Genomic DNA, 288,358 nt, shown 5'->3' with positions numbered 1-288,358 from the left:
CAAGCAATCTGTTTCTTCCCTTGGTCATGCTTAATGTACTGTTTCCTGGGCAGATAATGGGCCATTAAGTCCAATCAAACACCTGTGTAATTAATAGTTCCTTGAATTTCTCCAGCAGGAAGAACATAAACATTTTGCATGGTGCCAGTGTGGTCTCCATGGGAAATATGCTGTGATTGGCTTTAAATCATAAGGGAGTTGATTTTTGCAGTCATCCCACTTTGCCAAGCAGCATTTTATTTTAAAGTTGGGTCCCATCTACTTGGGTATCTTCAGTTTGGTTGTTGGAGAATGGCAAACCAGGTTTATCAATTCCATGCTTGCATTCTTGACTGCTGGGATGGGGCCAAGATGAGGCTTTGCTTTCCACCCCGGTCTAAAGAAGACTGAAAATGGATCTCTGACTCTTCTGTAACAGCTAGAAAAAGACTAATATCCGGTCTCTCAAGTTTTTACTATAGCTGTGCTGATTTTTCCCAAGCTTCAATTTTTGCTGCGAGCAAGAAATGTTCACCAAAACAAAGCATTCATTTTTCATACCTGTTTATAGTCATTGGTCTCCTGATATCCTCCAGTATTGGGGTGTGTGTGTGTGTGTGTGAGAGAGAGAGAGTGTGAAACTTCAAAGGGCTATTTCATTGAACAATTCCTACCAGTCAGGCATCCCATAGTAAACATGAATCCGTCACCGCACCATGAATATGTCACCGCACCATGAATACGTCACCGCACCATGCTTCAATCAGATTTGGCTTCATAATGACATCATGTATCAAATGAGGACAAATGAAGCCCTCAGTCTAAATGGGAAAGGAAGAGGGAGGGAACACAAGTCCATTGCCCAGGCAAATGAGTTGATTGTTCTTACCATGACCAGATTCATTGTCCAGTATGTATGTAGCAAGACTTTTGCCCCAATCTAGTTGCACATATTTTAGCATGACTAGAGGGGGCAGAATGTGGATGAGGATGCACACTTGGAGATTCAATATCCACATTCTGTCCCACCTAGTCAACTGAGACTGGATGGCATTTCAGCCCAGCTGCCTCAGCAATGGGGACATGTTCCTTCTTTCCCCTAACATCCCGCCCTGATAAACAGTTTTCTTCCCTTTTGCAAAAGGGTGTAAACATCTCTGAGGGGAGCTCTTACAGTGGGCAAAAATGTTCATGATATGCATCCCTAATTTTAACTCAGCTAGTTTTAACTAAGACAGTTTGTTTGTTTGTTTGTTTATTTAATGTCTATACTGCCTGATAGCCTAAGCTCTCTGGGCAGTTCACAAAAATTAAAATACAAAGTGCAGCACAAAACAATATAAAATATGAAAGCTTAAAACTACAATATAAAAGTACAACCAGAATAAAACCTAGCAGAAATGCAGAGATTTAAAATATAGATTTAAAACAGCAGAGCTAAAAGACTAGTGTGCTAAAATGCTGGGGGGGGGGGAGGTCTTAAACCTGGTGCCCAAATCTGGTGCCAATGTAGGTGCCAGGTGAACCTCTGTAGGGACCTCATTCCACAGCCAGGGTGCCACAGCAAAAAAGACCCTCTTCCTGGTAGCTACCCGCCTCATTTTCTTTGTCAGGGGCTCCCACAGAAGGACCCCTGAAAAGGATCTTGTGGTCCAGGCAGGCACATATGGGAGGAGGCGATCCTTCAGGTAACCTGGCCCCAAGCTGTTTCAGGCTTTGAATGTTAATACCAGCACTTCAAATTGGGCCCAGAAATGGACTGGCAGCCAGTGCAGCTGGAAAAGTACTGGTGTAATGTGATTTCATTGGCCAGTCCCCGTTAACAATTGCACTGCCCTGTTTTGGACCAGGTGAAGTTTCTGGACCATTTTCATAGGCAGCCCCACATATAGCACATTGCAGTAATCCAAATGATAGGTTATCAGAGCATGGATAACTGTAGCTAGACCATCTCTGCCCAGATAAGGGTGTAATTGTTTAGATCTCATATTCCATAAATGTACCAAAAAAAGGAAATAAAAAGAATTACCTTGATAAAACCAGTTAAGATTTGAGGAACGGGAAATGACCTGTAGAAGAACAGCAGAGAACTTTGATGTTTTGAAGGCAACGTATGGGAACAAACACTTAAGAAACAAGCCATGTGTAATAGAGATTAAAGAAGATTCAGGAAGGGATGTAACAGCAATGTTCAGGTATTTTGAAGGACAAGCAAAAAGGAGATAGGAAACTGCTGTTTACCAAGGCCATTGTGGTAATGACCAGACGTAATGGATACATAATGCAACCAAGTTCATTACACAAATCATTGGATCATGGAAAAAGTTGCATAGGAACAGGAAGTGACGGACTGTCCTGTGCTAAATGTTCTTAGAACCTACTGCATATCTATCAGCAGCGGAGGCTGGTGGCTCTGATGTTAGTGGGGTGGTGAATCCACCAGTCAGAACTCTAAAGGAGCTATCCAAAGTGCTTTGCTTTTGCACCTTGGATGGCTCCTCTAGGGGTCTGACTAGTTCTGACTGAAACCCAGAGCAGATTCACTGCCCCACTGACATCGGAGCCCCCAGCCTCCACTGTCTATCAGAGGTTAACACTGTTCTCAAGGTCTTGTGTTAGATTATCTTTCTACTCTACATTTCTGTAGTACAGCATGATGGTACGAATGCTTCAGTGAATTTGTCTGGTGTAAACATGTATCCTTTTTTCTTCAAAGGACCCAGACCCTGAGACAGTCTCGGTGGGCAACTTGTGGCCCTACATATGTTTTGGCCTACAACTTCCATCAGCAGAGCCAGTGGAGAGGGATCATGGAAGGTGTAGCCCAAAATATCTGGAGGGCCACAAGGTGCCCACTCCTGCCTAAGAGTGTAGAGTGAATTAACTGAGCCATTGAATTAATATGCAGGTCTGTTTCCAGCCTTAAGAAACAAATGCTGTGTTGGAGCAGTCCAACAGCTATGGCAAAAGCTTTTATAGCAAAGTATGATTAAAGAGTTATTAAATCCAAACTTTTCAGCAACTGCTTCTCTTAAGTACACAAGGGAAAATCCGAACAAGTGCACAGCACATAGGAAATAAATCATGGAAAAATCACACAAGTTATCTGACAAATGAGCTAATAGTGATGGAAGAGATGGGTGCAATATTATGAGGACAGGAGTGTAAGTCTCAGTGAAGAAACAGAAAATCTTTCTCTGTATCTCCATATGTGCATATAAGCATTTTGTAGAAGGTGTAAACATTAATTGAAGTGTAGTGAAGTATGTTTAGAAATAGTACAAAACATTATTCCAAGTGAAAGGGAATGGGTATTCATTTTTCTGTCTTAAGGACTGCCCTGACATTTAATCTTGTTTAAACGAGCTGTTGTCTATGTTTCTAGATTTTAAAAAATGCTTTTGGTCATGCTGGGTGCATTTTCATTCTTCTGCCCAGAAGGACCTCATATTGTCTATGCGCATTAAGTAAGAAACATATTGGAAATCTTTGTTAGCATAAGCCTGAAGGTTCTTTGCCATAATTGTGGGGATGTACAAAGCACTTGCCTTGCTCCATTCCGGGGCATCCGCGGTAGGGGGGGAGGTGCGCCGTTCCTCCCCCCGGAATCCTCCCCGGCCGGCTCCGCTCTGCTGCAACTCCGTGGAGCTGCCAGCCGGGGTCGGCTGCAGCTGGAATTCTGGCCGCTGCCAGGCTGCTGCGGCCGCAAATGGCCACTACGCCAGCTGCCATTTGCGTGGCTGCCAAGCCGTGATAGGCTACATAAATACTTACGTAGCCTATTACGGCAAAGAGCAGGGGTGCAAATGGCGGCTGCTATGCCAGTTGCGCCCCTGCTTTTTGCCGTGATAGGCTACGTAAGTATTTACATAACCTATCACGGCTTGGCAGCCACACAAATAGCAGCCACGCAAATGGCTGCCATTTGTAGTTGCAGCAGCCCGGCAGTGGCCGGGAGACCAGCCGGAGCCGCCGCTGCATTCGCTTGCCAGGTACGCTCTGTCCTGGGGGGATTCCGCGGGGTGGCGGGGGGGGAGGCCATTCCGCCACGGATTCCAGGGGGCCAGATTCTAAAGAATCCGGCCTCACTGGAGTCCGTGGCAGAATTCTCTGACCTCCCTACATAATTGGAGATAATATTAATGGAGAGATTGTCTCCCCCACCTCCTCCATTAAGTGTACAAAGTAATGTTACTTTGAAGATCCATCAGCCAGGGATTCATTTCTAGTGATTGATTGATTGATTGATTGTATTTTTAGCCTGCTCTTTTTGTAAGCTGCTCCCAGAGCAGCTTACAAAAGGCTCTTTGTTGCTTAAAACAAGACACCCCCTGCCCACAGGCTTACAATCTAAAAAGACATGAGACACAAAGAAAAAGGGATGGGAAGGGAAGAGGAAAAAAATTACTCTTTCTGCAGAGCTGGTGGAATGGCCCTGTGTTCCCTTTTATTAATAGCAATGGAAGGGATTATAGTTCATAACATGTTTGGCTGGTAGATCAGTGTGCATCTCCTTTTCTAAACACTGATCTGTTGATATAGCTAATCCTGGTACAGTTAGTATTGGTCTCAAGCCTATAGAGATCTGTGTGCATGCATGTGTGTGTGAAATATGCTTTGTGGTAATCAGAAGCATCTTGGGAATCTGAGATTGTATATGGTATTCCTTTAAGACTGTATGTTGTATTCCTCTGTGTGGACCTCCCTCCTTCTTCTCATGAATTAATTGCCACCCATCATATTGTGATGTGTGTACACCCCACTTCTGAGCAGTGAGAAGTTTCAAGGGCTCCAGCACTCACTCAGCATTCAATTTCCATTGAAGGAGTTCACAGAGGTTTATAGCATTTCTGTGATATAAGGCTAGTTCACACATATACAGTTTCCAGAGGGGTACTGCTAGTCTGCTGCAGCAAAAACAATGAAGAGTCTTGTGGCATCTTAAAGACTAACAAACTTATTTATTTTGGCACAAGCTTTTGTGGACACTGTCCACTTCATCAGATGCATAAGAACGTAAGAGGAGCCCTGCTAGATCAGACCAAAGGTCCATCTAGTTCAACCAGCTGCCCTGGGAAACCCACAAGCAGGACATGAGTGTAACAGCACCCTCCCTCTCATGTTTCCCAGCAAGTGGTGGACATGGGCATACTGCCTCTGATACTGGAGGTAATATCTAGCCGTCAGGACTAGTAGCCATTGATAGCCTTCTCCTCCATGAATTTGTCTAACCCTGTTTTAAAGCCTTCGAAATTGGAGGCCATAACTACACCTTGTGGTAGTGAATTCCATAGTTTAATTATGCTCTGCATGGAGTGTCAACCTCAAATTGGACGATCTGTATACACACACTCACAAACACACACACTCACACACACACACACGTATACAGATCAGCCAGTTTGAGGTTGACGTGCCATATGTCTGATGAAATGGATAGTATCCATGAAATTTATTTACTTGTCCCAGAGTAAATAAATGTGTAAGTCTTTAAGGTGCCTCAAGACTCTTCACATATGCACAGGGTGATCATAAGATGTGGGGGTCCACACACTCCAACCAATTTCTGTTCCCCATCAGATTTCTAGTGAAAACCATAGTGAGCAGTCTGCTCTCTGCCTTCTCCATATATGACATATGGAACTGTATGGGGACTCGGCTCTGAGAGCACACTGGATTACAAGAAAACCTTTAAAAATATCCTCCACACCCATTGAACTAGGCTGGCTCTTCTCGTTGGTTTTTTCGAGTCTTTAGGCGTTAATAATAACACAAACAAATAATCAGATTTGGTATGATTTATCAACCACTCATGCAACGGTTCCTTTTCTAGCACAGGGATGTGTGTAAGATAAGCCTGGCCTAGCATTCACCCCAAATGGCTTAGGCCCAGCAACACGTGCTTCCGTCCATTGGGAGTTTTCTCCCTGCTACGATTCTAATTTATTAATATATAGATTTAAGCCTATCATTTGTCAGTGGCAGCTACTTTGAAAATTATACTGCACTGAGCAGCATCTCTATTCCTAAGGAGAGGAAAACAAAATGTCTCTTTCCGTTGCCAAGGCCAGTTTAATTTTGCACTAGCTACTTCAGCACCCAGGACTTTCTGTGCTGGAGTAATTGGATTTCTGAACTGTGTTACTTCCAGGGATATTGATACTAGGAAGAATGTCACTGACTCAAAACACATTCTTCTGGAACGCTTGGTTTCTGCGTGGACTTGGTGAGCAATGTGCATATCAGACGAGTGCTTTTGTGGTCACTGAAGTATTATCAGCTGGAATACATATTACACATTCTCACTACCAGAATGCTATGGACATATTAAACCTGGTGTCCTTGCATTCTGTGGAACGGAAACACCGCTTGTCAAGGAATCTAGTATTCCCTGAGGGAGAAGGTAACTTTCTCCCTGCTACCCACAACATTGGGTTGGTTCCAGAGTTCCCACGAGCAGAGCTCTGCTCATGAGACACTCCTGCAGGAGAAAGGGATGCATATTTATGCCCTGCAGTGGTAAAGCATCTCCTGAAGGTTGGGGAACCCTCTAGAATAGGGGTGTTGACCCCTTTTCAGCCTGAGAGCTGGATTCCTTTTCAGAGAAGTTCCTGGGGGCTGCATTCCAGATGTGGGCCGGGCCAAAGGCAAAAATGATGGGGCACAAAACACAAAAGATACCAGCACAGTTTAGCTTAAACCTCTTACTGCCAGTAACGCAGCCTTAGGAGAGGCCTTTCACCCCTTTAGAATTGCGAGGTGGGGGAGAGAAACTGCACCAAACCTGGGAAACCACCAAACCACTGGTGGTTGGGGGAAAGTGGGTGGGGCCAGGAAAAGAGCACATGACCATTTGGCAAACACCAGAGGGGCGGATTTGGCTCCCCGGGTGGGCTGGATTTGGCTCCCAGCCCTCAGTTCTGCAGCTGTGCTCTAGAACGTTGTGAGGCCACAGGGGAAATTGGTGAAAATGGGTAACTATATTCGAGGTGCTAATGGATCCTTGCTGAGATCCCCTGGAGAAATATTGGTCGGTGCTCTTTTATGCTTTCCATTTGCTAGCGCCAAACTGAATAGCTGGTGTCTCACTGAGAATCTGAGATACTAAATATTTTTGATGTGTCTGAAAGCAAACCAGATTGGCCATTACTTTCAACAGCAACCAAAAACACACTGGTTTTGGTGTGTTCCAGGTGACCTTTTGAGATTCACCTAGGTAGGACCTGTAGTTCAGGCAGCAAAGCAAATTAATATTTCATGTATAGCTTTCCTGTCATGGTGGTGTATTGACTAAAAGCTTTGGAGTGCCTGAAGGGGAACAGCTATGTTTTCGCTGAATGGATGAGAGCTGACAAGACATTTCTGTCTCTCCCGGAACAAGCAACGTGAGGACTGGGTGATGTTTATTCCATATCTGAGAAATCAATGTGCATGGAAAAAAAGGACTAAAATATTTTGGTAAGCTCATAGCCTTGGAAAGGGAAATCAGGAGAACTCCACACGGCAGTGTTGTGTTGTAAGCCCCACTTGTCAAAAGACTGTTGATGGACGGTTCTTGACAATTGTTCTGGACAATTGTTCTGGACAATTTTCCATATTTTTAGTACAAAACCCCAGCATGATGTCTGCATTCATTTTCAAGGAAGCCAGGAAAGTTGTAAAATGTGATTATCTCCACTGAACATTAAGGCAACCCAATGGAAACCTATGTACATTTTCAGGACAACATGCTGCCAGGGCCAGCCCTAATATTAGGCAAAGTAGTGGTGAATGCTGTGCAGCTGGGGCCGGGGGACAGCAGTGGCAGTAGCTCAACCAATCATTCCTCCTTGAGCCCCTCAGCCTTTCACCTCTGTTGGAGGACAGAGCTGTGATTGCCATGCATCCTACCAGCCTGTTACCTTCCAGTTCAGTGGAGGATGCTGTTCCATCACCAATGTTGAAATAAGATTCAACTGCCGGTCCAAACAGCTTCCACCCATGGAATGGGTGGGATCTTGTCCTTCACTTCAGGCAGCAAAATGTCTTGGGCCGGCCCTTCATGTTGCATTTCTAGCATGAAACCAGCTTAACTACCACACCTCTTTTCAAGGAGACAAGACAGATGGAAAACCCAATACAGTGCCAATATCGCTCTTGATAATTCAGATATTACCATGAAAGCTGGTGTTCACATTCAGGGCAACGTGCTGCATGTCGAGTATAAATCCCAGCTTGACCCCTAGACCCATTTTCAAGCTATACAAATGCACATGCACACCCCAATGTGATATCAGCCTAAAACACTGAGATATCAGAATAAGAGTTGGTGTACTCATTCAGGATACACTCCTATATTTGAATTTCAATAACCTCAGCTCAACGCCTGTGCCCATTTTAATGGGGATGCATAATAAATTATAATACAACCTCTGAAGCAACAGGTTTCAAGTGCAGTGCTTTACTGATTTCTCTCTCTGTCTCTGTCTCTCTCAATATTAAGGGCACAATCCTATGCATCTCTAGACAGAAAAAAAGTCCTACAACTCCCCGCATTTCCCAGCCAGCATGTTTTTCTGTCTAAACGTGCATAGGAGTGCCCCTAAATGAGTTTTCTGCTATGCAATAGAATTTTAGAAATGTTTTAAACAGACAGTCGAAAGTTGTGCACATTTGCACATTACAGTAAGCCACATATTCCTTTCACATCTGTTAATTGCACATTGAAAATCCATATTCTTATAGAATTGTCTTCCTGAAATAAAAGAAAGCCGTGTCACTTTACTCAAAAAGTATTTATTTAGGGCACAATCTTATGGTTGCTAGACGGCCATAGGATTGGTTGGTTTCTGGGAACTGACCTCGGAGCCCACACTCCGAGGTCAGTTCCTGGAGAATCGCCTCCCTGCCCCTTCCCCCACCTCCTCGTAGGCAGCACGGAACATCCCCGGGCTTCGGGGTCACAAGAGCAGTGCAGAGTGGAGCAAAAGTGGGTGTTCCCGGGGGTGGGGAGTGTGGAAATGCCGGTACGACACTTCCTATGCATCATCTGGCCTACCCCCCCTCCTGCTCCGAGGTCCTGCAGCTAGACAGCTGAAATCGGCTGTCCAGCTGCGATTGCAGGGTGGCTGGAGTGCAAAGGAGAAGATCCCCTCCATGTGCCGCCTGCCCCGCATCGGATAGGCAGTCATCTCCGAGTTCGGAGGCGGCTGCCTATCCCAATTGGATTGCTTCCTTAATGTAATTTAAATGTTCTATGATTTTTTTTAAAATCTCCTTCTGACTACCCTTGCAAGCACGTGTCGTGGTAAGTGGAAGTATACAATCACAACTGTGTTTCATGGCAGTGATTTTGACCAAGTGCCATAAATCAGAAAGAATGGGTTGGATCCAGACTTAGTCATGCTTAGGGTACAGCCATTTAAATCAGTGAGACTCAATTTAATCATGGCTAACATAAGTCTCATTGATTTCAATGGCTCGGCTCTAAGCACGATGAACTCTGGATCCAGCCCATAATGTTTTTCATAATTTCTGCAAACAATTCAGAAGGTGTCAAGATTTCTAATCCCTTCTGAGAGATACTGCACTGTGTTCTATTTAAGTGCTTCCATATGACAAATTGGAAAACAAACCGTATTATGAGATAATGTTCTCTGGAAAAAGACGAACAGCAACTGTATCGCTTCTAGTTAACCTGCATTGAGAAAGGGCAGCCTTCTTAAGATGAACATAATTCCTACTAATTCTGATCAATTTCAGACAGATACATGGACCTTTGACCCTTTAAATTGGATAAGTGCATGCTCCAGCAGGAAGTCAATGTACATGGGCTTTGGAACTATTGTATTTGCTTAGAAGGTGAGTGGGCATAACATGGGAAAATATTGTTTGGAGGGATTTTTTCTTTCATTACTATGGTTCATATAGCTAACTTCCAATATTAGTAAACAAGAACATGTCATTTATTTATTTATTTATTTATTGAATCAATCAATCAATCAATTTATTTCTTTAGAAAAAGTTCCCAGAAAATTTTGCAATTCAAGATTTTCTGGAAAACCTATATTACTAAAGGCAATATCCATGGAGTTCCTAGGTGGTCACCCATGCTGGCACAGACCAGACTGAGATTTGGTTACCTTCAGCAAGGCACTACATCCTGTGCCCTCTGATCATGCGCTTGGAACCTTTAACTTGAAATTAAAGGATAGGTGATCACGGTGGTGTAATATGTGTACTAAGAAAGCAACTTCTTGAAAGAAGGAAAAGGAAGAAAGAACAGTCCTGCATTCTTGTTCAAAGAAGAACGTTAGTAATACAGACTTCAAAATGTACATTTCTCCACTGCCTGGAACAGGAGTGGGAATGTGTGGCCCTCCAGATACTGTTGGACTGCAACTCCCATTATCCCTTGGCATTGGCCATGCTGACTAGGGCTGATTGGAGTTATAGTTCAACAACATCGGGGGGCCACAAGCTGCCCATGTCATGCCCCTACTGGAATCTTCCTCCTTCTGCTCCCTGAAGGAGTTAGAGGATGCAACAGGGGATGATGCCAGATTCCTGCCAGGGCCTGCACCACAACAGGGGCCTGAATCCACAGAGGAGCCTGTTGAGATTCCAGCTGCTCAGGAAGAGGGGAAAACTGCCTCAGAGGAGAAGGCTGAGCACCCCTCAAGTCCCAGGGAACGATGGCACCAGACGAGGCAGGCCCAACTCAGGGAACTTCGGCAAAGTGCTTGGCTGCAGCAGAAGTCTACTTGGGAGGAAATGGACTCCTCATGAGTAGGGCTCTGACCAGTGAGCTCTAATGTACTGCAGCTGAGCCCGGGGTGGGGCAAGAGACTGCTGCTAAAAGCCTTCAGGGTCTGCATAGCCAGTGTTGGAAACAACACTGTTCCAGCAGCTGCTCCAGTGCTTTGCCCCCTAGACTTTGCCCTGTGATTGATGCTCTGTGATAATGAACCTTGGGTGCCTTCTTGACTCTGCTTCTGGGCTGTGTAATGTGTCTGACTGCCTTACTGTATTCTGACCACTGCCTGCTCTTTTGGCCACTGCCACCCTACTCTGACCCCACATATCTGACTGCTTGCCTGTGTTTGACAATTTGCTTGCTCAATTGACCTTCCTATTGTTTACATCCCTGTAGGGATGTACGAAAGGGACTTACCTGGTCCCGCAGCTTGCTTCGCGGTGGGGGGAGGCGCTTCGGTTCTCCCTCCGAAATTCAGGCCGGGGGGGAGGCGCCCTGCCTCGCCTGGCCGAAGTTCAGGCCGGGGAGAAGCGCCCCGTCTCCTCGGCTGCGAAATAGTAAAGTAAAAAACAAACAAACACCCGTGATAGGCTACGTAATGATTAACGTAGCCTGTCACAGCTAGATTTCCAAAGTCAGCTGTGATAGGCTACGTTAATTGTTACGTAGCCTATCACGGGTGTCTTTGGAAAAAAAAAACGCAAAAAAAGTTATTTGCGTCGCCCTTATTTGCTATTTGCATTGCCCTTATTTAAGCCGTAGTCTACGTAAATCTTTACGTAAACTACCGGGACCAAATAAGGAACGCAAATGGCGGCGCCCATGGGCGCTGCCATTTGCATATGCGCTTTTTTTTTTTTCAAAGTCACCCATGATAGGCTACGTAACGATTTACGTAGCCTATCACGGCTGACTTTGGAAATCTAGCCGTGATAGGCTATGTTAATCGTTACGTAGCCTATCACGGGTGTTTGTTTTTTTTTTACTTTATTTTGTAATGGCGGCGGCAGCAGCTGGTCGAAAGACCGGCCGCCGCCCCTGCCGAAACGCTGCCGAACTCCCGCTGGGACCTGCCGCCGAGAGGGATATTCGAGGGAGGTAAGTCCCATCCCGGGGCGGGGGGGGGGGCGGAGAATTTCACCAACAATTTCAGGGGGCTGAATGCGTTGGCATTCGGCCTCCCCGAGATTCGTGGAGAAATTCTCCGCCATCCCTACATCCCTGTATTGACTAGCAAAGAGCCAGGACTCAGGGCTTCTTCACTCGGAGCTTTTATCCTGCAATTGAGATTGGTTACTCGTGGAAGTTTGTGGGTCCTTTAGATGTTGTGGTTAACTTCCAGGGTGTCTCCCACACTAAGTAACCCTTATTCCATTTTTTAAAAGATCAGAGATAATGAGCTATCAAATTACAGCATTTTGAGTTCTGCTTGCGTTCCCTCCTGTAAAGGGAAAAGTCACAATAAGAGCAGTTGGACCACAGCGCCATCTAGCGGCTGTGTAATGAAACATATGGAAGACTCAGATAAAGGGGAAAAGTGGGTGGGGAAGGAAGCACTTGTAAAGGGAGTCCATAGTGATCCTGCATTTAAAACAGAAGCAGAAAGCCCTGCTTTAAATGTGGGATTTTAGGCTGGTGTAGAGATGCTCTCAGTTTAGAGCAGGACAGCTCACCTTTAGCTGTCCTGCTCTAGAAAGTACATTTATTTTTACGTTTAAATACTATTGGCATGAATCGGCCAATGTTAGACACTTTTACATCTCAGTGACTTCAACAGAAAAGTTAAACGCTTTGTTGTTGTTGTTCAGTCGTTCAGTCGTGTCCGACTCTTCGTGACCCCATGGACCATAGCACGCCAGGCCTTCCTGTCCTGCGTTCTCTCCCGGAGCGTGCTCAAGTTCATATTCATTGCATCCGTGATGCTATCTAGCCATCTCATCCTCTGCCGTCCCCTTCTCCTTTTGCCTTCAGTCTTTCCCAGCATCAGGGTCTTTTCCAGGGAGTTTTCTCTTCGCATTAGGTGGCCAAAATATTGGAGCTTCAGCTTCATTATCTGTCCTTCCAATGAGCACTCAGGGCTGATTTCCTTTAGGATGGACTGATTTGACCTCCTTGCAGTCCAGGGGACTCATAAGAGTCTTCTCCAGCACCACAGTTCGAAAGCATCAATTCTTCGGCGCTCAGCCTTCCTTATAGTCCAGCTCTCACAGCCATACATTACTACTGGGAAAACCATAGCTTTGATTAGACGGACCTTTGTCGGCAAGGTGATGTCTCTGCTTCTTACTATGCTGTCTAGGTTTGCCATAGCTTTCCTCCCAAGGAGCAAGCGTCTTTTAATTTCATGGCTACAGTCACCGTCTGCGGTGATCTTGGAGCCCAAGAAAGTAAAATCTGTCACTGCTTCCATTTCTTCCCCTTATATATGCCAGGAAGTGATGGGGCCAGATGCCATGATCTTAGTTTTTTTAATGTTGAGTTTCAAACCAGCTTTTGCACTCTCCTCTTTCACCCTCAACAAGAGGCTCTTGAGATCCTCTTCGCTTTCTGCCATTAGGGTGGTATCGTCTGCATATCGGAGGTTGTTGATAATTCTCCCGGCAATCTTAATTCCGACCTCTGATTCATCCAACCCGACATTTCTCATGATGTACTCTGCATATAAGTTAAATAAGCAGGGTGACAGTATGCAGCCTTGTCGTACTCCTTTCCCAATTTTGAACCAATCGGTTGTTCCATGTCTGGTTCTTACTGTTGCTTCTTGACCCTCGTACAGGTTTCTCAGGAGACAGGTAAGGTGGTCTGGTACTCCCATCACTTTAAGAATTTGCCACAGTTTGTTGTGATCCACACAATCAAAGGCTTTCGCGTAGTCAATGAAGCAGAAATAGACGTTTTTCTGGAATTCTCTTGCTTTCTCCATGATGCAGCGAATGTTGGCGATTTGATCTCTAGTTCCTCTGCCTCTTCGAAACCCAGCTTGTACTTCCGGTAGTTCTCGGTTCGCATACTGCTGAAGCCTAGCTTGTAGGATTTTGAGCATCACCTTGCTGGCATGTGAAATGAGCGCAATTGTGCGGTAGTTTGAACACTCTTTGGCGTTGCCCTTCTTTGGAATTGGAATGTAAACTGACCTTTTCCAGTCTTGTGGCCACTGTTGAGTGTTCCAGATTCCCACCCCCTAAATTAATGGGAAATAAAAATGCATAACTTGGCTGGATTGTACCTTATACCTTTTAAGCTCATTACAGAAGCCTGATTACTGCAGTTTTCAGAAGTGATCTTTTCAGAAGTGATCAATTTCAGAAGTGATCAATCTGTTCTGGCCACAAAAGAAGCAAAATTCCCTTCTCAGAAGAGTTTCCCCATCAAATTCAACAGACAGAGCAGATCGGGGTGCCCATCCTTCTCCACATGGAAATCAACTCCTTCTGTTATAATGAATGGGACTCAGGACATCAGTGCATACCAAGATCTCTGAACTGAGGAGACCACATACGTTGTTCCCCTTGCTGATTTTGCCATCTAAATTGGATGGCATACTATAGAATTTAGTTACAAAGTTTGTCATACACCTTTTTCATATTGTTCTTGCATATGAAATGTGCATTTCACTTAACTGGCAGGAACAAAGCATTACCTTCAGGAACACAACAGATTCTGAGAATATCTAGGCTAAAAAAAGACCAAAAATACTAGTTTCAGATGAGATCAAGAAATGCTAAACAGTTGAATTCTAAAAGATTCCAGGTATTAAAGTCCACAGTGGTCTTTAATGAATCAGATGCTGAAGAGAGGCTTAGAAGTAGAACATCTATGGCTCAATGTAGAAGGGAAAAAAACCCAGAAGTTAGGCTTTGAGAGAGCATCAAAGAATCCAGGGGATTGCTATATATTGTTGATGTTATTTTTGGCTGGAACAATCAAAGAAGACTACACTGATAGCTGGAAACATGTTGGACACAGATTCAGAGCCAGCACGCCTACTGTTGAAAAGTTGTCAACAAGAGATCTACAAAGACATGTAGAACAGAAGATTCTTTCCATCATACAATAATCAAAGAAATGAAACTAATGGCAATCATAGAGCAGCTTCAGATATGCAGGGTGTGTGTATGTATATGTCAGGAAGTACTAACTCCTTACACTTTTGTTTCCTGTGCTTGTCCCAGTTGTCTGAAATAGAACTCCTGCCCTTTCCATTTTGCCCCTGGTTCCAGACATAGTCTATGAGAAGGAAGAATGTCATAACTTGTTTGATTTTGGTCATGAAGTCTGTGACAGATCAGGAAATAGATAGGTGCTTCCTATATTGACAAGTAAAACTAATTTTGAATAAACCATCTTCATTCAAAGTGAATTCTGCTTTTCAAAATATAAAGTATACTTTTTATTTTCATATGTGTATCTCCCTAGATTAGTCGATGTGTTTTCTTGTATTAGCTCAAAGATTCATATTTTTGACATCTTGAAAGAAAATCAAGCCAGTATGTCCCAGGTAAGAACAGATAAGAATTGATTTTCTCCTCTCAACTTTAAAATTATTTTTGCAGGTTTTGCTTCTGCTCCATTGATTCAAAATGTATGCATCAGATGTGTAAGTGCTCACATCCATGTTTGGAATCAGTAATGGCAAATTTTATGAATACGTGGTGACAATATTTTCCCTTTTTCAGAGGATATAGCCATTTTAGTCTATTGAAGCAAAAACAACAGACTAACAGCAGACTAACAACAGCCATTAAGTTGCTTGTGGCATCTTAAAGACTGACGCATTTATTCTGGCTTGAGTTTTCGTGGACTGTAGACCACCTCATCAGATCTTCCCTGAGGATCTGTCTCCTTCTGGTTTCAATATTGTCAAATTAAATGTTATATTGATTCAAATAGAAGACAGGCAGCATAAAATAGATGAAACCTTTAACTCCTTTGGAATGTTTTGGTGCCTAAGACAGTGTCACTAGCAGGGCAATCCTATTGCTAAGTCAGAGCACTCTGAGGTTGGAGTGTTCCAGCATTTCCAAAGCCTTGCTGGGCTCCTGCTGGCAGAGCAGAAGGGATGGTGGAGCAGCGTTTGGTAGTCTTCCCCGCACCCCCACCATTAACTTAAATTAAATAACTTTCCCTCCCATCATGAGCAAAGGGAGGGAAACATTTAGTCCAGCTCTGCGGCTGGGCTAAATGTTTCTCCAACTTGGTGGCATGGTGGAAGGCCCACGCCAGGCCCCCAATCTGCCCAGTTTTTGCCTCTCCTGACCCTGCGGTGCCAGAATCCAGGAGGTAAGAGCTGCAGAGTTTTCTGCAGGGGTAGGGATGGGGTGGGTTTCCAAGATCATATTTCTCCCTCCATGATTGGAACTCTGTCACTGACCTCAGAGGAGGAGATCTAATCTGTCCTATCTTCCTGGGCTGCTGTTGCAAGGACCATAGGATTTCACTCTAAAAGGGTTGTTATCTAAATTATATTTATAATCATCATTGTCATCGTCTCTAGATAAACAAGAGGTAATGGTTTTAAATATAAGTAGGAGATGTTAGGTTGTCAGATTTTGGATCAGATGTGTTAAAATACAATTCATACAGTGTTCTGCTTAGTTTCCCTGTACTAACATAAGAGAAATTCACTACAAACAGCAGCAGTATTAATGGTATATGACTCCCTATAGACTGAATAAAATTTATGTTGAGAGTGATGATGTATGTTGGGAGATGAAGATCTCAGAGAGCTGATTTTGAGCATATTTGTTGTTGCTGACCACTGACTAAATTCTTTTTGGAGGAATGTAAGTAATATGGTACCTTTGAAAACACATTTGACTATACCGTTAGGTCCCCTAATAATTTTGTTAGGATATTTTGAGCAATTTGCTTCAGATAAAAGAAAGCTTATTTGGAATTTATTAACTGCTGCAAAAATTTTGGTAGCTCAGAAATGAAGAAATGCCAATGCCTCACTTACAGAATGGTCAGTGAAAGTTTGGAAAATTGCAGAGATGACAAAACTCTCAGAGTATACAGGATATGACTGATAGGAAACCAAAGATAGGAAATGTTAACATGAGTTGGTCTCCTCTTATCCCTTTTATGAAATCAAAGTATAATTTTGATATTGATAAATATAATAGTTTTTTCTTTGTTGTAAGCATTAATGTTTATGTATTCTAGTATTTTAGCCTTGTGATACGTTCCATGGGGTTTTGTTCAAACTACTGTGCAATTGTGCTCATTTCACATGCCAGAAGGTTATGCTCAAAATCCTACAAGCTAGGCTTCAGCAGCATGTGAACCAAGAACTACCGGAAGTACAAGCTGGGTTTCGAAGAGGCAGAGAAACTAGAGATCAAATCAGCATTCGCTGGATCATGGAGAAAGCAAGAGAATTCCAGAAAAATGTCTATTTCTGCTTCATTGAGTACGCTAAAGCCTTTGATTGTGTGGATCACAACAAACTGTGGCAAATTCTCAAAGAGATGGGAGTACCAGACCACCTTACCTGTCTCCTGAGAAACCTGTACAAGGGTCAAGAAGCAACAGTAAGAACCGGACATGGAACAACCGATTGGTTCCAAATTGGGAAAGGAGTACGACAAGGCTGTATATTGTTGCCCTGCTTATTGAACTTATATACAGAGTACATCATGAGAAACGGCGGGTTGGATGAATCACAGGTCAGAATTAAGAATTCCGGGAGAATTATCAACAACCTCAGACCACCCTAATGGCAGAAAGCGAAGAGGATCTAAAGAGCTTCTTGTTGAGGGTGAAAGAGGTGAGTGCAAAAGCTGGTTTGAAACTCAACATTAAAAAAACTAAGATCATGGCATCTGGCCCTGTCACTTCCTGGCATATATAAGGGGAAGAAATGGAAGCAGTGACAGATCTTATTTTCTTGGGCTCGAAGATCACCGCAGATGGTGACTGTAGCCATGAAATCAAAAGACACTTGCTCCTTGGGAGGAAAGCTATGGCAAACCTAGACAGCATAGTAAGAAGCAGAGACATCACCTTGCCGACAAAGGTTCGTAGGTTTTCCCAGTAGTAACGTATGGCTGTGAGAGCTGGACTATAAGGAAGGCTGAGCGCCGAAGAATTGATGCTTTCGAACTGTGGTGCTGGAGAAGACTCTTACGAGTCCCCTGGACTGCAAGGAGGTAAAATCAGTAAATCCTAAAGGAAATCAGCCCTGACTGCTCATTGGAAGGACAGATACTGAAGCTGAAGCTCAAATATTTTGGCCACCTAATGCAAAGAGAAAACTCCCTGGAAAAGACCCTGATGCTGGGCAAGACTGAAGGCAAAAGGAGAAGGGGATGGCAGAGGATGAGATGGCTAGATAGCATCACCGATGCAATGAATATGAACTTGAGCACACTCCAGGAGAGAGAGGAGGACAGGAAGGCCTGGCGTGCTATGGTCCATGGGGTCACGAAGAGTTGGACACGACTTAACAACTGAACAACATTCTAGTATTTATATTTTGCTATTCACATCAGTGCATATTGTTTATTTAATCAATTATTGCATGTTTTTATTGACAGTTGTATATAACTCAGTTTATTATGTGTAATTTGTTACTTATATATATTTAAATAAAATATTATATAACATATTGTTTTAATCTGAATTTAAACAATGCATTTTCAGTGTCAAATTGTAACATGCCCTTAGTCCTGGGGGTGGGCCTGCTTGACATTTAAATAAAATTAAATATGAATGAAGGCAATAGATCCTTAGGGATTCACCATGCACAACAACAATCATTTTTGTTAGCAATAAACTTTCACAGACAATTTGTTGCACCTTGGGCAGTAACCAACTATGTCATTTCATTAGCACAAATGATATTGTGCTAGTGGAAACTAAGCCCTGACTATGCACAACAGAAGAATCCAACTAAAGTTATGTTTGTGCAAGCTTGGTTGTGCAAGTGTTTGTGCAACCGGTTGTGCAACCTGTTGCACATTCTGCTTGTGCAACTGGTTGTGCAACTGCTTGTACAACCTGTTGCGCAAGTGTAGTGGGCAACCACTTGCACAATTGAAAGATTCAGTGGAGCGCCGCTAGTGCTATTTGAGTTTGTGGAATGACAGTGTTGGATACCGCCCCATTCTTGAAATGCAGCTCCCAGAGCTTGAAACCCTATAGAAATTCTGCCAAATGGCCATCTTTGCTTTGGACACTCCTACTAAAAAACTAACCATAGCCAATTGTATATGACACTGGGTAGCATTAGGAAAGGGCTAACCCCCTGAAGTCCAGTTGGGGGGGGGGTCTGCTGCAGGGAAATCTGGGCTACTTGGGCTCATCAGTTTTCCCCAGAGCCCTGCACGCACCCACCAGTTTTCGTGGGGCGCCTTTCCAGTTTTAAATAGTCAAGAACCATGAATGGTGGCTGCCATTCTCAGATCTTGAGAAAATCACGTAAGAGCACTCTTACAGCTGCAATTTATGTAAATGTAGGTGCTTTATGGCCTCCAGTGTCATAAACTATACAGTTTACAGCCATGATTTCCCCAAGGTCTGTGAATGGCAGCTGCCATACATGGACCTTGCCTTTTAAATCCTGGAAGCCATCCTGCATGGAGTCTGGTGGGTGTAGACATGAGGGGAGCCTGTCTGCTCTGGATTCCACAGGTCAGATTCTGGGGAACCTGGCCTTATTAGTCCAGTATCCCTAGTTGGCATGTCCTTTTGTTGGTGGACCACTTGGAGTAGCCGAGGGCAGCCTTCCCCAACCTGGCATTCTGCAGATGTATTGAGACTGCAACTCCCATAATTCCAATGCTGGCCTAAGAATCATGGGAGTTGTCATCCCAACATATCTGGAGGGCTCCAGGTTGGGGGCCTAGTGTGTGGGCCAAGCCAACCTCCTTGAACTGGTCTGCTAGGAAGTCCTTGTTACCCCTCTCCACTGATTAGCACAGATGCAATGTCCTCTCTTTCATCTGCTCCTACCAAATCTGAAGTGCCTCTTCCTCTTCCTGTTTTCAGCAAGTGGAGGTGGGGATTGCAGACAGATGAAGCCATTACCTTGCAGCAACCCACCATAATTTCTTATTGTTTTCAGATACAATAAAAAGGGCACCTATAGCCTCCTCTTTGTTTTCTATTCCTCTGCTACGTGCCAGGAATAGATGTGCGAGTAGGGTGGCCATGAGTTCTAGTTTACAGAGGACAGCTCTGTATGTCCCAGTCCACCACCTAAGGTCCTCTGAGGGCTATCTGCTGTGGCTGCCTAATCTGAGATTAGGGGCCACACGCAAGAGGACCTTTTCCTTTGCTGCCCCTCAGTTGTGGAATGACCTGTTGGTTGAAATTCGCCTGCTTACTTCTTCGAAAGTCTTTAAGCAGGCATTAAAGACTCTATTATTCCAGCAGGCCTTTCCTTTTTAGAACTCTCATTCCTTCTTTGTTGATTGTTATATTATGTTTTTATGCTGTATTGTTTTTATTGTTGGGTTTTTTGTTAAATTGTTTTTAACGTTGTATGCCACCGAGAGTGTTTTGTATATAGGCGGGTTATAAATTGAACAAATAAATGAATAAAAAATATTTGAAGGGCTGTCAGTGGTCACTTCTCTATTTCATTCATTCATTTTGTTCATTTATTCCATTTCTATACTACCCAACAGCCAAAGCTCTCTTGGCGGTTTGCAAAGCTGTTTGAAGGCATGCTCTGTTTGAAGGGTTGTCTGGTCCAAGTCTGTTTTAAAATGAAAGAACCGTGAGAAGGGCAAGCAGGGGCTTTGTTGAAGTTGCCCATCAACAGCACCTGCTTAGCAGACTGAGCAGGTACACAGACTACCTGGTCACGGTCTTCCCTATTTTTTATTTCTGTTTGAATTATAGTGTGTGTGTGTGTGTGTGTGTGCACGCGTGTATCTCAGCAAATACAAAGGGGTTGTTTTTTAAAAAATCTGTGTCCTCTTTTGTCTTCTTTTATGGCAATGTAATAGATAACATGACTGCATGGACCAATTATCTGTCTCAATATAAGGCATTTTCCTGTATACCAGGTGGCCCAAAAGTAGGTATGATGTTGATGGATTTATGGACATTGATGCGGACCGGAATTTGTGTTGTACTGTGTGTCACAGTGTTCTGGATAGGTTCGAGGAATGTTGCAACGTTGATGGAATACATTTTGAGCACTTATGAGATTAAACAATGTTAAACAAATGTAAATGTAATAAACAATAATAAACAATAAATGTAATAAAATGGAAATAAACTATACTGTATACCTACTTTTGGGTCACTCTGTATATCTATATCAGATCAGCGGTGTTGTTCCTGTAGGACGCATCCAAGTTTCAGAGCAAAATGTCCAGGAAAACATTACATTCAGCCTATTCTGTGTTTTGAAATAGCCACTATATATTTTAAAAAAAGCTTTTCCATGTGTCCTTTCTACGGTAATCCTTGAAAAGCTCAGTTCCTGTCACTTGACTGTGGTGTGCTTTCAATAATGTCTGATGCCAAGGCTTCAGATTCAAAATGAAGGCAGATTGCCATTGATTAGATATGGGGTGCTAATCTCTTCTACTGTGTTTTTCATAAAAAGTGTCAGCCATGGTCTAAGTCCAAGTTTAAAATCAATGCTCATATGTGCTAATCCCTGGAAATGAAAATGTCAAAGAGCTCCTGCCATGTGCTGTCAGCACAAACAGGAGCTCTATTGAATGCTTTGTCGGCTTCCTTCATTTTAATACTAGTCTCCTGGACTTGGAGCTTGGAAGGCTGGGTTTAATTACCAGGAATTCATTACTATGGACCACTCTTCTGGCCTTGAAGCAAGTCATTGCACTTTTGCATCAGCTCCCCAGCTATAAAATGAAAAATACAATTTATCTTGGCTCAGGGCTGGCCCTACCATTTGGCAGAGGGAGGCAGCTGATTTTAGATGTCATGCAAGGGCAGCAAATCATTTAATTTCTGTGAACTACCCAGAGAGCTTGGGCTATGGGGCAGTATAGAAATTTAATACATGAATTAAAAATATTGTTTAAATATTTATTTAATTCATTGTATTATTAGCAGGAGGAAGAGGAGAAGGAGGAGGAAGAGGAGGGATGGATGAATCTGTCAGTTTTTGTTGCCCTCAGTTTCTCATTTTTCCAGTCTCAAGTTCAGTTAATCTCGAACTTTGAGAATTCTCTGGTCTTAAATTCTATTTGTACTGAGCTTTGAGAATTCTTTTTTTTTTTCCCCTAAGTTCACACAAAACTTCATAAGCATTTTTGTACACATTTCTCCTAATATGTGCATTTTTATCTAATCTACACATTTTTTGCAAACAGTTTTCCTAATATAATACATTTTGGAATGTTATTTTCCCTAATGTATATATTTTGGACACATTTTTTAACTGGAGAAGTCCGCTGCAAAATTCAGAGAAGTGTGAATTTTGAAGGCTGTGTTTCAGTTCGCATAGTGGTTTGAAAGTGCAAAAGTAGGTAAGTTTGCATTAAAATGTGAACTGAACACATTTCTCCCCCATCCCGAATTATTATTGCCAGGGAGAGGGAAAGGTGCTCGTGCAATGTTATGCCCTAGATGCCTAAATAACTTGTGCAACCTTGGGTACTATACACATTGACTGGGGTAGAGATGGCACAGTTTGCTCCTTTGACTAAGGCAGCAAAATGTCTTGGCCCAGCCCTGACTTGATTCACTTGTAACAGCCCATGATGGGTTGTTCTTGTTCCCCTCTGTGTTACACCCGAGTATTTATCCCTATGCTGTACAAGGGATGTTGCAAAATCTCTCATGTTTTGAGGAGAGTTCAGCAGTCTAATGTAATTCAGCTCACATTAAGATGTAAAATCAGGTTTGTGTTGGAGACTCACATTTCAGGGTTGCTCAAATGTGAAAGGAAATAGAAATAATCCTAAAATTGTTCCTCAGGCCATATGCTTCACTCTCAAATGTTTCAGCAGGGAACATTCTGGAATCCACTGTCTTTTGGCTGCAAGCGGAAAGAAGGGCACCCTGCTTTACCCCATCTCCTTCTTCTAAGATTAGACTCAAGGGTTTGGGGTGGGGGAATGTATGTGTGCTGTAAGCAGGCTGATAATTTCTATGATGGACGTAGGGCAGCTGTCCAATCCAGTAACATGACCTCCTCCAACCTGGCACCCTCCAGTTGTTTGAGATTACAACTCACATCAACCCCAGTCAGCATGGACAACGCTGGGATGATCAGAGTTGTAGTCCAAAAGACCTGGAGAGCAACAGATTGGGAAAGGCTACAGTAATAGATTTCTTGATGATAAAAATGAACAGACCACCAGAAGAATGTATACATAGTAAAGGGCTCATGTTAACAACGCTTCATTATTATGCATTTTAGCATGGTCAGAAGTAAAGAGACTTATGTCAGTGAAGAGCTCCTCTTTGGACCCCTGATGAGACGAGTGTGTTTGGCCATCTAGCTGAGGCGTCGGGGAGTGGGAGGGAAGGAGGCTGGGGCAGCCTCTGGATATGGCATAAAGTGGCCTCCCTACTCCTCCCCTCCAGACCCACCAACACGCCCCCTTTTCCTTCCCTCTGAAGTCACGTTTGCAACCTCAGAGAGGCAGCAGGCGCGGTTTTCTCTATGCTGGCTGTGAAGGAAGGGGGTAGAGAGCATGGACACCTGTGTCTGAGCTCGGAATACTGAGTCCGACCTCGGATCCAGGAATCCAAACTATCCTACAGCCCCACAGACTCTGTCTAGGGGCCATAGGATTGCTCTCCCCACTATATATATAATAATTGCTAAAATATTAACATGAAACATTGATAAAAGCATTAAACCAATACAATTACCATGTACAATACCCCCCCTGCCCCCCGGACACGTTAACTGCATTCATGCAAATAACATCATGCTGAGATTGGACTTCACATTCAGTTATAAAGATCCTGCTACATTAGATCCTAGTACAAGTCTGCTCTCTAAATAAATGCTATTAAATTGGCATCCTATGCATACTTGCTGGAAGTAGGCTCCCTTGAACAAAGCGGCCCTTAATTCAGAGTAAAACAGCATAGGATTGTGCTGATAGTGTCTGCTTCATAGATGATCTTGGGTCCAGATTTATTCATACTTAGAGTAGACTGACAGGGAACAATGGGATTTAAGTTAGTCATGATTAACTCAAGCCCCATTGATCTCAGTGGGTCTAATCTAAGTATGGCTAAAGCTGGATTCAACCAATAGGTTTGTCTCACTATAATAACAATGAATTAGGAAGCCTGTTTCATGGGCCTGAAAATAATTTCTATTTAAAAACAAAAGACCTCCACCAAGACTATATTCTTCTGTCCACTTCACCTTACTTTTTCATGTAAATCATCTGGCAAACACAGCTGGTGATTTGCTAGACAGCTGCATGCCATCAAAAAGCTAGCAGTATAAGGAAGGGATAATAGATGAGATCTCTGTAGAAGCCCTTCCATTTTGAAGGATTGTGTCATTTAAAATATCAGCTGCCAAGTCTGGGATTTACTCAGCCTACAGAACTTACTTATTGCCTAGGAGAAGCCGGACCTCTGCAATTTACACCCTTGCTGCCATGTCCTTTCTCTTATGAAAAGCCATACTGTTATCCACTACTTAGCTGCAACAAAATATTTTAACAGCAATGAGACAGCAACAAAAATGTTGTTAAACAAACTTGAAAGATTTATGAGGGAGAGCTATGCAGAATGTCCATATTTAGTGAGAAATTATTATGCATAGATCACAGCTGATGTATTGCTTTGGGCATAATTATTCAAGGGGAAAGCTATATCGTTTGTATGCCAAAAGAAGCTCGTAAGAAAGTGATTGTTGTCCTGGAACCCACGTTTCCAAACGGGCTGGAGGGAGAGCATTCCATTGAACTGGCACATTTGCAGCCATAAACAGCCGGCAAGGCAGCCACCATGAAACCTAATATTACAAAGGAACCACGAGGTTGCTCTGTGTCTTCAATAGTTGATGGCAGGAAGTTAGGCAAATGCAACTTCTCCTATCATAGTAACTAGGTGACCACTTACAAATTGCCCCCAAAGAGGAAATGGATAACCAACCAAAAAGAGAGGACAGTGGTTTGCATAATTTGCATATGCTAATATGTGTGTATATATATTTACTACACCATTTGCGCCGCTGCTCTTTCCATGATAGGCTACGTAAGTATTTTCATAGCCTATCACAGTAAAGGCAGCCACGCAAATGGCAAACAGTGGCCGCAGCAGCTGGCCGAAAGACCAGCCGCCACCACCGGAGCTGCTGCTGCCGCCGGAGCCCCAGGTAAGTTTCGTTCTGGGGGGATTCCGCGGGGTGGCAGGGGGTGGGAGGCTGTTCCACCACGGGTTTCGGGGGGCCGAATGCCAATTCATTCGGCCTCCCTGAAATCCTTGGTGGAATTCTCCGCCATCCCTACATCTTGAACTCTTTTGGGGAGACTGTCCTGTCCTGAAGTTTTCTGAAGTAATCTTCTGGTATATTATACCTGGCTTCTTTCAGCACTTCCCAGAATTCTTCTTTAGATGTAGGTTGTCTTTTATTTATTTCTCTGTCCAGGTAATCCCATACTGCCTCTATAATATTCAGGTACAGGCAAAAGTCAGTATTTAGTATGACCTCCCTAAGCACATCTTGATAGGGATATATGAAAGTCACTTACCTTTTCGCAGGTGTGATTCACGGTGGGGGGGGAGGTGCTCCGTCCCTCCCCCCGGAATCCTCCCTGGCTGGCTCTGCTCCGTGGAGGAGCAGAGTCATGGACTGGCCTCTGTGGAGGCCAGTCCATGACTGTCAGTCTTTTATCAGCTGTTTTCCTCGCTAAATATGACTTCACTGCATTAGCAGTGTGCTTGGGATCGTTATCATGCTGAAAAATGAAACCATTCCCAATCAGGTGCTTTCCAGAAGGAATGGCATGATGAATTAAAACCTGTCTGTACTTTTCAGCATTCATGATCCCATTAATATGGACAAGATCGCCAATACTACTGGCAGAAATGCAGCCCCAAACCAGGACAGACCCTCCACCATGTTTCACTGAAGGCCGCAAGGTGCAAGCACTCATTCGTCCATCTCTCTCCAATTCTTCTTCTCACATATTGTCGATGATCGGACCCCAAAATTTCAAACTTGGATTCATCACTCCATAATACTCTTTTCCACTGATCCTCATTCCAATCTTTGTGAGCTTTAGCGTATCTTAGCCTTTTCACCCTGTTCCCCTTCCACAAAAGTGGTTTCTTGGCTGCTACCTTTCCACGAAGACCATTCCTAGCCAGGCGCCTGCTGTTACTCTAGTGTAAGGGGAGGTCACACTAAATACTTGCCACTTTAGCCTATGGAAGCTGTTTTTTCTGATTTTTTTTCTATTGTTGAATACTGCATACAAATTCCCTGTATTTTCTGGTTGTATTCTAATGAGGAGACTGAGAAATAATTATATATGGTCATTATACCATTGCTAAAACAACAAATCTAATGGTGGCCCAAGACTTTTGCACTGTACTGTGTGTGTGTGTGTGTGTGTGTGTGTGTGTGTATATATATATATAGAGAGAGAGAGAGATGCAAATTTAGAAATAATTATTATAATCTAAAGTGAAGTCTGTGACTGCGTGTCCTGTGTGCCCGCTTGATCAGTGTGCTGTTCAGGTGCTGTTGATGGGCAACCGTTCTTATGGTTCAATAGCTTTAAAGTAGAATTAGACAGGGAAGCACTTCAGATAGAAGATGGTCCTCCAGCTGCCCTTCAAATAGAGGCCTGTCCTCTGTAAAAGATAAATAATAACCCTGGCAGCAAAAGCAAAATATCTTGCACTTCTTCTACCTGACACATGTTACTACAGACGTGGACTCTTTTCTTCTGGAGGCACATGAAGCAGAAGCTGGGCAGCCATCTGTCAGGGATGCTGCAGCTGCCTCCTGCATTGCCATTCCTGCTCCGTGGTGTCAGGGATTGGACTAGGTGACCTCCAAGTTATAAACCAAGGTCTGTGGTTCTCTGAAACTGGGGCACCGAAGGAGTGTGCAGGACAGCACACTTCCTTTCATGCTCTCTTATGGCAGCTTAGCCTGAACTGGAGGGCTGGCAGCACCCAGGGCTAGCATCATTGGCCACCTGCCAAGGCCCACATCCCTGCAGGGGTCAGCCACTGCTGACCGGCACAGCCTCGTGGCCCTGCTCTTCCTCCTTGCCGCTGCTTCCTGATGACCTGCCTTCTCTGAGCATGAAAGCAGTGATGGCAGCATAGGAATGGAACAGCACCATCTACTTGGCTTGTGCTTTCACTCTGGGCAGTTGTGCAGGTTGGACCCAAAGGGAGGGGGCAGTAGTGACAGTGGTGAAGAGGCCAAATTTCCCCAGGCATCTCCCAAAACCTTGAACCGGCACTGGTCAGGAGGCTGGCAGAATCCTGCATAGCACAGAGACCAAGAGTAAGGTCCACTCACATGTGTATAAGGATCTGGCCTCTGTCTGTGTTGACCATCACATATTTGCCCATGTGGGCATCACGTCTCAGCCAGACTACTGCAATGCTTTGTATGCAGGCTTCCCTTGAGATAAGTGCAAGGCCCAATGGTGGTGTCAAGAGCACCCTGCCTCTTGCAGTCCCCTCCAATAGCCAACTCAGGACACAGATGATGAGGATCCTTTCCAAGACTTTATTCCTTTATGACTCTTACAGATACTAATCACTAGTGACTAAGCAAGCAACTGCACTGGGGATAGATAGCAGAGTAGCCTAAGCTCCAGGTAAGGCAGTTGGTCCCCGTTTGAAGGAGAACCAAGGGAAGACTCTGAACTTATGGGCTATGGAGAGATCCTCCCTCTTTCCCCTGGGTCCTCAGGACGCGACCGTTGTTTGAGTGCCAGACGAGCGGAGCGCCTCCTTTTGGCGCCCTCCATCTGTCGCCACTCCCTGCGTCTGCGTCGAGCGTCCAGCAAGCCCCCCTCCAGCGCTCTCTCACTGCCAGGGTCACTATCTCTCCCAGGAATGCTGGCAGGAGGAATCTCTGCCAGCTGCTGTGCTTGTGATTGATGAGCGAGCTTCTCTCCCACGGATTGCTGTTCCTCCTCAGAATCAGAACTGCTCTGGGGCTCTGTGGGCTCAGTTTCCACCCTGACAGGTGGTACAAAGCCCATTTACTGTGCAATCCAGTGCCTGAACCTGCCAGTGGCTCACAAAATGGGGTAGCTGCCCACAGATCCAGCAGCTCCTGACATTGTTAAACAGCATTATTGATCATGGAGATGCAACTCACATTAGCAATGGACCTCAGCCAGGGTCAGGCTGCACTGAGCTCCATTCCACTTTCCAACCACTGGATCCAGAGTTTGGCCTGAAAGCAACAGTAACATGTACTGCAGCAATGTTGCCATGAAATGAGTTTTGCATCCTTTTTTAGTTGGGTAATGTCTCATGTTGGATATATATCCCATTGCCACATCCAGGAGCAGTTCAGGATAAGTAAATCAAATGGTGTCTTCAAACAGCTTTGGCTCAATGCAGATCATACAGGGCCAGGGGCAGAATCACAGCCTGTTGCATGTACTGGGCATCTCTGTGTGTGATTTCGACTGTGCTGAAAAGGGATCTGACAGTTGCACAGATTGCTGCTGGTGGTGTCCATCTTCCCACACGGAGGCACTGTTTGATAAAATGGGTGTGAGCTTGTGATCCCAGCCAAGTTGCAAGGTCAGAGACTACTGTAACCATGTGCCCTACTATTCAGTCCTCTCCTTAATGGGCTACCAGAGGACAGTCCTCTGTTTCAGAGCATCCTCTGTTTGAAGGGTTCTCCAGTCCAAGTCTGGTTTAATGAGAAAGGACCAAAAGAAGGGACAGCAAGAGGGGCCATGGAGTTACCCATTAATAGTTAGCAGCTGGTCAGCAGACTGACAGCCACACAGGGCTTCCTCGCTAAGGTGAGATGTACTGTATTTTTTAATTAAAATTAGTAATTATTTCTAGATATGCATCTATATATATAAATCAGCATATGCACATTGGTGTCCTCTTTTGTCCACTTTTTTTGGTGATGCATTTCCTCTCTTTTGGCGATGGATAAGTGGCCACCCTAGTGACTATTGGATGGGGCCCCTCAAGCAACAGCACCCGGCCATGTATATCGCCGTCTCCTGCTGATAAGTATTGTATCTTAGAGTGCAGGAAAAAAGAAGAAAAAACTGGCATGAGAAAAACAAACACACAAAGAATAAGACGCTGTTTGCACAATGCAAATACGATACACCTTTCTGCCCTAATGTGTAAGACTTGAATATGTGTAGTAAGATAGGAAGCCATCGGGGCAGGGAGAGGCTATGGGAAGAAGAGGCAACCTTTTATAATATTTGTTGCTGTGAAGATAATCTGCCTTGTTATTTCCAGAATCCCTCTTGTATATCGGAAACTAAATGTCAAGCCTCAGACAATAGAGAAGTGCTCTCTTTTGTGGTTATTGGACAGAACACTGATGAAGGAAAATAAATATAGCACTGTCACAGTTACATTACTGAGGCTTCAGTTTTGTTTGACGTTACCGTGTCAATCCCCCACAGATGGGACGGTTATTGCCAGAACTGTGAAACATGATGTGTCTGGCGGTTATTGTCAATCTGTTTAAAACAGCATCACAAGTTTTAAACAATGCTCCATAGCTTGCAAAGGTTCTGCTTGAAATCCCTTTTAAGGAGCCCATTTGCAAACAGAGGGGAAAAAGTGAGGAAGAAAGAGAGGAAGAAAGAAAGAAAGAAAGAAAGAAAGAAAGAAAAAGAAAGGAACGAGAAAGAAAAAGAAGAAAGGAAAGGAAAGGAAGGGTTGTGGTGATGTGGAGAAAAAGACCTAACTTACTGTGTGGGTATACAGCAAGGGTGCAGAAACTCCAGGCCATGGGCCTAATTTTGCCTGCAGGGCACCGCAGTCTGGAGGCTGGAGGTAGCAGTGGGGATGCTGGGGCATCCTGGGACTGACTTGCCCAAGCCAAGGAGAGCAGGCTACTCTTTCTTGCTTGGGGGAGTCCCAACGTCCTTCATCCCCACTGCCATTACTGATCTAAGATTGGAGTTGTCAGTGGGGAGCCTGGGGAACAGCCTGGGGAGCAGGACTTCTCATGTAGGTGTGGGCGTATGGGGGCGGGGAGGGAGAGGCATGCATGAGTCTCAACCTCCGCTGGGGGAGGGGTGACGTGGTGGGAGTATGCATGAGGGGTGATTGTTATTAAGACCGCAGTACATGGAGAGTGGAGATTTTACCTTTCCCCTCCCAGCCACAGCCCCTTATGAAAATCATCTCTCCCCCCCCCCCCCCCGTCCCCACACTACTATTAGCTTTAGGGGAAAAGTTCCTATCGGCACTAGTGGGAGATGTTTTTTTCTCAACCTAATAGCAGCTGTGTGGATGGTGATGGTCACACAATACTATGGTGAGATGTACTGTACTGCTATTTAAATTATAATTAAAACATCTAAATTTGCATTGTGCGTATAAATTAGCGTGTGCACGTTTTATGCAGATTGGTGCCCTCTCTTGTCCTCTTTTATGGTGATTCACAAGTGGCCGCCCTAGGCGTACAGTAGTGGGCAGGATTGCTCATCTTGCGATGGGCTCTCAGGAAGGTTGGACGAGTATGATGAGCACGTGCTTTACCTTCGGGCCCCTTGGGCATGCTGCGCGAAGTGAAAGCAGCTGTGCAGTTGGCTCGCTGGGCCCCTAGAGGCTTGCCTTGCCCCCCAAGTGCTCCAGGATGCCCCTTGATCATCTGAGCCCAGGCCTTTGGTGGCTAGTGAGGATGAACTGGACTGGTGACCTGGTGGAGGCCACAGTGTTCCGGTGCTGCGATCAGAGATGGGGAGCTTCTTTCAGTCTGAAATGGAAGGAAATGTGCAAAGTGGGGAAACTGCCCAAAGACTGGCAGCCAGGGAAAACAGGGGCTGCCCAGGAAAAGGGGGCATGGCCCTCTGGGGAACCCCAGGGGGCCAGATCCAGATCCCAGGAGGGCCTGCAGGCCTAAGGTTTCCTACCAGCCCCACCCAAAGGGTTCCCGTTGCCTGAGGTGAGAACATGCCCCTCTGCCACCGCCTCCACCTTGTGCTCCTTCCCAGCGGCAGGGCACTTGTTAGAGCTTGGCTGGGTCTCGCAATAACTCACTGCCCAGGTCTTGCAAGGGCTCAGCAGAGTCTGTTGAGAGCTATGCCAGGGCTCACGAGAATTCTGCCAACCAGGCCTTGCGACACAGCTGCAAAGGTAAGGGGAAGGAGGGGTATGCGACACAAGGGAAACAGGGTGGGCAGCTGCTCCAGAGAGCTCCGCCAGCCACTTTCTCACTGCAGCAAATGTCATGGTGGGAAAGCGGCTGGCAGGGCCCTCCGGAGCACCCACTGGAGGCAGCAGGAGCCCTTCTGGCAAGGGGAGTGGAACAATTTGCCGCTCCTCCCATTCTGCCACTTGATGCAGGCATCTTAGTTGGCCTCATGATAGGGCCAAACCTGTTCCCCATCCCTGGCTTAGATTCAGTGCAAATGACAGGAATTGCCAATTGGATCCAGGATTGTAATGATCTGGTGGCCCTCCAGAAGTTGTGGACTACAACTCCAAATCAACCCTCACCATTGGCTATGTTGGCTAAGGCTGATGGCAGTTGTAGGCCAAAACATCTGAAGGGCCATAAGTTGCTCACCCCTGCACGGGGTGAAATCCAAAATGTTGTTGTCTGCAAAAGTGCTTTTAAGATAACTTTGTTTGTATATCCTTCCTAATCTACATGTATGTTGAGTGTGTGTGTATGATCATTTAATATCTAGCAAAACCAAGATTTCAAATCTCTCGTGCCTTTGGTTCATGCCTACATCCCACTTTCTTCCTTGTGGAAACCTTAGCTGCACCCTAGTGACTAACTGTAGGCAACAGTGACAGGTAAAAATCTGTTCACAGCCCAATTATAGCAGTGGGTAGACTGCAGACTCAAAAATAGAAAAGGCAATGCTATCAGGGAAAACACGGTTCTCCTTGCTTGATAACAGAGTGAAATTTATATCCGAATTACTGCTTTAGAATCCCTCAAGATGGATGGCACAGTTACGCAAAGATGACAGAAGCCTTTCCCTTATTTCAAGATGTCTTCTGTTTGATTCGTAGTGTTCTGGAGCCCACTAAAATCAGCAGGCAAGCACTTCTTGCCACACTTTAGCGAGAATTATGCAAACAGCCTTAACCCCATGAAATGAAAGTTTACTTTTTTAAATGCTAGGGTTGGATCTAGATTTAGGCATGTACAACTGGGCTGGTGGGTGCACACTTCCCTGCCCCCTCCTCCCCTAAGCACCCCTCCAGCCCTCAGAAAATGCTGCACAGGGGTTGGGGGGGCGCTGCTGAAAGGGTTGAGCTGGGGTGCAGGGGGAAGAGGGGATTAGGGTGGCGAGGAGTTCTCTTTTACAAAGGATAATCTTCTGTCAGTGGACAGTCCTCTGTCTAAAGGTGTCCTCTGTTTGAAGGGCTGTCCAGTCCATGTCAAGAATAAAGATAAAGAACCACCAAAAGGAAGAGCAAGCAGGAGCCTTCAAGCTGCCCATCAACATCTAGCCCCTGAACAGCAGACGGACCAAGGCACACAGGTCACATAATCTTCCACACTATGGAGAGATGTACTGCATTTCTATTCCACTTATACAATTATTCCTATATTTGCATCTATACATATAAATGAGCCCATACATACATTATGCAAAGAGGCGTCCTCTTTTTTTGGTGACACATTTCCTCTTTTTTGGTGATTCATACGTGGCCACCCTAGAGGGTCCTGTCAAGGGCTCCTTGGAAGGCTCTCTCAGTCTAATCCAGTAGCCAAGCCCAGACACAGACAAAGGGATTCTTTTCAAAGCTTTATTCTTCTTTTACAACTTAATAACTGTACAGGTAGCAACTAGATCTGAGCAGCAGCATCCCTATGCCCTAAGTTGGAACAGTTGGTCCCCGTTTGAAAGGCAATTACTGGCAGACCCCTGAATATAAGGACTAGGGAGAATCCCTCCCCTTTTCCCTTGGATCCTCTGGGCGCAACCGTTCTTTGAGCGCGAACCATTTGGCGCCGCTCTCTGCGTCTGCGCCGCGCATCCCCCCCAGTCTGCTATCTGTGCTGAGTCACTCCCTGGACTGCTTTCTAAACTAGGAATGTGGGTGGGAGGAATCTCCGTCAGCTGTTGGTCCTGGGAAAAAAGGAGCGCGCTCCTCTCCCGAAGGAGCGACTGCTCTTCTTCAGCATCAGAACTACTCTGGGATTCTATGGGCTCAGTGTCCACCCTGACATCATCCCCACTCCCATGAGGCCCTCCCTCCTGCTCCTCCCCTGGGACCCCAGGTTTGTAGGGGTACAGCTGGTGGAAGCGCCTCAGGAGCAACGGAGCATGCACATTTTTCACGGGATCCCAGGATTGCTCATCAGGCCTGTCCCAAGAATGAGGCACTGCAGCTGCCGCCAGGCCTTGAGGGGGAAGAATCAGAGAGGGGGGGGAAGTCTCCTCACTCCCTGGCTGGAGTTCAGGCTTACGAGAAAGAGCATCCGCTTGTAGGTTGTCTGAGGCCTTCACATGGCAAATCTTAAGGTGGAACCGAGAAAAAAAAGCAACCACCTAATCTGCCGCTGGTTTAAGGCACGGGCTGTCTGAAGATGTTCGAGGTTGCGATGGTCGGTTCTAACTTCGACTGGGTGTTGTGCCCCCTCCAGGAGATGATGCCAGGTCTCCAAAGCAGACTTGATGGCCAACAGTTCCTTCTCCCAGATGGTATAATTCCTCTCAGACATGGTCAGTTTCTGGGAGTGGTAGGCGCAGGGTTGCAGCCCGCCGCCCTCCCGATGAGGCTGAAAGAGCACCGCCCCCACCGCGAAGTCAGAGGCATCAGTTTGCAATACAAAAGGCTTCCTCGGGTCGGGATGTAACAGGATCGGCTCAGAACTGAAAAGCCTCTTAAGTTCATCGAAAGCCTGTTGGGCTGATGTTGTCCAATGAAAAGGAGATTTCTTGCCCTTAAGGAGGTCCGTGAGAGGAGAAGTGAGCCGAGCAAAACTGGGCAGTAACTTTCTGTAAAAATTAGCAAACCCCAGAAAACGTTGCAAGTCCTTCTTCGTGGACGGAGCCTGCCAGGAGAGGACAGCCTGGACCTTTGCAGGATCCATCCTGATACCGTCAGGCGAAATAACGTAGCCAAGAAAGTCCAAAGAGGTTAGGTCAAACTAGGGATGGGGGAGAATTTCTCCCTGAAACTTCGGGGGGCCCAGTGCCAACGTATTCGGCCCCCCGAAGTAGTTTCGGGGAGAAATTCTCCCCGCCCCCCCCCCCCGGGATGGGACTTACCTTTCCCGAATGTCCCTCCCGGTGGCGGGTCCCGGCGGCGGTTCGGCAGGTCTTCGTCAGGGCCAGGGGTGGCAGCTGGTCTTTCGACCGGCTGCCGCCACTGCCATTCCAAGAAAAGTAAAAAAAAAAACAACGCCCCCGTGATAGGCTACGTGACGATTAACGTAGCCTATCACGGCTAGATTTGCAAAGTCAGCCGTGATAGGCTACATAAATCATCGCGTAGCCTATCACGGGTGACTTTAAAAAAAAAAAAGCTTGTATGGCTAATGGTGGCCCCCATAGGGAGCCGCCATTCACGTTCCTTATTTGGTCGCTGTAGTCTATGTAAAGATTACGTAGACTATGGCGAAAATAAGGGCAATGCTATTTGCGTTGCCCTTATTTTCACCGTAGTCTACGTAAAGATTTACGTAGACTACAGCGACCAAATAAGGAACGCGAATGGCGGCTCCCTATGGAGGCCGCCATTTGCGTACGCGCTTTTTTTTTTTTTAAAGTCACCCGTGATAGGCTACATGACGATTAACATAGCCTATCACGGCTGACTTTGCAAATCTAGCCGTGATAGGCTACGTAAATCGTCACGTAGCCTATCACGGGGGCGTTTTTTTTTTTTTTTAACTTTTTATTTCGCGGCCAGGCGAGGTGAGGCGCCTCCTCCCCGGCCTGAATTTCGGCCAGGCGAGGCGGGAAGCCTCCCCCCCCCGCCTGAACTTCGGGGGGAGCAGCGAAGCGCCTCCCCCCCACCGTGAAGCAAGCTGCGAGACCAGGTAAGTGGCTTTCGTGCACCCCTAGGTCAAACGCACATTTCTCCAGCTTGGCATAAAGATGGTTCTCGCGGAGGCGCTGGAGTATGGCAGAGACATGGCGTTGATGGGCCTCGGAGTCCTCAGAAAATATAAGTAAATCATCAAGATACACAATGAGGAAAGTGTCCAAATAGTCCCTGAAGATGGCATTCATAAAACGTGAAAAAGTGGGAGGAGCGCAGGCTAACCCAAAAGGCATTACTAGGTATTCATACGCTCTGTACCGGGTCCCGAAACAGGTCTTCCACTCATCCCCCTCCCGGATGCGAATGAGATTATATGCGTTACGCAGGTCCAACTTTGTGAAAATCTTGGCTCACCCCAGGCGCTCCAGCATCTCTGGTATGAGGGGGAGGGGGTACTTGTCAGGGATGGAGACGGAATTTAGGTTTCGGAAATCGTGCACCGGCCTGAGTTCTCCAGACCTCTTGGCCACAAAGAAGGTAGGGGCACAGGCGGGGGAGGAGGAGGGGCGAATGAAACCGCGTTTGAGATTTGTGTCCAAAAACTCCCGCAGAGCTCGAAGTTCCAGCTCCGACATCGGATACAGCCAGCCAGCGGGGATGGTCGCCCCCGGAATGAGGTTAATGGCACAGTCAAAAGGGCAGTGGGGGGGAAGCCGGTCAGCCTCTTTCTTGTCAAACACATCCTGAAAAGCTGCATACTTCTCTGGGAGGATGACTGTCACTGAAGGACTGCCAGAAACCGACGAGGAGGGAGAGGAAAGGGTTAAGGCCTGGGCTGGGACTGGCGCCTCCTCCAGGAGGCAATGCTGCCGGCAGTAGGGAGACGCAAACCACTTGCTGAAGTCCCCAAGAAATCTGAGGGTTGTGCTTAGAGAGCCAGGAAATACCCAGCACGATTGGGCATAAGGGAACCTTGGCTAAGTGAAACTGAATCTGCTCAACATGGGACTGGGTGCGCATAGCGAGCGGAACTGTAATCTGGGTCACCGTGCCTGAAGAGAGAGGATGCCCATCAATGGTCTCCACTGCCAAGGTGGCAGGAAGGGGCAGGGTAGGAATCTTGTGGAAAAGGGTGAAGGACTCATCCATGAAACTGGTTGTCGCCCCCGAGTCCACTAAAGCCAGGGCCTCCACACACACCCCCCGAGAGGAGTGGAGGTGAACATGCAACAGCAGATGGGAGGGTGGGTGGGGGTTGGGGAAAGCATCCACCCGGTGGGGAACTGACCCCCACAACTGAGGCCCCCAACAGGCTTGGGGGGCAGCCTAATCAGTCCTGGGGACGAGGAGGAGGGGGAAGGAGAGGAAGAGGGGGAGGCAGTGGAGCCGTGGATGTCACTCGGCAGGTCTTGGCGAAATGCCCCAGTTTTCCACATCGAAAACATCGGCGCTCAGCATTAAACTCCTCTGGCGGCAGCGAGGCTCGAGTAGCTCCCAGCTGTATCGGGGTCTGCTCTGCCCCCAGCGTCGGAGCGGGGGGTGGGGGAGGAGGCAGGAAACGTGGGGGAATGGTAGGAGGGAAATACCGGCCCCTGGCTCCCCACCGGGACTGCCGGCGCCCCTCCAGTCGACTATCTATCTGAAGGCAGGTGTGGATGAGCTCCTCCAAAGTAGGCGGGCTGGGCACGCGTGCCAACTCATCCAAAATCTCGTCGTTCAAACCATCCAAAAACTGAGCCAGTAGCGCGGCATCATTCCACTGTAAATCCTGCATCAGCAAGCAAAAGGAAGTCGCGTAGCTAGAAACTGAGTCCTTACCCTGCCGGAGGCGGCGAATCTCCCGAGAAGCCGTCTGCGTGCGCAGGGGGTCACCGAAAAAACGGGCCATGGCTGTCATGAAACCTTGATAGTCCCTGAGCAGGGGGTCATTAGCGAGAAGAAGTCCTGAAGCCCATTTAGCTGCCATGCCCGACAGCAGGTTAATGACAAAACCCACACGAACCTGTTCCGTTTGGAAATCCTCAGGTCGAAGGAGCATGTACAGCTCTGAGTGGGCCCTGAAAATCTGAAAAAGTTCTTTCTCACCAGAAAACTTCTCTGGCAACGCCACCGGGCATTTACGGCGTGGGGGAAGCGGAGGTGGGGGGGTGTTGAAACCTAGCCTGTAGATCTTGCACGGCCGCCGACAGTTGAGCCATCTGATCACGGAGCAACTGGTTCTCTTGCAGCAGAGCTTGCAGCGCTGGGTCCCCAGCACCCTCCATAAGGCAATCGGAGAGAGAGAGAGAGAGAGGAGAGGAAAAAAAAGAACGGGGACCAAGCTGTCAAGGGCTCCTTGGAGGGCTCTCTCAGTCTAATCCAGTAGCCAAGCCCAGACACAGACAAAGGGATTCTTTTCAAAGCTTTATTCTTCTTTTACAACTTAATAACTGTACAGGTAGCAACTAGATCTGAGCAGCAGCATCCCTATGCCCTAAGTTGGAACAGTTGGTCCCCGTTTGAAAGGCAATTACTGGCAGACCCCTGAATATAAGGACTAGGGAGAATCCCTCCCCTTTTCCCTTGGATCCTCTGGGCGCAACCGTTCTTTGAGCGCCAACCGGGCGCTACGCCTCCTTTCCGTGCTCTCCATTTGGCGCCGCTTTCTGTGTCTGCGCCGTGCATCCCCCCCAGTCTGCTATCTGTGCTGAGTCACTCCCTGGACTGCTTTCTAAACTAGGAATGTGGGTGGGAGGAATCTCTGTCAGCTGTTGGTCCTGGGAAAAAAGGAGCATGCTCCTCTCCCAAAGGAGCGAATGCTCTTCCTCAGCATCAGAACTACTCTGGGATTCTATGGGCTCAGTGTCCACCCTGACAGGTCCCTTCCCAAATTGGGCAGAGGAACCTTCTGTGAGTGGAGCCCCTCTTCTGTCCACAGAAGGCAGATCCTACATCCAACCCATACGCAATATTCCTGCAGGGGGAGTAGGAAGATAGCGTTACCCTGTGTCCATTGGCAAAACTGCGCTCAAGGTCTAAGGCCTAATGACTGCTATGAGGCCAGTTCCTTCATGCCTGTTGATTTGAGTTCTATGTGTGTTGGACTGTGTTTGGCCCACATCATACTGCATGAACCTAAAGAATCTAGTCACTGTTGAAGAAGTGGGACATTTAGTTAGAAGGATGCTTAGAGTTTCCATCCTGTTTCCTTTCAGGAGCAGTGCATCTGAGGGAATTGTGTCATTCACTTGAGGTATCCTTGAGTTGGGGAGTGAAGGAGCAGGGTGTCGCTCAAAAGCACGCATACTTCCTGGCCTTCAACACGCTTCATGCATTCTGTCACTCAGGCCTAGCTCTCACTGAGGTAATAAACCTGCTGTGTCCATGGCATACCACTTCGGAATGTGGGTGGGGGCTCATTTGGTGAATATTTATCTACAAAAAAGATTCCATCTGCATAGAAAACTAGCATGCCAAGGAGAAGGGTTTGAGCCTAGCACCTTCTTCCTGACCTACACGTTTTCTGTGTGCAGCTTTTTGGGGGAGGGAAAATGTCAATATGGGTGAGCATTCAATCATACAAACCCTGGCTTGCAGTCTGTAGTGGTACTGCCCCAGACACAGGGTTGTTATTTCAGTCAGAACTCAGCCTACTGGGGATCTTGAATGGAGCAGTGGCAGAAAGCTGTGGAGGCTGGTGGCTCCGATGGGGCTTTGAATCCACTCCGGGTTTCAGTCGGAACCAGCCAGAACTCCAGAGGAGCTGTCCAAAATGCTGAACCCTAGCCCTAAATGGGTTCAGCCCCTTGGATAGCTCTGTTAGTGCTCTGACTGATTCTGACTGGAACCCAGAATGGATCCCCACCGAAATTGGAGCCACCAACCTCCAATGACAGAAAGTTACGCCTAATCTCGAGGTAAGACTGCAAACTCTCAATTTCAGTTTCTCTCAGTTTTCTCATTTTTCCAATTGTTCAGTTTGAATTTTGTGATACTTAAAAAAAAAACAAAGCAAAAAACCTTGATATGAAAATTGGTATGCATTTGTGTTGCATTTTGCCAAATGCATCCAATTGCCCCTAATATACACTTTGTTTTTGCAAGCAACTCTAATATAGTGCATTTTTATCATTATTTTCACTCATATATGCATTTTGCTTGCTCTTTCCCCTAGGATACACATTATTGTGTTCATTTTTGATGGGAGACCTCTACTGCAATCTTCGGAGAAGTATGGATTTTGAAGGATAATGGAGTTTTGATTCAAATGTGAACAGAATGAATTTCTCCCCCATCCCTAGCAAGGAGGCATCCAGCTCACTGGACAACCTTGAGCCAGTCACACACTCTCCACCTATCCAAGGTTTGCAGGGATTTTGTGAGAGTAAAAAGGAAGAACTCTAAGTACATCACCCTGAGCTCTATGGGAGAAAGGATGGGATAAATATGTAATTATAAATAAATACATACATACGTACATGCATACTTACATACCAAGTCATAAGAACATAAGTAAAAGGGAAATAACAGGTGGCTTTTAGGAGAAGAGAGAAAAGGAGAAGAAGGAGAAGGGAAAGCGAAAGTGAAAGGCAAAAAACAAAGAGAAAGAAAGAAAAAGAAAGAAAGAAAGACAATAAAGGAATGAAACAGGATGAATTAATATATTACCCTGGAATAGAAACAAAATAAAGGAGGGGAGAAGAAGAATCCTGAAACTGTTTGAGTTGGGGAGGGATTTTGAATTAATATTAATGTGTTTTTTGTAATCTCTTTTGTGGGAAACATATACACACACACACACACACACACACACAGAAGAAGTGCCATGCTGGATCAAACCAATGGCCTATCTAGTCCAGCATTCTGTTTCCACAGTGGCCAAACCCACATGTAGGAACCACCACAAGCAAGAAACCTCCTGCTCTTGTTCCCTAGCAACTGATGTACATAAGCATACTGCCTCTGACACTGGAGGAAGCATATAGCCTTCATGACTAGTAGCCACTAATAGTTCCATCCTCCATGAATTTGTCTAATCCCCTTCTAAAGCCATCCAAGTTGCTGGCCATCACTACATCTTGCGGCAGTGAATTCCATAGTTTAACTTCTCTTACATTGTGGTCTGTAACACTTGGTAGGCCCCTAACTGTTTTGCTTTATATAGTTTCCCATATATATAATACAATATATGAACAAATCCCAAGATGCCATTCTTTACTTCCCTTTCACAGTTCAGTGCCCTTCTAATCTCAGAAAATGTGCTGCTGTTTTTTTTTCTTTTTCTTTTTTTACTGCCCCTGTGAAAATCCAATTGCTACTATCGTGCTTAACATTAAAGGCAATACACTCAATTATGACTAATGACCCTTGTACAATGACATAGCTCTGACAATTCTTTCCAGTGTCATGTGGAGATTTGACCAGGAAGGTGGCATCTATTCTTTGAAGGTGCGAGGTTGCTAGTTTCTGGTAACCCTAATGATGTAGCTTGCTACAAAGGTCATGGTTTTGCTCATTGTGCGAGGTTGTTATTCTTTTTACAGGCTCCCATGGTTTCATTACATGCTCACACCAATTAATCTGAAATAGGATTAGGCTGCTGAATATAGAATAGACTTTGTGCTATTGAAAATCCACCTCTCATTTTCCTGGACTTGGAGGATTGAATATTAACGTAGTTATTAATATTGATTGCTTAATTGCAGTACTTCCTAAAGGGGTTGCATAGTAACTGGGGAATTAGTTGCTGTGCAAATAAAAAGCCCCTGACTCCACAAACAGACAACAAATTGCTTAAATGGTATGTGAACACTGAAGGCAGATGCTTTGCCATAGATGGAAATGATGGATATGACATAATGCGAGTTTGTGAACCTGTATGGTAGAGCTTTCCACCACTGATGTTAGAGGAACAGCAGTTCCCTAGCTTGTGGAGAAATGCAGAGTAGAAGGCCTTGGACTTTGGAATTCTTATTATTTATATGCAGTGCAACGCATACAAAAAGATAAGTTTCTGCCTAGCAGGTATTTGCCGATGGGCAACTGAGGCAGGGCTGGCCAACTGTTAGGCAGAGTGAAGCCTCAGGCAGCACATGCTGGGAGGCGGCAGCAAGGTGTTGGAGGAGAGGCCTGAGTCCCACATAGCCCACTCTGCACCCCCTAAGTTAGCTTGCTGTCTTCAGGTGAAGTGGAGCAGGGGTAGGCAGAAGGTAAATCTCCAGATGTTTTCAGGCCTGAGGTTGGACACCCCTGGTTTAAAGTGATGGGCAGCAGCTCTCCAACCTTTCAGGCAGGAATCTGTTCCAACTCTTTCTAGAAATGCTGTGGATTGAATTGGGATCTTCTGCCTGTGCCCCACCACAGAGCCACAGAATCTTCTCTATAGGATACCAGTGAGAGGGGGGAAAATACAGATAGTCATTCTCATCTGAAAACATTGTTGGATCCATTTTTCATAAACACAAAATTGGTTTATTTCAGTGTTCCGGTTTCCAGCTTTTCAGAAAGCACCTTCTCACATGCTTAACAGTGCTATTAAGTGCTTAAGCAATTTTAGTCTCTTCCTCAGAGAGCTCTGAAAACACACACACACACACACACACACACACGCATGAGAGCCTCTTGATGACAGTTTGGGCTTTCCTTGGATTAGTGCCCATCCAGTTTTACTCTTATGTGAGTCATGCAAAACTGATTTAAATTTCAGCCTTGGCTTTAATAATGCCATGTTAAGTGCTGTTCAGAAACAAAGCTGCACAAATTCAGCCTTTTGAAAAAGAAAATGGATTGACAAACCAGAAAAATGAGGGTTTGCCTTATCCACAAAGCTGGGATATTTGATTTTCCCCATGATTTTGAAATTATTTCAGAGCCAGACCAAGACAATTTGTCTGCCTGAAGGGGAATGGTAAATGGCCCTCCCCCGCAAGTCAAGGTGCAGAGTAACCAAGGTCAGCCAAGTTATTTTGGCATCTGAGCCAGAAAATCCCACAAGTGCCTCTCCCTGGGAATAAAACAAAAACAACCATACAATTTACTGTCTTTTTATGACAGTCAAAATCAGCTGCCTAATGGGAGGGCAAAGGGACGGGTGTGAAATTCACTCCATCAAATTTTTTTTAAAATGCATCTACTCAATTGGACCTCCTGACCTCACAGCAAGATGAGACATAGTTGCATTCTGAGATCCACTTTTTTGGCAAGCTTTCTAATGCAGCATGTCTCTGGAAACATGTGCACAAAAATGCACATCAGGGGAAACTGCACAAAATGCACATATTTGAGAAAAGTGCACACAAAACCACATTTCAGCAATGTAAAGGTACTGTGAAAAATGGGCACATTTAAAAATGCACAAAACAGCATATATTTGGGGGAAATACAGACAAAAAGGTACAAATGTCTAAAGAGATTTTTAAAAATCACACATTTGTGTGCAAATGGGACAGAATGAGCTTGACTTAAAAGAACTGACAATCCCGGTAAGACTGAAACTGACAGAACTATCCATCTATAGTAAGGCTGGCCCTCCTTCACCAAATAGTGAGATCTGGTGAAGGAGGGATAATGAGCACAGTGTGATTGCACAAATTTATCAAACATTTATTATGACATAAGCTTTTATGGTCTAGAAACATGAAATATTATTCCCAGTTGGCAGATCTATCTATCATCTATCAGGAATAACATCAGTTCAACAGCTAATGTGCACAACTGGCCACTGTGCACATTTACCATGAGTTATGGAGAATGCACATGTATGATTAAGGACTTGTGCAGATTTCCAGGTCAATATATATACTCTCCAGGCCCTGGGGAACATGCTTATCTCAGCTGCATTTTGTACATTCTCCAGGCATTATGCATAATCCCCAAAAGCCACTGGGGAAAGTGCATATCAGGCTTTGTACATCCACCAGGTAATATGCATTATCTCCAAAACACAGTGGAGAATATGTTGGCAGACATGGTGCACAAGCAGATCCTATGGAACCTTTGCCATAGGATCTTTCCTAGGTTTAAAATCCTGTCTGATGAAAAATGTATGTATTTATCTAGATGGGTAGATTTATTTGAAAGGTTATTTTCCTATTGTCTCAGCCTAGACTTTGGTGACTTTTCAAGGTGACTTTGGAGAGTTGGAAAATTTTGCAAAGAATGAGAAGCAGGTGATTATTTTTTATGAAACAATTGCTCTTTGCATCAGTACCCAAAAGCATGAGAATGAAATAATTGAGCATGGCATGTTCCATTGACATAATTTCATAAATAAACTACAGCTTGGCTTCCCGTTGTCACTTGCAATGCATCCACCTTTTACCATCAGTTTTCAATTGATTTCAGTTGCTGGGATTTTGTAGAATTTGCTTTTACTGTATTTTTTCAATTCTGTCCTGCTTTGGGGCTGAATTCTCCTAAATGTCTCAGCACACAAATCAAATACAAATTCCATTCCAAAGCCTTACAATGCATTTTATAATTTAAAAGTATAACATAAAACAAATGAGCAGATGACAAGAGCTGTGGGGAGTGGAGAAGCGGGAAATTAGGCTGAAAAACAGGTTTAAAATACTGAGCTCAGCAAAAATGGGGAAACAACAAGGACAACATGGTTGATATATTGTAGGCAAAATCAGTCCAGCTGATACATGTTCAGGATGTTTTTTCAAAAATATCTGTATAGGAATCCATATGTTTTTGTGTGCATTTTCTCTGATATACACATTTTTGTGTGCATTTTAAATGTATGGTTTCCCCCAAGTACTTTACCTTGCTGAAATGCAGTGTTTTGTACACTTTTTTCAATACATGCATTTTGTGCAAAACTTCCCTTAAGATGCACATTTTCTGTGAACATTTTTCCTGAGATGACCTGCATGTGACAGTGTCTTTGGCTGGCTCCCTTTCTCATGTTCTTTCAGACAGGACATCTGATAGTCATGCACCCTTTGATTCAGGAGAAGGCATATGACGTATAAGAAATAATAATAATCTTGAATTATTAGAGCAACCTAGGCCTCCACTTCGTTTCATTCTACAGCTTTTGTGTTCTCTGTATTGTTTATTTTTTGTTTCCATAATGATCATTTTAAGGGAAATTAAGTAGCTCTCTACCTTTAATCCACATGGCTTTCTGCAGAGTGGATTAAAGTCTGTACTCCATTTTAAAAATGGATTATGGAAAACCTGCCAGGTTGCTTTTGGTTTTGTATTTAGCAGCTGGGTTTGTTTGTTTGAAACATCATTAGGTTTTCTGGGAGTACATTTTGTCCTGTTTCCCAAATATCTCAATTTCCATCTAAAGGTAAGCAGAAATCTCAAGAAAGCCTGTCCTGTCATAGTAGACACTGTTCTTTACAGAGGAAGATAGGGACTGCCTGGATTTGTCTGTGTACCTTATTCTATAATTGTGCTTTGAGAGAGTTTGGGTGTTTTCCTGAAAAGAAAAAGTATGGTGCACATGACCCCTTTCGAGGCCAGTTTGCATGAACACTGAGTGCATAGCTGGCTGTTGTTTTTCTGTCTTGGACTGACGTTTGCTCATAGCAATATTCTTACTAATTCCTCTTGAATGTACAGTCCAGGGTTGTTTTTTTAATTCTATGAAGTAGTGGAGAAATCCCGACCCCCACCCCCAGCCCACCAATGAACTCAAAGTTCCCCACCAGTAAAGTGCCTGTTCAATTCACTCTGCCTCTTTCTTCAAGGTGAGGACATGGGGGTCTCTTTGCTCTTCCTGCTACCTTGCCCCTCCTCTAAACTGCACAAACACTCCATCCTCATTGCCATTTTCACTCTGTTCCCTCCGAAATGTATTGTTCATAGCGCTAGACAATCAGTATTGCAATGACAAGGAAGCAGGTTAGACATAACGCTGCTATTCCTGTCTCCCAGCTCTGAGCAGGGTCCCTTGGCTCCTCTGCCCATCTTGGTTCTTGAACCAGACCCTGTGCTAACTCTATCCCCATGTCTACTCTGGCAATGCTATTACAGGATCCAGTAACGCCACCCACAATGTCAGGGGTTCATACACCTGCTGATCTTCCAATGTGATATATGCCATCATTTGCCAGCAATGCCCTACTGCATTCTACATAGGACAAACAGGCTAATCTCTACACGAAATATAAGTGGACAGAACTCTGACATCAGAGAAATGGCAATATTCAAAAACCAATGGGGAACCACTTCAACCTCCAAGGACACTCTGGGCCAGTTTGCACAATTTCTATACTACACAATATAGTGGCTTATTTAAGCTATGGTGGGCTGTGATACGTATGTGTGGCCATTCTGAATATTCACGCTGTGACTGCGGCTTGCCATGTTGTCTGAACCTAGCAAGAGGGGGTTGTTAGCATGGTTAGCAAACCACCCACAACCCTAAAACACCCTGTGGGTTCTCAGTGTTTTATAAACCACACCAACAACCCACACTTGCTGGGTTCAGATGTTACAACAAGCTGCAGTTGTGGCTTGAATATTCAAAAGCTACCTGACACACACCAGCAGGTGCCACAACCCACCATGGCTTAAATAAGCCATGGTGGGCTTTGGTAATCATGCGAACCTGGTCTCTGTCAATAGGGTGGCCATTATTGAACAAAGGAACATCAAAGACTAATTGCAATGCAAAATTGCTGAACAATTCATCAAGAGATTCAACTCTATTTCCTGTGGCTTAAATAAGGGCAAAGGTGGGGGGAGGGGTTGTTGTTGTTGTTTAAATCACACTCTATGTGATAATCAGTTCACTAATGCAATAATGTCTGTATTATCATCCCACTATTAAGATAATTATCACTGTCTGGACTGTGTGCATTTCAGAAAGAGCTTTGGCTATTGGGTAGTATAGAAATGTAATTAATTAATTACTTAATTCTGTTTACAATTCCCACCCGACCCCAAACATGTGTATATAAATGAGGTTCATCCTTGAGGTTAATACTTCATGCATCTGACCAAGTGGACAGATCCACAAAAGCTTATGCCATAATAAATTTGTTAGTCTTTAAGGTGCTGCAACATTATTTCTTGTTTTTGATTCTCAGAAGTTAAATATGATGAAAACATGATGAGGTATTCAATGCCCACTTAAATGACTTTCTATCTAAGAACAAGAAGTGGACAGAAAAGAGCCCCGCAACAGTCCCGCAGTGCCTCCATGAACCCTGGCTTTTGAATTGTTCCACCTGCTAGTGCTATAGGAATGGGGGAGAAGGAGGACAGGGAAGGGTGTAGCTCTCAATAAGAGGCTTAGATGAGTTGTGTGGACAATGACAAATGCTAAAGGAATGGCGAAAAGGGACCATAAAGACATGCAACACACTGTTGCAAAATGTCTTAAATTAGCAAGTCTTTGTTTTGCCAAGCACTGCTGTTGCTGCAGCCATTGTTTTATAGAAAGACATTCTGGAATTAAAACAGAGGGGCGATACAGCTCACACAAAGTGGAGAATACCTGATCAAAATGAGGCAAACCACTCCCTCTTCAACAAAAATTAGAATCATAGCATGAGAAGAAAGATAAACCAAAACCTGACCAGCTGTACTGAAATAAAGGGGAAACCAATGAAAAGTGAGTCAGTTATTTTACTTATTATCAAGGCTTATGGCATTATGTGAGCTTAAAAAAGAAATTAAAAAAATCCAGAAATAGAATTATTTGAGGCTGTAAAGAATGGGGAAAAGACAAAATAATTTTGATAAATGATTTTTTTCCAATGGTGCTTCACACATCTCTGTTCAGCTTGCAATGGTCCCTGTCTGCTCTTATGTCCTTTATTTATTACAAAGCCCAGTTGCAATTCAAATTTATTTCACAAATCCCAGTGCAGCCCTGATTGGGCCTGGCATCTAAGAGATTCATGATATTTTGATGTGCTGTGCAAGGACAGAATAGTAGCTTCCTCCTTATAGGTAGTGTCTTCTCATCCCAATATCATGCCAAGCAAGCTTTTCATTCTAGGCATATTGAACAAAAACCTTTTTTGAAGTAACCTGTATGTTTGGGAACAATAATTTCCTAGTTAATCAACTGCAGATTAAATAACTCATTCACAATAGTTAATGCCCTCAAGAGACCACAGAATTAGAATATCTTTCTCAATTCCCCTTGGGTGTTACATTTTCATTAAAAAGCCAATAAATGTTTTCGCTTCAAATAATTATTTCCTATTATCCAATTTCTACACATATCTGGTATAAATAATTGACAGATTTGAGCTATTTTCTTTAAGAAATCCTCCCCCCACCCTGGACTGGATTTGGATGCACTCCAGCAAATGTTATTCATGACTAATACCCATTGAAATCAATGGGAATTAAGCATATAACTGGGAACTAGTCATTACTAACTTCCCTGGATTGCCTCCTTTGTCCATAAAAGGTTATCTTGATGAGCTTGTTTTTGGCTTCAGTATGGTCAATAGATCTATAATAACCCCACCCATCCCGCCCCAAGGAGTTGAACGTGGTTCTGAAGTGCTGCTGGATGTGAGTTTCCCACCTACAACTTCTTAAAGTTGACATTATTAAAATAACAGTAAAAACTCCATATTTTGCCATTTTAATTTAGGACCAGTACCTCAGAGAATTTGTCAGTAAAAGAAGCAAGAAATACCTGGCCTTGCTTTTTATTTGGATTGCTTGCTCACTTATGCTGATCATAACCACTCTTTGCAAATACACATGTTCAGGATTTTAAACCTTTTTAGGTTGGGTATTTTCTGACAATCACCTGCTTACATGCATGAGCTTAAGTCTGCTTTTTGTACTACTGAAAGTTGTAACTTGTTTTCTGGATGGGAGACTTAAGGTGGAAGTAAGGGGGGTACACTTGAAGTAAACTTGTCCCTACACTGGAAATTGGTTCTGTGTTCAGTTGTACGCTTGACTGAAACATTACAATAATTAAGTGGATGGGGCAGCGATCTACTGAATAGTCTTCTCTGTGGTAAGACAAGATGGGTTTGGTTTTTTCCCCTGAAGTCCTGTTTCTTTTCCTCCTGTCAGGGTCCATGCTGAGCTGATAGAACTGTAAATGGTACTCCATCCTCCAGGCCAGCCTTATACATTTCTCTGCCCAAGGTGGAGGATATTCCATATACAAAAGCCTACCAGAGTCTGGTGGTTGAATCCAGTGGAAGCCGGTGACTGATTTCGGTGGGGCTGTGAATCCATTCTGGGCTTTCGTCAGAGCCAGCCAGAATCTAACGGAGCTGTCCAAGGTGCTGAATCCTACAGGTTCAGTATCTTGGACAGCTCCTTTAGAGTTCTGGCTGGTTCTGACCAAAATCCAGAATGGATACACAGCCCCACCGAGATCAGAGTCACCAGCCTCCACTGGAGATCTCCTCCCCTTGCAAGTTCAGAAGCCTCTCTTGACACGTTCTCTGGAAATGGTCCCATTTCTCCACATTAAAAATTTAGCGGATGTGCATTAGAAAACGGGAGAGAAAGGCGATCCGCAGCGGGCCCTTCCCAACCGAAGGGAGCAAAGAGCGAGCGGAGCGCGTGCTTGAAATGGGAGAGGAGGAGTCCCGCGCCCTTGCAGGAATGCAGTCTCGACCGGGGGCCGGCCGACAGGGCTCCGGCCGATGTCGGCGGAACGAGGCTCGCGTTTCAGTGCCGCCTCGAGTTACACGAAACAGCGACAACACCGCTGCTGATTGGGGCGCCGCTCCCGCTCTCGCCCTCTTCCTCCCCTCGGGCTTTCCTTCCCCTCGCTCTGGGCTTGAGAAATGGAGGAACTCTCCAGGGTGCTGAATCAGTAAGCGGCGGCGGCAAGCAAGGCTCGCCTCGGCTCAGCGCAAGCCCCCCCCGCCAGCCGGAGCGCGCCCAACTCGAAGGCAGAGGGAGGATCGCACACCCTCTTGCTTCTCAGCGATTGGCAGTCCCGCCGTCTCGCCTCGCCCGGGTTGGTGCTTTCTTTTAGCCGCCGCGCTGTATTATAGATGAGGAGGAGCTGAAAAATGCAGATCTGGCATCACACACGCACACACACACGCTCACGCACACATCAGAATAATTTCACGAGCTGCCAGCCCATCGGATTCCCCTCTTCTCAAAGCAGATAGATGCTAAACCAGAGCGCTGGCTGATTTGCTGCCTTTGCAGCTCGCACGCCGATCTGCCCCCCCCCCCCATGCCAATCTATATTATTAATACTCTCCTTTGCTTATCTTTATTTCTGAGATCACAGCCACCACCATTCCCTCGCACTCCCTGTCCGAAAGAGCCATGAAGGCAGACCCTGTTCCACATTGGAAGACAGCTGGCCTCTTTTTCGTGGGGCTCCTTGGTTTTGCCTCTGCAACCGAAAGAGCGGTCTACACAAATCATTTTTTGGTTGAGTTTCACAAAGGGGGAGAAGCAGAAGCCAAGCAACTTGCTGCAGAATATGGCTTTAATGGGGTCAGGAAGGTAAGGTCCACTCTCTTTTTAAAAACCACTCACCCACCCAGATGATTTATTTGTGCTGGTGCATGATGTTTATACATTTGCCTTGCAAAGTTGGAGAGATCTGTGCATGCACCATTTTACAGCAGAGGAGGGATTTTAGAAAAGAGTTCTTTGAAACTCTGATCAGTGGATGAATGCCCCACCTAGGTTTTTTTTTGTTTTTGTTTTTTTAGCACAGTCTTTTGGATGAGGGTTGGATGTGCATGTGTATGCTTGTAGCCACTAAAATGAGCATGATCCAGCCAAGTCATTCCTTGAAGTGCACACTTCTGTGATACCCACCAAGTTGGGAGAAATAAGGTGATTCTCATGGATGCTTCCTTCGCTTTAGTTTCTAAGATGTGGCCAGTCAAATGTGCAAAGACCTCACCAGGAGCAGAGCGTGCTGCTAGATAGGGTTTAGATCAGTTCTGGTGGGATCTAAAACAAGAATGGTTTTTCCACCTGGTCAGGCTGGTACCTATTAATTGCTGGTAAAATACAACCATCATCTAGTTGTAGTTTCATTTCTCTTGCTGAAACAATCACAGGAGGCAGATCTTTGGGTTAGTGACCAGAATAGTATCTCCTCCCAGGAACCTCCTCAAGATTGCACATGGGAATCAGGAAATGAACCTCCCTTTAGCCATCAGTATGGCTTTAATAGATTTATATAACATAGAGCTGGAGACAAGGAGTTTGCACCTGGGATTAAAATGTAAATGTAATGTAATTAAATGTAAATCTAGTAAAATGTAATGTTTATGTTAACATCAAGTACTAAGCTGATAGTTACAGTTAGAGCTGTGATGTCTAAGAGCAGCAGGGGATCGTAAGACAGATGCATTAACTGGAGGTAGTTAATGACACCAAAGAGCTTTCTGTTTTCTGAAGTTGAAACCAAACTAGCGCTCTTCATATTAATCAAGAGATACTGTCTGTTTGATTAATTGAGAGTAACTGCTCAAAGATGAGTGTTTGCTCTTATGAAATGCTTCTGCTTAGTACAGCTCCTGCAAAGTCCTTAGAAAAATAGAGGAAGCTCCCCTCCGAGGAGTACATGGAATGAGACAGTCTCATCATCACTGCTCTTTCCTTTCTTTCCCCAGCAGTTATGCAAGAAAGACCTGATCTAACTTCCACTGGCTATTAACTTCAGTGCGTACTAGCTCCAGAAAGTGTCTGCACTGAACAGGGGAGATTGTTAAAAGAAAATCACCCTGTAGTCACCTAATAGGTCTGTCTAACTTGATGGAGAAGTCATTAGAAAAATGAAGGCAAAACAAATGACCATTCTGGCTTAATCACATGGCTGTCTCATAGATTCTGTGCCACCTGGCATTGCTGAAATGAAACCCCTCTATTTATGAGTGATTGCATTGCTAGGGATTTGGGGGAAGGACTCCTAAAGGTAAATCTGCAAAAAGCTATGCTTCTTTGCATAAAATTCCTTGCATGTGGTCTGTCCACAACAAATCTTGCCATTTCTTCCTTCCCCTTTTCCTTCCTGTCCTGATTCAGGGAAGTAGCTTCTTGTACAGCCTACCGGCAGGTCCCTTTTCTTCACTGCTGCTATAGACACTATAATATAGACACCAAAATAAGGAGATTTGCAAAATGCCAAGCAAAAGAAGTAAGGACAAGGTCAAAGTATTCATGTTCATAAAACTATGGGATGGACTATCCATGAGGTTATGCCTGTACAAGGGTGTAACCTGAACAGAATGCTAATCTATTTCCATGTGCCTTGCCACAAGGAGATGGAAGTGGGAAATAATTTCCTTCTATTGTGAGTAGCAATAACTTATCTGAACATCATTTCCTCTTGGCAGAGGGAACTGCAGTTACAAGAAATATTAGTTCGTTTCTGTTTAAGACTCAGGCTGCAATCCTACACCCACTTACCTGGAAGTAAGACCCACTGAAGTCTATGGAACTTACTTCTGAGAAGAAATGTTTAAGATTGTGCTGTTAACACTTTTAGGTTAAAAAAATCTCAACCATCAGAGAAGTCAGTGGCGCTTGCTCTCCAGTCAGCTTGCTCTCCAGCACAGAATTGCAGGATTACATGAGGCCCAAGGGATTTCAGGCAACCCCTATACTTGCATTTCTTCCCCTCCTTCCTTCCATCCCTCCTACACCCTATTTAAGGGGAAGAAGAAAACACACACCACAGGCATTAGATGTGCATTTGTTTTCTACTGTCTCTGGCTCTGCATGAGACTAAATTCAGCAGTAAATCCTTGGTTTCTCCTTTCCACGAGGAGTAGCTTAGATGCTTTTGTAGAGTGGCTTGATTCGCAATGAATATTTATTTATTCATTTCTATACCGCCCAATAGCCGAAGCTCTCTGGGCAGTTCACAAAAATTAAAACCAACAAGCACACAGTAAAACAATATAAAATATAAGAACATTAAAACCACAATATATCAATGCATTATACGTGGGGCTGCCTTTGAAAACAGTCCGGAAACTTCAGCTGGTCCAAAATAGGGCAGCAAGATTGTTAAAAGGGACTGGCCTGCGAGCTCATATTACGCCAATACTTTTCCAGCTGCACTGGCTGCCGGTCCATTTCCGGGCCCGATTCAAAGTGCTGGTGTTAACATTCAAAGCCCTTAACGGCTTGGGGCCAGGTTACCTGAAGGATCGCCTCCTCCCATATGTGCCTGCCCGGACCTTAAGATCATCATCAGCGGCCCTTCTCCATGAGCCCCTGCCAAAGGAAGTGAGGCGGGTGGCTACTAGGAGGAGGGCTTTTTCTGTTGTGGCACCCCGGCTCTGGAATGAGCTCCCTAGTGAGGTTCGCCTGGCGCCTACATTGTACTCCTTTCGGCGCCAGGTGAAGACCTTTTTATTTTCCCAGGCATTTTAGCTTTCTAAATTTTTATCTTTGCTGTTTTAAATCTGTATTTTAAACTCCTGTACTGCTGCTAGGTTTTATTGTGGTTGTATTGTTATATTGTGGTTTTAATGTTCTATATATTTTAAATTGTTTTATTGTGTGTTGTTTGGTTTTAATTTTTGTGAACCGCCCAGAAAGCTTCGGCTATTGGGCAGTATAGAAATTAATTAAATAAATAAATAAATAAATAAATAAAATACAACAAGAATAAAAGCAGCATTTTATTCTGGAATATCCCTGCTTCCTTGCCTTTACCAGTTTGCATAGTTCTTACAGAGAGGTATGATTCTGCAAGGATCTCCAGTGATCAACTTTAAGAGGAGGGCTGTTAGGGAAAAATTCCAGGCATAGTGGTTTCCCCAACAAGTATGGCCTTATGTGGCTAATTGCCTTTACTTTCTCAGAACTGGCTTGTTGTGGGGAGCATTCCAGGGCAGAAACAGACCATTAAAAGACAATTATCCTGCCATTTATCAGTGCTGTTTCTCATTGTTCATTGTATTGATTGTAATGGAAATTAGTCAAGAACAGGTATGTGAGAGATGCTTTCATCAATCAGGAATAAATTCCCTTGGAAAAGGAAATAATGTTTGTCTATAGTTCAGTTAATATTTAACTTCAAGAAAAGTAGGGCTAGCTTGATCATTTGCCCACCATATGTACTGTATAAAAACCCCTGAACCTCTTGGTAATACTTCATGCATGGACTACAAAAGCTCAGTCCAGAATAAATGTATTAGTTCAAGGTGCCACAAGACTTCATGTTGAGGTTTGATGCAATAGACTAACATGACTATGTAGTCTTCTGGAAATGGTCACTCATGTTTGTTTGGAATTTTTTTTAAAAGGTGTGTGAGCCTATATTATATTATATTATATTATATTATATTATATTATATTATATTATATTGCTTCTGGCACGGTTTCATGGGGGAGGCATCTGTCTGAAATAGCACCCCACCGGAATGTTTCCAGAGTTAAGAGGTGAGGGAAACACTTTTGCTAGCATTTTCTCCAAGATGGTAATTTTGGAGCGTTTCTCGTGGGGTTTGTTTCAGACAAATTCTTCCCTAAGTGAAAATCATGTGCCACTGTATGCAGCCTTTCTCCCCTCATAATAAATAGGCCCACAGTAGAATACTTAAGTAATTCATGGTGTGTTTGTGTCATGTGTGACCTACCTGTCTGGATTTTAGACCAGCTCATTTGTAAACAAGATTTAAAACACACACACAACGATCTCATAATCTGAGTAAAGAGGTATGAAGTATAGGGGGGGGACGGGACAAAGAAGCCAGGATTAAAAACCTATGGGCTGGATACAGACTTATTCATGCTTAGAGTAGACCCATTGAAATCAATGGGACTTAAGTTACTTGTGAGCAACCTCACCCATCGATTTCAATGAGTATACCCTAAGCATGAATATGTCTGGATCCAACACAATAGCCAGAACTGTTATAAATTCTGAAGTAGTTGTAAAATTCCAGCTGCCATGCTTTCTACCTGAATTCCTTATTCCATAACCAAGCCAACATCCCTGTCCTTTTCCAAGAAGCTATGTAGCTTTCTCATAGTGTGTGCTGATAATATGAAAGAGGTGTTTGTGTACCTGCCTGCCTGTGTAGCCATCTGGTACATAAATAACTTTTTATACACATAAACACTATAGATGGGGAAGGAAAATAGCTCAGTGCGATAGAGCCCCTGCGTTGTATGCAAAAGTTCCAGGTTTAGTCCCCAGTGGGAAAGACTCGTGCCTGAAACCCCGGAGAGCCGCTGCTGCCAGTCAGTGTCAACAGTACTGGGCTAGATGGACCCAGGGTCTGACTCAGTATACAGCAGTTTCCTATATTCTTGTCTTTGCATACAAATGAAATACATACCATGTGCAGCACACAACCTCATTTGATCAGAAAGCAATAATTTTAAAAGACTTATTTCTTACATTAACAAGCCCTTTCAGGGAAGGGCTTTAGGTGGTCATTATCATTCACGTAACACAGATGGTTGGTGTAGAACAGCAGATTTCAAGCAAGATAGGAATGACAATGTTGTCCCTGTCCTTTGTTTCTTACTGACACACTCAACCTTTCATTAAGCTAATGTTGATTACAAAATGGACCTTTTCTTTTCTGCAACAGAGAAAAAGGTAAACAGCAGGTGGCCAAAGGAGCTGTACTGGGAACAGATCTGCAAAAGGGAGTGAAAACAGAAATTTGCAGATGGCCTGAAATAAATGTAGAGAACAATCCTAAAAACAAAACAAGAGCCCTGCCACATCAGACCAAAGGGTCATCTAGTCCATCCTCCTCCTTCCCAAAGTGACCAGCCAGATACCCTGGGAAAGCCTACAAGCAAGGCATGAAGGAAACAGCCTTTCTGTACTGTATGTGCTCAGCTCCTAGTTTTCAGAGACATACTGCCTCTACTATGGCTAATAGATGTTACAGTACAATCCTATGCACATCTATTTGCAAGTAAGGAAGGAAGAGTCAATGGGTTCAGTAGGACTTATTCCCACATATATGTATATAGGATTGAAGCCTTAGGCTCTAACCCCATAGCCACCTAGACTTCTTGAACCCAATGGGGAATAAGATTTGTTGAACCCAATGGGGCTTACTCCTGAGTGGACATGTATAGAATTGCTCTGTTAGTATTAAGAGGACCACCTTCCATGAGTTTGTCTAACTCCTCAACAATGCAATCCTACACATGTCTACACAGAAATAAGCCCTATTGTGCTCAGCGGGACTCACCCCCAGGTGAGCCATCCAGGGTAGAGGATGCTTAAGTTGTGATGATGATTTGTATCCTGCCTTTCCACCAAAATGGTGTTCAGGGTGACTAACAATAATAAGACCAAGATTAAAACAAAACTTAATTAAACCATCATCAAAACTAATAAATGTAAAGCATGATTAAAACACAGCAATTCTCATTACCAGTTCCAAGTTCCTTATCTATACAAAAGCTCAGAAGAGAGCTCAATCAGTAAATTTAAATTTGATATGCCACTGCACCTGGAAATAAGTTTTTAGCTTACCCTATGTCATGTATCTCCATGAATGGGTGACTGTCCCCTTCAGGATCCACCATCATTCTTTCCAGTCAAATCTGTTATTTTTTGCTCAGTGCTTTTTAATGTGTGATGACTTCAGATGACATTTACAAGTAAGGAACTGGAGATGTGCACTAGGTTTTTGGCAACCCCAAAACATACACCCACACCTCTATGAGATGACATACAATTGCATCCAGCCATGTGCAAAGTCAAGAAGTGTGTGTGTGTGTGTGTGTGTTTGTATGTCTATACTGCCCTTTTATACTTCCTTTGAATCTCATTTCCTTTTTTTTTTAATTCATCCAGTTTGGAGAGATCTTTCCTGAGTTTCTCAGATTTGACTTTGGATATCACTATTCGGGGGGGGGGGGATGGTGTCCTCTGTAGATTTAGCTACCTCTGTGCTCATGATTTATGAATAAGGTTGCAAATCTAAACATACTCGCCGAACGCTGTGATACTTACTTCTGAGTAATCATGCATAGGATTGCACTGTAAGTTAAATAACACTGGGACAATTAAGCAGCTTCCCACTGCTTAATTCCCTCCATGGTGAAATCTGCTCTTTTACACCATCCAAGTTAGATTACGATAAACTACAGAAGGGCTTGTAGAAGAAGTAATCTGGCCCATTTTTTAAAACCTTCAATTATACCTTTACAAGCTGTTGCTTCTCAACTAGAAAACAGAGCTACCATCTAAAGAAGATCTCTAAGACAGACTTAACAATGCCTATAACCAAATTCTAAGGACAAAAAAAAAGTGCTCTCTGTGTCTGCTACTCCCTCCCTTTGGAAACATAAAAATTGAGCCTATGGGAAGTATTAAGCCTTTTTGAGACCATCCTTCAGTTTGGCAAGGCTATTGATGGGCTGGTCTTAAGCAGACAGCATTAGAACATTGATTTTTTTTGTTGCAAGTTGGACTCTGAAAAGGTGGTAAATGGGGTAACTTAAAAAATATTGGCACAGCTCCATTATCTAGAGCAAGGATGGCCCTCCAGATGTTGTTTGAGTACAACTCCATTAATCCTTTACCGTGCTGGCTGAGGCTGATGGAAATTGCAGTCCATAGTCTGGAGGGCCATCAGTTCCCTGCCCCTGCTCTAGAGAGAAGTGTCCTTTAAAAAAAGAAAAAAAGAAAGGAAGGTGTTTCTTGTCAGCAGCTGATACTTGATGGCTGGGGGATCACATCTCAAGGTCATTTAAGGCAGTTGCCCCTTAACACCCTTTAAACCTACATTGGACTCAGGAGGGGTAAAAGCTCAGGTTATATCCAACCTTTCAATGCATGCTGATGAGTGAAGTGGGATTTGTTTTCCTAATCAATGTTAGTGGTACAAGTACAAAACTAAAAGGTGGAGCACAGTTACTCCAGGTTTAATGAATGCAAACCTCACGGGTGCAATTTTGTGCATGTGACCTTAGACATGAATCATGCCAAAGTAGTCCAATGGTTAGGGTGGACCTAAATCAACAGCCTTCAGTTGAATATCTATTTTCTGGAGGGGAGGGGGTCTTGTCAAGTTACCCAACTCAGCATCTGTTCTTACCTGAAAATCCATCTTGTGGCAAGTCCTTCAGTTTTGCCAGCCAAGGCTGCCGTGTGACTATCACCAAAGGTAGCTTAGGAAAAGAATAGCTGGTTGCCGATCATCTTCCACTGCTTTAAACTGTTTGTATCTATGATGACTATTATTTGCATTTTATTGTTTTTAATCTGGCAAGCTGCTTTGTGAGTCCACAGATGGAAAAGCAGGGTCAAAATAAAAAATCAAATCTAATCAAAATATATCTTAGAGTGCATTAATTTTGTTCTGCTTTAATGGGCTATTACATGCCCTCTTAAAATGGTTACCTACCCAGGGCCTTTGGGAATTGCTGGGCTGTATATATTTGAATACATTTAAATAAATGAATTTATTACCATGAATAGTGTATTTGTAGGCATCATCCCAAAGTCTTGCATGTCCTTCCCCAACCGCAGTTTCAGTTGTAAGTGCAGAAGTGAAGCCCTTCCTGATTCTGCCCAAGCCCCTTCCAGTCAAAGAAGGCTTTTTCTACAGTACTTCAGGTGAAATTCATGTTTCATCTATGCAGCCTCCCACTTGGGTAGTTGCTTCCAACAAAACCATGTGGGTGGCGCTCAAATGGTCAGTTTAAGTGGCTCTTCAGGCAATTTGGATGGACAAGTGGGACCTGCAACAAAATGTTGCAGTGCTCCTGTTCAGCGTTCCAGCTGAACAGCCATGACATTTTCCAGGATACTCCATTGCATTCCCTCTCCTACCCAGTTTTCCATCCCCCCACTCAATAGTCAACATTTTGTGGCACCTGAGTATGCTCAGTTCTCGTCAGACTGTTTTTGGAGGGTGTGTGTATGTGTGTGCTTTAGCCTTCTTAGTTTATTTCATTTCTATATCGCCTAGAGAACTTCAGCTGTTGGGCAGTATAGAAATGAAATGAATGAATGAATGAATGAATGAATAAATAAATAAATAAATAAAGTTTCCCTAAAGATTTTTTCTACTTCTGCAAACCTTAGGTTCTCCTGAGCATGCTGATACTGTTCTCTTGTCTCTCAAAAGCCCCATTTTGGCAACACAGCTGCCATAACATAGCTGGCTGACTTTGCTGTGTGTGTGCGTGTGTGCGTATATGCCGATTTCCTACTTCTATCTAAACCTTCTGTAGATCTTCCTGATGTAGCCTGGACTGATTTTAACCATGTCAATGTGAATCCCAATTTTGGAGGGCTGATTGGCTTGGTTAAATCTGGCTGAACCACATACGAACATAAGAGCCATGCTGAATTACACCAAGGGTCCATCTGGTTGGTCCCTCATTCTGGTCACACAGTGGCCAACCAGCTCCCTGTGAGAATTCATAGAGGAGGAGGCTATCAATGGCTACTAGTCCTGATGGCTCTGTGCTACTTCCAATATCAGAGGCACTATACCTGGGCAGGAAGGTGCTATTGCACTCATGTCCTACTTGTGGGTTTCCTGTGGAGAGCTAGTTGGCCACTGTGAGCAGAATGCTGGACTAGATGGACCCTTAGTCTGATCCAGTGTGGCTCTTCTTATGTTCTTATATTCTTCATCCCACAAGCAGGACATGAGTGTAATGGCACCCTCCCACCCATGTTCCCCAGAAACTGGTGAACATAGGCATACTGCCTCTGATACTAGAGATAGCACACAGCCATCAGGACTAGTAGCTGTTGCTAGCCTTATCTTCCATAAATTTGTCTAGTCTTCTTTTAAAACCATGGGGAGAGACAAGGAAGGGGTGGCCCTCCAGATGTTTTTGGACTGCAACTCCCATCATTTCTCACCATTGGTTATTCTGGCTAGGGCCGATGGAACTGGAGTCCACCAAAATCTGGTGGCCAGCCATATGTCCTCCGCCCATGCTGTACAAAATACTTGAACACCATATACATTATCATTGCTTACAAAATGCATTGTACCCATGTGCTTTAAGATACCAGATCACTTCAAGGCATGTTGAGGCATCTTCTGTTTTGACCTCCCAAGTTGGCCTGTGCCTGGCTGGCAAAGGCAAAGATGACTCTCGCCTTTTAAAGGGCCTGTCCACTCTGTAAAGCACTCCATCGCATTAGGGGAAATTGTCTAAAAGAGCTATACTGTGCAATCTCTGTTACTTAAAATTAGCAAACAGCTTCCAGAATCAGCTTCAGGGGAAGGCACTGTTCCATTGGGAGTGAGCTGCTTCACCTGCTCCCCACCCCCCACCTCGAGACTTTAAAAGCAAGGCTGGAGCTGCAGCTTGGGAGACTGCTTTGGGGAGGAGGTGCTGTTCCAACCAAGGCATTTTTTTCCTCATCTGCTCTGCCCATCCCCCTGCCTGGGAAACCTTATAAGGAGCCCTGGATTATTCCAGCTCTACTCTGGCATTTTTGCTGATGGGTTTTTGCTTTTGGATATGTAGGAGGTGTGTTCAGGCTGCAGAGTTTTTGCTTGTTTTAGTTTTAAACAGCTGTTGTGATATTTCTGCTTTGAACTTGTATTTAGTGTATTCTTTGAATATTGTATTTGTATATTTTTGTGAGCCGCTTTGGGGGCCTTTTGGCCGAAAGGTGGCATAGAAATAAAGTATAACATACCATAACATAAAACAGGATAGGAGTTCAGTGTTTGCTGGCATATTTGGAGAAGCCGTGCCAAGTCCAAAGAAAATAAGCAGGTGGTTTTCTGTTCTTAGGTATATTTTTATTGCTTCTATTTCAGGCCTTTTTCTCTCACATGTAGGCCCCACTTCAAACCTTTCATGCATAGAGAGCTGGTCTGGGAAATTAGTACTGAAGCAGTGGTGTAGTGGTGAGTTTGGAAGTGCGGGCGGTCATCGTGACAGTACCCAGAGCCACGCCCCCAAGGAGGATCCCAAAATGCAGCCATCTGTATGGACCCATAGCAACAAGCCAATTCGATCAAGTTTCATCTCCACCAAGTGTTGTAAACCTAATGGGTCTTAATTGCCCGTTCACATCTGAGCCACCCCCAAAACTTGCACTCTAACAGGAAAAACTCACAATATATGGTTGCTGGGAAAATCCACTCCCACTCCCTTGCTACTGTGAGGCTTGCAGCTCAGCTCTAAGGGAACAGAGGAGCCTGAGAGGGGTAGCAGATGATATCATCGTCCCTGCTAATAAAAAAGGTCCAACACTTCGACCCTGTAAACCCATGCCTACTGAAACACTGTACTGGAGCCAGTGTGAGATCTGTAGGCAGCTTGCAAGGACCAGAACATCTTCTAACCTACCAAGTCTGAGAAAGTAGATGCATTTCTAAAGCCCACTCTTTGCACCTTTATCAGCTGGGGGAACAAAACAAAATATTTATTTCTCATGAGATGCCTTTTGCTGGGGGATTTAAAGGCTGTGATCCAAACCATCATGATTTAGAAACGTGCCTTATACTAAGTGAGACCATTGGTCCATCTAGGCCAGTATTGTTGACACTGACTGGCAGCGGCTGTCCAGCAGTTTTTCCGGCCTTACCTGGAAATGCTGGGGATTTAACCTAGGATCTTTTTGCATGCAGAGCATGTGGCCCTGTGTTCCAGCTGAGTATATTTAGATTTGCCTGGCTGGAACTTCCACTGACCATCAGAGCATGCATGATATTCACAGGGCACTAGGGTCTGTGTTTTTATGCCCCCACTCCACTTATCAGTAAACATTACCTGGCACTTCCATCATTCTACTCTTTCCAGGAGAATGGTCACCACTCCTTCTATTTCTGATGTTCAGACTGTGAGTGCCGTTGCCTAGGTAGCCAAAACGACACCACCCACATACAAGAGGGAAATATCGGCAGGCTCCGGGGAACCCTGAGGTTTGCAGAAGTACCAACAAGTCTTGAATATGGAAAAGTGGGTGGGAGAAGGAATAGAATGGAGCATCCTGCAGTAGGGCATGGCTGGCTGGCTGGCTGGCTGCAACAGTGAACAGAAGCACTGCAAACTGGGACTTTTTGATGGAGGTCCTACTTAGGAACATAGGAGCCACCTTATACAGAGTCAGACCATTGGCCCATCTAGCCCAGCGTTGCCAATACTGACAGGCAGTGGCTCTCCACAGTTTCCAGCAAGAGGTTTTACAGCCATACCTGGAGATGCCAGCGATTGAACCTGGGATGCGCTGCATGCAGACCATGAGGGGTCTGCAAGTCATGCTAAGTACTACTTCTGTGAAGCTGCCATTAATTGTAATAGGGTTTGTGCAGGAGACTTTCCCAAGGGATTGATATGCTGAATCCTTGCTGCTTAGCCAATTAATCTGGAAACAGCGTATCAATGTAGCCTATTTTATTCCATCCACCACTAGCAGTTAATCCAAGTTTTATTTTCTTCACCTGAGAAATGATGTCCTTTACAGCCACCAGTGGAAGAGATGCATTTTCACACTGGTACCAGCGTGATACAGCTTATTTAGTGGTGGTGGTGATGATGGTGGTGGGAGTTTTGGCTTCTTAATGTCAAAAAGAAGAAAGATAAGGGTGAAATCCAATGCAGTTTTTTTTTTTCTGCTAATGGAGCTGCTTCCATCAGTAGCACCAGGAGAGGGCAATTCCTTCTCACCCCTGGGGATCCTACTCCAGAGGGTTAGAGGACCAACCGGAACAGATGTTCTGGGGGGGGGGATGCAGGGTGGAGGAGAGGAGGGGAAGTCCCATGTCCCAAGCCGACTTCCCCTCACACAATATTGGCTTCTAACCTAACAAGTTTAAGAAAATTGGATCTTACTCACAACCCCGCCCCCAACCAATAATATAAGAAACACATGATTTCACATGATTCACTTCACTCTAATTTAAAAAAAATCACCCAGAATGAGAAAAACCCCCACACACATTTGTATACATCCTAACTGCAAAATAATGCTTTGCTAATTGCTAGAAGAATCTCAGTTGTTAAAACAGATTGCAATGTGTTAATATGCATACGCTTTCCTTTGACCAGCTTATAGCTGCCAATAAGTTGCAGTTCTTTGGATGTATCTTTAGCTGTGTCAAATCATACAAAAGGCTTTTTGATGTCAGTGGCGCCTTCAGGGTAGGCCTTTTGGGAAGATGTCCAGAGCCCCACTCAGCAGAATGAGCAGGAGGGATGGCTTAGCACATCTTAAAGTAAGTGAAATAATCACAATCTAAGAGGGGACCACTGAGTCCAGAGCCTAAAATTACCTAACTGTGCCACTGTTTTGTGTGGTGCTTTTTGAACACCAGTCAAGCATCTTTGGGGATGGGTGGTGACACAGCCTGCTGCTATTTTGGCATCAAGCTTTCAGGGTGCATTCACAGGAATAAACATTTATTTATTTGTTACATTTATATGCTGCCTTTTTCTCCAAGGACCCCAAGGCAGCATCTATGATCCTCCTCCTCTCCATTTTATCCTCACAACAACCCTGTGAGGTAAGTTTGGCTGAGAGTCAGTGACCAGCCCAAAGTCCCCCGGTGAGCTTCGTGGGTGAGTGGGATTTGCCCTGGGAAGCCCCCTCACAGTGTCAGTGGAGGGTTCTGCTGCCACTGCTCCTCCAAGCCCAGTGCTCCAATGGCGGGGAGGGCAGGAGGGGGTGTTCTCGGCCTGTATTGGCGGATGCTTTGGAACCATCGGCTCCCATTTCTCAAGCACAGCCCTGGAATGGGGGTAGGGGGGATCACGCCAGTCCTGGGGCTGGCATGGTTACTTTCCCTCTGCGAAAATCGAGCCCCCCGAACACACACACACACAAACACACACACCAGTGAAAGGGGGGAAAGGGAGGGGGTAACACCACCCCTTCTTTCTGCTGGGCTGGCCTGAGCGCAGCCGGGCTTTGGAGTCAGTGGCTCATCCACTGTGGCTTCATGCTGTCTTGCTCCCATAGGATTGCTCTCCCCTGGATTAATAGTAGCCATGCATGCCCTCAGTTTGGGGGAGTTTCCAGCTATTTGCTGCTCCCACAAATCCCTCAGACTGCCTATTAAGCTAAGTTTAGAAAATGGGCTGGGTGTTTAAATTTGCATGTGTTCCAGAATTAAGCCAGGCCCAAATTCCCCAAATTAGTCATATCTAGTATCAAACAGTTTTTAGTAGCTAAGCCAGGGGTGATGTGCCGTCCACGCAATGCCTTTCATTTGTGTCTGCCTATTGTGGGCCAAAATGAGTCTGCAGACGGTTCCTCTGCTTCCTCGTAGAAGAGAAGACACTTAGATCGATATATTTCTCATGCAAAGGCTTTTATTTATTGGTTACATTGATACCTTGCTTTTTCCTCCAAGGAGCCCAAGGCAGTGTCCGTGATCCCCCTCCTCTCCATTTCATCCTTTGCCTTAAGTTCAGCTGTGAGTCAGTGACCAGCCCAAAGTCACCCAGTGAGCTTCATGGATAAGTGGGGGCTTGAACCTGTGTCTCCCCAGTCCTAGTCCAACTGTCTAACTACCGCACCACATTGGCACACCTAATCATGAAACCGCTGGATCCAAAGGTGCTTTATTCCCTGTACTTTTTAAAATGCTCATCAATAGGTTAATCCAAAAATCCTTATAACTTAGGGATGTCAGTGAATTCTGCCACGGATCTTGGTGAGGCCGAATGCCAGTGCATTCAGCCCCCCGAAATCTGTGGCGGAACGGCCTGCCACCCCCCACCCCCCTGCAGATCCCCCCCGGGATGAGACTTACCTGGGGCAGATCTTCTGGGTGGCGGTGGCTCCGGTGAAGGCGGCGGCGGCGGCCGGTCTTCCGACCGGCTGCTACCCCCGGCATTTCCAGGCTTGTGAGAAAAAAAAAAGACGTGATAGGCTACGTAAAGATTTACGTAGCCTATCACGGCTAGGTTTAAAAAAGAAGGGAAAAAAAAGATGTGATAGGCTACGTAAATCTTTACATAGCCTATCATGGTTGGGGGTGGGTTTAAAAAAAAAAACGCATATGCAAATGGCGGCAGCTACGGCCGCCACCATTTGCATTCCTTCTTTTTGACCGTCTTAATCTACGTAAATATTTACGTAGACTATGACAGCGAAAATCAAGGAGAATGTAAATAGCATAGCAGGCGCTATTTGCGTCCCTTTTTCATTCACCGTTTTAGCCTACGTAAATCTTTACCTCGGCGAAAATGGGGAATCAAAAGGGGATGCAAATGGCACCCGCTACGCTATTTGCGTTCCCCTTGATTTTCGCTGTCATTGTCTATGTAAATATTTACGTAGATTAAGACGGTAAAAAAAAGGAATGCAAATGGCGGCAGCCATAGCCACCGCCATTTGTATATGTGTTGTTGTTGTTGTTTTACCCAGAGCCCTCCACGGCCAGAAATCCAGCTGCAGACGGCTCTGGCCTGGCCGGGCCTGGCTGGCTGCTCCGCAGAGCTGCCGCGGAGCACAGCCGGCCATTCGAGGGCTCCGGGTGGAGGAACGGAGCGCCTCCCCCCCCAGCCAGGATTCTGGGGGGAGGGATGGAATGCCTCCCTCCCCACCATCAACATAATCCGCGAAAGGTAAGTCACTTTCGTACATCCCTACTGTGGTTAACCTTAACAATGGTTTACTGAAATAAGCCAGTTTGCTAAGCCAAGGTTTGAATTTGGCTAGTTTCAGTAAAGCAGAGTTAAGGCTAACCACAGTTTCTCTGGATTTGGACATAATGCTCAACTGTGGTTAGGTGAATGCTGAAGGAGAGGAGAGGGGTGGAGCCCAGGGCTCACCTAAGCTCACTCCTGTAATGATAAACCATAGGGATGGGCATGCGCGCCCCCATCTGGGTTCTCCAGGCACCTGCCCAGCCTCTGCCCCCCCCTCACTCGCACCTGGACCCACGTTCGAGCTCCCTGACGCTTGCTGAACTGCCCACACTCACCTGGGTAGCCTCGTCAAGCTCCTTGATCGCCATTGGGGGGGGGGGGGGAGATGATTGTGAAAATGCTCATATTTGCATATATGCAAAATGGGGCTGCGAATCACCCATATATGCAAGATTATAGGTGTTTGTTTGCTGTGGGCAGGGGGCAAGCAGGGGCAGGGGCTTGGTGAGTGTGGCTCGGGGGCATGTGGGGGGGCGTCCGCCAGATTCCCAGATGGAATCAGGCACTCATGCCATCCTTAAACCGTAGTTTAATGTTATGTCAGAATGCAACCCATGAGTTGGTCTTCTATTCTGCCTGCACATGCTTATGTCCACATAATATACAATGTTGGGAACTTTAACTTTCAGAAAGTATAATCTCACTTGATGGAATCAGGGTTGGAATTAGGGCAGGCAGAGATAGAAAGGGGAGGAATCTGCAAGTAAGGAGAGGAGCCAGGGAGATTCTGGAAGGTCATATGTATATAGAACTTGAAAATATCGGAGCCTGGAGAAGTACAACCAAAGTGAGATCCAAGAGGGCTGTGCTGGATGTGTGTTTTCTGGCTGCCTCTGTGCAGATCCTGCAGGTCAATTGACGTATTGGTGGCTTTTGGGGAGAATTATGTTAGACCTCTGTGATGCAAACACACTTGGAATACTGTGCACACTTCTGGTCACCTCACATCAAAAAGGAGACTGTAGAGCAAGAGAAGATGCAACCAAAATGATCAAGGGGCTTGAGCAACTCCCCTGTGAGGAAAAGAGCTAACATTTGGGACTCTTCAGCTTGCAAAGAAAAGGTGAATGAGGGAGGACATGAGAGAGGTGTAGAAAGTTATGCATGGGTAATTATGCATGGTGTGGAGAATGTGGATAGGGAGACATTTTTCCCCCTGTCTCATGGTACTATCTCCAACGAAGCCGATTAGTGGAAGATTCCAGACAGATAAAAGGAAGGACTTCTTCACACCATCACATAGTTAAACTCTGGAATTCATTACCACAAGATGTAGTGATGGCCACTAATGTGGATGGATTTAAAAGGGGATCCATGGAGGATAAGACTATCAGTGGCTAGGAGTCATGATAGCTATCTAGGGCCTCCAGTACTGGAGGTAATAAGCCCCTTTATAGGAGTTGCTTGGAACATGAGTGGGACAGGGCAATTGCACTCATGTCCTGTTTGTGGGCATGGGCATGGGGTTGTCCAGTGTGGGAAGCAGAACAGAATGCTGGACCAACTTTAGAACCTTGGTCTGATGCAGCATGGCTCTTCTTACGTTCTTATGGGAGCCACATGTTGGTTATAGGATTATAGGCTTGGTGGCACTCCTAGCCATTTGGACACTTTTATCCATTTGGCCATGTCTTTACAAAATAGCAATGCAGAGGGACCTGCAGAGAGACAGTGCTGTTTACAACAGCCCATTTTTATGGATTACCTATTGGACACAGATTAATGTAGCTGAAATACTGGTACTGTGCAGATGAAATAATGGGTGTTTTGCTTTCTCTCCCTTAAGAAATGAATGAAGAATCTTTATATTTCCTGTCACTTCCTTCTTACCATCCCACTTTAACTCTGTCACTCCTTTAAGAAGAATATTCCAAATTTAGATGCATTAACACACCCAAATATATAGGAACTCAGGAGACAAAGTGCTATTCAAAAGCTAATGGCTGGGAACTTGCTGGGAAACTAATTAAATGGATGTGTTTATTTTACTTGATTGATGTAATAAAAGAACAATAGCTTATCAGCACACAGAAGATTAACCCCAATTTATATGGGCAATAAACAGCTGCCGTTTATTAATTGGCATTAACAACCAATAAGTACCTTTATTTAGCAAGGGCACACATGGTCAAATGCGAGCACAGGTTCCATAACTGACCTACGGACTCTCCCCCAGAAAGGGAGGATCTAAGGAAGCTTTTCAATATATCTCCAACAATATTTTTTGTAGGAGGTGGGAGCTCTAGATCATTGTTCTGTTCGCCCATGCTGCACTACTGGTCTTCTGCCATGAATTAGGGACAAACTTCAAGCTGAAAATGCCTCCTCAGTTTTGTATCCCTATTCCCACGGTGCAAAAGGGGGGTGGGTGCGCATTTCAGAGATTTTCTCAGGGTGTGTGTATTTGGAGAAATTATCAGAATTTTCCAGTTTGTTTGTTTTAACAAGGAAATCAGGTGGCACACTGCATTTCCTCACTCAACAAAAATCTTTATTCTGAAACTCAGTTGTGCCTTTGCTGCAAGTTGGGCTGGCCAGTGGGGACTGCCATCTCTCTCCCCGCCTCTCCACAGGCCTCTGAAATGCTGCTATGCTCTGACCGCACCCCTGGTGGCGCCACTGAACTCCAGACCAAATACTTCCACTAATACAGCTGTAGCAGCATCGCTCTCCCCAATATGCCAGGAGTCACTCCTTTCCAGCGCCAAAGAGAATGTGACAAAGGCAGTGTTGGCAGAACAGCGAGAACCTGACTAGGGCTGAGCTGTGGGGGCTCCTAGCTGGAGAAGCACGCTTTACCCTGGATAAATCACACTGGAGACTCTGGGTCAAAGAAGTAAGAAAACTTCCATTTATTGCAGGAAATACATGTTGTATAGGAAAATCCCCAACTCAAGACAGAGGAAGACCCAAAGAGATGTTCCCTCTCTGAGAGGCAAGAGCATGAAAAAGAAGGAAGTAGGAAGTGAGATCAGCAACCCTGAGAGTATCAGTCTAGCATAGGGATGTGTGAACCCACCCCTGTCCGGGTTCTCCAGCGCCCACCCAGTCCCTGCCCCCGCTTGCTGGTCCCCAGACTGCACTCAAGCCCCTCCCACGCTCAATGAGCAGCCTGCACTCACTCCGGCAGCCTCGCTGAGTGCCACAGTCGCCATTTTTTGAAAAATAAAATGGCAATTGCAAAAGTGCACATCTTTGCGTATGCATGAAAATGCACATTTTTGTGAATGTGAATATTTACATATGCACGGAATGCACATTTTTTTAAAAATGCACATACTTGTGCATTTGCAAAGATGTGCATTTTTGCTATCGCCATTTTATTTTTCAAAAAAATGGTGACTGCGGAGCTTGATGAGGCTGTCAGGGTGAGTGTGGGCCACTCGCCGAGTGCGGGCAGGGGGCGAGCAGGGGCAGGGGCTCGGTGAGTGGGGCTCAGCAGGCAGTGGGGGGTTCCCGCCAGATTCCCAGATGGAATCAAGTGCCTGTGCCATCCCTAGTCTAGCATCAGGAGGAAGGTCAGCATAGATCAGAGGACAGACTAGGAAGCTTGGCGTTCCTCTCTCTCTCTCTCTCTCTCTCTCTCTCTGTTCAGCCATTTTCTTTTCTTTTCTTTTCTTTTCTTTTCTTTTCTTTTGGAGCTAGCTGAGCTGCACCCACAGATCCAACAGGCAGGACATGTGTGGAATCAATAAATTGCCACCAATATTCCTTTTAAATATTGCATTGTCAGTCCTAGAATGGAACAGCAGTGCAAATATCATTGTAGTTAGTATTTTCATAAAGCAAGTGGTGCACAGGAGGATATCTCTGGGTGACTTACTTGCCAAGCATCATGGAAGATGAGGAGAGCACACCAGTCCCAAAGCTAGACAAGAACTTCACTGTGTCTTCCCAAGAGAAACAGAACAGTTACAGTAAAGGCCTGCTCCATACAGATGCAGCTATGTCCAGTGCTACCTGGTGGCTAAATCATATCATTATACTATCCACATTCTAATAAAATGTTGTTTTAGCTCAGGGTTGGGGAATGCGGTCCTTCAGATATTGTTGGACCACAACTCCCATCAGCTCTAGTCAGCAAAGCCAATGGTGAGCAGTGATTGGCATTGCAGTGTAACAACACAGCTTTCTAAGTAAATATCACACACATCTGCTTGAACGAGTCCCTCTAGCAGCACGACTTTAACAGCATTCTAACCTGCAAGGCATCGACGACTGGTTGGGTTTCTTTCTGTGCTGTGGAAACCATCACACACTGACTTCTGCAAATCAAGCTGCTGAGCAAAGACGCAACAGCGGACCAGATTGTTTTTGTTTTTGTTATCCTCTCTTTTTTCTTTATTCTGGAGACTCGGCAGGGGCGTTGCTGGGTTCTTAAAAGATCCGGGGCCGGGGCACAGGCCCATAACACAAATTTGCATCTATCTATCTATCTATCTATCTATCTATCTATCTATCTATTATCTATCTATCTATCTATCTATCTATCTATCTATCTAATATATCTAAGTCTAAGGGCACCTCATATATATGTGTGTGTGTGCGTGTATGTATGTGTGTGCGTGCGCACGTGCGCGCACACACATGTGGTGTGTTTGTGTGTTTATAGATTACATACATACATACATAAGAAGTGTGCACTGACCCCCCACCCCACTTCAACTCAGACCCCGATTCAGCATTTTGGAAAACTTGCTTTCCCTTCACCCCTTCCCCAATAGTTTTTTGGGTAAATTTGTATGAAAATGCACAGGTCATTAGAGATGTCCCCCAGGCAAGAAACCTGCAAAGTTTCTGAAGGATATACATACATGCAAATTTAAAATGACTAGAATTTATTTACATTTCACCAATATTAGCAGCAGGGGAACATGGGTGGGAAGGTGCTATTGCACTCATGTTCTACTCGTGGGTTTCCCATGAGCATCTGATTGGCCACTGTGTCAACAGAATGCTGGACTAGATGGACTTTGGTCTGATGCAGCATGGCTCGTCTTATGTTCTTAAATAGAGAGTGCCTCTGAGCATATGCAGAATGCTTTTCTTTCACCAGTAAGCACTTACATTCTCCCCCTACCAATTCTGTTCCCCTCCATGAAACCATCCCTCCTCATCCTATCATCCTCCAGCAACTCTTCATAAAAACAGACGTCTTGTTTTGTGCCACTCCTCTCTGCCTCCTCCTTGCTATGCACAAGCTCTCATTGTATCTTCCTCCCCATAACTTCATTTGTGCCAAAACTTCACCAGGATTCAGCCAATGAGCCTGTTTTCAAAACCAGGGCTAAGTTATGGAGAAACTCTGAGCATGTACTAAGTCCCTTTCCCTCACCACTGAAGCTATAGTTCATGCAAAAACAACACCACCACCAAACCCACACATGACAAAACATGAATAGGACTGAGCTGAAAGGGTAGTCAATTCATTAGGTGGAATTGGGTAGGCACTGTATTAAGCCTGCAGTACCATGCTCACAACTCAGGACTTATTTCTGAGTAAACATCCAGAATATCAAAATGCAAACGTCCCTGCAAAAGTAAGTCGTGCTGGAATCCAATGCACACTTTCCTGAAGGTGAGCCTCATTAAACATAATGGGGCTTCTGAGTAGGCATGCATAGGATTGTATAAATGAGCAGTATTTATCTCCCCACCACTTAAAAAACAAACCCCAAACTCCTATTTTTATTAAAGCTTTCTGTTCATAGGAACATAGGAAGCTGCCTTATACTGAGTCAGACCCTGGGTCCATCTAGCCCAGTATTGTTGGCACTGACTGGCAGCAGCAGCTTTCCAGGGTTTCAGGCCAGATTATTTCCTAGCCCTACCTGGAGATGCTGGGGATTGAACCCGGGACATTCTGCATATGAAGCATGTGTTCTATCACTGAGCTACAGCCCTTCCTATTGCTGGATAATGGCAACCAACAAACAAAACAGCCCCAGATTTGTTTCTCTGCAACCAGGTGAACCCATTCTTCTCAAAGACTTGAGTGAGAAGGAGAAAACCCAAACCTCTTGTCCGTTTGTATAAAGTCAAATACAGTTCAGAGAACCTATCTTTCCCACCAGAGAGAATTCTCTTTAAGAATTCCTCAAGATATGGTCTGGGTGGAATAAAGAAGAGAAAGAAAGAACAGGATAGGGGAGGGAAGAAGAAAAGAAGAATGGTGACTGGAAATGTGGGGCAGGGTGTGTGTAGAGAGAATTCCCTAAGCCAAGTGGCTCCTTTCAGAGGTAGTACTTCAGAGGAATTTGTGGAGGGTTTGTAAGGATTGCATGTACTTAAATGAACTTTATAAGGTAAGGTGGTTGAGGGCTTTTTCTAGCTTTTTTTAAACTGTAGAACCTGTTTACAAGCCTTAGCAGTTCCTCTATCATGATGCCACATAGGCCTAACCCTCCTTTTGGAATAATTTGAGTCCTACAGCTATTTAGGAGAAATTATAGTGGAGGGGGAGAAAGAAGTTTGTGGAGGCTGATTGGATCCTTTGCTGTACTGAAGCTACTAAACTTCTGCAGAAGCCAAAAGTTCCACTTTGGGGCAGTAAAATCAGGTGCTGTGTGAAATACCAGTATTTCACATGAAGCTCTTTCTTCCCTTCCTTCTCCCTCTTCAAAATTTCATTGCAAGCAAGCTCCCAACAGTGGGCATGTAAGAACAGAAAAGTAGGGGGAGAGAGGTTTTTTGCACCTCAAAAAAACCTGCACCAGAGATTAGGCATAGTGATCTCCTAATAGTCACCTTAAACACCTTCTGATTAGGATTTCTAATCCCCTGTGTACCTTGGCAGTTTTCACTTTTTCTTTTAGTCGTTGAGAAAAGGAAACGTTATGCATGGCTAGCACAAAAGCCACTGGACCTAACTGTCTGAAATTTGGCAGATTCAGTCATCTATATAGGCACTGCCAGGTCCCCAAACTCTATGCACTTATGTGGAAGCACACAACAAATATAACTCTTTGCTTTGACAGATTTTCCTTGCAAATAGCAAATTCTACCTGTGACTAGCACAAAAGCCACTGGACCTAACTGCCTGAAAATGGGCAGATTCAATCAGCTCCATGGGGACTACCAGCTTGCCAAATGTCATGAATGTATCTTATAAAATAAAAAAGTTATAGGCGTTTCTGTTTTCCAATGCAAGTCAATGGGAAAATGTAAAAAAAAAAAAAAAAGGCAATTAGGACAGCTCAAAAGATCTGGGGCCCGTGCCCAGGTGAGCCGTCTTCAATGATGCCCCTGAGACTCGGTAAACCTATTGATGGAGTCATTCTCTGTATTACTGCAATAAATACATGAATGAGTAGAATAGTTCTCTGTGCTCCTGTTGTCAGATACACTAATCACAGCATGCAAAAGGCCTAATGCCTCAGATCGCCTAAAGTACAGGAAAGATTTTACTTAAAAACAAAACCACAAGATAGTAAGATAGGAAGCTGCCTTATACAGGAAGCTGGTCCATCTAGCTCAATAGTGCCAACACTGACTGGCAGCACCTCTCCAGGGTTTCAAGGAAGATTCTTTTCCTTGCCTGACCTGAAGATGCTGGGGGCTGAACTTGGAACCTTTTGCAGGCAAAGCAGGTGCTCAACCACTGAGCTAGGCCCCCACTTTAAAAATTACAGCAGAGCAGTGCCATGAAACTTTAAGAAATTGTCCCACCAGGTATTCTTATAGATTTCATGGGGAAGCATGGCAAAGCAGTTCCCCTCTGCCCTTAGAGTTTCTGTAATGTTTAAAGGGCAACTGGGAACTGCTGCTGTACCAAGATCCAGCTGCAGCCAAGCTCTTGAATGAGATCCCAAGATGTTGACACTAAACACAAAGGGACATAAGCCAAGGAAGACATGTTGAAAATGGATTGCTCAAATGTGCATGTGTCCTGCCCATCCTTAAAAAAAAAAAAAAAGTATGATCAAGAAACACTAGGCAATGCAGTCGCTATCAGAGGTTAAGGCTGCAATTCTATACACACGTGCCTGGGAGTAAGCCCGACTGAACTTCCGATGTGCATAGAATTTTATGTCTGAGTAGACTGTGGGCAGGACACTAGATTTAAATTTCCTTTCTAAACAAATAGTTAAGGTGCTTACTTGTAACTGCGAAAAACAGGAAAGAAACATTGAAATGTAACACCTGGCCATTTTCGATGAGCGCACGGTTCTTTAGTTAGGGATACTCATTGTCTGCATTACATACAATCCAACTTTCTGGGGCAGTTTCTTAGCATTTCCCTTGAGACTGCTATCTAGAAGGGTACCCACCTTGGTCTGCTCGACAGTGAAAGGAACCAAAGGCCTTGTGGCACATTAAAGACTAACACATTGATGATGGCATAAGCTTTCATGGGCTGCAGTAGATTCTAGTCCACAAAAGCTTATGCTATCATAACTTTTTCTTAGTCTTGAAGGTGCCACAAGACTTTGTTGTTGTCATTGAGACTGGTGTGGTAGAAACAAAGAGGCAGGGGAGCCTGCTATGTATTATTCAATGCTGTTTAAATTATTTATTGAGTGCTTACTGGCAGGAAAGTGACCTGGGTAATGTACATTTAATAGAGATTCATTCCTAGCATTTTGCCATAATTCCAAGTATATGCTTCAGTGAAAAACACCTATTAATGGGTACACACACACACACACACACAGCAATAGTTACATTTTTGCAAATAGCAACATTTGCAAAAATTAAAAAAAATGCAATTTGCCAATTTCCTTCATGCCTTCCCAGATTTGGGGATTCCATGTTGCTGATCTTGACTATGATCTGATGGTGAGTAACCTTTATGGCTAGTTTTCAGGTACAGATTGAGCAAAAAGGAATCTTGATGCAATTGCACAAACACATCAAGATTTGTTTTGCATTGCAGTTGACTCAGTGCAAAGGCATGTGTGATTGTGTGCATTAAGTACATAAGAACAAAAGAAGAGAACCATGCAGGATCTGACCAAGGGTCTATCTAGTCCAGCATACTGTTCACACAGCAGTATGATAGTCCAGAAGTACTGTTCACACCGCCATTTGCTTCACCATTTTAGCCGTGATAGCCTTTTGCATCCCTGCGGAGGCAGTGATAGGCTACGTAAATATTTACGTAGCCTATCATGGCAAAAAGAAAAGGGAACGCAAATGGTGGCTGCCATAGCCACCGCCATTTGCGTTCCCCCTTTTTCCCCCCATGATAGGCTACATAAATATTTACATAGCCTATCACAGCAAAAAAAAGGGATGCAAATGGCGGCAGCTATGGCAGCTGCCATTTGTGTCCCTGTGCAGCCCAGCAGTGGCCGGATGTCGCTGCGGGCTGCCCTGGCCAACGGCTCCGCGGAGTGGCCGTGGAGCAGAGCTGGCCATCGAGGATTTCAGGGGGAGGGACAGAGCGCCTCCCCCCCCACCGCGCATGATGTATGAAACAAAACAGGTAAGTCGTTTCATACATCCCTAATTACTACTACATCTTGTGGTAGCGAATTCCATAGTTTAACTCTGCGCTGTGTGAAGAAGTCCTTCCTTTTTATCTGTCCTGAATCTCCCACCAGTCAGCTTCATGGGGTGACCCTGGGTTCTCGTATTATGAGAGGGGGAAAAAATGTCTCCCTATCCACTTTCTCCACACCATGTAGAATCTTGTACACCTCTATCATGTCTCCCTTTACCTTTTTCTAAGCTAATCAATCCTAGCTGTTGTAACCTTTCCTCATAGGGGAGTTGCTCCAGCCCTTTGATCATTTTAGTTGCCCCTTTCTGCACTTTTTCCAACTCTACAATATCCTTTTTTAGGTGCGGTGAACAGAACTGTACACAGTACACCAAGTGTGGTCACACCGCAGATTTGTATAAGGGGAGAATGATAGTGGCAGCTTTATTTTCAATTCCTATCCTAATTGTGCCTAACATGGAATTTGGTTTTTTTGCAGCAGCTGCACACTGGGTCAACATTTTCATCGAGCTGTCCACTACAACCCCAAGATCTCTTTCTTGGTCAATCACTGCCAGCTTAGATCCCATCAGGTTATACTTGAACTTGGGATTTTTTTTGTTCCAATGTGCATCACTTTACACTTGTTTATATTCAACCACATTTGCTATTTAGATGCCCATTCTCCCAGTTTGGAGAGATCCTTTTGGAGCTCTTAACAATCCCTTTTTGTTTTAATCACCCTAAATGATTTGGTGTCATCAGCAAACTTGGCCACTTCACTGCTCACTCCTAATTCCAGATCATTTATGAATAAGTTTATGAAACTGCACTGGACTGCATCACAGTACAGATAAGTACCCTGATGCAAGATGCATATGTACTCATGCTCATCTGTCTGTAAGGGGGGGGGCGGGCAGGGAAGATGCAAAGATAATTCTCCAGGTTAAACAGAAAGGCAGGCAGAGTGGATTATGGGGCAGAATCAACTCATAAAACAATAACAAAATGGGGTGTGATGTGATGAGGACATCCACTTGTCTCTAAGGGCCAATCTACATTGCGTCCACCATCGCAATGAATTCGGTGTCCCATCGGGTTAAACACGCTTGCTTTAAAACGTGATTATCCATACTCAGCCATTATCCCTGTTACGGTGCTTCATCGAATGCGTGAGCTTGGTTCACACTCGAGCACTATGCTGTTTTCCTGCTCTTAAAGATGGCGACTCTCGTTGGAGGATCAGAAACTCTTCCTGTTTCTGCTGATTCCACGCCCACTGCACGGCAGTGGCGTGGGAGAGGCTTGTCATTTTCCGCATGTTTTCCTGGCCTTGGGGAAAATGACCAGCTTGTCCCTTGCTGCTGCCATTGTAGCAGGTGGGGGTGGAGGGAAGAACAAGGCACCTATCCTCTTCTCCACCCCCACCTGCTGGAGGCCAGGGGGAGTGGCTGGGGGGTGTCTGCCAATGCTCTTTTCGCCACGCCATCCCTTGACAGCTGGCACAAGGAAGAGGGGCAGTGGCGGTGGCATCCAGCGCTTGTGTTTGGGGGGGCGGCTGCTGGCACCTTTGAAGATTCAAAGCTTCACGTCAGCCTGGTCAGTATTTGGATGGGTGACTGCCTGGGAATCAGGCATTGAGCAGGGGGTTGTTCTATCCCTTCAAATGAGACTACGTTTTACCCACATCTATCCCCCGCTTCGGCTTTAAAAAAAAATAATTAGGCGTTATCTTCGAAGAATCGTGGCTTCTCAGTGGTGTTTTTTTTTTCCTTCCCCTAATTCAGGCATGATCTTTGAAGATTTGAAGATTTGAAGATGTGAAGCTTTGAATCTTCAAATCTTCAAAGATCATGCCTGAGTTAGAAAAAAAAATATCGTGGAGAAGCCATGATTCTTCGAAGATAATGCCTTAATTTTTTTTTAAAAAAGCTGAAGCGGGGGATAGAAGGGGGTAAAACTTAGTTTCATTTGAAGGGATAGAACAACCCCCTGCTCAATGCAGGAAGCCTGATTCCCAGGCAGTTGCCCATCCAACTACTGACCAAGGCCGACCCTGCTTAGCTTCTGAGATCAGACAAGCGCGCGCACATCCAGCCCTTTGCTTGTTGCTGAGGAAACATTGAGTGCTGAGGAAGCTATGCAATCAGTAGCTGGAAGATGACATGGGGCCATTGAGAGCTGTGATTGGACAGGAGGGAAATACAAACACCACCACATATGGCCAGGCAGGGGAGGGGACTATGACCAGATACTGTAGTGAAGGCAGAAAATTAGAGCACATTAAGGGGAAATACTGGGATATCAGGGTATTGAAAGTGGTAGCATGGAAGTGGGAAATTCCAGTTCCAGTTCAAGGCGGGTACTGTGTAGTGTGAAAGACAGGCTGTGAAACCTCATTGGAAGTGAAAAAACCCGTACGTGTAGATCGGCCCTTACAATAACCTTCTGTGTTGCATTTGGGACAGAGGCTGGAGCTCTTGGCTGAATGCTGGAGAATCTCTGATACCAGAACAATTGTGTGATCATCAAAAGAGGCTGGAACACTTCTTTGTTTAATGTAACCTGTAGGAAATAGTGTGCCTTAGCCCTGCTCATATACAACTTTGTGGATGGATTTTGATAATGATTTATTTATTGCATTTATACCCCGCCTTTTTTCCTCTTGCAAGGAACCCAAGGCGGCTTACATTATCCTCCTCTCCATTTTATCCTCACAACTACAACCCTGTGAGGTAGGTTGGACTGAGAGTCTGTGTCTGGTCCAAAGTCACCCAGTGAGCTTCCATGGCCGAGTGGGGACTAGAACCCGGATCTCCCGGCTCCCAGTCCATCACTCTCACCACTACACTACACTGGCTCTCATAATGATGGGTCAGTTTTGGTTTCTCCTGCATTTGATTTTTTTTAAAAAACTCAACATCTTTCTGTCCCGAATATGAAGAACTTTGTGAATGTTGGTAAATTCTTAGCAAAAAACAACTGAACCGAAATTCTCACCCATCTGAGCCAGCCAAACTCAACAGGTCCAGCTATTCCCAGCTGGCAGAGGAACATGATGTAACTGTCTGCCATATAACTGTTAAAGATGAGGAGCCTATTGGAAAAAAGATACAGCAACACTAATTCAGCACCGCAAACATGGCTGAATACACAGGGATTCAAACTCAGACTTTTGACAGCTAAGCACTCAAAGCCCTGGGTCCAGCCACCATAAGTGGCTGAACTTACCCTGAATATCCCTGCCCCCCCCCCACTCTGGTCCAGTTCACATGGTTGCTAATCACCTGATGACTTGAAACTGATTGTGTGAACGACCTCTCTCGAACATTATGCTGGAGATCTGTATGCTATATGGCATTTGCTTGATGATGGCTTTTTTCCTGGGTAAGGAAGCCATTGGTTCATCACCAAATGAGAAATGTCACACGTGAACTCATCCATAGCTTGCCTTGTCGCACTGCCTGGTGCTTTTGAAGCTTGCTGGAAGGATGCATCAGGGAAATAAAAATAGCAGTCTTCTTTGTGAGAACAGTGAGAATGTCATCTGCTGCTGAAGTTATATTTGCTTTAGTTATCTAAATAATTAAGCATGTTCTGTGTGCAGCAGGGTTGGTACAGAGCCATTTGGTGGGGGAATGCTGGGTGGCATTCCATTTTTTCTCAGGAACCGTATGCTGCTATTTCTGAAAATGGCTCCTTCGTATGTTCACATGTCTTTCTGTTGTGGGTATGTGTTGTTTCTTTTCTCTCTCAGGCATGGTTCACACATTCCTCTAGAACAGGGGTGGTCAACTTCCAGGGGTTGGGTGGGCATGTGCTGCTCACCCCTGCTCCAGATGTAGGTACTACCTGTGTGCCGGTGGTGATGGGCCCAAGGAGGGGTGCCTCGTGTGCTTCCTTATTCTGGATGTTTCTGCTGTGGTGTGTAGGGTGGCCATGTGTCTGACTTTACAGAGAACAGTCCTCCATTTGAAGGCATCCTCAGTCTGAAGGGCTGGCCCCCAGTCCAAGACCAATGTAAAGATAAAGAATAATAAGAAGGGAGATTAGGGGCCTTGGACTTGCCCATCAATAGTTAAGCTGGTCAGCAGACTGAGCAGGCACCCAGAACACGGGGTAACAGTCTTCCCCAGTATGGTGAGATGTCTTGTATTTCTGTATAAATCATAGTAATCTCTAAATTTGCACCTAGAATATAAATGAGAACATGGACAGAGCACATTGTAGCCGGGTCTGTTTCCTCTTTTGCCTTCCTCTTTGGTGATGCATTTCCTCTTTTACAGTGATGCGTAAGGGGAGACCCTAGCTACGTGGGATTTGAACCACAGAAAAGTGGCAGTCACAGAGGTACATGTGAATTTGGCCTCAACCTTACTGAAGGTCTCTGTCTATCTCCAATCTTTTAGCATCGGTGTCTTAGGGTGCAATCCTATCAGGATAGGTGGCCGCCTCCAAACCTGGAGGCAACCGCCTTTCCAATGCAGGGCAGGAGAAGCGTGGAGGGGATCATCCCCTATGTGCTTCAGCAGCCCTGCATTTGCAGCTAGACTGCCAATTTCGGCAGTCTAGCTGTGGGAAAGAGGAGCGGAGGAAGCGGCTGCCGGACGACACATAGGATGTGTCGTACCAGCATTTCTGCCTTCCCCACCATAGAAACACCCATTTTCGCCACTCTGTGCTCCTCTTCTGAGCACAGGGCTGTTCTGAGTTGCCTGTGAGGCAGCACGGGAGGGAGGGAAGGTCAGTTCCCGGAAACTGACTTATCCTATGGCCATCTAGCTGCTAACTAGTGGCTAAAGGATTGCTCCCTTAAAAAGTTATACTCAGCATCGGGAAGTATCCAACGGTGTTATTTCACAAACTCAAATAGTGCTAGTGGACTTCCACTGAAACTTACCCTTGCATAAGCAGTTGCCCATTATGCTTGCACAACCAGTTGTTCAAGCAGTTGTGCAGTTGGTTGCACAGCAAGTTGTGCAAACAGAATGTGCAATCAGTTGCACAATATGTTGCACAACAGGTTGCACAAGAATTATGCACAATTGGTTACACGACAGGTTGTGCAAGCATAATATACAACCACTTGTGCAAACATAACTTTAGTTGGATTCTCCTCTTGCACATGGTTTGGAAACTAGTTTCTGCTAGTGCAACATCATTTGCACTAACAGAATGACACAGTCGGACACTGCGCATTGTCTGCCAGTTCAGCCTCCACTTCTGGTACCATTTGAGTTAGGTCAGTCAGGAAATCACCGAAGGGTCAGGATTGACAAGTGGGTTGTATCCTTCCTCATAAACCAGTGACAGCACTGCCATTTCCTTTTTGTCATTGTGTGCCTTCATCGTTAAACAAAAATAATTGCCTGGTTTTATTATTGATTGCATATACTTACTATAAATGTCTTACATACTGGCTTTCAGTTGAATTTCTAGATTCAATGAAGAGTTCAAACAACACTAGAAACTACACACATGCTAAAAGTAATCAGATCACACAGCAGCATAATATGTTCAAGATAATTTAAAACATACCTTAAAAGCCTGGGGAAATTAAACAGTCCTTGCCTGCTGCCATAAAGACAATGAAGCAGGAGCCGGGCAGATGTCTCTGGGGAGAGCATTCCATAACTGGGGTGCCACCACTGAGAAGGTCCTCTATACTCACGATGAAGGAAGACAGGGCCTCTGTGTCTCTAATGGTTTTATAGCTAGGGATGTCAGAGAATTCCGCCACGGATCTCGGTGAGGCTGAATGCCAGTGCATTCGGCCCCCAGAAATCCATGGCGGAATGAAGCCCCTCCCCCCCAACCCACAAAAGGCGCGCGAAATGGAGCACTTACCTGGTGCCATCCGTGCTGACTTGTGAATGGCGGCCGCCCTGCGGCCGCCATTCACTTCTTCATCATAGCTGTAGGGATGGCGGAGAATTTCTCCACGAATCTTTGGGAGGTCGAGTGCTGACGCATTTGGCCCCCCGAAAGTGTTGGGGAAATTCTCCACCAGCCCGCCCCCCCAGGATGGGACTTACCTTCAGCGAATGTCCCTCTCGGCGGCGGGTCCCGGCAGTGTTTCGGCAGCGTTTCGGCGGGGGCGGGGGCGGCGGCCGGTCTCCTGACCGGCTGCCTCCGCCGCCATTGCAAAATAAAAAAGTAAAGTAAAAAAAAACACCACACACCCGTGATAGGCTACGTAACGATTTACGTAGCCTATCACGGCTAGATTTCCAAAGTCATCCGTGATAGGCTATGTAAATCGTCACGTAGCCTATCACGGGTGACTATGAAAAGAAAAAAAAAGCTCTTACGCGGCTTACTCTATTTGCGTTGCCCTTATTTTCGCCGTAGTCTACGTAAATCTTTACGTAGACTAGACGTGCCAAACTAAGGAATGCAAATGGGGCGCCCCATGGGCGCCGCCATTTGCGTACGCGCTTTTTTTTTTTTCAAATTCACCCGTGATAGGCTACATGACGATTTACATAGCCTATCATGGCTGACTTTGGAAATCTAGCTGTGATAGGCTACGTTAATCGTTACGTAGCCTATCACGGGTTTTTTTTTTTTTTTTTCACTTTTTCTTTCGCGGCCGGGGAGACGGGGCGCTTCTCCCCGGCCTGAATTTCGGCTGGGCGAGGCGGGGTGCCTCCCCCCCTCACCTGAACTTTGGGGGGAGAAGCGAAGCGCCTCCCCCCCACCGCGAAGCAAGCTGCGGGACAAGGTAAGTCCCTTTCGTCCATCCCTACATAGCTGTGATAGGCTACGTAAATACTTACGTAGCCTATCACGGCTAATGCAGGGACGCCTTTTGCGTCCCTGCGGAGGCCATGAAAGGCTACGTAAGTATTTACGTAGCCTATGACAGCAAGCTAAAAAAAACAAAACAGCATACGCAAATGGCGGCGGCTACAGTGGCGTTCCCTATTTTGAACTGTTTTAGCCTACATAAATATTTACATAGGCTAAAATGGGGAAAAAACAAAGGAACGCAAATGGCGCCGACTACACTATTTGCGTTCCCCTTGTTTTTCACTGTAATAGCCTACGTAAATATTTACGTAGGCTAAAACAGGGAAAAAACAAAGGAACGCAAATGGCGCCCACTACACTATTTGCGTTCCCCTTGTTTTTCGCCCTAATAGCCTACATAAATATTTACGTAGGCTAAAATGGCTCAAAATAGGGAATGCAAATGGCGGCCGCTGTAGGGCTGCCATTTGCGTACGCTGTTGTTGTTGTTTTTGCTTGCCGTGATAGGCTATGTAAATACTTACGCAGCCTATCATGGCAGCTTCGCGGGACGCAAAGGGTGGCCGCTATGGCGGCTGCCATTTGCGTTCGCAGCAGCCCGTCCACAGCCGGAACTCCGGCTGCGGACGGCCCTGGCCGCTGGCTCTGCAGGGAGGATTCTGGGGGGAGGGATGGAGCGCCCCCCCCCCATGAATCCAAGCTCCGCAAAGGTAATTGACTTTCGTACATCCCTATATAGCAGAGGTGATTTCAGGCGGTGCATCTTTTCTCCCTGCTGACAAGCTGCACTTGAGGAATTTCCCTCTTCTATGGCCCTGTTAAAACTGCAGGGGTCCTGCTATCCTTCGTTGCATCCTCCTAGAGAGAAAAACAGACACAGGCCATGAATGATTTACACAGAAACACAGGGAGCTGCCTTATACTGAGTCAGACCCTTGGTCCATCTAGTCCCATATTCTCGACTTGACTGGCAGCAGCACACCAGAGTTTTTCCAGCCCTACCTGGAGATGCCGGGGATTGAACCCAGGACCTTCTGCATGGAAAGCAGGTGCTCTGTCACTGAGGCATGGCCCCTCCCATGCCTCAGTGGTAGAACACGAGGTGGTGTCATGTTGCAGACTGGGACTGAAGGGGTGATCCTGGGCTGATAAAGTTGAAGACCAGTACAGTAAACAGACTTGCTACCAGATATTTATTTATTTATTTATTTATTTATTTATTTATTTTCTATACCGCCCAATAGCCGAAGCTCTCTGGGCGGTTCACAAAAATTAAAACCAAACAACACACAATAAAACAATTTAAAATATATAGAACATTAAAACCACAATATAACAATACAACCACAATAAAATCTAGCAGCAGTGCAGGAGTTTAAAATACAGATTTAAAACAGCAAAGATAAAAATTTAGAAAGCTAAAATGCCTGGGAAAATAAAAAGGTCTTCACCTGGCGCCGAAAGGAGTACAATGTAGGCGCCAGGCGAACCTCACTAGGGAGCTCATTCCAGAGCCGGGGTGTAACAGCAGAAAAAGCCCTCCTCCTAGTAGCCACCCGCCTCACTTCCTTTGGCAGGGGCTCATGGAGAAGGGCCGCTGACGATGATCTTAAGGTCCGGGCAGGCACATATGGGAGGAGGCGATATGCAGAACAGAAGCAAATGTACCCAAATAGCAGTGGCCAATGAGGCAGTTCAGTAGGCACAACTCTGCAGGACAACTGAGGCAAGAATTCCTGCCCATACTTTGACGTCTGGGAAGGGGGTGGCGGACACAGGAGACACTTCCATCAGCACCATGCAAATATGTGATTAGGATACTGACTGGATAGCCACAGTAGGCCCAGGCCACTGAGCTAATGGGTGGAAATTCCTGTCCCCTCTGAGTGCCATGTAATGGCCACTGGCAGTTTCACCATCTCCCAGGTGGCTGCTGTACCCAAATATGTATTTGTTCACTTATTACATTTTTATCCAAGGAGGAACTCAGGATGGCATACCAGGGTTCTTCTCTCCTCCCCCCATGTTATCGTCACAACTACTCTGTGAATGAGGTAAGGCCATGAAATATTGACTGACCCGAGTTTGCCCACTGACCTTCATGGCTAACTGGGCATTTGAACCCGAGATGCCCCAGTCTTAGTCTAACCCAGCCTTCCCCAACCTGGTATCCTCCAGGTGTTTTGGACTTAACTCCCATCAGTCCCAACTAGCCTGGCCAATGGTCAAGAATTCTGGGCGTTGTAGTCCAACCAATCTGGAGCACACCAGGTGAGAGAAGACCACTCTAACTATGACACCAACTGGCTTGATTGAACGTCACTAAATACAACATGCCACTGTACTTGTAAGTAAGCCATTCTTGCTCCACCATATTTATTTTTGTGTGTGTGGTTTGGTTTAACAGATGATGGAGGCAATATCAGACTGCATGACTTTTGCAAAGCACCTGCAGCCATCTGCTCCTGCTGTCTCTGCTGCCTCACATTTCAAGAGTGCCAACAATGTGCCAGGCACTGATCTTCTCAACAGTGGTGGGCAACTTGGTCTGTGTCTGCCCATGAAGAACTTCTGGTACACAACTAGGGATGTCAGCGAAATCTGCAATGGAATCAAATGAGTTCAGATTTCTATGAATCCGGTTTGCAGATTTTGGAGTGGGGCGGCTTTTCCCCAATTGCACAGATTCTGCAGACTTGCAGACTATTTTTTTAACTTTCTGGATCTTATACAAATCTAGTTGTTAAAAATATATATAAAATACAAAAGCACTGGCTGAAAATGACCATTGCCCCATAGGCTAAAGCATGAAAATGCACGGGGGGGGGGGGATTTGCACATATTTGCAACTGAATATTTGCACAAATGCAGATTTGTGCAAATTCAGGAAACTGGAAAAAAATCTGATTCCATCAATGAGTGGACAACAGAACGAAAGGCACCTGCCAATACATGAAATGCAGACAGAGCGGATTTTACAAATTCCATACATCCCTGTACACAACACAAATGTGGATGTGCAGACAGAAAGTTTCTGCAAGGCCACACTGTTTATGTCTAGAAATAAGTTTCTTCTTCTATAATGGGTGGGAAATTTGCAGTCCCCAGATATTTCGCCTGCAGCTCCCATCATCATTGACTCTGCTGGCTAGGGCTGAAGGAAGTTGTAGGCCAAAACATCCAGAGGGTCACAAGTTGCCCACCCTCGTTCTACAAGTTCCTTGATGTGTTTTGGATCTGATGACCGTTCTCACAGGTGGAAAAAAGAATTCATAAAGCTTCAATCAGCATAAGCTTCAACTGGCCTCTCAAGGTGCTGAAACACAAAGGATGCAACTGTTCATGCTGAAAATTTGAAACATGAGACAGGCATTATGTGTTTGATTGACATGGCTAATTGAGCCATTAACCCACCAATTTACAAAGTGTGGATTTTAATTAGATTTTAATGGATGCCATCCTTAAGAAAGAATAATCAATACAGCTGAAAATGGGGAAGTCCTGTACTTTCAGACAATTTTTATGAATCTTCTTGTTTCAGGCAATGATGTTACAGAATGTCCTTTTCAAGCTATACAATATTGGTATTTATTTATTTATTTATTTATGGGATAGCCTGCACAAATATTTGTGTAGCCTATCGCATGAACAGGGACGCAAATGGCATAGTGGATGACGTTTGCAGCCGTAAAGCGGGTAGATTAACCTAAATGCAGCTGTAAATGGCTGCATTTAGGCTAATCTACCAGCTTTATGGCTGCAAATGGCGCCCACTATGCCATTTGCGTCTGGAGACTTACTTACAGCGATATGGCACGGTGATAGCTGCCGGCTGTATCAACATTCGCCAGCGAAGCAGAGCTGGTGGCCAGCTCTGCAGGATCGAGGTGGAGCAGAGCTGGCCTGGATAGATTCTGGGGGGGAGGAACAGATCGCCTCCCCCCCCCGCTGACACCGTCGCGGCATGGACGGTGAGTGATCTGCCCATCCCTAGCCTCACCTGGGTCCCCAAAGAGCCCCCTTGACCCCAGCCTTGGTTCCCAAATCTCCTCCCGCATCTCGCCGCTCTCCAAAGTACAGGTAGTAGCAGACAAAGTGGCAGTCTCAGAGCAGGGAAGTTGGCAAAATCTGCCATGGAATCAAATGAGTTCTCATTGCTATGAATCTGATCCGCAGCTGACTGGCTTTTCCCAACTTGCACAGATTCTGATTCTGTGGACCTCCAAATTGCTTTTTTTTCTTTTTTTTACTTTATGGAATTTTACCCAACTTTAGTTGTAGAAAAATATGTAAAATACAAAAAAAAAAAAAAACACCAGCCAAAAATGTGCATATCCCCCATAGACTAAAGCATGAAATTGTGCAAGGGGGGGAGGGGGGATTTGCACATTTGGGGAGGGATTTCCAAATCTGTGCAAGTGCAAATTTGTGCAAATTTGGGAAATTGGAAAAAATTCCTTCAATGAGCAGAGGGAACCAAAGGCACCTGACAAACTGCAAAATGCAGATGGAATGGATTTTACACAACCCATGCATCCGTATCTCAAAGTCTTAGTTGCATATCTGCCAGAGACCTTTTGCCTTGAGTCTACTCAGGAGCAGGGGAAAGTCCCAGCTGCAGACGGTGAGGAACCAGCTGCAATGGCTGAACATGGAAGAGAGGAAGCTGATGGCACGTGTACAAGTGCTCAGTCTCCTCCCCCCAGACCTTTGCTGGGTTAACAGCTGCCTTTGAGCCATTCATTCAATTCTTTGGTCATGGGCGAGCTGACTGATGTGGTCACTGAGGGTTGGACAGGGCCCATATGGGCATCCTCCATCCTGGCAGCTGCACATATGTCTAGCCAGATCAAGACTTTTGTGTTATGCCATTTTTGTGAAGGCTGTCAAGTCATCTCAGATCTTAACTCCTGCAGGGGCATCTGTTTTTTAAAATATACAAGTGAAGTGACTGTGGGATATGTCACTAACTAGTCAGAAATGGCAAAATACTGTCCGTCAGCAGTGCAGCATGTTGACTGGCCTGCTGCACTGAAACGGGTTGACTTCACTGCAATCGCCTGTTTGAGTTATTAATGGAAGTGTGACGTGAAGATAGCAATGCGCAGGGTCGGCGTCAAGGGTTGACATGGCTGGGCACCTGCTGATGGCCCGAACCCCAGCAAGGTGCCTCCTGACAAGAGCTCTCTGGACTCTCCCCTCCTCTTCACCATTGCACCTTGCTTGCTCACCGGCCTCTTCCTCTGGCCCAGGTAGGGGTGGTGGTGAGGAGGAGGAAGAGGAGGAGCAGTACCTGGAGACAATGCTGGTAAGAAGGTGGACTCACTGAGGGATGGGAGCCCACTGAGAGTGTCTTGTCCAAGGGCCCTCCAAAACCTGGAGCTGGCCCTGGCCATACATAGCATTAAAGCCAATGAGATGCTTGCACCAGTTTTTTGTTATTTTTATTTGTACACTTGCATACACTTAAAATTGCAAGATATTTCACAGATGAGAATTCTAGCTTTCCAAGAAACAGCAGGGTCTCATCTCCAGGTCAATGAAATGAACCACTAAACTGGTTCCTGCAGCTTTTCAGACTTGCCAAAAGGGTGTGCCAATGAGTTATTCCAGGACCATCGTTCAGTTTTGTACAGTAATGGACAATCACGTTCTGCCCTGTTTCTCGCTGCACAGAACAGATCAGAAGCGTTCCATTAGGAACTAGCTGGATAGGTCACAATCCTTTTTATTGTTGTAATTTGAAAGGAGATGGTAGAATAACACAGATAAAAATGGAGTTGAAAATGCAGACGAGGAGCTAACCAGGCGGTTATGAATTATTCTGAGCAAGGAATAGCACAGAGACGTGCAGCACAATTGCAAAGTGTTCCATAAGAGCAGCCTGACGGAGGGAGATGCATGCTATCTCTCTCCATGTTAGCAGTCTGTCTGAATCACATCGTTCAGCGATGGGGATTTAACAGCCTCTCTTCTAACATTTGAAAATCCAAAAGCGACCGTCTTAGAATGGAGTCAGGCAACTGTTTTTCCTAGCCCAAAGAAGGAAGGAAGACAGACTGGCATGAACATACTATAGACAAAAAGAGCCTCCCATTGTGCAGAAAGCTAGTTTCTGAGGGAAAAGTGTTCTAGGCTAGCTTTTCAATGACTGACAAAGCAAAAGGCAACTGATAAGATCCAAAGACAGTGGAAATGTACATTTGGCTTAGATTCAAACACAAAGTATTTATTTATTGGAAAGATTTATAAGCCTCCTTTTAGGGGAATCCCCAAAACTGTTATGATTAGGGAAGCATCAGCAATATTGTTACATGCACCCTACTGTCCTGCGTGATGTAGAAGTTCCAGGGGCACAGCACTTACTCGTGTTTGCTTCCCTTTGGAAAGAGATCAGTGGAGGCTTATTGGCATTTCTGAAATATTTGGGTTTATTTACATGTTGAGCATAGGTGGAGGTACATGGCTTAACACTCCGACAGGCATCAGTACAGCTATCTCACATCAGTTCCCCAGAGAAAGAGAGAGAGACGGAGACAGAGAACTCAGAATATGTCTCTCTTCCTCTGTGCCCTTTCCCATTTTAAGTTGCTTCTTTTGGTCCCTTTCTACAAACACAGATTTAGAATGTACCATTTTAAGCTTGGGGGTGGAGTGAAAGGAGAGAAAAGTATGCAAGCTATTCAGCTACCTGTAATCTCCCAGACAATAGCTGTGGCTGGCAGGCTTAAAGGTCTTTCATAGTCTTTCTGGGCCCATGAACCCTCTCCTGTCCAAACCCAGAAACTTAACAATGTTATGAATTCAGCCTGAAGGGAGCTGACATCAGGAACAGATTAATCTCATATGGATCAAGACCCTAAATAGTGAGTTTGGACATTAACCATTTGCTCTATGCCTGCAATTCACATTACTACTGGATGCCCTGTTTTCAATATAAACTGGAGGCAGAGGGGGGGGGAGGACTGATCCAAATTGGGAGCACAGTAGGTTGGCAAAGGATTAAATTCTCCTTACCTCCCCATGCTAGGTTTCCAATCCATATAGAAACATGCAGTCTCACCTTGTGAGGTCAGATTCCATAACTAAAGGAACAGGCATTGCACATAGGAGCCCTCTGTAACAGAATCCCTTTTTAACTTGCTGTACTTGTGGAAATTTGTATTGGTTTAGGTTTACTATTTTGCACAAGTGTAGACCTCATCAGGTAGATCATGGATGCCAGGTTTCGCTTTAATATTTTAACAGGTATCATTTTTATGAGCAATAGACATTTGAAGCTTGTAATGGCAAACCCCCTTTTTTTTTAAAACTCACCTGAACTCCCGTGCCACTTTAATAACAACAACAATAATTCATGATGATAATAAAAAATATAAAATGCATTAGTAGCATACTGCTGAAATTAATGCTGTTGTGTTTGTACTTGACCAGCATTACTTTTGTGTTAAATTACAGAAAAGAGTGTGATTTCATCTAATGGGCATCTATGAGCACCAGGAATAAGTGTAAAGACGACCATCCCTAGGGCAAAGGAGTAACTTGTAGCACTTGTTGGTCAATTGCGTATGTCAACCCTGGACGTTAAACTGATATAGCTGCACATATCAACGCTAGAGTGTTGACAATGTCCACCATCCCCAGATGTGGCATTGTGGAAGCACAGACTGTATACAACATAGAAGTGGACAGATGGGATATGGTGGGACAAGGGCAGGACTGGAGAAAACTTGTGTATGTAGTATCCAGTTAGGGGTTGTTGTTGTTGTTGTTGCCACTGGAGGATCAGCTACGTTAGCATAACCAGGCAAGTTTGCTCCATCATAGTAAGTTGCTGTTGTTAACGGCATTCCAACTGCTGAGCAGAATGGATTGGCTTTGTCTGGCAATCTTTTCTGTGGATCCTAAATATGTGCAACTGAACTGAATGCATATTGTTCTTCTCTTTTCACTCTCTTTTCTCTGCTGTCCTTCTATTGCCCTCTGCACTGAATTTTAGATTGTAAGCTCCTCAGGGCAGGGACCTGACTTTTTGCAAAAAGCACATTGATGGCACTACATAAGTAATAATCATTTTCTGAGTACTTGTGTAGGTGCAAGCAGCTGTATATGTTGCCACAGCTACTGATATCTATAATTGTTATTGGTGAGAGACTGAATTTGATGTTAACAACCTTTGTTTTATTTCTTTCCTCCCTGGATTATAAAATGTAGGATTCTTTTAATGATAGGCTATTTTACCTGTTGTTTATGGGGATTACACTGTAGATTATTACAATAACATATGCAAACATTACCTCTGACATTTCCATTCTCCAAATCCTTCTTCAGCTTCCCTTTGTTGAGAATGGCTACCACTTTTTTCACCATGGCTTGGCCAAGGGTCGGAAGCAGCGCAGTCTTCAGCACCAGCTTCGCTTAGAAAAAGATCCCAGGGTAAGTTGCCTGTTAAGGACTTTCCATCTCATAACCATTAATGACTTTTCCGGCTCAGACTCTTTCTTTGAAATCGAATAAGCCGTCAAGCTGGATAGCTTTGAAAGGGGATGAGAGCAATTCATGGAGGATAAGGCTACCCATGGCTACCAGCCATGTTGGCTATATACTGCCTCTGAGAGCGGAGGCAGTATGCCTCTAAGTACCAGTTGCTGGGGAACAATAGCAGGAGAAGGCTGTTGACCTCCTGTCCTCCTTGTGGACTTTCCATGAGCAGCTGGTTGGCCACTGTGTGAACAGAAGGCTGGACTTTGGCCTGACCCAGCATGGCTCTTCTTCTGTTCTTATGTGGGATATCAGGGCTGCAAAAAGACCTCTCTTTGCCTCAGGTCTTGGTGAGCCAGTGCTACTCTTAAGCAGATGGGTTAAATCAGCCTTCCCCAGCCTGGTGCCCTCCAGATACAGGCACTGCAACTCCCATAATTCCCAGCCTGGTGCCCTCCAGATTATGGACTGCAACTCCCATAATTCCCAGCCAGCAGAGCCAGCAGTACAAGTCAGGTTCAGATGTTCATATGAAAAAGAAAAGACCTCACACCCATGTGGAGGAAAGTTTTGCCTAAATGTGGGGTCCAGGAAATCTGTTCCCTGATTCACACCAACTTCATATATGAATCTAACTGTGTTTGTTTGTTTCAGGGGTGGGCAACTTTGGGAAGTTGTGTGTGTGGGATTTTTGCCCTCTGCACACACCCCCTATAGACCGCACACCCCCATGGGTGTAAAAAACAGTGGGGAAGAAGCAAAATGTTTTCAGATGGCTCTGCTTTCCATCTTCTCAGCTCCATTTTTGGGCTGCAAGTGTGCAGCCCTTTCTTCACATTTAAGGGTGGCCTAAAGAAGTTCAGGCGACAGATAACATTATTAGCAGTCAGAGAGACGTCTCCTTCTTTTAAAACTTTCCCTCCTTTCTTTCTGTAAACAGTTTTGGTGCCATTTTCTTGTGGCAGCACTGATCCTCTTCCATTTCAGATGACTTGAGAGCAGGGGACATACATTTCTACAAGTCAAAGACAACATCATAGTCAGAGACTGTTTCTTCTTTTCAAACTCCCCTCGCCCCCTCTTTAAACTGTTTTTGTCATTGTTTTCCCATGGCAATGGATCCTCGGAAATGGATCATGGGTCATCTCACTCCACAATGTATCTGAGAAAGGAAACTACCTGGGTGAGATGGCCCCTGATGGAGGAGGCAGGAAATCAGCCGCAAAAATTATTTATTTATTTGTTTGTTTGTTTGTTTGTTTGTTTATTTATTTATTTATTTACAATATTTATATACAGCTCCACATCAAAGATTTTGGAGCGGTGAACAGCAAGATAAAAGAATAAAATTTAGTTTTTGTGAACCGCCCAGAGAGCTTCGGCTATTGGGCGGTATAGAAATGAAATGAATGAATGAATAAATAAATAAATAAATAAAATCCCATAATTAAAACAATTAAAACATTTTTAAAAAATGGATGAAAATAATAAACCGGATTAAAAAAAAAAACCGGATAAACACAGTAAATCATTAAATAAATGATTTAAAGCAAGAAAGGGGGGATTAAAATATCTGACAGAGCCCCTCTCCAGGTATTACCCTACTATATGGCCACCTTGAGTGCCATTTTTTGGTAGCAAGGTGGGGTATAAATCAAATAAATAAATAAACAAACAATGATCAACATCTGAGGCCCTCCTCTGAGAGCTTTCTCTGATGGAGGCTCAGAGGATGGCAATGGGGGTGAGGGCCTTTTCATTGGTGTCCACCCAATTGTGGAATGCTCTCCTCAGTGAGGCCCACCTGAGGTTAACATTGTCATCTTTTTTGTGCCATGTCAAGGCTTTCCTCTCTTCCCAGGCATTTGATGGCATATGATATAGGCATTTTATTGCATGTAGTGAATTGTTTTGGTTGTCACTGATGTTTCAGCTATTTTATGGGGTATGTGGTATATTAGTGAACCGCTGTTTTTAGCTTCTTTAAAATTTGTTTCAATTCTGTTGTTCAAAGCCTTGTGTCTTTTGGGGGAAAGGTGTCTCAGATGATGATGATGATGATGATGCACCCTAAAATTGTGCTACTGTGTCTGAATGCAAAGACATAAACATGTAAGTTCCCTGCTCCCAAAGGTGCCTCCAGAAGTCATCAGAAGTTCTCCACTGCTCTTTTTCTCTCCTCCTGCTTCTGCCTCCTCCCCCCAGACCTACGAATGTGCTAAAAAAAATTATCCTGACAATGTTCAGCACACCCCTAGTTTCAATGCAGGTATGTTAGATCTCTCTACAAATAGAATTGGGGAACTTTTTATTAGCCTTGTACCTCTTATGAGAATGTACACAATTTCAAGCCTGATGGAGCTTGAAAATAAGCTTCAAATTATTCCAAGTTATAGATATTTTTCCCCTTCATGGATCACTGCCTTGTTGTGGCGAAGGGGCTTGCGTAACTCACTGAAGCCATAAGCTATGCCATGCAGGGCCATCCAAGATGGACAGGTCATGGCGGAGAGTTCTGACAAAATGTGGTCCACTGGAGAAGGAAATGGCAACCCACTCCAGTATTCTTGCCAAGAAAACCCCATGGAACATAGCACAAGGGTAAAAGAGATGACACCAGAAGATGAGCCCCTCAGGTCGGAAGGTGTCCAATATACTACTGGGGAAGAGCAGAGGGAATTTCCAAGTAGCGCCAGAAAGAGTGAAGCGGCTGGGCCAAAGCCGAAAGGACACTCAGCTGTGGATGTGTCTGGTGGTGAAAAGAAAATCCGATGCTGCAAAGAACAATATTGTTTAGGAACCTGGAATGTAAGATCATTGAATCAAGGTAAGCTGGAGGTGGTCAAACATGAGATGGCAAGATTGAACATCGACATCTTGGGAATTAGCGAACTAAAATGGACAAGCATGGACGAATTTAATTCAGGTGACCATTCTATCTACTACTGTGGGCAAGAATCTCTTAGAAGAAATGGAGTAGCACTCATAGTCAACAAAAAGCAGTACTGGGATACAATCTCAAAAATGATAGAATGATCTCAGTACGAATCCAAAGCAAACCATTCAACATCACTGTAATTCACGTCTATGCCCCAACCACTGATGCCGAAGAAGCTGAGGTTGATCGGTTCTATGAAGACCTACAACACCTTCTAGAACTAACACCAAAAAAAGATGTCCTCTTCATCACAGGGGATTGGAATGCTAAAGTAGGAAGTCAAGGAATCACCGGGATAACAGGAAGCATGGCTTTGGTGTACAAAATGAAGCAGGACAAAGGCTAATAGAGTTTTGCCAAGAGAACACGCTGATCATAGCAAACACTCTTTTCCAACAGCACAAGAGGCGACTCTACACATGGACATCACCAGATGGTCAATATCGAAATCAGATTGGTTATGTCCTTTGCAGCCAAAGATGGAGAAGCTCTATACAGTCAGTAAAAACAAGACCTGGAGCTGTCTGTGGCTCAGATCATGACCTTGTTGCAAAATTTCAGCTTAAATTGAAGAACGTAGGGAAAACCACTAAACCATTCAGGTATGACCTAAATCATATCCCTTATGAATATACAGTGGAGGTGACAAATAGATTTAAGGGATTAGACCTGATAGACAGAGTGCCTGAGGAACTATGGACGGAGGTCTGTAACATTGTTCAGGAGGCAGCAACTCAATCCATCCCAAAGAAAAAGAAATGCAAGAAAGCAAAGTGGCTGTCTGATGGGGCTTTACAAGTGGCTGAGGAAAGAAGGGAAGTGAAAAGCAAGGGAGAAAGGGGAAGATATATCCAACTGAATGCAGAGTTCCAGAGAATAGCAAGGAGAGACAAGAAGGCCTTTTTAAATGAACAATGCAAAGAAATCGAGGAAAAGAATAGAATGGGAAAGACTAGAGATCTCTTCAAGAAAATCGGAGATCTCAAGGGAACATTTTGTGCAAAGACGGGCATGATAAAGGACAAAGAAGGCAGGGACCTAACAGAAGCAGATGAGATTAAGAAGAGGTGGAAACAATACACAGAAGAACTATGTGAACCGAGAACTACCAGAAGTACAAGCTGGGTTCCGAAGAGGCAGAGGAACTGTCAGGGTGGACACTGAGCCCATAGAGTCCCAGAGTAGTTCTGATGCTGAGGAAGAGCAGTCGCTCCTGGGAGAGGAGTGCGCTCCTCTTTCCCAGGACCAACAGCTGACGGAGATTCCTCCCACCAGCATTCCTAGTTTAGTTAGCAGTCCAGGGAGTGACCGAGCACAGATACCAGACTTGGTGGATGCGCAACGCAGACGCAGAGAGTGGCGCCAGATGGAGGGCGCGGAAAGGAGGCGTAGTGCCCGGTTGGCGCGCAAACAACGGCTGCACCCAGAGGATCCAAGGGAAAAGGGGAGGGACTCTCCCTAGTCCTTACGTTCAGGGGTCTGCCAGTAATTCCCTTTCAAACGGGGACCAACTGTTACAACTTAGGGCATAGGTACTGTGCTGCTCAGATCTAGTTGCAAACGGTATAGTTGTTAAGTTGTAAAAGAAGAATAAAGCTTTGAAAGGAATCCCTTTGTCTGTGTCTGGACTTAGCTATTGGATTAGACTGAGAGAGCCCTCCAAGGAGCCCTTGACAGGAACTAGAGATCAAATCGCCAACATTCGCTGGATCATGGAGAAAGTGAGAGAATTCCAGAAAAATGTCTATTTCTGCTTCATTGACTATGATAAAGCCTTTGATTGTGTGGATCACAACAAACTGTGGCAAATTCTTCAAGAGATGGGAGTACCAGACCACCTTACCTGTCTCCTCTCTCCTGAGAAACCTGTACGAGGGTCAAGAAGCAACAGTAAGAACCGGACATGGAACAACCAATTGGTTCAAATTGGGAAAGGAGTACGACAAGGCTGCATATTGTCGCCCTGCTTATTTAACTTATATGCAGAGTACATCATGAGAAACGCCGGGTTGGATGAATCACAGGCTGGAATTAAGATTGCCGGGAGAATTATCAACAACCTCAGATACGCAGACGATACCACCCTAATGGCAGAAAGCGAAGAGGATCTAAAGAGCCTCTTGTTGAGGGTGAATGTGGAGAGTGCAAAAGCTGGTTTGAAACTCAACATTACAAAAACGAAGATCATGGCATCTGGCCCCATCACTTCCTGGCATATAGAAGGGGAAGAAATGGAAGCAGTGACAGATTTTATTTTCTTGGTCTCCAAGATCACCACAGACGGTGACTGTAGCCATGAAATTAAAAGATGCTTGCTCCTTGGGAGGAAAGCTATGGCAAACCTAGACAGCATAGTAAGAAGCAGAGACATCACCTTGCTGACAAAGGTCCGCATAATCAAAGCTATGGTTTTCCCAGTAGTAACGTATGGCTGTGAGAGCTGGACTATAAGGAAGATTGAGCGCCGAAGAATTGATGCTTTCGAACTGTGGTGCTGGAGAAGACTCTTACGAGTCCCCTGGACTGCAAGGAGGTCAAATCAGTCCATCCTAAAGGAAATCAACCCTGACTGCTGATTGGAAGGACAGATACTGAAGCTGAAGCTCAAATATTTTGGCCACCAAATGCGAAGAGAAAAGTCACTGGAAAAGACCATGATGCTGGGAAGGACTGATGGCAAAAGGAGAAGGGGACGGCAGAGGATGTGATGGCTAGATGGCATCACCGATGCAATGAATATGAACTTGAGCACACTCCGGGAGAGAGTGGAGGACAGGAAGGCCTGGCATGGTATGGCCCATGGGGTCACGAAGAGTCGGACATGACTTAACGACTGAACAACAACATAGATATTTTTACCCATTTTCAGAGACAAGACTGAAAAATCTTACAGAGGACGACAGGCACTTAAGAGCTGGAACTTTGTTGGATCTGCAAGTGTTTCAGACTTAGACATTTTCTGTTTCTGTACTTTTTTCTACCATATATAGTAGAGGGAGTAGGAAGCATAAAACAAACGAAAAGGGTAGAGAGGAAAGGCCCATGGGGCCATGGTACAAGTATGTCCATAATTCATGCACAACACATTCATGAAAAAAATACTGAAGCTGAGATGGACAACAAAAGAAGGGAGGAAATGCACACGATCGCGCTTCACCAGTGGTGAGGCACAATGGCCCCGCAGCCTGCACTGCACTGGCTTATAAAAGTTTAATATTGAACTAGACAGGAGATGATAATTCTATTCTTTTTACAGTAACTGAACGCCACTATTGTAGGTGAAGAGCTAAATATCAGCTGGCGTTTCTATTCCTGTGAGCAGTTAAAAGGAAATGAAAATAAAAAATAAGACATAAGGCACTAAGGACCACAGCGGAAGTTTCTTAAGAAGAGTGTTTGTTTTTGTTGCCTGAAGCTATTTCCTCCAATTGTTGTTAGTTTTGCACTGTTTTGCTTTTTCTTTTATTATTATTATTATTATTATTATTATTATTATTATTATTATTATTATTATTTGGCAATTGGGAATAGCTCTATTTGGCAACAGAGATTTGACTGTTTTGGCCATATAGAAAGGTAGTAAACTATACAAATTGTTATTGTTGTTGTTGTTGTTATTCCATTTCCAGGAAAGCCACAAATTAGGAATTGCACTGTTCTAAAACTTGACGGTCTCTCTGAAATGTAGATTCTAAGGGTGCAACCTTATGGCTATAGAATTTTGCCGCTGGAATGCCCTCTCCACCCATAGAAAAGGCGGTGGTTTGCCCTGGGAAGCCCCCTCACAGTGGAGGGGTCCGCTGCCACTGCTCCTCCAAGCCCAGTGCTCCAATGGCGGGGAGGGCAGGAGGGGGTGTTCTCGGCCTGTATTGGCGGATGCTTTGGAACCATCGGCTCCCATTTCCCAAGCACAGCCCTGGAATGGGGTGGTGGGGCATCACGCCAGCCCTGGGGCTGGCATAGTTACTTTCCCTCTGCGAAAATCGAGCCCCCCCCCACAACACACACACACCAGTGAAAGGGGGGAAAGGGAGGGGGAAACACCACCCCTTCTTTCTGCTGGGCTGGCAGAGCCCAGCTGGGCTTTGGAGTCAGTGGCTCATCCGCTGTGGCTTCATGCTGCCTTGCCCCAGTAGGATTGTTCTCCCCCCAAATTAATAGTAACCGTGCATGCCCTCAGTTTGGGGGAGTTTCCCTCTCATTTGCTGCTCCCACAAACCCTCAGGCTGCCTATTAAGCTGAGTTTAGAAAATGGGCTGGGTGTTTAAATTTGCATGTGTTCCAGAATTAAGCCAGGCCCAAATGCCTCCAATTTGTCATATCTAGTATCAAACAGTTTTTAGTAGCTAAGCCAGGGGTGATGTGCCGTCCACGCAATGCCTTTCATTTGTGTCTGCCTATTGTGGGCCAAAATGAGTCTGCAGACGGTTTCTCGTAGACGAGATGACACTTAGATCAATGCAGCTCTCATGCAAAATATTTTACTTATTTTTTACATTGCTATCCTGTCTTTTCCTCCAAGGAGCCTGAGGCAGTGTACACTATTTCCTTCCTTTCCATTTTACCCTTTGTGGTAGATTAGGCTAAGAGTCAGTGACGGCCCCAAAGTCCCCCAGGGAGCTTCATGGCCCAGTGGGTACTAGAACATGGATCTCCGAAGTCCCAGTCCAGCACGCATAGGAACATAAGAGGAGCCTTCCTGGATCACACCAAGATCCATCCGGTCCAGCATTCTGTTCACACAGTGGCCAACCATCTGCCCACGGGAAACCAGACATGAGCGCAACAGCACCCTCCCACCCATGTTCCCCAGCAACTGGTGTACAAAGGCACACTGCCTCTGGTACTGGAGGTAGCACACAGCCCTCAAGCTTAGTAGCCATTGATAGCCATTTCCTCCAGGAATTTGTCTACCCCCCTTTTAAAGCTATCCAAATTAGTGGCCATCACTCCATCTTGTGGTAGCGAGTTCCATAGTTTAGCCATGTGCTGTGTGAAGAAGTGCTTCCTTTTATCTGTCCTGAATCTCTCACCAAATCAGCTTCATTGGATGACCCCAGGTTCTAGTATTTTGAGAGAGGGATAAAATGTCTCCCTATCCACATTCTCCACACCATGTATAATTTTGTACACCACTATCATGTCTCCCCTTACCACTATCCTGTTTCCAAGCTAAACAAACCCAGCTGTTGTAACCTTCCCTCATAGGGGAGTTGCTCCAGCCCCTTTATCACTTTAGTTGCCCTTTTCTGCACTTTTTCCAGCTCTGCAATATCCTTTTTAGGCGTGGTGACTAGAACTGTACACAGTATTCTAAGTGTGGTTGCACCATAGACTTGTATAAAGCCAGTATGATATTGGCAGTTTTATTCTCAATTCCTTTTCTAATTATGCCTAACATGGAGTTTGCCTTTTTTTACAGCAGCTGCACACTGGGCTGACATTTTCTTCGAGCTGTCCACCACAACCCCAAGATCTCTTTCTTGGTTGGTCACCGCTAGCTCAGATCCCATCAGGCTATACTTGAAGTTGGGATGTTTTGCCCCAATGTGCACACTTCACATGCTGACCACTACATCATACTGGCCTTTCAGGAATGGCTGTTGATTTTAAAGTTGATTTTAAAGTCATTCCAGATTCTGAACCCCATCTTTATTGCATAAATTCTGTTGTTTCTGGGTTGTCTTGTCTTGTGATTTCACAGATTAGTCCTCTCTTTTGAACAATGAGCATCTCTACACCAACGTAAGATCCTGCATTTAAAATGGGGCTTTCTACTTCCATTTTAAACGCAGGGTCATGACGGACTCCCTTTACATGTGCTTCCTCCCCCCTTTCCCCCCTTATCTGAGTCTTCCGTATGTTTCATTATACAGCCACCAGATGGTGCTGTGGTCTAACTCCTGTTATTGTGGCTTTTCCTTTTTCACAAGGGAACTGAAGCAGAACTCAAGCGTGGTAGTTTGATGGCTCGTTAAATCTGATCTTTCAAAAAATGGAATAAAGGTCATTTAGTGCGGGAGACACCCTGGAGGTTGACAGCATCATCTAAAGGGCCTGCAAACTTCCATGAGTAACCAATCTCAATAGCAGGATAAAAGCTCTGTGTGAAGAAGCCCAATGTCTGAACCATCCTTGACAATCTCAGCATTAGAAATATAGGAATTATTCACATAGGTTTTTCTTCAGACTAGAGGAGGATTAGTGAATATGCCAGTGAAGATCCCCCCCCCCCGCCCCCGAATTAGCATCTGTCTTCTGATAAAAGAACTGGAACATACCCCAAATAGTTATCAAAACAATAGCATAGAGGCAGATAGTGGCAGTGAGAGAGTGAGTGAGTGAGTGGGGGAGAGAGAGAGAGAGAGAGAGATCCACAGGGGAATAAATAAGGGTAGACAGATTGCAAAGCAACATACGGATATTAAGATAAGAATTCCAGTAATACAGCCCTTTGTGCCATTCCTTTCTTATTTTTCAGTGCTCTGAGATATTAAGTGACAGAGCATAAACTTCAGCTATCAAAACAGGAGCTACAAGTTGATTGCAGGAAAACCTCTTTTTTGCCAAAACAATTCCCACCTTTCTGGCTACTTAAGGCTAAAGTGAAAATAAGTGCATTGTTAAAGCACAGTTTTCAAGCTAGGATGGCTCAGAGACAAACTCAGAGAGAGCGAGAGATGCTCTTACTTTGTACTGCTAAATGATTGCAATGTATGTGTAAAGTATGTTTGCATGTGCCAATAGACAACAACAACTTCCAGGAGATAACTGAAAATCGAACCTCAGTTTATTTATTTGATTTGTACCCTGCCTTTCTACTGGGAGAATTGGCACTCAAGGTGGCTTACAATCATAAATAAAACTTGATTGAAACAATAATAAAACAAATTAATTAAAACACAATTAAAAATACAGTAACAGAGTAAAAACAGCATCCAACCCAACAGATCTGCCTGCTTGAATAAAAAAGTCTTTGCCGAAAGGACCTTTGAAATACCTTTGTACCTCAAAAAATATTCTACTTTCTTCCCATTTAGATGGATGAAACCAGTTTACTTTTGTGCAATGTTTTGTGCAATGGTATGTTCTCTGTTTGCCCGCCCCCAGCACCACTCCCAATTTCCAACCCCCCCGATACTTTCCCATTCTGTATTCTTCTCTTTTTGCCTTGTACAACTGCATACCCTCTTGGATCTAATTCCCTAAACCCTTGCAACAGCATTGACACCCGTCACAACTGTCTCTTCTCTGCCATCCCTTTCTGTGCTCTCTGGTTGCTCGCCCCCAGCACCACTCCCAATTCCCAACCACCCCTAATACTTTCCCGTTCCTTCCTGCCACTGCAGCTGCATCCACAAGACAAGTTTGTTAGGACTGTGTCAAACTGCTTAACATTAACTATGGTTAATGGTAACAAGCCAACTTTACTGACTTTTGTATACTATTTTTAAGGGGTGTTGTTTTAAGCTGTGTTTTATTGTTGGATTTTTTAAAAATATGTTTTTAGTTCAAAGTTGTTTTTAGTTATGTTGTTTGTCCATATGTTTTTATGTGAATGGTTTTTAAACTTTGTATATTGCATTTTAATATTTTAACTGTTGTAAACCACCCAGAGAGTTTCAGCTATGGGGCAGTATAGAAATGTAATAAATAAATAAATAAATAAATAAATCTTCAAACTGCAGCTTATGAACCTGGTTTGTATTCACTAACTATGGTTAAAATTAACCACAGTTTAGGATTCAGCTGACACTCTAAACTGTGAATAAGCTAAAACGGAAGTGGAAGTTTCTGATTCATTTACTGTGGCCATGCCAGGGGAGCAGGGAACATGCAATCCCAGAGAGGGTAGGCAAGACTACACTAGGATCGTTCTCATAATGCAGCCATAGTCATATTGTTGCATCTACTGATGACTTCTGCAACACCCAAACACTAGTACATAATAGCCACCCTTTTACATGCCCAGTCCTAGTTATGTGAATTATCAGCGTGTAACACAGGGGTGGGCAAATTGTGGCCTTCCAGATGTTTTGGCCTGCAAATCCCATCAGCCCTAACCAGCATAGACAGTGATGAAGGATGATGGGAATTGTAGGCCAAAACTTTTGGAGGGCCACAAGTGGGGACTGAAGGCTCCAATGTAATGGGGAGATGAATCCTCTCTGGGTTGCAGTCGGTACCAGTCAGAACTCTGAAGGAGCTTTCCCAGGTGCTGACCCCTATCCCCAAGATAGGTTCAGCACCATGGACAGCTCCTTTAGAGTTCTGACTGAAACCCAGAATGGATTCTACACCTCACTGACATTGGAGCCACCACCCTCCATCCTGTCAAATTCGCCTATATGTGCAGAACAGGGCATGGGAGATATGTGAACTGGGTTTTACATGCTGGGAGCCAGCATGCACCTCCATGACTGTGGTGGCTGCAAGAAGTAAAGCCATGTTTCATTAAGTCACTGCTGCTGCTTCTCAGGACATGCAGCCTGGCTCAGATTGGCTTTTCTCCATATCAGCATCATCTCCTCACACCCCTCTCTTTTATATTTTAATTTTTTTGTACATGTTTGCAGATTTAGCTTTAAGCACTACTAGAAGACAGAGACACAGCCAGGTTAGCTAACTGACAGTGATCACACTGAGGCATGACTTGGAAATCATCTGCTTATACTGCTGGAGAGAGGTACAAATTGCACCTTGCGGTAGTCACATAAAGAGAGAATTAAAAGGTAAAACAATTGAAATGAATAATGAATAAGAAGAAAAGGCAAACCTATATGTGGAAAAGTCTCATTAGCCTATATATCTGAAAGCCTTGCTTTGTGCTAAGGGATAAAACTGACTATTAGCTTTCTTATCAAACAGAAACTTGTTTCATTGTCTCATTAGTCATGTTGTCAGAGCACAATGCATCCAGAAGAGGGGAAGTAGTGTTTTGTTACCGGTGGAATACTGTTGTATTTGTACCAGCCTTTCTCTGCCCCCACCCCACCCTATGGTAAATTATTCTGCGTTCCTTATCTGAGGAAATGGAAGCTAGCAACAAACTATTTCTTTATTTGCTTTGTACCCCGGCTTTCTCCCAAGAGAAATGGCACTCAAGGTGGCTTACAATCATAAATAAAACTTGATTGAAACAATATTAAAACAAATGAATTAAAACACAATTAAAAATACAATCATAACAGAATAAAAACTGCATCCAACCCAACAGACCCATCTGCTTGAGTGAAAGGTCTTTGGCTTAAAGACTTTTAAAATACCTTTGTAGCTCAAAGGTTATTCTATTTTCTTCCCATTTTATTTGGATGAAATCAATGTACTCTTGCGCAATGTTTTCCCCAAGCTATGTTCTCTGGTTGCTCTCCCCCAACACCACTCCCAAGTTGCAAAAATACCCCTGATGCTTTTCCCTTCTCCATTCTTCTCTTTTCCTCTCATACTGTTGCATACCCTCTTGGATTCAATTCCCCAAACCCTTTCAATAGTGTTTTGCTGCTGACGGAGTACTAGTGTGTCTGTACCAGCCTTTGTATGCCCCCCCCCCACATGGTAAATTCCTCTGGGTTCCTTATCTGAGGAAATGGCTGCTAGCAACATGTTCTGGCAGTGGTCTTCAAAGCTGTGGCTCAAACTTTACTGGATGATTTTTGTCTTAAAATAGCATTTGTTTTCCCACAGAGATTGGTAGGGGGAGGCCTGTTTGCAACATTTTGTAAATGCAAAGATTCTCAACAGATATGTAAGCTGACGTTGCTTCACTAAATCCTGTACCATTGTAAGGTTTTGGTTCTATTATGAGGCATAATTGTCAGAAAGGAAAAGGAGATATAGGGTACAATCCAACATAAGTGAAATGAATGGGACTTTAACTAGTCATGAAATAGTCAGCAATGCAAAGTAAACTGTGATAAGATCTGGACTGAGTAACTATTATTAAACATCATAGAGATTATTCTGTCTTAGGTGTGCTAAAGTGTGAGGAAGATGATCGTAGCTTCTCAGTATACTTTGAAACTTACATTTTTTTTGTTTATGCTGCTATAAAGCTCAAAGCTGAATGCTGGAGTTGGGGTGGGGATGGAATAGGAAGGTTTGAGGCTGTGAGTGACTTGCTCCTGCTTAGCAAAGTCATTATGCTGATGCCTGGACAAAGAGAGAAAAGCATTGCTAGAACTGCAGGCACAATCTGAATTTAAAATTTTGTTGACCTGACCTAAATAATCAGTCCCTGTGTGTTTGATTCTCTTCTTCTCCATAAAGGTAAACCTGGCATGTTGTGTACACAAGCTACTTCAAACCCAAAATCTCTAGAGAATTGAGTAATGCCAAGTATAATTACATCTGGGTGCTACAGGTCCTGTAGAAAAATAAGCAAGCTGATGACAATTTGACTGGTCTGTTATGTAACACTGCAGTGTTCTGCTGAAGAGCGACTGGTTCCCTCCCACCCTATCCCTTCAGTTCAGTCCCTTTTTAAGCAGAAGGTGAATACCTTATTTTCTCCCTTATTTGTCTGCAACCAACATTAATTAATGGCCTGATCCAAGGACTTGCTGTGCCAGAAAATAAGGGGTATGGATGCACTGTAGCAAATGCTGTGGCAGAGGAACCTCAGAAACAATGACGTTATGCAGTGTTTGAGGGAAATTTCAAATCCTCACTGCAACAAAGAGAGGTGCCAAAACAAACATTAAGAATTGGGACATCAGGGACTTTCCCCATAAATTCCCATATGTTCGCCTTCTGAATTTGGAGCAGATGAGACCGGGAACAATCTAGATCAGGGGTGCACAACTCACAGCCCATGGGCTGCAGGAAGCCTCCCAAGGCTTTAACTGTGACCCCCTTGACCCCCTGACTCTGTATAGCTCACTGGGGGAGGGGGTGGAGAGAAAGCTCTCCACCCCTCCCCAAGGTGTGTGGAAAGTACTTTTCTTCAAGTACTTGAAAGGTTGTCCCAGAGAGGAAGGCCAGGATCTCTTCTCGATCATCCCAGAGTGCAGGACACGGAATAATGGGCTCAAGTTACAGGAAGCCGGATTCCGGCTGAACATCAGGAAAAACGTCCTGACTGTTAGTGCAATACGACAATGGAACCAACTACCTAGGGAGGTGGTGGGCTCTCCCACACTGGAGGCATTCAAGACGAGGCTGGACAGCCATCTGTCAGGGATGCTCTGACTTGGATTCCTGCATCGAGCTGGGGGTTGGACTCGATGGCCTTGTAGGTCCCTTCCAACCCTACTATTCTAGGATTCTATAAGAGGTCTGCATTCCGATCACTTTTTCCCTGCCCCTGCCAGCAGTTATCTGTATTAGGATTACGTGTGTGTGTGTGTGCGTGTGTGTGTGTACACATGTATGAATATTTACCCATGTACGCATGTGGCATAAAGGTCCAAACCAGCACCACATGTGGCCCCTGGGGCTGAAAAGGTTGTGCACCACTGATCCAGATTATCTACCTGAAAGCCGAAGTAGCACAGTGACTAGGAGATCTAGCTCTAAGAGACAAGAGCTATATGAACCAGGGTCTCTTCGATACAAACCTGCTAGTGTTGACCTGCTGAATTTAAGTCATATGTGTTGACCTGCTGAATTTAAGCATATTACGGCGCAATCCTATGGCTGCTAGTCAGAGGCTAGACAGCCATAGGAGAGGTTGGTTCCCAAAGAACTGACCCCCCCGCCGTGCCGCCTCGTAGGCAGTGTGGATTGGCCCCATGCTCGTAAGAGCAGCATGGAACAGGGAAAATGGAGCATTCCCTGGGGGTGGGGTGGGGAGGACGGAAATGCCAGTATGACACTTCCTATGTGTTGTCTGGCTGCCCCTTCCCACGTTCTGAGGACCCGCAGGTAGACTGCCGAAATCAGCTGTCTAGCCATGAAAGCAGGGCAGGGGGAGCAAGGTGGAGATCCGCTCCTCACCACTCCTCCCACCCTGCACTGGATAGGCGGTCGCCCCCAGGCTCAGAGGTGACTGTCAATCCAGATAGGATTGCTCCCTTCAGCAAAGTCAGTAAAGAAAATGAAACATATATATAGGACAACCAAAATTCTCCAAACTCCACTTTGAAGCTCAGTTTGCCTTGCTCCCATTTTTCTTTGTAGCCTGTTTGTCTTTCCATTCAAATGGGAAACATGTGCATTTCAAAGAGAAAAAGTGTGCATTCACAAAGGAGTGAAAATGTGTATCTTTTGGAAAATGTGCATGTTAAAGTGCACGTATTTTTAGAATATACATTTCTCAAATCCGAGCGAAAGTTTGTGAACGTGTGAGCATTTTTCACAAAACCTCTCCCCTGTTCATGTTCAAGTTCACGGTTGCGAACAGGGCAAGTTCTGATGATTTGCAAACAGAAATAAAACTCTTGTTCATCCCTAAATAATCTAACCAGGATTCCCTCAGTAATGGCTCGTGCCCTGATCACTCCCGTGGAGGATCCCTAGTTCAAAGCTCACTTCTGCCACTTAGGAAAACCACTATTCTTTCAGGCCAACCAACTTCCATAAGATGAGGAGGGAAGGTAATATTGAACTATGTCAGATGGTAGGTGTTGGCTAAGATAATGTATATGAACCACTTTGAACACTCAGAAGTGCTATATACTGTAAGTGCTGGTTGTTGTTGTCATTTGTGGGCTTCAGATTAATAGTGTATGAAAAACATAATAGATCTGCAGGTAAATCTATTTTGCATGATAGATTTTTGCTCTGATTGAGAATTTGCAAATATTTTCTTAGCTAAAAATCAAGGTTCTTTGAAGAGGTAAAGCTGACAAATTCCACTACCCTTGCTCAAAACTAATTGCTGTTTCCCCATCAGTTGTTTCTCAACACCCAATATTCTCTGTTTTTTATTGAGTCCATTACTACAGGCAATGAACAATTGCACTCTTACTGGGTTTGGTGAAATTGGTCTGGGTTTGAACTTGTAAGCGAAGACATGACTGAACACAGCTTTTTAATCTCACTCTGGTAACTTTCTCCTTGGAATATATATGCCTTCTGGCATCACCATTTCTATCTGTTTGAATTTGAGTTTTTTTTTATTAGATGAATTCTCCTTTGTCTTTCTAAGTCATAAAACCAGTGAAGTGGGAGAGACAAAAAGGCAAGCAAGGAAAGGTTTTAAGGTGCATTTTGACAAAGTTCTCCATACTCTCCAAGTGCACGATCAGATGATATGGCATTATCCAGTACAAAGGTATGAGGAGAAGTAACTGAACCCTAATGAAGGAAGGAAAAGTACAGCTTTGTGGTGTACCATAAGAGGAGCAATGCTTGAGAAGTATTCTCATAGCTGTCTTCTCTCAATTAGGGATGTCAGAGAAATCCACAATGGAACCAGATGAGTTCAGATTTTCATGAATCTGACCCATGGATTCCACAGTGGACCGGCTCTCCCCTGTCAGGTGCATTCTGTGGACTTGTGGACCTGTTTTATAACTTTCCCGAATTTTGTCATTGAAAAATATGCAAAATAAAAACCTCAGCCAAAAATACGTGTTTCTCCCATAAGCTAAAGCCTGAAAACACACATTTTGCAGGAATTTGTGCATTTTGCAAGTCTGAATTTGTGCAAATGCACATTTGCGCAAATGCGAATTTGCACAAATTTGGAAACCAAAAAATCCAAATCCGTCAATGGGTGGAGACAAAACAAAAGGTGCCTGACAATCTGTGAAACACAGACACAATGGATTTTACACAATCCGTATATCCCTACTCTCAATAATTATTTCAGTCATAATTAATAGGATAATCCCCCTGGAAAAAGAAACCAGCCCCAGGTTTATCTGCCTTGCCCTCATTTGTCTTATAGAGAGGCCATTTATCCTCTGTTACAAAGGACAGTCCTGTATTTGAAAGGCTGCCAGAGGACAATCCTCTGTTAGAAAGGTTCAATTCCAGTTTAAAGATAATGACCCACAAGAACAGTTGTCCATCAACAGTTAGCACCTGGACAGCAGACTGAACAGGCTAGCAGGTCACCTTCCACACTGTGGTGAGATGTACTGTATTTCGATTATAATTATTATTTCTAAATTTGCATATATATGTATAAATTAGCATATGCAAATCACTGTCATCTTTCGGGGGGGTGCATGATGTGTTTCTTATTTTTTGGCAAGCCATAAGAGGCCACCTTAGTAATAAAGCAAGGACCATATGGAATTCAAAATGCCAGATGTAAAAAAATGTTGATAGGCCTGCAAATTAATTACTCTCAGAAGCATGTCTGGTCCAAAATAATAAGAGAGCCAATAGCTTTTTAGAACATTTTGCATTCTTGGACTTTGGGAAGTAGAGATCTTATTTCTACTTTGGAAACTTTCCTTCTAGGTTACTTATTTACAGGTATTCTGTTTTATCAGGCAGCATGGGTATCTGATATGGATAACAATATCCCATTTTCTAACGGAAATATGTTTTCTTCATGGGGGTGGGCACACCTCTGTGCTGGGTAGTAGCTACCAGCCCTCATTTCTAAAAGAAGTTCTGGGAGTTTGATCTGCAGGTAAATATTTTTTTCCCCCTCAGAGTACTTTTATGAATAAGAGGAAAACAATTAGGACAGAACAAAACACAGACAGATCATCTTTTGTGTGTGTGTGCGGGGGGGGGGGGAATTTAATATGATTAAATTAATGAATCCCTTTTATCTAGTACTGTGCCAAATATTTCAGTTCTTCCATTTTCGGCAATTTGTGGGGGGAAAATGAAAAGTCTGGCGAAAGAGGTTGGGGAGGTGAGAATTTGGAACAATTTCCTCCTTGGGGAGTGGGGCAAGGGTTCTGTTTACCTTTTTACATGTGGGAGGTAATTGAGGGGGTCTTCTTTCTATTTCTTTTAAACTTTAAAAAGTAGGGACTCTTCACAAAAGTTGGGATGGGACTCTTTACAGAGAAGCTTCTCCAGCATGGCTGCTCTTCTGGAATGACTTTGAGATTGTGTGGCATCAGATGATCTCATGGGAGTTCAGGAAGAGATACTAGACTAGAAGCTTATGGGTAAAGACCCCTTTGACACTGCGAGAGCGGTTTTAAAGTAAAAAGTAAAATAGAAAGAAGACCGCTCATCTACCGCTTGCATTTTAAAAGGTAAGCAGAAACCCTGCCCCCTCCACCCCATGTGGACATTATTCAAAATTCTCCCCCTCCCTGCAAAAGAAGCAAAAAAATACTTCTTTCGCAGGGAGATAAAAAATTCTTAAACACAGGGGCAGGGTTTGGCACAGCACTGCTTGAATCTGTGAAGCCAGGTTGGCCTCCTCTCTTATGGGGTTTTGATCGATAGCAAAAACCTTCCTGTTTAGGCAAGTGATTGTTTCATCAGATAGACATGTTTTGAGCCCATGCCTCTGATCTATCTGCTGCACCTTTCTTTATATTTATTATGTTGTGTGTGTGTGTGTGTGTGTATATATATATATAAAATAAAATATTTTGTCATTGCTTTTCAGTTATCATTAGCTGCCCTGAGCGGTGCCTAAGCAGTGGGATCATTTTTGGAGGGGGAGGGGGCGGAGAAACAAAAATAAATACATACATACAAGATTCTCCCTCTCCTTCAGCAGGTGATAAGTACTGGTAATCCATTCGGGGGGGGGGGCAGGATCTTTAAGAACATAAGAGGAGTCCTGCTGGATCACACCAAGGGTCCATCTAGTCCAGCATTCTCTTTACACAGGGGCCAGCCAGCTGTCGACCAGGAACACACAAGCAGGGCATGAGCGCAACAGCACCCTCCCACCCATGTTCCCCAGCAACTGGTGTACATAGGCTCACTGCCTCTGATACTGGAGGTAGCATATAGCCATCAGGATAAGTACCCATTGATATTCTTATACTCCAGGAATTTCTACAATCCCCTTTTAAGGCCATCCAAGTTGGTGGCCATCACTACATCCTGTGGTAGTAAATTCCATAGCTTAACTATCCGCTGTGTGAAGAAGTCCTTCCTTGTATCTGTCCTGAATCTCCCACCAATCAGCTTCATGGGATGACCCCGGGTTCTAGTATTATGAGAGAGGGAGAAATATGTCTCCCTATCCTTATGCATATCTAGGTGCCAGGGTCAGTGTGCATAATAATAGTAGTAATAATAGTAATAATAGTAGGTTCATGAAATAGTAATAATAAGTAATAATAGTAAATTATGACACTACTAATAACAGTACTAATAATACTAATAATTGTGCTACCATGTATGTATGTATGTATGTATTACATTTATATCCTTTTTTCCTCCTTAAGGAACCCAAGGCAGTGTACATAATCCTCCGCCTCTTCCATTTTATCCTCACAACAACAACCCTGTGAGGTGGGTTGGGCTGAGAGTCTGTAACTGGCCGAAAGTCACCCAGTGAGCTTCCCTGGCCGAGTGGGGACTAGAACCCGGATCTCCCGACCCCAGGCCAACACTCTCGCTACTACACCAGACTGGCTCTAACAACAACAGCAATAGTATTATTAATAGTAATAATAATAGTAAATAATACTAATAATAGTAGGTTCATAAAAGTGGATAAAAGAGATGAATGAATTTGCTTTGATTCAAAAAGTACAATTTATAGAGCAATTGTGAAAGTAAAAGAATAATTCAGAACATCTTTATTCCAGCGGTGGGCAACCCTGGGTAAATCTGTTATTTTCTCGGAAAGTAATGAATTCATCCGTGTTATCTCAGACGAGAGTTCTCCTTTAACATCCATCCTCGTTTGGTGTATATGAGTTTTTGTGGGTGCACAGTATCAAAGAACATCTTGGGAGCTATAGTTTGGAAACGTGTAGTGGGATATGACGTCATGCATATCTACTTCATGTACCCCCTTCCCGATTGATTGTTTTCATGTGGCCTGCCTGTGTGATGTCATGTTAATTCATCATCTCCGATCATGGGTACACGGAGGAAAGAAGAAGAGTGCTCATCCTCACAGAGCCAGAGCTGTGGTGGTGGTGGTGACAATGAGGGAAGCAGTGATGCCTGCACTTGGTCATGCAAGGTCATAAACCAATCCACTCTGTGTACGTGCAGAAACTGTGTTGTTTAGATGCAGACTGTGCATGCTCTGAAGCTCACCATCAGTTCTGAACAGAATAGCAAAGGTGCAATGCCTCAATCCAGGCTAGCTTCAAAGGTGAGCATTACAAATGGACAGGTTTCAACCAAAGAGCTGACTAATTCAGCATCCTCACTACTTTATTCATGATTATAATATGAGGATGAGAAGCCAGAACTCTTCATTTTTCCGCTATACCTTGGTGAGTGCAAAGGATCATGGATAATAAATGGAATGTGCCTGTGTTTTCATTTTAGTCAAACTAAATAAATTCCACAATGCTCTCTGGTTGTTGTTGTTTTTAGTAAAAGTCAAGCACGTTGAAAGAAGCCCAGGATCTGATTCTCTGTGTGTGTGCATAAAGCGTCTGCTGTATTGAATCGCAGCCACTTCAGCGTGCTGGCAAATATGGCAGGCCTTTGTGCAATCCAGAGAATTAGCTTTTTGCAGCTAACTAAATGAAAAAGAAACAGCAAACAACAACAACAAACCAAACCACCCCTGTATTAAGAGGCTCTGTACGAGGGGCTCTGTCACGCCTGCACAGAACCAGATGCCTCCTATTAATAAGCGTCTGTTTTTCATTATGCAGAGGCGGTTTCGCACTGGGGTAATACCCACCCAGAAAGCTGCCTTGCGCACCTATATGCCAGAGTGAAGTTCCCAGTCATGCTGTTCATCTCTTTGTGCTGCTGGCTGGAATTCAGAAAGAAAATATTCCACTTTCTGCATCAGATCCAGGTTTTGGGGGCCTTTGAGCAAGATGCCCTGAGACCGAATGCCATCCCATTGCTGTTGCTGGTAGCCATTCATTTGCCCTGTCCCTTTAAGCCCAATCCCCACTGCCACTCAGGAGAAGAGGTGAACAGAGGCTGCTGTTCCTACTCCTGGCTCCTGTCCTGCTCACTCACTTGGAATGGGCAGGTGAACACCTGGTAACAGCAAGGAGAAGCAGCAGGAGTGGGGTCAGGGTGCTCTGGGCATTGGGTGCCCCCCCTTCTGAAACATGGGCCTTGGCAAACACCTGACAACCCTAAGCCCTGGTGACACTCTTGCAAAACAGCATGAATGCATTTCCCCCTCCCATTCATGGTACTTCAGATCCAAGCCAATATGTTCTCTGCTTTAGTCTCTGTGAGAAATTTATACCAGCCTTTGCCAACCTGGTGCCCTCCAGATGTTTTAGACTACAACTCCCAATTATCCTGACCATTGGCCATTCTGGCTGAGGCTGATAGGAGTCAGAGTCCAAAACATCTAGAGAGCACCAGAATAGGGAAGGATGACTTATACTTTAATATAGGGTTGTTGTTGTTGTTGTTGTTGCAGTTGTTGTTGTTGTTTTTAAATACAGTTTTGTTAAGCAAGTCATATATGATGTCTGTCTCAGGGCTTCAAATTTAGCTAACATCCATATGTATAATACAGAAAAAAACCCAAACCAAAACCTTTGCCAGGTGTTTCTTTAGAATCTAGACCATTGGAGGATGGGCTTTTCTCCAGGACAGATGTCTGAAAATCACAGCTGTCTCAAGGATATCAGGACAGTCAGAGGATAAGGAATTGCAAGCATTTTTAAGTGTCTTCTCCTGTATACTGAAAGCTGAGGAAATATGAAGTTTAAAATGATGTATGGGTGGATTGCTTCCACTAACCTCGCCTACCACACCATAGGTAACTTCTGTCTGGAAATAAGAACAGGCTTTTAAGCTGAAGGTAATCTGGATGAATCAGAGATGAGCTCCACCACCACCATTTACTTCTATTGTGATGTTTTATGTTAGCTACACAGAAGCATTTGTTGCTTTTGATGAGAAGCCATTTCAGAAAGGTATGCACACTTAAAAACACCCATTATGTAGCAGTCAATTATGGCCAGAACCAGGAAATCTAAAAAAGGCTATTGTGTGTAGATTCCTAATGAAAGAGGTAATACTGCAGGGTCCATGGCTATTTCAGACTGATGTTCATGTTATTATTCAGAGTATGTTTCAAGAGGAATTATGGGCTATTAAAGGACAGTGGGTTAGGAAGAATTATGTACAGAGTGTAATGGGGGGTGAGGAAGTGAGAGCAACACGAGTGTTTGGAAGTCAAGGTTACGGCAAAATGAGTAAATCCGAGATTGCTTTTTAAAATCTTTGCTGCATTCTCCATTTTAAGAGAGACGTGCCTCAGTTTCCCTCAGCATGGCAACTTCTCTTTATCACCAAAGAAGAGGAAACCCATCATCAAAAAGGAGGACAAAGAGGCCACAGATTTGCATGAAGGTTGCATATGCTAGTTTATTTGTCTAGCTCCACATTTAAAAATAATGGCTATAATTTAAATAGAAGTACAGTACATCTCCCCCTTCATGGATCACTGCCTTGTGGTGAAGCGGCTTGTGTAACTCAGTGAAGCTTTGCCATGCAGGGCCACCGAAGACGGACAGGTCATGGTGGAGAGTTCTGAGAAAATGTGGTCCACTGGAGAAGGAAATGGCAACCCACTCCAGTATTCTTGCCAAGAAAACCCTATGGAACGTATCACAAGGCTAAAAGAGATGACACTGGAAGATGCGCCGCTCAGGTCGGAAGTTGTCCAATATACTACTGGGGAAGAGCAGAGGGAATTTCCAAGTAGAGCCAGAAAGAGTGAAGCGGCTGGGCCAAAGCCGAAAGGACACTCAGCTGTGGATGTGTCTGGTGGTGAAAAGAAAGTCCGATGCTGTAAAGAACAATATTGTTTAGGAACCTGGAATGTAAGATCAATGAATCAAGGTAAGCTGGAGGTGGTCAAACATGAGATGGCAAGATTGAACATCGACATCCTGGGAATCAGCAAACTAAAATGGACAAGCATGGGCAAATTTAATTCAGGTGACCATCATATCTACTACTGTGGGCAAGAATCTCTTAGAAGAAATGGAGTAGCACTCATAGTCAACCAAAAGGTGGGAAAAGCAGTACTGGGGTACAATCTCAAAAACGATAGAATGATCTCAGTACGAATCCAAGGCAAACCATTCAACATCACAGTAATTCAAGTCTATGCCCCAACCACTGATGCCGAAGAAGCTGAGGTTGATCGGTTCTATGAAGACCTACAATGCCTTGTAGAACTAACACCACAAAAAGATGTCCTCTTCATTATAGGGGATTGGAATGCTAAAGTAGGAAGTCAAGAAATCACTGGGATAACAGGCAAGCATGGCTTTGGTGTACAAAATGAAGCAGGATAAAGGCTAATAGAGTTTTGCCAAGAGAATACGCTGATCATAGCAAACACTCTTTTCCAACAGCACAAGAGGCGATTCTACACATGGACATCACCAGATAGTCAATATCGAAATCAGATTGATTATGTACTTTGCAGCCAAAGATGAAGAAGCTCTATACAGTCAGTAAAAACAAGACCTGGAGCTGTCTGTGGCTCAGATCATGAGCTTCTTGTTGCAAAATTTCGGCTTAAATTGAAGAACGTAGGGAAAACCACTAAACCATTCAGGTATGACCTAAATCATATCCCTTATGAATATACAGTGGAGGTGACAAATAGATTTAAGGGATTAGACCTGATAGACAGAGTGCCTGAGGAACTATGGACGGAGGTCTGTAACATTGTTCAGGAGGCAGCAACTCAATCCATCCCAAAGAAAAAGAAATGCAAGAAAGAAAGCAAAGTGGCTGTTTGATGAGGCTTTACAAGTAGCTGAGGAAAGAAGGGAAGCAAAAAGCAAGGGAGAAAGGGGAGGATATATCCAACTGAATGCAGAGTTCCAGAGAATAGCAAGGAGAGACAAGAAGGCCTTCTTAAATGAACAATGCAAAGAAATTGAGGAAAAGAATAGAATGGGAAAGACTAGAGATCTTTTCAAGAAAATCGGAGATCTCAAGGAACGTTTTGTGCAAAGACTGGCATGATAAAGGACAAAGAAGGCAGGGACCTAACAGAAGCAGATGAGATTAAGAAGAGGTGGAAAGAAGACACAGAAGAACTATACAGGAAAGATCTGAATGTCCCTGAGAGCCATGATAGTGCGGTCACTGAACTTGAGCCGGACATCTTAGAGAGTAAAGTCAAGTGGGCCTTAGGAAGCATTACTAACAACAAAGCTAGCAGAGATGACAGTCTTCCAGCTGAGCTATTTAAAATCCTAAAAGATGATGCTGTTAAAGTGCTGCACTCAATATGCCAACACATTTGGAACACTCAACAGTGGCCACAAGACTGGAAAAGGTCAGTTTACATTCCAATTCCAAAGAAGGGCAATCCAAAAAGTGTTCAAACTACCGTACAATTGTGCTCATTTCACATGCCAACAAGGTTATGCTCAAAATCCTACAAGCTAGGCTTCAGCAGTATGTGAACCGAGAACTACCAGAAATACAAGCTGGGTTTCGAAGAGGCAGAGGAACTAGAGATCAAATCTCCAACATTTGCTGGATCATGGAGAAAGCAAGAGAATTCCAGAAAAACGTCTATTTCTGCTTCATTGATTACGCAAAAGTCTTTGATTGTGTGGATCACAACAAACTGTGGCAAATTCTTAAAGAGATGGGAGTACCAGACCACCTTACCTGTCTCCTGAGAAACCTGTATGAGGGTCAAGAAGCAACAGTAAGAACCGGACATGGAACAACCGATTGGTTCAAAATTGGGAAAGGAGTACGACAAGGCTGCATATTGTTGCCCTGCTTATTTAACTTATATGCAGAGTACATCATGAGAAACGCCAGGTTGGATGAATCACAGGTTGGAATTAAGATTGCCGGGAGAATTATCAACAACCTCAGATACGCAGACGATACCACCCTAATGGCAGAAAGCGAAGAGGATCTAAGGAGCCTCTTGTTGAGGGTGAAAGTGGAGAGTGCAAAAGCTGGTTTGAAACTTAACATTACAAAAACGAAGATCATGGCATCTGGCCCCATCACTTCCTGGCATATAGAAGGGGAAGAAATGGAAGCAGTGACAGATTTTACTTTCTTGGGCTCCAAGATCACCGCAGACGGTGACTGTAGCCATGAAATTAAAAGACGCTTGCTCCTTGGGAGGAAAGCTATGGCCAACCTAGACAGCATAGTAAGAAGCAGAGACATCACCTTGCCGACAAAGGTCCGTCTAATCAAAGCTATGGTTTTCCCAGTAGTAATGTATGGCTGTGAGAGCTGGACTATAAGGAAGGCTGAGCGCCGAAGAATTGATGCTTTCGAACTGTGGTGCTGGAGAAGACTCTTACGAGTCCCCTGGACTGCAAGGAGGTCAAATCAGTCCATCCTAAAGGAAATCAACCCTGAGTGCTCATTGGAAGGACAGATACTGAAGCTGAAGCTCAAATATTTTGGCCACCTAAAGCGAAGAAAAAACTCACTGGAAAAGGCCCTGATGCTGGGAACGATTGAAGGCAAAAGGAGAAGGGGACGGCAGAGGATGAGATGGCTAGATAGCATCACCGATGCAACGAATATGAACTTGAGCACACTCTGGGAGAGAGCGGAGGACAGGAAAGCCTGGCGTGCTATGGTCCATGGGGTCACGAAGAGTCGGACATGACTTAATGACTGAACAACAACACCAGTACATCTCACTATAGTGTGGAAGACTGTGACCAGGTGACCTGTGTGCCTGTCTGTTCAGTCTGCAGTTTAGGTGCTAACTGTCAATGGGCAACGTCAAGGTCCTTCCTCTCCTCTCTTATGATTCTTTATATTTTAATTTGATTTGAACTGGACAGCTCTTCAAATAGATGATGCCTTCAAATAGAGGACTGACTTCTGTAAAGTAGGACACCTGCCCTCTGCTACAGCTTGAGAGCATGAGAGAAGAATTGCTCCTGTTAAACAAGTTGGGTAAGCTTTTGGATTGTTTCAAAAGGCTGCAGAATCTGTTTTTACTAGGCTAAATAAATAATATCCAGGGATTAAGTACTGGGTAAAATAATATTTCATACTCTCTCCACTTTGTATGGTAGGGAAGTGCAAATCGGCCAACCTTAAACTGTTCGTCTCTCTCTCTCTCTCTCTCTTCCCCCCCCCTCTCTCTCTCTCACACACACACACTCCTCTACCACACTTTGCCCTCAAACAAAACAGATTTTAGGAAGAGGATGTGTCTATTTCAAGATAGATTTTTCAGCAAAGGGTGGCTGACTAGACCACACCAATAATAGGGAGGCTTGCATAGTTCACAACAGCGTTTCAGCTAAGGGACTTTGTGTGTGTAGGTTGCTGGGGGAGCGCCGAATTCCAGGAAACAAAAGACAGAAGCCAAGCAATCATTGACGTCAGAAGTAACTGGATAAAATCCAACATAAGTCCAACTTAGAGGAGACCAATTGAAATGAAGGAACTAAGGTTAGTCATGATTAATGCAAGTCCCATTCATTTCAATGGATCTACTCTAAGTAGGACTTACATTGGATTTTACCCACTGTCTTCCAGGATTGCTTCTACTGGTTATTGTGGTGTGCCAAAAGCTTCTCCCTCTCTCACACACACACACCCCTCCTCAAATGCACAGTGCATGCCCAAGCATTCAAGCAGAGTCCTGTCCAAGGCACGCGTGAACAACGAACATCATTCAGTCCTCTCTCAGTTTCATGGGAATGAATCTTGTTTGTTCTCCTGTCTGACTCATAACCGCCTCCTTCTTTGTTTGCAGTCCATACCACACTATTCAAGGGCCATCTGTCACACAAGAAGGCCGTAAGTTGGTAATGTCACCCAGGAGGCAGTAATCCAAACAGCGTCTCCATTTCTCCCAGGCCTTGGGTTCACATCTCTGTGTAACTGCTACTTCATCATGCAGGGTAGGAAAACTAACCAATGTGTCCTAATATACAAAGGACAGTCCTCTTTTTTGAAGGCATCCTCTGTTTGAAAGGCTATCCAGTCCAAGTCTGGTTTAAAGGGGAAGAAAACCTAGGAAGGGAGAACCATAAGGGCCCCACTAAAGAGGATGGCAGGTGTGGTGATGCAGCTAGGGCAAACGTCCTTGGCTCTACAGCGCAAGGGGTCACCAAGTGACAACCCCGAAGCTGTAGGTGATGGGACAATGGCAGACAGGCATAGCGTCAGCACCTGGGCTGGCATGGGTATGCCGGGCCCCCGGCCAATGCTGCTCACCACAGCATCCTTTATTCCTTCCTATTAAAGATAGATTCGATTCGATAGGTAGGTAGATAGATGGTAGATGGGTAGATAGATAGATAGATAGATAGATAGATAGACAGACAGACAGACAGACAGACGGTGGCCAGTTGGGTAATACAGATTCTCTCTCTCTCTCTCTCTCTCCACATACATCTATTCTATAACAAAATGGTGCTTATTCCCAAGTAAATGTATTTAGGATCAGGGCAGCAGAAACAGACTCCATTTTGTTCCTGTAGTCATGATTGTGCTATGATTTAGGTGAGCTTAAATTGCAAAACTGCACATCCTCAGAGCACTGTGTAGTGGATTGGTTAATAAGCAAAACAGTGAACTTCACAGACCTCATATGTGCTGCTGATAGAGCTGTGTAATTTGGCTTAACCAGTAGCTTTATGGTTAAGTAAGAAGGCCTTTTACACCAGGCCTGTATTGGTTCCAAGCAAGTATAGCTCCATTTGTCAACATTCGGACACAGCTAGGCCTTTGCCAAATTAAAGAGATAGGGGTGTGCTGCCTTGATTCTCATGGGGAAGCTGGGGGACTCCCCCCTCCCAGGAGCTGGAATGTTGGGGCCTCTCTCTCTAAGCTCAGGAGCAATTAGTTTCCCAGGCTGGGATGCTTCAAGCAGGAGAAGCCCCCTTCTCTTGAGTGTATTATGTGTGCTGGCCTGTTAGCTCCTGAGAGGGAGAGAGGAGGTGCCCATCAGCTCATGAGCTAGAGGTGGGCACCTAGCAGAAAAGCGTATAAGATCCAATCCACAGGCTTTGTGCTTTGGCCTCGCTTCAAGGGGCAATGTGTGCACACCCAGCTTGGAGAAACTTGCGGCTCAAGGGGCGGCTTCTGTCTATCATGGGGACTCCAATAGACACCCAGCTATGACAGCTTCATTAGCTGGAAAGAGGTGTGAGCTTTCTTTGCATTGTTCTTTCTGCATCTATTTTCTATCCATAAACTGTCATCTTTTCGCACTAGTGGTTTTGTTTCATCTTGGTAATCAAAAGAATCTATTTTGGCTGGGACCTGGTAGAATCAGGACCCCAGATCAATTCTCTTTCTTTCTTTCTTTCTTTCTTTCTTTCTTTTTCTTTCTTCTTATATCTTTCTTTCTATAGGTTGGCAAATGGTTGCCTTTGTTTTGTTTTTGCTCGAACATATCAGGAGTGTAGAAGCAGTTGTGAGGCACTGAATGACACGGAGGGGAGAATTGAAATGTTAGTTGTATGATTCACAACTGAAGTAATACAAAATGGCAGTCTAATCCCCCGCCCGCGCCCCCTGGCCATAAGACCATTTAGTCCAGGGTCTGAAATTACCGAGCTGTACCACTGATAGAGTGGCTACTTATGCGTCGCTAAGAAAGAGAAAACTGTATCATTATCTTCTGTAAAGTAGAACACATGGCCACCTTAGGAAGCTTTACCATACATGGGCTGTGAACATCATATTTTTTGGGAGGGGTAGTTGGATAATGCAGTTATATGCCTTTTTCTCCTGGGGACACCATTTTTATGGAATTCTCTAGTTTTCTCCTCATACGAAAGGGAGAACATGAGCTGCAGAATTCTGAGGATCCAGAGAGAAAAAATACCATTAGTCATTTCATCCGCCCTGAAGTTTCCAGCATAACCAGTTCTTTTGAATTTTAAAGGAGATTAGGTACACATCGATTGCTTAGTTGAATGGACTAAAAACTCCTCTCAGCTTCATTATTCACATTGATTTCATGTATCTGTGTTCAACGCAGTGGGAGGCTGACTAAATGGAGAAAAATATTGATTCTTTTCACCGACTTTTGTTTTCTTTTTTTAATTTTTAAAAAAGCTTCTCTAATTTACCAAGCCACAATAAAGACTTAGGGAAGTCACAAATGGGTTGTAGCCAGGTCAGCATGTGATGCTATGAATTTTCACCTCCCTAAATTTATATGATTAAGTAAATTAACAATTTTGATAGAGGCATGGGGAAAAATCCATTGAGAGCTAAGGAAATCTTTAGAAGGGATAATTATGTGACTGCTGAGAAATTTAACACGGAGATTCAAATTCAGAGAGATGTTGTAAAAAATGAGGCTCTCAGCTAGGGTGTCCAGGTGTCCTCTTTTACAGAGGATCGTCCTCTGTTTGAAGGGATACTCTGTTTGAAGCGCTGCCCTGTCCAATTCCCATTTAAAGATAATGAAACATAAAAACTGTTGCCCATGAAAAGTTAGCACCTGGAAAGCAGGTTGAGCAAGGCACACAGGTCACCTGGTCACAGACTTCTACACTATGATGAAAGGTACCATATTTTCATTTAAATTATAATAATTATTTCTAAATTTGCATCTATACATATAAATTAACATGTGGAAATTTTATGCAAATCACTCTCCTCTTTTTTCTCCTTTTGGGGTTGTGTGTCTCCTCTTTTTTAGGCAGTTCCTACTATGGACAAAGTTTCTTCCTACTAAGGAGAAAAGAGTTAAGTCCCACTTGTGCCACTGGCCAAAACTCCCAACATTCATTTCCTCTTTGACTTCCACAAGTGCCTAGTTTGGAGAACATCAACAAAAGGATTAAAATCAAGTTGAATAAAAGCCCAGGTTCCATAACAATTTTAGAGAGCAATCCTGTGAGCATCTAACCCAAATGGTAGAGGATTCCAGTCTCAAAGTCCTCTGTCCATCCATAGCTGGATCTCCTCTGAGGTTAGAGGTCTATCTCTGGCCTTGGAGGGGGAGATACACTGCAACCCATGGCCTCCTCAAATGCTGTGTAGGACCCATAGCATTGCTCTCTTAATGCGCTAAAGCCAACATGGATCTGGGCTCCTTGATTCATGATTGGTTTAGCATCTGTCCACACCTTATGAAGATGTGTTGATCCAGGATCTCAGTTTATGTTGGACCATACGCAAGGCCAACTCAATGTGTGAGAAAAAGTCATATGAGCCATCCCAGGTTTTTTAGTTTTTGATTGGCTGTCTGATTAGTGTCATTTAGGTCAGAGTTATTGTTTGCTTTTTTCTTCTTCCTCTAAACCAAGAGAGATGCCCACAGCAGGAAGTCATTTTTTGAGTGGGGTGACCTGGCACCAGAGCAGGCTTCCCACACTTGTGACCTATCATAGGAACCTCTGAAGCGGCCTTATATTGAATGAGTCCATTGGTTCATTTAGCCCAGTATTGTCGACACCAGTGGAGGCTGGTGGCTCCTATTTCAGTGGGGTGGTAAATCCGCTCTGGGTTTCAGTCAGAACCACTCAGAACTCCAAAGGAGCTATCCAAAGGCTGAATCCATGCCCCAAAATGAGTTCAGCACCTTGAATAGCTCCTTTAGAGTTCTGACTGAAACCCAGAGCAGATTCACTACCCCACTGAAAGAGGAGCCACCAACCTCCCCTGGTCGACACTGACCAGCAGCGGCTCTCCAGGGTTTCAGGCAGGATTCTTTCCTAGCCCTACCTGAAGAGGGCATGGATTGAGTCTGGGACCTTCTACAGGTACTTTACCACTGAGCCATGCCCCTCCCCTAAAACAGAAGAGGCCCCAAACAGTCTGTCAGACATGTATTGCAGCCTTCCAGGTTCTTGACAACCAGCCCTTGTAGTCCAAAATCAGTAGCAAAAAGGGGCAGCTTATCGAGCATCCGGTGGGCCGCCATACAGGGCTGTTGGTTGGTTTAGTTTGTTTTGGCAAGTTACAATTTGTGCAGGCTTGCTTTAAAAGAATCCAAGCAAATCAAGAGCTTTCTGGACAGAATTTAGAACACTGCCATAGTGCCTGAGCAAAGGAATATGTTTCAACATTGTTTCTAGTCAAATGGCAGTCCTAAACTTATTCTTTCTTCTGTCACATTTGATTGCCTACATTTCTGCCACAGCATAGTTTGGCTAATGCAGTATCAATGGCTGTGGGGTTGTTGGGCATATATTCTGTGTAGTGATGTACGAACCCCCCAGTCCAGTCTGGGGGGGGGGGTCTATGGAGGGGCCATCTGTGCTGCTTGGGGCCCTGTGGAATCCTCAGGAGCCCAGCCACATCCACTGCAATTTGCGGAGTGGCTCTCCAGCTCCCTATAAGGCACGATACGCTAATGGCGGCTGCCATTAGCCTATCACAGGAAAAAAATACAGCCGTAAATGGCGTATTGCATGCCGTTTGCAGCCATAAACTTTACCTAAATTGCAGCCATTTATGGCTGTATTTAGGTCAAAGTCAGCGCTTTACAGCCACAAATGGCATAAAATATGCCATTTACAGCTGTATTTTTCCTTGCGATTGGCTAATGGCAGGAGCCATTAGCATATCGCGCCTTATAGGGAGCTGTCCCATGGGAAATCCTCCAGAGCCAGAGGTAAGTGCATCCACTCCACCAAGGACTCTGGAGGTCGGATTCTCTGGAATCTGGCTTTATTGGAGTCTGCAGCGGAATTCTCCAGCACCCCTAATTCTGTGTGCCATGAGCAGCAGCTCACCACTTCCAGCCTGCGACTTTACTTTTGCTCCTCCAATATGCTCCCTCCAATGGGTCCTATTGAATTTCACAGACTTACTGGCTCTGCAGCCCTCTCAGAGACCATCACAACAGGTTGTACCAATGAGCTGTAGAAAAGGAAGACTGAGCATTTTATGAGGCTTTTAACAATGTGATAATTGACCAGGTAGGAGGGGTGGTCTATAAAAACGATGAGAGCTTTAATGGGCCTGTGTATATGCTTGTGGTGTTGTGGAACTTCGCTCCCTCTCCAAATATTGTACAGAGGGTGGCATTTCCTCTTTGTTTGGCGATTCATTAGTGGCCAGCTGAGTGATTGATGGTGAGTCCAGAGGATGGCCAGGTGTACACATGCAACAGAAGAGATGTAGGTGAATATTGACCGCAGGTGGGGGGTTACATTTATTAATGCTTCCCTAAGCAAAGACAAAACAAAGAACTCCTTGCTAATAGAAAACCAGAGCAGCTGGCAATGGGGCTGGGAGACACACTTTTCTCCCTTATGTGCCCATTTTCTATTTCCAAGGAGGTTTTGTTTTGTTTTAACATGACGAGCACCAAAAGGTTCTGCATTCCATTTTCCATTCCAGCTGGTCATCATAAGAACTGCAATGTAACATTTTAAAAGAAGTGCCTGAGATCACTTGTTTTTCTCTTCCCTCTTCTTTATCCTTTTTGCCTGTGGTGTCATATCTTTTAGATCAGGGTGGGCAACACATGGCATGCACTCCCCTGGCCATTCTATTGCCCCCTGTGCCTGCTGCCACTGAATTTGCTGCAGCAGTGACAGCATAACCCCCCCCCCAGTGATTTCTCTTGCAAACAAGGTGTGTGGGGAAGATGCACATTGCTCTCAAGAATTGTGCTGCTGGAGCCCCCTCAGCAGTGTGATTCTGTTTGCAAATAGGGTGTGCTCCCTGCGTGCCTTCTTTGCAAGTAAAACCACTGCTTTTTTGGCTTCCGCAGTAAATTCATTGCCAGCAATTGCAGCAGCAGTGGGGGTGGGGTGCGGCCCTCAGTGTGTTCTGGGTGAGTAATGTGGCCCCAAACCTCCAGAAGTTCCCCACTCTGTTTTGGATTATAAGTCTGCAGGTAGGGGCCGTCTTGTTTGTAACTGATCTTATATAAGCTGTTCTGTGAGTCTTTCCAGTAGGGCTGTGCACCACTTCGGTCCAAAGCCCAAATAACGAGGTGATTCAGAGTGGGCTGATTTGGAGGTGCTTCGTCTTCCTACGAAGCAGATCGGAACAGCACCAAGGTGCCCCAAACCAAAGCAGGTCACCTACAAAGCACTTGGTCCACCTTGTATATTCAGAGCTCTTCTTATGCCTTTTGAGCAGCCCAGACTGGCTGTCTCCAAAATCTATCAACTTCTGAAAGATCACACGGAGGGGGAGGGGGAGGGGGAGGGAGGGGGAAGGGGAGAGGAGGTGGATGTGCAAAATGTATCAATTTGAGAGAGATCCAGCCACCGGGAGGGGCGGGGGAAGGGGGAAGGAGATGGATGAGGAGGAGGAGTGAGTGAGCTTTGCTGTGAGTCAGCCTCCGTTTGCTCATTGTGAGACAGGTGGTTTTACTGGAAAGGAGAGGACTGTCTGAACGTTATTTGGCTAGAGCAGTGGTCTCCACCCCCCCTTTCTCTTCTGTTAGGATTATAGTTAGTCCCTGCCCCTTTGCTTGTAGTTTAGTGTTTTTCTTCTGCTCGTGTGTAAGAGTGTGTGTGTGTGCTGTGTGGACAAGCAAACAGTGTGTGTCAAAGGAGTACACACAGTCCACATTTCCAAAAACAGTGGGCTAAGCACTACACACATTAACTGCTATTATTTCAATAATATAATACTACACTGTGTGTTGCAAAGCCAGCCAGCCCAATATGAGGCATCCTCGGGGTCTTGGCAGGGGCAGAGGTGGACAAGGTGCTGCTGTGTTGCTTCCTGCCTCTGTCAGTCTGGTAGACAACTGTCGTTGCTCTCCATTTAGGTCAATGTGCCCTCCTGGCAGGGTTGCTGCCTTTGTTAGCTTCCTGCCTACCAGCCAGTGTTTTCCCAGGCAATTCAGCCAAGGAGACCCTGAAGTTATTGCTTGTGAATAGGAAAGTAGTACTATTTGCACTTCAAAGAAACCTACAGCAGAGTTTAGGGATAGTGACCTCCTCACTGCTTCAACACCTAACTTGATTATCCCTTTATGAACTTTAGTTTGAGTTTATGAGAACAGCACATTTTACCTGCTTCTTGCACAAAAACTCCGGAGCCAAACTGTCTGAGATTTGGCAGGTGGGATGCCCTCCAGGGGGGCTGAGAAGGGCCCAGATGTCAAGCACTTCTGTGGAAACAGTGAAAAGTTATAGCTCTTTGCTTAGATAGTTTTTGTGGAAAAAATCAAATTTTACCTGTGCATAGAACAAAATCCACTAGGCCAAACTGTCTGAAATTTGGAAGGTTGAAACCCCTCCAGGGAGACTGAGAGGTCTCCAAATTTCATATATGTTTCTTAAAAACTGAAAAGCTACGGACATTTGTGTTTTCTCATGCAAGTCAATGGGAAAATGTCAAAAATGAGTGATTCAGATTAGGACTGTGCATGGACACCCCCCCGCTTTGCTTTGGATGCTGCTTCAGACCTTGTAAAGCAGCTCCACTTCACTTCAGAGTGATTTGGACCCAACTCGCTTTGCTTCGGATCTGAAGCAAGATTTGGATATCTGGATCATTCAGACTTGACGTTTTCCCATTGACTTGCATTGGAAAACAGAAACGGACATCACTTTTTCAGTGTTAATGATAAATACTGGACATCTGGGAATGTGTCAGCCCCTACCTGCCAAATTTCAGACAGTTTGGCCCAGCACTTTTTGTGCTAGGTGCAGCTGAAATTTGATTTTTCCCCACAAGAATTCTCAAAGCAAAGAGCTCTGTGTCAAGGGCTCCTTGGAGGTCTCTTTCAGTCTAATCCAGTAGCCAAGTCCAGACACAGACAAAGGGATTCTTTTCAAAGCTTTATTCCTCTTTTACAACTTAACAACTCTACCGTTAGCAACTAGATATGAGCAGCAGAGTACTTATGCCCTAAGTTGGAACAGTTGGTCCCCGTTTGAAAGGGAATTACTGGCAGACCCCTGAACTTAAGGACTAGGGAGAGTCCCTCCCCTTTTCCCTTGGATCCTCTGGGCGCAGCCGTTGTTTGCGTGCCAACCGGGCACTACGCCTCCTTTCTGCGCCCTCCATTTGGCGTCGCTCTCTGAGTCGGCGTCGCACGTCCATCAAGTCTGCTTCCCGCGCTCTGTCACTCCCAGGACTGCTATCTAAGCTAGGAATGCTGGTGGGAGGAATCTCCATCAGCTGTTGGCCCTGGGAAAGAGGAGCGCGCTCCTCTCCCAGGAGCGACTGCTCTTCCTCAGAATCAGAACTGCTCTGGGATTCTATGGGCTCAGTGTCCACCCTGACACTCTGCCTCTCAGCCCCGCGCTGCCGCCGCCTCTTGCCTGCTCAGCTGTCAAGGACCGCTAGCTGTCCCCTGGTCATGAGGAGGAGATGGTTGGGGAGTGGTTGGGGCTTGTGCCATGCTGCTCGTCAGCTGCTCTTGACAGCCGACCAGGCAGGAGGAGGAGGAGGCATGGTGCACCCCCCTGCCACTAGCCACCTCCTGCTCATGAGTAGGAGATAGCTAGTGAGCGGCTGGGGCGTGGGCTGTGCCTCTTCCTCCTCCTGCCCGGGTTATTCACAGTGCTTTGTGTATACACAAAAAGTGCTGTGAATCGCCCATATGCTCAAGATTCATGGCACCTTTTGCATATCAGCCTATGTGCACATAGACTTCCAACTGCCACGTTTTTTAAAACCATGGTGATTGTGGTGGAGATGGAGGGACTGGTGAGCAGAGCAGGGGATGGGTGCGTGGCTGTCTCGAGAACCCAGACAGGGGTGGGTTCTCACATCCGTAAGTAACACCACCAGAATTATCTCTGTCTCTGAAATGCAGCTGTTTTTCTCCAGTAATTCAGACTCTCCCCGCCCCATCCCCACTGTCACTGATTGGAGATTGCTGGGTTATGTTCAACCCTGATTTGGCAATTAGAGTTTCCATTTGCCAAAGCTCCCTCCTCCTCCTCCTCCCCCTCCCTTCCCCCCTCCCTCCTCCTCGACCCCTCGCTGAACTTTCTCAAGTTGATACTTTTGGCGCCAGGCTGTCTCACATGCTGCTTCGCTTCAGGGCACCTCGTTGCTGTTCTGCTCCATCTCGTATCATGCAGAGGCACCTCCAAAGCAGCTTGCTTTGACTCATTATTCGGACTATGGATTAATTCGGTTAAAAGCCCTAATTCGGATGTCCAAATCTTGCTTTGGGTTTGGATCCGAGTCAAAGAGGATGGGGTCTGAATTGGTCTGAAGCAGAGCGGGGCCACTTTGGAAGATCCGAAGCGGCTTCTGAAGCCGGGGTGGGGCGGGAGAGTCCATGCATAGCCCTACTTTTCAGCTGAAAAGTGAGGTAAATGCCTTAAATAAACCAAGTAAAATAAATTAGTGGTATCCCCAACCTGGAGTCCAGCATGGTGCTTTCCATTCTACCACCTAATTTCCATTTCAGTCTGCTGCATGTATATACCAGCCTATTTTAATAAAGAGACATTTTTTTTCAGGTAGAGGTGGGAAACACTCTCCTGGACCTGAACATTGTTTGAAAGGATTGGGGGGCGGGGAGTAAAAGAGAAAAAGGAGGATATTGGGGTTCTGAATGGGAAGGGTGGCAGGAATAGTGGGTGGCTCAAGTCAGTCAAGTTAAGTGGGAGGAGGTGGCAGGGCCGGCTCTATCATTAGGCAGAGTGAGGCAGTCTCCTCAGGTGGCAAATACTTGGTGTGTGGAGAGAGCTGCAGTGGCAGCCCATTCCACATTCCCCTCCCTTGGAGGACAGAGCTGTATGTTCCAGGCAGCCTGCCATGCACCCCTGATGCTAACCTGATGCTCTGTGGTGAGGTGGAGGATGCTGTCCCATCACCAATGTCCAAGTAAGTCAACTGCCAGTCCTGTCAGCTTCTGTAATTGGAATGGAGGGGGCACCATCTTGTCCTTTGCCTCAGGCAGCAAATTGTCTTGGGTCAGCCCTGGAGGAGGGGCTGCTCCATCAGGCAATATTACTGAGCAAGTCTGCCTCTATTCTTGGATTTCTCAGGGATGTTTCCTTCATTCTGGCTCCTCTACTCACCTTTTCTCTTGTTTTGCTGTGAGCATATTCTTGGTGACAAGTTGTAAACATATATCTCCAAAGCCAATCATTTATTTTTGTTAGCCCCCCAACCCCCTGCCCCCCCAATCAAGTCCCTGTTACAAGAGAAAAGTGCACATATGCAAATGGATGTGCAAGCGCATGCATATCTCTGGCAATGCGCACCAATGGCAATTTCTCTGTTCCTCCATTACATGCTATAAAAAGGAGGATTTGGATGTGGTATCTGGGTAAAGAAATACAGTAGAATAATCTTAGTAAGATTCATCCCTGGTTAAGTTCATCATGGCTCATGCTGGTGCAGCACATGGAAGATATCAAGGCTGATTCTCATAAGTCTGGCTCAGGAGTCCTGTTAACTGTATTCCATTAAAATTCAGAGGCAATTTTCTTGGCATTCCTTGGCATACACAGCATGGGTTCAGTTTACAGTATTATGATGACTTTCCTCCCCTCCCCCAGGAGTAGTCATGTAGTCGATTGATGAATTTGTTAATTTGTTCTGCCTGGCTGTCCTGCTGGTTTATTAGCATCCCAGTTATTTTATGCATTATGCCTAAGTGGAAGTATATTAAAACTCAATACTTAAATGTTATTTTTCATGTTAATATTTTATAATCATAAAGCCATCTTCTGAAATGTGTAGATTCTTTTCTCTAATGGACACCCAGTAAGGAACTTGTTAATGATCTAGTCATGCATGTGGCAGCAGGGGGAGGGAGTGCTCTAAATATAGGAATTTTATGAATGCAAATGATTAGACGACTATTAAAACAGTCTTTCCATCATCATCATATGTTTATTGCTTTTAGCCATAGGCCACTGCAGAACAACATAATTAGTGCTGTGCTGAAAATGTCAATTCTTCAATTTTTGGCATTTTGGGGGCGGGGAATGAAAATTCTGGCAAAAGAGACAGGGAGAGGTGAGAATTTTGGAGAATTTTCACCTTTGGGAGGGGGACAGGGTTTCTACATACCTTTTTAAGTGTAGGCAATTATTGAGGGTTTTTTTTTTCAATTTTTTTAAAACACCCTCTGCATTTGCAGGAGCCTAGAACTCTCCTCCAGCCAGGCAGTTCTTTCTGAACTCCCAAGAGACTATGTGGCCTTGCCCTCTCCAATAGGCATTCAGGAAGAACTTCTGGCTGGAGAAGAGTCCTGGGCTCCTGCAAGTGCAGGGTGTGTGTGTGTGTGTTTTAAATAAAAAGCAGAAAGAAGACCCATCAAGGATCACCTACACTAAAAAAAAGGAAGGTGGAAACCCTGTCCCCCACCCCAAGGAGAAAATTCTCTGAAATTCTCCCCCTTCCTGTGAAAAAGGCAGAAAAAACAATGCCTTTTTTGGAGGGAGACAAAAAGTTCCCCAAAATACTGGGCAGCATTCAGCAGAGAACTAAACATAACACAAAGTCATCCATCAGGGTAAAGAGGGGAAAATTACACATTTCATTTAAAACAATTCATGTTTAGAATGCACCTTAAAACCTTTGTATTTTAGATGTACCATGAATCTTACTAAAATTACTCAAGAAGTCTGACAGTGAAATCACTGCTGATTTTTTAAAAAAAAACTGAGATAGAAATAAGATGAAATTACACTTGCAATTTAGAAACGCTCAAGTTTAAAATAGACTTTAAAACTTACTAAAGTTCCTCACAAGGTTAGCCCTATCAGATCACTGAATCCCCCTTACAGTCTACTGCCATCTCATTCAAAGTTCTTGCTCTAATTTTCTTTGCTGCAGTCGCATACAATGTGGCTTGATAAGAGATGTACTCCTGCTCATCAGACGGCAGGTGGATTATTATATTCTGAATTGGCCACCTGTTACGTTGCAACACAATGTGAGACAAAAACCACTCTCTAGGACAAGAATACAATGGACAGCACCATAAATGACGCACTAGGTCCTTCACACAACCATTTCCACAAATACGGAGTCTATGACTCAAGGATGTGGAAGGACCTGCTGATGGCTAGGGATGTTGGAGAATTCCGCCACGAACTCCAGTGAGGCCGGATTCTTTAGATTCTTTAGAATCTGCCCCCCCCGGAGTCCGTGGTGGAACTGACTACCCCCCGCCACCCCCCAAAATCCCCCCCCGGAACAGACCTACCTGGCAGCAGTGGCAGCGGCAGCTCCAGCGGTGGCGGCTCCAGGTCATCTTCTGGCCGCTGCCGGGCTGCTGTGGCTGCAAATGGCGGCCGTTGTAGTGGCCGCCATTTGCGTCCCCGCCAAGCCGTGATAGCCTACGTAAGTATCTATGTAGCCTATCATGGCTTGGCAGGAATGCAAATGGCGGCCGGCGTAGTGGCCGCCATTTGCGGCCGCATCCTGGCTGTGGCCGGAAGTCCCACTGCGGCTGGCCCCGGCCAGTGGCTCTGCGGTCTTGCTGCAGAGTGAAGCTGGCCGGGGAGGATTCCAGGGGGGAGGGACGGATCGCCTCCCCCCCTGCAGACCCCAGTGCACCGTACCAGATCACCTCCCCCCTCCTGCGGACCCCAGCGGATGGAGATAAGTGGGGTTTCGTACACCCCTACCAATGGCATCTGTTGGAATCTTAACTCTGTAAAGGCCTCCCTTGCAAGTGGATAGGCAATGGTTGTTTGAAAACTGGTGGCCTTTTTTAATGACTGCAAACCAACATGAAGAGTCATTATTGTTAATAGTCTCCCTATCCAGGGATAAATAGAATTTTTCAATTTGTTGGTTAAAGCTAGACTGAAAGCCAAGCATAGCTGTGTGCTATAAAAACAGTCTTTTATTACTGGTAAAAGAGAAAGGGTCAAACATTATATTTTTAGGAACATATTCAAGATGTCCTAAGGGTACATCTAAATATGTAAAGGATGGATCTGCAAGCATCTGTTTGCAAACATGTGTAGCATACAAGCATACTTTTTGGACAGCTATGTTGAGAGCCTGTGTACTATAATGGTTAGAGTTAGAGATGTAAACTTTCTGGAAATTCTGAGACCATGGAAAAAACTAGGGGGTTCTGGTTTGTTTTGGAAAAATTGGAAATTATGGAAAATTTGAAAAATAAGCAATACTTTTCTTTCTTTCTTTTTTTTTTTTAGCACTTTTACAAATCTAAAGTCACTTTGTTGCTTTAAGACAACCTTCCCCAACCTGCTGCCTTCCAGATATTTTGGACTTCAGCTCCCATCAGCCTCAGGCAGCATGGCCAGGAATGCTGGGCACTGTGGTCCAAATCATTTGGAAGGCACCAGGTTGGGGAGGGCTGCTTTAGGAACATAAAGCAGCCTTTCTGTTCATAAAGTAATTTTATGTATGACTTAGTTTGCTCATAAAATTATCCATATATTTTAAAACTTTTAAAAGTAAACTCAGTTAGTAAATTTGTAATTATTGTCTGAATAGATTAGAATGACATTAAATGACTGCTACAGCATCAGAAGCACAGGATTCTATAGATCAAAACCCACGTTGTCATTCTTGACACATTTACTGTCAAGAATGCACAATGGTGACTCTACTCACATGTTGGGAAACTGAGCATAAATATCTATCAGTAAAATATACATTAGATCAATAATTTTAATAAAGAACAAAATAAATAATTATGTTGGTAATCTTACAGAAAGGATTAAAAAAAATTCCCCATGGCTTTATTATTTCCAGACATTTTACATCTCTAGTCTTTCTATAAAAAAGACTGAGTAACAGTATAGAAAAACGTCTTAAATTCTAAAAGAAATATTTTAGTCAGTTGCCATCCTTGAAAACCTGCCAGAGTAGGATAGGGATGTGTGAGACATTCATTTCAGATCACTTTTTATCCAGATTTACCCAGGTCACACCTTCTAGACTGAACATGGACTCAGATGCAATCTGCTGTCCAAGACCATATACATTTCTGAGCTTCCAATGTGATTCATGGACCCCAAAAATGCATTCAACAGCATGCATACTTTTGAAAAATGCTCACAAATACACTTTAATCAATGGGAGAATATGTACATTTCAAAGATGTGCACAATTGAGGCATTCATTTGGAAAATATGCAAAAAAATATGCATGGATTTTTGGGTGGGAGTTAGCTCGCAAACTGATACATACTTGAGTCAGAATGAGCTTTGAGATGGAATGTGGAGAACTTTGGCAAGCCCGAGTTTTGCTGACTCACACATCCTTAGAATAGGAAGTTCTCGTTGTGTCAAATATTTTCCATTAATATAGGGTGGATGGACACTGAATGCAGACTAACCAGATACACCTAGGGCACAATCCTATGCATGTTTAGACAGAAAAAAAGTCCTACATCTCCCAGCATTCCCCAGCCAGACATTCTGGCTGGGGAATGCTGGGAGTTGTAGGACTTTTTTCTGTCTAAACATGTATAGGACTGTGCCCTTAGGCTCAAAATTTGATAACCATATGTGACCCATAGGGTTTTCCATAGTGTGTGTGTGTGTGCGTGCGTGACACAGAGAGAGGAATCTTGCATTCTAGATAAAGGTTGGGTCAACTTGAGTTCTATCAGCTATTCCTTGTCATGACATATTCACTATTAAAGTGAATATGTATGCCTCTCCATACCATCTGCCTTTTTATTTTATCTACCCTTCAGTATTAAGCCCATAGGACAGGTTAGGAAAGACATGGAAATTAATATGTTATGGTCACAAATGTCATGAGAAGCCTTCGTCAACCTGGTAGTATTTGAAACAACTGAAATTGTGTTTGTTTTTTTCTTTTCAGAGGATTTATCTCACTGCTACCCATGTTAAAAATAGGCTATTTTGCCTTTATTATCTGCCAGAGCACTGAGCCTACAGTTATTTAGGATTGTCTTTCCAACATTATCAACTTGTTAAAAATTGTATTGTATAAAATCTGTCAGGACTAGTTATCTTTGTCCTAATACCTGAGGAGGATTTCCTGTTCGAAATGGGGTCCGTTGGTGTAGTTTAAAAACAGCATTTAAAACTGTATCTGCTTGAAAATTGTTTAAACATTTGTAGTCTTCCAGATACAACTGGAGATTGTTTGATACAACTCCTTTGTAAAATATATAGTGAAATAGTTTGTAAGATCTGTTCTGATATTGTTGGTTGAAAATTTATTTATTAATACTAATTATAATTTGCACAAAAATACTCAATTATTAGTCCAGTGTATTGTGATTGGTTCCTTGCACTTAGAGTGTTTGGTTGGAATCAGTTCTTTGGGAACCTTGTCCTTGTTGGTTGGTTTTAAAACCACCAAAGAACTCAACGGACCCTCAGTATAACAACAAAACTCAAGATAAGAATATATTTGATATATATAAAAAGTAGATACATACACACCAAACAGGACTATGGAAGTTGTAGTCCATTGCTTCAATTCAAAAATCAAATGTAAGGCTTAAGTTAAATTTTATCATTATTATTCATATCTGTATTAGCCTCTTGTGAGGGTTATCTTTGCCTTCCTATTGTGTCTTTAGAAATGGATCTGTTATTGGAGCGGTACTCAGTCTGGCTACACAGCAATTACTCATTAACAAAAGTTTCTCTTTCTCATGAAGTACAGAAACAGCATCAAATTCTGGAGCTGTTGTCACTATTTACTATTGTTATTGCTAGTCTAATAGTAATACTCATGTGCTACTTCAGTACGAGTATATTCACTTTTGTATGAGTATATTTAGCATTGTTAATATTAAGAGGTATTTTCTCATTGTACTTGAAAGGTAAATACATATTATTCGTTGTCACCAATTGTTTAATTCACTTATTTTTCCATTGTAGATGTCACATCATCTGTATTTCCCAAGTTTATTAATAGCTTATCATCTATTTTGATTCTGTGGCTGCAATATTGTCATATCTACATTCTTGCTACACAGAGGTTTTTTTTTTTTTTAATTATATTGTTACCACACCTGGCTGTGTTTTTCAGATATGTTGGTCCACTGTCTATTTGAGACCTTGTACTTCTACCTGTTACAGCTAGTCCTATTTGGTGTGCATGTATCTACTTTTTTATATATATCAAATATATTCTTTTCTCAAGTTTCCTTGTTATATTGAGGGCCCATTGATTTGTTTGGCACTCTTCCTTGAGGGCTCTCCTCCTTCTTGCTTTTGCTTTTAAAACCACCCACAGTTGACTTCTGTCCAAAGCAGTGACTGCACTTTCATTTCCTCTATACCTTGTCCATTCTGGTCATGAAATCTTCATTCATGTAAACCTTTAATCCTTTTCTGAATCCTTCTTAGTGCTTTACCTTCATAATTCCTTATGACATGGTAATGTTCCATTGGTTAATTATGTGCTCTGGGGGAAAAAAAATTTCTGTCACCGGCTGAAGGTTTCTAGTTTTAACAATTGGGGATCTCTTTTTATGACAGCATAAACCCCAGCTTGTGACTCTTAATGATTCAGTGTTCAATTTATCTGTCTCATTCCACTTCTTGTTTAGCCCCCGACTACACTGAATACGCACTAACAGCCCAATCCTGAGTGCACTGACTTGGAACTTTCAGCCATTGCTACTGTTAGCTGTTCTATGGAACTATTTCCTTCTACCCAGAATTCCTCTCACCCTCTCCCTGGCTTTGAATAATAGTAGAGGTGTACTGAAGGCAGCCCACCTCTGCTTCAAGCACAGAGGAAGGGCCCAAGGTCTGGGGAACTTCGTACTTTAATAGACTGTATGCAAGTGTCTACATGAGTGTGTGTTAATAAATATCTCTACTTCAGCCTTCCCAAACCTGGTGCCCTCCAGCTGTTTTGGACTGCAACTCCCAGCATTCCTGACCATTGGCCATGCTGGCTGGGGCCAATGAGTGTTGAAATCCAAAACATTTGGAGGGTGGTAGGTTGGGGAAGAGTGCTCTATTGCAACCTTACCCTATTGCTAGAATTATCCTGTTCATCTTTGCTGTGCTTGCCTCCTAAAGACTCTTCACTTCCCCTTATTATAGCTTTTTGTTGACTGTAGAAGGACAGCTGTGCTCCTAAGACCCTTATAATCTGGCATTAGGTACTACTTCTTCTCCACCCTCCTAAGGGCACTTGCTCTGTACTCCTTCACAGACAACAGAATTTTGCTCCAGCTGGGACTAGTGTGAGAGCAAGGGAACGGGATGTCCCCCTGACACTGGGAGTCCTTATAACACCACATAGTAGGGGATATGATCAGGACCTCATGGCTTACCTACTCCACAATGGCAGTCATTACCACTCTATGGACCCCTGGCGACTATGGCTTGGATCCAAAGAACCACACAATTTGTTCCACAGAGTACTTACTCAAGGCCATTTGGGGCTTGGCTAAAACATCAGTCGTCTATACCACATGATGACAAACGTCTTTGAAAACTGGGGGGACCTTCCAAAGCAGTTTCTGATATGGAGATGTTCAAAGAGGGTGTGTGTGTGTGGGGGGCAAAAATTCTACTAGGTCTGCCCAAACCTTGGGTACACCTAGCTTATTAGATCTCATCCTATAGTTCTGAAAGGAAGCTACCCTCAACAAACTACTTTTCCCAAAATTATGAGGTGGGGGGATGACAGTTAAGAACATAAGAAGAAGGCCATGATGGATCACCAGATACCTATGGGAAGCCCATAAGCAGGACATGAGTGCAAGACCACCCTCCCACTTGTGTTCCGCAGCAACTGGTATTCAGAGGCATACTACCTCCAATACTGGAGGTAATATATAACCACCATGACTTGTAGCCATTGATAACCTTATCCTCCATGAATTTGTCTATCCACTTTGAAGCTGTTCAAACTGGTGACTATCATTATATCTTCTGGTAGCAAATTCCATAGTTTAACAATGTGCTGTGTGAAGAACCAGTTAAACTGGTATAAAACCAGGTTTTAAATTCTACTAGGTCTGCCCAAACCTTGGGTAAACCTAGCTTATTAGATCTCATCCTATAGTTCTGAAAGGAAGCTACCCTCAACAAACTACTTTTCCCAAAATTATGAGGTGGGGGGATGACAGTTAAGAACATAAGAAGAAGGCCATGATGGATCACCAGATACCTATGGGAAGCCCATAAGCAGAACATGAGTGCAAGACCACCCTCCCACTTGTGTTCCACAGCAACTGGTATTCAGAGGCATACTACCTCCAATACTGGAGGTAATATATAACCACCATGACTTGTAGCCATTGATAACCTTATCCTCCATGAATTTGTCTATCCACTTTGAAGTTGTTCAAGTTGGTGACTATCATTATATCTTCTGGTAGCAAATTCCATAGTTTAACAATGTGCTGTGTGAAGAACCAGTTAAACTGGTATAAAACCAGGTCCGGAAACTTCAGATGGTCCAAAATAGGGAAGGTAGATTGTTAACAGGGACTGGCCAATGAGCTCATATGATGCCAGTACTTTTCCAGCTGCACTGGCTGCCAGTCCATTTCTGGGCCCGATTCAAACTGCTGGTATTAACATTCAAAGCCCTAAATGGCTTGGGGCCAGGTTATCTGAAAGATCACCTCCTCCCATATGTTCCTGCCTGGACCTTAAGATCATCCTCAGTGGCCCTCCTCCGTGAGCCCCTGCCAAGGGAAGTGAAGCAGGTGGCTATTAGGAGGAGGGCCTTTTCTGCTGTGGAACCCTGGCTGTGGAATGACCTCCCTGGTGAGGTTCACCTGGCAGCTACATTGTATTCGTTCCGGTGCCAGGTGAAGACCTTTTTATTTTCCCAGGCATTTTAGCATTTTAGCATTTTAAACTTTTAGCTTTGCTGTTTTAAATCTGTATTTTAAATCTCCGCATTGCTGCTAGATTTTACTCTGGTTTTATTCTGGTTGTATTGTTATGTTGTGGTTTTAATGTTTTTATATTTTATATTGTTTTACTGTGTGCTTTTTGGTTTTAATTTTTGTGAACCACCCAGAGAGCTTCGGCTATTGGGCAGTATAGAAATGAAATGAAATGAAATGAAATGAAAGAATAAATAAATAAATAAATAAATAAAACCAGTTATTATCAGCATAGGTTGACAGTGCTGATATGTCCATTCTCTGGTTCAGTTTCTTCTACTTCATTACCAATATTTTCATCTAATTCCAGTTTCATCTCTTCCAGTCTCATTCCAGTCTCATTCACTGACTCTTACATCCATGGTGTAATGTCAAGAATTATTTTCCAAAATAAACCTTTTATTTTTGATAAAGCTCATGCATCTAGTTATTTTGTCAGGCCCAAATGAACAGGTAAGGACTTGACAATGAATGTATCTGTCTAAACATTCTTCTTTGTTTTAATCATCAAAGGTTGCATTCAAAATAAGATGGAATTTTTCTGTATCTTCCATTTGACTATTCAAGAAAATAACTGGCTGCCATTGGGGGGGAAATAACTGTTAGGAAAGATATCCAACTCTGTTTCAGATCTATAACCTATTCCCTTCAACCACTGAAGTTCAAAGGCACTTATGAGAATATATTCATTAAGTACAAGATAGACCAGCCTTTGGGACTACAACCCTCATCATCCCTGACCTGCTGGCTGGGGCTGATGGGAATTATAGTCCAAAACATGCGGAAGGCGCCAGGCTGGGGAAGGATGGGGGAGAACTTAATATTAGATCTCTCTAGGTGGCTTCCTAAGGCACTTTTGCCATATCAGCAGATGGAATGGCCTGCCCAGGAGCAAGCCGTTCTAGGAACAGCAGAAAACACATGAAGGATTAAGGACCACAGGGAGTCTTGAAAGCACAGGATTCCTGGTGATAGCAAGGAGACACAAATGATGGGAAAGGATGGATAAGTATCAGCAGCAAAAGAGACGTGTGCCCCTGTGCTTGCTGAGAGAACTGCAGAATAGACGTGGTGAAGGATATGGCAGGGTAGTACCTGCATCCCTGTTTACAGAAACCCTGTTCAGGCATTCTGGTGTGTTGGGGGCCAGGAGTGTGTGTTGGCTCCACCCCTGATATCTCGGTGTGCACTGCCCCGACTCCTTTCTTCGTGACACTGACGTGATTCACACAAAGATCTGAAGTTGGATTCCTTTAAGACCTTCTCCCTGAATGCACAAAGACCTGGAGTGGAGGGGCTGGAGCTGCCACATGGGATAGGAGGTTAGGTGCATGAGCCCCGCCCCCCAGCCCCTTACACATTTTCTGCCTTCATGAGTTCAGGATAAATGCCTGAGAAGGGCTTAGTAGCTCACAGAAAGCAAAACTGGCATCTTATTTAAGAATTTTTACTCATGTGTTTAGCCTGCCTTTCCTAAAAGTACCATATGGGGTTAGATCCAGATTTACACTGGATCAACTGTGCTGACAGAAGTGGACTTCCCAGCCCCTTCCTTACCATGGCAGCCCATCCAGCCCCTGAAAATGCCACACAGAGAGTCAGGAAACTCTGCTGAATGGGGTGAGCTGTGGTTGCTGGGGGGGGGGCAGGATCCCCCCCTCAATGGGTGAAAGGACCTTCCATGGGCAGAGCCCTTCCTCTTGCAGAAGGCAGTTCCTGGATCCAACCTGTGGCAAGTGAAAAGACAATGCCATTTTTGTTTTACAAATACCAGCGCTGTGTGAATCACCTTTCTTTGAAAATTTACCATTGCAGGTAAAGAAGGCTGTGCAGCAAGAAGGCTTTGGGCGGAGGAAGAGAGGATACAGAGATATCAATGAAATTGACATCAACATGAATGATCCTTTATTTACAAAGCAGTGGTACTTGGTAAGCAGCACTGAAGCCTCTTAGCCATTTTTTTTTTCCACACCGGGAAAACAATTTCAGATTTGCCTAATGGGGAAGTTCCCAGGCAGATCTTGGAATAGAAAAAAAGCATGACTTTGCCCTGTTATAGCATGATTTTGCCCGATTATGATTTTGCTCTATTATTTCTAATACATTTTGGCATGACTTGGCAAATGTTAAGCTCTTTCAAAGGAATGGTTTGTATAGCTCAGTGGGTAGAGCACATGCTGGGCACGCAGAAGGTCCCGGGTTCAATCCCCAGCATCTCCAGGTAGGGCTCGGAAAGAATCCTGCCTGAAACTCTGGAGAGCCGCTGCTGCCAGTCAGCGTCAACAATACTGGGCTAGAAAGACCCAGGGCCTGACTCAGTAGAAAGCAGCTTCCTCTGTTCCTAGGATAGGGACAGCTTTTCTATGGCTTTAAGCCACACTGCTTTGGAAAATGCTGAATGCAGGAATCATGTGAGTAGGGCCAATGATGTATTTCCCTTCCACTTGCAGACGATCTTGTCTTCTAACTGTATGTAAGGGAGAACTGGGAAATGCTGCTTCCTAACTGCCTCCTCCATCTTCCAGCTTGCTGCAGCCAGGGCAGGATGCAGAGTGTGGGGTGGGTGTGGGTGGCCTTTTGCCTATTTTTTTACCCAGCACTTCTTGACTTAGTTTCAAAATAAAGGGGATTACAGGGGTAATTAACTATGCCAGCTTCAGGTTGCTGTGGTGGGGGTGTGTGAACAAGGGAGCTTTGGATCCAGCAGATTCAAGGCTATTCTCACATGCCCCTGGAACGCTTCCTTTTGGCCCCTACTGCCAAAATGGCAGGAGCTCCATATTGCCAGTGGTCCCAGGAGCCTCCGAGGCAGATATTGTTGGTGGATATCAATGATCAGGCAGATATCAGTGGTCAGGTAGATAACCCCCACAGGGGCGAGTGAGGATTGCTCTGCAAATGATGTTCAGAAGAGAGAGAGCCATGTCACTGCCCAAGTGGTTCCTGCATTCAGATGTCAGCAGAGCTCCATGGGAAAGCAGCTGCCCCACCGTCAGAATAACCTCCAAATCAGCCCTAACTTGCCATTTCTTTTAAAGCAAAGTTAAGTCTCTCCCTATGGGGCTCGCTGTAAAGGGTCGGCACTCTGCTTGTGTGCTGCCATTGTCAGAAGAAGGCATTTTCAGCTTCAGCAAGGCCTTGCTGTTACTGCTTCTTAGGTTATTGCATGTTAGTTCTGTTGTTTTAGGCTGCAATCCTGTGCATGTTTAGACAGAAAGAAGTCCTACGACTCCCAGCATTCCCCAGCCATCTATGCTGTTTGGGACCTTTTTCTGTCTAAACATGCATAGCATTGCACCCTTTACGACTGATTTTAGTGCTACTGCATTATGTATGTGTTTAATATTTATTTTTATATATTTATTTTTTGCTATTTTGTGCTGAACATTTTGTCATTTAGCACAACAAATAAATAAATACATAAACAAACAAACAAACCCCAAGTGTTTGTTTGAAACTTAATTTGCTTTGAACTGAGGTGAATGGACAGAATGGCTGTAGTTTGTGTTATGGCCATTTGTGTATGGCAAATGACTTTGTGCACTTGATGAGCTTCAATTTCTGAGAGGGCCTGCCCTTTTGTATGGAGAAACAAGGAGACTGACAGTGTTTCCTTTCTTAAAAGACAGGAGCCAAGGTTCAAGCCTGCCTCAAAGCCAAATCCTCTGCTGTAGAAGCTCTTCTCTTTACTCTCAGATGTGTGGACGTTGCTTACGGATGTTCAGCAGTGAGAAACACCCTGCACATGTTCAGAGACTAAGGCACTGCCATTTTTATTAGTGCTTCACATGAGCAAGGGCTGAGTTCTGGCACTCAGACTCGATTTCAGAGCCAGCCTCCTGGCACAGAGTAAGCAGTGAAGTCCTTCAACCCTCTTGCGTTGCATCCTCTGTGAGAACTGAACAATATGCCGCGGCTTATAGAGATGGTGGCTCCATTTGGGCTGTGTTCCCAAGCAAATGGCAGCTATTTTCTAGCAGATGAAATCAGGTGGAATCTCAGTGGACGTAAACATTCTGCTTTGTGCCAAGCAAACACGTCTCTTATGCCTTTTTGTTTGCAATCTGATGCATTAGATCAACACTGGGCAAGCAGATGGGACTCCTGGACTCGATCTGAATGTGGCCGAAGCGTGGGAGCTGGGTTACACGGGGAAAGGAGTAACTATAGGAATCATGGATGATGGTAAGTGAAAAACTAAAATCTCCCGACTCTCTGTATAAATTCCCCCCCCTACTGTAACATGTGAGAGATGCAATTTAAAATTAAAGCTTTCTACTGTGACTCACCCTCTTCAAAACACTGAGATTTTAATGAGAATGTTATAAGATATTCAGCCGTAATTTTTAATAAGAAATCATCCGCCAAAGGTTCCCTGAGGGTACAGTCCATGGATATTTATGATCCCTTTAAATCAGCCAAGGGCAAAGCAGTTTAGCTCATGTACAATAGCTGTTCGCTTATTTTGCTTGTTTAGAAAAGGCCCAGCAGAACCGAAATTGAATGTAGTTCCATAGAGAAAATTATGCTATATAGATTGAAACTGTTATGCAGTTTTAGGGCAATGTGGAATGATGATGATGATTTTTTTTAATAAATAAAGTGATTGGAACATGAGAAATATTTTAACACTGGCTCCCATTTACATTTGATGAAATTTCAAATTTGTGCTGTAAGGTTTCCACCACACTGCTAAAAATAAGTGGTAAAGTAGCTGTACTGGAACAGAGCCACGGGGACCTATCCTTGCTAATATAGATACACCACAGGGGAAATAATACTGCTTGTCTACCCATCGCACCATGCATTTGCACATGACTCATAGCTCTCTGGATGCTTTCATTTGCGTCCACAGAGTGGCATGCTACATTTCACAGTGACTGAGCACAGCTGGGCCCAATCTCTGTCCATATAAACCTTAAAGGGGGGCAGGATCTGGTTGACCGGAGGGAGCGTACGGAATGTAGAACAGAAACAATATCTCAGGCCACCTAAGCAACAACAATCTGTTAAATCCAATTTGCACACTGACCAATGAAAACCCTGGAGACAGCAGCTCTTGCGCTCACTTTTTAATTCTACTTATTTCAAAGATGGACTTTGTTCTTGGGATGTCAGTAGTCTGTCATGGACAGAAACCCGCCCAGGAGAAAGGGAGAGATGCGTGAGGAATTCGGCCTTTGAGAAGTCCTATACAGAATGTCCTGATTCACACCTGTTGGACTAATGCACAGGACAAACTTTAGCTCTCTCAGAGATGTTGCGTGTCTGGGCATTGTGGCACAGTTCTTCATAGTTTACACATATCAAAACACAGGTTTCTGTACAGAGTTACAGATAAAAGATGCATTGGAAAATGTATTTTCAAATAAAATACTAATTTAAATATATAATTTGAGAGGATTTGTACTCCCCCCCCCCCGCCAAGAACACACAGATTAAGGTGGGAATGGAATTATGGGTAAAACCATGAAAAAGTGACACAGTCCAGAAACTGACAGATTTGTCCTTCCCTTCCCAGAGGCCAATGGTTAACGATGAGAGGCCAAGCAGAGCTAAGAATGGAAGCAAGTGCCTTCTCCTTGCTTCTCCTGCCCCTGCAAAGCACCCTTTCAGTTACTACAGTTATAAGACTATTCCTACCTAGAGTCCTGCTATGATAAATGGGTCAAGCGCAGTCCTGGGGCAAATCTGTTCAGCAAAGTCAGAAGGCAGGCAGCGATCTTAAGTACAGTATTACCAGTCAAGAAGAAGGGTAGCCTGAAAGCAGGGTCTGAGGCAGAGGTGATGGCAAACACAATCAAAGGAACAGGCTCTTATTGGGAGTCCTGGGGTCAAGCAACATGAGAGTTCAGTACAAAGAAGAAGCAGGATCAGGAAAAATATGATGCAAGGTACTGAGAGCTGAAATAAAGATGTTGTTCCAGCCACTAGCAGGTCTTAACTGAGAGCTTATATTGTCATGTATCCCAATCCACACCCAGGGAGAGCTGCAAGCCATTAGTCCTGACACCAGAATATCCCTACATCCAAGAAGGTACTTGCTCTTGAGTAGACCTTTATTCTCAAGGAGCCTGGATGCTGCAGGTCTTGAGAAATGTGCTTTGCTTCTGAGTGGCAGCCTGTGACTCCACCTTCTGCGCTGGTGTGCTCTAGGGCTGGATGGATGTTTGGTCTCCTCTGAATCCATGAGTGAGGTACAGCCCTCAGAACTCCCATCTGGAGGTTCCTCAGGGACTGTGGTTGCTCAAGACCCAATGCAGCTTCTCCCCGCAGCTGCTGGAGGTGCCTAGGGTATCACTAGAATCAGAGACCCCACAAGGTCTTTAGTCTCTGCAATGTCAGGGTCCTCATCAGAAGGGTCATCCTTGCCCAGTTCTGGGTGAGGTATGACAATCCAGGGAATGAGCTCTGACAGCTCTGTATTGTTCTGGTGCCTGCTCCAGGAGGAAGGAGAAGGGGAAAGGCATAGCTCAAACATGCCTGGCAGCCTCCCCATTCCTTCTGCGGAACTGGCCATGTGCCAGTCTGGAATTTTTAGCCCCAGCCTGATATGAGTATCTGCAGGCAAAGAGACATAATGGGCCAAGTGGTGATCATCCAGAGGTCAGAACTGGCCTGTGGGCTGCTGATTGTCAAGAACCATTTAATACTACAGAAATGAAAGAATAGCACTGGGACTGTAGTAGGAAGAGACTGACTACTAGCAAAACTTTCATTTTGTAGTGAGGTATGCGAATGACAATTCATATTCCTAACCTCTTGCCTTCTGCCTCCTTCCCCTTTGTTTCTGGCCAATTAGGAATAGAACGAAACTACCAGACTAAAGTATCTGAGCTTACAAACATTTTTTTCATTATTATTTTGAAGGTAACTTTTATCCTAAGCCAAGTATTCACGTAGTCTCCTCCAGGCCTCTCTATTGTGATATTGATTTTTGTGCGTGCAATTCTATAAAAACTGCTGTGATGAGAAGCCATACAAGTGGATGATAAGTAAATAGAGAGATGAAAGTGTCATTTGAAATGGGGGCCTTTTGGAGAATTCCACCATACTAGCTACAGGGAACAAATATTACATTTGTGCCGCGGATAAGGAATTGGCTTTTTATTCTGCCTGTCACGTAGTTCAAAGGCACTTCTTTTGTTCTCTCTCACTGTTCTAGCACACTTGAGTCCAGCTGTCTATCACCTTGTTAACATATTACTGTGCAGGCTTGTAGTTTGCCATAATCCAGCTGTGGCTAATACAGTTACAGCTATAATGTGTGCTACCATTTTTCCTAATTGTGAAAGAGCAGTGTTCCAAAACCAGTCTCAGTGGATGTATTTGCTTTGGCTATTGTGCAATATAGAAATGAAATAAATAAATACATGCAAATAATAAATTAATTTAAAATAACAACAGAGGTGTGTGTGTGTGTGTGTGTGTGTGAGACAGAAGCTATATTAGAAACCTGGGCTTGTTAGAACTTTTGACTGCTGCACAACATACAAAAGACTACACATACCTACCTTTCCAGGATGGTCCTGCCATTAAGCTGAGTGAGGTGGCTCTTAATTTGGGGGGCAGGGTGTTAGTAGCTGCTGTACTTCAGGCAGCATACACCGGTTTCTCTCATAGTGATTGGCATCCTTGGGCAAACTCCAGCCAACAGAGGGTTTTCAGCAGACCAACCAAGCACTGATTGGTGTCCCCTACTTCCTTTCTTCTTTCTGTCATGTCCCCTCATTCTGGGCTCTGACCCATCTTCTGGGGTTCTGCATTACCCCAAGGAGGACTCAGATGGGCCATGGGCCACCCCACTTCAGGGGGAACCATTGTTATCCCCTTCTATACCTTCCTGGCCTGATGACATGGCACTGCCATCAAGACCTGACTCTGAGGATGACAACCTCTGCCGCTTCTTCTGTCCTACAGCCACACAGGAGCATGAGAGTGCAGAAACAGCAGCCAATGTCCAGTAGGGGTGGAGACACTGAACGATCAGGCTCTACCAGCCTTCTTAAAGCTTCAGTTGACTGCAGTCCTTTGCTGGGACAACAGCTCTTTAAAGGAGAATCCTCCAGTCGGCATCTCCTGCAGTGTGCTATCCAAAGTCCTGATGTGGCCCAGAACAAACAGCAGGTCTTGTGTTGCAGTTAATTTCCCCTGAGCCTCATGCCTAGTCAGGACATTTTCCATCCTTGCAGTTCTCTCTCTCTCTCTCTCTCTCTCAACTTTGCTATGCACACCGAGCTTACTTGTGGCTGCAGTGTTAACAGGAAGTTGAAACTACATGGGCAATGGTTATCCACACTCTTAATACATTCAGATCTGGTGGGCTTCTAGTGTGGAAAGTGGACATTTTAAGCCACAGTTGTTTGCCTGACTGTTAGCAATACTAACTTCCTCTGGCTATTTAATGTTTTATTTTTTTATTGATATATTTTATGGCATTTTATCATTATTTTGGGAACCGCTCTGGGATTATTACTTTTAAATGAAAAGTGGTATATAAATTTTCTAAAATAAATAAAATAACATACATGGAAATTATCCAGTTGACCACTGTATTCCCATTGCATGGTGGCTGGCAAGATGTGATGCTTGCCAAGACCCAGATGGGTTAGAGCAGCCTTTGCCCAATTCCAGAGGTGTTGGGCCTAGAGATGGCAGGAGAGTCCAGTAAGGGGGTAAAGTCTGGCAGACTCCCTCTCGCTCACTCCCCCTGGACCCACTCGCTGAGCATGGGCTTTCACCCAGCCCTGGTTGCTGAGCACTTGTGTGCCTGGCGAACAGGTCCATCAGCTGCCCGGCCTCTTAGCGAGCCACCATTTTGAGTAAGAATGGTGGCTTGGTGATTTCTGTAAATCTAATGTTACATAAATGGTGGCTGTAAAGGGATCATTAAATAATGACGGCTGTAAAGGGCATGTAGTGTTGCATAAACCAGCTCTTTCAGCTAATTAAGTCCCAATGGTGTCTGTGGAACTGCATTGCCTTAAACCAAAATGAATAGCAGATTGGGCTCTCTGTTTTCCTTATATTGGAAAGTAAGCTTTTGTTCTTTTTTAGTCTTATTCTAGAGCAGGGACTTTGCAAGAAAGGATAAATGTAGTAGTGGTAATGGTAATAATAATAATAATAATAATAATAATAATAATAAAGATTCATTTCATACCCTTTGGAAATAAACATCTGTAAGTACTCAAGGCAGCTTTTAATTCTACTGCTTGGTTGAAACTGACAGTATTGTTAATTTCCTAGTCACATCCCAGGAAAATGCATGTAGTGGTATATATTTGTCTTCTATGCTGTCCAGCTCATCTGTATTTTATAGCTCTAGGTCTAAAGATGGATGCATTGGAGCATCAGAATAAATCTTTGGTTAGTGAGTTTTCTTTAAAGCATGAACTGACATAAAGTTGGCTATGATTGTTCCACCAGAGAAAGGTAGGACATGCAAGTTTTCTTTGTACACCAGCTGTAATGCAGTTGTCTGCTTCCTTGCACAAGAGATTTCTCAAAGGTCATATTTGCCATGCACATTTGGGTTGTGATTAGGAATGGTCAGACTGCCTGTGTTGAGCAATTTCCAGCTAGCCCGTGTGCTCCCCACAGGACCAGCCTGAGACATTTTGCTGTATGAGGCAAAAGATAGGGGGAGTGCAACCCTGTTAATTCTGCTCGATCTCTCATTGGCTTTTGATGCCATTGACCATGGTATCCTCCTGGATCAACTCTGTGGGGTGGGTATCAGAGGCACTGTGTTGCAGTGGTTCTGGTCCAATTTTGGAGAGTAACATTGGGTGACCATTCCTCTGCCCCTTGGCAATTGAGCTATGGGGTGCCGCAGGGCACCATCTTGTCCCCAGTGTTGTTTAACATCTATATGAAGCCTCCAGGAGTGGTCATTAGGGGATTTGGACCTAAATGCCATCAGTATGCTGACACGCAGTTCTACCTCCCTGTGACACCTGAATCAGGAAAGGCTGTGCAAGTCCTGGATCAGTGTCTAAACTCAGTAATGGGCTGGATGAAGGCCAATAAACTGAAGCTGAATCCTGTCAAGCTGGAAGCCCTGTGGGTGATTGGTTCCCGAGTCTGGGAGATAGGCACCTTGCCTGTTCTGGATGGGGTTTCACTCCCTCTGAAAGATCAGGTTTCTAGTCTGGGGTACTCCTAGATCCATCACTGTTGCTGGAGGCCCAAGTGGCCATGGCGGCTTGGAGTGCCTTTTACCAGCTTCAGCTGGTTTGCCAGCTACAGCCTCTCCTGGACAGGGATAGCTTGGCCACAGTGATACAGTGGCAAGTAAGCTCAAGACTGGATTATTGCAATGTGCTCTACGTGGGGCTGCCCTTGAGGCTGGTCTGGAAGCTGGAGAATGCAGCAGCTTTGCTGTTGTCAGGAGCTGCCCCTTTTCAGCCTGCAACTCCTCTGCTGAGGGAACTGCACTGGATGCCCATTCGCTACCAGGCCAGGTTTAAGGTATTAGTACTAGTGTACAAAGCCCTAAACAACTTGGGACGAGGATACCCAAGAGAGCGCCTCCTTCGTTACCAACCAGCCTGGTCACTGAGGTCATCGCACAATTTGCTCCTGGTGTTTCCACATGGACCTATGGTCTGGTTGGAGTCCACCAGGAAGAGAGCCTTCAGTGTGGTGGCCCCCTTCCTGTGGAATTCCTTGCCTTTGGAGGTCAGGCAGGTATCAACATTGTGTTGCTTTCAGCGCCTCCTGAAGACATTATTATTTCAAGAGGCCTTCCCTGAGTGACCTGAGGCTTACTATGTTCAGAATCTGTTCTTTTAAAATGTTTTAATTGTTTTAATTATGGGGTTTTATTCTTTTATCTTGCTGTTCACTGCTCCAAGATCTTTGATGTGGAGTGGTATATAAATATTGTAAACAAACAAACAAAGACAAGATGGCACCCCCGCTCCTGCAGTCGCCATTTCCATGTACAGAAACTGACCAGACTGGCAGTGGAATCTCATTTCAATCTTGGCAATGGGACAGTGTCCCCCTTTGCCCGTGCTGGCAGCAGGCTAGCTTAGAGGGCACAGGGCAGCCCACATGGCAAACACAGATGTGTCTTCCCACACCTTGCTGCTGCCTGAGGGGCCACCTCATTCAGCCTAATGGCAGGGCCAGTCCCAGCTCTCCAGTTCAAGGAAATTGGAATCAACAGAGCTAAAAGAAGCACTGTTACACATTTATTTATTTATTTATTATGAATTATAATTATTTACACATTTATTATTTACACATTAAATAATATTAAATAAATTATTATTAAACACATTAAATAAATTATGTACACATTTATTTATTTATGTTTATTTATGTTTATAGCCCAACTTTTTCCTCCTGCAAGGAACCCAAGGTGGCTTACATGATCCTTCTCCTCTCCATTTTATCCTCACAACAACCCTGTGAGGCAGGGTAGGCTGAGAATCAGTGACAGGCCTAGAGTTACCCAGTGGGGACTAGAACCCAGATCTCCTGAGTCCCAGTCTGACACTCTAACCACCACACCGGCTCTCGCGTCACTCCTAAGGGAGCAGTTCTTCCGCTGCCCTGCCCTTTCTCTCCGAGTGAAACTATGGAGTGGAGAGATCTGTGTAACTTCAGTGCCAACTGCAGAAACTGATCGTTGTAGCCCCTGGTGATCGTGAGCCAAGCTGAGGGAAAAACAGAAGGAGACATGAGCTCACTGGAACACAGGAAAGGGAGAAGCATGGGTGATGGAAGAGCAGCAGAGAGAATTAATGGCATGAGGAGTTATATGGGGCTGTTGGGCTGGCGAAGTGACAGCGGGGTGCTGTGTGTGTGTCTTCAGGCTGCCAGCTATATAATGATATTGGCATGAAGCGTTCAAATCTTGGGCCCTTGGCCGCCGCTGTGTTCTCTCCTTTAGTGCTGCTGTTGAAACTGCATGACTTGTAAGCACATCCGTTTGAGAGGTTACGACCATTTGTGATCCTAGAACATCTAAAGAACACACCTTACAGCCTAACCTCTCCGTCTCAGATTCCGAATACATTTCTGACACTGGCCTGTTAAATTTATTAGTACCTTTGTTTTCCCTCCTGAAATGTAAAAGTCAAGAATTGAAAGCTTAGATTTCACTGTGAACAAGCTCTAAGGCCAACATTATCCCTTGTAGTATGCTTATTTAAGGAGTAAATGGATTTCATGGCTATTCAAAGCATTTCAATTTCTGTTGTTGTTTTGAATGAGTTAATCATGGCTTATGTGCTGTCACTGTTTTTGCAGGGATTGATTATCTTCATCCAGATCTTGCCTCCAACTATGTAAGTACACAATGTTCTCTACCTTTCAACCCTGGCCATTCTTCTATGGGGATGCGCTGGCCGTCCTTTTAGACAAAATATTAACCCACTGACAGTGTAAGCAGCATAACTGAGCAATCCATTTTTGCTTTCCTTGTTTTCCACATAAAACAAGGAAAGCCTACAGTTAGGTACAACATGTTTGTGCCTCTGACCTGCCGTGTAAAGCAAAACAGTGACACATTTTGTCAGGGAGAATTATGTGGCTATCAAATGCTGAATAAGCTTTCATTACCAATACTGGAAATTAGTACCATCTCAAAATCTTCTCTTCTTAATTTTTTTTATTAATAATATCATTTAATGCAAAAGAGCAAATACAATTCCAAAAGTGGGAAATAATACAATTAATTATAATCATGCTTTTTCAATGCAATATTTCTTTTGCTTTCCAATCAAACTTATATTCAGTTATAGCTGTTTAACAACTTCTGAGACCTCTTTCTCTATATTCCAGTAATTATTATTTTTTCTCCAGTACTGAATAAATGTATCCCATTGTTCAGGAATCCTTTTGTGTAACTTCATCCTCCCATATTTTTGTATGATATGAGACCTTATGCATTAGTACTCCATGCCAACTATCATTAGAGATGTTCTTTTGTTGTTGTTGTTTGTTCCAAGTTTTTGCTATTATAATCCGGGCTGAAACCAACATGTTTGCAGTCATCTGTTCATTCTTAGTTGCTACCAATCCATCTATCCTATCTAATTAAACCATTGGATCCAAAGGCAATTTAAACCCTGTACTTTTTTCTATGCTCATTACATTAATCAAAAAGACTTTTATATATTTGTAGACCTGCTATATATGTCTGAAATCTGCAAAATTCTGACCTCATCTCCAACATAATGCATTAGGCAATTTATACATTTTCTTCAGCCCAAGAGATGTTCAAAATCAAATCAAAATCTTCTTTTAAAATAGTCGAATTCATCTTTCATGAAGTGGCTGTAGCTGTGATAGCCCCTCCGCCATTATGATATTAATGGAGAAAAATTATGGGCAGTATCCAAGTTGATGTAAATTATGTTGTGTAAGCAACCTCTAGCGTAAAGTCAATCATTTTAGCTGGATTTCTAGGGAAACCTATAGCACCACCTAATGATATTGGTGTTGCAATAGAAGTCACCTACTCTAGCTAGCACAACATAATTTACATTAGCACTAGCATTGACTTGGATGCTGCCCAATATTTTATTGAATCTGCTGGGTTTTTTAAAAGCTGGATGTTTCAGTCTTCTACTACTTGCTGCTAGTTCTTCTTCTTCTTCTTCTTGGATGATATACACAGCTAGAATAAAAGACAGTACAATAATTTGGAGTAAGCTCTTTCATCATGTCTAGATGACTAGATGACCCTGGGCTGCTATGCACTTGAAGAAATAACTGCCTTGTTAAGTCATTTATTCCTGTAGTTTTCACAGACTTTGCAAATCTCTTTATGCAAATATGTGGATAAAAGTCCAGATGGTTTAAACGACAACACACCTACAGTGAGAACTGTACATATGAGGGGGAATTTATAATTTCATGTTGCACAAGTCTTTGTAAATGTAACACAACGTATCTTCTAGGAAAAGTCATAGCTTTTGGAAGGGGCCATAGCTTGCTCAGGGCTATCGGATATGGTAGAGCACATGCTTTGGGTATCTCAATTAGCAGGTTCTCAGACAGCAGCCTTTCCAGTTAAAAGATCTCGGGTGGCAAGGTTGGGAAAACCCATGTTGGAGACCTTGGAAATAACAGGGGACAATAAGGAGCTAGTTACTGGGCAGCAAGAGCTGTAAGCTCAAATATGCTGCTTGGTTGGGGGGATATTTTTGGTCTCACCCTTTTGGCCCTGCCTTTTTTGTCTTTGGCTACTCCCCCTTTGCCTTTAGCCCCAGTCACCAAATTCCCAAGGGTTTCTCCAAACCTGAATTCGACCCTCAGGCAGAAAGAGTTTCCCCACCTCTGAGCTAGATGGACCTCTGGTCTGACTGATAGCTTCATAAGTAATCTCAGAGGGTGAACATAATTATGCACCACAGAAGGGATACAGGCAGGATTGGCAACAGGCAACAGATCCACAGACATTATTAGCAAGTGATTATGCTTATCTCCATGCCATCAAAAGTTTGATCTGCTGATTTCCTCCAACCAAGGTGCTGTTAAAGGCACAAGAGCAGGCCAGACCAATAACTTCTTGTCAGTTGGCAAGCCTATTCACTCTTCTATAGTGCAATTCTAAACATGTCTACTGGGAAGTAAGTCCCACTGAGTTCAATGGGCCTTACTCCCAGGTAATTCTGTATAAGATTGCAGTCTTAAATCAGGCAGTCTTTTTTAGTTTTTTCTTGAAATAGTTCTGGATAAGTAGATATTTGTGAAACTCTTTTTCAAATGCACTGCATAAGCAGGAGTCCCCATCACGGCACCCACGGGGACCTCCAACAGCACCCATGAAGCTCTCCACTTCCTACTCCCTTCAAAAAAATATTTTAAATACAAATCATGAAAAACATTAGGGCACCAGGTTCTCCTTCCTGTTCCTGTATCTGCTGCAGATCAGCTGTTGGTGGGCAGGCTGAAGACTTGATTGAAGGAAAGAGTTGCTTTCTCGCCCTGCCCAATCTTACATCCACACAGACCTTTCGCCTTTATTCTCTCTCTCCCCCAAGACCCAGTTTCCAGCCTTGCTATTCCTCTCCGCACATCCCCTTTCCTTTTCATTTCTCTCCTTTCCCCATCCCTACCTTCTTCTTGCTCTCCCTTTCTAGCCTCACTCTTTCTCTGCCCTCTGCCCTTTTACCTTGCTATTTTCCCCTCCCAGCCTCTAGAAATCCTATTTCTCACCCCCCCACACACCTCTTTAGCTCACTTTTGACTAGCCAGACCCCAGCAGCAGCCATTATGTGACTAGCCACATCCACCATGGAAGCCATTTTGTGGTGGCACCCACAACAGTTTCTCAAATCCCCAAATGTGCTCATGGGTCCAAAAGTTGTGGGCCTCTGACATACAGTAGAGAAGAGCCCGCTTTTGTTTTCCTACTCTTAATTCTCTCACTGAGTAGAAACGGTGCCATTTGTTCTTACATAAAATACCAATCAAGTCTTCAGCTCAGCTCTATGGATACACTGATAACAGAATTGGGGCACATAACAACCTGTTTCAAAGCTTATTGAACTAAAAAAGGTGTCACTTTGTGTCATTCTGCTTGCATTGCTGGGCTTCAGGCCAAGCACAATGACCATGGTGTCTAGAGATGGACTCATTCCAGATTGATGCAGGGCTTTTGTTTACTTCGGTGAATTAAGACATGCAGGCATCACAGAAGTGCCCTTCAAGGTAGAGTTTGAGTCTGAGTCATTGTAGGCAAGAACAGAGGTGTACCGAGTGAAGTATGATTCCTTTAGATTGATTCCAGTGAAGAGACTGGAGGGGCAGAGTTGCAAAGTCCTTGAAAAGGGTGAGTGTTTTGATTTAGAGGCAGTTCTTTTAATGTAGTCTGGCATTCAGTGGAGGACTATGCTGGCTCTTCCCTCAGTTTATCATTATATGCATACCTGCAGTATAATTTCCTGTTCCACGTGAGCCTTTTCAAGATGTTCCCACTCTGGGGAGTGCAGAACATTATACAATGGGTTTGCAGGGAGGATTGGAGGTCGTGCCTAGCTTTGTTTTAAGGAGTTAGAATGGAAGCCAAGGAATGGATCGATGGCATTGCTTTAATGGGAGATGGGAAAGGGATCTAGAAATAACATTCTGCCATGATTGCAGCCTTATGTAGGCATTCTGCCTGCAACACAAGGGGGTGAAAAGGGTGGTGGTCTGAGGGGGCACATGCAAGTCCCATCCTCAGTGTCCTCATCCTTGCCATCCCTGTTCTTGGCCTTCCTGTGTTAAGCAGCAAAGCCTGAAGGGGGCCTCTACTCACATTCACTTGAATGCAAGGAGGGATGGCTAAACATGCAATGTTTGAGTTTGCTGAGGTTCTCCAAATTCCTCCTTGAAGCGCCTTGTCACATCCCACTAACATCAGAGCCACCAGCCTTCACTGCTGGGGATATTGAGGGTGGGGCCTGTGTGGGCCCCTTCCCCCTGCCCAACCGTTTTAGCCATCACAGGGGCAGGCTGAATGCCTGCATAGGGCTTAGGTTGCCCCCTCAGTCTAAGATCAGTGATCCAGCTGTTTGCCAAGCTGATGAGTTCTTGCAGATGTGCCTTCAGTTGCACAGTAGGGTAGCTCTCTGCTATGATGAGTCAGGCAGAGGATGGATGGAGCCATGTTTGCTGTGATTTAATAAGTCTTTGAAAGCTCCCCATGAGAAGCCTTCTGTTGAGTGGGAAGAAAAAGCACAGAGAGCCAAGAGAAGAAAATTGGAAATGGAGCTGATGAAATATTTGCAGGATGGGTGACATTTAGAATTGCCCTTTTGAATTTCCTCTGGCAGCATAGTATAAACTTTGGAGTTGTGACATGATATATAGTGGACTGTTCTAAATAAAGGCAGGTGAATGTAGTGGTGTAAAGATGGGTTTCAAGAGATTTATAGCATGGAGTATCCACAATGGGTACCAATACCTGAGAAAGTTCAGTAGCCACCAGGATTCAGGTGCTGAAGGAACCATTACAGAGGGAACATAACCCTGTGGTAGAATACATGATTTGCATGTTGAAGGTTCCATCTTAAATCCTGGTAGGTATAGTCAAAATATCTTGGGTAGCTGGGAAGGGCCTTTCTTAGAGACCTTGCAGTGCTGCCATCACTCAAACTTTAGACCAGGATTAGGCAACTTGGTGCCTTCCAGATGTTAGCATAAGCTCCAGCCACCATGGTGAATGGTCAGGGATTATGGGCATAATACTCCAGAACTTCTGGAAGGCATCAGAAAGAAAATAAATTGTCTAAATTGGACCAATAGTTTGACTTGGAATGAGGCAGTGTCTTACATCTCTTTTTCCTCATCACTGGTGCAGCTGCTTTCATACAACCACCATTCCAGAGCTGAAGAAGAGCAGAGTTCTTTTTTCTTCTGCCTCTTTGGCATTTTCCACCCAACAAGGAGAGATGGCTGGCTCTCAGGAAACTGTTCTTATGACCGTAGGCTTTCAGTTGCGAGGCGGCTATTGCAGCAGGCCAACTGAGATGAGGCCAGAGCTGTTGCTATTGCTACCACTTGGAGAAAGTGCAGAATGCACAGTAAGGATGTGATAGTCATGAGAGAAGGTCAGAAGATTGGAACAGAGGAGGAAATGGGCTCAGGGGAAGTTAAGGACAGGGGTGGTGCCAGCACCTGGCATCTTTGGGCAGCTGGCAGGGGCCCCAGTGCCCTGAAAGGGCCACCCCTCTTAACAAAAAAAATCTGGCCTGGTGCTCCATGACCACCTGGCAGCTGAATTTAGCTTTCATTTTAATTTCTCACTATGTCTCCAACTCTGATACTGCTTGGATCACTGCTAATACCTGCCACAACTGCTAGGAAAGCCCACCAAGGGGCCCACCAGAAAGGGCTTTGCCCAGAGCTCCCTCAAGCCTCTATCCTGCTCTCATTTAGGAGATGTGAAATGGTAGAGATAGGGTGATCTCTTATGTATTGCCAAAACAGAGGACACATGTTTGCATAAACTTTGTATGTGTTAATTTATATGTATAGATGCAAATGTAGAAATAATTATTATAATTTAAATAGAAATAAAGTACATCTCAGCGGAGTGGATGTCTGTGACCAGGTGATCCATGTGCCGACCTGTTCAGTCTGCTGTTCAGGTGCTCACTGACAATGGGCAGCAGGTCTTATGTTCATTATCTTTAAACTAGAATTAAGCAGGACAACCCTTCAAATAGAGAACAGCTTCAAATAGAGGACTGTCCTTTGTAAAAAAAAAAAAGGGACACCTCGCCAACCCATGTGGAGAGTGTGTCTAAGGCTGCCTTTCCCAATGTAGTGCCCTCCAGATGTTTTGGATTTCAACCCCTATCACCCCCAGCCAGCATGGCCAATAGACAGGAATGCTGGGAATTGTAGTGGAAAATACAATTATTTTCAACAAGGAAAATACCTGGAGGGTGATGGGGTGGGGAAGGATTGTCTAAAGCTGTGTGAAAGCAAGGCTTGAGGCACAAACACATACTTGAATGAGCTGTTTGGTGTGCTCTGGAAAACCTGAACCCTGGGGTAAGTTGACTATATGATAATTGTTGTTGTTGTTGTTGTTCAGTCGTTCAGTCGTGTCCGACTCTTCGTGACCCCATGGACCATAGCACGCCAGGCCTTCCTGTCCTGCGCTCTCTCCCGGAGCGTGCTCAAGTTCATATTCATTGCATCCGTGATGCTATCTAGCCATCTCATTCTCTGCCGTCCCCTTCTCCTTTTGCCTTCAGTCTTTCCCAGCATCAGGGTCTTTTCCAGGGAGTTTTCTCTTCGCATTAGGTGGCCAAAATATTGGAGCTTCAGCTTCATTATCTGTCCTTCCAAAGAGCAGTCAGGGTTGATTTCCTTTAGGATGGACTGATTTGACCTCCTTGCAGTCCAGGGGACTCGTAAGAGTCTTCTCCAGCACCACAGTTCGAAAGCATCAATTCTTCGGCGCTCAGCCTTCCTTATAGTCCAGCTCTCACAGCCATACATTACTACTGGGAAAACCATAGCTTTGATTAGACGGACCTTTGTCGGCAAGGTGATGTCTCTGCTTCTTACTATTCTGTCTAGGTTTGCCATAGCTTTCCTCCCAAGGAGCAAGCGTCTTTTAATTTCATGGCTACAGTCACCGTCTGCGGTGATCTTGGAGCCCAAGAAAGTAAAATCTGTCACTGCTTCCATTTCTTCCCCTTCTATATGCCAGGAAGTGATAGGGCCAGATGCCATGATCTTAGTTTTTTTAATGTTGAGTTTCAAACCAGCTTTTGCACTCTCCTCTTTCACCCTCAACAAGAGGCTCTTGAGATCCTCTTCACTTTCTGCCATTAGGGTGGTATCGTCTGCATATCGGAGGTTGTTGATAATTCTCCCGGCAATCTTAATTCCGATCTCTGATTCATCCAACCCGGCATTTCTCATGATGTACTCTGCATATAAGTTAAATAAGCAGGGTGACAATATGCAGCCTTGTCGTACTCCTTTCCCAATTTTGAACCAATCGGTTGTTCCATCTCTGGTTCTTACTGTTGCTTCTTGACCCTCGTACAGGTTTCTCAGGAGACAGGTAAGGTGGTCTGGTACTCCCATCTCTTTAAGAATTTGCCACAGTTTGTTGTGATCCACACAATCAAAGGCTTTAGCGTAGTCAATGAAGCAGAAATAGACGTTTTTCTGGAATTCTCTTGCTTTCTCCATGATGCAGCGAATGTTGGCGATTTGATCTCTAGTTCCTCTGCCTCTTCGAAACCCAGCTTGTACTTCCAGTAGTTCTCGGTTCGCATACTGCTGAAGCCTAGCTTGTAGGATTTTGAGCATCACCTTGCTGGCATGTGAAATGAGCGCAATTGTGCGGTAGTTTGAACACTCTTTGGCGTTGCCCTTCTTTGGAATTGGAATGTAAACTGACCTTTTCCAGTCTTGTGGCCACTGTTGAGTGTTCCAGATTTGTTGGCATATTGAATGCAGCACTTTAACAGCATCATCTTTTAGGATTTTAAATAGCTCGGCTGGAATACTGTCATCTCCGCTAGCTTTGTTGTTACTAATGCTTCCTAAGGCCCACTTGACTTCACTCTCTAGGATGTCCGGCTCAAGTTCAGTGACCGCAGTATCATGGCTATCAGGGACATTCAAATCTTTCCTGTATAGTTCTTCTGTGTATTCTTGCCACCTCTTCTTAATCTCCTCTGCTTCTGTTAGGTCCCTGCCTTCTTTGTCCTTTATCATGCCCGTCTTTGCACAAAACGTTCCCTTGAGATCTCCAATTTTCTTGAAGAGATCTCTAGTCTTTCCCATTCTGTTGTTTTCCTCGATTTCTTTGCATTGTTCATTTAAGAAGGCCTTCTTGTCTCTCCTTGCTATTCTCTGGAACTCTGCATTCAGTTGGGTATATCTTCCCCTTTCTCCCTTGCTTTTCGCTTCCCTTCTTTCGTGAGCTACTTGTAAAGCCTCATCAGACAGCCACTTGGCTTTCTTGCATTTCTTTTTCTTTGGGACGAATTTTGTTGCTGCCTCCTGAACAATGTTACGGACCTCCGTCCATAGTTCCTCAGGCACTCTGTCTATCAGGTCTAATCCCTGAAATCTATTCCTCACCTCCACTGTATATTCATCAGGGATATGATTTAGGTCATACCTGAAAGGTTTAGTGGCTTTCCCTACGTTCTTCAATTTAAGCTGAAATTTTGCAAGAAGCAGCTCATGATCTGAGCCACAGTCAGCTCCAGGTCTTGTTTTTACTGACTGTATGGAGCTTCTCCATCTTTGGCTGCAAAGGACATAATCAATCTGATTTAATACTGTATTTAAAATATGAAAACCTTATCACAAGGTCCTTGTGGTTCAACTCTTAGACAGCAAAGCAGATACAAAGAAATCAGCAACTGCTAAAAATCTCAAGAGCATCTCCCTAAAGCATTCTGATCTTGTGATTGTTCCTGAATTGACACTCTCAGTGCTTGATAACTCCTGGCTGAACCTGGAATGAACATTCAAACCTCTGCAGGCTCAAACTGCTCAGCAGAGTGGGAGATTTTGGTGATGAAATTCCAAGTCCAGCTGGGGAACTTTCCTACTTTGAAATCTGTAGGACTTTAATAGCACCTCTATCTTTCAAAGGAATTATTTCCCAATGCTTGAGAGCGAACATTAAGGGATGAGGCTGTTAAGGACAGCTAAAGTGTCGAGCTGATATAGAACAGCTCCATGTTATTTGAGCTGGTATTATAGCAGTGGCTCTCAGTGGTTGTCTCTCTCTTTCAGTTATTGGGGAATCTCTTGGTTAGCTGAGGCTAGGGATGCTGTGGGAACCTGGCAGGTTCGATTTCTGAAGCAGATATTATACTTCCACTGATGCAGTTGTACCAAACCCACCTTCTGTCCTGTTCTATCCAATTTACATTCCTTCAGGTAGAAAAAAATAGATACATCTGTGAAACTAGGATGGGATCCTGTAAAATTATTTCATTGCAATCTCATGGTGACTAATGGTTGTCTCCAGGCTGCCTTAGGCAGATGGAATTAATATCACAATGCAGTCCTTTTTATAGCTTCTGTTCCAAAAAGGTTGCCTTTTTGAAGAACAGTACAAAATGACCAAAGCAAGCGCTCAGAGGTTGTAAAGAACTGATATTGGCCTTTTGCAGTGGCATCTGGCTCATTAATATTTAAATCAGCCCATTAATTTGTCACTTGGTTGTTAGGCTTAAATAACAGTGTCCATTTTCCAGTGGAAAGAAAAGGAATATTGCTTCTAGGAATTTTAAATTTTATGTGCTTAATTAGGCTGGCATCACAGTATTACTATTTCTCCCTGTGAGATCACATGACTTTATCAAGATCATAAGGAAACTTCATTGTTTTTGACATCAAGATGGAAGGAGAAAATTTCTTTCCTTTTTTTAAAGTCTAAAATCATTTTTAAGTATACTGTGCTCAGCAGTGGGTATTCTGTAGTATTTTAAGATGCATAATTGGGCATCTCGTTCAAAGGCTGTGGAAATACTTTTGTAGTTTGTCTCTTTAGAATTGCTTTTGAAAAGTGAAGCGGTCGCTTTGACATTTGTTCCAGCGTTAGCTTAAATTAGAAATATAGAGTTGTAGGCAAGGAAAGAGATATGCTGGTTCCAGCTTCTGTACTGCAGTAAAAATGTACTAGACCAATCTGAGATCACAGACTGTGATCTCAGTTTGCATGAAAATTCATAAGCATTTGTGTTCATATTGGTCCTAGTCCATGCATTTTTGTAGGCATTTTTGCAAAATGTACACACTCTTCTAAGATAATGCACTTTCAAATGTTATTTTGCCTAATATATACATTTTTGTGCGCATGTTTCAATTGGAGTAGTCAGTTGTGAAATTTGGAGAAGTGTGCATTTTGAGTGATAATTGAGTTTTGGTTCACATAGTGGTTTGAAAATGCAAAATCAAGTAAGTTAGCATTAAAAAAAATGTGTCTGATTTCGCATTAAAATGTGAACTCAACAAATTCCTCCCCAATCCCTACCACAAGGCCTCTAGCCCCCTGCTACCTGTGATAGTATAGTAAGCATGTATTTTAGCTGGAATAAGCTGCATTAATGTCAACAACATTAGACATTGGGCAGGAGAAAGTCCTCTGCATGTTGAAGTCAATGGAACTTACTTCAGAACAGACATGTTTAGGATTGCACTGTATGGGTATTTTAACCATATTTGAGTAATTCAGATTCATTTTGGACACATAGATTCTCATAACCTTAATTCCAGTCCACATCATTTCAATTCACTTCATCTGTTGACTTCATCTGTTTTGACTTTATGTGATTCATCATGAACCAGCTCACTTCTCTCTAATTTGTTTTGGTGAAAATTAAACTGAGCCCTACATAAATCTTCTTAGCAAAACCCGGGTATAAAAAAATACAACACTAATCCAACCACATCAAACCTGCCTCAAGAACGTACATTTTAAGTGGAAACTTGCCCAGGAAATCCAACACAGTCACATTTGACTTCAAAAGAGGAAACTTCTCTAAAATGAGGGTGAAAAAAAGGGGAGTCAAAACGATTAAATCCCTTCAAAATATTTGGGCATTACTCAAAACCACAGTAATAGAAGCCCAGCTAAAATGTATACCGCAGGTTAGGAAAGGTGGCACCAAGTCCAAGAGGTTGCTGGCATGGTTAATGAGCAGGGTTAAGGGAGCTATTAGAGAAAAGAGAGCTTCTTTCAGAAAGTGGAAGTCTTGCCCAAGTGAGGAAAACAAAAGGGAGCACAGGCTTGCACAAAGGCAATGCAAGCAGACAATAAGAGATGCAAAAAAGCATTTTGAAGAGCATATTGATAACAACATCAAGGGCAACAATAAATAATTCTTTAAATACATGATGCATTTTTTAAATACATCAGAAACAGAAAACCAGCTAGGGAGGCAGTTGGACCATTGGATGACAATGGAGTTAAAGGAGTACTGAAGGCGGACAAGGAGATTGCAGAGAAGCTGAATGAATTTTCATCCATCTTCACTGCAGAAGATATAGGACAGATACCTGTGCCTGAACTGATGTTTTCAGAAACGGAGTCTGGGGAACTGAGGCAAATAGTGGTGACAAAAGATGAAGTTCTCAACCTTATTGATAAAATAAAAGCAAATAAATCACCAGGCCCAGATGGTATCCATCCTAGAGTTCTCAGAGAAGTCAAATACGAAATTGCTGATCTTCTAACCAAAATATGCAACATGTCCCTAAGATCAGCCTCTATACCAGAGGACTGGAAGATGGTCAATATAACACCAATTTTCAAAAAGGGATCCAGGGGGGATCTGGGAAATTACAGGCCCGTTAGCTTAACATCTGTTCTGGGTAAATTGGTTGAAGGCATTATTAAAGGTAAAAATAGTAAGCATATAGAAGGAAAAGCCCTGCTGAAAAAGAATCAACATGGCTTCCACAAAGGTAAGTCCTGTCTCACTAACCTTTTAGAGTTCTTTGAGAGTGTCAATAAACATGTAGACAGGGGTGATCTGGTAGGCATTGTTTACTTGGACTTCCAAAAGTCTTTTGACAACGTCCCTCACCAAAGACTCCTGAGCAAACTTGGCAGTCATCATGAGTCATGGAATACGAGGACAGGTCACTTACGGATCAGTAACTGGTTAAAGAACAGAAAGCAGAGAGTAGGAATAAATAGTAAATTCTCCCAGTGGAGGGAAGTAATTAGTGGGGTCTCACAGGGATCTGTATTAGGACCAGTGCTTTTCAACCTGTTCATAAATGATCTGGAATTAAGAATGAGCAGTGAAGTGGCCAAGTTTGCGGATGACATCAAATTATTTAGGGTGGTTAAAACAAAAAGGAATTGTGAAGCGCTCCAAAAGGATCTCTCCAAACTGGGAGAATGGGCATCTAAATGGCAAATGCAGTTCAATGTAAACAAGTGTAAAGTGATGCATGTTGGGGCAAAAAATCCCAACTTCAAGTATAACCTGATGGGCTCTGAGCTAGCAGTGACTGACCAGGAAAGAGATCTTGGGGTTGTGGTGGACAGCTCAATGAAGATATGAACCCAGTGTGCAGCCGCTGTAAAAAAGGCAAACTCCATGTTAGGCATAATTAGAAAAGGAATTGAGAATAAAACTGCCAATATCATGCTGTCTGTATACAAATCTATGGTGCAACCACACTTGGAATACTGTGTACAGTTCTGGTCATCACACCTAAAAAAAGATATTATAGAGCAGGGAAAAGGTGCAGAAAATGGCAACTAAAATGATCAAGGGGCTGGAGCTTCTCCCCTATGAGAGCAGGTTACAACAGCTGGGATTGTTTAGCTTGGAAAAAGGAGGGTAAGGGGAGACATGACAGAGGTCTTCATCATTATGCATGGTGTGGAGAATGTGGATAGGAAGACATTTTTCTCCCTCTCTCAAAATACTAGAACCCGGGGTCATCCTATGAAGCTGATTGGTGGGAGATTCAGGATAGATAAAAGGAAGTACTTCTTCACACACTGCATAGTTTGGAATTTGCTACCACAGGAAGTGTGGAATTAGCTACCACAGGTAGTAGTGATGGCCACCAGTTTGGATGGCTTTAAAAGGGGGTTAGACAAATTCCTGGAGGAAAAGGCTATCAATGGTTACTTGTCTTGATGGCTATGTGCTACCTCCAGTACCAGAGGCAGTGAGCCTTTGTACACCAGTTGCTGGGCAACATGGGTGGGAGGGTGCTGTTGCACTCATGCTCTGCTTGTGGGTTCCCGGCTGACAGCTGGCTGGCCACTGTGTGAACAGAATGCTAGACTAGATGGACACTTGTTCTGATCCAGCATTGCTTTTTTTAATGTACTTAACATACAGTGCATTTTCAATCACAGTCATCTATCTATCTATCTATCTATCTATCTATCTATCTAATCCATCCATCCATCCATCCATCCATCCATCCATCCATATCTCCTCAAATAAATACATTTGAATGTGCCACTTCATCATGTTTTCCACCACAATTACTTTGAATATTACACAGTTTTTATCAGCTGTGCTAGTTTTCAGATAAGGTGCAAATGTAAAAGGAGATGAATTTTGCATGCATTAAAATGCGTGCAAAAAAGAGATCCTTGCTATATTCATGTCATGCCCCTTCTGGAGGAATCCTCTTCAGACGACGAACTCAAGCTTCATAAGCCGGATGTCCCTAGGGGACAAGTCGCTTCAGGGAATCCTCAGGCTGATAGAGAAGGTCTGGGGAAAGGGCTTCAGGTCTTCCCCCTCAAAAGGTGGAAAGCTCTGCTTCCAAGTCAGAGGGGGATGCTGAGCCAGTCCTCAGCCCCAAGAACACCGGCACCTGAAGGCACAGGCTCAGACCATGGCCAGGGGAAGGAGCACCCACTCGCAGAAAAGGACTCCTCATGAGTACAGGCCTAGTGAGCAAGGCCATCCTCATCAGTAGGACTTTTGCAAGGCAGCCTGTAATGAACTGCAGCTGAGCCCAGGATGGGGCTCTGGAAACTCTAGCAATATAAGCTGTTGGTATCAGCCTAGCCATTGCTGGGAGCAACAGGCAGTATCCAACTTTGTCATTCCTAGTGGAAACTAGGTTCTGAACTATGCGAAAGAGAAGAATCCAGCTAAAGTTATGTTTGCATAAGCGTGGTTGCACAAGGCGGTTTTGCATAACTCTTGTGCAACCCTTTGTGGAACCCATTGTGCATTCCCATTGTGCAGCTGGTTATGCGGCTGCCGCTGCTTGCATGCTTGTGCAATGCGTTCCACAATGCATTGTGCAACCAGCTGCGCAACAGGTTGCTCAACTGCTTTGCACCCAACTGGTTGTGCAACTGCTCACACAACTGGTTGCTCAAGCATAATGGACAACTGCTTGCACAACAGAAAGATTCAGTGGAGCTCCACTAGCACTATTGGAGTTCGTGAAATGTCACCATTGGATACTGCCCAATGTCTTCTACCAGCTCCAGTGCCTTGTATCGTTGTTCCTCTGACCTTGCCAGTGACTGAACCTTCGTGCTACTGATCTTGAACTCCTGCTTGACTCTGCTTCTTGGACTGTGTATTGTATCTGACTGCTTATCTATGTTTGGAGCTAGGGGTGCACGAAAGCCACTTACCTGGTCTTGCAGCTTTTCGCGGTGGAGGGGAGGCGCTTCGCTGCTCTCCCTGCGAAGTTCAGGCCGGGGGGGGGGAGGCTTCCCGCCTTGCCCGGCCGAAATTCAGGCCGGGGAGGAGGCGCCTCGCCTCACCCGGCCGCGAAATAAAAAGTTAAATAAAAAACACAACGCCCCCATGATAGGCTACGTGACGATTAACGTAGCCTATCACGGCTAGATCTGCAAAGTCAGCCGTGATAGGCTACGTAAATCGTCACGTAGCCTATCACGGGTGACTTAAAAAAAAAAAAGCACGTACGCAAATGGCGGCCCCCATAGGAAGCCGCCATTCGCGTTCCTTATTTGGTCGCTGTAGTCTATGTAAATCTTTACGTAGACTACGGCGAAAATAAGGGCAACGCAAATAGCGTTGCCCTTATTTTCGCCGTAGTCTACGTAATCTTTACGTAGACTACAGCGACCAAATAAGGAACGCGAATGGCGGCTCCCTATGGGGGCCGCCATTAGCCGTACGCGCTTTTTTTTTTTTTTAAGTCACCTGTGATAGGCTATGTGACGATTTACGTAGCCTATCACGGCTGACTTTGCAAATCTAGCCGTGATAGGCTACGTTAATCGTCACGTAGCCTATCACGGGGGCGTTTTTTTTTTTAACTTTTATTGGAATGGCGGCGGCGGCAGCCAGTCAAAAGACCGGCTGCCGCCCCCGCCCCTGATGAAGACCTGACGAACCGACGCCGGGACCTGCCGCCGGGAGGGACATTCGGGAAAGGTAAGTCCCATGCCGGGGGGGGTGCGGGGGGCAGGGGGGGCGTGGAGAATTTCTCCCCAAAGCTTCTTCAGGGGGCCGAACACGTTGGCGCTCAGCCCCCCGAAATTTCAGGGAGAAATTCTCCGCCATCCCTAGTTTGGACCTTGGCTGCTCTTCAGACCTCTGTCTTGGAACTCTCTCTCTTGCCTGGTAAAACTATTTATTTGACCAGTGCCTGTTTCTTGACTTGCTTTTGGATTGCTCCTTAGTTTGACCTAACACTGAACCTAGGGATGGCAGAGAATTCCGCCACAGACTCCAGTGAGTCCGGACTCCAGTGAGGCCCGCCGGAGTCTGTGGCGGAATGGCATCCCCCTGCCACCCTGCGGAATCCCCCCAGGATGGACCTACCTGGTGGCAGATGCGGCGGCAGCTCCAGCAGTGGATGAAGTGGCGGCAGCTCCAGCCGCTGCTGGGCTGCTGCGGCCACAAATGGCGGCCGTCGTAGCAGCTGCCATTTGCGTCCCTACACTAGCCCATGATAGGCTACATATATATTTATGTAGCCTATCACGGCTAAACCAGGGATGCAAATGGCGTCCCCTATGCCATTTGGGTCCCCGCTTTAGCCGTGATGGGCTATGTAAATATTTACATAGCCTATCATGGGCTAGCGTAGGGACGCAAATGGCGTCCCCTACGCAGGATGCCATTTGCGTCCGCAGAAGCCCGGCAGCAGGTGGAGGCCCCGCTGCGGGTTGGCCTGGCTGGTGGCTCCGCGGACTGGCTGCGGAGCGGAGCCGGACAGGCAGGATTTCAGGGGGGAGGAATGGATTGCCTTCCCCCACCTGCGGACCCCAGCAGAGCCAGGCAAGTGGGGTTCCATACACCCCTAAAACCCTGGTCCAGCCATAGCAAGACAATTCACTTCAGTTCTACCAGAATTCTCCATTCTACTAGGGTGGCCATGTGTCCTGCTTCACAGAGGAAAGTCCTTTATTTGAAAGACTGTCTAAGGACAGTCCTGTATTTGAAGGGGTTCCCTATTGAAAGGGCTGTTCAGTCCAAGTCTGGTTTAAAGACAGAAAAGCATAAGAAGGGAGAGCAACAGAAGCCTTGAAGTTGACCATCAATACATAATACAGGTCACCACAGTCTTCCCCACTATGGTGAGATGTATTATATTTCTATTTAAATTATAGCCATTATTTACAAATTTGCATCTAAAATATCAGTTAGCATTTCCAAATTTTACACAGATTGTTGTCCCAGACTCCTCCTTCTTTCTAATGCACACAGCCTCTCTTTACTGCTGCCCACTTGTTTCCTGAGCAGTGGGAGCAGGAGGGTGGAGATCATGGGGAGGGGAGGTCTAAATCTCCCCTCCCCACACTCTCCCCCCTCCCACTGCTCAGTAAACAGCTGAGCAAGAGTGAAGAGGGAGCCACTTTGCCAGTCTGATTGGCTGGTGAAGGAAGGATAGAGTACTCTGCTTCACCCACCCCATCTAGTCAATGGGGTGGGTGAAGCAGTTCCCTCATTGCTGCTGCTTAGGTCCAGGTGGAGATGGCTTCCCTCACCTTTCCCATGGGAGGGGCTTTGGGTTGGAGTGAGGCTTAGTGCTACTTGGAGAGGCCTGGAAAGCCAAATTTGGCCTGTAGGCCAGGCCAGAGGATCCCCATCACTCTTCTACAGAGTAAGGATGGAGATTTATGTTTGGCCTAGATATCTTTTTCTTCTCCAGGCATAGAACTCTGCAGAGCTTCAGCTTTCAAGAAATTATTATTACTATTATTCTCTCCCAAGAGAACCTTTCATTCTGAACTTATCATTAAAATATGAAGCATAATGTATTCCATGGTTTGCTTTTCAGTTCATGCTGCACGCACAAAGGCAGTAATTTTGTCAGGCAAAACTTCTCCAAGATAAAAGACCTTCTGGAAGGAATAATGAAGCTATACCACAATGTGAGAGATGTCTATTTTAAAAATGAATATGAGGAGAACAGCTGTGGATTTTGTGTTTACCAACTGTTGAAGGGGGGAAAAATATGAGCAAAGGATGTCTTTGGGAGAGAAAGACATTATACATGCCTAGTCAGACATGACTTCAATGGGACTTACTCCCAGGTAAGCATGCCTAGGACTGAAGACTAAAAGAAAGGATGGTAGTTGATTGCCCATTCAATTATAAAACAAAACACTAGCTCAAGACCAGAGTTAAGGCTGTCTCATGTTAGCTCAAGCTCCACAAAGCCAAAGAAGTGGAAGCTAAAGTTGATGCCTCAACTGATGTGCACCATGATCGATGATGATGTTGTGGAGTGTCACAAACTGTGCTTGCTTACAACTTGCTCTCCATGCACCCACACAATGAGGGAGGATTAGATATGTAATAAATAAATAAATAAATAAATAAATTTGTAAATAGGCTGAACACAATGCTCTGGATCAACTATGGAGAAGAAGGCCCAATTCATACTCACTGGTGGTGGGTGAACTCCCCTTGGCTTGATTCTGAAAGCATTTGGTTTCTGAGCTTTCTCAGAGAATTCTCAATCAAAGCCTTGGTTCTTTTTTGAACCTTTTCTAAAAACACACCAAAAAAAATGCAAAGGACAGGAATGTGTGAATCAGTAAAACTCAAGCTCAACGAAGTTCTCCAAATTCCATCTCAAAGGTCATTCTGACTTGAGTCTGTATCAGATGGGGAGCAGTATTTTTTTCCCCCTCTGTGTATTTTTCCAAGAGGATGCATGAATTGTGCACATCTTTGAAATGTACGCATTCTTCTCCCATTAAATAAAGTGTATTTGTGCGCATTTTTCAGAGGTATGAATTTTTTCATGCCCATTTTCAAATGTACCAATGCTCTTGAACCCATTTGCAGGGGTGGGGTGGGGGTCCATGAATCACACTGCAAGCCTGGAAATGTACACACTTCGACTGCAGATTGCGTCTGAGTCCATGTTCGGCCTGGAAAGTGTGAACTGGGTAAATCTTGATAAAAAACAAACTAAAATGATTTTTTCATACATCCCTAGACAGGAGATAGCCCTAAGCACCCCCTACCCATTCATCACCCCCATGCAAACTTACCCTTCTAAATGGGTGAAAGAACTGGTGGAAGAGATGGCTTGCCAAAGGTTTTGTACTACAAACTTTGCAGAAATTTGCCAATGTGCAGCACCTCAACAAACCCGCAGAGTACAGCATGTGATAGGAGTCTGGGACTATTGATATATTTGTAACTGAGGATCAAGGGAGTTAAGACAGATATTGTTATGGCCACATTTTCAGTGCTGTTAGCTAGGTTAATGAGTGCCATGGACTTCCAAGCAACCACAGTCAGGTGTAAACACTGTCCTCAGCTGAGCACTGAGAAGTGGCCTGAAGGGATCAGTGCCGAGATCAACATGTGATGAAGAAGCATACATTTCTTCAGCATGCAGGTCAACCCTTGGCACCAGAAAACTTCCCCACATGGGCTGAGTGGCAGCATGGGAAATAAGGGTTGATTTGCTAGCTGTGTTCGTGGTGACTGAAGCCACACCCAGCTGCTTTGCCATAGGCCAAACACTGCATGGATTGTCCTGAGCCAAGTTCACCATATGAATGGCCCTCACTGCTCCTCAGCTATGAAAATGGAGGGAGTTGGGGAGCTGGGGAGTTGGGGCTCATTGCCAGTGTAGATGCCTCCTATAGAAGAGGCCATGTGAATTTGTTCCTTCCAATTTAGGAGCCATTCTTGCTCTTCAGAAGAAAGAATGTAAAGAAGATCCAAAGGGGATCACAGGTATAGTGGGAAATAAATAATGCCTAACTGTAATGCAATACTTTTTCTTACTGTCCAAAATTAACTTGCAGACCTGATAGTCCCCATCATAATATCTATGTTGGAGCTTATATGATTCATACTGGGAAACTTTATAATCAGTTAAAAAAAACCCTAAAGATTATTTTCCCTAAATATTTCTTGGGGAAAGAGAATGTTCCTTCCTTAAAATATCCTTCCAGGAAACTGAATTCCTTACCCCCCAAAACTGACATTTTGAAATCCTTCCCTGATACAAAATATCAACTCCAAGAAAACATCAACTCCTCTGACATTAATGGGAGCAATATTTCACACACATTGCTTTTAGAAATCATTCTCAAAGAACCAGTGAGGTGAAGTGGCCAGGGACATGGACCGGGAAGACCTGTGGTCAGAAATGGACAGTCCTTCCCCCTTCGCAATCAACACCACAAGGAGACAAAGCTTCAGGCTAATACTGCTTTATTTTGCTAGAAACTAGCCTCTTTACAAATGCAGGTTCTAGGAAACTCTCAGACTATTTCAGGCCCCTAAACAACTAATCTGCAATCCCTAATTAGTCAAACCTGAGGGTCATGAAGTTGCCAACAATTTGGGCATGAATCTCACGGCCAGACTTGCTGTGCAGTGATGGCCCTCCCTTAGGGTGGCTCCCTCCTACATTGGCTTCCAAGACTGGCTATCCTGGTGGAGCATCTGAGCCCTGCCTCTAACTTTTCCCACTCGGCTTTACAACATGCCCTAGTGTCTCTCAAGTCACACATCTCTTCCTCCTCTTCCTTGGAAACTTGTGTTCTTACGGTGGAGGGAGGGGGCAGGGACTCAGCCTGGGCCATCTGTTTGTCAAGGTCTTCAGAGGAATCTCTCCCAGCATCTTGGCTCAGTAGGGAGGGTCTCTCCCCCAGCCTCTGATCTAGCTGCTCCAACCCTGATTCAGAATAGGAGCTGTCAGACATCTCAAGGCACATGAACTCATCCCTGACACCTGGGCTCAAATCCTCATTCAGCCATAAAGCTCACTGATTAATCTTGGACCAATCACAACCACTCAGCCCAACCCTAAACTCCATGAAGGAAGGGAGGGATACAAATGGAGCAAGTAAATTGTTTCTTTTGTGGTATCTGCTCATTTGAATGGTGGGTGAGTTTTCTTAGCCTTTCTTCAGAAAATGCACTGAATAATGTTTGAATCAGTTGCAGAAACTGCTGTATATGATTGACGTAATTCTGGAGCTCTTAACTAGTCAGCTAATGATAGCAGGGATTCCATCAATTTACACATCCAGTACATTGCTGTTAAAATGTTGACAATAATCAGGTATATTGGTCTTGCTGAGAACATCTTGTTCAGGAATTATAAATGAAAATGTGGTCTTGATGGATAGTAAACAATCTTGAATGAATATCAGTTCTGGAGAATGCCATTGCTGTTCTTGGAATCTTTACATGGACTTTTCAGTAGTTTAATGGGCTCTCTCTGTTGCTGTGGGAAGATTCTAGGAAGGAGTATGATCTGAACATTATTTTTTAAATTATACTTGAAAAGTTTATGTGACCTTTTCTCTGAGCTTTTAGTATAGGGCAGGTATGCACTGAACAATACAGATAAACATCTAATGTATTAATGTTGGCAGCCCTGTGTTTGGGTAATTCAAAGATGATTTTGGGGTGTGACAGGAACCTCCATAATTCAGTACCTGTAAACGTGCTTGCAAAGAAATTGACAGAGAGAACGTTCTGTGATTAGAACGCCTAAGTGCAGGTCGCATGGACAGTATTGAACAATACACCCCTTACTGTAACTTTCAGCTCCCATTTTTATTCTGAAAAGATATTTCTCAAGATTATTGAGTGTCACCTTAAAAATCAGAGGTTGGCTTTTGTATTTTAGCTGTTTTTGAGCTTTGTGGAAAAACAACCCGGTTGGGTAAATCATCTGTTTTAAGTCTTGTTAATTTCAAGGTCTGTGTTAGTGATCTCTCACGCACGGTCCTAAAAGCTATGGTGACATTCTGAGTACATCATTACAAGAGAGGAAGGGAGCAATCCTATGGCCAATAGACAGTGGCTAGACGGCCATAGGATATCTGGTCTTCCGGGAAGCAACCTCAGAGCCCGCGCTCTGAGGTTGGTTCCTGGAGAACTGACCTCCCCCACTTCCGCACTGCCTCGGAGGTAGCGCAGAACAGCCCTGTCCTCTGACCTCACAAGAGGAGCATGGAGTGGCCAAAAAGGGACATTCCCGGGGGCATTCCGTGGTGGGAAGGACAGAAATGCCTATACGACATATCCAATGTGTCGTACATCAGCCTCCTCCCCCTCTCCGCCTTCCTGTGACTAGACAGCCCCAATCGGCTGTCTAGCCAAAAATTCAGGGCAGGAGGAGCACAGAGGGAACAATCCCCTCCGTGCTTCTCCTGTCCTGCATTGGATAGGCAATCGCCTCCGAGTTCAGAGGTGGCCACTATTCCTATAGGATTGCACCCTTAATGTTGTAGATAGCCCTCCACCTCCAGGCTTATCCCCCACACGCTCACACACACACACCGCTGCCACTCTAACATTATTATGCTGTTGGTGTTTAACTGAATGTGCCTTTTGCCAAATTCTGTGTTTGTTAAATGCCAGGTGTGACAGGAGGATGCTGAGGAGGTCAGCTTACATTTTGCCCTAGGTTATTCTGGGGGGTTGGGGTGGCAACTAGGATTATTCCAGTGCCACCAATATTTTTACGCAATGGAAGGGGACTTCTCCCATCAGTACATCATTTATTCTACCCCGCACACAAAGAGCAGGAGGGCTCCCAAAATGCAGTAGTGCTGGCTTATCACAGTTTGAAGTAACTGAAGTAATTGGGGATGTCGAAGGAATCTGGTTGAGGGGTGGAGCTCGATGAGCTTTCATCAGCTCAGCCTCCCCCCACCCCAAACTTTGGTTTGTCTTCCACTAGCTGGCCTGATTCAGCTAACAGATTTCCGGTGTTATTTAATTTGCACAAATTTCAGCGGTAATTTGCACAAATCACATGAATTTGTGCAAATTGCAGCCATAATTTGTGCAAATCTCTATTTGTGCAAATTATGGCCAACACAAAGAAATACACAAAAAGTCCCTGGAGTTTGGGGAAAACAAATGCAAGCCAAGTCAGGCACGCCGAGGAACTCCGGCAAGTGCAAAAAAGGCCAGATTTCCCAGCAACGGACATCCCTAGAAGTAATACAAATTGCCATCTAAAGAGTCCCCCCTCCAAGCCAATATGAAGTGAGGGAAGTAATGCTCATTACCATCTAAAGTGTGTGTGGGGGGGGCATAAGACCTTTAAGTCCAGAGTCAAAAATTTCATAAGTGCTTCCCTGTGATCTACTGCAATAAAGGAAGGTTTAAGCAGCTTTCAAACACTTACAGGAGAACTTTCCAGATACACCTACCTGGGAGGGAGTTCCAACAGGAAGGCCCAGTGTGGGTAAAAATGATAGGTACATGACATCTTAGAATAGGTACACGTGAAGGTTTTGTGTCAGACAAGAGCCTGGCGTTTGGCAAAAATCTGTTACTTGTTAAGAGAACAAGATTCCAGCAAATTAGAGCTGGATTTAATTTTCTCTTGTCTGCTAAAAAATAAATAAATAAATCCTAGCGATGAATAATACATGCCTTTCTTTAATTCTTTATTCAGAACCACTTCTCCCTCTAGAGAAATCAAATGTACAAATCTAATTACCCACATTTGGTCATTTGTTTTCTACATTTCTATGTCATCCTGACCACACTGGAAAAGCAGCTGGGCTTCTTTGTAGTGGACACACCCTGGGACATGTTCGTGATGCAGGGAATGGGATTGATCTTCCTTTGATGAGCTTTCTTCTCAAGGGTGCTGCAAAGGGGAATGCCGACACCAGCATCCTCCCAGCCCCAGGCAAACGTAGGCAGCAGTAGGTCTAAAAGGGGGCACTCCACACATATTAAAGAACAGAATAATGTGGAAAACGGGAAGCTGCCTCAGACCAGGCCAGACTATTTCTCCATCTCTTCCAGAACGGTCTGCTCTGACTGGGAGATTTCTCTAGGGCCTCAGGCTGAGGATCCCGCATATCACCTGTTATCTGATCCTTTTTACCAGAGATGCCAGGGACTGAACCTTGGATCTTCTGCACGCTTTTACTCATTCCAGGAAAATGGCTGTCACTCCTTCTATTTCTGATGTTCAGACTGTGAGTGCCGTTGCCTAGGTAGCCAAAACGACACCACCCACATACGAGAGGGAAGCATCGGCAGGCTCCGGGGAACCCTGAGGTTTGCAGAAGTACCAACAAGTCTTAAAAATGGAAAATTTACAAACTTAAAAATGGAGCATCCTGGGGGAAGGCATGGCTGGCTGGCTGACTGCAACAGTGAATAGGGACACTCCAAACTGAGACATTTTGATGCAGGTCCTACTTAGGAACATAGGGAGCCAGACCATTGATCCATGTAGCCCAGTATTGTCAACACTGACTGGCAGCAATGGCTCCCCAGGGTTTCAGGCAGGACCTTTTCCAGCCCCAGCTGGAGATGCCGGGGATTGAACCTGGGATCTTCTGCATGCAAAGCAGGGGCTCTGCCACTGAACTAGGCAGTTCCCTCCCCAACTTGTTTCACCACTATTTCCTCCTGGCAAAAGGCCGAGTTCCCTAGATGAACTTTTAGACAGCTAGAGAGCTGCCCTGCAAGCTGCAGCAGATGCACCAGATAAAGGGGTGCCAGTCTGCTGCAGAATCTAGAGGTCAGATTCCTGGGAGTTTGGCCATAAAACCCTTCCTTCTATGTAAATTGTGACGTAAAAGGCAAGAACTTACATAGAAGGAAGTGCTTTATGGCCGCAAATGCCATAAGTTACGCAATTTGTGACCGTAATTTTCCCACAGTAGGCTAGTGGTGGCTGCCATTAGCTTATCGTGCCTTTTAGACGGCCAGAGAGCCACCCCACGATCTACGGCAGATGCGCCAGGGCTCCTGGGAAATCCACAGGGCATGTGACAGACCCCTCCCTAATTACAACTGATGAACAATCAGTGCCATTCAGTGGTGGGTGCCCAAGAAGTCAGTTTGTGCCATCCAAACCCGCAAAGTATGGCATACAATTCTGGCTGTGTTGCATTTCCAAACCATCTTGTGTGTGATGCTGACATATATCAGGGTGCCCTAGCAGCTCAAAATCTAGGCCAAACAATGGTTGAGAAATGAACACATTTACAGGGTACCCGATAAACTATACCAACTGATAACTTTTTCACCAGTGTGGCATCACCTAGGGAATTAGATAAGAAAAATTGACCTTGGTTGGCACGTTGAAAAAAGAAATAAACTAGACATTCCCCAGGTGCTCCTTGCCCACAAATCCAGATGTGTGAACAGGAGCACTTTTGGTTTTCCAAAATATTTGACACTTGTTAGTTATGTACCAAAGAAATGACAGATGTAGCAATCGTAGACAAAAAATCCAAGTGTGAAATCATTGTTATAATAAGAGTAAAGGTGGTGTAGACAACCAACACCAGTTGTTCTCCGCATACACTTCCAAACACTTTATGTATTAATTAAATACACTTGTATTCTGCATCCTGGTCTTCATGTTCTGAGGGGAAGGCTTTGCTTACTGTACCATGGCCTACTCATGATCATTTAGTCATAGTACAGAGCGGGGCCTTCTCCATTGTGTCACCAAGCATATGTAATGATCACCCCATTCAGATCAGGCGAGGTCCTAGTGTGGAGTGTTATCTGTTCCTGGCAGATTTTTACCACATTTTACCACGACTGTAGCAAGTACTATTTCACACTGAGGCTAACGATAAGTGATTATTAACATGGCAGATATACTTTTCTTGACTTCCTGCTTTAACCCATGTATCACTATTCATGCTTATTTGTCTCTACTGTTTGTGTTTTCCAGAATGCCCAAGCCAGCTATGATTTCAGTAGTAATGACCCATATCCATATCCTCGCTATACAGATGATTGGTTTAACAGGTAAGGAGCACATCTAACCATGGCCAGTTCTACACCTTGTGTCATATCATTACAATCCCATCATGGTGACGCTATATCCCGCTTGTGCATTTATACCTCGTGAGACACACAAGGACATGTGTTGCAGTATATTGGATAATGTGGAATAAAAAGCAGGACATAACCCTGCGAGAGCAGTGTATCGCATGTGTAATGTGCCCCAACCAGTGCACTTCAATACCACTATAAAGCAGTAGTGTAGATCTAGCCCATGTGGCTTATCAGACACTGACAGTTCTTGGCTCTTCCTTGGAAGAGAGTGCACAAAACCACTGTCCCAACATTACTACAAATAATGCTACGTGCAATGCAAGCACTCCCATGCTGACACCCAGTTCACCTGATTCTTCCCCGTTAAAAGAAGAGGTGGGAGGTCAAGTGAAGGAGCGGTCTGCACAATGGGGCATTCGCATGAAGTTCCCCTGCCAAATGTAGCATTACTGGTGTGAGGAAAGGGAATGGAGCCCACCTGTTCCTCCAAGAGTAGAAAAACAATGGGGTAGGTGAGAGAAAATGTTTATTGTAATCCAACGCATTTCGGACCCTAATGGGAAATGCATCACCAGACAAAAGATAAGACGCAGATTTGTACAAAATTTGCATATGCTAATTTATACATATAGATGCCAGTGTAGAAATGATTATTATAACTTAAATCGAAATCTCGCTATAGTGTGGAAGACTGTGACCAGGTGACCTGTGTGCCTGTTAATAGTCAAGTCAAACTCTTCAAGGACTTAGGTTTTTTAATCTTTAAACTGGTTTTGGACTGGACTGCCCTTCAAACAGAGGACTATCTTCTGCAGAAGAGGACACTTGGACATACTATGTCTGAACCAGGTGTCTGTCTCTTTGCTAAATATAAATGGCACAATCCAGCCAAGGCTAGCCTGCTCATCACTTGCCCCATTTTTTCTTTATTTCGGAAATCTATAGGTGGGACCAAGCTCCCCTCACCACAAAAAGCACTTTCCCCTTCTATACCACCACAGTATGTTGTTTTCTCGTATGGTTGCTCTGCCCTCTTTGCTTCAACAGTGTTACAGAACTGGATGTCCCCAAGACCATTTGCATAGCCAATTTGCCTCAGTCAGGAAGCCAACGTGTGTGGAAATTTAAAATGCCCTAGATCTGGCATCCTCAATGTTTTGGGGCTGCCATGCATTATGTGGAGTTTTGAGAGTGTGTCATGGGTGCTCTCACAAAATGGCTACCATGAGGGTACTTCCCTTTCACAAAATGGGTGTGGCCAGTCACAAAACTGGTGAGGTTAAAAGAAAATGAATGTGCCCAACAATCGAAGTATAAGGCAATGGTGGGTTTTGAGTTCCAAAACAGAAAACCATCCTTTTGGACTCACAGTTTTGTGCTCCAATGTTTATTTCGCAGAAGGCACACTTCAAAATGATGCACTGGGCTGAAGCCGCCCACCACCTTTATTTCCTAAGAATACCTCCAGAGACTTTTATTCTTGGAAATAAGATGGAGCAACTCTGGAGTCTGGCCCCTTGCTTTGTAGCATGCCACCTTTCCAGTGTTTTTTTTTTTTTAATTAAAAAAATCTTGAAACATTTAAAAAAAAAAATCAGGAGGGGCAGAGTGCCAAGAGAGGTGTCTGAGAGCACACTGGTATCCATGGACACAGCGCATTATACCTAAGGCCTCTTAGATAGCTAAATGCACCTGCTCTCTTTCAACATGCTGAAATACAAGAGCAATACAGACTGGGCTGCTATTTACATTAACCATGAAGCATTGCAATGCAGGAAGAATAAAAATTTAAACATCTACACCACATACTCTTTGTAATGTATGAATGTGGAACAAATGGATCTATGGGTTCTAAGTATAAGATCTGCTTCTATATGAGAGAGAGAGAGAGAGAGAGAGAGAGAGAGAAACAATTGAGATGTCAGCAGTCTTTCTGCTTCAGAATCATTTGGGGGCAATATGTGATACTATAACATACCTTATGCCTTACATGCAGACCACAGATGCTGGATAACAGATGCCTAGCAACACAAGAGTATCTCCTACCATTCCTTTAATAGAGTTCTCAACAAAGCCCACTGTTACTGAGGGAAATATCTCTGGCAAAGCAAAACAATAAAAAGTTGGTTTTGGCCTTGCCCCAGTGCTACTTCAAAGAAGGAAAAAGAAAATGCATTGAACAGAAAGCAAAGCAAAACAACACAATCAGACAGATACAAACAAAATCTACGTATTAAAATAGCACAGCTTTCATAAAACAATTGGTCAAATACAGATGTAATGTTTCTAAAGCAGTGAGGTCAGTTTGCAAGTGTCTGCCCTGTGCTCTGTCAAAATGTACCTTTTCCTCTCTGGGGCCGAGCTGAAGGAAAAAGCAGGAAACCACTCATTTGTGTTTTCTCATTTTTTTATTTGAAATATATATATTTTAGGCTTCTCTTCAGTAAAGCTACAATGGTACAAGAAAAGAGTAAAACATCAATATAAGATCACAGTATAAATGCTCTGCAGGTGTGCAGCAAAACCCAGCTGTAGATGGTACCAGCTGGATGGTACTTATGATCCAGACACACACACACGGCTGCCACCAAGTTTAGTGGTAGGGTGGCCACTTATGTATCACCAGAAAAGGAGGACCAAAAAGGATGCCAATTTGCATAACTTGTGCTTATGCTAACGCATATGTATAGATGCACATTTAGAATGAATTGCAATAATTTAAATAGAAATGCAATATATCTTACCATAATGCAGACAACTGTGACCTGTCTACCTGCTCCGTCTGTTGCCCAGTGTTGATGGGCAACTTCTGACGGTTCTTTATCTTTAAACTGGCAGCCCTTCAAATAAAGGAGGCCTTCAAATTAAAGATGCTGGAGAAATCTGCCGCAGACTCAAATGAGGCCGGATTCCAAAGAATCCAACCTCCGGAGTTCACAGCAGACCGGCTGCACTCACCTCCTCGGTCTGGAGGAGTCTGCTCCCACAAGGCAGCTCTCTGGCTTCCTATAAAATGCAATATGCCATTAGCTTATCACAGGAAAGTTACAACCGTATATGGCGTATTGTATGCCATTTGCAGCCATAAAGCACTTGCCATAAAAAGCTGCAGTTTAGGTAAAAGTAAGTGTTTTACGGCTGCAAATGGTGTAAAATGCACCATTTACGGCTGTGACTTTTCTTGTGATAGGCTAACCGCAGCTGCCATTAGCATATCGCATTTTCTAGGAAGCTGGAGAGCCATCTGGCAGATGCAGCAGGGTTCTGGAGGTCTCCGCAGGGCCCCAAGTGGCCCATATTGCCCTGCAACAGACCCCCCCTCCTGGACTGGACAGTGGGGTGGTGGTACATCCCGACTTCAAATAGAGGCGTGTCCTTGCTAAAGTAGGACAGATGGCCATCCTGTGTGGTGGGGCCCTGATTGTGAAGCTGAGGAACAATTGTAGGTTGGGGTCCCAGAGACATTGTGAAGGAATTAAAATGGCAGGTGCTGGCAGAAGCATTTGCCGACTACTAGGCTGGCTTCTTTGCTGCTGCTGGCCTGTGCTAGCTGCCTCAAGGCGAAGGGAGAGGAGATGGGGTGTTGGGCAGGCCATTGGCAAATGCCTGCCAAAGCCAATCCCTGAGGTTGGGCCAGAGCTTAGTCTCTCTCTCTCTCTCTCTCTTTCTCTCTCTCTCTCTCTCTTTCTCTCTCTCTCTTGCACACACAAAGACACAGCACTTTCCTAGAGAAGTTTTGCCACTGTTTTAAAATATTTCTCTATATGGTTTTTCTAAATAAGTAATACATGAAAAGGTTAGGGTGGCCAGGTGTCCTTGGTTATTTGAAGGCTGCCAGAGGACCATCCTCTATCTGAAGGCACCTTCTATTTGAAGTGCTGTCCTGTCTAACTCTATCCCCTCCATTTGGGGGATAGGGTTCAGCAACTTGGAGAGCTCCTTTAGAGTTCTGACTAGCTCTGACTGAAACCCAGAGTGGATTCAGTGCCCCACTGCTTGCACTTTCATTTTGTTGACTCTGGCTGGGATCCAAAGAGCAACCTTTAGCATGCCCAAAGCCTTAGGCATGCCAGGTGAAATTTTTGATGCATTTTTCTTTCAGCAGCAAACTCTCCATTATTTCCCTGTTTTTGTCTGCGCAAGTTCGCCATGCCATAGGACAACTTGCTTTTGGAAGTCGTCTGTGTTTCAAAAGACATTTGCTTTCTGACATTGGGGGTGGGGAGGCTGCTGATCAAGAAAACCCCAAGCCCCCTTGGGTGCTTTGAAACAGTGGAAGAGTTCTTTGCCTGTCAAGAGACTGGACAGCAGTCCTGATTGACTCATGGATGTGTAGAACAGATGTGTTAAGTCTTTTGGTTGTTGATGCTCCCGTGAAGCTTTGGCTAGAATTTCTGTCTTTCTCTGCAGTCATGGAACCAGATGTGCTGGGGAAGTATCTGCTGCAGCAAACAACAATATCTGTGGAGTTGGAGTGGCATATAATTCAAAGGTGGCAGGTACAGCATAAATTAGGGAACAAAATTGAGGTTTCCTTCAGTGGCAAAACTGCCATTTTATATTTGGGGCTTCTCCACACAAGGCTTTTATCATGTACTCACGATGGATCACTCACAGAAGTTTGTGGGTCCTTTACACAACATTGTTAACCTCCACAGCCTCTCCCATGCTTTATGACCTTTATCCTGGCTTTTCTAAGATTGGGGAAAGTGTGGCATTTTCTCTAATAGCGTGGTGAAGCTCTTTATTGGCTGTGTGAACTTCTGTGCTTGTGCTATACCACAGCATCATCTAGTGGCTGTATAATGAAACGTATAGAACTTCCAGAGAAAGAAAGAAAAACTCAAGACAGCCTATGTTAGCCCATGTAGACGAGCTGATCTTAATCCCAGAAAGAATCTGGAAGCAGAAGCCCCAGTAAAGCTGTGGGATAAAATCCTGGTGTAGAGTAGCCCCAAAGGAGATAAAGGGACTTTTCCGTCACTTTTCTGATGTGAGATATATATATATATATATATATATATATATAGTGTACAATTTTCTTTTTCATATCTACATGTGTTCTCCTTACTTTCTTTTGTTGCCCTCTCTTGTGTTTCTTTGTGTACCTTGGCTAACATTGCTCTAAACTGTATGTCAAATAACTAAGAGAATGTTTAGACAGAGAAAAGTCCTACAATTCCCGGCATTTCCCAGCCAGCCATGCCTTTTCTCTGTCTAAACATGCATAGGATTGCCCCCTAAATAGCTTTAGCATCAGTTCATGGCAATACTAGAAGTTGCCAGTGTCTGGGGAATGACAGTGTCCACATACAAATACACGATTTGACATACTAGGTTACTGTTGAGGTCTATAGCACCATCAAGTGGCCAGCTGAAATCAGAAAAAATAATAAGTCTTTGTGACTCAGGTTCAAGAAGGTGGCAAATGATTCTCCTCCTTTCAAACCTGAATTGGACAGTGATGGAGAAGCTTGAAGGAATCTGTCGGAAGAAACTTGAAAGGCTTATTTCAAATCCCCTTTTATTGGCAAGAGTGTAGTGAAAGGGTTAGAAACCTTCCAGAAAATGAACAAATCAGAGACACTGATTAAGCAAAGTCTTCTCCCTGATGTGCTAGTTTACTACATGCAGGGATAGTATTAAACAATATGAACCCCAGTTGCAGTCTGAAGTGGCAAAGTCCAGAATGCTATCACTTCCATCTGTCTGTCTTTTTTTTTGCATAGATCATTTCAAAGAGGCAAGGCCAGCCAGCAGATGGCTAGGAACCTAGGCTGTTTCCCATATCATTATTGGGTTGAATGAGCTTACCTATATTTCAGATTAGTTGTTTGGTCTAACACAGAGGTGGGCAGATAGTAGATCTCCAGCTGTTTTGCACTTCAACTCCCAGCATTCCTGACTGTTGGCCATGCTTTCAGGGGCTTCTGGGAGTTGAAGTTCCAAACATCTGGATATCCACTTTCTGCCCACCCCTGGTCTAACAATTTAAATACAGGCCTTTCCATCCTGACTTCCCAACTTTCAGTCTATTACTATGCACATTTTGCTGTTAAATATGGGAAGTCCAACCTTAACTAAGCACAAATTAATTAAGGGGTTTAAAAATACTTTAAACCCCTAAAACATGCTTTAATTGCAAAAGTCAATCTTACATTCAGAAACAATTATTCAGATTTCTTTTAAATGATGCATTTCTGCTTCTGTCACCATTGTGTGAACCTATACATTAGATGAACTCATGGTCTACAGTAGAAAAAATTCAGACTAGAGTTTGTGTGTTGTTTGGTTTTAGTTTTTGTGAACCGCCCAGAGAGCTTCGGCTATTGGGCGGTATAGAAATAAATAAATAAATAAATAAATAAATAAAATAAGAGTTTGATGTGTAAGGGTTTCTCTTGCCTGGAGGGGGATATTATCCTTGAGATGTCGGTCTGTTTTTTTTGTTTGTTTTTTTAGTTCATTGTTGATTAAATCCACAGGTATCCGAATGCTAGATCAGCCATTTATGACTGATATTATAGAGGCTTCCTCTATCAGCCACATGCCTCAAGTAATAGATATCTACAGTGCCAGCTGGGGCCCCACTGATAATGGTAAGACTGTGGATGGACCAAGAGAGCTAACCTTACAAGCTATGGCAGATGGGGTGAATAAGGTAATGGTTCTCTTTTTAAATTATTCTGTTATGTCGCTGTGTGCTATCTGACCTTTTATGGAAGTTGCTTACACCCTGTAGGTTTTCACGCGGCCTATAAACAGAATACATCTCCAGATCAGAAGAGCTTATTGGTGGGGGCTTAAACATAAGAGCTAATTAGTACAGAAGATCCTTGTGCCTATTCAGTGATATATAAATAGGGATGTGCGAATCAACAAAACTTGAACTTGACAAAGTTCTCTGAATTCCATCTCAAAGCTTGTTCGGACTCTAATCCGTATCACATTGCAAACTTCGTTTGTTTGGTTTCTTCACATGAAAATCTGTGCATATTTCTCCAAATGTACACATCAATTGTGCACATTTTTGAAATGTATGTGTTTTTGAGATGTACTCATTTTGAAATATGCTCATTTTTTAAATGTACGCATGCTGTTAAAGGCATTTTTTTGGTCTGTGAATCACATTGTAAGCTCACAAGTGTACGGACTTTTATTGCCGATTGCATCTGAATCCATGTTCTGTCTGGAAGGTGTAAACTGGGTAAAATCCTCCTCAAAAATGAACTGAAATGAATTTCTTATACATTCCTATATATGATAGCAGAACACATTAAGTAAAGTAAGCTAATAAGGGCGCAATCCTATGGCCGCTAGCCAGTGGCTAGATGGCCATAGGAGGGGTCGGTTCCTGGGAACCGACCTTGGAGCCCGCGCTCCAAGGTCTGTTCCCTGAGAACCAACCTCCACCCCCTCCCGCGCTGCCTTGTAGGCAGTATGGATTGGCCCCCGTGCTCGTAAGAGCAGCATGGAGCAGTGAAAATGGGGCATTCCTGGGGGCCAGTGGGGAGGGCAGAAGTGCCTTTCCAATGTTTCCTATGCGTCGTCTGGAGCACACACACCCCGCTCCAACTTCCCACATTTAGACAGCTGAAATCGGCTGTCCAGCTGCGAATACAGAGCAGCTGAAGCGCAAAGGGGAAAATCCCCTCCGCACTGCTCCTGCCCTGCATTGGATAGAATTGTGCCCTACAATGACTATGTCCTGGGAAATAGAAGATCACTTCTTCTTTTTTTCCACTGAATTTTGTTTTAATGGTCTCAAAATTTGTGACAGGTTTTGGTCAAGTTGTTTCCATTTAAAAAAGGTTACTGGTTTTAAAAACTAATAACTTAAAAACTGCCACGAAACAAATGGTCCACAAACATTCCTTTCCTTCTGAAGCTTTTACGATGCATTGTAATCTTTAACCAGTCTTTTACTATTAAACTTAAATGGCCAATTGAGACAAACAGTTCTGAAACGATGTTTCCACCACTGATTCAGGCTGAGGTGGCAGGTGTACAGAATTTTCAGCCAAAGATCTTAATAATGGTAATAATAATTAAAAAGGGAGATTTAAAAGGATACATAATAATAATAATAATAATAATAATAATAACAAATCACGAATAAATTTTATAACGTTATAGAATAATAAAGCTTAAAATCAACCTCACAACAATCATTAATATATTTTGTACTAGATATATAAATGAGTGTATACATTGTACAGTATATCATGAAGGATTTAAAGAAAAGAGAAAAAGAGAGAGAGAGAAATAAGAAGAGGGAGGGGGACACATCTCTGGCCTACCCTGTATCTTCCAGACTAAACATAGTCAGTTAGCAAAACATGTTTGTAGATTCCAGTTCATGGGGCTGGAACAGAAATCCCACGTGATTTACCATTTAGCCACGACTCCACCGTTTCATGATTCAGAAACTTCTTCATCTGGCCTTCAGAAAAAATGCAAAGTGTAGCAAAAAAGATCACATTTTTCCATCTGATGGAATGCATGTATGTGGGTGGGTGGTGGTGGAAGAAAGCAATAGCAGGTGCCAGGAGGCAGCTGCTGAGAGAAGTGCTGCCGCTGTACCTACCAGATGACTACATTTGAGGCTGCCACCATGCCAAGTAAGCCAGGGGTAGGTGTCTTTCGGCCCTCCAGATGTTTTGGCCCACAACTTCCATCAGCCCTGGGATGACGAGGTTGTAGGCCAACACATCTGGAGGGCCATAAGTTAAGTTCTGCCCCTGAAAATAATTGAGAATTCTCCCCCACACCCTCAAATGGTTAGTGATTTTATGCCCCCCCCCTTCACCGCACCCACCAAATAACTGGGTATACGACTGCAGCCTAAGGTAACTGATGAGGTTTTTATACACCACTCCAAAATGGGTGGAGCTTTCTTCCAATTAGCAGCTCTGCATGTTTTTGTCACTTCCAACAAGTTTGCTATTTATTCTAGATTTTCTTTCATGACTGTGTTTTCTAAATTGACATCAACAGCTTCTAATTAATTGGCTATCCTCTCACCATATGCTTGAGGAAGTTGTGTTTTTTTAGTTGAAATTACAAGTACTTTATTGATAGGAAAAGCTTTTCCAGTTCTTGTTTGGTTTCTCGTGTATTGGTCATAGAAGATGCTTGTTTTCCTCTGAAGCGTGGGGTGCAGTGTGTTTTGTAAATGAATTTCAGGACAAGGTTAATCAGGGAGGGAAAGGGTAATATGCAACCACTTGTTGTCAAGTTGGGTTTTCTCAGCTGAACATTGTCTTAAAATTGAAAACCAATTTAAGAGCTTGTGTTGGCCAATTTGTTGTTCATAAGAACAGCAGGAAAAAGGAAACGTATATGGACCTTACTTCTTCTTCTGAAAAATGCTTTCTTACATTGGCTGCCATCTGAAACGGCACGTTCTCTTATAGCACCCAATTTCTTTGGCAATTGCTGTTCAGAAGTTTCCCCGTGGACTCCCACCCTCTATTGGCGTTCCCTCTAACCTGACAATCTCTCAAACTGCTTTTCAAAACTTCGTGGAGCTTAAATAGCAGTTCGTGGGTTCTGTTGGGGAAGTGGCAGAGAAGGGAACTTGTGAGGCAGGAACTGGATAGATATGTCAGCTCCAAGTTGGATCTAGCAAAGATTCAGAAGGCCTGCTGCTGTTTGCAGGAGGCTTTTGATTCAGTGGAAAGTTTTCCACTGGATGAACAGGGGAGGAGGCCATCTTTGCTGATCACCCTCCTGCTGATTTCCACCAGCAGGAGTGTTCTGAGCAGAACTCCAGTAATAATGTTGTGCTCACCAGTGGAAAAGAAGCTGAATCCAGCCCTATGCCTTAGGCTGTATGTTTTGTTAGTCTTTGTGACACAAAAAGAGCCAGTGTAGTGTAGTGGCTAGAGTGTAGGACTGGGAGTCGGGAGATCTGGGTTCTAGTCCCCACTTGGCCATGGGAGCTTATTGGATGACTTTGGGCCAGTCACAGACTCTCAGCCCAACCTACCCCACAGGATTGTTGTTCTGAGGATAAAATGGAGAGGAGGATTATGTATGTTGCCTTCGGTTCCTTAAGGAGGAAAAAAGGCAGGATATAAATGCAATACGTACATACATACATACATAAAACCTAATTGAGACAGCAGTCCTGTGCAAAGGGTGAGAGTGTGTTCAGCAGGGGTGGGCAGTCTAGTGCCCTCCAGATGTTTTGGACTCCAGCTTCCATAATCCCTGGCCATTGGACACACTGGCTGAAGGTTATGGCAGTTGTAGTCCAAAACATCTGAAGGGCATCAGCTTGCCTACCTATGGCGTAGAGAATCAGATGTACATATTTGGGGTTGGGGGTGCATCTGCTAGCCATTCATCCTTCATGCACCAGCTTCCATGCACTCAAGGCCTCCTCTACATAGACTAGAGAATGTTGGGAGTTGTAGGATTTTTCCTGTCTAAATGTACATAGCGTTGTTCCCTAAGCATACTTAACTCTGTGTTGCACTGTGACCAGTGAGTCCTTCCACATCTTCAGTAGTATTCTGGAGTCAAGACTTCATTGACGTTCCATTGTGCCTGGACTGGTTCAGCTCCTGGGGCAAATGTGAAGACTTTGGGGGTTGAAAGAGGCCTTGGCCATATTTTAATTATGTATCTTATTCTGACATGTTGTAAGCCACCTTGGGAATTTGTTTGAAGGGTGAGATAAAAAATAGTGCTTTGCTAAAAATTTCAATTCTTCTATTTTTGACATTTTGTGAGGGGTGCAGTGAAATGAAAACTCTGAGGAAAGAAGTTGAGAGAGGTGAGAATTTCAAATTACTTTCTCCTTGGGGAGGAGGACAGGATTTCAGCTCAACATTTTAAGTGTAAGTGGTGGCTGAGGGCTTTTCTTTCTATTTTTAATTTTTTAAAAAACACCCCCTGCACTTGCAGGAGCCCAGGACTCTTCTCCAGCCTGGCAGTTCTTTCTAAACTCCCAGGAGACTACGTGACCTCACCCTCTCCAGCAGGCATTCAGGAAAGGTGCCAGGGCTGCAGAAGCTGCTTTGCAAAGCATGAGCAACTGGGGATTTTACAGTTTTAGAGAAATTCTGCTCTTCCTTGCAGCATCACAGAGCAAGCAAGATAAGCATTTTTCTAAAGCTCTAAAAGTCCCATTTGTTTTTTGCAAAGGTTTTTGCAAAGAAGCTTCTGCAACCCAGATTCTTCCTGAATGCCTATTGGAGAGGGTGAAGTCACGTGGTCTCATGGGAGTACAAGAAGTGCTGCCAGGCTGGCAAAGGCTCTCATGCAGGTGGTGTTTTTCAAGTAAAAAAAAGGAAAACATAGAAGACCCTTCAGCCACCTCCCAAACTTAAAAAAGTATGTGGAAATCCTCCCCCCCCCCAGGAAAATTCTCTGAAATTGTCCCCCTCCCTATGAAAGAGGCAGAAAAAACAATGCCTCTTTTGCAGGGAGAGAGAAAATTCCCCACAATAGGGGGCAGGATTTGGCACAACACTAATAAAACTGCCTAAACTAAAGAAATAAAACGAATAAAACTTTTACAGCTCTACAAATGCCAAATTTGACCCTATGCACACCTCCCCACAACCACCACCACCAAGAATTATGGACATAAGCGTAAACACTAATCATGTTTTATTCCCAGTCCAACCTGACCTGGTTAACCTGACCTGGGAAGCAGATGATATTAGAAAGAGACTGACACATGTTGGACTCACTGGGAGTGTAGCTTTGCCCACTTATAGTACTGGTTAAAGAGTCTATAGCTCTGAGAACTCTTAAGGAGGCCCCTTCTTAGAGTAGAATTCCACAACCTGGTGTCCTCCAGATGTGTTGGACTACAACTCCCATAATCCCTAGCCACCATGGCTATTGACCATGCTGGCTCAGGGAGATGCAAGTCGCAGTCCAACACATCTGGACGGTGCCAGGTTGATGAAGGCTGCCTTAGAAAATCACAGGCACTTATTCCAGTTTGCTCTGTAATGCTCATCCCTGTCTAATACATGAGCCATACCAGATAAACTGTCACAAAGCATATAACATAACAGAAAGACCAACATAGGGTGGCCATGTGTCCTACTTTACCAAGTAGTGTTCTGTCTGAAGGGCTGTCAGAGGACGGTCCTGTATTTGAAGGAGTCTTCTGTTTGAAGGGCGGTCCAGTCCAAGTCTCATTTGAACTCAAAGAGCCGTGAGAGCAGGGCCTTGAAGTTGCCCATCCACAGTTAGTACCTGGACTGCAGACTCAGCAGGCACACAGGTCATCTCGTCGGTCTTCTCTAATATGATGAGATGTACTGTATTTCTACTTGAATTATAGTAACTATTTCTAAATTTGCATCTACATGTATGACTCAGCATATGCATATTTGATGGAAATCTCTCTCCCTCTTTGTCCTCTTTTTGGGAGATGCATTTCCTGTTTTCTGACAGTGGGTAAGTGGCCTCCCTAGAGCAAGTTAATCCCTTAGGATCTCTATGGGGAAGGCAAAAAATAAAATCCGCATCTGCGTAAGCCAAACCATAAAGACAGCAAAGAATTTCCTTCTCAGACCCATTATCCAGTCAGTGACCCATCAAGATCCATAGTGATCCCAGTGTCCTATTATTCAGAAAAACCCAGAAACTAGAGCAGGCAAGGGAGAAAGACATGCGTGGCTGAAGCAGCATGTCTCCTGGCACATATGGTAGGGTAGACCAGAAGGAGGAAGTCTTTTTCCAGGTCCATCAGCCTACGCCCAGCCCCCAACCTCCTGACAGTCCTGCATGAGGCCAGCTAAAGAGGCCCAGGATGCTGCAAATTGGGCAAGGGTGATCAACAGAGTTATCACCACACTGACATGCCCACCCCACCCCCTCAAGCCTGTTCTGCAAAAGCTCAGGGTGGGAATGTCATCTCTCATTGGGAAGCTTGCAAATTACAAATCAGGCCATTCCTCAAATTATGTTGCCTATTTATGTATGGCAAAGGGCTCATACTTCCCAAAGGCCACACCAAAAGCCACACAACTATATTTTACTGGTTTCTATTCTCCCTGATTCATTCTGTTTTCTGCCTTTAGGTTGTGCAGAGAAGCATGCCAGGTTTTTCTTTTCTTTGGAAAACACTCGGCGGTTGCGGCCAAAACCCGGTAATTAGCACCCCTGCTAGGATGTCCCAGTTCAAGGCTTCTGTAGTACTAAGCTGGCAAGAAAGGAACATATTATAGATAGAAAATGTGACCTTCAAAATGTTCTTGGCCTTGTAGCAGTACATTTTCATTTTCATTTTATTGCAAGACCTTTTCACAAATGGTGGATTTGTTTCTTGTAGCCCTGTCGCAGGTCTGCGTATGTGTACTCTGAATTGTCCCACTATAGTGGGACTTCCTACTAAGTAAGTGTTCATGGGAATACAGACTTCATGGAAGTGTGCTTCATTCTGTCTATATTGTCCTCCTCTTATGCCCTACATAACTTCTATAGGCAACTATATGCCACCTGAAGAGGGTAAAGATGTGCCACAGATGCCATACCTTGCAATGCCCATTTCTTATCTTATGGCAGGAGTGTTGAACCTCTTTCAGTCCAAGGGCTGGATCTAATTTCAGAACATTCTGGATGAAAATTTCTGAAACGAAGAGGCAATGGTGAAACTTCCTAGTGGTCAGAGCTGTTTAATGGTGGAACGGACTGCCGGAGGAGGCAGTGGACTCCCTGTCACTGGAGATATTAAAGCTCATGGGTGACTGGCATCATGTCTGAGCTTAAGGGGTCAGTTGGCCATTTGCTTATGGGTCACTGCTATTATTAGGAGACAGAGAAAGCTGTATTAACTGAAAGAAGAAAGAGAGACTGATTTGACTATGGAAGATTCGCAGGGCTTGCAGAGTTGCTCCCTGTTGCTCCAGAGGGCAGGACTAGAAGCAACAGGCGGAAATGGCAGGGATGCCTCAGGACGTGGTGAGTTCTCCTTTGCTGGAGTTACTTAAGCAGAGGTTGGACGGTCATCTATTGAGGATGCTGTAGTTGTATCCCGCATTGCAGAGCATGGCTTGAGCAGGGACTACATCATCTCCAAGCTCCCTACCAACTGTAAGAGAAGTTTAGTGGGTACAGCAGGGCCTGCAGGCTTACTACTGAAGAACTGGAGGCAGAGGAATGCCTATATAGAAAGGCACTGTGTTTCGTAATACCAGTTGCTGGGGGTGGGGTGGGGCAAACAGTGTAATCTGATAGGTTTCCCAGCAGTATCTGCTTGGCCACTTTGATAAACAGGACGTGAGACTAGATGGACCCTTGCTCTGATCCTTAGTGTTCTCCTTATTTTCTTAAGACCCTGCATCATCTATGTCTAATATTGGACTGCCACTGAATGTGTTTGCACGTGTATCTCTGATATAAGAATTGACCCTACAGTTCCCTTCGCATCCTTGTGGGAGAAAAGCAACCGAAAACCTCTTTTTTCTCATGCTTTAGCATTAGTTCTTATTTTAAGAATGATACCCCTGAGACATCCTACTTTTGTTTGCATTCAGCCGTTCTCTCCCTCGCTCTGTGCATTATGAAATTTCTGTTGAATGCATAATATAAATCTAATTTCAGAACTATTTTCAGAACAGGAAAGTACTTATTCAACAGAAATGTCATGGGTCTTTAATAAAACTCCAACATGAATAAACATGGAGACCGTTCCTTTGCCAACGAGGGCTTGATTTTCGTATACCAAGGAGATTACTCATGAATAAATGAGGAGAACTGAAATACTGGCCAAGCAAGAGAGGCATATCAGGAATTTTAATGTGGTGCTATACTGAAATTAATTATTGTCAGTGTCCAGGAAGGGGCACAGGAGAATAAAACCCTCCAGCAATAGTCTGATATTCTTGTCTGGATTGCAATAAAACTGGAAAGTACGTAATTGGAAATGATTCTCCTCTCAATATTCAACGAAGGTGATTCATAAAGCAACTGCTTGGTCGGCACTCGACTCCACATCATTAACTGGGTGAGCAGCCTGCTGGCAGAGTTCTCCTACAGGAATTCTTCACAAGTTTTGTGTGATTGCACCAGAAGATGCTCTCAAAACTGGGGCTGCCTACTCCATGGTTTTCCAGTGTGACTCACAAACCAGAAGATGTGAAAGGATGATTAGATCAAGATGCTTTCTGCCCTAAAGCAGGAATGGGCAACCTGTGGCCTGAGGGCCACATATGGCCCTCAATCTAGTTTCATGCAGGTGGGGGGAGCCCAGAGGGAGATAAGGAGGCTGGGAGGTGAAAACAGGGAGGGGGAAGCTGAAGTGGATGAAGTATGGATGGAGGAGGGTAAAGACCTCTGCAAGCAATCAGTTTAGACCTCTGTCAAGGAGGGGAAAATGGGCAGGCGGGTAAGGGGGATGGTTAGAGAAATGGAATTAGTGGCAAAGCCCTCTACAAATGATCAGTCCACACCTCTAGCAAGAGTAATCTGTCCTTCCTTGGAAGCCTGCCAGGAAGTGAGGAAGAGGGAGGAAGAGAGGGGGTGTCAGTGTGAGAGCAAGAAAGGGGGGAATGAGAGAGAGACAGAAAGAAAGAGTGGCAGAAAGAGAAAGAGAAAATGGGTGGCCACACCCACTTTGGCTCTGTCCACTGCTGGCCCTTGACAAATTACTACCCCATCCCCAAGGGAATGTGGCCCTCAACAGAAAAAAGGTTCCCACCTCTGCCCTAAAGCTAAGTCAGCTTAATATTCAGGGGTTCCTCAAGTGCCCTGACTTGGAGCCATAAACATTCTTCATTCTCATCTTTTTTGTGATGGTGGGCTCTAAACCTTGTGTCCTGGCTTCACTGTAGCTTTCTGCAGAAGTTCAGAAATGAATACAGGCTAGCTCCACTTCCAGACTCCATACCATAATCAGACCTTGGACCTAGGGGCTTATGCATGTGGGGCAGCCTTCCCAAATGCGGTGCCCTCCAAGTGTAAAGGACTGCAACTCCCATACTTCCCAGACTGCATAGCCATTGGCCATGTCGGCTGGGAATTATGGGGGTTGCAGTCTAACTGGATAGCATCAGGTAGGGGAAGGTTGATGTAGGGTCTGAAAGCTCAGTCTGTACCCTGTACAACTGGAGGATAGAGACTGTGTGGTTAGAGCTTATAGGCCTCTTTGCACATCTATCTATCAGTCTGGAGGTTGGGGATGGAGCAACAGGTGCAATCACATCACATCCTCCCACCCCCACCAACACACACATTCATTCTACATTGTTTCAACTTCCGCACAGGGGTACAGATATCTAGAGATCATTGCTACTAATACGTAATGCCTATTTCCCTACCAATAGTGAGCTAAGTGTTCTTCATATCCCAGGCATGACAAGGCCCTGCTTATCGCTTCAAATCTACATCTGCCAGACCAGTGACAAGTGGGGGAAAGAAATCAGGGACTGACAAATAGCAACAAGAAATGGCATTGGCCAAAGATGTTGGTTTGACAGTGGCACAAAGGAAGATTTGGCAAAACCAATCCAGGTTACAACCTAGCATGTTACCTCAACTGTTTTCCTTCAAAGATAAGGCCCTAGTAAATAATTCTGTGTCCAATTGTCTGGTTACTTTTTCTCTTGGCTTTCTCTGTAGCATGTGGCATGGCTCATTTGTCTGTGCTACAGGTATTTGCTTTACTACACATCTTCCACATCTTTTATCCTCTAGATACTATCATGGGATAGTATGTGGTATCACCTCTTTCTTGCTTCAAATTCCTCCTCAAAACCGCCACTTTCCACATCACCTTTGGCTTATCTCCTTAATCCTCATTCCCATTTGTAACCACATTTTAAATACATGTAATTTCAATTGCCCATATCCCTCCCTCCCAGTCCCTACCCTTGTATTTCCTCCTCCCTCAGTTGTTTTCTCCATTGTAAGCTCCTTGGGGGCAGGGACCTATCTATTTTTTCCTATGTAATATCTGTAAGGTCTGACAGTGCTGAATGAATTGTTGTTTAATTCGTTAATTAAATACAGCATCATGAACCTTAGTCGCTTTGCTTAAAGATACAAAGAGAGCTGCATCATGCTACATTAGGGCCCATCCAACTCAGTACTTCCAAAGTTGTATACTTCAGACACAAATGTGCTGGATAATATGTTCTACATATACAGTAGACATGAATGGAATGGCTATTGTACTGTCACATTTGCCCCCACTTCTCTGAGTGGTGTGGATGTTCCAGTCATGCAGCACTATTCCAAGGTTGGATTTCTTTGGGAGGAAGCCACTGGAGGCTTATGGCATTTTGTTATATTTGAGTTTAATTACGAATATACAGATTTGGTCATAGGCAGAAGGAGTTTCCAGAGAGAGGGAGCCCCCCAAAAGGTGTTTCCCAGAGCTTGCTTTCTCCCTTTCTCTCCCTTGCTGTGTCATACTCAAAAACGTATATTGCTTTTCCATTCATGCCTAGGTTGTGTCTCCTCCAATCACCCCTAGCCTTCTTGGGCCATTTACTAGTAACTTCCCTAACAGAAGAGGTGCTTTACAATTTTGCCACTGACAACTAAGAAACATTTGTAATCATTCTGGGCCCATTAACCCTCTCCTGTCCATCACCAGCCCAAACTCACAACCAGTGGAGGCTGGTGGCTCTAATTTCAATGGGGCTGTGATTCCATTCTGGGGTTTAGTCAGAACCAACCAAAACTCTAATGGAGCTATCCAAGGTGCTGGACCCTACCACAACATGCATTCAGTACATTGGATAGCTCCTTTAGGGTTCTGACTGAACCCCAGAATGGACCACAGCCCCACCGGAATCAGAACCACCAGCCTCCACTGCTCACAACAGGATGTAGCTAAGAAAGCTGCTGCTGCAAGGCTTGAGATTGAGCTAGATACTCCACCTGTCACACCTATGTCCTCATTAATATAGACAACATGCTCATTTATGTAATTACCCTAGGAAGATTGAAAGCATCTCACTGTTCAAAGGCTAATGAGAGTGGTGGGGTAATATGACTTTTGGAACAGATAATGAAGGTTTTTGCTTGTAAACATGGCCATTCAACATTAAAGCAATGCAATTCATACCGATTTGAACAGGTCTCCCAAGATCTGTAGATGTGGTTATATTGTCGGTTATATTTGTGGTTTCATTATAGCAATCTTCCAGTTTCAACTTATCCCTGCTTAAAAGGACAAAAATCGTTAGTAATCAAATTAACTGGCCTCTGCCACTTGCATGCGTGTGTGAGTGAGATACTGTCTTTTCATATCAATAGCTTCTTCAGAAAGAAGTCACTCATGGGCTGAGCTCATTTAATTATTTAAGCTGCGATCTGGCTTCATCACAGTGTGTAGTTTGTGGTCTGTCCTTCCCCCTGCACTGCTGGCAAACATCATATTGCCTCAATAACATGGCTGGGCCTAAGGGACAAAAACTCTGCAAAGGCGGAAATTACCTGGAGAGGAGTATTAAGAATTTATAATCTAATCATTGCATTGTAATTGGGTTCTCTGGGGAAAGGAGAAGCATGGGTGTTAAAAATGAATGGCGTTTCTCTCTTTTTTTCTTTCACAAAGAGTTATGAGCAACTGGATTTTTAACTATTTGAAGGTGGTGGTGGTGGTGGTGTGGTGGTGGTGGTGGAGGAGGAGGAAAACGCAGTCAAGAAATATGAACAGCAATGTCACAGAACTATGTGAGCCACTGAGCAAAATGACTAAGGGTGCAATCCTATCTGGATGTCCGTCAGCCTCTGAACTCAGAGGCTGATGGGCATCCTACACAGAGTGGGAGGAGCGCGGAGGGGATCATCGCTTTGCCCGTCTAGCTAGGGCTCTGAGAAGGGGGAGGGAAAGAGGCTGCGGAGGGCTGGGGGTAGCTCGTATCCCCATTTCCCCAGCCCCCTCCCCCCTCGAACTGCCCTCCGTCTGTGCCCTCCAAGATCACTTTTGGGAGCTCAGAGAAGCAGCTGATGCAGTTCTCTCTGCTCTGGCTGTGAGGGGGAGCAGGAGGGCAGGAGGCTGGGGAAGGCAGGGTATAGTTCTTATCTCTGTTACCCCAGTCCCCTCCCCTCCCCTCCCCTCCCATAGAACCGCCCCCTTTCTGTGCTCTCCAAGCTCACTTTTGGGAGCTTGAAGAGGCAGCTGATGCAGTTCTGTCCACGCTGGCTGTGAGGGGGCAGGGGAGGGGCGGGGAGCTCAGACTCCTGGGTCTGAGGTTGGAGTACTGTCTCCAACCTCGGATCCAGGAATCCAAACTACCCTATGGTCCCCCAGACCCTTAGGGGCCATAGGATTGCTCTCTAAGAAGCTAAAACTAAAGTGAATTCTAGCTGCAATTCTATACATACGTAACTGGGAGTAAGTCCCATTGAATTCATTGGGATTTGCTTCTGAGTTGGCTTGTGTAGGATCATGGTTTTAGTCATTTATGTTCCTAGTCTGGTTGGGGGGCATTACATTTTAACATTTGAAGAGGTGCACAGGGAAGGGGAGCTGTGCCCTCCCTTACACGATGTTACCTTCATGCAGATTCCTACACTCCTTCTAGCCCCTCCACCCTGCAGCCAGGCTCCCATAACAGAACTGTGACCTTAGAAAAATTTGGATTTCCACAGGAATTTTAAGATGGGTTAGAATTTTACATCTCTCTCCCATGTCACAGGTGATGACAAATGGAATTCTTTCAAGTTTCTTTTTGTCTGGAGCAGGGCACATGGCAGGGCTGTCCTCTGTCTCCTCTGATTAGGGATGCTGGAGAAATCTACAATGGAATCAAATGAATTTGGATTTCTATAAGTCCGACCTATGGATAGCTGACCAGCTTTCCCCAAGTTGCACAGATTCAGCAGACTTGCAGATCACTTTTTTACTTTCTGGAATTTTATGCAAATTTAGTTGTAGAAAAATACATAAAATTAAAAAAAAACCACCCCCCACCACCGACCCCACTCCTCCAAAAATTTCTTCCACAGGCTAAAGCATGAAAATGTACATTTTATGAGATTTGCACATTGCGGGGGGGGGGGGATTTGCACATTTTTTGCAAGTGTGAATTTGCAAAAATGCAGATTTGGGTCAATTCAGGAAATTGGAAAAAAAAATCCAATTCTGCCAACAAGCAGACGATGGAACGAAAGGCACCTGACAATCCATGAAACGCGGACAGAATGGATTTTACAAAATCCATACATCCCTATGTTTGATATTTGATTTGTGCTTAGAACCCTTGGTATGTGAAGTTCAAAACCTTTATGATTTTGTGCATGAACAGGTGGAATATAAAACACAGATTATTTGTTGCTATTCATCATTAGGTTAGAGTGTTCTATACTGAAATCAATAAGACTTGATACCTTTGGTACACTTTTGCGTTATATTATTAATTGTCAAAATCTGAATTAATGTCTGTAGTATCAAGGCACACAATGTAGTTACTAAATGGTAATTTCACTGGTGTCCAGAAGTGATAAAGTATCTTGGTATATTCGTGCCTAGAAATATTTCTCAAATGGTTAAACCAAATATAAGTGTGTTACTGGAGGAAATATATTTTGACTTGGAAAGGTGAGCATCACTTAATTTAAATACTTGGAGTAAAGTTAATATACTTAATATGAATATTTTGCCACAGGAAATTTATGTACTATAATATTCCTTTATACATACCCCCAAACATATTTTCAAAAACTTTATGCAGCATTTTGAAGGGGGGGACTCCTCCCCATTTTTCACTGAAGAAGATGTAGCTGCCAATCAAGGAGAGAGTATATAATTTTCCAGATCTTAGTTTATATCATAAGCCTATTTGTTATCTCATACCAATGACTGGAAAATAACTTTTTCTTTTAATACTCCTCCATGGATTGTTCTGGATAGGAGAATTCAGTCTTGAAAATAGAGAAGCCGCCTTTTCTGTGAAGGCATTGGGCTGATAGCAGAATTTATACTTTAGAACAGTTAATAGGATTGGATGATGAGTTTTTACCATTTTCAGTATTGTGGATGAGATACCGCTTACCATCTAGTGCTAGTTGGGAGTTCATTCAGCTACAGAAATTGTCGGAGTATATATATGGGCCATCAGCAATGAGTGCTTCAGCGCTTCCTACAATGTTGGAGGAATTAATTGGTTTTTTATAGACTAAGTCTACTAAGTTTACTAAAACTAAGTCTACAATAGCTATTTATAAATATCTTTTGGAATGTAATAAAGTAGATGTTCAGAATGTCAGAGAGGAGTGGAATAGGGAATTGGAATGCTCTATATAGTCTAATCAATGGAAAGTTGCCCTCGCTTCGGTATGCAGTAGGGATGTCACGAGGGTCTGCAGGGGGTAGGGGGTAGAGTCTGACGGATTCCAAGTGCCTGGCAGCCGTCCGCCCTCATAGTGAGCTGCCATTTTGCGCAACAATGGCGGCTTGGGCTCTTCTGGGAAGGTAATATTGTGTAATTGGCTGCCATAAAGGTGCCATTTATGCAATATTAGAGCATTCACACAACATGGAGCATTCACACCTGTAATGTTGTGTAAATGGCCCCTTTACAACCGCCAGTCACGTCATTACCTTCCTCACACTTGCAAAGAGACGTATGAAGGATCAACACCCACCACCTATCGTTCAGTGGTCTGAAGACCTTACTACTCTTGCAACATTTGGATGTATCTCCTGCAGCTGTCATTGTTATATTTGCAATTAAAACCCCCACGCACATTTTAAAGGAAACTGAGCTCAGCTGGAAGGAGTGCCAGCCCGAGATATTTTGCTGCCTGAAGTGGAGCCCAAATGGTGCCCCCTTGCTCCTGCTAGGGCAGCTCTTTAAAAAGCCTTGCTGCATCATTCAGACACCAATTCCTGTCTTCACCTACTCCTCCACACCAGTTCATGTTGCCCTCTGAAGCAGGTAACTTCACACTTCTGCATGGCAGGGCCAGCCCTGACTGGGAGAGAAGTGCCTGGAGCAACAGAGTATGGGAGGTGAGATGGGGCCAGGGAGGGTTTAGCTCTCCTTCCCCTGCAACCTGCCTGGTGTCAAAATCATCACTCTCTGCCTGCTTTATACATTACTCCAAAGACACAAAAAGGAACCAAAATGGTAAGAAAATTATACTTATCCATTGAACGCTGGTTAGGTGTTCCTTAATTGTCATCTTCTAAAACCAAGCAATGTATGTATGTTATCTCCCTAATGCCACGTATATCCTTAGAAAAATGACATGGAGCAGAACTGGAATGAAATACACAATTTCAGGAATTTGAACTTCTCAGTTTGCTGCATGGCTGATCAATGACCTGTTCTTACTCACTGGAAGTACAGGGTTTATCTACACTACAATCCTATGTCAAGCTTTAACCTGGATCAGGCATCCTGCATCTGCTATCTGCATTGAAAGGAGAGCTCCCATTTCCATCAAATGCATGTCAAAGCTACCCAGGCTTCTTAGCGAAGCAGGGACTCGTTGGACTGTAAGTGTACCTGACTGCCCAATAATCAAGGGATCTAGCAAGTGAAGTGGACTTGTATCCATTGTAACAAAACACTAGCTCTGCACCTATTATACCTGGATCGATTCTCTCTACTGTGGCTTACTAACTGCTGGAAAAATCTTTCCGGTACTGAGAAAATAAAGAGGTAAACAGGAACACTCTGAGCACAAAAGACAGTGAAAGTAGCTGAAATTTGCCTGAAATGGACTTGTGCAGAACATTTGTCACTTTAGATAGCTGTGCATTTTATCTCCTTTAGCCTGCTTTTCTCCACGTTAACATCTCTGCAACATACTGTATAATCAAACAGGTCTGTATATATATAGCCTGAACCTGACAAACTGAATTACTCCTTTTCTGCAGGGGCGTGGTGGCAAGGGAAGCATCTATGTGTGGGCCTCTGGAGATGGGGGAAGTTATGATGATTGTAACTGTGATGGTTATGCATCCAGCATGTGGACCATTTCCATCAATTCGGCTATTAATGATGGCCGAACAGCATTATATGACGAAAGCTGCTCCTCAACTTTAGCCTCTACTTTTAGCAATGGGAGAAAGAGAAATCCTGAAGCCGGTGTGGTGAGTAAAGCAATTATACTATTTGTCCTTTTGGGGAACACTGCATTGTCGTCCTTTCTGAGGGAGGTCTACTTCTCTAGACCAGATGGCATGTTGATGGCTCTCTGCTGGTGGAGAGGAGCACCACTGAATAATAAATCGTAGTTCTAAGTTTTCTAAGCTGCCAGTTGATGAAGTGGAAATGTAATCATAAAAACAGAAAATAGCTTGTATTTGTTTTTTATGGCATTAAACCTTTCATGCCTACGTAAGAGCATATAGTGTGCTTATTTAATAACTGTCTGAATTTTCATGTGTAGCTATATTTTTGCTCCATGATAATTAATAACAAAGGTACCATTGTTACAACACACAATAACCTACCACAGCATATTACCAGTCCAATATAATCTTTGGTAATTTTACAGTAGCCCTGTATGTGCTCAGCAGAATCAAGAGAAGAATCAAAACGAGTTAAGACAAGACAATAATCCAGAGTAGTCAGGAAGAGATTCGGAAACAGTATCATTTTAGTTGCATACTCCCAAAATAAAATAAATATTTTAAAATGTTGGTGGAACTTCATAATTTGTAAAAACTGAAAGTTACGAAATGGATTACAAGTAGTTAAATGGCGGATTATTATGAAACATGTAACATGGGAATTACCACTTTTGTGTTGTTGCTAGAGAAGTTGAAAGAAGATGATAAATGTTTAATTTAAACAGTGAAGTGAGAGGTCAATTTCCAGAATCCAATGAGGATAGACTCTACCTTATTTTATTTTTTATATATAGTGGAATCAATCCAAGCTGACTTCACCATGTAGCGGAAATACATTAAATGTTACAACACATCACAACTGCAGCTCATCAACTATTTCCAAATGGGGATGAATGAGACGCTTGTTGAAATAACCACACAACCAGTTCACCACATGGTGAAGCCAGCTTGCCTTACCTTCACCGCATCCAAGGAACAGTCTTCATAGCAGTCAGTTTTCAGTTATATCTCCATGGTAACTGGTGTAACTGAGAATGCAGGAGTGGAGATAGTGATAAGAAGACTGGAGCAATTTTACTTTCACGATTATTACAAGACTGGTTCATCATTATAGGAAATTGGCCAGACAGTATACACAATATCTCCCTCTAGTGACTACACTAGGAAAAGCTAGTCAAACTTCTCTGATCATAAATCTTGCAGTTTACAAAATCGTAGGTTGGATCTAGAGTTCCTGTGAGCAGACCTCCACTCCCAGGATGCTCCCACTGGAGGAAGGGGCCTAGAGGTAATTTTTGCTGATTCCACCTTTCCCCTGCAGCCTCTTGTGCTCCCTGAAAAGCTGCTCTGGAGGGCTGGGACTTAGGAGACACTCCGGAACAGTATGGTAGGTGATGTGGGAGGCTGCAGGGTGGAGGGGGAACTGGTAAAAGTGGTATTCCTGAAGCCTCTTCTGGAACAAGAGGACCCTTCTGTGTGCGGAAGGGATGTCCTAGATCCAGCCCAGACCCTTCTGCTGTTTCTGGTGTTTCACAATATCTGACTGACTTTGAATAAGTGATGTATGACGGAATGAAGTTAGTATTTACTTTTTAGTATTAATTATACATGCTAATAAATACTTCCTATGTATGCCTTTTGCATGTAGTCAGTATTGATTATTTAACTACTTTTTTTAAAAAAAAAATTACTTTTAACCGCCTGCTGTTCAGTAAAGGAACGGCGGTAGCATATTATTCTGGTTCATATCAGGTTTATCGTCCTATCCAGTTGAAGGAGAATGGAATTATCCCTCTAATGTGCTTCTCTGTGCTCCTTTGCAGGCTACAACAGATTTGTATGGCAACTGTACATTACGCCACTCTGGAACATCTGCAGCCGCACCAGAGGCTGCCGGAGTGTTTGCACTCGCGCTGGAGGCAAAGTGGGTGAAAGCAGCCATCAATTATATTGCTAAGAGTTTAAATACCTCCTATTTATGGCTATGAACAAACCTCTTAAGCTTGTATTTGCTGAAATCCAATAATAATAATAATAATAATAATAATAATCCATGTTATTTAAATAAAGCTGTACATTTAATGGCTTATTATAGGTATTCATTTCATTAATGTATATACACTTGGCATTCCCTTAAAGATACCCTACTACTCCTTTCCAATTGAACCCATGCCTTACCATGGTTCAGTTGTCCCTGGCCTGACCCACTCACTTTTTGTGTTCGGGTTGCTGACTGGTTCATACATACATGTTTCCTTAACATCCTGCCTGGCTTTCCTACATGCTTTTTCTTCTCACACTACACACACACATACACACACACACACACACACACACACACCCTGTTCTGCTTCTTGAAGGCAAAAGTGCCACTGGATAAGACTTGGATATCTGTCTGCCCCAATGCTGCACTAAAGGAATTTACCATGGTTTCCCTGCTGCAGGGGCTAGGCCTGGCCCCAAATGTATTTCTCATGGCCCCAGGTATATTCACCCAGAAGCCTGAGTGTTTGTTGGTACCAATGGAATTTTTTTCCCCTCAGCTTAATTGCCATGCAGGGGGTGATTTTCAAGGGGGATTACAGCTGGGAAGAGAAGGGTTAACTCTCCCCTCCCGACATGCTGCAACACCCCCCTCCCAAAACTCTCCTTGCATGGTAATTAAGCTTAGGGGGAAAAGTTTTTCCATTGGTTTGGGATGATCTGAGGCAGGGTGCTAATAGATTATAGAATTTGTTTTATTCGAGATTATTTGGATGAAAAATTAATAGGCTGGCTTTGCCTCCTGTGAAATTTAAATAATTTCTAGTAATTATTTCTGCATTTGCATATATAGATATAAATGCAATTTTTATGCAGATTTGCATCATGTAGGCATTACTAGGCATCTTTTAAAAGCCTAGCAATGCCCCTGCCCTGAACCATAACAGCAGAAAGTTTCCCAGCCTGCCTAGGTGAATACTGGCTTTCAGGCTCAGCATTGAATATCCACATTCCTGTTATTTTATCCGTTATCATAATGTATTCTCCTTCAAGATAGCTTCTTACTATTTATCAACAGCTCCATATATTCAAGGACTGCACTGTTTTTATCACAGAACAGCCTTATCCCTGATTAAATTAGCAGATCATGTGTTAAGAGAGCTTTGGAAGCAGCAGCAGTATTTGTTTGTTTGTTTGTTTTTTATTTTAAAGGGACGCGGAGGAGAGGGCTGACCTAGAATTATCAATATGTATTGCATTATAGGAATATCGTTTTTGTAAGGGTGTGGGGTTTTTTGTTTTTGCCAAAATGGGTTCCGTCCCATCACTGCCCTTTCTTTTAAAAACCAGTTGAGAGGAAATCCAAAAGTAACCATAAGGTGATCTCTTGATTAGGAGCAGCTCAAAGGTTACAAAGAAGTGAGCCAGCTTTTGAGTTCATAAAAATGCAGGAGCAATAGCTGCTCTTTCTCTCCCTCTCTCTCTCTTTGAAAATGTATGAACCTCCAGTTATTTAGAGGCTGAACTCAAAATGTTGCTTATCTCATTGTGACAACCCTTTCATTGGTCCTAATAAACACATAACTCTACTGTTACTTTGTAGCTAACAGTACTTCCTAGTTATTTTTCTTATGGGCCAGCTCATCTGTCTGCAGTTTTTGTTAAAAGGAAATTGTCTTTTCTGAAGAAGTCCTTTCCAGAGAGGCCAACTCTCGCTGTATTGCTCTCTTGCAGTGTGGATCTGACATGGAGAGACATGCAACATTTGACAGTGCTCACATCCAAAAGGAACCAGCTTCATGATGAAGTTCACCAATGGCGAAGAAATGGTGTTGGCCTAGAATTCAACCACTTGTTTGGCTATGGAGTCCTTGATGCCGGGGCAATGGTTACAATGGCTAAAGACTGGAAGACTGTTCCAGAGAGGTTTCACTGTGTTGGTGGATCAATACAAGAGCCCCAGTAAGTGAAAACAAACATGAGGGTCTCAATCCAGTCTGAGGTTAAGAAGCTTGTTTTCTCATTATGATCAGTGGGATCTAGCTGTGCTTGGCTAGCTTGCAGCCTACAGAATTACAAGATCACTGGTGAGGCTGGTCTCAAAGAACAAGATTATCCCAAGTGGTTCAGATGACCAAGTGGTTCAAAGAAACACTTTGACTGTGTTTCTGGGAGGGGATAGTGTTGTAATAGTCTTGCTATTTCCCCATGTCTGTACTTGGGACTCAACTACCCTTCTTTCACCTTAGCTACACAGGTGCGGTGATGTCTCACTAGACAGGAAATATTAGGTTATCCACTAATCAAGTTAGAATTGGATACACAGTAAATAGAAGAAGGCTCAACATGTGTAATTGGGTTATTATTGACTATTCTTTGTTTAGAAAAATAGAGCAGATACCATATATACAGAACATACAACACATTAAGTCATATAGAATTCATCCATTAGCTAGAACTCAATTACGTAGACTAACGTGGTAAATAAATGTCTTACCCACAGCCTGGCAGTTGAGCTTCCCTCTGGCACAACAGAGTTGGGTGGAAGCACTTTGCCTACAATCTAAGCAGGATATAGCTTTTTGAATCTAATTATCTCCCCAGAATGTTAGGGAACAAAATTTGTTTTTCTGGATTTTGAGCAAAAGTAGTCACATTCAAGTACTGCTTTTAGTCATTCCAGGACTGTTCTAGTAGCCATTTTTACATACTCGGCCAGAGTTCTCAGATTCAACATATTTTTTTAATAATGTTACAAGTCTCTCCTTAGTTTAAGATGGAAAAATATTTAAGAAAATTACTCATTGTTTACATATATTAAACAATGGGCAGTATCCAGTGCTGCCCATCCACCAATGGGTCCCACCTCTGCTTCCAGTCTGCAAGCAGCCAGCCCTGCTGATTCCTTTCCACAAATAGCACCCACCCCTCGTGGAATGGAGATTTAGTGCTTTGGGGACAATGGAGTGCCCTTATGCATGCTCCACTGGCCTGCCCCATTCCAGAAATGAGCATTTCCATTCCTTTTGGGTGGCCCCTAGATGCACTAAATCTCTGTTTCATAAGCAGCAGGCACCACTCTTGGAAGGGAATCAGCGGGGCTGGTCACTTGGAATCAGTCTCCACTGGATACTGCCCAAGATTTTATTCTTAACTCACTTTGATTATTCATTTGTAAAGCCCTGCCCGGGTTTCAGACCTCATTATAAAGTGACACAGTTCCATTTTTTCCTTCTTTTCTTCCAAGTTTTGGCTGAATGCCCAGACTTGTTAAGATAAAAAGGAATGTGTTAATTGTCCTTGAGGTTTTGTTGCTCTGCTAAGTTTTTGTAGAATCATTTCTTAATTTGTTTCAGCCTGAGGCTCCATCTGGGCCTCACAGAATTCTGTGAATCTTGCTTCTGGATCATCTGAGCACCTACATTCTTCTTGCCTTCATTATAAAGCTGTACTTTAGAATGTGCCTTAATCTATTTAGTCCCCTCAGTCTGGGACAGTGTAGCAAGGTCTTGAATTGCACAGCATCTCCTACTCCCCCAAGATATGGTACTAGGATTGTCATGTGGCACACAAATCTTCAACAGGTTTCCTGCCCAAAGAAGAGTTCTGTGCTGTATTATAAAGACGCTTCCTTTCCTATGCCAGTGACAGATCTGTTCCCATAACGAGGTACCATAAAGAGTTACCATTCAGGATTCTAAAAGTGAAATATAATGGGCCTTTTTGTGCGTACTTAAGCCAAGTCTACAAAAGGTAGATAATGCTGTCAGTGTTGGCTCAAATGTGTCTTTTGATGCAAAAGGGAATGCCCATCTTCATCTGGGACCACCATTAATTAGTGGTGGGCAAACTCCCCTTGGCCTAAACTGGAAGCTGGAACATAGCTGTAACATTCTTTAAAAAAATCAAGGAACAGCTCATTTCCCCACCCCACCCCCAGCCTAGTTCTGAAATCTGGAAACCCGCCATGCTCCCTATGACAACATTTGGAATGCAGCAGGGCCTGAATGTCTCTCTCCACCCTCTCTCCCCACAAACTCTCCCATGAACACACCACCCCAAGTTTGCCCTGAACTCTGATCCATTGCCCAACTGTTTACTAGATGGTAGTGATGTCTGTAGTAGCAGCAGCAGCAAGAAGAACAACAACTGGAAAGCCTCTCTTTGGCACTTCCATTCCTCTCTGGTTTCTGACACTACGTATCCCAAGATCCCTGGGCTATGTAGTTTTCCAGGGTGCGTTAGTACTAGTGCTGTGCCAAAACTCCACCTGCCCTTTCACAACCTCTTCATTTCCCTGTGAAAGAGGCAGACGTTTTCCAGCCTCTTTCGTGGGAAATGTTGAGAATTTCAGAGAAATTTCTCAGGGTGTCCTTGCAGCTTCTCAGCCACTCCAGCTGGTTGAGCTTTCTGAAAAGCCCCCTAGCAGGCTTAGCCTTAACCAGGACTTCCTGCCTTGGGGATTTTCAGTGCTGCTGCCTGCTGAGGGCCTGAAAGTTGAGCGAGGCATTTTTGGCTTTGTAGTTGTTAAAAGTCCTTTTAAGGAGAAGAAGGAGAACGACTACCACCACCACGACCTCAGCTTTCAGGCAGTCAGCAGTTATATTATAATTCACTCTTCCGGTTGGAATTAATTGCGAGCTTCAGAGCATGTGCAGTTTACATCTAAACAACACCACTTCTGCGCATGCGCTGAATTGATCTCACCCTTGAACAATCTAGTGCATCTACCACTGCTTCCCTCATCATTGCTACTACCACAGCTCTGGCTCTGTGAAGAGGAGGAGGAGGAGGAGGACTCTGGGGGTCCATCATCTTTCCTCCATTAACGGCAATCAGTGAGTAGATATCAGGACATCATCACACATGCAGGTCATGCAAAAACAACCAATCAGTAAAGGGTAACATAACATGGTGACACATGATGTCATGTTGCACTCCATGATTCCAGTGTATAGCTCCCAAGATGCACTTTGATATTGCGCATGCACAAAAACTCGTGGAATTCCATGCATGCATGGAATGAGATCTCGTATTAAAGGAGAACTCTCATCTGAACTCATGTGGATGAATGTGTTACTTTTCTAGTAAATTGTTGTTGTTGTTCAGTCGTTCAGTTGTGTCCAACTCTTCGTGACCCCATGGACCATAGAACGCCAGGCCTTCCTGTCCTGCGCTCTCTCCCGGAGTAAGTTCACCCATCAATAGTTGTTATGCACAACTAGGGGTGCTTCCAGATGGAGGGGTCTTAGCGACAACGATCAGAAGGCATTGTGCAGTAATTCCATCTTTTTTTCTTAATGGATTTTCTGCAGTAAGAAAAAAGATGGAAGAAGTGGTAGGAAAACATGGGAAGGCTAGGAGTGGAAGACAGCATCATTTGGACCCCCTGTAAAATTCAGTGGATGAGGCATCGTGAAAACCTTGTCTGGAAGCAACCCTGGACATTGTCCATGACTAGTGATGAATTGGGGGCAATTACTGGTTGAATGCAGTCCACACCATTCCGGTTATATGATACAAATTAAATTAAGACACTAAACTTCATTAAACTCTCTTCTCTGATTTATCCTGCTGTGTGGAAGCAACTTCAGAATACTTCAAGTACAGGTAGTTTGAATGCTGTACCATTACAGCATTAAATATTTTGTTTGTGTTCTCCAAGTCTCCAATTAAAGGCTAGGCAGTCAAATTATGCTCTGATTATCCTCATGTGGCAAGCAGAATGAGTCAACAAACAAATCAATTAATACTAATTGACTGCTAGAGCTAAAGTTCAATTGAGTTATTTGAAATACTAACCTAATGATGAACAATTTATGCCTCTTAACAGCTGCAATTTAGTTTTTCAGTGTTACCTTTGAAAATGGTTATACTTTATAGCAGGGGGCAGGCAACCTTTTCGAGCCCAAGGGGACATCTGCCATTTTTCCATGGGCCCAGGGGCACATTTGCCATTTTGGGGTGAGTCCCTCTTTTCTGCCCCCCTCTTTTTGTCCCCCTCCTTCTTTCTCCTCCCCCGCACTTAGGGCTTAATTCCCACACCACCTCTCCTTCTTTCTTCTCACCACCATACTCACTTCCTCCTCTCACCCACCTGCGATTGCCTTCCCCACCACCATGCTCTCTGCCTCCTCCCCATGTCTGCAGTTTCCTTCCTGCTGCCATGCTCACCCTCACTTTCTCTTCCACCTGCCCACTCACATGCATGCACGATTTCCTTCCCCCTCCAGTGCACTCGGCCCTTCTTCTTTCCCCTCCACCCACCTGCAATCCCCCCTCCACTTTCTTATTAGGGCTGCTGAAGTGAGCACGGAGGTAGGCAGCAGAAGTGGCAGCAGGAAGAAATGGCAGGCTGTGGCAGTGGGGGGAGAAAAGTGGTGGAAGTGGCAGTGGGGTCTGGAGATTGTACTTGGGGGTCCTGGTCAGCACCACTGTAGCCATGGGCATCATGTTGCTACCCCCTGCTTTACAGGAAAGGGAAATTATACACAGCTCCAGCATAATGCTCTTACAGTTCTTGAAGGTTTCATTACTATGTTATTTTATTCTGGTGTTTAAAGAACTCATCAATTAGATTTTATTTGAGCAAAACTAAATATACTAGATTTATAAGACCTAATTCTCTATCATTAAAGGTCACCACATATGTAATGAAACTAGACAACTGCTGTCTATAGATGGCCTACTCTTATATAAATATTAAAGTTTACAATAGTAAGTATTAGAATTGTACTGATATTTCTTGAGGTTTGATTTTTGATGCAGAAGTTGCCATTTTGTGAGATGGGACAGGCATCCATGGAAAAAAAAAGTATTCTCCACTCTTTCATGCATTTTCCCACAATGGTTTCCTGCTATTGTTTTCCTGATCTGATACTGCTTTCTTATCATTTTTATTTGTACTTGAAATGGTTTCTTTACTACATGACAAGCAAAGGGCTGGATGCACCTGATCTTGTCTGATCTTGGAAGCTAAGCAGGGTCAGCCCTGGTTAGTACTTGGATGGGAGACTGCCTGTGAATCGGGCTTCCTACATTGAGCAGGGGGTTGGACTCGATGGTCTTGTTGGCCCCTTCCAACCCTATGATTGTATGAGATGCCAAACTCTATGAGCTAACAACCAGTCAGAGATTATATCATGAACTTGATGGCATGGTGGTTCCATGTGGCCAATCAGATTTAGCTCTGTGATCCCATTGCTGATGGTGGTGGGTGGGTGCATGGGGTGGAACACTCCTGCCTTTGCCCTCACTCTGAATGGGAAGGACGAATGCTCCCTGTTGCCAGGCAATTGGGTGACAGTCCTAGTCTTGCAAAGCCGCACTGAAGGTTTCAGTATACATTAGGCAATATTGCTCTGGTTCTATAAATTCTGCATAGTTGTGAATGACTAGTTGGGCCATCAGCCTGGTAGTTTGTCATGGTGAGAAGGACGTGATCCCTCTTCCTCCAGCATCCATACTTTTGTAAACAGGTTTGTCCCATTTGTAAAAAGGGTGCAAAAATCATGGAAAGTGGGGTCACACACACATTTCGTGGGGGTACGTATGTGCAAATGTTGCTAAAATGGGTCTCCTTATTCATTTTGGCTCAACACAAGCAACACTGTCTTTTTCCAGTATAGGGATGCTCCTGACACATGCAAATCTTTGTACTCTGCTGCTGCATGTTTTTTGTGGATTATTATATAGAAGGATAACCCTGTTTTTATTTCACAGGCTATCAGAGGTCACTGATGGAAGCATTTTCCCTATAAGCTTGCAGATGTGCACAATACATTATTTTGCAAAAGAACATTGGCAATTAATAGGGACAGGGTAGGATGGAATATCACAGCCTGTAATGAGAAAGGATCAGTAGTTTCAGTGTGCCCTTATTATTAGTCAAACACATGCCCACAGTATATGCAGAATGAGATGATGAGCTGGTGCATGCTCTTCTAATGGGCTCACAGGGATGCTTGCATATCCAAGCTATTTAAAGAAGTGTCCATCATCAACGTGAGAGGTTTACTTCCACAGCCTGGGCACCTCCAGAGGCAAGGCTGCAAAAGGGGATGGGAGAGCACATGGCGAAGACAGCCAATCACTTAGCACAGCATCCTTGCCTCTGCTTGCCTCTTCAATGCCTCAGTGGCTCCAACTTAGATTTCATCAGCTTGCTGACTCTCATCTTCGAGGCTGTGCACTCGGGAGGTGTGAGCAATAATGGCCTGTGTGGACATGGGGATGCCCTAGTTTCCTCCTCCTGGCTCTCTCCCCTGAGCACCCAAAAAGAGAACCCCTGCTCCATCTTCCCGGAGCTTCTTGTTTTCTTTCAGATGCTGCCAAGCTCAGCTATGGGTAGATGGGATTTGACATTAAGCTCTGTTGCTGATGGGTTAGGGCAGGTGCAGGCAACCAGGTGCCCTCCAGATGTTTGGGGCTACAACTCCCATAATCTCTGGCCATTGGCCATGCTGGTTGGGGCTGGTAGGATTATAGTCCAAAACATCTGGAAGGCACAAGGTTGCTTCCCCCTGGGTCCTGCTCCACATGTAAATGCAAACATCCATTGCCTTTGCTCCCCCACCCCCAGGATCTTTTTCTCATTGTAGCCCTGTTGAGGGGTTAAGCTTGCACAGGCTGTGGCAATGTGTGAGTAGGGGCACGGTGGCCCCGACCCCTACATCACATTGCCCGCCCCCAGCCCCTCAGTTCCAACCTTCACTTGAACGAGAATAGAATGCTCCATGTGATCCAGCGGGGGGGGGGGGGTGTCCTAATTCACACATTACTTAACACCTAAAGAGGGCTTTCATCTTCCGTGTATGTGCTCCTATGCCACACCCAAAGCCCAGCATGATGAAGGGACACACACAGTGAAAATGGGAACTTCCATTTTACAATGGATGAGTATAGGGCTACCTGTTTCCCCAAATCTTCTATAAATCTTCTCTCATATATATCAGCTTTCCTTGACATGTTTTAATGTGGCTTTTCTTTGGTGTTTAATTGCTGATTAGGTTGTATCTGCTCTTCTTTTTTATCTTCTTGTTATAGATGTCTTTAAACTGTTTTATTGTATTTTTATTATTCTGTTGTGGTCAGTCACCTTGCGAGCTGTGTGTAGAAAGGTGGGTTATAAACTGAGAGAATGAACAAACAAATAAATATATGAATGAAATGGGTTGAGTCCTGAGAAGACAAATGCCATAATTTATGATCACACATGGTCATCTCCTCCCTACCGCTGAGCTTTCTTACCTGCAATAAGGCCAATGACACCATCCCACAACAGCCTTAACATCCTTGGAGCTAGGCCAGGCTCTCACTTCTTCTAGCAATATCATCCCGCAATTTGCAGGGAGATTGTGAATCAATGGTAGGAATCAGGAAGGAGACTCAGGAGCAGGCAGGAGCCTATTCCAGTTTGAGAGGTGAAAGTATCTTCCCCCCTTCTTATTCAACATCACATGCTTTGTAATCTTCAAAAGAAACATTTAGCTATGTAGAAATTGATCACTCTGGTTAATAACAATCTTGTTCTAATACTTTGTGTAATGGTTCATGATCCCTTATCTCAAGGACCTCCCCATATGAGCCTACCCAGTCTCTGAGGTGAGCTTCAGAGGCCCTTCTCTGTGAGCTCCCTCCAAGAGAAGCTCAGAAGGTGGCAGAAGAGATGTATGAGAATTTTGTTCCTATTTGAAAATTATGTGAACATGTCCAGTTTGCAACCCTGAACGTGAATGTGAGCAGGAACACAATTCTTGGGAAATGTTTGCGATTTCCCAAACTTGTGCTCACATTCAAAATTGTGCACTTGTACAAGTCCACACTTTTGAAAATGTGCATTTTCACACTTGTGCATTTGCTCACTTGTAAACAAGCACAAATGCATGCCCCCCCCATCTGCATTTTCATGATTCAGCCTATGGGGGGGGGATGAGCATTTCAACTGGGGAAAATGTGCATTTAAAAAAATACATTTGTTTTTCAATTGGGAAAAAATGTGCAGTTTTAAAAGTGCACATTTGACCCAGTTGAAAATGCACATTTTTCCTGATCAGAAAAAAAGACACTTGTGCTGGGGAATGCAAACGAGGCAAAATGAGCTTCAAGGAAGAATTCAGAGAACCTCAATGAGCTCATACATCACATGTTTGCCCAACCCTAGGAGGCAGTTCATGAATGGGCCTTTTCTATGATAGTTCTAAATGTATGGAATGGTCTCCCCAGGAAACTCGCCTGGCTCCGACACTGTAATCTTTTTGGCACTAGGCAAAAATGTACTTATTTTCCTAGACATCAGCTATGGCCCAATTGTTGTGGGCTTCTTTTGTGCTGTTCATTCTAGGCTGTGTGGGGACAGGAAATTTGGTTTATTGTGGATGAACACTTTTTGTATTGCATTGTTTTTAGATTATATTTCTATAGTGTTTCTTTTTACTTGTATTATTGTGCTTATTATGGTTTATAATTGTGTGTTTTTCTGTTCTATTAATTATGGATTTCTGTATTTGTTTGTGTAAGTTGCTTTGAGACTTTTTTTGCAATGGGAAGGAGCACATCAATTTAATAAATAACAACATAATAATTATTATATAAGTATTATAATATAATACTCTGATAAATGTGAGTTTTGCAAAGCATTGCATTCAAACTATTTTATTCATTTGTAAACCCCAGGAAAATCCTATCCAGTGGCAAGTTGGTTCTGACTCTTACAACCGGTGCTTGCGAGGGGAAGGAGAACTTTGTCCGTTACCTTGAACACGTTCAGGCGGTTATAACAGTGAACTCTACCAGAAGAGGGGACTTAAATATCAACATGACTTCGCCAATGGGGACTAAATCCATTTTACTGAGTCGGCGCCCAAGAGATGATGATTCCAAGGTGGGCTTCGACAAATGGCCTTTCATGACGACACATTCATGGGGAGAAGACCCCAGAGGTACTTGGGTTCTAGAAGTTGGGTTTGTTGGGATCCAGCCCCAGAAGGGTGTCCTCAAGGAATGGACATTAATGCTACATGGAACTCAAAGTGCACCCTACATAGACCAAATAGTAAAAGATTACCAGTCTAAATTGGCCATGTCCAAGAAGGAGGAGTTGGAAGAAGAATTGGATGAAGCAGTAGAGAGAAGTCTCAAGAGTATACTGAGCAAGAACTAGCACTGCTTTGCATGTCAGGCAACCTCCTTCCCCCTTTCCTTTCCTGAACATTTCCATTAGGCATATTCCAGTTATTGTCTCTAGCTCATTCTCCCAACTTTCTGATTTTAGAGTTGTCTACGTTGTCTAATTTAATTACAGTGGAAACTTTTGAATTCTGAGCCACAAATATATTATTACCCACCAACTACTTTGTAAGAGTGGATGACTGTAACTATCCTTGTTTTGGGGTTGAGTGTTTTGGGTAGGATTTTTAATCTTTTTTTTTTTTTTAGTGACATGCAAAAACTGACAACAAACCAACAACATCATGACCACATTCCTCTTCCTATTTTTTTTTTTTTTAATTTCAGATTTTTGGACAGGTGAATGTTCACACAGTGGCAATTTGGACTTGCTAAAATACTGTCATAGAAGTTGTAATAATGGGAAAAGAAAATCAGATGCCACATGTTACATTATTCATACTTTTTTTAAAAAATCATATACTTAAATTGGCCACTTATATTCTGAAGAAAACACATAAAATCCCTCCCTTGCTGCTATTTGCCCCCAAAGTTGCTGGCTGCAGTAAAGAGTACCTTCAGAGCCAGGGGTGGAGCAGTTTGCAGCAGGAAACTGGTGCAGGGTCCCATTCTTGATCAAGATCATTCAGCTGTTTTTTCCCCTCTTCAAAATGACAGTGGCCGGTTTAAGCTTGCTTTTTTTTTTTTAAGTGTGAATAATATAATGCATAGCTTGGCCCTCATGTAAGTTCAGTTGCATTCTTAGAACCAATAAAACCAGTCTCACAATCTGAAAGAGGTTACAGAACACTGGCTTGTTCAGTGTTTTTGCCACTTTAGGCTGTGATCCGATACCCAGTTTCCTGGGGCCTACTAAGCCCACTAAACTTAATAGGACTTACTTTTGAGTTGACATCTATGAGACTGCACTGTAAATAAATGAATGGAACCTGAGGGTGAGTTCTAGTATCTTTCCTAAGCTGAATTCCCACCCAGATCCTTGGACGTGTCTTAGTGACAGTCTAGGCTGGAGGAATCACCAGTCAGCGTGGTGGCAGGAGGTTTGCATTGGCATGAAGAATAAATGCCTCTCCCTTGCTCCATCATAGTCCTTTTTGGTAGATCAGGTTGTGCAAACCATTGTCCTCGTCATGCCCATCAATGCCTTTAGTCATTGCCTTTTGAATAGTTTCCTAGAGATGCAGGAGGCATGTGCAATAAGAGAGGCTGCAATCTTCGAGTGACCAACTCTCAAACAATCATCTTGTCTTTGCAGGGAAACTCTGCAGCACGTGGTTGCCAAATTGAAACTGTTCAGCAACTATTTGGCCATTGTGGAGTAGTGATGAGCACAACTGTTTCTTACTTTTCTGTAGAACAGCCTTTCCTAACCTGGTCCCCTGCAGATGTTTTGGATTTCAGTTCCTATCAGCCCCAGCCAGCAAGGCCAATGGACAGGAATCCTGGGAGTTGAAGTCCAAATCATCTGGAGGGCACCAGATTGGGGAAGGCTGCTGCAGAATTTTGGCAGAGAGTAGAATGGAATCATTCTTCTCCATGAAAACTCCAGAATGGAATGTGGCAGCCAAAATGATTTCTGCAGTTCCTTGTAAACGTGATCTGATGCAGAAGGGGTAGTTCTTAGCTACCCCCTAGCAATGCATCCATGTTGGACTGTGTGCCCAACTCCCTGGGCATTGCTAGGGTACTTCTGCAGCACAACACACATGCAGCCAGGGAGCAGGAAAAACAAAGCTCCTCACTGTGAGAATTTGGGAATGGGAGGCAGAGGTCTAGCCCCATTTGCTGGTCTATGCTGTACCTTTCTTCCCATCCCAATGTCTCTGGAATGCCAGTGAGGAGTGGTGCTTTAATTAACTCCTTGCTGCATCCACTTTGGGGTTTGGATCCCTAGCATCATCTCAGTCCCAGGATTTATCCTCATGGCGTCATACTTCCCAGGAATTATCTGCACCCCAGAAATTAACCTAATGTGGTCATGACTGTATTTAGAACGTTGGATAATGAATTAGGGACCTCTGATTCTAAAAGTATAAGTTGGGTGGTGGGAAGTAAGGGGGGTGTTAACATAATTTGTGTCATATGATATAAAAATCTATGTGTTATAATGGCACAGGAGATCTCTGTCCACCCCCCAACCCCAGAATCTCCATTATAGTGGGTGGGGAGCATTTGCAAAGAGTAAGCTTAAACTGTAAGCATTTCTGTTACAAGTCTGGATTTTTTGAAGTTGCTGATGTGAAAACCAGGGCCAATGAAGTTTCAGTCGAACAACTAATGTAACATTCTAATACAGAGATTGGTCGGTGGTCATTACATCATGATCATGGTGTATACCCAGCTTTATATTTTGATTAGGATATATGGGAAAACTTACTCATAAAATATGCTTAGAAATGCATATTCAATTATGTATTTCAATACATTTTTTTATGTAGATTATAAAAACAGCAGTGAAACAGGATGGAATGGATTTAGGAATGAATAGATGCAGTGACCCAGACTGGAAATAGACTAATGCATCCATCCCTATCTGGAACTTGATACAGCAATAACGTTCCATCTCCATTTATCCTCAACCATCAATAATGGTCAGGCTAGAAATGACATCAGTGACCTCTTGTAGAGATGACATGAATGAAGCCAGCACAACAATCCTACACCTATTCCGCAGAAATCAGTTTTTTTAATTCACATAAAAAATTGTATTGAAATACATAATTAAATATGCATGTCTAAGCATATTTTATCTCAAAAGACACATTTTAATGCATGTTGATATATTCCTTGAGCTGAGCACTGCCATCTCAAAATTCAGAGATGGGCAAAATCCAAAGGATCACCACATCCATTCTGTCTGCACATTAGGCTGGAAGGTGCAGATCAGGTCAGTTTGTGACGTAATTCAGAAAGATCAAAATCCTCAGGTATCTCTAGATCCAGAGGGGTGGATGCATTTTATGAAAGACCACAGAGAGTTCTGTGGCACCTTAAAGGATAAGACATTTATTGTGATATGAGGTTTTCTGGGCCAGAGCTGACCTCATCTGACACATGAAATATTATCCTAAGTTGGCTGACACACACACCAGTTGATGGAATCAGTTACCTAGGGCGGTGGTGGGCTCTCCCTCCCTATAGATCAACCCCAAGGGCTGCATCTGGTGCTGGCTGTGGGTGTGCATGCATGTACATGTGCATGCATGTACATGTGCATGCATGCACATACACATACTCCCCCCTCCGCCTGTAGAGATCTAGGAATTGCTGGGTGGTGGTGGAGGTAAAAGCCTCTCCCATCACCCTGCACTCGTCACAAAGATGGCTATTTCTCCTCCACTTCTAGCAGCAGGAAAACAGTGATCTGGGAAGTCGGGGAATAGGGGGGTTTTTTCCCCCACAGCAAGCTGATCAGCTGGGATGTGGAGAAAAGTGGGCTGGGTCCTGCTGGCTTCAGGGGCTGCAAAGGAAATGGCCAAAGGTGGACAGTCATTCTGAGGGTGTTTTAGCTCTGGGCTTTCTGCATCAAGCAGGGGATTGGGCTAGATGCTCTACAAGACCCTGTCCAACTCTTATGATTCACACTCCCCCACACTTTTATTGATGATACAGGAAAATGGGATAATATTATGTAAGGTACAGCCAAAAGATCCAGCAATTCAAGAGATAGGTGTATCCCATTATTAGACAAAATCAAATGCAAACAAAATCCAGTGAAAAAGGATAAAAGATCCAATCAGAGTAGGTGAGAACGTCTCCCAACTGTTAATGGATTAGCACAATAGACATGAATACCTAAGATGAAATATTACTTTCTGCAGAATGGAGGATGAACATCCTGGTTGCTTGACCCTCCCATTTGTTTTTGAACCATATATCTTGCCCACCACGCTCCGTGAGAACCTTTGACTAAGAAATGGCCCGAGACATTTTGGTGAAGGAAGCAGAAAAGCTAAATATATCAATCATTTGTTTCTTTTCAATGGTACACCAAAATATGTTGCCTGAAGTAAGTTGTCTTACTCTGAATAATGGTAGGACTGACCCCTCTCTGATTAGTAGATATGGGGATGGTGCCTGATGCACATGTATTCACTGCTCACAGAAGAGAGAGAGAGAGAGGGAGAGAATTCTCAAACTGCCCTGACCCCTCACAGAACCCATTTCAGGGAACCTGGAGTGAAGTCAGGCAGACATTCTAAAGAGTGGCGGGAACTGGCTTTGACACAGGTTCACTGCATTTTGAGGCATTTGTACTGAGCAGAGAATGTGTGTTCAAACTACTTCCACCGCACTCAGAAAGTATCGGGAAGGCAGGCAAATGTTTGAGAGGGTGGGGAAAGTGGACTGAAGCTGAACACACGCTAGCCCTGTTCAGGCATTCACCTGAATTCATGAGGACTGTGCATATCGGCCTCACCTCCAACATCCCTGTGCAGGTCCCACCCCACTCATTTCCCACCCTCCTCACATTGAGCAGGGAGGTCTGAAGATTAGTTCTGTTTGTGTTCTAGGGATGTACGAATCCCTTACCTCGTTCCATGTGGGGTCATTCGCGGTGGGGGGGAGGCACTCCATTCCTCCCCCCGAAATTTTCCCTGGCCAGCTGTGCTCTGCGGAGACTCTGCGGAGCCACCAGGCAGGGCCGCCTGCAGCCGGACATCTGGCCTCTGGGCAGCGCAGGGACGCAAATGGCGGCCGCCATAGCCGCTGCCATTTGCATCTCTGTCTTTTTCCGTGATAAGCTACGTACATATTTACGTAGTCTATCACAGCAAAAGACAGGGGCGCAAATGGCATAGCGGCCACCATTTGCGCCCCGTCTTTTGCCATGATAGGCTACGTAAATATTTACGTAGCCTATCATGGCAAAAAAACAGGGGCGCAAATGGCAGTGGCTACGGCAGCCTCCATTTGCGTTCCCTTTTTTGCCATGATAGGCTACGTAAATATTTATGTAGCCTATCACGGCCTCCGTAGGGACGCAAATGGCATCCCTGCGTTAGCTGTGATAGGCTACGTAAGTATTTACGTAGCCTATCACGGCAATAATGAGGAAGCGAATGGCGGCCGCAGATGTGGCTGCCATTCGCAAAGCAGAGCAAACGGCACCAGGTAAGTGCTCCGTTTCGCACACCTTTCGCGGGGTGGTGGGGCAGGGGGCTTTGTTTAGGGATGGATGAAAGTCCCTTACCTGTCCTCGAAGCTTGCTTCGCGGTGGGGGGGAGGCGCTTCGCTTCTCCCTCTGAAGTTCATGCGGGGAGGGGAGGCGCCCCGCCTCACCCGGCCGAAATTCAGGCCGGGCGGGAGGCACCCCATCCCTCGCTGGTGAAATTCAGGCCGGGTAGAAGCGCCCCGTCTACCCGGCCGCGAGAAAAAAACAAAACCACCCCTGTGATAGGCTACGTAACGATTAACGTAGCCTATCACGGCTAGATTTCCAAAGTCAGCCGTGATAGGCTACGTAAATCGTCACGTAGCCTATCACGGGTGACTTTGGGGAAAAAAAAATACGCGCGTACGCAAATGGCGGCCCCCATAGGGAGCCGCCATTTGCTTTCCTTATTTGGTCCCTGTAGTCTACGTAAAGATTTACGTAGACTACGGTGAAAATAAGGGCAACGCAAATAGCGTTGCCCTTATTTTCGCCGTAATCTACGTAAATCTTTACGTAGACTATAGGGACCAAATAAGGAACGCAAATGGCGGCTCCCTATGGGGGCCACCATTTGCATACGTGCTTTTTCTTTTTTTTTCAAAGTCACCTGTGATAGGCTATGTGACGATTAACGTAGCCTATCACGGCTGACTTTGGAGATCTAGCCGTGATAGGCTACGTTAATCGTTATGTAGCCTATCACGGGGTTTTGTTTTGTTTTTTACTGCACTTGTAATGGCGGCGGCGGCAACCGGTCGAAAGACCGGCTGCCGCCCCCGCCCCTGACGAAGACCCAACGAACCGCTGCCGGGACCCGCCGCCGGGAAGGACATTCGTGAAAGGTAAGTCCCATCCGGGGGGGGGGGGGCAGGGTGGTGGAGAATTTCATCGCCGATTTCGGGGGGCCGAATGCGTTGGCACTCGGCCCCCCGAAGTTTTGGGGAGAAATTCTCCCCCATCCCTAGCTTCGTTCCGCCACTGCACTGGCATTTGGCCTCACTGAGATCCATGGCAGAATTCTCTGACATCCCTATTGTGTTCACTTGAAGATACAGAGCAATTTCTGCACAATCGGGGACTGTGATTGAAACAGGGTCCCTGATCATACAGAGAGTTCTATTTGTGTTCAAGCAAATGCAAGTAGCACTCTTCTTTAGACTCTTCTTTATCCTCAAAGCAGCAAGGTTGGGAACTGAAGGTGGTGGTTTCTGACATGCACGGATCCATCCAAATATACCTTTTTAGCATTCACATGGTCTAGCATGTGAATGCTAAAATTGCTGCCCTGAAAATGCAGGCCTTGGAATGCAGCAAATGTGTACTGAGATTACTTTCACCAATCTTTAAAACTGTCAGGACTCAGTGAGGTTAGACCTTCAAACAATCAATTGGAGAGGACCGAGGCAAGTAGTGTGCCCAAAACCAGGCATGGGTCAGTTTGCAGGGGAAGGCAGTTAAAGGGGCCTGAGGCAGAATAGCATGGTCTGAGGCAGGAAAGAGGTGAAATCCTGAGGGCTGCAACTGAAAAGCCAATGGGTTCAAGTCAGGCGATATAATTTAGTACAGGCAGGCAAGTAGGTTCCTAGAACAAGCCATGAGTTTCAGGGTGGTTTGTAAACCAGCCACCCACCCTCGCTGGGTTTGGGCATCATAATAACATGCGCCTGGTGAGCGCATTTATGCTAATTAGGCAGCTCACAGCCGGCATGTGCAGGGAGGGAAAATAAGCTACCGTGGCTTATTTTCTCTCTGTGATTTTGCTAACTCACCCAGTCTTTAGAGCACCAACTTCATCTGACAAATCGCTCAGAATAAGCAGCCAAGCCTAAAGCAACAGTGATATGAGGCCAGTCAGACTCCTATTGGCTCCCTAGATCACCTGATGTGGCTGGGCCGATGAGCTGCAGTAACCCTCTCTGGCCCTGATATGGGTGGCACCAGCTGTACAGCTGGGTCGTTTTAGACCCTGGACTTAATGCTCCTATGGGGCCCCCCTTTAGAAGGCTGTGTGTATTATTTCAGTTATGAAGCACATTACTCACATTCCTCTTCTCCTTGTGCAACCGCCATTCCATGCTTTACAACTGCTTCTACATTCCTGATGCATTAGAACAAGGACAACAAAACTATTTGCCAGCCCTAATAAAAAAATAAAATCCAGTACCCTGTGCATGTGCAATTTTGCATTTTAAGCTTGCTTAAATCATCATGACTACAGGAATAAAATGCAGTTTGCTTCTGATACCCTCATCACCTGCCACTCTCTCAGTGGTCATTTGTCAGGGTGGGTTGGCTGGGCTGTAGGGCCCTGGACTTTGGCTCAAATGGTGGCACTGCAGCACAGCAGCAGCAACAGAAAATCAGACCGATAGCTCCTTCTGCTTGAGAACCGTATTCATGTGGTGCATTGAATAAGGGTGCTGGGAAGCACTGCCAGAGTCCCTGGTTTGAGCCCCAAGAGCCTTACATTAATGTCTGTCTTCAGCGTCTTCATCCAAGAGCCATTTATGAGTAACATTCTGAGTCTGGATCACTTAGCTGTAATTACTTTTGACCTACATTCTCCCTCCAAAGCCCACTGTCATTATCCTGGCAACCAATTAAATAAGTGGGAGGGGAGCATGGGTCAATAGGAGAGCCTACGATGGGCGTGCAGAAGTTCCTAGGCCTAATCCCTGGTACCTCAAGTTAAAAAGGATTCTCAGTTTCGGGTCTGGGAGAAGATCCTTGGCCTGAGGCTTTGGGAAGTTGCTGCCAGTTCTTGTTAATGCGCTAACCAACAGTGGTATCCATGGGGTTCCCAAACATCCAGGCACTAACCCAGGGGTCTCCAACCCTTTTGGACTGGTGGGCACATAGGCAATTTTGAGAAAGTGTCATGGGCACCATCACAGATGTTTGCTTTGGGGGTTGTACATGCACAAAAGGGCTGCTGAGGAAGGAACGGTCACTCATACCCATATCACAGACCTCTTCCCTGCTTCCTCCCCCACCCTCAGATGAACCTGCTAGCTCCCCCATAAGCCCTCCTGTTCCTCTCTGCAGCCCTCCCAAAATCTGATCTCCCTGCTTCCTCCTCCCACCCCATTGGGTCACACACATCCCTCCAGGCCAACCCAAGTCTCCCTGATTCCTCCTCCCATCTTGTTGGGTCACCCTCGGCTCTCCCACAGACTGCCCCGCTACCATATCCAAGCCTCCCCCCACCTTAGCAGACAGCAGCAATGAGGTCTATCCCTTCCTGCCCTCCTTTTTTTCCCCCTAGCAGCCACAAGCACCTCATTGTGAAGTGCTGGCCTCTATCCATCCACCATCTTTACTTCCTCAGAATGGCTCTGGGTCCACATGGGGCCCAGAGGCATTCTGGGAAAGAAAGGACCCTCCTTTCTTTAAATACAAATAACAGGTATCAGCAGGGCATTTTGCAGACCCAGGGAAAGTGTCCATGGGTGCAGTGATGCCCACAGACACTGCCTAACCCTGCACTGTCCAGACCTGGCCCTGCTTAGCTTCAGCAGGTTGTGCTGGGCTGGTTGGAAATGTGTTGCATATGCAAGGAATGTAATTATAACATAGTAATTATTATAGCACCTGTTAATTTAGCACCTGTTAATTCCTACTAATTTAGCCCTCCCCCCCCCCTTTTTTTAAAGTGTAGTTTGTGATATAGTTCAGTAGAAAAAAGGAATGAGCTGTTTGAGGAGCAATCTCAATAAATAAATTATTCCATTACCATTTGCAATTTGCATTGATTTCAGCAAACCTACACTTTTTATCTTGCTGCACTAGACACGATGGATATCAGAGTGAAAATAAATTGTATGCACATTGTATGCACCAAATAAATTTAAACTCACATTTTATTTGTTTAGTATGCAATGAACTTATACTTTTCTTGTAACATTTCACAGTGTCTCTTCTTTTTGTCTTTCAAATCCCAAAAATGTATTCTAGTCAAACTGATGTAAGAGCAATATTAGATGTGTAAAAGGGCCATCTAATTATATGTTTGAATAAACAGGAAGGCTGTGAATCCCAGGTTTGGGCACATTGATACATGTAAATCAGGAGTAGGCAACCTTTTGGGGCTGTAGGTACATTTGGCAATTTGAGAAACTGTCCTTGGCACCATCACAAAATGGCTGCCATGGGAGGCCTGACAAAGGACAAGTAACCTGCCCCAAAGGCTGAATGCAAGGCATAGGGAGTGTCTGTGCCCCAACACAAACCAACTCCTTTGAGCCCACGGTTTTCAGCGGCTATTTCACACCTGGTAAGAAAATGTGTTACTTAAAAAAAAAGAGGGAGGGGGAGGGCAGCTTGACAGGTGCCAAGGAAAATATCTGGGGTGCATTTGGTGACCATGGGTATCATGTTGCCTACCCATGATGTAAAAGGTGAATATGTCTACCCTAAAACTTTGAATTACCTGGATTTGGGCAATGGAAGTTCTGCAGTTTCTCTATTGATTATATTAAAATGTACAACTTAAACAAAGTCATAAATGTGTGCTGAGGATATATGGAGAATATATGAAGCAACAGTGCTGAGGAAATCATGCATGATCCAAAACTCCATGTGCACAGAGACTGCCCATTCTCTTTTTCTGATGGGTAATGCCCATTACGTGCACTGAACAAGCATGGAAAATTAAAGGAAGGCCCTGCGTACATTGAACTCTGTGCATGCACTGGAGCCATTGCAGCAGTGCAGTAACATGTCTCACAAGAGAGGAATAAGGAGTCACAATAAGTTCTAGAAATATGTACTGACTAGAAAGAGTTGTGTTTGGTAAGATTGCGTCTGGTTTTGTTTTGTTTTTTGCTTGTTTGTTAATACAGATGGGAAGTATAAAATACCTGTTAAGCCGGTGAGCTTAAAATAAACCAAAGGATAATATGGGGCTACATCTAACCTCAGATAAATGCATGAACATTAGAGCTTTAGTGACTGCTGTCCATATCTCCTTGAGGACAACCCAAAAACTAGGGATATTGGAGGAATCTGGTTGGGGGGTGGAGCTCAATGAGCTTTTGTTGACTCAGCCCCCCCCCCCCCCCCGGACTCCAGTCCGTCTCTGCCAGCTGGCCTAATTCGGTGTGCAATGAGTGGAATTTCCTCTTCTTCTTCTATTGCATAAAAAGAATTTGCACATATTATGGCTGTAAATTGTGCAGGTTTGCATAATTTGCACAAATTCTGGCTGTAAATTGTACAAATCTGCAGAATTAATAATGCAAATGTATGCAATTTGTGGCTGTATTTTGCGCAAATCTGTATTTGTGCAAGTTATGGCTGAGACAAAAAATTGCAGTAAAAGTCCCCGGAACTCAGGGAAACAGCAGCTCAGCTCACAAAACCAAGCCAAGTCTGATGTGCCGTGGAAGTCCAGCAAGCCCCCAAAGGGCCGGATTTCCTGGCAATGGACATCTCTACCAAAAATCTCATTAGCAACAATCCAAAACAGCCTGAATGCAAAGACTCCTATTCTGTTCTATGACACAAACTGCACTGCATCTGTATAAGTGTTTCCCCCTTACATGCTCTAAGCACTTTTGTCTCATGGAAAACAAGAGGAAGCCTTTGCATACATGGGGTCATTGAGATAAATGGCTGTGGATTGCACCTAAAACCAGTAAATGGGAGACTTCCTTTGGATTCAGTCTAATTTATTCTAGGGCAAGGGTGGGGGACATGAATCTGAAAAACTTAGGGAGTATATGGAGAGGCATATCTGAGAGCAGAATTTGATTCTGCTATAAAGACCTTCAGCCAGCTTCTAGTTCCTGCATGAAAGCAGAGACTCCTGGGAATCGGGCTTCTTGCAGGGGGTTGGACTCAATGGTCTTGTAGGCCCCTTCCAACCCTATGATTCTATTCCTGTCATCGGAGATGTTCATGCCTGTCATCATCATATACCCCCATCAAGGCCAGTGGGAGTGAACTCTGCTGGGCAGTGGACACAACCACATCAGTTGTGCTGGTATAGGCCATATATGTTTAAATATACAAACTAATAGCTATAGCATATGGCATGTGTATTAGCACATCAAGATATCATGTGCGATATATTTATATATACACATCCAATTCTATATAAGATATAGATATAGATATATATGGAACAGAATAGACATCGCCCTATAACAAATGATATGAAAAATGGACTTTCCAGAGTCTAACCAAATTACCAGCTGAAACTGAGAACTCAAACTGATTTCTCTATAGTTTCTCATGGTCTTCGATGTCTATATACAGTCAGGGCCAGAAATATTGGAACAAGGATAACTGTTTTGGCAGTTGGCCTCTGTACACCACCACATTGAAGTTGAAGTTGAAACACACCCAGATGGGAGCGAAGTCGGACTTTCAGCTGTAATGCAAGGGGTTTGACAAAAGTGGGGCACTAACCATTCAGGAAGTACAGCCAGTGGCATACACACACACACATCATTGGTGGCTCATAAGTAATGGAAAAAATGGCTGACAAGCAGCTGCATGGCCAGGTGTGGCCTGTTTCCTGGGTACCCCATGACCAATCAAGCAGAGAAAAGGCCTGGAGGTGGTTCTGAGCAGTACATTTGCATTTGGTAGCTGTTCACTGGAACACCCAACATGAGGCCCAAAGAGGTGTCCATGCGAGTGAAGGAGGCCATCATTAGGCTGAGGAAACAACATAAACCCATCAGAGAGATAGCAAAAACAGTGGGAGTGGCCAAGACAACAGTTTGGAACATCCTGAAAAAGAAGGAATTAACTGGCAAGCTCAGCAACAGCAAAAGGCCTGGCAGATCACGGAAGACCACTAAAGTGGATGATTGACCGCAGAATTCTGCTCATGGTGAAGAGGAACCCTTTCACAACATCTAGCCAGGTCAAGAACGCTCTTGCGGAGGTAGGCATGTCATTGGCAACATCTACAGTCAAGAGACGGCTTTATGAATGTAAATACAGAGGCTTCACAACAAGGTGCAAACCACTGGGAATGCTCAAGAACAGAAAGGCCAGATTAGCCTTTGCCAGCAAATACCTAAAAAAGCCTGCCCAGTTCTGGAATAAGATTCTTTGGACTGATGAAGCCAAGATTAACTTATACCAGAATGATGGGAAGAGAAAAGTATGGAGAAGGAAAGGAACAGCTCATGATCCAAAGCATACCACATCATCTGTCAAACATGGTGGAGGCAGTGTTATGGCATGGGCATGTATGGCTGCCAATGGAACTGGGTCACTGGTGTTTATTGATGACCTGACTGCTGATAAAAGCAGCAGGATGAATTCTGAAGTGTATAGGGCTATACCTTCTGCTCAGATTCAGCCGAATGCTGCCAAACTGATAGGACGCCGCTTCATATTGCAGATGGATAATGACCTAAAAGATACAGCAAAAGCTACCCAAGGGTTTCTCCAGGCAAAGAAGTGGGGTGTTCTTCAATGGCCAAGTCAGTCACCTGATCTCCACCCAATAGAGCATGCTTTTCACTTACTTAAAACAAGACTGAGGGCAGAAAGACCCACAAACAAGCCGCAGCTGAAGGCAGCTGCAATAAAGGCCTGATAAAGCATCTCCGGGGAGAAAACTCACCATTTGGTCATGTCCATGGGTTCCAGACTTCAGGCAGTCATTGACTGCAAAGGATTTTCATCCCGGTATTAAAGGTGATCCTTAAGTTTGAAATGATGTTGGTTTGTTCCATTACTTATGAGCCCCCAACGATGGGTGTGTGTGTATGCCACTGGCTGTACTTCCTGAATGGTTAATGCCCCCCTTTTGTCAAACCCCTTGAATTACAGCTGAAAGCCTAACTTCGCTCCCATCTGGGTGTGTTTCCTTTTAACTTCAATATGGTGGTGTACAGAGGCCAACTGCCAAAACAGTTATCCTTGTTCCAATATTTCTGGCCCTGACTGTACTAATGCCCAGAGTATGGGAAACAAACAGGACGAAGTTGAACTCTTAATACATGAGGGAAATTATGACTTGATAGGTATAACTGAGACTTGGTGGGATGACTCTCATGACTGGAATACAGCAATTGAAGGATATAGCTTGTTCAAAAAGAACAGGAGGAACAGAAAGGGAGGTGGGGTTGCACCATATGTTAAATATACTTATCTCTGCACAGAAATACAGGAGGATGAGCTTGGTAACCCCATCAAGAGCATCTGGGTTAAAATAAATGCAGCAAATAATAAAAGGAACATGGTGGTTGGAGTTTACTACCGGCCACCCAATCAAGGAGAAGATGAGGAACTTTTGAAAAGCAAATAGCCAATGTTTCAAGGAAGCATGATGTAGTAGTAATGGGGGACTTCAATTTCCCTGATATTTGTTGGGAGACAAATTCTGCAAAACATGGCCCCTCCAGGAAATTCCTGACTTGTGTGGCGGATAACTTCCTCCTACAGAAAGTAGAGGAAGGAACTAGAGGATTGGCTATCCTTGACTTGATCCTAACCAACAGAGATGACTTAGTAGGTAAAGTAGCAGTTACAGGAACTCTGAGGGAAAGCAACCACATTATACTTGAGTTCATGGTTCTAAAGGAAGCAAAAACTGAGTGTAGCCAAACCCATACCCTGGATTTTAGGAAAGCTGATTTTAATAAACTGAGAACAATGATAAGTAAGGTTCCATGGCAAGCGACTCTAATGAGAAAAGGAGTCCAAGATAGGTGGGAGTTTTTAAAAAAGGAAATTCTCAAGGCACAATTACAAACCATTCCAACAAGGAAAAAAGGTGGAAGACAACAGAAGAAGCCAATGTGGCTTCACAAAAAGCTAAGAGATGACCTGAAAACAAAAAAGTACACATATAGGAAGTGGAAAGAAGGCCAAGCAACAAAGGAAGAGTACAGGCAGATAGCACAGAATTGCAGAGATGGCGTCAGGAAGGCTAAAGCTGAGAACGAGCTGAGGTTAGCGAGGGATGCTAAAAGTAACAAAAAGGCTTTCTTCAGCTACATGCATAGTAAAAGACAGAGGAAAGAAATGGTGGTTCAGCTATTAAATAAGGATGGCAAAATGATAACAGATGACAAAGAAAAGGCAGAAGTGCTCAATTCCTACTTTGACTCAGTCTTCTCCCAAAAGAGGGTCTATGATCCCCCTGGCAAAGGCGAAGTATAGGCTGAAGGGGCAGGATTGCAGCTTGAGATCGATAGGCATATGGTCAAAGAACACCTAATGACTTTGAATGAGTTCAGATCTCCAGGGCCAGATGAACTGCAGCCTAGAGTAATAAAGGAACTGGCAGAAGAACTCTCAGAACTGCTGTCTATTATCTTTGAGCAATCATGGGGGACGGGTGAAGTGCCAGATGACTGGAGGAGGGCTAATGTTGTTCCTATCTTCAAAAAGGGTAAAAAGGAGGAACCTGGGATCTACAGACCAGTCAGTCTGACATCAATCTCTCGGGAAATTCTGGAGCAGGTTATAAAGCAATCCATCTGAAAACAACGTAGTGATTACTCGAAGCCAACATGGATTTGTCAAGAACAAATCCTGCCAGATGAATCTGATCTCATTTCTTTATCAGGTAATCTCCCTTGTGGACTGTGGGAATGGTGTGGACATAATATATCTCGACTTCAGCAAAGCTTTCAACAAAGTGCCCCATGATATCCTGATGACCAAACTAGCTCAAAGTGGGCTAGATGAAACAACGATCCGGTGGATCCACAGAATTGGACTGAAAGAGTGCTTATCAATGGGACCTTCTCAAACTGGGGGGAGGTAACGAGTGGGGTACCGCAGGGCTCAGTCCTGGGCCCAGTGCTCTTCAACATCTTTATTAATGAGTTGGGGGAGGAAGTGCAGGGAATGCTGATCAAATTTGCAGATGACACAGAATTGGGCGGGATAGCTAATACCCTGGAAGACAGAAACAAAATTCAAAGTGATCTTGATAGACTGGAGCGCTGGGCAGAAAACAACAGAATGAAATTTAATAGGGATAAATGCCAAGTTCTGCACCTAGGAAAAAGAAACCAAATGCACAGTTACAAGACAGGGGATACTTGGCTCAACAACACTACAAGCGAGAAGGATCTTGGAATTGTGTGATGTGGCTGCAAAAAAGGCAAATGCTATTTTGGGCTGCATTCATAGAAGCATAGCTTCTAAATCCCGGGAAGTACTAGTTCCCCTCTACTCAGCACTGGTTAGGCCTCATCTGGAGTACTGTGTCCAGTTCTGGGCACCACACTTTAAGAAGGATGCAGACAAACTGGAGAGGGTTCAGAGGAGGGCAACAAAGATGATCAGGGGACTGGAAACAAAGCCCTATGAAGAGAGACTGAAAGAACTGGGCATGTTTAGCCTTGAGAAGAGAAGACTGAGGGGAGATATGATAGAGCTCTTCAAGCACTTCAAAGGTTGTCACAGAGAGGAAGGCCAGGATCTCTTCTCGATCATCCCAGAATGCAGGACATGGAATAATGGGCTCAAGTTACAGGAAGCCAGATTCTGGCTGAACATCAGGAAAAACGTTCTGACCGTTAGAGCAATTTGACAATGGAACCAGTTACCTAGGGAGGTAGTGGGCTCTCCCACACTGGAGGCATTCAAGATGAGGCTGGACAGACATCTGTCAGGGTCCAGGGATGCTCTGACTTGGATTCCTGCATTGAGCAGGGGCTTGGACTTGATGGTCTTTTAGGCCCCTTCGAACCCTACTATTCTATGATTCTGTGATAGTTCTAGTGAAATTAATAATTAATAATGCATGTTTATATCCTGCCCTTCAAATAAAATTTTCCAGGTACACAAAAAGCATCAAAAGCAATATCAACAATATAATAAACCATCAGCAACATTTTAAAACAGCATAAAACCAGTTATTAGTTCTTTAAAAAGGAAAAATAAGAAAGATATAACAACTTGGGTGCCAGGAGATGCTTTCTGGGGAGAACATACAAACTTATACAAACTAATAGCTATAGTATATGGTATGTGTAATAAATATATCATATATTATATATTCATATATACACATCCAATTGTATGTAAAAGTAAGTATATATACATGATTTTAATATACATGCATAGGCAGGATGCCCCCACCGAGAAAGGTCTCTCTCATGTTCTGACCTGCCTCACCTCAGGTGGCAGATGGACCTCGACTACAAATATTTTAATGTGTGAGACAGCTGATATGGAGGCAGGATATCCTTCTGGTACTCTGAGTCTGATCCCAAGCCATGAGTTGCTTTAAAAGTTGGCACCAGCACTTTGAAATGTGCCTGCAAACAGACAGGAGCCATTTCAACTCTTTAAGGACTGACAAATATGCTCTGAGTCTAAAGGCAGACACACATACAGTGCATTAGAGTAGTCTAAGCTGGAGGTTACCAGAGCATGGTAACCATGACAAGGCTCTCTCAGTTCAGAAGGGGTTGCTGTTGGCACACCAGCCAAAACTGGTGGAAGGCACTCTAGAGAGACCACTTGGGCCGCAAGTGACTGGATCAGTGAGTACCCCCAAACTGTGAACATGGTCCTTCAAAAGGAATGCAGACCTGGCCACGATGAACACTACTATCCAGGGCAGGAGAACCACCCACTAACGGCATATAAGTGATACACGGCCAGCTGAACCTGCAGGTAAAATTCTAAGGCAGTCTGGAAAAATATCCTCCTTTAGCAGGAAATACAAATGGAATCATGCATCACTTCAGCCCTGTTCAGGCATTCTATAGCCAAGGATAAGCAACACGCAAGGAGGGGGAGTGGACTAGCCCCAGCTCCTCCATCACTGTGCTCATCACCCTCTACTTATGGAGGGTGACTTTGTGAAGAGGAGAGCCTCCTGTATCCATGCGATCCAGAATATGACAATGGAGGGGGGCAAGGAGATTGCACCCCCCCTCCTCATGTGTTGATCATAGAACACCTGAATAGGGTTTTTGTGTATTCTGAGAACAAGTTCTGGTGAGCTCTATAGCTTATTTAAATCCAGCACAAGACCCATTTTTTAAAGTAAATGTTTCAGCATAGAAGAGAATAGGAAACATATCCCATGGCTAGGATGCCTATAAAAGCCACGATTCTTCTTCTAATAGTTCTGAAATACTATTTTAGGCACTGAAATGGTAATATGGTAGTTAGGGGTCTTTCTACACACTACATGGTAGCAAACCTTGGTTTGCAATCAAATATATGTGTGCCAAGGAACTACAGCCATCCAGGAAAGTGTACCTGTACCATAGATGTGATTTTAGACATGTTTACCTCATCCACACAATGTGTTGTAGCCAATGTTAGCCCTACTTAGAGCGGACCCATTGAAATGAATGGGCCTTAAGTTATTTATTTATTACATTTCTATTAGTGCTGTGCTGAAAATTTCTCCCACATTTTTCGACCATTCTCATTCAATTCGATAGGAAAGAAATTGCTTTCAAAAAGAAATTCAAAGGAGAAGAAATTTTGGAGAAATTCTCATGGGTTGGGTTTGGAGTTCTTGTGCTTATTTACTTATGAGGTGGCCATGGAGCTTAATTTACTTATAGGATGGCCATGGAGTGTACCAATCTTTGTGGCAGCCTGTAGTCTCCTCCAGCTTCCAGCCCGTTAAGCCATCATGAGGAAGACATCATGAGTTAATTCCATGGGGCTTTTTCAGTTCAGGAACGGCAGGTGGCCTGGGAGGATACAGAGGAATGGGAAGATGTGTAACAGAGAGAGAAAACACATGCAGCATCCTCGGCTACCTCGCAGGGATTAGGTAAGCTCAAAAACCAAAAGAAATACAACATTCTGCCTCAGAAAAGTGGAAGCCTCAACATAGCTGATGTTGTTGCCACTTGCAGGAGCAGTGCAATAAACCAAAACCCCTTAGGAAAAAAGAAAGAACCTGTGCTACAGCACTGAGCCCTATCTGTGAGAAACAGTTGGAGAAATTTGGTAAAATTGCCCCCCCCCTTCTCTGTTCCTGAAAAGGCTAGAGAATTTTGAGAGGCCATTTGTGCACAGCTCTGATTTCTATACAGCCCAATAACCAGAGCTCTCTGGGTGGGTCACAAAAGGTTAGTCATGACTAACTTAAGTTAGGCAAGACTACCTTAAGTCCCATAGAAATTGTGATGGCCTTTGGCTTTAAACAATAAAGACTTTTACTTACTAAGTCCCATTCATTTCTATGGGACTATCTTTGGATACAACCCAATATACTTTTTGGTGTACACCTAAAATCATAATGTGGGCAGGTGGAAATACATATCGGCTTGATGTACATTTCCCTGTCTCTGCTAGCATCAGTCAAGGGCTTGAAACAGATATGGAGAAATGCAGGATACTATGATGTCACAACACCGCGTGTTACTACACTGGGGGAAACTGTAAAGACTGAAAAAAATGACAGGGACACACAACCTGTATTTCCACCGTAAAACTTGAAATCCACCATTGGTCGTGATGGCTGGTGGATGTAGAGTGATGTCACTCTATCTCTTGGCATATTTGCAGTGAAAACCTTATATACTTTCAATTGGAAGTTGTAAAGCAGTTTCATTAGACCAGATCTGACAATAACTATGGTGGGGCTGTACCCTGTTAGGGAAGTAAACTGACAGCAGGATGCTCTTTTCAGTGTCTCTTGTAACGTCTCGTCCACCCTGAAGTGCGAATGCAGTCAATGCATGTATCGTGATGTCTACTTGTTAGAGGGTCAGGAAAGTCAGCATGTAGACAAAGTATGGAATCTGCTTCTTCAAGATGTGGTGACGGCCACCAACTTAGATGGTTTTAAAAGGAGAGTAGACAAAATCATGGAGGAATTCATGGCCACCAGTAGGAATGGGTGAGAATATCATTTGGTTTGCATTTTGATGGGAACTTACTTAATTTGCAGTCCCCAAACTTAAATACAAATAATTGCACTCTGAAATGCACACATTTTGGACTTGTGCTCACATTTGTCAATTTAAAAAATGCACTCACAAAAAATGTCTTCATTATAGAAAAAGTGGACAAAATAGGCATATTAAGGAAAAGTGCACACAAACCCACTATATGTTATGCAGACAGTGTGTACATTTGAAAAAGTGCATACAGACCTGTGCATATTGGGGAAAATGCACACAAAAATATGAATGTGTTTTCATGAGGACCTTTTAAAAACAAAATTCACAAATTAACATGGACATGGGATGGAAAAACTTAATGGTGTTTTTTGACAAAAAATGGTGACAAAACTTGTCATGGTCAGATCACTATCTGGTGACGTTGGACTTCTCGGTTCCACAACCCCTCCGCAGGGGTGGAGGACCCATTAAAATGGTCCGCCCCAGGCGTCTTATGGATCCAAATGGATTCCTGAACGCGCTTGGGGATTCTCTGGGGCACTCCAACGGCCACTCAGTCGAGACCCTGGTGGGTGGCTGAAATGCCACGATCCCTAGGGCATTAGATCAGGTGGCTCCGAAATGCCCTCTCCCCCTGAACAGGGCTCAGACTGCACCATGGTTCAATCCGCGGTTGCGAGCTCTGTAACAGGAGGTGAGACGGCTAGAGCGCCGGTGGCAGAATTCTCGCTCCAAAGACTATCAGACACGGGCTAGAGCTGTATCTTCAGCCTATCACGTGGCGGTGAAGGCAGCAAAAAAGGAATATTATGCTGCCTCCATCGTGTCTGCAGAGTGCTGTCCCAGGAGGCTGTTCCAAGTGGTCCAGAGCCTGGTCGGTCCTGTGGCTCCTGAACCACTGGAGCATTCTAAGGCCTTCTGTGAGGCCTTGGCAAGGCACTTTGCAGATAAAATTGATCAGATTAGGTGTGTTACTCTGCACGCTGTGGATACAGTTAGTGAGCAAGAGGCGGCCTGTGGCAAACCGGTTTTGTGGGATCGGTTCCAGCTTCTTCCTCCTGATGAAGTGGACAAGGTGCTTTCATCTGTACGGCTGACCACCTACTTACTTGATCCTTGCCCATCTTGGCTCATTATGGGCTGCAGAGAGAGACTGGGTGAGGGGATCAGGGCGGTGGTGAACGCCTCCCTTGAGGAGGGAGTGATGCCATCAGCCCTCAAGGAGGCAGTGGTAAGACCGCTCTTAAAGAAGCCCTCCTTGGATCCTCAAGTTCTGAACAACTTTCGCCCAGTCTCAAATCTGCCATTTTTGGGCAAGGTGATTGAGCAGGTGGTGGTGATGCAGTTGAAGGCACACTTGGAAGAAACTGATTATCTAGACCCATTTCAGTCGGGCTTCAGGCTTGGGCATGGGACAGAAACGGCCTTGGTTGCCTTGGTAGATGATAGGAGGGCTCTGGATAGGGGTGAATGCTCCTTCCTTGTTCTCCTTGACCTCTCAGCGGCTTTTGATACGGTTGACCACGGTATCCTCCTGGACCGCCTGGAGGGGTTGGGCATTGGAGACACCGTATTGCGGTGGTTCCGGTCCTTCCTCTCCGGCAGGTACCAGAGGGTAGCACTGGGAGAGGAGGTTTCGGACCCATGGCCACTCACTTGTGGGGTGCCACAGGGTTCCATCCTCTCCCCGATGCTATTTAACATCTATGTGAAGCCACTGGGGGCTATCATCAGGAGGTTTGGGGTGCGGTGTCATCAATATGCAGATGACACACAGCTCTACCTCTCGTTCAAATCTTCACCAAGGTTAGCCGTAGAATCCCTGTCCAAATGTCTGGAGATGGTGAGTGGCTGGATGGGGAGGAATAAGCTGAAGCTGAACCCTGACAAGTCCGAGGTACTTTTGGTGGAAGACAAGAGGAGGCTGGCGGATGTTGACCTGGTGTTGAATGCGGTACGGCTACCCTTGAAAGACCAGGTCTGCAGCCTGGGGGTCATTTTAGATGATGGAGGCTCAGGTGTCAGCTGTGAGCGGGACAGCGCTGTAACTCCATCTGATACGGCAGCTGCACCCCTTCCTTCCCGACCATCTGCTCCCATCGGTAGTACATGCCCTGGTCTCCTCTAGTTTAGACTACTATAATGCGCTCTACGTGGGGTTACCCTTGAAGACGGTTCGGAAGCTGCAGCTGGTACAGAACGCTGCAGCTCGCCTGATTAAAGGCAGCTGCCGGCGAGATCACATCACTCCAGTGCTGAAGGAGTTGCATTGGTTACCAGTTGTTTTCCAGGCCAAATTCAAGGTGTTGGTTTTGACCTTTAAAACCCCATATGGTTCTGGCCCAGCCTATCTTAAGGAGCGCCTCCAGCAGCACCAGACAGGCTGCATAACAAGATCAGCCTCGGATGACCTTCTCTCTGTCCCATCAGCCAGGACAGCTGGACTGGTGGGGACGAGGGAGAGGGCCTTTTCTGTGGTGGCCCCCACTCTGTGGAACTCCCTCCCTAGGGAACTCTGTCATGCCCCCTCTTTAATGAGCTTCCGCCGTGCATTAAAAACGTGGTTGTTCAGGCAGGCATTTGGGGTGGGTTAGGGTATTTTAGAAAATGTTTTTATTGTAGAATTTTATTGTTTTAAACTGTTTTATTGTACGTTGTACATCGCCCAGAGTGGCTGGGTGACCAGCCAGATGGGCGATTAATAAATTTAATAATAAATGAATGAATGAATGAATGGTGGGAATCCAACAGATTGAACTAAAGTGAACTTGACAGATTTGCCATCCCTAGCTAACCATTGTGATGGCTATATGTTATCCCCCGATCAGAGGCAGCAAGTCTCCCACTACCAGTTGCAAGGGAACACAAGTGGAAAGGTGCTGTTGCCTCAAGTCCTGCTTGTGGCCTGTTCATGAGTGGCCAGCCTTTGTGGAAAACAGGTTGCTGGACTAGTTAGGACTTTGGTTTGCTGTGGCAGGGCTCTTATGACTGGCTCTGATTCCCAGTCAAGAGAACATGGCAGGAAAGCCCTGAGTGGGCCTGATTTTGGAGCAAAGACGAATGCATGTGGGAAACGAATTGGAAGGTACTTTGAAAACATGAGTCTTCTCTCTGAAATCATTGTATTATTTGCTGGTAACATTTAAACGAGAGCTGACAGATACCTTGTTCTTTATGCAGAGTATTTTATTTCCACTGAAGACACTGTTCACATACATTTTGGTGTAAGTCTGACAGACAAATCTGGCCAAGCGATAGAGGGAAAAATGACTATAGGTAGCTTCACTGAGGTTCATGTTACCGCAGTGTTGCCATATGGGGAACACTTCCTGCTTAGGAATGACACACAGAATGTTCCCAATGGGCCTCATAGAATGATCCTACAATAACCAGGTCAGAGATTGTCCTTTTAAGGTTTTGCAAGAACTTGAATACTGGCTGACTGAATGATTTTGGAAGGATGGTTTTAAATGGTAAAAAAGGCCCTAAAATAGCTAACCCTAAAATGGCCTGATTTTGCAAAACTACTAAGCTTAAGTCCAATAACATCGTATCTACTATGAGCAGATTTTCAGAAATTCTCACCCAGCTAATGCCTTAGCATCTCAGCCATTTGAAAAGTTTGACCTGGATGAAATCCATATACAGTAACACTAGTCAGAGTTCTCCTATTGATGCCTTCCGTGGGCTTTGCATTGCACCCACTCCCCCTGATCCAGAGTTCTGTGTGTGCTCAAAGGCGCACACAGATTTCTTGCCTGTGTGAATCAGCCTTTTCATTTACATGAAAGGACCTTATCCATATGCACATTCAAATTAATTGTTTCCCTTGAAAATGGGGAGGGGGGGGTGCAGCCAGGAAATGACAACAGAGCTTCTATGTCCATAAATAAGTGCTGGATCAGAGCAACCTGGAATTCTGTGGTGTTCAACTTACTGGTAAGTCCAGGTCGGTGCCACGTAACCTGACAACTGCAATCATTTTTTAACATTTACGAAGCGAATTCTCAATAAAGTTTTGTCTGCTCAGGAATCCTTTGTTGATCTTTTTTGCTAGTGATCACTGGTGATCTTTTCTTTGGTGAAATTTGTTCCACCATTCGGGAATCAACTTGTTAAGCAATTGCCCCGTTTTGCTCCATGGGCTCCACAGCTCACCTAGAAAGGTGCGCACAGCACTACACCTCCTGCGAGTTTAGCTCAAGGCTTCTCAGCTTTCATACCACACAGCAAATGGACAAACAAGCAGTTGTGGAGCTCATGCACTAAACTCAAAAGAAGATGCTGCTGTAGGTGGCAATGTGGCACAGTGCTGAGACTGGGTCGGCCCAGAAGGGGTCCAGTGCTACCAGGAGGGCCAATCCTCCCACTGCTGCCTGGAGAAAAAGGGCAGTGGCCACTGCTGAACTACGGTGGATCACAGATGCTCCCCCTGGCAATCTGGGACCTCAGCTACTGCCCAACAGTGCCAGTGCCTGATGCTGGCCCTGTGAGAATCCAAGTTTTACCACCCACCAATGTGCAAGAGGTACTTCTGTACTATCTGTCATCACTGCTGAAGAGACAATTGGTGTTATCTGAAAGTAGTGGGCACGGGGTGGGAGAAAGAACTGAATACAGGCATATTGTTTACTTTTCCTTCAATAGCTGGTAGTACCAATTGTCTGTTCAGTGGAGGGAATGTTGGGGACATCTCTCAACCTGGTTCATGAATCTATTTTGTATTTATATGATAATGTCAAGACAAGTCAATATGTTTTCTGACACTTCACCTCCCTGGAGCTGCCTCAGTTGGGCTTTCACAATCAAGTTAAAGCTGCAAATATTTAAATTTTCCCACAAATGCTCAGAAGAGGATCCTGGGTTTGTTCTAAACTGTATTACATCTGTATCCACATCCCAATCATTGCAATACTTAGATTTAAGATGGCTCAGCCTCATTCATAAATGCAATTTAACACCAAGTACTCCACTGAGAGTGCAATCCTACAAAGCAAGTCCCACTGAGTGTGATGGGACCTGCTCCTAGTAAGTTCCATTGAGTAATTGTGTCTGGTGGGACTTGCTCGCAGGTATGTGTGTATAGGATTGCACTGTTGGTTGTGGATAACAGTTCCAAATTATTTCTCTAACATTCTGCCTCCCCTGGTTAAATGCCAACACCCATCCTCTGAAAAGTACTTTCTATGGAAGGCAACACTTCTTTGAAATAAAAATCAGCCACATGGCAGCAGCTAACATTCACAGCTTAGAGCATCATTAGAAATACAGGTATCAGTATTGTCCAATCATCACTTCAAGGAGGAAGTGAATCAGTTCTAACAGTTACATTTGTCACACTCATCAAAAGCCAGGGTACCAAGCACACTGGGCCCCAATCCAGCTTGAGCCATGCTTTCTTGTGGAAGACCAGTAACCCCAGAAGGGGATATGCTTGCCCTCCTATCACATCTCCTTCGTTCATCAACTTCAACAGAACCCAGATGGGAATCTTGATGCACATTCCCATCAATGATACATTTGGCTCTTCCTTGGCAGATTGGGGCAACTTAGTTTGGAATTAAGCTCCTTTAAAAGCCCTAGGCCTACATTCTAAATCAGCGTTTAGGGCTAGGGATAAAGAAATCCAGTTGTTTTAGATTCAGTTCCTACCTTACATTCTGTGGTGTGGCAGCTTAATTGTGCGGTTATGTCAGGCGGTATCGAACCTCTTTCAGCCCAACGGCCAAATTCCATTTTGGAGAAGCTCTTGGGAGCTGCATTCCAGTGCTGGGCAGGGCCAAAGGCAAAAAGGGGTGGGGCCAAGAATACCAGTATATTGTAGTTGAAAGCTCTTACGGCCACTAACTAAGCCTTCGGAGATGCCTTTCGACCATTTAGGATCAAGCCAAGTATCTGTAAGGCTACAATCCTCAAACCGCTCACTTTGGAAGAGTTCCATTGACCTTACCAGTGTTACCATTACAGAGAAAAAAGGCCTTGAGGATCACGCTTGTAGTGACTGTGAGCTGGACAAAAAAAGCCAGGAAACCACCCAACAATAAGTGGTGGGGGAAAAGGAGGTGGGGCCAGGGGAAGGGGCATGGTCTTCTGGGGAACCCCAGAAGGCTCGATTGGGACCCCAGGAGGGCCAGATTTGGCCCCTGGGCCTGAGGTTCCGCCCCCCTACCCACGGGTGACGTCCATTTTTGCTGTTGAGGCTGGCATGGGAAGCAACCATGCAAATGGGAGCTCACATACTACCATGGTATGGGTGTCTGAGGTATATGGGAGAGGCTTTTTGTCAGTGGCAGCACCGCAGGAACTTATGAGTTGGGTTTAAAATCTCAGAAGTGAAATAACATTTTAAGTATTTTGCCATTAACAGACAACACCAGCTGTATATCAAGCGCAAAACCCACTATTTTTATCATTGCAACAGAAGAAAGAAAGAAAGAAAGAAAGAAAGAAAGAAAGAAAGAAAGAAAGCCAAGTATATCCTTAAGGCTACAATCCTCAAACCACTCACTTTGGAAGAGTTCCATTGACCTTATTAGTGTTATCATTACAGAGGAAAAAGGCCTTGAGGATCACACCTTTAGCTGTGAGCTGGACAAGTTGGCCATTTTAAAGATCCATGTTAATAGCTCTTGTCTTCCAGTTTCTTTTTGCTGGTCTTCTCAGTGAGGGTCTCCACTATCATCGCAGTTTCTTCATAAGTCTGAATTTTGTCATCAGAGAACTTCTCAATGGATTCTACCACTTCTACCTTCTTGTAACTCATGGTGCTTGGTGGGCTCAGTTCTTTGAAAGACAGGGCAGCTGGCGTGTCAGACTCTTTGCCCACATAAATCCCTGCTTCCATTTGGTCACTCAGACATGGCATCGGAACTGGTTCAGGTTCCACAAGGCTCAGCTGTTTTGTGGGCTCTTCATCTTTTTCTGCAGTCTTTCTCCACTGTTCAGACACATCTTCCTTCTCTTTGCCTTCTGGTTTGTATTCATATTTCATGTCTTCCTGCATCCTGGACCCCTCTTGGGTCTCAAGTTGATTTTTGTCATGCTCAAATGGTTTGGATAGCTCTGGGATTGGTTCTATGCCATCTGCACCTGGCATATTTCCTTCACTGTCAGAAACAGTGATCCCACCTCCAGCATGAATGGATGAAGAGTGGAAGCTGGAGTCATTATCGCTTCCCTCTCCTGTGACAAGTACATAACGCCCTTTAGTATAAAAGTCACGTTTGGGTTCTGGTCTCTGGTAGCATCTAATTCTCTCTCTCACTATATTGCACAGTTTATCAAAAGCTTTGCTTATCTGGGCTCCATCAGGCACATCCTCCGCAGCTCTCTCTTGCTCAGTTTCTTCTTCTACTACATCGTCATGTCCATATTCACTTGTTACCAATAATCCCTCGTGTTTGAAATCCAGCTGATCTTGATCAAAGCCTTCTAGAGGTTGGTCATACATTTTTTCTGATGAGGAGGCACCATTGGTGAGGTCCTTAGGTGTGATCTCCTTCCTCCTTGACATTTTCTTTGGCAGGCTTCTTTGCCTTGGCTTTGCGCTAGCAATGTCTTGGATGACCAGTGTAATGTCTGCAGTGAAGGAAATAAAGAGGAAAAACAAAAACAACGTGACATGAAGTAGCCAATAGAAGATGACAGGCGTAATGTTTAGCCATCAGCTCAAATAGTGCTAGAATTGTTGTAGTGCTGCAAATATTATTTGAACAAAAGGCTGTTATAAATAAGTTGGTATCTCACAAAGTTCTTTTTAAATGGACTTAACATGAATATTTAAGGATATTGAGTTGGATCCAGACTTAGCTATACTTAGAGTAGACCCATTGAAGTGAATGGGACTTACATTAGTCATGACTAACATAAGTCCCCTTCACTTCAACGGATCTACTCTAAATATGACTAAGCATGGATCCAACCTATTAGATCATCACAAAATGTTCTAAATTTGCCCCTTTGAGGGTGACACAATCCTTTGAGCACTGATTCCTCTGCACCTCCTAAACATTTCAAAAGGACTCATTCAGAACCACTCAGCACATTCTGTAGAGGTTGGTGTTTCTTTTTTCGGTTAATATAGCTTTCTCTTTCTTCTCCTAATAGCAGTCACCCATGAGCAAATGGCTAACTGATCCCCTTAAGCCCAGTTGAAATCAGCTGTAGCCAGACATGATGCCCATGTAGTCACAGTTGCATCTCACACTAGGGATGGTGCAGGTGTCTGGTTGGGGTTTGAAGCTGAGCTTACCATCAGTTTGGCCCCCTGGGCACCAGCTCATGGACCCCCCAGCCTGCCTGATTTGGCGCACACCAACTTTGGCAAGCTCATGGTTTTCGTCCACCTACCAGCCCCTCACGGTCTCCTTGCAAGGAGAGAATGAGAGGTTGGTGCACTGTGATGGGACTCCTGCCTGTACCGCCTGTCAACCCCTCGCAGTCTCCTTCCTTGCAAGGAGACTGTGAGGGGTTGAGAGGCAGTGGGGGCAGGAGTCCTGTGCCATTGGCCACCCCTCGTTCTCTTCTTGCAAGGAGGAGAGAACGAGGGGTTGGCAGGTGGCAATAGAGACTCTGACTTCCACCATTGTGCACAAAATGGTGGGTGGCTGGGCTTTCCGTGCAAATCCCCCATTTTGCGTAAATGGTGGACGTAAATAGGGCCATTTATGCAAAATTACAGATGTAAATGGTCTAACTAGAGCATTTATTATGCCTGTAAGTTTGTGTAAATAGCCCTATTTACACAGCCACCATTTGCGCAAAATGGGGATCTGAGGAAAAGCCTAGCGACCATTTTGAGCAAAATGGCAGCCACCATAGAAGCGGGACACCTCATGCTGCTCACCGAGTATCCATGGACTACCCAGCAGCTTGCCGCACGTGGCAAACAGGATCAGACGGACAGCATGGGTCCAACAGGGCGAGCAGCCCATCCCTATCTCACACATGCTAGTCCCATGGACCAGAAGTACCAGATCATTACCTCTCCCTCTCAAGGCTGGAGTCTGCGGGGGTCTGTAAGTCTGCATAAAGAGTGTTACAGGGGTTCCAACAATGGCAGAATTTAACCTAGTAGCATAGAAAGAGAAAATTATGCTAAGAAAACAATAACTAATAGAAGAATGAAAATTGCATTACTTTAAACTAACCCCATGCCAAGTCAAACAAAACAGGCAACTTCTATGTAATTACGGATATTTTATGTCTATGCATAATGTATGGGTATAATCTGAACAAGTCATTTTAATTCCAATTTAGTCCATTTAACTAGGTGCCCCGAGCTGAGTACAGTGATAGAATCAGGGCATTGGAGCTTGTGGATAAGGAGATGGCCAGGATTCTCCGAACATCATTTTGCCATTCATCTCATTCCTGATTCCCATTCCCATTTGTGATCGCTGCTCACTCTGCATGAATGGGAAACTTGCACAAATCGAGCAGCAATCGAACGGGAACTTTGTGCAAGTGTCCCCAAATTTGCGCAAGTGTCCTAATTTGCACAAGTTTCCTCCACAGACCTCCATGGATGTCACAATCACGCAGAGCCGGTTCCAATTGTGCAAAGGCTTTTAAGCACATTCACCTGAACACGCTAAATGCACAAAGGTCAGGGAAAGGCAGATAGGGACTTGGGGGTCAGGTCTAACATGCATGCCCTCGTGCCCGCCTTTATAGCCTTCACTCATTCCAGCCAGCACCTAAATAGGGCTACTTGGGGGCTGCAATCCAGATCTAAAACAATATTATTTCCTTTCATGCTTTGAATTCCATGTGAGCTGATTTCCTAGTTCTAGACCATTTAAAATTAACTGCATTAGCAGACCTATGGATTTAACCCTCTGTGTGTGTTTATGCTTACAGGTGCTGGTGCGCTACGCCTGACTGGTAAGTGGATAAGTTGCCTCATGTTTAGTTTGAGAACCTGGGGCATCCTCAAACGTCAAGAGGTCTAAGCAAAAGATGGCTTGGAGGCAGGCAATCACTGCCTATTTAGCCCTATTTCATATAAAACATTGGACTATATGCCCAACACCTAATTTCTCTCTCATTAAAGTGGCTTCTTAAAAACACTGCAACATTTTCAGCCTTGTGGCTCAAAAGGACTCTCTTACCTGCTATCTTCATTTTCAATGATACGTTTGTAGCGCTCTAGCTCACTCTCCAGGGCCTGCTTATAAATGGAGAGCTGGCGGCAGTCACTGGTGTATTTTTCAAAGGTCCTCTCGGCATCTTCTATGCCCTTCCGCAGAGTGTTAATTTGCTCGTTATACAGCTGAATCTCACCATCGTAGCTCTCCTGGGTGTTCTTAATAGCCTGCTCCAGCATTGTTGTCTGTTAAACAAATGCAGAGGAAAGAGATTGTTTGAAGCAGTTCTCTCATGAGAAATGGTGCACCGCCACCTTCTCAGAGCAGGTCGCTAGCTGTCAGGATGTGGCATATCAGCCTGCTTCAGTGACAGCTCACTGACTTTAAACAACTGTGGTACTGCTTGGCACGATTGCTTTGTAAATGGCTCAGGGCCAGGTTACCCGAAAGATCGTCTCTTCCCGTATGTACCTGCCCAGACTATAAGGTCATCATCAGCAGGTGGCTACCAAGAAGAGGGCCTTTTCTGCTGTGGCACCTTGGTTGTGGAATGAGCTTCCCAGAGAGGTTTGCCTGGCGCCTACATTGTGCTCTTTCCAGTACCAGGTGAAGACCTTTTTATTTTCCCAGGCATTTTAGTCTTTTAGTTCTGTTGTTTCAAATCTGTTACTGTATTTTAAATCTCTGCATTGCTCCTAAGTTTTATTCTAGTTTTTACTTTTATTTTATACTGTAGATTTAAACCTTTAATTTTTTATAATGTATTTTATGGTTTTAATTCTTGTGAACCATTCAGAGAGCTTCAGCTATTGGGCAGTATAGAAATGTAATGAATGAATGAATGAATGAATGAATAAATAAATAAATAAATAAATAAAATAAACAATAGAAAGATGGGGAAAGTTGGCACACAGTAAGATGGAGTGGCAGGCAAACTGTGGAACTGCTTCCCATTGATGGGATGGCCAGACATAGAAACATAGAGAGCTGCCTTATACTGAATCAGCCCATCTAGCCCAATATTGTTGACACTGACTGGCAGCGGCTCTCCAGGGTTCCAGGCAAGGAATTATGCTGCCATAAAGACAATGAAGCAGGAGCCAGGCAGATATCTCTGGGGACAGCATTCCATAACTGGGGTGCCACCACTGAGAAGGTCCTCTATACTCGTGATGAAGGAGGACATGGCCTCTGTATTTCTAATGGTTTTATAGCAGAAGTGATTTCAGGAGGTGCATCTTTTCTCTCTGCTGACAAGCTGCACTTGAGGAACTTCCCTCTTCTATGTCCCTGTTAAAACTGCATGAGTCCTGCTGTCTTTCGTTGCATCCCCCTAGAGAGAAAAACAGACACAGGCCATGAATGATTTACATAGAAACATATTCTCGACTTGACTGGCAGCAGCACTCCAGAGTTCCAGACAGGAGTTTTTCCAGCCCTACCTGGAGATGCTGGGGATCGAACCCGGGACCTTCTGCATGCAAAGCAGCTGCTCGACTACCGAGCCACAGCCACACAATGCAAGATGTCCTTCTGCTAAGACCCAACTGTAATAATATTAAAAAGCACTGGCACCTCAGAAACGAAGACAGGTAGTTAAGAAAAGGCCTGTGTTAAGCCTACTGCTCAGTTTAAACCCTCTAGATTCAGAGCTCTGAAGGGCATATGAACCACAGGCTATTGTAGCTACTGCCACATCATGGCTTGTTATGAATCTGTTTGGTTAGTACGACCTGCAAGAGAGGCCGTCTTGAGGACAGCTTTGCTTGCAGAGGCCTGTTTGTCAGGCATACGTGGAAGGGCTTTCTGCTGTGTCGCTACTAGGCTGAATCTACACATAGCAGTTATACTGTTATCATACCATTATCATAACTATCGGTACACATGACACCAATGGACACCAATAGTTATGATAACAGTATAACTGCTAAGTGTAGATTCAGCCCTAGACTGTGGAATGTGCTCCCCCAAGAACGACAATTGGCCCCCGCTTTCTTGGCTTTGGAAAGTCTGTGAAGACACATCTATTTAATTTAGCCTTTTTAATTACATAGTTTAATGTTTTATCGTTTGACTGTTTTTAATGTTCTTGTTTTTAGAATTGTTTTTAAGGTTGTTTTGTTTTAAATTGCTGTGCATAGTCTTCGTGGTTTTTTAGCAAATAAGATGAGATGATGATGACGACGACGACGACGACGATGACAATGTCCTCTAGTGGTTAGGGCCATGTATTTGCTCTTCATATTTTATATATTCACTGCAGGAAACTGTGATTGTATATTCACAGTGCGAGATCTAGTCCAGCCATTTACATGTATTTCATAATCTTTTAAGAAGGAGCAGTAGCTTGGATCCTGAGATCCCATGAGTAGAATCTTCTGCACACAGGAAGCTTCTGCTGGTGGAATACAGGGAGGCAATTTTTTGCTGACTCCCACTGCAGCCCCCTGAGTGCCCCAAAAAACTACTCCAGGGGGTTGAGGGACCCTCCATAATTTACTATAAAGGAAAAAAAATAGAAACAAATAATGAAAGGAAAGCAGTAATAAAGCACCCACTCCCGTGGGGAACGGAAACTGTTACAACTAATTAAGGGGCAATTTATCACTAATCACTCAGTAATGCTGACCAGGAAGCAATAACAGCAGAAACTGCAAGGGCAAAACATTTAATTAAAATCCCAGCAGTCCTTACAAGTCCCAATACTGCTACACTAGACAGGCTGGAGCTGCATTTCTGTTTTATTGCCAAAAAATAAAAATAAAAATCCAGATCAGATTTGAAAAAACACAAAACAAAACACAGGAGGACAACACAGAAAACACTGGAATGCAATTAAATCTTCTGACTTCTCTGTAAAAACAAAGTCAACAATGGATGACAATTCCAGAGAAAAGTCTTGGCGAAGAACCTACTCAACGTAATGATTTTGTCAATCAGCCTCATTCATCAGTCCATTACGGCTGGAATCTGACGTTATGTGTCGTGCTGGTTTATTTATTTTCTATTTGCAGTTTTGTTTTTATTTGGGTCTGTTTGGTTTGGGTTGCTGAGTTAATTTTCCAGTGGCTGAATTATTGAATTGCTGTTCCTTGTATTTTATTATACTATACATGTATGTCTTTTTATCTTGCTGCTTCACAAATTCTATTTGTACTTTATGACAAATTCTATGATGTTTTATTGTTTTCTGTTTGTATCATTAAACTGCTTGAATGCTAGCTTGCAAGGAAACAGCATATAGGTTTTCTAAATAAATAAATATTATCCTGCTACAGAAGAACACCTATGAAAAATGCCACATTATAGGACAAAATCTATAGGCATTTTGACTATGATGAATCTTGTGTCTTATTTATGAATTTTTCCTGCAAAATCAACATGGATTTAAGATACAACCATGCTTTCCCCCTCTATATCCTTCTTCTACGGGTATTATTTTGTGTTAGACAATGTCACCTTGGAATCCTACTGTACTGCAAATTAAAGTCCTGTGCCAAAAACTAGGGATGTCAGAGAATTCCACCATGGATCTCGGTGAGGCCGAATGCCAGTGTATTCGGCCCCCCGAAATCTGTGGCGGAATGGCCTGCCACCCCCCCCCGCCCCCTGCGGATCCCCCCCCGGACGAGACTTACCTGGGGCAGATGTTCCGGACGGCGGCGGCTCCAGCGGTGGCGGCTAGTCTTCCAACCAGCTGCCGCCACCGCCATTTGCAGTCTGGTCGTTTGTGTGTTTGGTTTTTTTACATAGACGTGATAGGCTACGTAAAGACTTACGTAGCCTATCACGTCTGGGTTAAAAAAAAAACGCGTACTCAAATGGCGGCAGCTATGGCCGCCGCCATTTGCGTTCCTTACGTAGGCTAAAACGGTGAATCAAAAAGGGACGCAAATAGCACCTGCTACGCTATTTGTGCTAAGTCTTTACATAGCCTATCACATTTGAATACAGGGACGCAAACGGCGGTGGCTACGGCCGCCGCCATTTGTGTCCCTGCTACCCAGTGGCCGGATGTTCAGCTGCTGGTAGAGCCGGCCGGCAGCTCCACGGAATCCCCACGGAGTGGAGCCGGCCGGGCAGGACTCCAGGGAGAGGGATGGAGCACCTCCCCCCCATCAAGGATTCAGGGGGGAGGGACAGAGCGCCTCCCCCCCCCACCGTGAAGCAGATCCGCGAAAAGGCAAGTGACTTTCGTACATCCCTACCAAAAACAGTTCTTGTGGAATATAAATTGACCACCAGGTGGCACTCATTCACTTGAAAAACAAAGATTCGCTCTACATGGGTAACCATTTTATTGCTTCCATATTATTCCAGGAACGTCAGCGTCGAAAAGTTCTAATGGCATCACCAAGATAGCCTTGAGACAGCAAGACAAGAGTACCCTGAAGATGAAATTACACTTCGTTTTACTTTTATAAAATGCCTCCCTAGAACTTTGGGGCCCATTCTCAAACACTGCAGTCTGAATGGTTGTTGTAGAAGGATGAACAGAGAGAAAGAGATAGCAACAGACCTTCACAGTTCTACCATCTCCCTAATGCATTTTGTCTATAGGAGAGAAGAAAGAGCAGCACCTCTGAAGTAACTGCTCAGAAGACTGAAAATGTTCAGATGAAAGCATACAGCAGTTTAGGAAACACGGGAAAAGCCTTTTGTTACATGCTTTACGGAGGGCTGTCCTCAAGCTGAAGATGTCTTTGATTTGAAGGGCTGGCAAGTCTAAGCTCATTTAAGAGGAAAGAAACCTAAGAAGGGGGAACGATCCGGGCCTCGAAGTTGCCCAGTGGAGGCTGGTGCCTCTGATTTCAGTGGGGCTGTGAATCCATTCCGGGTTTGAGTCAGAACCAGCCAGAACCGTAAAGGAGCTATCCAAGCTGCTGAAACTATTTTGGAGATAGGGCGCAGCACCTTGGATAGCTCCTTTAGAGTTGTGTCTGGTTCTGACTGAAACTCAGAATGGGTTTTAGCCCCATCAAAATTGGAGCCAGCAGCTTCGTTGCCCATCCACAGTGAGCACCTGGACAACAGACTGAGCAGACACACGGGTCACCAGTTCATCGTCTTCCCCGCTATGGAGAGATGTGCTGTATGTCTATTTAAATTATGGTGACAACTTCTACATTTCCATCTACTCATAAATTAGCAGATGCCAATGTTATGTGAAATCATGCCCTCTTTTGTTGTCTTGGGGGGGATGTATTTCCTCCTTCGAGGCAACGTGCCCTACTGTAATACAAACGAAAGCTCTTTGCCAAAAGGAGTTCAACTTATTCTACATATTCTAAAGAAGCCACTGAGATAAATACCACAACTCATCCGCTCACAGAGGGCGTGAGACTCAGCTGAGAAGAGGAAGAAGAAAGAGAAGCCTGTCCTAATCACAGCCTTTTTAAATGATCTGCTCTTTCAGTGACATATATTGTTCCTATTGACCTTATCTAAACCATCTTGGGACCCTTGTCAGCTGAACAGTGAGATAAAATATTAAAATAAATAAAATAAAAATAGTTCAGTTCAATTTCTCTCTCACAGTACTAGAACCCGGGGTCATCCCATGAAGCTGATTGGTGGGAGATTCAGGACAGATAAAAGGAAGGACTTCTCCATACAGCGCATGGTTAAGCTATGGAATTCGCTACCACAGGATGTAGTGATGGCCACCAGTTTGAATGGCTTTAAAAGGGGGTTGGACAAATTCCTGGAGGAGAAGGCTATCAATGGCTACTAGTCCTGATGGCTAGATAATACCTGCAGTATCAGAGGCAGTATGCCTACGTACGCCAGCTGCTGGGGGACATGGGCAGGAGGGTGCTGTTGCACTCATGTCCTGCTTGTGGGTTTCCCATGGGCAGCTGGTTGGCCACTGTGTGAACAGAATGCTGGACTGGATGGACCCTTGGACTGATCCAGCATGGCTCTTCTTATTGTCCTATGTTCTTAACACATACATGCTTTAAACTCTTTCTTGGCTATCCCTCTTGCTTGTAAAAACAACTGTGCTCAAAATTTCACAGCAGTCATCCTGGTCACAACAATATTTCTGGAAAGAATACCTCTGTCTGTAGTTTCACTTTTTGAGCTTGGAGCTGGCAAAGAATGCTCTTGTATTCTTCTAACTGGCTCTGAAGAATTGGTATCCTCCTCTCAGTTATCAGCTTCTCCTGAGATCAAAGCAGAATGAGGGGTGGGGGAGAGAATCCGATTGTGAGAAGTGCCATCAGAGATTTGATTACACGTTGGAAATAGAAGAAAAACTGACATAGCGAATTTCCCTCCTGGCCAGCATCAAGGGTTTCCAGCTGGAGAACTACGGAAGCCCCGTTGATTCATCATTCCACTTGATTGGAATGGAAAAATATATCATGGTGAGATGATGAACAGTAAAAGCCCATTCCGATACTTTGATATGCAAACAAGAGATGTGGATGAGATTTCGAAGGGCAGCTCTTTGAAAGTGAAATAGATGAAGGTGAACTCCAAATGAGTGTCATGTTGGACCTGCTTTCAATGGAGACAGACCATGAGCTCATCTACCCTTGTGCTGCCTCCTCCCTGGCTGGCAGCAGCTTCTCAAGGTCCCCAGCACAGGCCTTTCCCAACCCCAGTTACCTGAGATCCTTTAACTGGCAATGCTGGGGATTTATTGATGTACTGATTTGATTTCTACTGCCTTTCCACCAAACAAAACGGTGCTCAGGGTGGCTAACAGTAACAAAAACCAAGATTAAAATAAGCTTAGTTAATGCAATCATAAGAAACCAATTACATTACCATGAATGTGGGTGGGCTTTATTGCAGTAGCAGAACCAGTTAGGCATGTAGTTTGAACCTTGTGATCAGCCCAAATACAAACTGGCCCTTTCGAGTGTTCCTATCTATCATGTGAAAAGCCTCCAAGGGAGTTTTGAATGATCAGTAATGTGCACTTGAAGTTTGCCAAATTTTGCCAGGGCTCTCCTTCCCTGCTACCTTTTTCCACTCCCTCAAGTTAAAAAGAAAAGACTTACCTTGGGGAAGGGTGACAGGATAATGGGGGGGGGGCCTTCCAGAGCACAGGAGAAGCCACACCCACTTCAAATTATAGCCAGCTTAATTTGAACAGGGGCGCTCACATCTTCAAACACACCTGCTTTGAATAATTGCCCCATCCTTGCTAGCAGTTGTTTGGGGATGTTTGTCTTCCAGGAGGTCTACTGGATCGGGTGTCCTAAGGCAGTATAGCAGATGTGCTGCATTTAGGCTGACCAATCACATGGACGGCCACTAGTTTTTTGTGACATTGGTGTTTCCTGCAACAGCATAGACCAGCCTCCCCCAACCTCGAGTCCCTAAATGTTGTTGGACTACAACTCCCATTGTCCCCAACAACATGGCCAATGGTCAGGGGTGCTGGGACCTGTTGAGTAATCCAATAACATCTGGGGACCCAAGGCTGGTGCAGACCCGTGTGTGTGTGTGTGTGCGCGTGTGCGTGCGTGCATGCGTGCGTGTATATATATATATATATATATCTCCCATGCTGAGATATCTGGGACCTGTGATTGGGCCAGGGTTACCAGACACAAGTACACTAGGCCTTTTGCCCTGGCCGTTCCTCAGAACAGACTGATTCATTCTTTCCAGTCACAACTAAACCTGATGACTCATCCAGTTTGGGGTCTTGAGTGAGTGATGTAGCAAATACGTGTCACGTGGCAAGTACAGTTGCAGTGTACGCTACTACCTGTGCATTTAGAAACATAGGTTTCTAAATGCACATGTACTTGCATCAAGATGCCGCTAGAAAAAGTTGCTGTTGCAGCTGCCCTAGGCAGCCTCCATGCGGACAACCATTGTCAATATAATCTTCTCAACATGGTTTTGCTAAAGCTTCATTAACCCATTTGTCTCCTCCCCAACCCACGTGAAAGCTATTTGAAACCTGGATCCTTTGGATTACCATGACTTTGAAATGATTTCTGAAACAAAACTCTTACCTCGCTGGCTCCAGCTGCCATGGTGGACACCAGGGGGGTTGTCTGCATGATCTGTTGCAAAATGCTGACATAGGTCTGTATTTCCATGAGGTTCTGTGGCCACAAGTAAAGTAATTTACATTCCAAGTTATCCCAGCAAAAATCTCAAGTCAAGAAACTGCACGCCTGTGTTCCTACCTCTCTCTCCCCACTCCCTCCTTGCGAAAATTATAGGATAAAGTTTAGATCTGCTGGATGGTCAGACTCCAATATTGACCAGCCAAAACAGTCTACCCACAAATGGAAATGACAAGAGTGAGTTGACAGCAGGATGACAAAACAGGAAGACAGGCAGGGTCAGGGGCCTTGTATCTTTGATGGTTGTGTAGAAAGGGTGTTTGGGGATGCACAGCTTTTCATGAAGCCACAAGAAAAGCTGTACCCACTGAAACAGCATCCTCTGTACAGCTCTTCAGTTGCAGTAATTAGCTGACAGAAGGGATCCGGTATTACCAATACTGAGGCAATTAGTGGCACATTTTACTGGGCATTTGCCTCCCCTCTACTCCAAATTCTGGATAGGGGACCACCTGTCCTGTTTTCCATAACTGTCTCTTTGCTCAGTTTTTTTTAGCTGGGCAGGCTAGGGAGACCACAACATTCTCATTATGACGTTCTATGTTGCATTTGACATTGGCTTTGTTTTGTTTGGAGCAGCACATTTGCAACCCATTTGTGGGGAATTCAAGCTGAGGGAAAGTCCTACACTTGCTAGGTACAGATCCTGAAAAAAAAAAAATGTTGCAGAGCGTAGTGGCTCCTGTTCAGGGTACCAGCTAGCCAGCCAGCCATGCCTTCTTCCACGATGCTTCAATCCAGCCCCCTCACCACCACCTGTTTTTCCCCTACTCCAAGTGTCAGCCAGCATTCCTTGGCCACTGAGCATGCTCAGATGCTCTGAACTTCTGCAAACCTTGTGGTTCTTCTGAGACCGCTTATACTGCCCTCTTGTTCATGGATGGTGCCATTTTGGCTACATGAAGGTTGGCACTCAGATAACTGAGTTTGTTATTAGTAAATATCAGCCTTCCCCATGCTGGTGCCCTCCAAATATTTGGAATTACAACTCCCAGCATTCCTGGTCACTGGAAGGGCTGGCTAGGGCTGATAAGAGTTGAACTCCAAAACATCTGGAGGGTACCTGGTTGGAAAAGGCTATCATATATGATATGGTAAATAAAACTGAAATCCTTTTCACAGGAGTAAATGCCAGTTTTATGAGCTTAAATGTGTAGAACTACTTGCTAGGGTTGAATGTGTGTATCTTGTTGTTGGAAAACATTACGAGCAGCTGGGGGGAGGGCAGAACTAGCTACATCAGAATGGAATAGGAAAGTAACATCCCCAGGGCTTGAGTGTCAGGTAGAAAAGGGGCTCTAGAGTCATTCTGTTCTCATTCACTATTTTGGGTTAGGACCTCTTGGAGTAGGAAAAAAACCTCACCCGGTTATTTGGCTTCCCCTTGAAGAAGAGAGAGAGAGGTTCACCATGGAGGCATTCTGGAAGGGAGTCCTAGGCCTAAAGGACAAAGTTAAGGGTTCTGTGGCACTAGAAGCTAAGAGCAGAAGGTAGATCTGGATCTCCTGGTAGATCTCTGGACGATTAGTAGATTGGCAAGGATTTCTGACTTCCAATTGTTTAACAAGAACAGCAACAAAATGGCTCTCTCTCTCCAACCCCCGCCACCCTACACTGTACTGCTTTAATGAAGACAGTTCAGTGTAAGCAGGAGTGGATCTGCATGTGAAGGGCTGAGGGCTCCATTCAGTTCTGGAACACAAAACAAATTCCTGGCAGCCTGGAGTCTGTCCACTCCTGAGCTAGAGGAAACATTTTATCATCCCTGCTCTTTTGCCCAGCATAGCTTTTAATCTGTGTCTGAAGGAATCCTAAATTTAGGGGAAAGGAACTGGGAGATAGGGTTGGCTTCACCTGCGGAACCCAAGGTCAAGGGCAAACTGTCTCTACTGCCTCCACTCCTGGGTAAATAAGCAAGTTCATCTGACAATGAAAACTCAAAATTAAACAAAGACCCATGGTTAGCTCTCAGCCATTACCTTCTTGTATCTGTCCTTTGTGGCGTTAACATCATCCTGCAAGAACTGTGATTCAATTTGTAATTCCAAATTGCACAGCAAAGCTTCGTCAGCTTCCTATAATAAAAGCAAAAAGTGTCCTTTCTTTTTGTCCTTGTTCCTTGTGTTACTAAAACTAGTTGAGCCACTTCTCCTGAATGGCAATCCTTTATTGTAAACTTAGCTAAGAATGAATGTATTGTGGTATCTGCCATGGCCAGTCTTAAATTGACCGAGACCTTGCAAGTATACATGTTGTTTCTGTTTTGGAACATAGCACTTAGGCCTAGTTTGCAGGCCATGAAGGTGGTTAATAAGCCATGGTGGCTTGTTAACCGCCCCTGTATGTGCTGGCTCTTTTCCCCAATTACCCTCACTGGGCGCGGCTTGTTGTTAAATCCAAACCCAATGAGGGTGGCTTGTTGGGGTGGTTAACAAACCAGCCAGAACCCATGGTCTGTTTTAGGGTTGTTGGGTGGTTTCCTAACCACCCCAACTAGCCATCCTTGCCGGGTTTGGATGACATGAGAAGCTGCAGCCAGGGTTTAAACCCGCAGGCGTGTGATCCACTATGGCTTACGTAAGTGTGAGCCAGGTTTAAAGTAGCAGTCCTGCAGTGCTCCTGCCTACCTTATAGGTCATTTGGATTTTGGGTGTGCATCTGCAAGGAATGGAATTTAAATAACTGCTAGACAACACATACATGTGCAAGAGCCCAGCCTCTCTTGGTGGTGGGACATGCAGAAGGGCCTCCAAACTCCCTATTATTTATTGACCCCAATTATTTGCAGTTGATGCAGAACCAATGCTATTCCAAATATGCTGACTCTAGCTGAACCAAAAGAACCCAGGTTAGCCAGAATGGGTGGTCAAATGTATATGTACCAGCTTTCCGTATTCCTCATTGTGCTTCCACCCAGGCAAACTGGATATATATTTCAGTGGCCTTAATTGAAAGAAGAATGGGAATGATGTTATTATCCATGTTTTGTTGCAAGGAACTAAGACATGGGCTTACTTTGTTACATTGATATCAGAGGGAATGAACCGAGACTTCACAGGATGCACCCAGGGTACACCCAGAGTGGCTTGCTCAGATTTGTACAAGGAGCATGATGTACCTGCAAAACCTAGAACAACTCTAATGGGTTATCAGGATGGTAGCCAATACAAAAATTCAAACTTTAGTCATGCTCCAGCTAACTCAGCTAATCCCATGCAACAAGCATTGGTCCCAGATGTGTTGCCTGCCCTAAATGCTCCATTTCCAATGCTCAGTCAGGAGCATCACATTTCTGGGCTGTAAAACAGTCACATTTCTAGGGAGGGCATGTGATGGAGAGCCGTTCAAAGAGAATTGCTTTTGTGAGATGCCCAACAAACTAATCCAAAGCTCTGCTCTGCTATTCAAAAATGTTGAAGCTTGCTTTTTCTGTTATATTACGGAATGCAGAACTGGTCAGGTCTGCTGATGTACCAGTAATTTTTTTTAAAAAAACCCTAAGCATGGCCTTTTGCTTTGAGCCTAGTTATCTGCACTGTGAGCAAATAAGATGCATTGATGCAGATCTCAACCGGAATGTTCTAAGCCTGTGTTCTGCCATTTGCTCACCGTTTCTGTATTCGCTACAATTTCTTTTTGAGAGGTGATATCAACAGCACAACGGAGCTATCATGAGTCTGTGGACATATTGGGAGCTAGAGGGAGGCATACACCACTGAACAGTGCATATTTTGGTATATAATGAACAAAACAAGACCTTGCCTTTTAAGAAAAAACAACAACAACAACAGTGCACCAGCAGCTTTTGTCTGGCACTCAGTACATAGGCTTTTTCACATGGAGGTTTTATCCTGCTATTGAGATTGCTAACACATGGAGGTTTGCGGGTCCTTTTCATGACGTCATCAACCTCCAGGGCACATCCAGACGTATTTCCTGGTTATTCCATATTAAATAGATTAGGAAATAATGAAGTATTAAAATACATTGGATTGTTGTGCTATTAAAACAGCCACTAGATGGCATTGTTTTGTTGAGTTCTATGGAAGCTTGGAAATTAAAAACTTCCCCTCTCAGCAATCACATGGTTACCATCTGGGAGCCCGCTGTAAATGCAGAAAGGCTCCACAACGGTAGGACTGCAGATTTTTTCTTTAATGAAAAGTCAGCCCAAGATGCTTCCAGCCAGACAGATGGTGTATGACAGCGGTGGGCAACTTGTGACCCTCCAGATGTTTTGGCCTACAATTCCCATCATCCCTCACTACTGGCTATTATGGCTAGGGTTGATGGGAGTTGTAGGCTAAAACATCTGAAGGGCCACAAGTTGCCCACTCCTATCATATGCCATCATCCCAATCCAACAAGAGAAATCTATGTACCGAAGCATACTTCTCCCACAGCTAATTCAGATATAGACGGACATCTGGCAGTGCATGCACATCCACACTACAATACTCATTCAGGATCCATTGATCTAGCTGGAAGCATCTTGCGATGTGGATGAGAAAGCACATTTGCATCTGGGACCAGTGCTCATTTTATGTCATTAGTTGAGCATGGTTAGAATGGGTTTGGGTCCCATGTCCTCCCCCTTTCTCCTTGTTTCTGTATAATATTTTTTCCTCCAGATTGATTCTCAGTCCTAAATGGTAAGCTCAGCAAGTCATTTACCAGCATTCTTTCCTCCAAGCAATAGAAACAAAACCAGAACCTGACAGGTCTGCAGAACTGTTGATTAATGGTCCCTTACATTGTTGAGACTCGATTCCTAAAGTTACTCATTCCACATCCTTCAGGATGATACAGTGCTGGTCAACAGGCTCAGAAAGAAATTTGCCAAACAAAAACACTTTCAGCTTTCCTGAAGACAATCTGTTGCAATCTTGACTCTTTGTCTTCCATGTATTAATATGCCAGTCTAAAGGTGATGGATGCGAGGAAATTATGTCTTGGTGTATTGGCCAATTAAATGGTGACAAATGTCAGAATTTTTAGTGTTGGCAAAATTAACTTCATTCCATTGGAACTGTTAGGTATACACTGAGAAATGTGAGAAGAATTATAAAACACTCCATACACACACATAAAAACCAACATATAATAACACAAATGAGGAGGAGGACCAGGAAATCTCTTGGTAGCATATTGGATACCAGAATGTCTTTGTTGCCATCTTGCACTCCTGTCTACTTAAAATACTTTGGTCAAAAGCAGAAATTATGTGTAGTGCCATTATTATTTGGGGAAGGGGAGAGTTAAAAGTAAAAATAAAAATGCATCCACTGAGGCTGCAATTTGAAGTCAGTTTGAACTGTGGTGTCAGTTGGGATGCTGGACTAGGATCAAATTCTTGCTCAGTCACGAAGCTCTCACTGAGTGACCCTGTTCCGGCCACTTTCTCTGCCTAACTTGCCTCTCACATTCTTTGGTGAGGATAAAATTGTGTGTGATGCCTCTGGTGTGATACAACACCAGAGGTGCTGAGCTTCTGTCTGCCCGGAGATCGAGTTCCAGTGGCGGGTGTCATGGAAGGGAAAGAGGGCAGGACCAATATATCAAAAATACCAGCCTATTTTAGCTGAAAGCTCTCACTGCCGGTCACTAAGCCTTAGGAGAGGCATTGCAGCCTTTTAGAACTGGGGGCTGGGGGAAGCATGCAAAAGCCAGGAAACCACCAAACAGTCAGGGTCAGGGGAAAGGGGGTGAAGGGGATGTGGGCCTGGAAGACCAGACTGGGACCCCAGGCAGGGTGGATTTAGCCCACAAGCAGGAGGTTCTTCACTGCTGGTGTACACCATCCTGAGCTCTTTGGGAGGAGGGCAGGGGAGAGAGAGAGAGAGAGAGAGAGAGAGAGAGAGAGAGAGAGGGAGAGAGAGAGAGAATAAAGTGGAAGACTGGCAGGGGACAAATGAAAGGGAAAACTGGAGACTAAAATTTCAGGCTTGTAATATGATGACTTTGTGTTTCCCTACTTGCCCCTTTAAAGCCTAAAGTGTTACCCCCGCTTACAAGTACTATTCCTCGAGACCCCTTCAGCATACTATGCTAATAGGCTCTCACAGCCCTAAAACTCCCCTGCCCACCCTCCATATATGCATGCCCCTCATAATATCTCTGTACTAAATGAAAAGAATAACAGGGGAAAAACCAACAAGTGTGGCTTTTCCACCATATCCCCTTGTGCTGTTTACTTTCACTGAAAATAGCTCCCAAGCTGCTTCGACTCCACACTGAGGGGAAAAAAAAATACAGCCACCAGTTTTCCACTTCAAACTGCAGCTTCAGCAGTTGCACTGCATAAACGGGGTGGGGGATCTCTTTGTACTTGGCGAGTACAAAGCAAACCCCACGATTGTAACACTGCTAGAAAGTACAACAGAATGGAACACAAATATAAAACTAGACATGAAGGTATATTGGACTGGATCCATACATCAATTATTTCAGTGGGTCTACTTTAAGTTTGATTAAGTCTAGATCCAACCTATTTTATTCCCTTCAAAAAAAGGGAATTTATCATGGAGAGTCCTTAAGCCCAGCCTAATACGGTGTTGCTGCGCTCTTGTCCCATTCTCAGTTCCACTCATCTATTTTATTTATTTAGGGTGCAATCCTATCCAGATAGGCGGCTGCCTCCGAACTCGGAGGCGACCGCCTATCCAAAGCAGGGCAGGAGAAGCACTGAGGGGATCGTTCCCTCTGCTCTTCTCCTGCCCTGCATTTACAGCCAGTCAGCCGATTGCGGCTGACTAGCCGTGGGAGGGCAGAGCGGGGGAGGAGGCTGCTGTATGACACATTGGATGTGTCCTACCGGCATTTCTGCCCTCCCCCCCGGAATGCCCCCCCAGACATGCCCTTTTTTGGCCATTCCACACTCCTCTGCCTCCGAAGTGGTGGGGAGTCAGTTCTCCAGGAACCGACCTTGGAGCATGGGCTCCGAGGTTGGTTCCTGGGAAACAGGATATCCTATGGCTGTCTAGCTGCTGTCTAGCGGCCATAGGATTGCTCCCTCATTTATTTATTTATTTATTTATTTATTTATTTATTGTGATATTTTTGTACCGCTAAATATAATAAAATCTCTCAGCAGTTCACATATAAATATTACAATCACATTTAAAATACAATTGTTAAAAACCCTACATTATAAACAATTACAATAAAAGCAATATGAGCAGCAGTAAAATGGGGCAGCATGATTGATTTAGTTACAGCCCAGGGAAAGCCTGGGTGAACAGGGGTGTTTTCAGGAGGCATTTGAAAGGAGCCTCATTTTCCATTTTCTGTAGGGATGGCTGTTGCACGGGATTCCGGCCCTTTTAGGGCCCATAGGGTTCCCAAACTGCCTTGGCTCCGCTTCCTCTTCCCCCCCCCCCCCCCGAAAGCCAGAAACTTGCCCGGGTTTCCTCCCTCCCAACCCAGAATGTGCACACATTCCAGGTTGGGGGGGACTCCAAGTTGCTGCAGCGGCCACCACAATATCCCCTCTGTCCCTGCCACCAGCAGGGATGGAGGGGATGTGATGGTGGTGGCATAGGAGGCAGCATGGCAGAAGGAGAGGAGAGGATCGCTCCCCTCCTGCCCTTCCTCTATGCCACTGCTGCTGCACTGTTCCCTCCTGTTCTTCCACCACCTGCCGGGGATGGAGGGAACATGGCACTGGCAGCAGTGCAGCAAGAGAACAGGAGGGTAACGCTTCCCCCCTGGTCTTCTGTCACTGCCACCACGTGCAACCATCGTCCCTCTCTCTTTTCCAGGGCCAACTCTGGCAGAGGGTGAGGGACGATGGTTGCACAGTGGCAGCAGCATTGGGAGGGTGAGACTGAGAGGGGAGTGCCATGGGCCATAGGGCTCCCATCCCACCCTCCATCACTGCCACCACCGTGCAAAGGGCGAAAATCTGTCAGCTGGCCCGACTTGGCAAGGGCCAAGTTGAGCCTGCTGCTGGACAGAGTCTGGGGGGCAAGTTGGCAAAAGCTCACTGAGCCTCACCCCACAACCGGATTCCTCTGACATCCCTAATTTTCTGCCTTCCAAACGCTAAAGTGAGAAGGCCCATGTCAGGGTATTGCATGGCGATATTGCATTCAATTCAGAATAATCAGCAAGGCCTCCTCTGATGGTCTTAAAGGTCACCTGGGTATGTATACGGGAAGGCAGTCTGCTAGGTATCCTGTTCTCAAACTGCTTATGGCTTTGTATGACAATAACATAACCTCGTACGCAGCTTGGTGGCCAACAGGCAGCCAGTGCAGTTCTTTTAGCACAGATGTTATGTGAGCAATGCTGCATGTCCCAGTGAGCACCCTAGCTGCTGCATTCTGTACTAGCTGCAGCTTCTGAACCACGCACAAGGGCAGCCCCACATAGAACACGTTGCAGTAGTCTAATCATGAGGTTACCAGTGCATGGATCACAGTGGCTTGGCTATCCCTATCTGGGAATGGCCATAGTTGGCATACCAATTGAAGTTGGTAATGGGCGCTCCAGGCCACTGAGGTCCCCTGGGCCTCCAGTGACAAAGATGGATCCAGGAGCACCCCCAGTGTATGGACCTACTCCTTCAGAGGGAGTGCAACCCCATCCAGAACAGGAAAACAGCCCAATTCCTGGACCTGGGAACTGCCATAGGGTCTCTGTCTTATTGGGATTCAGCTTCAGTTTATTGGCCCTCATCCAACCCATAACTGCTTCCAGGCACCAGTTCAGAACATGCACGGCCCCTCACGATACAGATGTCACAGAGAAATAGAGCTGGGTGTCATCAGCATACTGGTAGCACCTTGCCCCAAATCTAGCACCAACAGCTGACTCCAGAACAGCAAGATCAGAACTAGAATCGTGAATGTTTTCTACATGGATGGCATAAACGTATTTGCTGAATCATCAGCTAGACTCAAAAGATTCATAACAATGATTTAAAAAAAAAAAAAAGCACCACTTCAGCAAAGAGAAAAAGAAGTCGTATGGCCTTGAAAAATGTGTACTTTTCCACATAATGGAAGTTAAAAGTGGAACTTTCCCAGAATGGAAACACTTAGTAGCCACTAATATGTTACTTATAGATAACAGTACTTCCACCCACAAGTATCCGGGGATCAGTCCAATCAGATTGCCTGCTAATGTTCACAATTCTCTTACCAACATCTCTATAGACAGAAACTCATTCAAATACTGAACACTGCAATTATAGTTAGGATAAATTAAAATCAATTAATACCTGGGCAATCCCAGGTGTCGTTTCAGAAGAAATTAAGTAGTCTAATGCTAACTTGGATGAACTTGATAAATGATCATGTTTAGCATGGATCATCCAAATGACCCAGTGGAAAGGTTATGGATGCATCACAAGATCTGAAGGAGGATGAGCAACACATAGGAAGCTGTCTTACACTGACAGTCTCATTGGTCCATCTAGCTCTGTACTGTACACCAGGCATGGGCAACTTGTGGTCCTCCAGATATGTTGGCCTACAACTCCCATCAGCCCTCATTATTGTCTGTGCTGGCTAGGGCTGATAGAAGTTGTAAGTCAAAACCTGGAGGGCCACATGTTGCCCATTCCTGGTCTACACAGACTACCAGATGTTCTCCAGGGTCCCAGATAAGGGTCTGTCAGTCCTACCTGCAGATGCCAGGGACTAAACCTAGGATCTTGTGCATGCAAAGCTTGTGCTTTACCACTGAGCTGTAGTGTGTGTGTGTGTGTGTGTGTGTGTGTATAATTCATTCTGCAAAAATAAAGTATCAAAACTGAGAAACTACTCCAAGACATTGTGCAATTCTCCAAGCAGTGGTCAAGGCTGTGTATGTGTAGATAGATAGAAGATACCCACCACCTTCTCACGCCACACTTTATACATCTGATAAAGTAATATGATACTTACAAAAGCTTACACCACAAACAGTGGGTTTTTGAGGGCCATTGGGCAAGATGCCTTCAATGGGTCCCTTCCCTCAGTGGGGCTACCATCTCACTGCCATTGTCACTAGCTGCTATTCTTCCTCATGCTCTTTCTCACCATTGCTCCCATTTGCTTCCTTGACAATCAGAGAGCCAGTGAGCGAGTAGGCAGGCAGGGGCATCTGCTGCTTCTCCTTCCTTCTCACCACCAACATTGTCTGAACCAAAGACAGCCAGGTGAACAAGCATGTTGCAACTCCAGGGGGCTCTTGCTAGTGTTCCTCAGCTAAGGTGTGGGCCCTTGGCAGATGCCCGACCATGCTGCCCTTGATGCCAGTCCTGACCCCAAAACAAAACAAAACAAAACACACACACAACTCAGCTAGCCTTTAAGATTAGCAGCAGTATTCTCTCTCTCTCTCTCTCTCTCTCTCTCTCTCTCACACACACACACACACACACACCTCTACCTAATGAAATGTTGTGTTCTAACTTCTGTGCCTTAGCTTTTAAAAAGAGAGGTGAACATTTAAAAACAAGGACCATGGATTCCAGAGGCTGGTGCTTTGATAAATAGTTACATCTGATGGCACCACCGTACAGTTGGAAATGGAACCCATGGCAGACATTTTTCACCCCATGTCTGTGCATGTCCTCTTTGTGATTTTGCTTTTATGAAGGTGCTTATAAATAACAAAACATCTTCATGAATTCAAGATCACAAAGAGGACATGCATAGACATGGGGTGAAAAATATCTTCCAAGGGTTGCATTTCCAACTGTATGATGCCATCAGATGTAACTATTTATTGAAGCACCAGCCTCTGGAATCCATTATAAATAAGAGCTGGGTCAACCTTTTGCCACTGATTCAGGCATTTTGAATGCTCAGCCCCTTACTGTGCATTTGCAGGTGGCCCAAAAACAAATGCATTTGGACAATGTTGTTATTTATTCATGGGATCTATGAATGTTCTCTAGCAACTGTTTCCATCTAATGGCTTCTTTGCAAGCTGCCACTGTGGGGATTGCATTAACTGTTTTATGTGTACAATGTGTGACAGGTCAGCCTATGTCAGATAGAAGTGTCTGCTTTCCTGACCAAATTACATCTGCAAGCAAAAGGAATCATTAGTTGCCACAACCACTTGTCCAATGCACAGTTCACTATGTTTTTTTTTTTCCTATCCTGTGTTGTCACCTACAGACTGCCACAACCTGTTACACGTCTGTTTCCTACACTGACACTCCTAGCACATACTTGTGTGGTGGTAGGGGATCAGTGGAGAGGTGGAAAGGGATGGGTCACTGAGTTTCTATGTGCAAATGCCAAGATGGGGGGAGGTATTGAGCTGTCCTTCTCACTGTGGGCTGCTTCCTTCAAAATGGCAGCACTTTGTCAGGAGAGAAATACCAGTCATGCTGCAGATCACCACCTTTACAGGGCCATTTTTTAATCATAAAAATTAAAATATCGAGAATGCTGGTTGATGCAGAACAGCAATGTCACTGGAACAAGTCAGGGCCAGAACAATAATGTGACATGTCCCAACTTTATTCAAATAAGAACTGACATTACTCCTAACATAAAAGGAATAGATCAAAGGACCAATAAAAGACCAGAACTGAGAACAGATAGAAAGGGGACTAATTGTAAACAGACAGGGAGATTCTATTATATGTGGAGATTGCCTAAATGACTAATGTTTGGGGACATTTACAGCAAATGCATATGTGTGTTTACTCATAAGTAAGTTCAATTGGACTTGTTCTCAAATAAGTATACATAGGATTTCAACCTTCATTTTGAAAAAGGTAACAGGATGAGGAAGACTTCATCTACTACAGGGGTAGAAAAACTGGTGAACTCCAGATGTATTTGACTACCATCAGCCCCAATCAGCATGGGCAATGGTCAGCACTTATGGGATTTGTAAGATGGCACCAGGTTGCCTACCACTGATATGTTAAAAATATGGGATTCTATAGTAAGAACCAACTTATTGGCACAGAGAACTCCTTAATCACCTTATACAATTTCTGAAACCAAAATATTGCCACTTATGTACTGAAAATAAAATCTGCCTACAAAAGAAGCATTACCTTGTAGTCAGGGCTTGGCCTGGACCAAATCATACCCCAGGTATGGAGCATCTTCTGCATCCCCTCCATTTGTTCACCTTTTGAATACCATATTTAACACCACAATTCATTCTCTCAGCTGCTGTCTGTACCATCCCACTACGGGAGGAGTGTTCCTCAGAACAGAAGGCCTCTCTTGATTCCAGGGCTGGCCCTACCATTAAGCATAGTGAGGCAGCCACCTCAGGCAGCAGATGCTGGGGGCAGGGAGCAGCAGCAAGGCACTGGAGGACAGAGATGTGTGTGCCCCATGGCCTGCCTTGCACACCCTAAACTAGCCTGCTGAGCTTGGGTGTGGTAAAGGAAGCTGTCCCAAGATTCAGTGTGCAGTCTGGTCAACTTCTGTATGTCAAACTGGGTGGGAGGAATTGCTCGCTTGATCTTTACCTGAGACAGCAAAATGTTTTTGGGCTAGTCCTACTCAACACACACAGCAAAACAGTTAATTTTTTAAAATATATATATATAAATTTAAATTAAAAATAATTATTTTGAAATGATCAAAGTGATTTATTTATTTGTTGCATGTATATCCCACCTTTTCCTCTAAGGAGTCCAAGGCAACCTGCATGAGTCCCCTCCTCTCCATTTTATCCTCATAACAACCCTGTGAGGTAGGTTAGGCTGAGAATCAGTGACTAGCCCAAAGTCACCCAGTGAGCTTCATGGCCATGTGGAGACTAGAACCTGGATCTCCTGAGTCCCAGTCCAACACTCTAATCACTACATCACGCTTGCTCTCTGTTCCGATGGAAAGAAAGAGAGGGGGATAGAATAAAGACAATGGGGAAAAGGAAGGATGGAGAAATGTCAGAGGAATCAATGGCTCTCTGACTCCAAGACAGCCTGAAAACAGCTCAGCTGAGCTATCAGTTTAGCAGTGCAATCCTAGACATGTGTACTCAGAAGAAAGTCCTATTGAGTTCAATGGAGATTATTCCCAGGTAAGTGGGTATAGGATTATAACCTGCGTTACTCCCCTCTTTGCTCTTATCTTGAGAAAAACAGGTTGAAAAGTGCTGTCGAGCAATTACGACAGTGTGAGCTTCATGGCTGAGGCAAAACTGGACCTCACTAGAGCAGAGAATCACATGCAAAGTGCAGGAGGAGGTGGAGGAAGGTTGGGGGAAAAGAAGAGAGTGTACAAAAGCTTTGTCAACCCTAAGGAAAATATTCAAGCCCACAGCTCTAAAATGCCAAGCACGTCCTGTGCTCTTTGAAGCACATTTTGAACTGAAACATCACATTGGACATGACTCTTTTAAAAGTGCAGCATGCATGAGGCTTCCTCCTGTTTAATCTCACAAAAAACATACGTAGATCTTGATTACTCCCATTTTACAGATGCATATAAATTGAGGCTGAGAAAGTGATTTGCCCAGTGCTAGTCAATGACTCCACTTTAAAACTGGGATATGAACCAGCCAGTCATCAAGACCTAGACTGGATGCCAGTGTGTGTGTGTGTGTGTGTGTGTGTGTGTGTGTTGTCTTAAATCAGATCCACCAAAAAAACAAAAAAAGTCTCCCACACAAGAAATGCTAACATATGGGCCTTCTTGAAATACGAAATAGAGAAGAAAACCATCAAAATGTAATTTAAGAAATGATGGTAATTATGTCAAACTGGAGCAGAATTTCTCTTGTGATTTGCTGAAGAGGTGGGAGAAAAACACTCTAAACTAAAGCATCAACAATAGGACAAAAATGAATGCAAAAAGATTAGCTATTAAAAACAGAGCTAGAAGAAAAGAACATTTTTTCCAAAACATAAGAAAGCAAAGAACCCAGTAGGATAAAACAGCTATGTAATGTTAATTTTAGACCTTCCTCTCAAAGGGAAAACCATCTTTTTCAAAGATGTCAACTGCTTTTTCAGGTTCTGTACCATTAATACCTAATCAAGCCAACTCCCTGCCCACCCCCAACACAGATTTAGTTTTCTAGTATGCATGTACATGAAAGCATATTTTAAATTACACTTGAGAAGAATCCATGCACAAAGGTTTCTATGTATCTCTTCTTTGCCATGGAAGGAAACTGGGCTTATGTAAAGTGGCTAGTGCTGGGTTTATGTAAAACGGCTAGGCAATCTAAGTACGTTGTTGCACAGGCTTTGGTTGACCTACAAATTCTACTTACATCAGTTGTTCTATGTAGTCATTCATTCCTATTGAACCTTTGGTCAGCTAATCCAGAACACACCCGTTAAGGGCTTTTCCAGCATGTGTGTGCATGTGTGTGTGTGTGCATGCATATGCACACGCACATACACTTAAACGCATTTTCCATTTTCAAACTGCATTATTTTAGAGCTGGGAAAAGGCCACACCCCAAGCTAGTGTGTCCATTGCAAGAGTGGGAGTGTGGCATGTGATTACACAAGTGTTGGCAGCACCTATTGGATAATGCCCATGACCTCACACTGGACCAGGTCATACAATCAAGCAGCGTACTGAGACTTATTTAAGCCATGGTGGGTTGTGGCATGTGGGAGTAGCCATTTTGAATATTCAAGCCACGACCCCAGCTTATCGTGTCATCTGAACCTGGTGAGGGTGGGTTGTTGGTATAGATAACAAACCACCCAGAACCTGTGGCCTGTTGTAGGGCTGTGGGTGGTTTGTTAACTATGCCAACAATCTACCCTTTGGACAACATGATAAGCCACAGTCGCGGCGTGAATATTCAAAAGTCACCTGACATGGTGGATTGCGGTGACTGCGCAAACCCTGGTCACTGGTAAGCAACACTAGATGAAAGAAACTTGGGGGGGGGGCATATTGCATTTGATATGGTAAACTCACCTTATTAAGCCGTTCAAGAGTAGTTTTCAGCATCTGCTGATACTCACATTCATTTCTATATCTACAAAGAAGAAAAACAAACAAAAATCCAACCACTGATAATAAATTAATAAGAAAAGGACATGGCTCAGACATCTGTTTTCTGTTTCCATGTATAAGTTAATGGCTACATTCAGAAGTAACACCAAACCATGATTTGGCCCTATGTAAACAAGCCTAGCCTCTTGCTGGGCTTGTGCTCTCCCACATTTCTTCTCCTCCTCCAGCATAGCCAAGAGGACGAGTTTCGGATCTTTTGCTTAACAGCAGTTTGCCCAAACTGACAAACTGGAGTTGATATTAATAATGGATTAGTTTAAAACAAGCCAACTTACAATTGTGTTTATGAAACTGGCTTATTTAAAGTAACCATAGTTAGTTTTCATGTTAACTGTAGTTAACATTAGTTACAGATTTCGGTTTGGATGGAGTGGCAAACTGTGGGTAACTAAAAGTGGAAGCAAAAGTTTCCGAACATCTGCTCTTCGCCATGAAAGAGGAGGAGAGGGGAGGGAGAGTGCCTAAACCTGAGAGGAGACTGGGCTCATTCACATAACACTAAACCATAGTTTAGTCCGGTTTATGTCTGAATGTGGCCAATGTGTTCCATATAAATAGCATCATATTCACACTATGGCAGAAACAAATGGAGAAAACCATTCAAAATTAACAAATCCATTCTAATCAATAAGGACACAATCCTATTGGGATAGTTGACAGCCTCCAAAGTTGGAGGCTGCCGAGTATCCTACGCAAGGTGGGCGGAGTATAGGGGGGATCCTTACTTTTGTGGCCAGATGGCTGATTTTGGCTGTCTTGCGGGGCGCATCAGAGCAGGAGGCAGGGAGGCCGCATGGTGCATAGGAAGCTGCGTAAAGTGGCTTCCACGGTCTCCTCCCCTCCCTGTCGCCAGGAACGCCCCCTTTTTGCCTTTTTCGTGCTCCATTTCTGAGCGTGGAGACTGGTGAGAACTGCGCCACCTATGAGGTGGTGGGGAGTGGGGTTTCTGGCAACCACAGTCGGAGTGCTGGCTCCGGCCTCAGTTTATTTATTTATTTATTATTAAATTTATTAATCGCCCATCTGGCTGGTCACCCAGCCACTCTGGGCGATGTACAACGTACAATAAAACAGTTTAAAACAATAAAATTCTACAATAAAAACATTTTCTAAAATACCCTAACCCACCCCAAATGCTTGCCTGAACAACCACGTTTTTAATGCATGGCGGAAGCTCATTAAAGAGGGGGCATGACAGAGTTCCCTAGGGAGGGAGTTCCACAGAGTGGGGGCCACCACAGAAACGGCCCTCTCCCTCGTCCCCACCAGTCTAGCTGTCCTGGCTGATGGGACAGAGAGAAGGCCATCCGAGGCTGATCTTGTTAAGTGGCCTGTCTGGTGCTGCTGGAGGCGCTCCTTAAGATAGGCTGGGCCGGAACCATATAGGGTTTTAAAGGTCAAAACCAACACCTTGAATCTGGCCCGGAAAACAACTGGTAACCAGTGCAACTCCTTCAGCACTGGAGTGATGTGATCTCGCCGGCAGCTGCCTTTAATCAGGCGAGCCGCCGCGTTCTGGACCAGCTGCAGCTTCCGAACCGTCTTCAAGGGTAACCCCACGTAGAGCGCATTACAGTAGTCAAAACGAGAGGAGACCAGGGCATGTACTACCAATGGGAGCAGATGGTCGGGAAGGAAGGGGCGCAGCCGCTGTATCAGATGGAGTTGATACAGCGCTGTCCGGCTCACAGCTGATACCTGAGCCTCCATGGACAGCTGGGAGTCCAAAATGACCCCCAGGCTGCGGACCTGGTCTTTCAAGGGTAGCCGTACCGCATTCAACACCAGGTCAACATCCCCTAGCCTTCTCTTGTCTCCCACGAAAAGTACCTCGGACTTGTCAGGGTTCAGCTTCAGCTTCCTCCCCATCCAGCCACTCACCGTCTCCAGACATTTGGACAGGGATTCTACGGCCAACCTTGGTGAAGATTTGAATGAGAGGTAGAGCTGCGTGTCATCCGCATATTGATGACACCGCACCCCAAACCTCCTGATGATAGCCCCCAGCGGCTTCACATAGATGTTAAATAGCATCGGGGAGAGGATGGAACCCTGTGGCACCCCACAAGTGAGTGGCCACGGGTCCGAAACCTCCTCTCCCAGTGCTACCCTCTGGTACCTGCCAGAGAGGAAGGACCGGAACCACCACAATACGGTGTCTCCAATGCCCAACCCCTCCAGGCGGTCCAGGAGGATACCGTGGTCAACGGTATCAAAAGCCGCTGAGAGGTCGAGGAGAACAAGGAAGGAGCATTCACCCCTATCCAGAGCCCTCCTCATATCATCTACCAAGGCGACCAAGGCCGTTTCTGTCCCATGCCCAAGCCTGAAGCCTGACTGAAATGGGTCTAGATAATCAGTTTCTTCCAAGTGTGCCTTCAACTGCACTGCCACCACCCGCTCAATCACCTTGCCCCAAAATGGCAGATTTGAGACTGGGCGAAAGTTGTTCAGAACTTGGGGATCCAAGGAGGGCTTCTTTAAGAGCGGTCTTATCACTGCCTCCTTGAGGGCTGATGGCATCACTCCCTCCTCAAGGGAGGCGTTCACCACTGCCCTGATCCCCTCACCCAGTCTCCCTCTGCAGCCCATAATGAGCCAAGATGGGCAAGGATCAAGTAAGCAGGTGGTCGGCTGTACAGATGAAAGCACCTTGTCCACTTCATCAGGAGGAAGAAGCTGGAACCGATCCCACAAACTGGTTTGCCACAGGCCGCCTCTTGCTCACTAACTGTATCCACAGCGTGCAGAGTAACACACCTAATCTGATCAATTTTATCTGCAAAGTGCCTTGCCAAGGCCTCACAGGAGGCCTTAGAATGCTCCAGTGGTTCCGGAGCCACAGGACCGACCAGGCTCTGGACCACTTGGAACAGCCTCCTGGGACAGCACTCTGCAGATGCGATGGAGGCAGCATAATATTCCTTTTTTGCTGCCTTCACCACCACGTGATAGGCTGAAGATACAGCTCTAGCCCGTGTCTGATCGTCTTTGGAGCAAGAATTCCGCCACCGGCGCTCTAGCCGTCTCACCTCCTGTTTCAGAGCTCGTAACCGCGGATTGAACCACGGTGCAGTCCGAGCCCTGTTCAGGGGGAGAGGGCGTTTCGGAGCCACCTGATCTAATGCCCCAGTGATTGCGGCATTCCAGCCACCCACCAGGGTCTCAACCGAGTGGCCGTTGGCATGCCCCAGAGAATCCCCAAGCGCGTTCAGGAATCCATTTGGATCCATAAGATGCCTGGGGCGGACCATTTTAATGGGTCCTCCACCCCTGCGGAGGGGTTGTGGAACCGAGAAGTCCAACATCACCAGATAGTGATCTGACCATGACAAGGGTGTGGTGGATATACCCCCAACTTCAAGATCACTCCCCACTTCTCCAGAAACAAACACAAGGTCTAGTGCATGACCGTGCAGTTCCCATGAATCGCAATATCAACACTGTCTAGAGCGCCATGGACTTGCTCTCTAAGTTATTATGATTTTTCATTATTTACAACAATAACAGTAAACAATGACAGAAATGGTGGGGGGGAATAGTTATAACTGAAAGTAGAATGCAAATGTTAACATTTTGAAAAATGGGTATATTGTATTTGGGGGGTGATGTTTCTAATAATTAAATGATGTCCTTCTTGTTACAGTTTGTGTAATGGCTGAGAATCCAGTCTTTGTTTTCAGTGAGATAAGGAGGATGATAAGAACAAGATAAAATAAGATAAAATGGAAAGAAGAGATGGGGGGGATGGTGCAGAAGGGTAAGTCTTTGTGTGTCTTTGTGTGTCAAGAGGCAAGGATTCAGATTATCAGTTCACCAATATTCCTTGTCTAGTGCAATATTGTTGCCCTTAGTCAAAGCACTCCATAAAGGCATTCCAGATTTCACTTAGATTTGTGTAAGGTATTTATTTACATATTTAAAATATGTCCTGCACTCTAGGATGATCAAGAAGAGATCCTGGCCTTCCTCTCTGTGACAACCTTTCAAGTACTTGAAGAGCGCTATCCTATCTCCCCTCAGTCTTCTCTTCTCAAGGCTAAACATGCCCAGTTCTTTCAGTCTCTCCTCATAACCCTAGAGAATTCAAATGTACTTTTATGTCACATTCTCCTTGCAAAGAGAACATAGCATCATGAGCATTGTTGTCTCCATATTTGTATCAGAGATTTGCATCATTTCAAAAGCTAATGTCACCATGACTAGGAGAGGCTCCATAACACAGTACTAAAGCCTTCCGTATGTTGCATCTTGAAAAAGAGGAGCCAAAATTACTTGGACCTTTTTTTTACTTTCATTACATTAGGGGTTGGCAGGAGATATCTCCAGGTGTTTTGGAATTCAACTCCCAGAAGCGTCTGCCAGCATGGCCAAGGGTCTGAAATGCTGGGAGTTAAGGTCCAAAACACACGGAAATCTTCTTTCTACCCTGCAGTACATTGATTGTTCTGAAGGCACAATCTAGATTCTTTTACACAGCTAACCCCATGCCCTAAAAAGAGCAGGAGGTAGATAAGTGACAATGAAGGGGCAATATGAATGAGACCATGACAATGAATGCAGCTGAGGACCATATAGAGACATCTCCCTCAGCTCTAGTTGACTTACTTGTTATGAAATTCATCCAGCATGCATCGAGCATCTTTCTCATCTCGTTCCAGCTTTGACCTGTCTGAGGCCAGTTCACGAACACGCTGGCGATTGAAATCAATCTGAGCAGCAAAGGCCTCTTCTAGCCCAGCCAGCTCATCCATGCGCTGGAACGTCTCCAGCTGCTTGCGAAAGATGGTGTTGCGTTGCTCGAGTACCCGAGCCCGGTTGATGTAGTTGGCGAACCGCTCATTGAGCTCTTGCAGGTTTTCCAGGCCTTGAGCTTGAGTGAGGCTGCCAAATTCTGGCGATTCTGGGAGTTCTTCATAAGCATCTGACCTTTCATACTTCTCCTTCCGAATTTCACGCAGGTAGCTACTCCTGTACATGGCGGGGTGGGGAGATGTGTGCGGGCCCAAGAATCCCCTTTGGAGGTGTCTTCCTCTGTCCAGTTTGAATGTGAAATGTTTCTCGGCTTTGGAATGGAAAGACAGAGGCAAACTCTCTCAGCTCTCCCACCACCCCCTAAACAACTGACCTGCCTCAATAGTTTGTGACTCTAAACCCCAGCAGTCTGCAAGGGAAACTAAATAGAATCAAACAGCCCCGCCTTCTCATTCTTGGTGGCTGTTCGTTTTCAATTCTGTCAGCATTTTTAGCTTTCCTTCTCTCCCCCAGTTTCAATTGTGTGTGACCCAACTAAAAGCAAAGGGGGACAAATGTCCTGCTTTTGCTGGGTGGATTAGAAGGCTAGAGAGAAGCGGAAAACAAAAGGCATGTGACTTTACAGGATGGGTCTGCAGCATTCAATTGGATTTCTTTTTGTCTACTTCAGTCAGGGATTTTTACATGAGGATGTCACTTTTAACATATGCCTGGTGTAACTTTGATTTTATTTTGTTTTCAACAGATTCCAGAATCCTGAATGCAGCCCCAGTAATTCTAGTGATAGAAAGATACCCCCCCCCCTTTTAGCGAGATCTAACAGTGCATACATACTTAAAAGCTCCTTTAACTGTGCCCAATCTGGCATGGGAATTGCTTCCTCTGTGTTTGTTCCCACAGCCATAGAATGTAAAGTATGGTTCCATGTGGTTCCTCTAATAATGCATTTAGCCTTCCATACTGGGCCCCTTGGAAGGTCTGTCACTTGAACTGTATTGCTTACATGAACAACAGTGATCACGGTTCAGTGGCAGAGCACAGGTTTTGCATGAAAAAGGTTCCAGGTTCAGTCCCCAGCATCTCCACATGTGGCTGGGAAGACCCTTGTCTGGACCCCTAGAGAGGTGCTCCCAGCCAGTGTAGACCAGGGGTATTGACCTTTAGGCCTGCGGGCCAAATCTGGCCTACCTGGGGTTCCAATTCAGCCCTCTGGGGTTCCCCAGATGGCCATGCCCCTTCCCATGACCCCAACCCATGTTCCATGATGACTGACTGGTGGTTCCCCAACATGTGTGTGTGTGTGTTTTCCCTCTCTAAAAGGTTGGCGTGCCTCTCCTAAGGCTTAATTACTGGCAGTAAGAGGTGTTTATTCACTCAGTCACTTCCGACCCTTCGTGACTTCATGGACCAGCCCACGCCAGAGCTTCCTGTCGGCCGTCGCCACCCCCAGCTCCCCCACGGTCGAGTCCATCACCTCCAGAATATCATCCATCCACCTTGCCCTTGGTCGGCCCCTCTTCCTTTTGCCTTCCACTTTCCCAGCATCAGCATCTTCTCCAGGGTATCCTGTCTTCTCATTATGTGGCCAAAGTACTTCAGTTTTGCCTTTAATATCCTTCCCTCAAGTGAGCAGTCTGCCTTTATTTCCTGGAGTATGGACTGGTTTGATCTTCTTGCAGTCCAAGGCACTCTCAGAATTTTCCTCCAGCACCACAGTTCAAAAGCATCTCTCTTCCTTCGCTCAGTCTTCCTTATGGTCCAGCTCTCGCAGCCATAGGTTACTACGGGGAATACCATTGCTTTAACTATGCGGACCTTTGTTGTCAGTGTGATGTCTCTGCTCTTCACTATTTTATCAAGATTTGTCATTGCTCTCCTCCCAAGAAGTAAACGTCTTCCGATTTCCTGGCTGCAGTCAGCGTCTGCAGTAATTTTTGTACCTAGAAATACCAAGTCTGGCAATAAGAGGTTTAAGCTAAAATATGCCAGTATTATTGGTCATTTTGGTGCTGGCCATTTTGCCTTTCACCCCAGCCACCATGGCAATGGACGATAGCTTCTCAAAAATTGAATTTGGCCCTTGGGCTGAAAGCGGTTCCATACCCCTGGTGTAGACAATACTGAGCTAGGTGGAAGTGTGGCCTGATTCAGCGTGAGGCCTCTTCCTGTGTTCTTGTACATGTGAGCCTTCTGAGACTGGAACCCTAAACTCACAAAAGATCATGACTCCAGGTGGGAAAATCACACCTGGTAATTTTCCAGTTCACACAACTGGAGTCACAGCCTTGCATGGCTCTGCAGCTGGGATATTACACTACTTGCACAAGTAGACCACTTGCATGAGCTGGGCTAGCTCCAGCCCTCTGGTGGGCCCATCCTATGCCAGTGGGCCTTCTTGGGGAACTTCCCCTCCTTTTCCTCTCCCGGCCAGGCTGCTGCTGCCTCCTCCTCCTCCTCCTCCTTGGATGGCTATGTGAAGGGCTGTCAGAGGACAGTCCTCTACTGAAGGGGTCTTCTGTTTGAAGGGCTATGCAACCCAGAGCCTGTTTAAAGATAAAGAACCATAAAAAGGGAGGGAGTAGGGATGCTGGAGACATCCGCAACAGAACCAAATGAGTTCTGATTTTCATGAATCTGACCCATGGATTCTGCAGTGGACCGGCTTCTCCCCTGTCAGGCAGATTCCGCCAACTTGTGGACTGATTTTCTAACCTTCGGGAATGTTGTGCAACTATTGTCATAGAAAAATATGTAAAAAAATTTAAAACCAGCCAAAAATGCACATTTGCTCCATAGACTAAAGCATGAAAATACACATTTGGGGGGAATTTGCACATTTTTGCACATGCAAAATTGCGCATTGTGCACATATACATTTGTGCAAATTCGGAAACAAAAAAATCCCATTCTGCCAATGGGTGGACGACGGAACAAAAGGCAAAACACAATCCGCGAAAGAACAGATTTTACACAATTCATACATCTCTAGGAGGAAGCACAGAAGACCAGAAGTTGCCCACCATCAGTTAGCCCAGGTCCAGCAGACTGAACAGGGAGGCACGCAGGTCATCTGGCCATCACCTTCTCCACTATGGTCAGATCACTCAGATGTATTATATTTCTATTTAAATTAGAGTAATTATTTTTAAATGTGCATCAATGCATATAAATTATCATAAGTAACTGTTATGCAAATCTGTGCCCTGTTTTGTCCTCTTTTGGGGTGATGCCTAGGCAGCCACCCTACTCCCCCCCTCAACAGCTTTCCTCCAGCGGGCTTACCCACCAGTACTCCTTTGAGCAATGCTGGGTGGCTGCCATTTTAAATGCAACTCATTTTTAGGGGGGCGCAGAGCAGGCATTAACAATAGCCCCTGATGGAACACTTGGGCTGCAGAAGCTAGCTGAGCATGACATGTGGTGACATCAGGCCTCTGCATGAGTGGTAAGACTACAAGGCAATAGCTATGTTATATCTGGTTCCTGTACTACTCCTACTGTTGGTACTAGAACACTACAATACATTAAGGGTACCTTTAGGGTAAGCTCCATAGAATAGCAATAGTTTTTTCACTCAAGTGGTTCCAAGTGCAATCCCTGGGAGCTCTAGGTAAAGGATATCAGGTAACAGAGCTGAGAAAAAATTCTGTCTGAGGATGGGAAGAGTTACTGCCCATCAGAGTAGATAGTACTGAGCAAGGTGGTCCAGTGACCTAGTGGTACCATCAGGGTAGTAGGACTTTGGGGCAGAAGTCCAGGGGCCCACCTAGAAGAATTAGCAGGCGGGCCCCCAAATGCAGCAAGGCTGGTTTATTCCTTGACCTACTTCAGATGAAGTAAGTGCAGTAATACATGTTACCATCCAAAGGGTCGTGTGTGTATGTGTGTGTGTTTGTGTAAGATCATTAAGTCCAGAGTCTAAAATTACCGAACTGCATCTTTGAGTGAACCAACTCAGCATGCAAAGGGACTTCATGTGAAATTTTATGGCTTCTTCCAATAATAACTTTTCTCTGTCTCTCTGACCATACAGTTGTGTCCCTTTATAAACAGGGATATTTGTGATGGGAGAAATGTATGATGATATTAACGCCTTTTCAAATCATGAGTATTCAAAACTAGCAAACAGGATATGGAGACTCCCAAGGTATGAGCTGCATGTTATTAGGAGCTTTTCTATATGAGGCTATTAATCCACTGTATTTACTTTTGGTTTTGTCACAAAATTGAGGTCAAAGCTCTACCCAAGAAGTTTTTCCTTTCCTGCTTTTCCAGTACATAACCTCTAGGTGCAGCTGTGCTATAGCAGAATATTGCAATTACAGAAGTAGCAAAATACTGTTTATTTCACTTTCAGGAATAATACCTCATTTCCCCTGTTCTAAAAAAACACACACCAGGAAAGTGCTCTTAAAAAACAGAAGTGAGACTGGAAGTTCACTAAAGAACCTGTAAACTGGAAGATCACTAAAGAACCTGTAAACAACTGTGAGTAAGGAATCATGAGTAAGCAATAAATGCCTTGTGCAGAAAAGCTCTAGGAGGGCAGGCAGTAGCCAAAAGAAACATCAACATTTTGCACCAAAGAAACACACATGGTGCCCCAGTGTAAAAATTAGAGATTATTACATTTATTCATTGATTTATTACATTTATATCCCACCTTTTGTCCTCCTTAAGGAACCTAAGGTGGTGTATATAATCCTCCTCCTCCATTTTATCCTCACAACAACAACCCTGTGAGGTGGGTTAGATTTTGGATATTTACGTCTGTCACCAAATAGTAACTTACCTAATGAGTTCTTGGTTTCAGGGCTATTCCAGCTTTGGCCATCCAGATTCAATACCAACGTAGTGTTACACTCACCCCACTTCTCTGAATAGCGAGAGATTCCAGGGACACCGCATTTACCTAGATTTGGTTTCCATTGAAAGATGGTCACTAAGAGCTTATTGGTGTTTTGCCATATTTGGGTTAATTTCTACACGGGTTGAGCATAGGTGAAAGTGCAACTTGAATCCTCCAAGATAGCCAAAGTCCACTGCACCCACATCAAATCTCTAGGGAGACAGCCCAAGCGTGATCCATTAACCCGTTCCTTTCCAAATCCAAATCTTACAACATGCTCACGTTGTAGAATTTCCATCTCACAGATATCTTCATAACATAGGGCAGACTGCACTGATCCATAGTGCAACCCTACATGTGTCTACACAGAATAAGGCCCATTGACTTACTCCCAGTTAAGTGTGTATAGGATTGCAGCCATAAAGACTTGGCTGGTTCTGGTAGAATTGAGATATACCTATCTATCTAAAAATCATGTCTGCTACAGACCACCAGAGGGCTGTAAGACTACAGCATTCATCCCACAGAACTGTAGTAATTAGATGAAGTAAGAAACAGAAATAGTCACTTTACATAAACCTTACATTGGCTGAGTAGTACCACAGATGCCCATGGGCTTGCTATCCAACCTGGAAGAAAAAGCAGCTTCCAAATTGCAACCATTTCACAGGGATATTCTACTGTCAGCTCTCAGGTGCTTGTCCCCATATCTACTGAGGCAACACTATTACAGGATCTAAAAACGCCACCCACAACATTAGGGGCTCATTCACCAGCTCATCTTCCAATGCGATATACACCATATTCTGACAGCAATACCCATCTGTATTCTACACAGGATAAACAGACCAGTCCCTATGTAAAAGAATAAACTGACTAGGGATGAGGGAGAAATTCATGCAGTTCCTATTTTAATGCGAATGTACTGATTTCGCAATTTTGAACCAATATGCAAACCAAAACTCAGTTATTCTTTGACATTTGCACTTCTCCAAATTTTGCAATGGAGTTCTCCAACCAAAGAACGTGTACAATAAATGCATATATTAGTGGAAAGTCGACACAAAATGTGTATATTAGTGAAAATGTTGTCAGAAATCCATTCTATTAGGATTTGGAAAACTGTCTGCGAAAGTGTGTATATTAGGCAAAACAGCGAACAAAAATGTATCTTTAGGAGAAATGCACACAAAAATACATAGTAACAAACTTAAGATTGGAAACGTTCTCAAAGTTCAGGATGAATCAAACTTAAAATTGAAAAAAGAAAGGAAAGAAACACAGAGAGAACCAAAATTGACACATTCATCCATCCCTAAAATGGGCACAAATCTGACATCAGAAATGGGAATATTCAGCAACCAGTGGGAGAACACTTTAGCCTCCCATAACACGCTTTCACTGACCTTAAGTTTCCCTCACTAGAGTTCTGAAGCAAGGCAATATTTAGCAGCTGCAGTTTCTCTTCCCATTTCCTCAGAGCTCTCAGAAAAGACATGTTTGGACTATGTTCATCCTACTAATTAGGGTACATGAGAGAAATATTGATAATGAAAATGCAAAACTATTCCCTGCTTTGTGAATATTCCAAGAGCAACCCCGTTAGAAGACACCAGCATTCATTAAATCTGCAGTACTACCTCCTCAATGTCCTTGGCACAACTGAGCCATACATTCCACTGAGAGTGGAGGGAGAGGACATTTTGAGCAACCCATACGATATTATTCAGCTGACCAGAGTACCCAGATGCCTCGTAATCAAATAATAAAGAACTCTCCATCTTTCAAACAGTGAACTAGAAATCCCTTCTTTAAAAGCCATCATACTCAGGAAATAAAATTAAACAGAGTTTCAAGTTAAACAACAAAATTGTTTGTTGGAAGCTCCATCTGGAACTGGAAGTAACAAAATGTCTAATTAGGAGGGGGAAATAGCTGAAATGTGTCAATAGAGTGAAAATGTATGAGTCATGGAGATCTCAGGATACCAGTTGTGTTGTCTGAGATTAACAAACAGGAAATTGCCCTTTGCGTAGTTCCCAAGTGAACAACCTCTTGGAGTAAAACTATGTCACATGTGATTGCATTTAATATATTCAGATAGTTGTTGCTGTTGAATAGCAGCAAGGTGTGGGGGATCCAGATTGGGACAGTTACACAAAGGAAAAGAACTTAAACTTTCCCCACACACTAGACTCCCATAACCCAAATGCTATTTGTCATGAGAGAACAACTGCTATTGGTACCAATGGCAGCATCCCTCCCGCACCAAATAGCATGTAGGGGAGGGGGCATTCAAACTCCCTCCCCACATGCCACAATTCTGATCCTGATTCACACACACACACACACACACATACAATGGCTACTATTTAACAAAAAACAAACAAACAAAAACCAGATACATTAAGCTCAATTAATGCTGTGTGTAGTTTGGCCCTCAGTCAGGAACATGGTACTAGGTACCAAGTCCTCAGACAGCAGAAGCTTTTTATTCTATTTAAACTTTTCTAGACTGCCTCCTCACCCACAAAAAGTGGGTTCCAGGATGGTGTACTAAGATAAAATAATATTTCAACAATCCAACACACACAGTAAGACACCAATAGCAAAAGAAAGGGAGCAAAAGAGGCTGCAGGTGGGCTCAGGGGTTAGCTGATGCCAGCCCAGATGAGCAGGTCTTCCACAGATCCGAGAGCCAGTGTGGTGTAGTGGCAAGAATGTTGGACTAGGAGCTGGGAGATCCAGGTTCTAGACCCCACTCGGCCATGGAAGCTCATTGGGTGACTTTGGGCCAGTCACAGACTCTCAGCCCAACCCACCTCACAGGGTTGTTGTTGTGAGGATAAAACGAAGAGGAGGAGGATAATGTAAGCCGCCTTGGGTTCCTTGCAAGAGGAAAAAAGGCAGGGTATAAATGCAATAAATAAATAAATAAATAAGATTTTACCCTCCTGCCATCTTTATCAGCTCCCTTCCTATGGGCCAATGAAAGCTGCCAGCAGAAAACATCTCCATAAGGGTACCACTGATTCCAGAGCAGGAAGCTAGCTACTGGAAGTCACATTATAATTAGAACTATGTTCCTTTCTTGCCCCTCTGCATCACTAAGAGCTTGGGAGGAGTGAAGAAGTTCTGAATCTCATGTATAACAGGCTCCTAAGTATCTTTACTCAGAAGTAAGCTCCACTAAATTCAATCACGCTTACTACTCAGTAAGTGCATAGGATTGCATAGTAAGCTGTGAAAAAGAATATAATTCCAGTTAAGTTAAGGACAAGAGTGATCATGCTGGCAAATTACTGCTACAGGCTACTTGGGCATCCATAGTCAGGGTTAGATCTAAAAGCAACCCTAAACTGCAGGCCTGTTCCTTAAGGGTGAATGCAATCCCCATCCAGAAATGGCCAGGCACCATGCCTTTGGTCAGCTAAAGCACTATCCACAGCAACTCCATCTGGTCTCATAGAATCATTGGGTTGGAAGGGGCCTACAAGACCATTGAGTCCAACCCTCTGCTCAGTGCAGGAAGCCTGATTCCCAGGCGGTCCCATCCAAGTACTAACCAGGGCTGACTCTACTTAGTTTCCGAGTTCAGATGAGAACATCCAGCCCAGGAATTCCAGTTCAGTAGCCCACACCCAGCACATTCACTGCACCATCGGAAGGCGAAAGAGATGGTTGTCATCAGTGTACTGATGACACCTCAACCCACATACCAGTGATGGCACTTTGTGGTTTCATATACATGTTAAATAGCATAGCATACAAAATAGAACCCTGCCAGTGCAATCTTATGCACATTTATTCCCACTGTGTGCATTTACCTCTAGGTAAGCTTCCATAAGATTGAAGCGTGTGAGGCACACTGTATGAGAAGTACTTCAGAGCAGAGCAAAGGGCCCTTCTGAAATTGAATCACCACACCAGGCAGGAGCAGAATCACTGGCACACAGTACCTCCAACAAGTCCCATCCCAGTCAAAAGTACACAATGGCCAATAGTACTGAAGGCTGCTGAGAGATCAATAGGGTTACATTCCCTCTATATTTCACCTAACGTCATTCATCAGAACCACCAGGGCAAATTGGGCCAGAAGCCAGATGGGTCTAGAACAGGAGTAAACAACCCACACTCCCACAAGGCCTTCAGCCACTGCCAATATCTGCACTCACCTCTATCCCTCTGTAATTGCAAATCACCCCCAACCCCACTCCAAGGATGCTCTAGGAACAGGACTTCTCTGGCGGGCACCGTAGAGATTCCAGGAAGACACTCTAGAAATAGCACTTCTATGGTAGGAACCACAGAGACTTTTTTCAAAAGTAAAGTACCTTTCTAAAAAGTAAAAATAATGGAGCAGTGGGGGCTTGAAGTAATTGGGGATATGTGTGTGTATACGAGTGTGAACATGTGTGTGTGAGAGAAAGAGGAGCCCCCAGCCTTGCACCCGACACTGGATGTGGCCGTCGAAGGTGAAAAGTTCTGCACCCCTGGCCTAGATAAGCCAGGAATGTCTAGAGCTGAGCTGTCACCTTGCCTAAAAAGGAGACATTTTGAACGGGCTGATAGTGGCACTAACTTTCCACTACAGTTTGTTCCATAGAACAGGCTTTGCCACAGCTGTGCAGAGGCACTCTCAGCACGAGTTCATACAGATAAAACGAGCACTAAAGGCCTGCAGCCTCAAGGGGAGTTTTGCATGTGCACATGGAAGCCCTAAATCAGCCTCCCCTAACCTGGTGTCCTCCAGATGTTTCAGGGTTCTAACTTGCAGCATTCCTGACCATTGGCTATGCAGGCTGTAGCTGATGGGAGTTGACATTCAAACCATCTGGAAAGCACCAGGCTGGGGAAGGCAGATCTAGATAGGACTTTCATCTGCCCTCATCATCTCAAACACAGAGGTTTTTTTTTCAATGGAATCAGTTCAAACATTCACCTGCCAGTAATCAAATGGAGGGAAAGGAAGCAATGGACAGGCCTGTGTAAACAGGCCTTACCATAACCACTTCTGCGCAGTTACACTGTAAGTATAAAGCACTTTGCAAAATGCAGCATACTCATTGCTACAATGCTGGACAGTGGAGAGAGGCAGGGATGAAGCTCCTGAGTTAGCGACTTCTTCCAATTACCGGGGGAGGGTGCGGAATTGGAATGCCCACCACTGAAATGAACAATATAAATATTTGGAAGAGCAAAAAGACTGCCTGCCCTTTCTTTCAGTAAACTTCAGAATGGGATACAAAGGTCCCTTCAACAGAACAGAGGCTATATGACAGTGGAAGCTGGTGGCTCCGATTTCAGTGGGGCTGAGAATCCATTCTAGGTTTCAGTCAGAACCAGCCAGAACTCTAAATGAGCTATCCACACTGGTGAACCCATTTGGGGGGCTAGGGTTCAGTAGCCTGGATACCTCCTTTAGAGTTCTGTCTGGTTCTGACTGAAACCCAGAATGGATTTACAACCCCACTGAAATCGGCACCACCAGCCTCCACTGTTGCATGATGCTAAAACTGTAACACACAGTAGCCCATTCAGAGCAAGTAAACACAGTACCTAGCAGGGGAAATATGAATAATATATAACAAACTATAGAAAGGCAAAATTTGACCTTTGCTGCTTCTAGCAATGTGCTTTGAAGTTCTCAGTGATGAATGTTCTACCTTTCACATTTTACTACTGTAATTGGAAGTAAGACCTTAATCGGATGGCCAAATCATTATGCCAGGCGAGTGATTTAGTTCCGTGGGAAATGACAACAATAAGTGTATTTAAGGAAGGAAGAATATTGGTTCTAACCTTGAGATAGGAAAACAGCAAGCACAGGTGGTTATATCATCTTACAGTAGACCATGAAATATCAACACCATTGACTTCCAAAGAACATCACCAATAATATACATCTGCTGAAAGAAATGGGTGCTCTTGACAGGCCAGCACTGAATACTTCAGAAGTGCCAAGAAGGCATAGTTACGATCTATCTTCTTTGGTCCATTCCCAGCTTCTGGCAATCACATGTAAGTAAGTATAAAAATAATTCACAGGGGTGGAAGGGAGGGAAGCAATGTCATTTCTCAGGTGAGTGCAGGCAATTAACTAATAATGGAATAAAAGAAAATGAATTCCCAGGAGGCAATTTGTTTTGAAATATTTTCTGAGAGCTTAAAATATCAAAATGCAAAAGGGCTCATCAGTAATGTGTGTGTGTGTGTGTGTGTGTGTGTGTGTGAGAGAGAGAGAGAGAGAGAGAGAGAGACTAAACCTATTTCTTCCAAATGTGATGAATTAAATGTTCTACCCATCATATCTTTCCAAGAATTAAGAGTCTTCACTTTCCTCTAGCGCACTCTTGATGGAAACTCTTTAGCTTGTTGAAATAATAAAAAATGAGCTGAAGTCCACCTCACTCCTGTGAAAATGAAATGGCCTAACTGGTTTCAAAATTGAATTCAGCAAACCACATCATGGTGCTCCAACTGTTGGTTCTTGGAAATTTAATTATTTGTGTACATCTTTTTTTTATTCCTGGTGTGCCTTCCATTCAACACTCTGTGAACCATTTCCCTTGTAAAAGTCCCAATTTGGGGGGAATGTCATCCCCTTCATCATTTTCATTTATTCATGACTGCTGCTGTGGCTGCCTTTATCGTAATAGTGGGCAATTGCTTTAGGGCTCTCATATTTTATACAAGATGAACCTTCTTTGAGTTAAATTAGCAGGTAAATTCTAGGAAAACAGGCTTGAAAAGATCCTGTTATTCCTTTTCATTTAGCTTCCCCCATCCTATTTAGCTAGCTTCTTCTTCAACAACCACATCATTAATAAGGAAGTAGCACCTTTTACCTCCTAAGCAGTGAGGCTTTCCAATACCCAGCTTTCTGGGACATCAAAAGGCTTCCAACTCTACTCAAAGATAAAAGCAATTCGTTCTCACATTTCTTCAGCTAGCTCCTTTAGAACACAATAGGGTTTTTCATCCAATGTTCCTGCGAGAAATTAAACATAGCTGGATGTGTCAATTTGTCTCTGTTTTGACTTTCATTCACATTGATTTTGTTGTCTTTCTAATGACAAACATTTTTTTTTTTTTAGAAACTAATGCAAAGTAGACCCTAAACAATGGAGTTTTATTATCTTCTTGTTCTGCAGTGGACATACCATGAAGAACTGTTCCTGGGTTTGGGTCTAGGAGTGAGCAACTTGTGGCCCTCCAGGTATTTTGGTCTACATCAGCCCTAAGCAGTATAGCCAATGGTGAGGGATCATGGGAGTTGTAGGCCAAAACATCTGGGGACCCAGAGGTTGCTCACCCCTGGTCTACAAAGTCCTATAATTCTATAGCCCCTGCCTGTACTAGCGTCTGATATTCCATGAGGCAAACTCACTGTCTTGTAGCTTTTTCTGGTGCTGTTGGTATTGCCACACTGCCATTTCTACAGTTGCTCACTAGCCCTACCTTTGCTCCCATACATCTTGCCAGTAATACTGGCAATGTTGTTTAAAGTTCATACACATAAATTTTTTTTAAAAGTATCAGTAACAGCACTGGTGACATGCCCCTACCAAACCATGGCAGGCCATGTCTGCAGAAAAGGGTGTAGTTGTGGGGAAGGCCATGAAGAGCATCCTGAGCATCACTTCAGGTATCTTGTGATGGCTAGTTGCTCCTGGCCATCATGAGACTAAAGGGTCAAAATCTTGTGAGACACGGGATTTCTGTTGCCTTGTGAGATCTTGGGGAGGCCTCTATAAAGGCTCCAGCCTCAGTCAGCTGGGCCTGTAGCACAACCCACTCTCATGGTTTAGGGCAGGGGTAGGCAACCTTCCTGGGCTGTAAGCACATTTGGAAATGTGAGAAACTCCCTGGGCACCACCATAAAATGGCTGCTATGGGAGAGGTGGCAGAGGACAAGTGAAGACTAAGTAAAGGCCGGGGTGGGGTCTGAGCCTCAACACGTTAAACAACTCCTTTGAACAGTTTTCAGCACCAAGAGAAACCTGTTTCACAGCAATCCCAGCTGTCAGTAAGAAAAAAAGAAAAAAAAAAAGGAGGGACAGGGCACCTTAGTGGGTGCCAAGAAAGGTGTCTGGGAATACATTGAGGTCTAAGGGCACCACAATGCAATCTAAATATTGCCTGGTTTAGGGTTACCCCAGACAGTAGCTGGTTGCCCAATCGTGATGTAAAGGACTTTTTTCATGCTAGCCATATTAGCTCAGGACTGACATTTTGTTTGTTTGTTCTTGCCTTCCCTGGGTTATCACTTAATGAACTGTATATAAATAAATTAGGTAGTTCACTTCCACCCCAACTTTGTTTGGTAGGGAATAAAAGAGTGAGGACTGGGGTTCATAGAAGGGAGTCTGACATGACTGTAATTGGGATCACAGGGCCCATGCAAGGACCACCCAGCAGATTTTGGGCAACTTTTGGAAATTGGGACCAACACTTAGCCTGAAAGGTGAGCCCAAATATAGAGCTTCACCACTGCATACGGCTCAGTCTTGAGATGACTGTTCAAGGAACCAAAAGTGGCAAGTTCAGCTCCTCAGGTGAACAAGAATGGTAGAAATAACGCACACACCCCCACACACACACACTACCACCACCACTACCACCAGCGTAGAAGGTAATTAAATAACACCAATCAATTAAATAAAGTTGTGGCCTACTTAGACTCCAAGATTAGTGTCTGCCTCTTTTTTGCCAATTACAACAACAACAGGAATCTAAGATGGAGGTGCTGGTGGGGTGGATGATAGCAAAATGGGAAGAAGTGGAAATCATGAGCAAGAGCTCCTGATCTGGGGGGGGGGGGGAACCTACAGAAAAACAGCTAAATAAATAAATAGGTACATTACATAGTCAATATCAAATCCAAGGGAAAAAACAATTTCCAAGACAACCCAAATCCAAGAACCTCCCCACCAAAAAAACTAAAGATTCAACAAAAATGTTTTCATCATAGCAGTAATTAAAGGTTTCCAAGAGCACAATAACAAAAAATGCCGACCATTTATATTTGTTTTATTAAACTTCTAATAAAATAAAATATTTTAATGCATGGGAAACGCAGTTAAAATGCACTTAATGCAATTAAAAAGGATATGTTTCTAGTCAATTAGTTTTTCATTTGGGTTTTGTTTTCTCTTTTATATGCTAATTATAACGACTTAAACCATTAACGTCCCTGAAAAGATTCTCTAACAGAAAAAAAATATTGAGGAAAAAATTATGGAGGCTTTTTCTTTTTGATCCATAGCTTTGGTGGTGTCTTCTGATCCTTCATTCAGAATAACTCAGGGAATGTCCACCCTTCCCCCATTGAAATTCCCATCCAGAAATCAATATATTCAGAGGAGGGCCTTGCTCCAGCCACCACCTTTCATTCTGTGGAAGTCCAGTAGCACAGGTCCATATGACATGGTAGCTACTAATTTTACCATGTCGACATCCATTCACAAGACCTTTTTAACCAAATGGATAATAATGAGAAAAATGTTACCTTTGTTTAAAAAAAAATGCTGTGTGAACTGGCCTTATGTCTGCGCATTGTGTCTGTGCATACTGACTAGACTGCACAATCCAAGCATGTTTTCTTTTTTTATATTTTTGTGGATTTTGAAGGGTAAAACATGCAAATAATTCATCAACAATAATATGAAGATCAACAGTTTCACAAACGGTTTTTTGCAGGTTACAGTCATATGCTCTCAGGTTAGACACAGAGGGTTATCTTCGCTCAGAGTAGATTAGGCCTGGTGATAGTTCATATTGATTCAGTCTTGCTGTATTCGTTTCGTTCGTCCCAGGAGGTCTTTCTACAGTGCTCCATGGGTCTGTGGGGGTAAACATTGTCTTTGTTTTTGTATCAGGATCTGATAAATTTGTGTCAGGCTAAACTGGAGAACATCCAAAATATCCCACTGGAAAAGAGAGAACAAGTCTGAGAATGGAGGAAAATAATGTTTTATTCTTCAAAGTAGCTCTACTGTGGAGCAGGCCTGTAGCCATGGGGGGTGGTGGCAAGGAGGCCTGCCCCCTAAATTTTCTCTGCCCCCCAATTTTTTTACAAATAATTTTTTTAAAATTTTTACAATTTTGTCTTTTAAAGGCTTTGCAAACCAGATCAATTGCCCCCTACTTTTTTGGTTCCCCTCCAAAAAACTTTTAGCCTGGTTACGGGGCCTGCTATGGAGCTCTCTGTAACATAAAATGTGAGTCTTCATCGTCCAGATCAAATAACCTGGTGCATAGGACATGCAAATGACTGGATATTTCCATACCTATGGTAATTAAAGAATGAGAAAGACCTATGCAAATTTTGATATTGCAAAAATTAAATATCAGAAACTGGAGCAGCTGACAGCACCGCTTTCTGCAAGAGAGCTCTCAGTGGAAAGTTTGGTCCAGAGGGAAGAACTGCTGCCAGCTGGTACTTAACATTTTCAACATGTTTGTGACTAAGATTTTCTTTGAAATCTTCTGTTCCTTAGCAGCTGTGCAATTCACACTTGTAAATGTATCTTGCACAGCTTTTGAAAAGGGACTTCCTTTTAGAATGCCTCAGGATGCATTTTTAATTGGATGCTCTCAGTATGTAATGAAGTCATATGAATATCACCCCCCCGCCCCATTTATCAAACATGTATGCCAGTCTTTTCCAGCTTGGTGCCCTCCAGATGTTTGGACTTCAACTCCTATCATCCCCAGCCAACATGGCCAATAGTTAGAAATGCTGGGAATTGTATTCCAAAACATCTGGACGGCACCAGGTTAGGGGAGGTTGATGTAAGGTATATCCAGCAATAATCAGGAACAGAACCAAGCCTCAGGACACATGGGTGTATTTTTATTTTTAAAATGAAAGAATCAAGTTATACACTCGACCTTATTGTGGCCCCTTAACTTGCCAAAAACAAATGACTGGAATATTTCTAAAGGAGGCTGGAACAGGCATCATTGATCATAGCGTGTATGCACATTTCACTGTTGTTTCTCTGGTGAACAAGAGTTGCAGATTGTTTCAGTGCTTCAAAAACTGCAGCACCCACCTGTTCAATCAGATTCAGTGACGACAGTAGGATTATGTGACCACCATGCACCACAATGTGCCATATCACTTTCAATTCTCTGTCACTTTTCGCATTTAATTTCCTTCTGACCTCACTGTTTATTCTCTTCTCCACCAGAAGACCTGTTTATTCTCTTCTCCGCCACCACCCACGTTAGCCCACCATATCTAAACAAAACTCTCCATAATACTCCATGCATCTCATGGAGTGGGCTTTGGTCCACAAAAGCTTATACCAGAATGAATCTGTTGGGGTGCAATCCCATGCATGTTTAGACAGAAAAAAGTCCTACAGTTCCCAGCATTCCTCAGCCAACAGTGCTGGCTGGGGAATGCCGGGACCTGTAGGACTTTTTTCTGTCTAAACATGCATGGGATTGCTTCCTTAGTCTTTAAGGTGCCACGAGACTGTTTGTTGTTTTGGCTAGACAATACATCTGATTTTTAAATTGGCTTTCCTCTGCTTTCCCATCTGCAGTAAAACTATGTGCAAATGAAGCACTCCAGACAAAAAGCTGCTCTTCTCAGCATCATTGTGAAAATACTGAGAGACGCTCTGGGTTATTACTACTTCGCCTGCTGAGTGCCAGCGTCCAGAACAGGGTCTGGGACTACGATGTGGCAAGTGCTGGCTCAAACGAAGCTTTTCACTGCAGGTTTTGAGGAGGAAACAGGAATACCACATATGTCACTGACAAAGTCATGCGCTTCCACGATGGGTTATTATGCAGCTTCAAAAAAAAAAAAAAAAGCTTTAGAAATTTCAACTGCAGCTGCATATAACATTTTCTTAGCAGAAAATAAATAAAAACCATCCCAATACAAAACAAAACAAAAACAGCCTATACAAACACTGAATCATATGAACCAGATCTGCATTTGAAGAGCGGATTCATTTAATTGACCAGGTGCAGCGTCATTCCCTTTTCCTTACAACAAACCATCCTCGTTCTGTTCTTGTTATTATTCACATCATTCCCCAAATGGTAGCGATTGTGCATTCCTCCAAAAAGGCTGACAGCAAATTTCAGAAGCCTCCTAAAACAGTTCCTGACATTTCAAAGTGAGTTTTTCGCAGCTGCAGTGTAAAAGAAAAAGAAGAAAAAGAAAGGGTAGAAAGAGAACACACATCCTAAATTTATAGTGTGAGGTTGCTAATACAGTAAAGAAGTGTTCAGGACTGGGTTCAGGAAACTAGCCTGGAATTTTAAAAAAATGTAGTTAAGGACACAATCCTATGCATGTTTAGATAGAAAAACTACAACTCCCAGCATGCTGGCTGGGGCATGCTAGGAGTTGTGGGAGGTTTTTTCTGTCTACACATGTCTAGAATTGCACCCTAAGGGAATTAGGGAAATTCATGAAGAGTATAGGTAGAGAATGGACAAATCAGTCTATTTCCAGTCCATGTCAGTTTCTCATAACTTCTATCATAAACCCATTCCATCCAATTTGTGCATTGGTCTATGGATTGAATAACACACACAAATATGAGAATTTGCATTCCTTTTTGTACGCAGTTTTCCCTTGTCTAAGCGTTTTTATCTTCAGCAAAGGAGATCATTACCTTGTCGTGGTGCTGGAGCTTGAGCACCTCAATGACGTCATGAGCTAAACCGTGAAGGAAGGGACACCCAAGACGGGAAGGTCATGGCAGAGAGGTCAGACTAAATACGAACCCTGGGGAAGGAAACGGCAACCCACCCCAGTATTCTTGCCATGAAAACTAAATGGATCAGTACAACCAGAGATATGTCGGTATACCATCGGAAGATGGGACTCCCAGGTCGGGAGATGGTCAAAATGCTACTGGGGAGGAACAGAGGATACGTTCAACTAGCCCCAGATGTGATGACGCAGCTAGCTCAAAGACGAAAGGATGGCTAGCAGCCGATGGTGCTGGTGGTGAACGACGAATCCGATGTTCTAAAGATCAACACACCATAGGAACCTGGAATGTAAGATCTATGAGCCAGGGCAAATTGGATGTGTTATTGGGGAGATGTCAAGATTAAATATAGACATTTTGGGTGTCAGTGAACTGAAATGGACTGGAATGGGCCACTTCACATCAAATGACCACCAGATCTACTACTGTGGACAAGAGGACCACAGAAGAAATGGAGTAGCCTTCATAATTAATAATAAAGTGGCTAAAGCAGTGCTTGGATACAATCCAAAAAATGACAGAATGATCTCAATTCGAATTCAGGGTAAGCCATTTAACAACACAGTGATCCAAATATACGCCCCAACCACAGATGCTGAAAAAGCAGAAGTAGATCAGTTCTATGAGAATTTGCAGCACCTACTGGATAGTACACCAAAAAAAGATGTTATTTTCATTACAGGAGACTGGAATGCTAAGGTGGGTAGTCAAACAACACCTAGAATTGAACTGTGGTGCTGGAGGAAAATTCTGTGAGTGCCTTGGACTGCAAGAAGATCAAACCAGTCCATACTCCAGGAAATAAAGCCAGACTGCTCACTTGAGGGAAGGATATTAAAGGCAAAACTGAAGTACTTTGGCCACATAATGAGAAGACAGGATACCCTGGAGAAATTGCTGATGCTAGGGAAAGTGGAAGGCAAAAGGAAGAGGGGCCGACCAAGGGCAAGATGGATGGATGATATTCTGGAGGTTATGGACTCGACCTTGGGGGAGCTGGGGGTGGCGACGGCTGACAGGAAGCTCTGGCGTGGGCTGGTCCATGAAGTCACGAAGAGTCGGAAGCGACTGAACGAATAAACAACAACAACAAGCGTTTTTATACACAACTTTCCCTACCACACGTTGTATACACAATTTTTGTGTACACAATTGTGTACACAATTTTTGAGCTGAAAACCTCATTTGGAGAAGTACACAATCTGAAGGATAACTGCATTCCAGTTTGGATATTAATCCAGGAAGTCCAAATTAGGTTAATTCACTTAGTGCAGACCAAATGAAATTCTCCCCCATCCCTGTATATAGGATATCAACAGCAATAGCAATTGCTTTGAGGCAGGTACCCAGAAAAATCCATGATGCTAAGGAAATCCTAGTTATTATGTTTAACGGTAAAGGGCTGCACCAGTGGATGGCAGAATACTCCATTAGTACTCTACTAATTAATGTACATTAGCACTCCATCAGTGCTCTAGCTAACAGGGCCACCCATTTTTCCTCAACAATGATGTAGCATTGTTCAGAATGAGGCATTGTGGGAGAATATGGCTGCCGCTTGCTGGTTCACCCTTATTTGCGGTAGTGGGAAAAGTATGCATGAGGAAAATAAAAAGCCACGGCCACTTTTCACGGTTGGCTCCCTGGACTACCAAATCAATATGACGTCTTCTACCACTCCTGGCAAATATTGCTGAAATGGCCCCACAAATTTGACTGGGTGGCAAATTTCAGGGGCCAGTTTGAAGAAATTCCTGCAAGAATGTTGCTTGTGTATTTTCCTTTATATCTCTGCTAGGAAAAGCAGCAGAGGCAGACTTTTTTAAAAATGAAGCTGGAAATTCAAAGAGAGGGCCTGGTATACCTCTAAAGGGTCAGGCCTCTCCCAGTGCCCTCCTGGCTGTAGGCCGGTCTAGTTATCTTTCTGCTCCCTTCTTTCTTTTTCTTCTTGTAGTTGTACGGTACAGGTGGGCAACTTTTCTTCTATCAGGAGTGGAAGATCCAATCCCTTGTGGGTGACCTGTCGGGGGGGGGGGGACATGTCAGCAGTGAGTGAGGCCAAAGCCAGTAGAGTCCGCCTTGAGTCCCAGTATTGGGAAAAAGGCGGGATATTAATATTAATAATAATAATAATAATAATAATAATAATAGGGCCAAACGTGGGTGGATCACCCCTTTTCTCTTTCTGCCACCCCATTTTCTCTCTCCCCCTCTTCCTTTCCAGACAGCAGCTACCAGGGAAGGGCCAGAGCCCTTCTGCCCCATGACTGAATTGATTGCATGCTGAGGGCCATATGAAATTAGGCCAAGAGCCATATGCAGCCTTAAGGGTGCAGGATGCCCACCCCTGCTGTACAGTGTTGGTCCCTGGATCACCTCTGCTTACTTCTGACCAGCAGCCCTCTACTGCCTGCCCTCAAACTTTCTCACTTTTGTTCTGTATTCTGTTGGCCAAGACCAAGAGTAGGCATGGAAGCTGTTACCCGATATTATTCACTGATCGTCTTCTTGATGACAAATTTGCTGGCAAGCCAGGCAGGCTGCTGGAAGGCAGGTAGAAGACCAAATACGACTAAGGTGTTTTCCTGCATAGCAGCACAGCCAATTTTTCCTGATTTACACGTAGGGCGCTTCACTCTATTGCTGTCCTAGCCTAGTGACCCCTAGTGTTGTTTCACTTCTTGATCCCTGGAGCCAGCTTAGAAGCTGAACTGGAATGCGTGCCAAAAGGCAAGCGAGTTGAAGAAAAAGATGCACACGCTATATGGCTAAGTGGGATTCCCTGCTGTGCAGTTCCCATTAGAACTCATTAGGTCTTTAATATAGCAAGCTCTGAAGAAACAGCTCTGGGAATCAGCAGAAAAGTTACTTATAACAATGTATAATGTCACTAGGCCACGCCTGGTGTTTCTGGTCACTCATCAGCCTACACAGTGCTGCCCCAGCCAGCCCTTTCTCCACTGCGACCACCCAACGCTTGCAGTCAGGGAGTGGGGGGGGGGCCTCCCCTCGGAGCCACCCCTTACATGCAACAGCCTCTTGCCACCCCAGCCAGCAGCCGACAACTGGTTTTCTTGGAGGACCACTTTGAAAATGGATTTTAAGGGTCGAAGGCCAAGGCTCGAATTCTTACCTCTCAAGTTCTATTGTCACAGATAACAATCCCTTCATGCACGGCTGGCCCAAGACATTTTGATGCCTGGGGAGAAGGACAAGATGGCATCCCCCCACCGCCTCGCCATGCCAAGCTGACCAGACTGGCAGTTGAATCTTACCTGAACAGTGGCGTCCTGCACTGCAACTGTGTGCAGCAGGTCAGTTTGGGAGGTGCAGGCCAGGCCATGTGGCACACATAATTCTGTCCTTCGATACCTCTCCACCACTCCCCACCTCCTAACTTCTGCTGTCTGAGGTGGCCACCTCACTCTGCCTAATGGTAGAGCCAGTCCCTCTTCTGCCTCTAAATTGCCAGGTGGAGGGGGCAGGTGATACTCCTTGATGGGCCAGATTGGCCCAGGACTTCCCAGTTCCTGAACCCTACCCTGCAACCACGTTTTGTTTCATTCTGCTCTTTCTCCCACCCCCTCACTTAGTCACATAATGGCCTGTGTCCTCCTCACTCTCACCTTTTCCTTGGAAGGAGTTTTATATGAGCAGTGTAATGTATTCTAATTAAACGTCTCTTGTATCAAATATCAAGCCCTATGCTCAGGAGGCACTGTAATGGAAAAGCAGATATTTGCTATCTGAGCAGGGCTATATGTGGTACTATGAGGCTGCCCTGATCTGCTTTCCTTGCAATACATTCCAGAGTGATGGGATTGTTTGTGAAGGTTCATAATCCATGGCCCTGAGGATAGCAGGTAATGCATTTAGCTAAAGAGCAGTGATGCTCAGACAATAGCACTGTGGCAGAAAGGGCTGGCCTTCAGTGAGAATAATTAGGCTCATTCATTTGGCTGTTCTTTCATTAAGAACACCCTCCCCTCACACCCCACCATCCTGCTCAATTTGGGTTTTTACATTGCTTTGTTCCTTGCCCCAGAAAGAATCACTGACGCTGCTTCCTTCTGATGACATTAAGATGTTCCCTTCCGCATTACAGAAAGAATAAAACCAAACAGGATCACAAAACAGAGAGGCAATTTATGTCATCATGAGCCAGTGGAGTGGACACAGAGTACTGGCTGAGAGAGTCCCAGGTTTAAAGTACCACATACATTGCATGCGCATATCAGTAGAAGCTGGTGGCTCTGATTTCAGCGGGGCAGTGCATCCATTCTGGGTTTTAGACAGAACTGGACAGAACTCTAAAGGAGCTATCCAAGGTGCTGAACCCTGCTTTGGAGGCACAGTTCAGCACTGTGGATAGCTCCTTTAGAGATCTGGCTGGTCCTGACTAAAACCCGGAATGGATTCACAGCCCCACTGAAATCAGAGGCACCAGCCTCCACTGACACATAATGAATCCTACATTGGTTGGCCTGTAGCAAGCCACTGAATCAATGAAAATGACAGATGGCTTCGGGAGGTGAATGTAAAACTATTAAGAATGACAACAATCCCTTCTCCAAATCCTTCAAGCTTACCTGGATCCTCTGGGGTGGGTTAGGGTATTTTTTAGAAATATGATGTTTTTAATGCAGAATTTTATTGTTTTAAGATGTTCTATTGCTGTACATCACCCAGAGTGGCTGGGTGACCAGCCAGATGGGAGATTAAGAAATTAAATAAATAAATAAATAAATAAATAAATATCTCCCAGAGAACTCATATAATCCCCTCCTCCTGACCCCAATATTTTATCTTACTGGCCTTTTTGGGTATCTGGGTCAGAGCAAGAGGAGGGTGAACAAGCAGCTTACAATGGTGAAGAGGAGGAACCATTCCAGGGCTTTCTTGTCCATAGGCCCCCTGCTGGGGTTAGGGCCCTTGGCGTATGCCCAGCCATGCCAATCCTTGATGCCAGCCTTGCATATTGACCTATATTGACTTTATCTTCACTCCACAAAGACCATGTTCTTGGGTCAGAGTGGTCTGACATGTGGGTCCCAAAGCTGAGGAGCATACCACTCTGTCACCCAACCTTGACATTAAAGTTAAACCAAGTGGGGTCGGGCACCTGAAACTCAGTCAGCCTGTGATCAAGGCAAATCTTTCCCCCAAAGATGAAAAAGTTCATATTGATGATGATGACAATGCGTGTTTGAAAGTGCTTTACAAAGTTCAGTACAGGAGAAATGAGATTTTCATCTTTGAAACAGCTCACTTGCTTTGTCCTTCAGTTGCTAAGATTGCAAGCTGATATATACCTACCCCACCTCCTTTGAGAGCAAAATGGGACTTCCACATTCAGAGGCAGTATATCTCTCACCCACCAGGAGGGAAGTGCAAATCAGCAAAACTCAAGCTCATTGAGGTTTTCTGAATTCCACCTCAAATCTCATTCTGACTCATATCTGACTGAGAGCTTAGGGTCTTTTTCTTTCTGCCCCCAAATTTGTGCGTATTTCCGTGCACACCTTTCCAAATGTACGCATCAGTTGTGTGCATTTCTGAAATGTACATTTTTCTCCTATTGATTAAAGCATAGTTGTGTGCATTTTTTAGAGTACAGATTTTTCATGCACACTTTTCAAATATACACATTTTTAAACACATTTTTGTTGTTGTTCTGCAAATTGCATCAGAAATTTGGAAAGGTATGGACTTCAACCACAGATTGTGTTTGGGTCCATGTTCAATTCCTGGAAGTGTGAACTGAATAAAGCTTGATTTTTAAAAAAATGAACTGAAACCAATTTCTCATACATCCCTACTCACCAGTGATGTCAAACAGAGCCAAACTCTCTCTCTCTCTCTCTCTCTCTCTCTCTCTCTGTGTGTGTGTGTGTGTATGTGTGTGTGTGTGTTTCTATACATGCGCAGTGCTGCCCAGGAAAGTATTTGCTTACTCCATAGGCTTGGGGGGGGTGGGTGTTTGTTTCCTGCCCTCATGACAAGAATTAATTTTTGTAT

General features: G+C 44.4%; 2 protein-coding genes across 2 annotated transcripts; one reads left to right on the top strand and one right to left on the bottom strand.

Annotated features, from left to right (window-relative positions):
* The first annotated feature begins 48,745 nt into the window (after positions 1–48,745).
* On the top strand, positions 48,746–208,815 carry PCSK2 (proprotein convertase subtilisin/kexin type 2). The gene is made up of 12 exons (XM_084830421.1): positions 48,746–49,180; positions 88,776–88,880; positions 136,334–136,447; positions 138,595–138,703; positions 146,783–146,820; positions 171,599–171,675; positions 176,116–176,204; positions 178,191–178,366; positions 194,516–194,731; positions 196,537–196,637; positions 198,431–198,658; positions 207,371–208,815. Exons 1-12 carry the CDS (start codon positions 48,998–49,000, stop codon positions 207,855–207,857), a joined length of 1,923 nt encoding a protein of 640 aa, XP_084686547.1. The 5' UTR covers positions 48,746–48,997; the 3' UTR covers positions 207,858–208,815.
* Positions 208,816–233,465: 24,650 nt separating this feature from the next.
* Positions 233,466–264,966, bottom strand: BFSP1 (beaded filament structural protein 1). The gene is made up of 8 exons (XM_084809811.1): positions 264,596–264,966; positions 259,889–259,949; positions 247,013–247,108; positions 244,917–245,009; positions 242,994–243,101; positions 236,959–237,179; positions 235,830–235,915; positions 233,466–234,424 (listed from the first exon to the last, which is right to left on the bottom strand). The coding sequence occupies exons 1-8, from the start codon at positions 264,964–264,966 to the stop codon at positions 233,466–233,468; spliced, it is 1,995 nt and encodes a 664-aa protein (XP_084665937.1).
* Between the last annotated feature and the right edge of the window lie 23,392 nt (positions 264,967–288,358).

The sequence above is a fragment of the Heloderma suspectum genome, chromosome 1 (genome assembly GCF_057233095.1).
Source record: "Heloderma suspectum isolate Gila_16-S chromosome 1, 16-S_ref, whole genome shotgun sequence".
Taxonomy (NCBI): Eukaryota; Metazoa; Chordata; class Lepidosauria; order Squamata; family Helodermatidae; genus Heloderma; species Heloderma suspectum.
The sequence above is the reverse complement of the archived record's forward strand: the minus strand, read 5'-3'. Positions and strand labels throughout refer to the sequence as shown.

Bases quoted from the DNA above. Each gene is read 5' to 3' on its own strand.
- PCSK2 (XM_084830421.1), top strand. From the start codon at position 48,998: ATGAAGGCAGACCCTGTTCCACATTGGAAGACAGCTGGCCTCTTTTTC. The intron at 49,181-88,775 runs GTAAGGTCCACT...ATCCTTCTTCAG, and splicing joins GCTTTAATGGGGTCAGGAAG to CTTCCCTTTGTTGAGAATGG. The intron at 136,448-138,594 runs GTAAGCAGCACT...CTGATGCATTAG, and splicing joins TTACAAAGCAGTGGTACTTG to ATCAACACTGGGCAAGCAGA.
- BFSP1 (XM_084809811.1), bottom strand. From the start codon at position 264,966: ATGTACAGGAGTAGCTACCTGCGTGAAATTCGGAAGGAGAAGTATGAA. The intron at 247,109-259,888 runs GTGAGTTTACCA...CTTTTATTATAG, and splicing joins CTCTTGAACGGCTTAATAAG to GAAGCTGACGAAGCTTTGCT. The intron at 237,180-242,993 runs GTATTCTTTCCA...TTTGTTTAACAG, and splicing joins AAGTGAAACTACAGACAGAG to ACAACAATGCTGGAGCAGGC.